The sequence below is a fragment of the Astyanax mexicanus genome, chromosome 13 (assembly GCF_023375975.1).
Source record: "Astyanax mexicanus isolate ESR-SI-001 chromosome 13, AstMex3_surface, whole genome shotgun sequence".
NCBI classification, from domain to species: Eukaryota; Metazoa; Chordata; class Actinopteri; order Characiformes; family Acestrorhamphidae; genus Astyanax; species Astyanax mexicanus.
Genome location: NC_064420.1, coordinates 38,365,037 through 38,610,779, shown reverse-complemented (window position 1 = coordinate 38,610,779; position 245,743 = coordinate 38,365,037). Strand labels below are relative to the sequence as shown.

Sequence of the window (245,743 nt, the reverse complement as noted above, 5' to 3'; positions counted from 1 at the left end):
TTTATGCTTAATGCTTATAAGAAGTTTTCCAGCCTGGACTGCTATATGAATGCAGCACAACACAAGGCAGCCAATCAGAAAAGAGATCAATTACACATTAAAAGCACTCATTGACAATGTAACAAAACTGGATGTCTGTTACATTTTAAGGCACAAGAAGAGGTCAGTGATTAGTCAAATAAAAAAAATACATAGCTTTAAAAAAAATCTATCAATGAGAAAATAGTCAACAGCACTAAAGGACACTGGGCCCTTAAACCATTGTAAAGAATAGATCATAAAAGCTAGAATAATACAGGTTGGCATGCATGTTTTTTTTAAACCTAATACTTATAAATAAATTAATTAATGGCACAGGTTGTACTTTTTAAGTTAAAATAAAAAAACTGCTCAAATTCATTTGTCCATAAAAGAAATAACTGGTATATATTTTCCTATGTCTCCAGAAGTGTATATCTTAAATGCTGTAGACTCCTCACTGGACAAGGATACCATTAGTCTTTTACATATTTTATTTTATCTCGCCAGAAAGTGTATTCTATTCCTTCCAAAAAGATGTGGTTGAAGCAGATTGACAAATGGTTACCTATGGAAAAACTAACTTACGAGTTGCACCAGAATTTTAAAAGCTGCTCAACATGAACCATCATTTTACATTTCATCTCACTAACTCATAAAACATTACACTTTTTTATCTAATGGCATAAACATATACTTTATATGTACACTACCGTTCAAAAGTTTGGGGTCACATTGAAACGTCCTTATTTTTGAAGGAAAAGCACTGTACTTTATAATGAAGATAACTTTAAACTAGTCCTAACTTTAAACAAATACACTCTGTACATTGCTAATGTGGTAAATGACTATTCTATCTGCAAATGTCTGGTTTTGGTGCAATATCTACATAGGTGTATAGAGGCCCATTTCCAGCAACTATCACTCCAGTGTTCTAATGGTACAATGTGTTTGCTCATTGGCTCAGAAGGCTAATTGATGATTAGAAAACCCTTGTGCAATCATGTTCACACACCTGAAAACAGTCTAGCTCATTACAGAAGCTACAAAACTGATGAAAAGATGCTGGAAGAATGCCTGACGCCATCTGTTAAGCATGGTGGAGGTAATGTGATGGTCTGGGGTTGCTTTGGTGCTGGTAAGGTGGGAGATTTGTACAGGGTAAAAGGGATTCTGAATAAGGAAGGCTATCACTCCATTTTGCAACGCCATGCCATACCCAATGGACGGCGCCTGATCGGAGCCAATTTCGTCCTACAACAGGACAATGACCCTAAACACACCTCCAAATTGTGCAAGAACTATTTACAGCAGAAGCAGGCAGCTGGTATTCTATTGGTAATGGAGTGGCCAGCGCAGTCACCAGATCTGAACCCCATTGAGCTGTTGTGGGAGCAGCTTGACCGTATGGTACGCCAGAAGTGCCCATCCAACCAATCCAACTTGTGGGAGCTGCTTCTAGAAGCGTGGGGTGCAATTTCTCCAGCTTACCTCAACAAATTAACAGCTAGAATGCCAAAGGTGTGCAATGCTGTAACTGCTGCAAATGGAGGATTCTTTGATGAAAGCAAAGTTTGATTTAAAAACAATGTTATTTCAAATACAAATCATTATTTTAACCTTGTCAATGTCTTGACTCTATTTTCTATTCATTTCACAACGTATGGTGGTGAATAAGTGTGACTTTTCATGGAAAACACAATTGTTTGAGTGACCCCAAACTTTTCAACGGTAGTGTAGTTTATGCCTATGTCTATAATATAGACTATGCAAGAATGCACAGTAAGAGTGACTCTATAAGAGAGTGTATATACAGGCTTGTCCTTTAAACTATGATTTCTACTGTGGTTTAGGACAGACTAATAATCCTTAAAATACATACAAATATACATAAAATACCTATTGCCAATAAGGAGCACCACTTACATATTATTATTTAATTACTACTTGAAGGAAAGAAAAAAGCACTAGCAATCAGAGAGCAGAAGGAAAATACTAATGGCCAATCAGTGCACAGCAGAGGGAGCACCACTAAACCAATCAAATTGCAGGAGGGTGAATGTCATTAGCCAATCAGGGCACATGAGGAGAAACACAGTTATATAATCAGAGGCTTGTCCCTGAGTGCGCCTCTACAGATATTAAAATTATTTTGTGTGTCCATTATTATTTTCCAGCACTACCATAACTCTCTTGGGCATAGAGTTCACTAGAGCTTTACAGGTTGCCACTGGAATCCTTTTTCACCATATTCCATGACAATATCATAGAGCTGATGGATGTTAGAGACATTGCACTTAACCACCTTCCATGTGAGGATGACCCAGAGGTGCTCAGACAGGTTTAGGTAAAGAGACATACTTAGCCAATCCATCACCTTTACCTTAAGCTTCCTCTGCAGGGCAGTTGTCATTTTGGACGTGTGTATAGGTCGTTATTGTGTTGGAACATAGCGTCACCTTTCTAAAATAATCGCCTCCCTAAAATAAAGTCATTTTACTATACTAAACGAAACAAATGAAATATAATTTTTAAAGTTTTATTATTATTTATTTTTATTATTTTTAATATTTACATATTTAATTAAATATGTTTTACACCTTATAAAACTTATTTTAATATTTAATTTGTTCCATTTAGTATAGTGAAAAAAGGGGTTTACATAAATTTTTCCAATTTTCAAGTTTTTTATTTCTGCCCCTCACAATTAGAATTTCTGTGAAAATAAAAACGTGACTCTTTACTTAATTATTTAATTTTACATTTCTGCATCTCATAACATAAAATGGTTGGATTATATAATCAGATTGGTAAACAAAAAATCAAGTAATAATTATTTGTTATATTTTTTGTTAAATTCTGATTGTGAGGGGTAGAAATGTAGAAGTAGATAAGTGGAAAAAACTATAAAAATCCTTTACCAAACATGAATAAATAAATAAATAAAGTTTTACATTTAGTTGCTAATAATTTAGCCTCACAGTCAGAGAAATGAACTGCTAACGTTACACTCTATTAATAAGTATTATTTTTTTAATTAAATACGTTTAACACCCAGTTTATTGTTTTTAGAATTAAAAAAAATTGATCTGATAAACGTCACACTGAACACGGCATACACAATTTGTTTCTTTGTTTTTTTCTTTTCCAAATAATTTTGAGCATCCCGAAAGTGAGCTATGGTTTATTAAAAGTTGAATGTTATCATATCAATGTTGATTCACTTTTTAAAATCAACACCAATTTCAACGTTAATTCAACATTGAAATACAAGCTGGGTGGCTGAATTACAGGGTTGTTTGTGGGTGAAGAGCGCCATCCTACGGCCGTGCTGAGCATGTGTTTCAGGCGCATGCGCAGAGCCGATCTCCTCGCCACAGCTCGGCCACTATCAATCGATCAGAGAGCGGAAGATGGCGGAGCGGGGAGTCCGCGCACCGAGACCGATCACCGAATAGCTCGATCGCTGGGAGCCGCGGAGAGTCAGAAACTGCGAGAGTAAGTCCGCCGGTTTGGGTAAAAGGCGCGCAGGCAGGGGGAGCAGGCGAGGAAGGCTGTGATCCGCTGATTTAGCGCGATTAAGCGGCTTTAGGGAGAGAGAGAGAAGCGGACGGAGCGGAGTACGGGCAGGGCTCAGGCCGCTGCTGCCGCCTCCATGCTGTTTAGAAGCGTAGAGCGCGGCCAGGCACGCTGAGTTCATCCCGGAGACAGATCGGGGCGGAGGGCAGGATTTATAATCAATCAGCTACATCGTCGAGATGTGTAGTTACAGCTCTAATTTCACATTTAGTCGATACACAGACGTTTAACAGACAGTAAAAACACATAACTCATAATATATCATTTTATAAGGCCAAGAGCTTTTGGCTCCACCCCTCTGCTTTGGCTGTTATGCTATATAAACGAGCCAAAGAGGCTCAAACATAGAGAATATATAATAAATACTGTTAGCTTGGTAGCTAACTAGCTAGCTTAGCTAAAGATTGGTAAACAGATAAACTAGCGTTAGCTTAGTTATTTAAGCTGCCAGGCTGTTATTGTAAATAAGAATATGTTCTTAATGAATTGCCTGGTTAAATGTAAGGTTTTATTGGGAATTTAAGTCCAGAAATGATTTCAGGTTTTCCATAATAAGAATAAAATGGATTGTAAATAATAGTGTGTAAATATATGTAGGTTAGTTTCACTAACGTTAGTAATTTCTTCCCAGTATTATTGTAGCTACATTATTGGCAGTGGTGATTAAGTGGATGAAGTGCTGGAATATTGATCACAAGGGTTCAAAACCCACATTACAATGTTGTACCCTGATAGCAAAAACACTGAATAAACGTAATTTTTTTGTGAAAATAGTTTTATATCTTTTAACCCATAAATGCCCAGACCCATTTCTAAATATTAACAATACAATATTAAAATTGAATCAGATAAATTCAGTGAGCAGCTCATGCTTATGTTTTTTATTGCTGGCACATGACTGTAAATATTTTATGCAACATATAAAACACAACAACAATTACATAACTTGTATTTTAACATTTTGTTCTAAATATTTCTGGAAAGGTAAATGGGCTTTTGGGTATTTTGCTATAGTTCAGTCTGGCCCCTTTAAAAACTTTGGACACCCCTGCTATAGCGTGACTGACCCTGGATTTCTAGCTCTCGTCACCTACTTTTGGCCAATGACTGTATACAACCATTGCTTCTGACCAATTTGGGTTATGAGAATTGGTTTAATCTGCATCACAACAACATTCCCACTTTAAAATGGTAAAAAAAAAAAATAGGGCTGCACAATATTTTGTTTCACTATCGTCCGTGCCACATGGGCATGTGTAATAGTCTTATAGCAGGATGTTATTTTCTTCTTATCTTATTGCAGATCTTTTAGAATAAAATTTATTTCTGCCCAGTATAACTTATCTTACTCCAAACTTATAAACACAGAGTGAATTATCAATGACATGACATATTGGATCGCTGATCCACTATGACTTCTGGTCAGAATTCCTGTATTTTTTAGTATCACAGACTCACTGTCAGTGTTTTCTAATTTGGTGCAGCTGTAATTCTGAAATGATGACCAAAAGTTGTAAGCTGAATTTGTTCTATAGTGCAGAAGTCTATGAACACCATGTCAAAAAGTAAGTAAAAGGCAAAAATGTTGGAAGTATATGTATCATCTGCTTCCTGCTTTTCTCCACATTGTTTTAGGACACGGTCATCCAGAGCAAAGCCAGCAGTCAGTCCGCTGCGCCAGCGATGGACTTCCCATGGCACAGTGGAAAAGTGTTAGAGCAGCTTAACCATCAGCGGCAGCAGGGGCTGCTGTGTGACTGCACGTTTGTGGTTGACGGTGTGGACTTCAAGGCGCACAAGGCTGTGCTGGCAGCATGCAGTGCTTACTTCCATACACTATTTCTGGATCAGAAGGATGTTGTGCATTTGGATATCAGCAATGCTGCAGGTAGACATAATGTTTATATTCAGTTCATACATATCTATTTGCATATTCAATCCATGTGTATATCAAACCACAATATTATGACCACCTACTTGTAAGTACATTTCTTTTTTTATTAGCTCTACAAAGCGGAGCTGCTATAGGAGCACTTTGTAGTTTTGTTCTATTTAGTGTTGCACTGAGAACAGTTCATCAACTAGAATTATGCAAAAGATACATCCTGAATTATACATCTACAAGCTGGATCAGCTAGGTAGGAGTGTCCAGTACAGAGGACAGTGAGTGGACACAGTGTTTAACAACTTCAGCAGCACTGCTGTATCTTATCCACTCTGTAAAGGCCAGTACAACACACTAACACACCACCTCCATGTCAGTGTCACTGCAGTGCTAAGAGTGACCCACCACCCAAATAATACCTGCTCTGTGCTGGTCCTGTAGGGTCCTGACCACTAAACAGCAGGGTGAAAGGAGTATAATAGAGTATGCAGAGAAACATAAGGATTACAGTGTAAAATGATATAACTACAGAGTGCTACTGTGTGATCAGTGCACATGAAAAATGGACAGTAAGTGTATAAACAAGGAGGTGATTGTAATCTTCTGACTGGACTGTATAGCCATGTGAATAACCAATAACCTTATTTCCAAAATGATCCAAAACACATATATTTAATTATATGTATGCATGAAAAGTTTTTTTTTATACGTCTCAATGTCACTGTGATCCTTGCAGGTCTTGGGCAGGTCCTCGAATTTATGTACACGGCCAAGCTGACGCTGAACCCTCAGAATTTAGAAGATGTGTTGGCTGTTGCCACTTTCCTTCAAATGCAAGAAATTGTCAATGCTTGTTCTGCCTACAAGTCCCTTGCTTGCCCCTCAGCACCTAGCACTGGTCAGTACTTTATTTGTCTATATAATCTAATAATTGCTAAAATATTTGTATTATTATTTTGCATATATTTATCTATGCCATTTATGTCTCTCTAATAATTGTAGCAGAACCAGTAGAAGAACATCAAAGACTGGTCAAGAAAAATGATGAAGTTTTGCTGGAGGGACAGGCCAGTGATGCCGCGGCACAGAATGAAGTTTCTGAGGCTCATGAAGCTCCCCTGTCATCAGAAACGGCAGACGATCAGCAAGCTACATGTAGCACAACTGAGAGCCAAAGCACAGGTGTTCAGCCATCAGGGGACAGAGGTGAAAAACCACCCAGACCTGGCCAGTCTGCCAAGCAGAAGACAGCTGAATTGTCTGATGGCAAACCAGATGTGGAGGAGGAGAGCGCAACGAAAGAAGTGATGGAGTATCAAGATGATCCCTCTGATGCAGATTACGCACCCAGTCAGTGTCTGTTCTCTGTTCTCTGTTGTGGTTTGCTTTATTTCTATTGTCTTTTTGGATATGTTCACACAGCATGTAAAAGTGACCCACATTTAATAACTTTTCATGTGGCAGTGTAAACAGCAAAAAACACACTGAATCTGGTATTTTCAACAGCCAGATCAGAATTCAAGCTATTTTTACATCAATGAGGAAAAAAAGGCTGTAAGGGGGGAGAAATGACATGAGATCATATATTTTGCACATGTGCATTTATTCCACAGTGCAAACTGTTCAGACAAATGTTAAAGATGTTTTAAGTTTAAAAAGATGGGTATAAAACATTTAAAATCAGATTTGGGCCACTTTGACCTGCTGTGTTAACTAAGATACCTGTATAACCTAATCCACATGTTTTTCTGCAGAAGTCTCACAGAGGGCTGCAGCTAGAAGATCTTACGTAAGCACACGGAGGAGCAAATCAAAATATGCTGCTAAGCGCCAGTCCACACAAGGTAAACACCTACTTTTCTCCAGTGTTGATACCCCTGGTCAGATTACATGTTTTTTTAAATAAATTAAAATAAGTAGGTTATACATTCTTTATAGGAACCTAAAAAAATGATTTAATTTCAATTAATTCAATTAATTAGGCTTCATTTGCTGAATTCATTGTGTTTGTTAAAATAAGCATAATGTAATATGTAGCACAACCTGTGCATATGACACATATTTGGTTGGATTAAGTCTAATGATTAAGCCTAGTGCCAAACTACATCTTTATTTCAATAGACAGTGTCTATTTACAGGCGCAAAATCCCTGTCTGTGAAAATGACCCATGTTTTTTTTTTATCACCCTAGTTTGACCATGAGTGCCCACAGTTTTGTATATTATTTGACTGTGGGTGCTAAAACGTTTGTTTACAATTGGAAATGCACAGAATATTCAGCAATGAAAATTATACATATTTGGCTTTGTTAGTATATTTGCTGAGACAAAAATAATTAGGTTTCAAGTGGCATCATAAATGAAAACCTGCAAAAATGTGTTTGATGATTTGATTCTGTTTGGTTGTTCAGTTACATCCAAAAATATTAAGTGACTCCCTACTTATAATTATAAGGTTATAAATTGTGATAATACTTTTTTTGGGGAATCTTCCTATAGAGTTTCCTGTAGAGGAGGATTCTGGTGAGGCAGCTGTGTCAAAACCTTCCACTGACGAGAATATGACGGAGGAGGAGGAAGAAGACACTGCTGAAGAGGAGCAGCACCTAGAGGAGGATGAGCAGATGGAAGCAGAGGATGAGGAAGAAGATTCAGCAGATGGAGGAGAGGATAAGGCTATGAGGGCTGGCTCCATGGCTGAACGCAGTGAGTCCAGAGCATACGGCTCTGTCACACACAAGTGTGAGGTGAGTGGTGCTTTAGTTTAGTGTAATAAATTGTGAACCATAATTTGATTTATTTTTAGGCTTCATTCACAAGATTTGGTATTGGATTTTAGTTTGACGCTTTTAGTCCAGGGAAGTCAGCGATTTTGCAGCGATTTGCATCATGCGCAGTGTAAATGCACCTTATGTCTCTAAATATTTTAAATTGGCAGCTTCTGTGTAATTACACATTCTCACCAGAGAAGAGCTGTTCTGCCATAGTCTTGATGCTTATTGGTTTGAAGTCGCTTGGTCTCTAAAACAACAGAGCACCCCCACTGTCACCCTTCCACCACCATGTTTAACTGCTGATCATGTGTTTGTATTGTGTTAACCTGTTTAAGGGTTCCACTGTGCGAAAGTCAGTTGTTCTGTAACTTTTAATGTTTGATTTATCAGTCCCAAGAACATTATTCCAAAATAAATGAGGGTCATCAAGTTGTTTTTTTGGCAATTGTGCATTGAACTGCTGGCATGGCATGTACTTTTTTGTGCTTATCCATCAAATAAAAAGGAACTGATCCTTCCAGACACTCCAAAACAGTAGATAAACATGAGTGAATGACGTACAATATGTACGTTGTCTGAACCACTAGTTAGACTGCTAGTGAACAATACAGTTATTGAACATTGTGTATATCTAATCTATTTAGGCACATTTTTTGTAGAATTTATTGTCATTGTTTTTACAGGACTGTGGGAAGAAGTTTACACACACAGGAAACTTTAAACGGCACATGCGCATTCACACAGGGGAGAAGCCCTTCACCTGCAGAGACTGCAATAAAGCGTTCTCCGACCCGGCCGCCTGCAAAGCACACGAAAAGACCCACAGGTGAGTCAGCAACGAGTGAAATGGACTTTCTCTTAAATTTTTCTGTCTTGCCCAAACGCAGCAGTTCTTCATTAAGAATACACACCTTATGTATATATTGCTTTCTTCAAGTCTTATATATACATAAAGGAGGACTGTTGATTACAGGGTTTGTATGGTCATGAAAAACTTGGAAAAGTCATGGAATTTGAAAATAGCAATTTCCAGGCCTGGATAAGTTTTGGAAAAATAAAAATACCCAGAAAGTTTAGAAAAAGTCATGGAAATTTGCTCTACACATCTTTGTGTTTGTGTTTATTGATGGAGAAAATCTATTTTTTAGCTAACAAAATACATCCGCTTAGAGTTAATTCAGTAATTTAACCCTACACATTGGAGCTGTGAGGATCTGACGCACATTTTATTGTTAAAGATTGTGTGTCAGATTTATTTTAAACCTACTATAATCAATTTTTCGATTATAGTTTTAGTTGGTTTTTATGGTCCATGTATGCACTGTTTCAAAAATCGTGTGGTCATGAAAATTTGTCTTGAAGGCATGAAAAAGTCATAAAAAATGTATTGGTTAAAAAGTGTATGAACCCTGTAATTGGAAAGTTATGCTCTTAAAATCTCAGTGGCCACAGTACTTTTACTGTGAACTTATTGTCTCTCTTTCTGTTTTTCTCTCCCTCCAGTCCACTAAAGCCCTACTGCTGTTCTACATGTGGGAAGAGCTACCGGCAGATCAGCCTGCTGAACCTCCACAGAAAGCGTCACACAGGTGAAGCTCGATACAGCTGTGAGGACTGCGGTAAGCTCTTTACAACATCGGGCAACCTGAAGAGGCACCAGTTGGTGCACACTGGCGAGAAGCCGTACCACTGCGACTACTGCGATCGGGCCTTCTCCGACCCCACGGCCAAGATGCGCCACCTGGAGACACACGACACGGACAAGGGTCACAAATGCCCACACTGTGACAAGAAATTCAATCAGGTGAGATGGAGGGTGGGAAACAGTAGGAATGGAATTAAATAAATATGAGAGGAGGCTGTAGCAGTAGGCTATGTATTATCCCTGTGATGGACAGAAATTGTCAGTCAACTGTAATTGTAATTTTCAGTAGTATGGGATATCATCAGGGTTCACCTCACTGAGCAATTTAACAGGGACCCTATACTGATCCTGGAGAGGGATTTCTATTTTTGCTCTCACTACAGCCACAATTCTTTGTTGGATTGATTCCACAAGATGTTGGAAACATTATTTTGCAAATCCAGTTAATGTTGGCCTTAATGCATAATGCAGTTTCTGCAGATTTTCAGGTGCTTATAAAAGTTCATAGTCTCCCACACTGCCACATCTCTCAAAGCTACTATATTCAGATACATTGAGTGGGAAAACCATTGATGCATACTGAAAACTCATTATCAATGTCAAGGTGCCAAATGAAATAGACTTGCTTTTTGACAGCCAAAAGTCATCTTGTTGGATTTATGTACATTGTCATGCTGGATGTAGCTGTTAGAAAATGGCTAAACTGCTGTCATGAGAGGATGCTCATGATCAACAGCAATTCTTAAATAGGCTGTGGCATCCATGTGTGAGGCTTTTGACCCATGACTGCATGATATTATGCATTACAGTACTGCCACAAGATAGATTTGTGCATACAGTTCACCTCCTTAAATTCAGTGTTTGTTCATTACTTAAATAAAAACTGCATTGTAGTTAACAGCTGTGCTGAACTTATTAAGAGTTAATTACTTGAATTAACCTCTTAATGTGTTTGAGAGCATCAGTTGTAAAGTTGTAAAGAGGTAGAGTTGGTATACAGTGAATAGCCCTATTTGAGTAATGTTCTAATCCATATAATGACAAGAACTACTCAAGTAAAGAAAAAAATACTTTAAGAAATGAAGGTCAGTCAATCTGAAAAATTTAAAGAACTTTAAAAGTATCCTCAAGTGCAGTCACAAAGACCATCAAAAACGTTATGATGAAACTGGTGATGATTTCAATATTCATTTACAATGTTATAATAGATGTCTAAGCCCTAGTACTTATGATTATTTTTTTATATATATTTCTAATGTGACAGTGAAATACAAGCTGCTTATTAAAAATGTTTTTCCCCAGATTGGAAACTTAAAAGCTCATTTGAAGATTCATATCACAGATGGGCCTCTCAAGTGTAAAGAGTGTGGAAAGCAGTTCACCACTTCAGGTGAGGCGCGTGTAGAAAGAAGCATTGTGTGTCTTTGTCCATGGTGTTGCAGAGCTTGACACTGGTCCCTTTGTACAGGAAACCTGAAGAGGCACCTGCGAGTTCACAGTGGAGAGAAGCCCTTTGTCTGTATGCACTGTCAGAGAGCCTTCGCTGACCCTGGGGCACTGCAGAGACATGTGCGCATTCACACAGGTGGACAGCTCTTTTTCTCAGTTCTCAGGTCATTTAGTGTATAATTGTTTTGACAGACATGCAAATAACATGTGGTTTATGTGTTTACTGCAGGAGAGAAGCCCTGTCTGTGTCTGATCTGTGGGAAAGGCTTCACACAGGCCAGTTCACTCATCGCTCATGTTCGTCAGCACACTGGAGAAAAGCCATACGTATGTGACCGCTGTGGAAAAAGGTGACTGGAATACACAGTATAAGCTCCACATATCTAATAAAATGTAATAAAATGTGATAAATTAACTGTATGTAATGATTTACTTAAGCTACGAGTGATGTGTAACTGTAACATTATACCCTGCAGGTTTGTGCAGTCCAGCCAGCTGGCCAATCATATCCGTCATCACGACAATATACGACCGCACAAATGCCACACCTGCAACAAAGCATTTGTGAATGTTGGCGACCTTTCTAAACACATCATCATACACACAGGTACCAACAATTCTGACAAGATCTATTTTTAGAATGGCTTTAGGGTCTATGTAACTTCGACATAGAACCTCAAACACTGTAACTTCGTCAAAACAGAATCCAGCATAATCAAAAGGGGAGCTCAGACTTGAAATGCTACAAAGCAAAAGCTAGGAAAACAAATTCTAAGCCACGCTAGGCTAAAAGCTAATGCTAACCAATCATCTTAAACAAACCAGACTACCTTACTCTGGATTCACACTAGAAAGCGGCAACGTGACGAGTGACAAATAAGTTCATACGGCAGGGCGCGATTTGTGGCTGCGACACGCAAGAGGCAACAAGCGTCAAAGCAGCAGAGCGAAAAGCGACACGGGGTTGAAATATTCTCAACTTTATGCAAATTAATTATGACGTGGTGAAGCGACATTCTAACCTGATTGGCTTCTAGCATTTTTTTGGACCTATCACATAAAAGGCGGTCCGAGGTCCTCAAGCTTCTGCTCTCTGAACTTTTGGTTTCTTTCGCATTTTCTTTCTACCACACAGAAACGGCCAAGACTCTAGTGAGCTCAGGAGTCATACGTGCAGTATAAAGTGGCCAAGCGAGTCCTCATATTTATACCGTATTTTCCCTCCAAAATGTATATTTTTCAACCAGGAATAAGAATGACTGGATGGTGAATGTTTCTTATATACATAAAACATATATAAATAACATTCACCATGTCTTATTATTAATACATTTTTAATTAATATGATTCATTGATTTTCAACCATTTTAGTGATCTTAATTAAGTTAACAAATACATATTTAATACAAACACACATTTAATAAATATTTTTTTAGGGCCGTTAAAGTTATACATTTATTTGTGCCTTTTTTCTTGTCGGAAGCTGGACCAAGTTACACACGCACGCTGAGCTATGACATGCCCACAAGCGACAAACGCGGAGAGACTCACCGCATTCTAGTGTGAATGCAGGGTCAGCTGACAACCAAAACAGAGCTAAAAAGGAAAAACACATCAAAAGGAAATGTATGTGTTTTTTTTTTATTATTGGTTGGACTAGAGGAATCCAAACTCAGGGAAACAAGTGGGGGCAAAGCTAAGAGCTAATTAACATACAATCTCTTCAGCTTGCGTAAAACATACTGCACTAAGAGGACACAATGGGAGAGAAGCAACACGATCTAGAAAATTCAGGAATAGTTCTTATAGTATTTTTGTTACAGTGCTAAAACTGTGTTATAGTATTCGGTTTATGTGTGCCTGTTGTGGTTGGTACCATAAGCAGCTAGTAAAAAAAGAGTATCCCCCACATCCTAGGTTTGTTTTTGTCAGAGGCAAAATAACAGGGTTGTAAATAGGCTTGTATCATCAAGTTTTTTTTCAAAATCCTTATTATTTTTACATCAGAATCAAATAAAAAATACTTTAACTTTAAATGCATTATTTGGCGATGTAATGCCTGAGAGTGGATCATTGTCTTTGTCTCATTATTTTTGCAAAATCTAAATTACTATCAAAAGTCAGTTTTCTATTGTCTTTTCTTGTTTTTTCCAATCACAGGAGAGAAACCGTATCTTTGTGACAAGTGTGGCCGTGGATTTAACCGTGTAGACAACCTCCGCTCCCATGTTAAAACTGTTCACCAGGGTAAAGCAGGCATTAAGAGGCTGATAGTGACTGATGATGATGATGATGATGGAGAAGAGAAGCTGCTGCCTGCCTCTGCGTCAGCCTCCGAACTGGAAGACAATGAGGTCAACATCGTTACGGTCACCACAGACGACATTGTGACTTTAGCTACAGAAGCTTTGGCTGCCAGTGCAGTGGCACAGCTGACTGGTAAGAGAATTAGTGCAAGTTACATTATAACTAGAACCAAGATATGTTTCTTTCATTTATGCAGAGATTTATAGTAAGGAAGTAGAACTGATTCACTACTGTACCTAAGTATTAAAAGGCTGTATCTGTACTCTACTTCTCCTACGTCCACTTTTACTTCACTACATATTTTGCATGAGTTTAATACTTTTACTCTGATACATTTTTATGTGCTGCATGGTTTCTTGTTACAATAATAAGAATTTTACACAGTACTGTACTTTTACTTTCAGTACCTGAGTAACACATTTTAAAATAAACTTAAGTGCAATACTTGGATACCAAAAATATCTGAATACTTTTTTAATAGAACACTTGGTCTCAACTACTTATGAGTATATATGAGTGAATGTAAAAGCATGTGTTGGTGCTAAGGGATACTGATGTGTTTTATTCTCCTGATCCAGTGGTACCTGTAGCAACATCAGTGTCTGCGGATGAAACTGAGGCTCTGAAAGCAGAAATTACAAAGGCAGTGGAGAAAGTGCAGGAGGCTGGTAAGACAAATGATTGGTTATTTGACTAGACATAGCATTTTTACACTAATACAAAACAAATATTAATAATAATTACTACTGCAGCAAATTGTTGATTGAAGTTATTTTTTCATCATAAGAGGATAAAAGGGGAGAAACTTTAATAAATAGTCCTCTATTGTTAAAATGGTCAACAATTTTGTTAAGCAAAATTTGACACACTTATTGGATTTTTTTTTTTTTTTAATCACGTGAAAAGATAGTTATTCATAATTTTGAATAAAAGAAATATCACCATATCGATTAGGTTTTCCAGATTTTACACCTAATAAATGATTTTTTTTCAAAAGTGTGTTTTTTTTCCAGAATACACGAAACACCTATATATTTATTCAGCTATTTACAGGGTTTGTACCGTCATGAAAAACCTGAAAATGTCCAGGCCTGGATATGTTTTGGAAAAAGAAAAATACCCAAAACTTTTTTGGAAAAGTCATGGAAGTTTGAAAAAAAAATCCATTTATTGACTGTTTTGGTTTTAAAAAATAAAATAAAAAAAAACTTGGGTAAATCCTTCACATCTCTTTGCATTAGCTAGCTGTCTATGTGGGTCCTATTCAGACTGGTGTTTCAGCTTCAACTTTAACTGTAAAATTACACAGATAGAGAATAATGCTGATTTAATGCTGTCTGGCTTCATTCGGACACATAAAAGGCAAATGTTATTCAGCTAGTAAAACGTGACATTTCAAAGTGTTTTCAGTTAGGTTTAAATGAGATATGAGCCTCTATAACCAGTTTTGTCATGGAATTTTATTTTTTTGTGCTTTGCCATGTCTGTACTGACATTTTAAAGATTATATGGTCATTTAAATTGGCTATGAAGGCATGGAAAAGTCATAAAAATCAATAAAATGTCTTTGTTGAAAGGTATATGAACCCTGTACTTAAAAAAAGTAAAATAATAAATGTGCATTTGATCATGATTCATCTGTGTCTTTCTGTTTTAAATCTTTTCTGGTTGCTACATCATGTACAGTTTGTGAACTGAATCCTTTCTTTCATTTATCCATTTAGATCCCAACACTCAGATCCTGTATGCATGTGACTCCTGTGGTGAGAAGTTCCTGGATGCCAGCTCTCTTGCCCAGCACGTGCGAATCCACACAGCCCAGGCCTTGGTCATGTTCCAGGCAGACTCTGACTTCTACCAGCAGTACACTGCAGACGGCACCTGGCAGACCACGGAGCAGGTCATCCAGGGAGGAGAGCTCCTGTTCCGCACGCGGGAGGGAGAGGAGGAGACTGAGGATGGGCAGGACGAGGTGGTCCAGTCTGAAGCTCAGACTGAAGAAAGGGTCGAGGAGACTGAGGCTCAGACAGAAGCCGCAACAGAGACTATACAGATCTGTGACAGTCAGACTCAGTGAAGTTCCTGCGAGATATAAGATGTTTATATGATCTTTAGAACTCTAGTTTTGAAAGAAAGAGAAATTAGAGTAGTTGAGGCACAAGGCAAATGTTTGTGCGTTTGTCCAGCCAGTATAGATTAGGATAAATTTTACCTTGTCAGGGGGTATTTTTTCCAAATCAAATGCTATCTCTTTTTTATTCAGGCTTGCGTTGTGGGCTTGCTTTTATAAAGTGGTTTGGATCATTTCAAAAAACTCTCTCAAACCATAGCACAAGTGCATGGTAGGAAGTGTGCAGCAAATCATGCATAGACTGTAAAATATATTTATGAACATATTTGTTTTCAGATATGAATGCTAATTCTTAAAAATTGCATATTGCTTTGATATGCCATTCTTGTCAGACACTGATATAAAACAAAAGACTATTGATTACACTCCTCACATTTTTGACATTGTGTAAAATGTATCAAGATTTGTAATGTTACTGTAAAATAGCTTATACTTTTCATAAAAGGACATATAAAACAGGAACAAGGTAGTGTACTTTAAAAAAATTGCACCAGTATCCATCCTTGGAACCTGTTTCCATTATAAATATATTTTGTGGGCAACTGTATATTAAATTGACAATGTCCTTCATGTTTCCTTTATTCCTTATTTATTCCTTTATTTTCTGATTTTCATGGTGATATCTTTATCATTTACAGTTCAACATTAATAGTTTTTGTCTTTGTACCTTTAAGGCTAATGAATGTAAATGAACACTGATTTACTGTGACTCATGTGTCCAAGCTAAAGCATTACCAATATGAGCTAAATTAATTTAGGTTGATAGGTTGATTTACAGTTCTGGAAAAAAAAAGTGACCACTTCAGTTTCTGAATCAGTTTCTCGGATTTTGCTATCTATAGGTAAAATGAACATTGTAGTTTATAGAATAAAACAACACACATTTCTCCCAAATTCCAAATAAAAATAGTCATTTAGAGCATTTATTTGCAGAAAATGAAAAATGGCTAAAATTAACAAAAAAGATGCAGAGCTTTCAGACCTCAAATAATGCAAAGAAAACAAGTTCATATTCATAAAGTTTTAAGAGTTCAGAAATCAATATTTGGTGCAATAACCCTGGTTTTAAATCACAGTTTTAATGCATCTTGGCATGTTCTCCTCCACCAGTCTTACACACTGCTTTTGGATAACTTTATGCCACTGGTGCAAAAATTCAAGCAGTTCAGCTTGGTTTGATGACTTGCGATCATCCATCTTCCTCTTGATTATATCTTTTTTAGAAAATTTTATTGTTATTTAAAAAATATACATTTTTGGGTCATGTAGATCATATCTATTAGATTGTGAACAATTATTATAGTGTACTTATTTTCTTTTTATGTAGCTTTTAAAGACTACAGTAGCTGTAGGGGTTGGTTCCATGTTATTTAAGAAGTGCTGCTCCAACTGGCACTTTCTAAATCAGCTGTCACATTCCCAGGCAATTGTATCACTGGCCAGCGTATCTTAAAGGAGACGACACACCAGCTCTTCACCCACCTTCAACCTGCCACATCCTACAGCAGTCACCACATCACCTGGCACATTTTTGCTACCTTGCCAAAACGTGCTACGATGGTGTAAATTTATAGGTAAAGCTGCTTCAATAAAACAGCAGGTAGTATATTTTGCTAGGACGAAAGCATTATATCAGAAAATACTGTTAGAATAATTATAGGAAAGATATTTGGAGGACCTAACTCACTGTCTGTATCATGTTAAATATAAGGTATTTGACATGATAAAACATTTTAAAAAACACAATAAAAAGGTGAGCTAAAATGGGGGACAGACTTTTCTCAGATCAAGGGAGTTTAATTGAGGCTGATTGTTTCATTATTATTTTGGGATCTTGTGCGTAAATTCCTCATATTCAAATTTTGAATGTGATTTTACCAGTTCTGATTATTAGTATTTTAGGTCAACTGTATAAGGCCAGTAGTAGAACTGGTCCATAATTACTTACCAGTAAATATAAATTACTTTTTAATACATTTTAATAAAATCTTTAAAAAAAAAAAAAATTAGTGCCAAAAAATAAATGCGATTTTAAATTAATGTTAATATAAATCAATTATAATGTTCACAATTTAATTTATTAGTAGCATGGGTTGGTGGTGAACCAGTAGACATGTTTCTCAACAATTTACAATTACCCAAGAGATAATAGTACATTCATGTTTTCATGTTTTTGCGACCCAGCGTAAAAACGCGCATAAAATGCCCACGAGATGCGTAAAAACTCAGGAGATGAGTAAAAGTGCACTAAACGCGTAAAAGCGCACGAGACGCGTAAAAGCTCACCAGATGCGTAAAATACGCACGAGATGCGTAAAAGCTCACAAGATGCGTAAAAGCTCACCAGAATTTGTAAAAGCGCACGAGATGCGTAAAAACTCAGGAGATGCGTAAAAGTGCATTAAACGCGTAAAAGCGCACGAGATGCGTAAAAGCTCACAAGATGCGTAAAAGCTCACCAGAACTTGTAAAAGCGCACGAGATGCGTAAAAGCTCACCAAAATGCGTAAAAGTGCACGAGTTGCTTAAAAGCTCACCAGATGCGTAAAAGCTCACCAGAATGTGTAAAAGCGCACTAGATGCCTAAAAGCTCACCAGATGCAATAAAAAGCGCAGAAGGCGCGTAAAAGCTCACAAGATGCGAAAATCCACAAAATGCGTAAAAATGCTTCAAGTATAGCGCTCAGACTAAAATTACGGCAGCTGTACAGAAAAAAACAAGCACGTGACAACATCTTGGGTGTTGATTACAATCTATTATTCTGATTAATGGATCTGGACCCTGTAACCCTGGACAATTTAAGAGAACGGTCCTCTGTCTCAGCTGAGAGTAAAACGGATTTTAATCTACATTTAGTGCACTCATAACCTGCAGATCTGACGAGAACATGCGTGAGGGAGATAAGTTATAGCTACCGGTTTCATTGTTGCCTTTTTCCGTAATGTTAATCAGTGTGATAACATTACTGACTAGTTGTACTGACTGTGTGCATGATGGTGTGCCAACTGTGCTAAAAGCTGTGCTAACTGCGTAACGGATGGAGTGTTGAGTGTGTTGAGACTGCTGTTGGATGTGTTAAAAGATGTTTACTACTGTAACATGTGCCGGTTGGTCGGTCGGTTTCTTTAGGATGTGCCAGGTCCACTTGTACTTTGTACAGTATTTTAAGTATTTCAGACATGTTTTTTCCACTTTATTTTTTGACTCAATGGCAATGTATGACACCAAAGCCGGTTTATGAAGAGCCTACATACTTTCCTATTATATCAATAAAGGTGTTCAAACCACTAGATGGAGTCCTCAATGAATGGGGGTGAACGGAGCAAAATCATTACAAGCAATAACTAACTACTTATCCGGGATATTCCTTTAATTTTGGAAAGTATAATAAATTATTTGTTTATATATATATATTTTTTTTTTTTCTGATTAAACATTTATAAACTATGTGTTTGATCAATTGTTCCATGTGGACGCGTTCATTTTAGGCTGACTCGGGAACGCCCTCTGTTGGTTTGACAAACTCTTAAGAGATTTTTAAAGTGGGTATTCTTCTCTCTGGAGACTCTTTGATATTACTTTAAACTGTTAAAACAGCTAAATCAAATAAAGAAAACACAGTTAAACACTCATACTGAGGTTTTCATTAATAAACAGCCTTCTAAGTAAGATTTTGTGGGCAGTAAGGCATTAAGCCCGCAGCTTTTCTCGTGTTTCTCTCCGGCAGGTCCTGAGTGGTGGGTCTCGTTATAGAGGAATATCTTCGTTCCATGAGGCGCGCTCTGATTGGCTGCGGCGGCGGGTCAGAGTGTACAGCCGCTTTAGCGCTGACGTTGTCCAAGGCAGGAAAATGGCGATGTCGGGCTGTGCAGCGCGGGGCGGCAGGAGAGCGGGCTCGGAGCGGGGTCTGCGGGGACCGGCGGGGCCTGGGAGAAGCGCGCTGCTGGCGCTAGCGCTGTGCCTGGTGGTGCGGGCGGTCTCGGGAGACGGGAAGACCCTGGTTCTGCTGGATAACCCGAACATCAGAGACACCCATTCAATCTTCTTCCGCAGCCTAGCAGGTGAGAGCAGCGCGGAGCTGCTGACTATATTATTATATACCTGTAACTGACTATAGCACAGTACTGGCTTTAATACCGAGCTTATACAGAGTTATATACACACAGTAAAACAAATAAAGAGTTTCATTCTAACTCAGTACTGATTTATGACTATATCAGCGGCCCTCCCTGAACTCTCTGCATTGAATCTAGTTGTACTGTACGCCCCCGAACAGACTGCAGGGCTATAAACACCAGTAATTACAATACTATTCTAGTATAGATTACTGTAGCCCCAGTACTGTTCATTTAATCATAATGTACTCTTGGTTATTTGTGTATCTTGCTTCTGTAAGATAGGTTAGCTTCATTGCTAGCTATCTGATTCACTACTGGTAACTTAATTTCCTGCACTCTGTCTCTCTGTTTGCTTATTTTCTCCCTCTCTCTGCTTCTGCCTTTCTCTCTGTCTGTCTTTCTCTCGCTCTCTATCTTATAGACTCCTGAATCTCTCTCTTTCTTACTGCCTCTCTTTCTGACTCTGCATCTGTCTGTCTGCCTCTTTGACTGGCTGCCTCTATGTCTTCTGTCTGCCTCTCTGGCTGACTCTGCTACTGTCTTTCTGTTTGCCTCTCTGTCTGACTCTGCTACTGTCTGTCTAACGTTACCTCTATATCTGTCTGCTGTCTGCCTCTCTGTCTTTGCCTTTGACTGTCTGCCTCTGTTTCCCTCTGTCTGACTTTGCCTTTGTCTCTCTCTCCCCGTCTCTGTCTGTCTGAAAATAAAATCTTTCTCTATTTATTATTTGGGCAAATGTTTTGTTTGGTTGTTAAAAAAAATTGTTCTGTTCATCCCTACATTATGGTGGTATTCTTTCTTTTGTGATCAGTTCCATAATAGTATATCTAGAGTACTACATGAATTAGAACTCTCTTTAAAGACTGTTTAATCACTTGTTTCATCACACAAGAATAATATGGTTTGATTAATTGGGTTTGGCTGCAGTGTAAATGTTGAGTACAAATCATTTGCACTCGTAGTATTTTTCATTTTACAACAAAACATATAGTGCCTCTAGCTCACCTGTCTGCTGTGTTTCTAAAAAAAATGTGCTTTATGCTCCTCTTTTCCTCAGATCGTGGATTCGACCTCACATTTAAGACTGCTGATGATCCTAGCCTCTCCTTGATCAAGTATGGCCAGTTCCTCTACGACCATCTCATCATTTTCTCCCCGACTGTGGAAGGTGAGACACAACCTTGGCACTTTATCACTAAATCATATCTCATTTGTTTATTTTATATTTGTTCTGATTGTATGGTTTGCATATGATTTTCAGATTTTGGAGGAAACATAAATGTTGAGACCATCACAGCTTTCATTGATGGTGGAGGCAACGTTCTAGTGGCAGCCAGCTCAGATATTGGTAAGTTATTTTAAATAGTTGTATTTATGATAGATATCCACTTCATATAGACCTTGTTAGAGCTGTATTTCCTTTTTTCCTGCAGGTGACCCACTGCGAGAGCTGGGAAGTGAATGTGGAATTGAGTTTGATGAAGAGAAAACTGGTGTTATTGACCATCATAATTATGACGTGTCTGATCCTGGTGAGGTGAGTGGAGAAAAGTTTGTGTATGTGCATGAATTTTATTTTTAAACTTTAATTATATTATGTTTTATCTAGTGGGAAATTTAATAATTGACTTATAATTTCTTTTATTTCTTCATTTGTTTTTTACAGCACACTCTGATTGTTGCAGACCCAGAGAACCTCCTTAAAGCTCCGACCATTGTTGGCAAGCCCACTGAGAAACCCATCCTCTTCAAAGGTGTTGGGTAGGTCAACTTGTTTTTGTACTGCTACTGGATTATATATGCTTTTATATGTATATTTATTATAGGATGAGTTAATTTGCAAAAACATTTAAGTTTCGTCTTTTAAGAATACCTTTATCTGAGAAACTCTTCATATGTTGATGTGCTGTCGGTGGTAGATAGCATGTAGGGTGTACAAAACACAATGGCTTTATCTTTAAAGTCCAGTGCTATTCTTAGTTTTGTTCTTAATATTTGTTCTTCTTTCAGCATGGTGGCCGATCCTGACAACCCTCTGGTCCTGGACATTCTGACCGGCTCCTCCACCTCTTATTCCTATTTCCCTGATCGTCCAATTACACAAGTACGTATTCAGATAGCTTAAATTTGTAATGTTTGAACATGGCTCTGATAAAAAAAATGATATATTTCTGCTGTAAACATTAGACCTTTACAATAGGGCTGCATAGTATATATTTTCAGCATCATCACCAAAATGTGTGAAGGTGCAATAGTCACATTGCAAGACATACAATGTCTTAAGGCAAACCATTAAACCATATTAGGGTATAACTTACAAAAATTGCAATTTATTTTAAATATCTGCTCGGTATGATTTATTTTACTCTAATAATTTAAAGACAGAGGGCCTTATTAATTCTGTAACACGTTGCATTTATGACTTCTGGGGAAAAATCTATATAAATAGATATCCTGTTTTTTTTTTTTTTTGTCTTATGTCAGTTTTTTACTATAATGTGCAGCCCTTGTTTGTAGGGCTAAATTATTATTTTTTTTAAAGATTGAGCTTGTTTGAATTTGTGACTGAGCTCTCACATTTTTATGCTTTCACTCTTATTTACGTTACTCTGTTCTGATATTGCAGTACCCTCACGCAGTTGGAAAGAACACCCTCCTGATTGCTGGTCTCCAAGCAAGAAACAATGCTCGTGTGGTCTTCAGTGGTTCATTATATTTCTTCAGTGATGCTTTCTTCAACTCCGCTGTGCAGAAAGCCGTCCCAGGCTCTAAGAGGTTGGGCTCGTTTTGTATTAATAAGAACATAGACATACATTTGTCACTCAGCAGTATCTTCTTACTTTGTAAACAGATTGTATTTGTATTGTTTTAACTGTTTAAAATGTAACCTTAAAGCAGCAGTCCCTATGATTTTAAATCTTTTAAATTAAAAGCAGCAGTATTCCTTGGTTGGGAGGAAAAAAATATTATAATTAATGAGATCAGTTTCGTGGCACAGCCATCTATGTCTAATATATAATTTCTAAATACAGAATGGTCTGGTGGGTTTGTTGAATGTGGTTGCTCTCTACATTTTGACAGTATTTTAAAAATTAACAAAATGAACAAAACAGTATATTCAAACATAATTTCACACACACAGCAGTTTGTCTTAAATTCATACTCTGTGCAGTTACACATTCTTACCAGAGTGGCCTCTAAATCCCCAAGTCCCCCAAACTTGCAGATTCTCGCTTTAAATTAATTGACCAATATATCTCTATAAAGACATTTAATCTTTCCAGGTATGCTCTATTTTTACCCTCAGTGAGCTGCTGAATTAGAAATGTAGGTAGTAGTGTTTTTAAATGCTAACAAAAAAAGACATGCAGCATATTCTCACTTTCCATTGTTTTTTTTTGTTTAGGTTCTCACAGACTGGTAACCAGGATCTAGCTGAAGCTCTGTCGCGCTGGGTGTTTAAAGAGGCAGGTGTCCTCAGAGTTGGGGCTGTAACCCATCACCCAGTGGGGGAGAGCACTCCTCCTGCAGCTTACACCATCACTGACCTTGTGGTGAGTCCTACTGTTACTTGGTTCAGTGCTGTACACAATATCTGAGTGATAAATGAGTTTGCCAGATGACAAGTATAATATAAGCTGTACAAATCTGGGATTCCCACCAGTGTTTCAGTTTGATGATCTGTTACAATACTGAGTAAATTTCTGAGTGATGTACTTTAAAAAAAAACTTTGAATCAGATTGTCTAGTCACAACAAGCGGAATCAGGTTTGTAGACTAGGAATCATGTATTTTGCTCTTTTACATTTGATTAATTATTAATAATATTGGAAAATTAAATAAATACCAAATATTACCAAATGCCTTGAAAATAACACTTAAATATTTGTTTTTAATCTAGAACATCAAATTTGACCACTCTACCGGAGAGTGAACATACTATTTAAACTATTTTAATTAGTTGTTCATTAGACTTTTAAAACAACAGCAGTAATCTAGATGCTTGGGTTTATTGCCTTATTTTTGAAATTTAAATATGATACCATGACATTTAAAATTTAAAAGTAGCAACATTTTCAGAATTCTGAATTCCTAAATGTCTTTTATTTACCTGTAATTTGAAATGCATTTACCACCTTTTCCATGCTTATTTCTGAATACAGGAGTACAGCATTGTGATTGAGATGTTGTCTGAGGGCCGATGGGTGCCGTTTGATGGAGATGACATTCAGCTAGAGTTCGTCAGAATTGACCCCTTCGTCAGGACCTACCTCAAGAAAAATGGTATTAACACAGTGGTCTAAATATCGATAGAATTTGGACACAAAAAAATAAATATGCAAGAAATAACTAAAATTTCTGTTCCTCTTTTTACACAGGAGGCAAATACAGTGTCCAGTTTAAGCTGCCTGATGTGTACGGAGTGTTTCAATTTAAAGTCGATTACAACAGACTGGGATACACACATCTTTACTCCTCCACACAGGTGAGCAGATTTGAATATCTGGGTTCTTCAGATACCAATGCTTGGGCAGTTTTCTCTTTTTTAATACTATGTCAAAATATTACTGCGTACTGTATTATTGGGGGCATGTGTTTATGTGGTTACAACCGCATTAAATAATAATAATGATAATTAAATACAACATTCAGTGTGTTTACAGACTATGTGAACACTGCACACATTGAAACTCCGCTTATAAACATTTAGACAAGAATGATATAATGACTGTACAGACAGCGCACAAGCATAGGTGTTTTTTTTCTGTGGCGTTGAGTTTTGAAGATCCCTTGATAAGCTAGCCTTCAATACTCATGCTCAGTAAAGCTGTCAGACACATTATGTTCATAAAATCTCATCTTTGTTTAAAGATATATTTTTAAACTGTGCTATACGGTATTACCGTCATACCGCTAAACCTAGTCTATATCCTTATTTAAGATATAATAAGCTTCAAATCTCAATACTGCATATGTACAGGACATACAGAGGATTGAGATTAAGTTACAGCAGGTACAGAAAATATGATTACAAATATAAAAGAATGAGAGACACTAAATGTACAATACAATAAGATTACAGATAGACATACTTAAGACAAGGGACACAAGGCAAAAGTGCAAGAGTGATCGGGGGGGATAACAGTGCTAGTATAAAAGAACCTGTATAAACAGCAGTGCAAATATTCTCTGTACTCTATTGCCAAAAGTGGTGCTGCCTAAATGCCAGTGTCTGTGCTGATACTGATGCTCTATCAGTTACTGTGCAACACTTATTTTTATATATTTTTTTATTAAGTATCATATTCTTATTTAATTTAAATTAATTCTCACTGTATTAATTGTGTATGTGGCTTGTAACAGTGTAATATATTACGTCTCTTATGTTACACAGGTCTCTGTGCGTCCACTGCAGCACACCCAGTATGAGCGTTTCATTCCCTCTGCGTTCCCCTACTACGCCAGCGTGTTCTCCATGATGGCTGGACTGTTCGTCTTCAGTTTTGTCTTCCTTCACATGAAAGAGAAGGAGAAGTCTGATTAAGCTGGAGGTTTTTTTTATTTAGAAAATGTAATGTAATGAGATTGGGTTGATCCAGTCTTCTTGCACAAGTCATTGGGGGAAATGTTGGAGTGTGCTGGTGTGGGGTCATGAGTCAAATATGCCACTACAGGTTTTAAGCAGCATTTGTTGATTCTTTTTTTTTATGAGTTCAGTTTTTGTTGTTGAACGATTTTCAGGCTGTTCCATCCATCATTCACTTATTTAAATAAAACGAGAGGTCCGTTTGTGAACTTAAATGCTGTTTTGATTAGAACCCCATGACAGACAATGCACTGATCTGTTTGTAAAGCTTGGACGAAGGATGTTCAAATTCTGTAAAATCACCAAAATAAAATGTCCATTCCACCTCTCTTCTAAAGATTTGAGAACTGTGTTTTGATTATTTAAATATGCTACCTGTATTAAGAGGTATATATGTAAAATACACTGCTTTTACCTTTTTGGAAAATGGTTTAATTTTCAATTGCCAGCCAGCCTATCATTTGAAAGTGCAAATGTGGAGCTATAAAAGGGACCTGAAAAATGAATACAATATGTATTTGTTGAGATATAAGTTGAAGTCATAGTCTGTCTTGGAGGCCTATGTACAGTTGTGGTCAAAAGTTTACATACACTTGTAAAAAAACATAATGTTATGGCTGTCTTGAGTTTTCAATAAGTTCTACAACTCTTATTTTTCTGTGATAGAGTGATCGGAACACATACATGTTTGTCACAAAAAACAGTCATAAAATTTGGTTCTTTCATAAATTTATTATGGGTCTGCTGAAAATGTCACCAAATCTGCTGGGTCAAAAATATACATACAGCAACATTAGTATTTGGTTACATGTCCCTTGGCCATTTTCACGGCAACTAGGCGCTTTTGGTAGCCATCCACAAGCTCCTGGCAAGCTTCAGGTCGAATGTTTGACCACTCTTCTTGACAGAATTGGTGCAGTTCAGCTAAATGTGATGGTTTTCTTGCATGAACCCGTTTCTTTAGCACTGTCCACATGTTCTCAATGGGGTTTAAGTCAGGACTTTGGGAAGGCCATTCTAAAACCTTAATTCTAGCCTGGTTTAGCCATTCCTTTACCACTTTTGATGTGTGTTTTGGGTCATTGTCTTGTTGGAACACCCAACTGCGCCCAAGACCCAACCTTCGGGCTGATGGTTTTAAGTTTTCCTGCAGAATTTGGAGGTAATCCTCCTTCTTCATTATCCCATTTACTTTCTGCAAAGAACCAGTTCCACTGGCAGCAAAACATCCCCAGAGCATAATACTACCACCACCATGCTTGACAGTAGGCATGGTGTTCCTGGGATTAAAGGCCTCACCTTTTCTCCTCCAAACATATTGCTGGGTGTTGTGGCCAAACAGCTCAATTTTTGTTTCGTCTGACCAGAGAACTTTCCTCCAGAAGGTTTTATCTTTGTCCATGTGATCAGCAGCAAACTTCAGCCGAGTCTTAAGGTGCCTTTTCTGGAGCAAGGGCTTCTTTCTTGCACGGCAGCCTCTCAGTCCATGGCGATGTAAAACACGCTTGACTGTGGAGACTGGCACCTGTGTTCCATCAGCTTCCAAATCCTTGCAGACCTGCTTCTTGGTGATTCTTGGTTGACTCTTGACCATCCTGACCAATCTCCTCTCGGCAGCATGTGATAGCTTGCGTTTTCTTCCTGATCGTGGCAGTGACACAACTGTTCCATGCACTTTATACTTGCGTATAATTGTCTGCACAGTTGCTCTTGGGACCTGTAGCTGCTTTGAAATGGCTCCAAGTGACTTCCCTGACTTGTTCAAGTCAATAATTCGCTTTTTCAGATCCACACTCAGTTCCTTTGACTTTCCCATTGTAGCTTTTGTAGCTGAGTCTAATCACTGGGTCAAATGAGCCCTATTTAAATGGGCTCATGAGAAGTCAACAGCTGTAGTCAATCAGAATCACTTACAAGAAGTGAAGAGGCCATGACATGAAGCTAATTTGATTGACACAACTCGCTACATCACCAAAATTGACAAATTTTGTTGCTGTATGTATATTTTTGACCCAGCAGATTTGGTGACATTTTCAGCAGACCCATAATAAATTTATGAAAGAACCAAATTTTATGACTGTTTTTTGTGACAAACATGTATGTGTTCCGATCACTCTATCACAGAAAAATAAGAGTTGTAGAACTTATTGAAAACTCAAGACAGCCATAACATTATGTTTTTTTACAAGTGTATGTAAACTTTTGACCACAACTGTATTTAATGATTTCAAAGCTTGTGGTAGTTGACAAAATAAATTTGCACACATTTATTTATATATTTGGTATCTAAGCTTTGGACCAAAATCCTAATGTCGCTGAAAGTAATTTACAGCTCTTTCCTTTATACAGGATTTTGGTTATTATTATTCTTTAAAACGAAATTTGGCTCTTAGGTCCCATTGTGCTTGAAGCTGAGTGTCAAACTAATTCAAAACAAAATTCAGTACCAATACCGGTATGAATTGGCTTGCTGGCTGCAAGTTAAAGGTGAAATCAAATTTTATTTTTTCAAACTTTTTTTTTAAACTAGATCTATTGCCTGTGGAAGCCCATTTCCACCACTTATGATTTTATACATAAAATTGTCAGGTTGGAGTCAGCAAAAATCAGGGGGTTTAGTGCCCCTTTAAACATGAATGAGCGGAACACTGAATGTATCTGATTATTTTTTTTATTTGACTGCTAATTAATTAATATACAGAAATAGGTCTGGTCTCTTATGTGTAGAAAAAAATATATAAAAATAATTGTTTTTGTTTTGGATTGGGCTTCCATATGATGTTGCGGATAATGTTATAATAATGTTCTGGTCAAAGCTAATTTATATTAACTCATTTAGACCCGAATTATCTCCAGTGAAAAAAATGCTGTAAGAATACTGTTTTCTGTAATGCACAGAAAAGAAGACTCTAATATTCTAAAATAAAATATATATAATAGATAAATCCAATTTACTAATATGTTTAATAGTTTTTTTCCATTGGATTGGAAGCCTGTGTGTAACATTTTATATTTCATATTGACCTTTTTATATAATTAACCATCCTTAAACAGTAAAAAACATGATTATAAAGTGTTCTAAATCACATTAAATTAGCGTTGGATAGTATTATGTGCAACAAAACATTTAAAAATAAAGAAAATACATGATGTCCATTGTAATATATGCAGGCTCTGAAAGGGTTAAACATGAGGTTTACTTTAAGTAGGACTTTTATTTTGAAAGGAGCAAATCGTACTTGACCGATATACCAGTAACCTACATAAACACGCAGAGTATTGTTAAATATTTAATTAAAACTAAGATCTATGGACTAAGAATTGTGTATAGAATGGATATAGCCTCTCGAAATTAATGTTTAATATTTTTATTGTTTAATATATTTAGCGTGTGTGCTAGCTCGCTATATTTAAAACTAGAGTTTAATGCCAGGGGGGCATGTGATGTTTTGTCATCTGCGCTCCTCAAGAAGCTTCAGCCGCCCAGGAGAGCTGCTGCAGTGTAGTGCAGAGAGCTGCTAGCTAATGGTTTTAACAGGCTTGTTTTTTGTTTTTAGCATTTTTTAGTTATTGTAAATCTTGTATATACATTTTAGAGATATAAAAGGTAGGGCTGAGGTGGCTTGTATTAAAAGGCAGTGTAAATATGACCCCAGGTAACCTAGTAACTAACTAACCTAGTTATCTTAGCTAGCTTAGAGCTAAGTTGTAAAACTTGTTTAGTCCCATATTGGTAAAACCTTAGCTTAGCTAGCTAAGCTAACTAGTTAATTAAGTTAGACATGCCAAGGAGAGAAAACAGCTGGTTTGGAAAGCCATATGTTGGCTATTTGGCTAAATAACGAGCTGTTTTAAAGGCTTGAACCTGATGTTATACTTGTCTCTTCTCTCCAGACTCAACTCAAGTACTGAATGTTAGCTTAGCTTAGCATTAGCTTAGCATTAGCTTTAGCTTCAGCCAGCTAACTCCCCCAAGCACGCATCAGCTGACATCCTCCAGGCGAGCAGGCACAGCCTCGGAGCCATGGATCAACTCAAAGTCAAAGACAGGATCCTGGAAAACATTTCCCTCTCTGTTAAAAAGGTAAGAAGCCTCTAAACTAATTATCTAGTGTGTTCAATTATCTATTAAAGCACTCAAACCACCTATTAGCAGCTATTATCGGTTGGGATATTGTAAATATGTGGGCCTGCCTGTCTGTCGTCTTGGAGAAGACCGAGAATCTTGGGAAAAACAATGGCAGTGGCCTCTCGGGTTTGTTGTGTTGTTTATTTAGCTAAACCAGAGTTTATTTTAGATTTGTAGGCTTTGTTTATCTCTGTTTTTGTCCTGTAGCCCATTTGTAGGACACTGGAAGCCGGTGGAAGTACATATAGCTCTGGAAAAAAATAAGAGAAACCACTTAACAATAATAAGTTTCTTTAATTTTACCAAATTTGAAACCTCTGGAATATAACCAACAGAAAGATGGATGATCACAAGACATCAAACTAAGCTGAACTGCTTGATTTTTTGCACCAGGAGTGGTATAAAGTTATCCAAAAGCACTGTGTAAGACTGGTGGAGGAGAACATGCCAAGATGCGTGAAAAGTGTGATTAAAAACCAGGGTTATTCCACCAAATATTGGTTTCTGAACTCTTAAAACATGAATATGAACTTGTTTTCTTTGCGTTGTTTGAGGTCTGAAAGCTCTGCATATTTTTTGTTATTTCATCCATTTCCATTTCTCATTTTCTGCAAATAAATGCACTAAAAGACTATTTTTATTTGAAAATTTGAAGAATTGTTGTCCGTAGTTTATAGAAAAAAACAACAATGAACAATTCAAACATATACCTATAAATAACAAAATCAGAGAAACTGGTTCAGAAACTGAAGTGCTCTCTTAATTGTTTCCAGAGCTGTAGTTTGAGCCTATATTTTTGTATTAAATTGTAGGTTAGCTTGCTTAACTAATTAGTTAATCTCACAATTTTTTTGCAATAAAAAAGCAGTCAAATTAGTCAAAATTAAACAGTTTTATTTTTATCCTGCAGTCTATAAGGAAAAAGAAAGAATGCAATATCTAGCTGCGCTACATAACATTATTACTAAACAGAACATATAAATTCAGTACCTGTCAACAATTCGGTGTAATTCCATATGTGTTGCTTAATTGTTTTCATGTCTTTAATATTTATTTACAATGTAGAACATTTATTAGGCAAAGAAAAAAATGTTAAGTGAGAAGCTTTGTCCATATTTTTAACTGGTACAGTTTATGTTCAGTTTGCATCTTTATTGCTAGCAGGTTATTTGAGATCTAGCTAAAGCTGTTGGTAAACTCTTTTTGTGCATGGGTCCTTTTTAGTAAACACAGGCAGTGCGATAGGTGTACATTACCCATACAGACCTATACAAAGAAACAGAGCCATAGCAAAATATCCTGTTCACCAGCAACAATTTCAGTCTGCAGTCAATGTAGCCAAATAAATGCAGCACAATATATTACATAAAAAGTAAATATGCCCTTACATATATAGCAAATCTAATGCTAGACAGTGTGTGGCCAAGCTGTACCAAGTGTAAAACCAAATACAAAATTCAAGATTTGTGAGGGTTTAGTAAACCTTTATCCCCTAATTACTAACCTAGGAGCTATCCATAAGAGACTAATTCAGTTTATTGTGGTGGTGACGAGGAAGACATCATGGGTAGATGGGTTGGTGAAGAGCCCTGTCCACAGATCATATTATTAGATCATAAGAGATGCTTAGGCACAGCAACACTGGGTTTTGAATCCCAAACTTTTGTTATAATGTTTATCCGTAGTATAAGGAGATATACAGATATATAGTCCTTTGCTTACCCATGTTTAATGATTGTTATATCCTAAAAAAGTGACATCAATTTTTTTTATTTGGACTGCAATGATGATTAATCTTGAATAAAAAAATAGTGGACTAAGGAAATCAAAGCAAGTTAGAGGAGGAGGACATGCCAAGATGCATGAAAACTGTGATTAAAGAACAGGGTTGTTTCACCAAATAAACATTTCTGAACTCTTAAAACTTGGACTAAGGAAATCAAATATATAAAATATAAAATATGCTGCACTAAGCATTTACCAAGCTATTTACCAGAGACAGCATTGATCCAGTACCTGATATCAGTATTGGCATGATATCAGTGGGAAGTACTATATTGATTACTAAAGGGTAAAAGAGTGGGTTCAGTGCAGAATTGTAAGTAGTCTAACCTAAAATATCTGATTGTAGTTTAGGAGTGGCCTAAAGTTATCCAAAAAAGTAAAAGCAAGATAACCTTGCAAAAGAAAAGATGCATCACTGTCCTGAAAAAAAGCTTTGTATCCTTTTGGCATGAAAAGAGTTATCTGAAAGTTGACCCTTTTGTTGTAATAATTTCATAATTAATCATGCAATAGAAATGAGAAATGCTCAGAAATGACATGAAATAAAATCTTAATACACTGATTTATGTTTAAAGCTACCAAGGTCTCGCCTTTGAAGTCACTTAATAATACGTATTGATATGCTGAAGTTGGTACTGGTGGCTGGTTCTTCATTATTTTCTGTTTCATTCTGTGACCAGTTCCTGCTTCAGATTTCCAACATACCAACAATGCAGGTCACACGATTATCAGGTGCTTGGTATTAGCCTGGCAGTATTACAGAAACTCTGTTAATTAAAATCTGCAGAGATTAATCTTTAATTCAGCGTAAAAAAGCGTGTCTAATAACATCTGTAATCTGTTTATTGGCTTAGTCTTACAGCCTCTAAACATCTTATTTTGATTAAGATGCCTTTTGGTCAGATTTAAAGTTAGCGTGGGAAATGGCGTTATGTGTGCATAGGCTGCAGAGATCACTGAAATTATTGTTGTAATGTTTGCGTGCATATTAAATGATATTACAACAATGCACTTAACTGTTGGCCCTCTTTTGACTCTCTAAACTTCTAGTTACAGAGTTACTTTGCTGCTTGTGAAGATGAGACGCCGGCCATCAGGAATCATGACCGGGTTCTCCAGCGGCTATGTGAACACCTAGACCATGCTCTGCTATATGGGTAAGTCTGTTTGCTGTGGGTTCGCCTGTATTTGCTAAGCAGCAAAAACGTACTTAATCATTAACATGGATGTAAATATGTCTAAAGGTGTTGCTTTCCCCTTTTCTTTTATTAAAGACTGCAGGATATCTCTTCAGGTTACTGGGTCCTAGTTTTACACTTTACACGGCGGGAGGCTGTCCGGCAGATAGACGAACTCCAGCACATAGCAACAAACCTGGGCAGAAGTGAGAGAACATGCATTAAATTAGATTGTATTAACAGTGCTAAGTGATTCATGTTGAGTATTTTTTATAGATGCATTTATTTTTATACATGCATCATTTCTCAACCCTTTACTGCATGACGTTGCCATGTGGCAACAGTGATTTTTGCTGTGACTATAGTTCCAAGTGTGAAACTGAAGGCTTAACGTGCAAAATGTAGAACTTCTATCTGATCACATGCCTTCCTGTTGAAGTGGGTTCTTTTCTCACACGTAGATCACATGTTGAGCCCTGGTATATGAGGTTAGTGTGTGTCAATGTGTGCGCAATTTAGTATTTATGCACAACAGCAAGATAAAGATATGTAATGTAACAAAAAGTAAATGTGTGAGATTAATGTTAAATAATGAAACGTTGCCATGCATGCAGTAATACTATATTAAAAATTGTTATTTTTATTTTACATTTTCATTTGATCTATTTAAAGAAAATACATTAACATAAGAGTTTATGTGTTTTGTAATTCATGCATTAAAGGGTTAAATACAGGGGTTGGACAATGAAACTGAAGCACCTGTCATTTTATTGTGGGAGGTTTCAGGGCTAAATTGGAGCAGCCTGGTGGCCAATCTTCATTAATTGCTCATTGCACCAGTAAGAGCAGAGTGTGAAGGTTTAATTAGCAGGGTAAGAGTACAGTTATGCTCAAAATATTGCAATGCACACAACATTATGGGTGACATACCAGAGTTCAAAAGAGGACAAAGTGTTGGTGTACGTCTTGCTGGCGCATCTGTGACCAGGACAGCAAGTCTTAGTGATGTATCAAGAGCCACGATATCCAGGGTATTGTCAGCATACCACCAAGAAGGACCAACCACATCCAACAGGATTAACTGTGGATGCTGTAAGAGGAAGCTGTCTGAAAGGGATGTTCGGGTGCTAACCCGGATTGTATCCAAAAAACATAAAACCACGGCTGCCCAAATCACGGCAGAATTTAAAGTGCACCTCAACTCTCCTGTTTCCACCAGAACTGTCCGTCGGGACAATAAATTATTGTGGTCTAAAACCAGGTGTTTCAGTTTCATTGTACATAGTTTCCAATTATTATATACCTACTGAATTGTTTGTACTACAATCTGCCATGATAATTATTTATTATTAAAATATATATTTAAAAACAATTAAAAACATTTGTTTTTCAATTATGAATTATGTATTTTGTAATATTATGCAGGTAAATTAGGTTCAATTTATGCATCTAAATCTAAACTATAAATATTTTCTTTTGCTTCATAGGTCGAGCATGGCTGTACCTGGCACTTAGTGAAAGTTCTTTAGAAAGCTATCTTCGACTTTTCCAGGAAAATCAAGCACTTCTTCAAAAATATTATTTCAAGTGAGTGCGATGTTATGAGAGAGATGTGACCAGTGTTTTTTCCCCTGTTTTCCTAAAATAACAAACAACATATTCACAAAGGATAAATTAATGTTAATAACAACAAATAATGATAATAACAATTAATTTATTGTTATGTTTTTTAGAAATGCGTTGGTTTGCAGTCATGATCACCTCACGCTCTTCCTTACACTGGTTTCTGGGCTGGAGTTCATCCGTTTTGACCTTGAGCTGGTATGAACTGGCTGCTTTTATGATGTAATCTTATCTGCTATATTAGTTGGAAAGTTTATATTTCTTATAAAATTCTCATTTCTTCATTTTCACTGCTACTAGGATGTTCCATACCTGGATGTGGCACCTTACATGCCAGAGTACTACAAACCCCAGAATCTCTTGGACTTTGAGGAGAGGTTGCCCAGTTCTGATAGCTTGTCTCTCCACTCATTTACCTCCCTCACCTCCACTAACCTTGAATGGGACGACAGTGCCATTGCCCCATCAAGTGAAGGTAAGGTGTTTGTCTTCTTTCCTGGGTCCCTTGGTCTTCTTTCTCACTCTCATTCTTTCTCTTTTACTGTTGTAATTGTTTTCTTTGCTGTTACAACTTCTACACATCCTCTACTTATAGAGAAGCATTATATATTTGGCTTACTTTAAAAACTATGGATAGGATATTACATTTATTTATAAGATGTATAAAAAACAGAAGATATAGGTAACTGTATAATTTCATGTTAGTTGCACTGTTCACAGCTTATCATTTTAAATCTTCTTTTCCACATGTTCTTCATAGTGTGTAGTCAGTAGTCAATGTTCATCACACGTTCCTTTTGCTTTCTCTCTTTTTTCCATTCTTTCCTCCACATCATTCTATCCTGTCTAATGTTGAGTCTTATCCCTCCTTTTTTAGATTATGATTTCGGTGACATCTTCCCTGTGTTGCAGTCAATGCCAAGTGCAGACTGGGAAGGTGGGACATGGTTATTATCCCCCACCCCAACCTAACTCCACTCAGTTGCGTTCCCCCACCCAGCATTACTCACAGCATCATGCATGTCCATTTTGCCATGAGTTCAACTAAAGAGACATGTTGATAAACACTATATGGACAAAAGGATTTGGACACCTATTGATGCGTTTTTAGAGCATTGTTGCTAGGATTTTATTGCATTTAACAACAAGAGCTTTAGGGTGTACTCACACTAGGCACGGTTCGGTCGAATCGTTTTGGAGCACAGTTCTGCCCCCTCCCCACTCCTTCGCAGGCCTGCGTTTAAACACTCCATGCCCACTTGGAGTAAGCACACTTACATCATGTACTGCTCAGTGGGCTTGCCGGTGTTGTGCCAAAATTAGCACCCCCACCATGAAAAGCCCCCTCTCTCGGAACTCTCTTCTTTTTGATCAAAGCGAAGATAATCCATTTAACTTACTTACAAATACATGCCAAAAGTCATGGTTATCTCTGTCACTGTTACATACATAGCTATATAGTGTGCGCTCCCGACAGGGGTGCTTTTCCTGATGGCGGTGCTGAATTAATTTGTTTACAGAAACATTGCATCACTGTCATCATCTTGTTCTGTGCTTGGGCACGGGTCGCTCACACTGCATGCATAATGTGCTTGAGTCCAAGTGAACTGTGCTCTGGCACACCTCTTCAAGTGGGCCAGGGCACTGTTCACCGTGCTGTGGTGGAGTGATCACACTAGTCAATCAAGCTGTGCTTTGGGAAGTAACCTTGCCCAGGCACGGCACGGATTTCCTAGTGTGAGTACACCCTTAGTGAGGTCAGGATGTTCGATAATCACCACCTCACCTCATTCCCAACTCACCAGCTCATACCAAAATATCTAGGACTGAGCATAACATAGTTCCAAAGCTCCATAGCTCATTGCTGGGGGATATTGTACTCCTCTAGCATGGAACAGGTTCTTGTTCATCTGCTCTAGAGAGTCATATTCTATTGTGAGTGCCTCTCTGCAGGGACTAGACAAGCTATATTTATACATTGTGCACTTGTAGAGCTGTGTCAGAAATGAATGTGGTAGAACTGGCTGTATGCCTTAATTCGAAGGGGTGTCCAAAAACTTTTGCACATATAGTGTAGCTTTTTAATGTCCTTGATTTAAGTGAACTATATGTACATTAGGTGTGTTACAAAGAATATGCATTGGGTTGGGAATTGTCAAGTATTATCTTTACACACAAGGCAAAAGAGCTGCACAGTACACTGACATGCCAAAAGTCATGTATGTATATTGATTAAGAAGTGTTACTTAAGGAGACTGCTTTTGAATAGAAGTCGTTACCACCCAGAGTGGACAGTGCAGTGGGTGATAATGATTGTGACCGGCAGCATCTGGTTAGAATTGAAGCTGCTCTTCAACAGAAATCGCATTAGCTTATGCAGGACATGGAGTGCCATGTCAGTGTATATTCAGTACTGTCCAATTATAAACAGGGCCTTTACTTTTGTTTAAAATGTTACTGACGTATAAGCAGTGATTTTAATGTTAAATAGGGTTTGCTGCCAAGAGCAGTGAAGCAATAGTTTGTATAGTTTATAAATTCTTGAGTAATGCTGAGGAATGACATTAATGTGATGCTGCTGAAAAGATAAGTGGCTGAACCAATGTACATATACAGTAGTTTAGTATCAAATTACAAATGATTATTAAGTTTAGTTATTAAACGTGTTTATAAAATGTAATGCACTTAATATTGCTGCAAAACCTTTTTTTGTCTGGTGCCTGCTTTAGCTCCCTCTTATAGCAGCTGTGTTTGTGGCAGTTGTGTGTGTTTGTGGCAGTTGTGCGTGTTTGTGGCCTGGGTTGAACCAACTTCCTGTTTACTTAATTAAAAAAAAATCTAATTAATTGGTCAACATTGCTTTATATTTAAGATATTTCCACGTCTGACCACTTAATGACCATAAAACATAAATTTTGTATAATCAATTTTTGTTTTACAAAATAATTAGAATTATTTGTTTGATTAAAAAGCTAAATAATATAGAAAAAATATATATTTTAAATCAGCTTCTCCTTTACAGTGTGGTAAACGTAAACAGTGTAATGTGAAGCTGTTGTGTGGTTGAAGCCAGGCCTATGCCCTTATTATATGAAAGGGTCTGTCTGCCTGTCTGTCTGCCTGTCTGTCTGCCTGTTTGTCTGTCCCGACTCGGCGAGAGTATCTTCTGATGCACCCGCAAGCCCTGTTACCGCTGGAGAAGGTTGTTTTTTTGGCCTGTATATTCTCTCTATTTAGAGAATCTTGTAAACATGTTTTTCCTCTCCTTCGCTTTACTGACAGAAGGTGACCTGACTGACCCGGTCAGTGGGCCTCGCTCCTCAGCGTCTGACCCCCAGACGGTGGTCAGTGACTCTGTGGTGATCAGGGCCGCACCTCCACCGGTCAGGAGCACATCCCTGTCCCGCAGCCCCACGTTTCGACACAACCCGTTTAACGAAGACTCGGACACGAACACGTCAGCCGACGTTACTCCTGTTCACACAGCCACTCGCCATGATGGGACCACTGGGGAAGACACGGAGAGTGCCAGCACAGAGCTGGAGGTCATCAGGTGGGTGCATGATGCCTTTACATTAGTTTAGTAGTTTGAAGTGCAAAGCTTGGTTCAGATTTTACCTGGACACCCTCAGCCAGCACGGGGAAATGTCCAATTTGATTAATAGCCAATAAATCTGTTTTAGCTCTGATTTACAGAACCATTATTAGCTAATTAGCTTTATACTGAACAAGTAAACACTTCCTGCTCACATTAGGAGCTTTTTCTAGTTCATATTCTATTATTCAAATATTGTCCTTGGATAGGGATATTGATTAAGTCAATAGTCAAAGACTAAGTCAAAGACTAATTCATCCAGTAGAATAAAAAAAAAAGCTTAACTAATGAATAACTTAATAATAAATAATGCTTAAGTAGTTAGACTTAACTATTTAGTTATACATAAACACTGACATTTTAAAAGTCATGTGCTAGTATAGTGTAAGTTGATTAAGCGTTCCCTTGGGGGACGAATTGGGGAACGTCCACACCTGTATAAGCTGTGAGGTGTTATCTTGTGCGTAAGTATGGCCTGATAGTGGGTGTCTATTGAATGTCTTATTACATGGATGAGAGAGTCAATTTCTGAAGTGCAGGCATTTAACATTGCTCTAATGGCAAAAGTCATAGGATAATAATTTCTCGTCTCATTAATTATAAACTATGACAAATTTTTCTTTCCATTAGGATGGCCAGAAGAAGGAAGCCAGGTAAGAAGCGACGAGGAAAGGGATCAACAGACTCAGCAAGTAGTGGGCAGAACGTGGCTTCTCCTGAGCCAACAGAAACTGATGAATCCCTTCAGATAGTGTGTAAAACAGCAAATTCAGAGGATGATCCAAATGGAGGCAGCTGGAGCCCCCTGGATGGACCAGAGCCCAATGGTGCGGTACGTGACCCAGCTCAAACAAGTGCAGTAGGTGGTGAGAACGAGGAAGCTGAGGCCTTGCTGCGACTTCCACAAATGACAGACACTTCCATGGACCGCGTGGGCCAGCCGCTCCGAGATGTAGTGGACAGGTTGAATGGAGATCTGGATGGAAACAGCTGGGAGAATCGAGAACAGGATGAAGAAGAGGGAAAGGATGGTGTGACTGTAGTTAACCCTGCTGCAGATCCTCTTCAGCATCAGTCCTTTCGCGAAGATGCAGGAGGTGAACCTCCAGACCCAGATTGCAAGGTGCAGCCTTTGGCCCCGAGCCCTAAGTTCCTGGAGGCCGCGGCACCTCCTGCGGACTTCTACTGCTTTACCCCCCACAGTCCAGGGCCTGCTGCCCAGAGTGGTAGCCACCATGACTTTACAGGGAATGGCCAGTCGCAGGCTGTATCTGGTGGCCATGAAGATGAGAGAGAAGGAGAAGCAGCAGCAGCAGCAAAGCAGACTGCCTCCTCCCTCCACCTAGAGGGGAAAGGCAGTATAGATGCTGGGGAGGTGATTCAGCAGAATGGATCTGTTCAGAGTAAAGCTGAAGATGAGGCAGATAGATCCAGTCCAACGGAGAATTCCCATCCAGCAGAGTTTAGGTAAATGAGATTAAACTAAGTGATTATCATTTTACAGTCTGTTAGGCCTGTCATAATAATCACATCATCAACATATTGCACAATAGATAGACATAATCTCAGTCATTTTCTGTTCTCGTAACTTACTATTATAATAATGTGAAAAGACATTATTATGCCACTGTATATGATAATATGTATATCATATAATTGACATAAAATTAAGTGACACAAGTTTATTGCCCCAAAAATGTAGTCTAGTCAAGTAGTTTTATTGTCAAAAGTTACAGCAAGTACAGAAAATAAGATTATAAATATAAAAGAATAGGAGACACTATATCCTCCTGAGACCCGAACATTTGCTTGGTGTGCATTTTTTATTTATCATCTATGTGGGATCAGTAGGACTAAACAAATTTAAGAACTAAATGTTGTCTTTGTACATAAAGTCTACAGTAAGTAAATAAACATAGTTTCAAACATAAAATTGGATGAGAATTTTTACCTGGCCCATGTTTCTTTCTGGACTGGCTGTAGAAACCTGTGACTGGGATTCCTGCCATCTTATTTTTAATCAATTACGAGTAAGGTTTTCATGCAACCACCAGGCAGTGTCTCCATATGAGGACAAAGAGAAAATGTTTTTTTAAAAATGTAGAATCAGTATGTAGAAACGTAATGTTCTCATAAGAGGACAAAGGGTCTCAATAGGATATGGGACAAAAGACACACGACAATAGTGCAATAGTGACAGGGGGTTATTTTAAGAGGGTATGACGGTAGAAGTATAAACAGAACTTGTATAACAGTAGTGCAAATATAGGTCATGATGTCATGATCATGTAGTTATCATGACAGGCCTTCAGTCAGTGAGGGCTGGCTCATAATTAACATTGTTGAATGTATTTATTGCAGTGATGGTTGACTTTATTTTGTTGTTTTTATTTGTTTCAGGGTTGATAACAATCACCTGCTACTTCTCATGATCCATGTATTCAGGGAGAATGAAGAGCAGCTCTTTAAGGTGCACTTACAATATTATTATTATTACAGTCTTTTTCGGATTTCAGTGGTTAGTTTGGTGATCACGATTGTACAATTTCTGTTAAAAGGGTATTTTATGATTCTCTTTATCATACAACACATTAGCTTTTTAGCTCCAGCACAAAGCTAGTTTTGGCTGATAAAATACATGTAGTGTAAAAAAGAAATTGGCTGTATTAAACAGCAACAGCATTTCTAAACAAACAGATGTTTCTAAAGCCTGACATCATATTGAGTGCATGTTTGCATATTGACTTTTTTCTGGATTATGCACCAGATGGTGAGGATGAGCACAGGCCACATGGAGGGTGATCTGCAGCCACTCTATCTGCTGCTGACAGACTGTTATATGTATCTGTTGCGGAAAGGTGAGTCTGCTGTTATGCTGTGTACAAATGTAAAAAAAAAAATTAGAAAAAAAAATTATTTTGAGGAAAACATTAGGACATCTAGTGACATAGTAGCTGGTATTTTTTCATTTGACTGTATAACTACAAATAAATGTTTCCTGACAATGACTGTGAGAAAACTCCTTCAGCTCTGTGTGATTTAATATCTTTTATTCTGTGCAAATCACCCCATAGTATTTCAAGAAAATGTTTAAAAAAAGTTTAAAAGGCTTTCATGTTGCCTTGCGAGATCTCTCTATTCCTTGTTGGTTTTCAGGTCATTGTCATGTTGGATGGTCCACCTCTGCTTCACCCTCCATTTATATCCATACATTTCCTCAAGCACCCTATGATACAATAAAGGGTTCTTAGTGGATTCCATCGTTCATTGTGTTTTCACTTACATAAATTGTGACTGTGGTGTGACCACTGTGAACTGGTGTTGTGGAAGCACTGAGAGAATTAAAAATTTATCTTTATTAAGAAAAATCGCCCTCGATTAACACCCAAAATTAACTTAAAGAAACATAGTAACGGCCCAGTGCGGCTCTAGTTGCATAACTTTAGTGTCTCTCAGGTTCGTGTTGCCTTAGCATTTCCTTTCACCATTAACATATCTCTCGAGTGAAGGCTGAGGCAGGGTCTTTATGACAGTCCAATGCGGGCCAGCTGGGACAGACCGGGGCTGCACGTCATAGTATGGGGCAGACCCACTGTTCCCCTGCCTCCGCACTTCACAATGTGTATATGATTATAACCTACTTTGGTTCAAGCTGGGAACTTTTCGGGTTCCAAAATTAAGTGTGTGAACAGGAATAGAAAGTTTATTGTCTTTAAAAGGGTGTAATTTCTGTGTTATGATTTTATGTTATCATTATACTGGTGCCATTTAATGGTCTTAAAACGTCAACAATATCATTTATCTCAGTTTCTGGGGCAACATGTTGCTTGTAAAAAACTGTTATCATGACAGGCCTACTTATTGATTGTTTGCAAAATAATTGTGTAGTTGTATTACTACTCTCTTAATATTTGATTGTTTTAAATAACTCCTCACATTTATATATGTTACTGTTTTATTTTTCAGGGGCAGCGGAAAAGCCATACACTGTAGAGGAAGCTGTGTCATACAGTGAGCTGGATTATGTATCTGTGAGTGAATATCTGTTCTTCTAAAGCTGACTGTGCTCATATTCACTAATTTAGCCATAATAATCACATGTAGGCATATACTGACAGATAAATCACATTGTAACCTGTTTGTACTTCAGGTGGGTTTGGACCAGCAGACAGTGACTCTGGTGTGCACCAACAGAAGAAGACAGTTCCTGCTGGATACTGCAGATTGCTCGCTCACTATGTGAGTGCACATTGTTTTTTATACTTTCACTTTTGCCTGCAATTAAATGCCTTTCTGTTGCAGTTCAGACCAGAAGGAAGAAAGTTATGGTGATGGAAAGGTCTCTGCTGAAAATATGTAATGAACATATCTTTTCTTCTGGTCTGGATCCTGAGAATTTACTGCCTCTGTTGGGTTAAATTGGAAAGTAAAAATGGCAAAAACTGATGATTTATCTTCTCGAATGAGTTTTTTGATTAGTTACCCTTTCCTCCTCTTCCCCTCCTCTCTGTGCTCTAGCTGGTTTCTCAGTGTGCTGAAATCAGCCATGATAAATGGCTACAGGGAGCCGCCTTACCCTGCTGTTCTGACTGATGCCACTATGGAGAAGCTGGCCCTCACTAAGTTTGTGTGTCAGGAGTCCCACTGTGAGGTATGTAGAACATCATCAGCTTGCTGTAATCATTGACATCATTGAGTTTGCATCTTACAGTGAGTAATTATGGGAGAGATGGTGAGAATGAAAGCATACTCCAGTGCTTCAGCTTCATTAGTGTGCACCCTACAGCTCATATATTTTTTTGTTGCTGTATCCCATTTTCAGCCTCTGACTCACCCAAACCATCATTAAGAGGAGTTGGTTTTCATATTCTAATTAAATCAGAAATTAACCAGTTTAAAAAAATGTTCTATACAGTTTAATTAATGTAAATCCGATTGGTCTGATGTGAGAACAAATTGTAGAGAAATTGTAGAAAAGGTATCCTCTGTCCTGTGAGATTTTACATGTATCATTGATAAAACACTAGAAAAATCTAACACAAATGTCTTTGGGGACTACTTTTCATAATCACACATTTTATAAACCTCTCTGAATGATAATGTTTTAGGCCAAAGTCACTAAATAAAATTATTATTAAAATATAAAAGCACTAAATTTCTCACACTTTTGCTTCCACCGCCTTTGTTATGAATTGAGCTGGACAGATTCTTTTTTTAGTACATTTCATCAAATCACTGTAAAAAATTACAAAAATTTAATAAATGAGTGTGCAGATGTACAGGGGTTGGACAATGAAACTGAAACACAATTTTAGTGTGGAAAGTTTCATGGCTAAATCGGACCAACCTGGTGGCCAATCTTCATTAATTGCACATTGCACCAGTAAGAGCAGAGTATGAAGGTTCAATTAGCAGGGAAAGAGCACAGTTTTGCTCAAAATATTACAATGCACACAACATTATGGGTGACATACCAGAGGCAGAATTGAATGTGCACCTCAACTTTCCTGTTTACACCAGAACTGTCCTTCGGGACAATAAATTATTGTGGTCTAAAACCAGGTGTTTCAGTTTCAGCCAATCAGACTTTTCTTCTTTAGATTTTGCCGTAAACCGCTGTTTTAATTTTCTCAATCAATTTGGCTGAATAACAGACACAGCAGAACTGCACCTTCAATCTGTTGGAGGCTTCAGTCTGGTTTGAAATGATAAAAAATATACTTTATCACTTTATAAATGGTTATTGTTGAGTAAATCACAGGTTTCCCAAATGCTATAAGAAATGCGTTTATGAAAATGTTTGTAGTACAAAAAAGAACTTCAGTATTACTTTGACCTTATTGCTTTTATAATGTAAACTTATTTTTTTATAATTTGAATGTATTATCAGGAGCACATTTCTGTTTATAGTGTTTGGTGTTTGTGTTCTGATTTCTGAACTGGGGATGTGCCATCTGGATGTGTGCAGGTATCCGAGGTCAGTATTCGTCTGTATTCCCTGGTTCACTGGGAGGACCCCATGGATGCGTCAGTGGTCTCTCCCACCTCTCCGTCAGGCTCAAGAATTTCAAACAGCACTAAGGAAGGTGCCCTTCTGTATCGAGCAGGAACTTCATACTTGGGGAAGGAGGTGTGGAAGAGCTGTTACCTTGTGCTCAGGTATGGGGACTTGTTCTTAGATGTCTTAGATGACTTATGTTCTTAGATGTCAATATGATGTTCAATATACAATGCCTTATATAGCTTGTAAGAAGTTGTTATAAATGTGCTTTCATGTATCTCTTTACAGTAATGGTGTCCTCTACCAGTACGCTGAGAGAACTGATGTTACTCCATTGATGTCTATTACTATGGGGTAAGTGTGTGTGTTCTTAGGAGGTGCTTTACTCATGGTTTAAAAAGAAAGTGAAACTGTTTTATTTAGTTGCTGTTCTTTTTTGTTGTTGCTTTAAATATTTGATGTTTTGTAACATCAAAAAATAGTCGCCACCAAAAAAAAAAAAAAGGTCACACTCTAAATTCTCTTATAAACTCATAATTTGTTGGACCACCTTTAGCTTTGATTGCAGGACGCATTCGCTGTGGCATTGATTCAGTTCACCAAGATCTTGCAGCAGCATTGGTGATGGTAGAGTCTGACCACTGCACAAAGCCTCTTCTCCATCCAGCACATCCCAAAGATTCTCAATGAGGTTAAGGTCTGGACTCTGTGGTGAACTCTCAATCCATGTGTGAAAATGATAATCTCATGCTCCCTCTTTCACAACTCTTTCACAATTCCAGCCCCATGAATCCTGACATTGTTATGTTGGAATATGACCGTGCCATCGGGAAAGAAAAAATATATAGATGTAATGCACTAACAGGAATGAGTTCCAGTAACACAAATGAGTTCCATTAATGAGTGCCATTCACAGAAGTGATTTTTTTGTTATAAATATCAATTATTTGAACATGCAGTCAACTATTTCTTTAAGGAATTAGTGGACTTGCTTTTAAACATCCTTTTTAAATGTCACATGATTTATTCCATTGATGGAATAACCTGGTCTATATTCAGTATATTCAGGTAGTCAGTTGGCCTCATTATTTCAGCACATACTGTTGCTGAACCTAGACCTGCAACATCAACCCCAGATCATTTACTTAGTCAAACCCAGGTGGTGACTTTATTTTTGTTTAGGTTGTGTATTTAAACTGTTTTTAACCATTTTAATAATCATGGACCATTTGACCAATAACATTCTTTGCATTCAAAGTGTAAAATCATTATAAAAAAAAATAATCATTGTAATCCTGCTGGCCTGTTGGTGGTATTTTGATGATGTTGCATCTATAGCCCCTTTTAAATTAAAGAATATCAATGGAGAAATGATCAATCAGTTGGTCTTTTGTCAAATTGCTTTTATATTTAGTAAATATGGTCGTCACACCAGTCATCTTTTTCATAGTTGTGCTGCGCGTTTCCAGCTCTGCCACATTCCACCTCTCTCTCTTTCTTGTAAGCTACTTGTGTGATTGCTTCTAAGTCAGTATTATCTTGCCACTCTTGTTCTTTCTGGTAAACATTACTGTGCAGTTGAGTCATGCCTTCTGGATTAAAAAAAAATACAAAACATGCTTTAAAAACATTTAATCATGAGTTGAAAGCGTTTTTTGATACATAAGTAGTAAGTATATGACTTTTGTCATGGACAAATATACTCAGATATCAGATTGTTTGTTACTCACCCTGTTATTTTGCCTCAGAATTAGATTAGATTTAGATTTTTAAAATTAAGGGTTAATTGAATAAATGATAAGCCCTGTTTTATTGGTTGATTTTCAGCATAGATAACACTGTATCTTTTGTAAACAGTGTTGCCGTCCCCCTGCTTTTTCCCTTTTGAATGATGTGCTGTTAGCAAGCTGTATGGATTGCCTGCATAGCCCTGTTCCCAGTCCTTTTCCCTGGATATTGTTTATTGGTAAACTTGGTAGGTGCTATTGTACCTTCTAATGTGTGTTTAGCTCCACTTTGGTTTAGCTAATATAGTCTTTAAATGAGTTGACTAGCGAAAGGAGAGATGTTAAAAGCTAATGTTGACTACCATTAGCTCTTGTCTTAGCGCAGAGACTCATTGGTTCTGTACAGCTTTCCCCTTCTAGCGACATTGTCACTGGAAAAGCTGTGGTGATGAGCTGCTATCTAGTATCAACAACACCATATTGTCCTGTTTACAGGTTAACTGTCTTTAACTGGAGCTTTCTCTTGTGGGCTGATCATGTGTAAATGTTGGGGGTGTGAATTTAATGAGTCAAAGGCTGTAATGTAACAGGTAGGCAGGGGGTGTGGGGTTCGAATTGAACCATTTTATATACTGTTTTGGTTAAGCCAGGTTTTACTTTAAAGGATGCCTGCTAGAGGTTTACAGTACTTTGAAAATACTGTAACTTTATATATTGGCTTATAAAATTGCTCTAAGTTCACTGTGCCATGTATCTTAATTTCTTAATTTCTTGTGCCTGTGTCTTTCTTTGTCTGTGTGTCTGTGTGTGTTCTGTAGGGGTGAGCACTGTGGAGGCTGCAGGCGCTCAAATAGCACAGAGAGGCAGCACGCGTTTCAGGTGATTATAACAGCGCGCCCCCCTCTGGAGCTGAGTGCTGAGAATGAGCAGGACATGGCAGATTGGATGCAGCTTATCTGTCAAGCTGTGTCGAAGGGGGTAAGTCTGAACTTGGCACTGAACTTCAGTCTTATTTCCTTTTATATATCCTTGTATAACCTTTTATATTATAAGATTAGAGCAAAATACACCACTTTTTTAAATGTTGCATTTTCCAACACTGGCAGAGTACATTTTTCATGGCTGGCTGGCTGGCCGGCCGACTGTGTATGGTTATTTATTCAAACCAGACATAAGCAGATGTCTTTCCTCCTACACTATTTGCATTTTGAACAAAAGACACTTGTTGTGCACAGCAAAGCCGAATCAGTTATAGACTTGTTTATTTACCACATACAGTATTGGTACTTCTTGTTTATGCTTGTTCTGTTTCTTGTTCCTTTTATTTCTCAGGTGATTCCACAGGGAGTAGCACCCACGCCTTGTATCCCATGCTGCCTTGTTCTCACCGACAAGAAACTCTTGACATGTCATCAGGATTGCCAGACCAGTTTTTTCCGTTCGCTTGGCGGCGCTGATGTCAGTGACGTCACAGCGGTTTGCCTTGAGGAGGATAAGGAATATTGTGTCCTTGTAAGTGCAAACAACCTTTCATGCCTTGTGTTTACCAAGGCTTTTTAAAGAGCTACAGTTGTAAGGATAGGAAAATGTACTTATGCAGTGAATCCTTATATACCAACCGAGTTAGTATCTGACAGGAGTTGTTTTGTTTTTAATGTTTTGCCTTAAAGCTTATTGTAATTTGCCCTGATAATTCTAAATGTTTATTATTAACTAGTGCATGTTGATATTGCAACAAGGCTGGGCTATATGATTAAAAATACATAAATAAAAATACAAAAAAACATATGAGATATATAAGGGCTATATACATAAAAAAAAATCTGTAAATTTTTTGTAAAAACAAAGACATCAGCATAATTTGCGTAACATTTGTACTTTAAATGTTATACATCCATAAAAAAAATTGAGCACATATGGTTTAGTAGGTGCTATATTACGATGTGTTCATTTTTATGTCTTGTATAAAATAATTTTGAATATATCGATAAATGAATATATCGATATATTGCCCAGCCCTGTATAGAAACCTTAGTGTTTAGCAAAATTCATGTAGATAAATTACTCTGTATATATATATATATATATATATATATATATATATATATATATATATATATATATATATTTTTTTTTTTTTTTTCTTCATTTAGCATTTGTAACTATCTGCAAAATAAATCTGTGTTGTTCAAAATGTATCATGCATAAATGTAAAAAATATTGCATTTTAACAAAATGCGTTTTAAAAATTTCAACAAAACTGTTCCCTGTTCCTGTAGGAGTTTGCAGCTGACCGGGCTCATTTCCTCCCCCCTTGGGTCCTGTATTTTAGTGGTTGTGGGGAGAGGGATCGGCTCTTGGAGGAACTTGATACTGTGTGGACAAATGTTTTCCAGGTAAGAATATCTGTGGGTACAGGTAAAGCACTTTTTATTAACTCCTAATGGGATCATGTTTGTTGTTTGTTTTTCCTGAATGGGTCTAGAAACTGGATTTATATTGATACAATGATGAAATGTACTTTACTATTTTTTGGCATCAACCACAATAAAAACCGCTATGAAACTCATTTTCTATGTTCCAGAAGTGCACTGTGGAATATGATTAGTCATTTTTGGCTAACCTAGTGGAAATTCTAAAATTGTATATTTAAGCTGAAAATCAGCAAAACTTTACACTATAAAGAACTACCAGATTCAAATACTGTCAAAAAGTAAAAACGGCAAAATAAAAATCTTTGAGTAGAAAATCATTCAAATTAATGCTTCAAATTAATCTTTCGAATGTCACTATATAGAACTGCCTGATTGAAGTAAAATCAAATGCAAAATGAAAGAATTATAGAAGTTGTCTCCTATAGTCTTTTAAATGTGCTTTAAAAAACAGCTGACTAAGGGCTCTGAGTGGTCCAGCAGGCTAAGCGCTGCCACTATAATCAGGAGATTACCAGTTTGAATCATGTTCATGTAGCTTGCCATCGGCTACCAGAGCCCTAAGAGAGCACAACTGGCCTTGCTCTCTCTGGGTGGGTAGATGGTGTTCTTTCCCCTCATCACTCCAAAGGATGATGTCAGCAGCATAAGGCATCGGTGAGCTGATGTATCAGAACCAAGCCGCTGCGCTTTCCTCCAAACGCACTGTGATGACGCCTTACAATTTGTCAGCCTTAATTTTGGCCCATTCTTTGTCAGCTTACCCTGTGGTAAAATCTTTCATATGGATTCAGAGCTACTTCAGAGCTGTTAAGCTGGCTCACAGCCAGTGCGTTTAATTTAATAATTATCTGTTCTCTTCTTCTTTTCCTCTTTGCTCAGGTGTGTCTACCTCGTAAGCCTGTGTTGGACGTGTCTGTACAGAAGAAGTGCAGGGAGGCTCTAGAGCTGATGACGAGTGCCTGGCAGAGGAGTGACAGCTTACACAGAGGCAGGTCCCAGAGAGAGCCCTGGTGCTGAGAGGCTGCTGAAAGCAACAGTATAGGTCAAGAACAGGTGAAGATAAAGGGCCTTCACCTATTCTCCTACTATCAATGTAGGTACGATCCGCAGGCTGTGTGTTTGGCTGGAGGAAACTTTGCTGAACTTGATGACAAATCCAAGAGGAGGATTGAAATCAAATAGAAACGGTTGGTTGGGAGCATGGGGAAATCTTTTATTACATTGTGCTAATTTTAAGGTGTAATTTTGTTTTTACACCCGCCTTGCCTTGCACAGACATTTAAAGACTTATGACATACTAAAACAAATGAGAAAATAACACTCACAGCGCTGTCAACACTGTGCACAGAATTACTGGCTCGACAAAAAGACCTCCAAAAAAATCCTTCAAAAATGTATATTATATATATAAATGTGTACAGTATAATATAAATACACCATTATTGAATGCCTAGATTGTTAATATTATTACTACTATTATGTTCATGTCTTTTTATTGATGAATACCGCACTAAAATCCCTATTATCTATACAGAGGTACTTGTTGCTGAAGGACTTCGGATGAAAGGTTTACTGTCTTGACTGTTACTCTCAACATTTTGCAAAATCCATTATGGCTTCATGTCAGTTTTGTTTAAAGTTGTTTTCTGGCTGCTATAAGAAGATCGTGGTTATTGTTGCTGAATGTATGAGATGAGCTAGCTTGAGAAATTCAGCCTGTATTGGGAGGTAAAGTGAGCAAAGAGAGACGAAGCAGTTTATAGACGTGAGAGGTTTGCAAGATTGCACAGACTTTTTTATTATTTTTATTTAATTTCATAATGTCCTTTTAAGCTCTTATTTTTAAGTTAAGCTATACTACTTTGATTTCACTAACATGTCTAATGTGATGGCTACCGGAGAACGTCCATTTTTGTAATCCGAACCGTTGTGTTCCTACTGTTGTTTTTATTTTTCTTGGTTTTAGACCAGCTGCTCATGTTATTAATATGGATGCATTCTGAAAACGACGCATATTGGTCCATTTTAAAGTCCTCGTCCTTAAAAAGTGTTGAGTTTAAAGCCCCTTTAACTGATTTTATACTACATTTTACTCATTCACACATCTCTAGTGTTTTGCCATTGGCAATTTTTTATTTTTTTTTTATTCTGGTCCTGGAGGTATTCCTTCCCCTGAATGTTTATTGGCTATGTTCCAAAGCCTAGACTAAAATCAAGGTATAACGGGTATTTCCTCAATTGAACAGCCTGAAGCTGCACTGAATGCGGAACCTTTACCACTGGGCTTTTAAATTCATTGTTTTCAATGGGAAGCTTCTCACAGAAACGAATTATTTGTGGATTTTCTTTGTTTTATATATAGTTCAATTGATTACATGCTGATTATCTGCTGTCACCAAATAGCCAGTGCACAAATGCAGACCAAAGTTCACCCTTTAATAGATACGTGGAGGAGTGTGTTAAAGCAGGGCAGTATGCCTCCAGGACCACATTTATTAAACCCATTATTTGTAATTTTTTTTAACCTCTTTGAGCCATTGTTATATAAACATGTCTCTTCTTTGTTATGAAAAGGAAGTCATCATATTTACATATTTTTTATTTTGTGTGCATTTTTGCCATTGCCTTCCCCCAAAACAAGTAGCCTTCGGACAAATCCATGAGAATTAAACTCAGCATTTTAGCATTAATCCCCAAATCAATGAATCTGCATTTATTTTTAGTTTTACTGTTTAATTTATGTGAGGTGAATGGCCTGTGTTGGGCCACAATGTACCTGCTCGATTTTGCACTTGAAGACATGATGGTAAACTCTGCACGCCTAATAATAAAGATGATTTTAGTGGTTATTTGGTGATGCCATAGAAGAACAACTTATGGTCCTTTAAACATCTGTGTGATCTTTTGAAAGGTTCCTCACACTCACACTTCTCTATAATAATCATGGAGTTGTGTATGGAGCCAAAATTCACTGACATGTATCTTGACTTTTGCTGTACCTCCTGAAAGCTAATGAGCATTGCACTGACCTGCAGGATATGCATGTGGGTCCTTCTGCGTTAAAGTTAGTGGATAGGGAGGTTTTGCATTGGACATTTTAGCCACTGTTTGTGGTAATGCTTTCTTTGACATATTCCTGACATGTTCCATATTCCACTGAGGTTACATCTTATGATTAATTTATATACTCTTGTCCCATGATATTTGTCCGTTTTGCTATGTAGCTCTTCTATGGCATCATGTAAAAAATCATCTGAAGCATATTTATTTTTAAGCATGTACACAAACACCCTTTCTGTCTCAGCATCGTCACATCATATGAATGGTGTATCTATTTGTTTCCATTAGTCTTCAGTCTGTCTACTCATGCAACAGTGTTTTGCAAACAATTTTTAACATCGATTGTGTTGTCAATTATTTTTCTTCTTTAAAAGCGTCATCATTCCGCAATTCTGGCTAACTAATTTGGGAGGGATACTCACTGTAGTCAAATGTGAGTGAGATAAATAAGTGTTTACTAGGGTACTAGGATGTTTGCCTTCTTTGGATGTTATGACTAGATGTGATGGAAACTGTGGAATCTCAGGTTTGTTTAAGTTTATCTCTGAGTGAACCTTGAAGGACCTGTGTATTTGGACATTGCTGGGCAATGATGGGTTGATTTAAAATTGGCACATATGGAAATCGTACAGAAGCATTTTTACATGTATTTTAATGTATGTGTGTACATACTGTTTGTTTTGTATTTTAGTTGCTTTTTAATGTTTTTTCAGTGTCTGTCAGTGTAAATAATTCAAAAATAATTCAGTCTAACACTTCTTTTCTCTGAATTACTGCATGTGCTGACTTTTCTTTTAATGTTTAATAAAAAGGTTTTGTTTGTAAATAGGTAATAAACAAATCTCCAATATACATGAAGTCTCCTGATTGGAATTTACTTTATTTTGTTTTGATATATTTTATTTTTTTCTGCACTTACTGTGTGTGTATTTTTAAGCGTCGCTGAGCACATAGGACAATGCATAGTACTGTAATTAGAGACTTTAGTCCCTTATCTGTTTCTCTACATACCGTACTATATTTTCCTCCTTTCACCCTGTTTTTCAATAGTCAGAACCCCACAGGATCATCACAGAGCAGCCATTATTTGGGTGATGGGTCATTTATTCTCTGCATTGCAGTGACACTGGCATTGTTGTGGTGTATTATTTGTTAGTATATGCTATGCTGGTACACGTGGATCAAACACAGCAATGCTGCTGTGTGTCCACTAACTGTCCATTCTAAAACAAAACACTCCAACCTAGCTGTTTGTAGATGTAAAGCCTGAGACAGATGCTCAGCTGTTGCTGCACAGTTTGTGTTGGTCATCCATATATTCCTTCATCAGTGGGCACAGGATGCTGATCATTTTAGGTAGTAGGTATGTAGGTAATTTTCAGTCCAGCAGTGACACTGAGGTGTTTAAAACACCAGCAGCACTGCCGTATCTGATTCACCGCTCTGATTCACTACGTCAGTGTCACTGCAGTGCTAAGAATAAGAATGGTGTGTGTGGTTCATTCATTTTTTCATTTTCAAAGAGCTTCTTGAAGTACATACACCCACTTTGATTTTTTGTCTTTAAATAGTTTATTTAGGTTTATAAAAAAAGTTTATGTGGTGGTGCACATTCAAAAAAGGGGGTTGCACAATGAAAAGGTTAAGAACCCCTGATCTAAGAAAAAAGGCAAGGCAAGTTTATTTATATAGCACTTTTCATACTCAATGGTCATTTAATGTGCTTTACAAATGAGAAAATACTAAGAAAGATACTTAAACATGGAAGAGAATAGAAAAGACAAATTACAAAATGTTTCACAACAAAGCTAAATGTTGAATTGGCCTCCTTCACATTGCATCATACACCACTTTCTATATTATGCTCTTAAAGTTTTATTAGCAGCTTTCTATTTCTTTGATTTCATAACAGTATCAATGTATCACTGTGTATATTTGACTGACTTCTTTTTTATAATGTAAGCAAACATTAAAATCATACACCTGGTTCAGGTTAAGCTTCAAAAAAGCATTAAAGAAATCCTCCAGTATTAGTGTATAATTAACATATTTACATTAATTAATTCTCCCCCGCCACCAATAAGTTAATTCTCATGAGTTTTCCAACCTGGGGATTCTTATTGAGGAGTGCAGCTGAAGGTCGAGGCCCAGACCGAAAGCTGGATAAAAATACCTTCCCTTTTCTAAGGGAAAACTGTAGAGGAGGGTCATTTTATCTGAAACGGCATAAAATTCCAGTCTTCCTGCTGTGTGATCTAAACAGAGTCCTATTCTGGGTGTGACCACCTTGGCAGGAATGACGATTTGACTGTTGTTGTGCCACACATAGTGAGTGGTATTAGAACACTGTAAACACCAGGAGTTAGGGTTGCGTCCTAAACCGCATTGCAGTCCCGCACCATTCCTAGGAAAGTCTTCCCGGACCACCCCGATGAACGCACCCATGCCTGACCACTCAACCTCCCAGTAAAAGCGCCCTCCTCTGAGGTCTTCTTTGCACAGCACCTGTGCCCATCTGTCAAACCTCTGCGCAGAAACGTTCTTCTTTTTAATTTTGATGGCAGAAACAGTCATTTTTGTGTTGTCGTCAGAGATGCTCAGGTTTGGATGTGCAGTGTTGGGATCCAGCGTCAGCGGACAGGCAACTACAGAAAAAAGAAAATTACACTTAATTATTTTGATTAAGATGCAGTGCGTCATAATCAAAGTATTGTGCCTTTTGTTGTCTTATTTCTGTTGTAAGACTTTAGACTACACAGAAATATATATATTTTTTCCCCCCAATTTTTGTCTGTTAGTATGGGCACGATCATTACCAGCCACTGCACTGTCCCCTGTCCACCTGCCACAAGTACACTGGCCAGTGTTTAAGCTCACTCAAAAGACAACACCTCACAAATTATACAGGTGTGGACATTTCCAGGCTCGCCCATCAGATACATACTAATATTTGTATGGTTTTTGGCATGTCAGTATACTGTAGGCTACTCTGCGAATACTTACTTTTCAGGAAATCTTGTCTCAGCTTGGGGCGCCCTAATGATGGAAAAGAATAGAAAAGTTTACAATAATTTATAATCAAGCTTTTTAAAATCTTTTTTTTTTTACTAATTTTTTACACTAGTTTTAATTTTTTAGACTAGTTTTCATTACTCAGCTAGAAATCCTGTTTTGTGTTGTGGTCTCTGGTGTCACAGAAAGACAAAGCAAACATCCGTCACTGAATTTACCTCACACAGTCTCAGTTATTAACCACGTAGCCTGTCACTCACCTCGTCCACAGTGTCTGCCCCTTTGTAAAAAGCTAAACATCTAGCTAGCTAGCTCGTCATTGAACAATTTGTCTATAATAGGTTTAAAAATAAAGCAACCTTAAAAAAATTAAAATAAAATAAAACAAAAAAAAAATTTATTAAGCCAATCCTCAGACAGACCAAGCTGACCATCATTTTTTACTGCAGCCAATCACCTTAACAGATCTGTCAAAAGAAGGCGGAAACTGCGTTGCTACCGGTTAAACGTAGCACGATTTAAACTTCTGTACAGCGGTGAACCTAATTGTGTATGAGTATTTTCCAAAATACTATATTAACAGTTTAAACACATTTATGTGCTACTGTAGTCCTGTCTATATGCCGCTCTTATACATAAGTAACTGAATGAAAACATTAGAAAAGCCCTGACTTTTTAAATCAAATATTAAAATACTCGTTTTTCTGGAATGGCACTTTCGTGATTTTTTTTCCTTTATTGCAGCAAGTGCATTAAATTGTGTATACATATATATATATATATATATATATATATATATATATATATATATATATATATATATATATATATATACACACACACATACGTATACATACATATATATATATATATATATGTATATATGTATACACGATTTAATGCAGTTGCTGCAAAGGTGATTGGCTTCAGTAAAAAATGATGGACAGCTTGGTCTGTCTGAGGATTGGCTTAGTAAAAAGTGATTGACAACGAAAGGATTGGCTGCAGTCGAAAATTATTGACACATGCTCCGCCCTTTAGCCACGCCCACTGGGGCTCTGGCCTGCAGCATTACATAGATGACTTTCCTTACTGAGGAGTTGGCAACACTAGAAGAGCCATTTGGCTTCTCCATTCCCCCGGAGTCTGGCCTTGAGCAAAGTTCAAGGGTTAAATTTATCTAGCAATTAAGCCCAAAAATGAAGAGCAAAATTGTATTGCTAATAAATAAATGTAACATGAGTTGTAAGAGTAATTGTGTTTAAGTTAGTAATTATTTCTAAATGCAAACATAAAAGAATCATTTAGTCTAGTCTCAGTGCATAAATATAATTTTGGTGGCAATTTTGCTGAAATTACTAGTGTTGCCTAAATTAGCAAACTGAGGGAGGGAACTGGGAAAAGTTCACCCAAAGAGCGTTAAAAAGAAGCAACTGTAATCCAGGTAAGATGTATTTTTAAAGTATATTCATTAAGAATTGTACATTTCTAAAAGAAACAACACAAAGTCATATTCAAGAAATTGTTAGCTTAGGTAACTAGTTAAATGTCTGAGCTAACACTTAGCTAACTAGCTTAGGTTACTGTTAGTGCTAGCTTAGCTAACTAGCTGCTGGCAAGAGAAAAGCACAGAAGAGATACACACACACACACACATACATTTTTAATAGACTCTTTAAACTCCTTGCAATATTGGCCTTCCCTGATAAAGTCATATAGCTAACGTTACTGTATGTTAAAGCCTGTGTCTTCTGACAAGTTAGCTCTAAAATGAAAAATTAAATGGCTTTAAACTCTTGTCTTTTTTTATATTCAGCCCTGTTGCAAAAAGGCAAGCAAAACAATAATTGCCAGTTGTTTGCCAGATTTGTTACAGATGTTGTCACTGGTCTGGGTCAGAAAAGGACCAGAGTAAATTTGCTATCAGGGAAATATTCATGAAGTTAATTAATACCCTGATTTCAGATTTAGATTTTTGAATGGCCTATGCCTTTAATGCAACAGGTAAAGGTGTATAGTGTATGGTAGCAACCAATAAATAGCATTGTGATTTTGCTGTATACTATATTGTTTATGATCCCTAACTATATGTTATTGTGTGGTATTCCATTCACAAGTATACAGTTTCATTTGATTCCCTTCATTATTTTAGATTATTTGTCAATATCAATGAGTGTAATGCACTAATTAAATTAAACAGTTAAATAAAAACAAATTATATTAGTGATTTTCTTTCTGTCACTGACAAGCATGTGATTTTATAAGATGTTGGTGTTGTATTAAGGAATTAAACTCACATTCATTGTGTGGTATGATCTCTGAATAATCGGTGTAAAATCGTTGCCCTGCAAAAAAAAAAAAAAAAAAATTGAAAATTATTTCAATTTAATAAAAAAAATATACAGTAAGCAAGATACTGTAATTATTAAGACTTCAGTTTATAGAAGTGCCTGCACTGTATTTTCATGCAAGGTCATGCAAGAGCATCTTCATAGGATTCAAGTCAGGACTTTGACTAGACTACTCCAAAGTCTTCACTTTGTTTATCTTTAGCCTGCCGTTCTTTGCATGTTGTTGTGGGGTCTTTTGTGATCTCTTGGATAAGTCGTTACTGTGCTCTTGGGGTAATTTTGGTGGGCTGGCCACTCCTGGGAAGGTTTATCACTATTCCAAGTTTTTGCTATTTGTGGATAATGGTTTTTACTGTGGTTCTCTGGCGTCCAGAAACTTTATAAATGTCTTTATAACCTTTTCCAGACTGAAAAATATCAATTACTTTATTTCGCATTTGTTTCTGAATTTCTTGATTTGAATTTGGATATTGGCATGATGTCTAGCTTTTGAGCTGCTTTGCTTTGTCAGGCAGGTCTTATTTAAGTGATTTCTTGATTTAGGACAGGTGTGGCAGTAATTAGCCCTGGGTGTTGTTAGAGAAATTAAACTCAGGTGTGATAAACCACATTTATGTTTTAACTGGGCGGCAAGCACTTTTTCACACAGAGCCATGCAGGTCTGGATTTTTTTCTGCCCTAATAATAAAAACCTTAATTTGAAAACGGCATTGTGGGTTTACTTGTGTTGTCTTTGTCTAATATTTAAATTTGTTTGATGACCTGAAACATTCAACAGTGACAAACATGCAAAAAAATAAGGGGGCAAACAATTATATACATATAATTGTTCCATAAAATTTCATTTGTTTCCTTTTTTTTCTTTTTTGGTACTTTAGATTGTTTGTCAATGACAATGAGTGTAATGCACTAAGTGAATCAAATAATTAAATAAAAATGTATTATATTAGTGATTTTCTTTCTGTTAATTACAAGCGGGTGAATTTATAAGATATTGTGTTGTCGTATATAATATCAATTTAAACTCACTTTCAGTGTGTGGTCTGAGCCCTGAAACATCTGTGTTAGATCGTTGCACTGCAAAAAAACAAACGAAAATTATTTCAGTTTTATTTTAAAAAATTAATGTATTTTTTTATTGTAGCAAATAAAAGAGCAGAGATTTACATCGTGTAGTTGGATGAATTGTCTTCTGCATTTCTTGTGAAGAATTTACAACCTGCACATTTCTCACTGCAAATAAAGTCAAGTCAAAATGCTTTTATTGCCATTAAACAAGTGCACACATACACATTGGAGTGAAATAATAAATACAGCAGACATTAGACAATTAACAGATGGGTGTAAATGTGTGTGTGGTGGGTAATGCTGTGACATGGGTATATACATTGTCAGCTTATATACAGGAACACGGCAGTTACTAAGGTAGAGGATACAATACTTTAGGAAAATAAAGTTTATATAATAGTGTAGCACTTTATTTTATGGTAAGTAAGCCTGGATATGTTTTTTTTTTTTATTAATTAGATGTAATACCTCAGTTTTTGAAAATATTTTTTACAGAAAACTAAAAACTGGTAAGTTAATTTAATAGCTTTACACAATAATTTTACTTTACATTTTATGGTAAGGTGAAAAAATGATTTGTATAGCCTTGTCATTGAAGTAAAATACATATTGAAAATACGAATAGAAAATTATATATAGCACACAGCCAACACAGTTAGCAACTCAGTATAAATAGATTGTGCCAATAGAAGTGATTATTATCAACAGACTGAATGTATATGTGTCCACAAATGGTCACCTTACTCAAAATAGTTGAGGAATGCATGAAATATCCAATTTTACGTAAAACAGACTTAATTTGAGTTCGAGCAGATTGTGGGTTTACAGTGTAGGTTACTGTGTAGATTAGGCATTAACGTCTGAGTATGTACTGTACATACCTCATATTTTTTTTTGTGCAGTGCACTGTATTGTTAAGTACTACAGATTTACCACTCTTTCAAAAGAAGAGTACTGCTGTAAATACCTGGTAGTTTTTCTGGTAGTTTATATTGCTAATATTTACTAAGTATGTACCATAAAATCACTAGTATTCCTCAATATTTACCTATTAAGTACCAGGTATTTATCGTATAGTAAAATAAAGTGCCACCATTATAGAAGAAAATATGTTAGAAAAAATGTTCTGAAGACGGTAAAGCCTACCTAACTGGTCTAACATGCATAAAGGTTTGTGCTTTGCTGGTTTTGCAGCATGCTTCCTGTAACTCAGTGATCCCCCATGCACTGCACATTTAGTGCTTTCCATTCCCTAAAAGTGAGTTAAAGCACTAAAATATGAAGGGTACTAAAAATGTGCCAGGACCAGGATTGAGAAACACAGCTTTAACTTAACACAAAGACTTATTATGTATGTGTGAAGTAGGTTGTTACCTTTATCCTGGATGATATCTACTGCCAATTCACACTCATCTTTAAGTGCTAATTTGAGATGTTCCAGAGCTTTCTTCACAAATTCGAATGAGATATTGTCATTGACGTGGTTGAGGACTGTATCTCTCTCTTCCTGTCGACATATTATTGACTCAGATTTCTATGACATAGAGAATAGAAGAAGAGTGATTAAATTTTACAGGTGTACCATGATATGAGAAATTTAAGATCAAAGATTAAACAAATGTTTTCAATTACATGTATGCCTCTTGTAGAGTTCATAAAGCCAAGAATTATACACTGAACCTTTTTATGCATAAGTGATGCCTTGCCTTGTTAAATAATGATTCACTGTGATAGAACATCTCGTATAAGTAATTCATTTAAAACGAGTCTATTAACAATATATCATGTTCCACAATTTGAAGTGAAAGAAACTCTTCTTTCTCAGTAGAACACCATACAGACAAATGTACTGAGACACCTTGTACACCCATTCATTCATTTGTTTATTCTGAAATCAGCAAAGTCACTGTCGCTGTTTTCTGTTTTGACAATGGTTTCTGTAATGGGCTGGGTGTATGTGAATACTGGGTGTGTATATATAAGTATATTTAGCAAGGTCTATTTAACAGTTAGAGGCATCCCACTGCTGAGCATACTTACAAATAGTTCTTGAATTATATGTTGCGAAAATAAAGATAATTATAGCTATATTAAATTACTGATTTTTCTACATTACCTTGATGTAGTGAATGTCCTCTTTTATTTGGGAAAGTGACTCTAGATCAGTGATGGTTTCTTGCAGTGACTGTATGGCACTTCTCTGCTGTCTCTCCTCAGACTGTGCTTGACTCAGTAATTCCTTCTTTTTCTCTTTAATAGTTTTGTTCAGGTCTTCCATCATCCTCTCCAGGCTTGATATCATCTCAATGAACTGTATTTGATTGGCTTCCAATGCAGACTGGGAAGAGCTCTGTCCAATTGTTTTAGGACAATTCAGTTTTTTTCCTGTTATTTTTTTTATTTCTAGGATTTTAAAGTAAAGAATACCTTACCTTGATATTCTCAAAGTTCTGGGATATCTTTTGCAGGATTAACTCTCGCTCATGTATTTCTCTTCTTGCCTTCCTACGAATTTTCTCAACCTTTTTCTAAAAACACGTGAAATGCAGTCAGTGGACAGGACTAAATGTAAAAATGGTAATAAATGATCTTAATATTGCTTGCCATTTAGCAGTGTGTGCTAAAAGCTCCACATTGCAGCTGTTGGTCCTCATCACTGCCTTATTTGTTCATAATTCAGAGACCTAGATCTGAGACTGCCCTAATTGCTATTGGTTCTAAGTACATCCCCACACCCTCAGATGCCATTTGCAACTGTTGGGGCTTTGAGCATGGCCCTTAACACAGTACTGTCCACTGTGTGAAAGTCAATTTATGTCTGTGTCCAACACAAAAGGCAACTGTGGTTGTCTTTGTTACAGTTTTTAGAGTTTCCCACCCTTTGTTATTCGTTACACACATATCAACTAGCTTCTAATGGTCCTATTCACCACTTAACTAGATCTGAGCCTCCTGATTTTGATTGGTCTTTGTTACTGCGTCATTATTTTGGGAAACCATTTCCCATTGGTCCCATTGGTCCTATTCATTGTTTTATTAATTCTGAGACCCCCTGCCTGCTTTTAGTTTGGGACACTACCTACTTAGTTCTGAGACCCCTCAAACAACTTCTCTTGGTCCCATGTCTATGATTAGTCCGATTCACTGCTTCATTAGTTCTAAGACACCCCCCCATTGATATTGTTTCTAGACATCACTTCATTAGTCCTGAAATTTCCTGAGTGCTATTGGTTCTAAACACCACCAGTTATATGATTGTTAAAAACAATTTAAAGCTAAACGTTATAAACATTAGGGCAGGATTATTGATTAAAAACCACCTTACCTCTCTCTCTTTCCTCTCCTTATCAGCAGGTGTGATGTCGTGGCTCCTGTGTTCAGTACACTCTTCACAGACGCACTTCTTGTCCTCGATGCAGTAAAGCTGGAGTATTTTCTTGTGACGGGGGCACAGAGGTACCTGCGGATCCTCTTTGGCCTTCGTTTGGCCAAGCTTCCCTTTAAGTTCTGCAACAACTGAGGTTTGAGCAGAGTTGTCCGTGCTCCCACATTGCACCTTGCTCCGGACCGACTTCATAGTTTTGTTGATAGTCAACTCTGGGTTTGTTTCAAATGTCATTGAGCATTTTGGGCAGCTAAAATTTTCCTCGTAAATCATCTCCTCCTTCTCTCTGGTAATACAGTCCAGGCAGAAGTTGTGGCCACATGGTAGAGGTGTGGGCTGTTTGAGAAAAACTTCACAAATACAGCATTTCATTCTCCTGCTCTTCTGTGTGCCGGTATCCACTGATTCTGTGACTGAGCTGAGAGCGACTTAGTTGTTTTAGTTTCTCTTCTTTAAGGAAGCAAAATATATATAGATGTGTTCTTCTGTCCTGGATCAGGGCCAGGTATTTCAGCTGTTAACATACAACAGACTGAGTAATGACTCTGGTATTTTGGATATTCACAGTACCTTTAATGAAGTCAGCAGGTAGTGTCTGTTTGGGGACTTCCAATGTAATAGAGAGTTTTTTTTTATTGCATTAATCATGAGTCAGTCATTTAATAAAACCAGCAAACTCCAAAAAACGTATCGTTTTATATATGTTCTATTTTAAGAAATGTGCTCTGAGGCTGCTGTTGGTCAAATCAGTCTCTAGTTTGTTAGTTTTTTTTACCCTTGATGTGATTTGTTTGGGCAGGTGTGAATGCAGTAATTACAGAAGGATGCAGATCAAAACAACCCGAAGAAGATACTTTAATTAAGCTGTTCTTATGTGGTCAATTTTGTGGTGTATTCTGGAGGTTTATTTTAACCTGGTGTACTTTCCAGATACACAGGTAACAAAGAACATGAAAATAATGTTTAGCAACAATTTGAAAAGATTCCAAAAAGACTATGTAAAAAGTTACATTCCCGAAACTAAAAATTAGAACACTAAAGGGAGTGATGTTGCAACAATGTTACCATGTTGTTTGAAAAACCTCAAATTAAACTTGACAGATTGATCGTGATAAAATAATGTTAATTGTCTCTAATTGTCAATCTCTTGGGAGTTTGGGAGAGACCAAAATACTCGAAACCTTCTTGAAAGGTCATATTATTATTTCAACAACACACTGTAAAAAATAAAACCGTAAAAAAACAGTCAAATTACTGGCAGCAGCGGCTGCCAAACAAAAACCCTAAAAGTAAAGTAAAATACTTTCATTCATATGAAGTGCAAAACCAGTAGATTCACATGCATTTTCGTTAAAGGTTTCACATACATACACCAGTATTTTACAGTTTTTCAGAGCATATTTACAATTAATTTTCTTCAATAAAGTGATTTTGATCAACGTTCTGCAGGGAAAAAACTGTTATTTAATTTTTTTTTACAGTGCACGTTTTAAATCAGAACAGTTTGGCTCCATATATTTTAAAAAAAGTAAACTCATAAACAAATGTTAGGGTCTCCCATTTATATTTCACCTAGTGATTTGTCTCCTGATTAATAATGTTTCTGGCTTCGATTTTTTTCCCTATGAGAAAACCACTTAAGGAAAAATTATCCTCCAAATTTACCAACTAGTTATGTGTTAAACCAGAGCAAACCAACTACAGGTGATAAAACCATTTCTCCATTTGTAAAAAAAATTTTTAGGAAGTATGTAAGATGACCCGTCCTATCTGCATCTACATCCTTCTTTCTAAGGGCCTCAGAGAGCTTTCTGGATCTGGCAGTAGTGATCCACTCACTTTAAATCCACTCACTGAGCCTTATTTATTAAGCTTCTCAGAGTAAAACTGCTCCAATCAGGGTTGAATCAACTGTTGAATTAAATTTAAATTTAGTAAACTTTAACTTACCATTCTTACTCAGAGAATTTAATAAATGTGGGCAAAGTTGTGTAAATAAGACAGGCTCCTCCAAAATCACATTTAACCATGCTTAAATCATCTGCCACTGATTTAAATGTTAGGCTTCTGAATTAGTGGGGTTTCCTAAAGTTTTCTTTAAAAGAAAAGTTTGGTTTGCAGAAGTTTTATCTGTCTAGTTAAATTACCACTATACCCTATATTACATTTTTAAGGACTGACTCTACTAATATAAAAAAATGCCAATCTAACATTAATATCTAAATATCCATTATTAAAAGCTTTAGGCTTAAGGATAAGTAAAATGTGAATATTTGTGGTTAATCACAGCACATTGTTGCGAATAATTAGATCTTTTTTTGTTGTTTTAATCGATTGACACCACTAGTTTAAATATGTTTAAAATGAATCTAGATCTCATAATAAACTCTTCTGTTTTAGCAGTGCAGGGGTTCACCTCCTCCCTCTCACACTTTTTTGTACCATTCTAAACAGCCACCCCCTGCTCTGCACTGCTGCAGTAACATCGCAGGAGACTGGAGAGTGTGAAATATTAACACAGTAGAGTAAGATGGAGATGGAGGGAGTGTGGTGGTCGCCTGAATGACGTTAAGTAAAAAGGCAATATTTTAAGAGCAGTCCAGAGGCACTGAGTGTGGAATGAAGATTGAGTGAAATGAAATGAGAACACCAGAGACATTGGAAGGAGATGAATGAAGTCTGAGGTGTGTGCAGAATAAAAAATAGCCCAAAATCTCCACTGCACAGTATCTGCTCTCCCACTCAAAGTTAGGGAGTAGTTTCTTTAAGAACACAGAGATTGTAGTAAAGTCAGTCAGCATCCATAAACCATTAAACTACCTCCACCATGTATCACTGTGTGTATGATGTTCTAATCGTTATTCCAGATAATAATTTACAAAACATCCTGAAGCTTAAAGCTACTAAAGGCTCATTTAGGGAAACTAAAGGTGGTTTATATATATGAATATGCAATCCATGGATACTATTTTAACCAGACTTTTTCTAATGTTATAAATGAAAAAGACCTGCATTTGCTTACACGTTTGTCTAGATTCTTTTGTGATTTCCTGAACGAGGTATCTCTACACTGTTATAGGAATTTTGGTGCGTAAAAACTGAAATTGAAAGTTTAGAATAGTGACGAAGTATTCCCAGAAGAGGCCAGCCCACCAAAATTCCTTTAATTACTTCCTGCGAGACCAAAATCTTGGTCTAAAAAAAATGTGTTAAAGGAATTTTGGCTGGCCTCTTCTGGGAAGACCACTATTCTTAACTTTCAATTTCAGTTTTTACGTTTTTTCTAATTGGCCTTATTGACTCTTATGGTAATCCACTAAAGTGTCACTCTAATTTTATCCAGATTTATTTTGTTCATAGCATAGTAGGCTTAATGTTGAGACTGCTTAGTCTGAACTGCTGAAAATGAATACTCATATTTTAAAATGCTTCCTGTGTGGGTTTTTTTTTTGCTATACCATAGAGCCCATACTTTCAAATCAGGACTTTAAATACAGTTTCCACATAGTTACAACACTATGTAGCCTTTTATCTTAAAATAACAGCCTCATTCACCTCTAAAATTGAGAATAGTGCCACTGATACTCCTGGCTTGGAACACTACTAATTGTAATATTTAACAACATGAAGAGCAGGACAACACTCATTTGAACTGTGGAACACTGCATATACTGAGATATAATTATAAAAAAATCCAGTAACATTACTGAAACAAGCCAGTCTACATGCTTTTTTAATTTTCATTAATGCTTCTGTATCTCTCAGCTTGTCCAGAAAAGCAGGGCTTTTAGTGGGGAAGTGTGAATTCCAGTTCCTGATTGTAGGGGGGGGGGGGGGGGGGGGGAGGCTAAGAGTAAGAAATGCCAATTTTCTGCAATGTTCCTTAAGGGAACCATGAATGTAATTGCCTGGCCACATAGTCTCACACCTACGTTGGAGCTGGAAAATGGATTTCAAGTCCAGATTTGTTTATTTGTTTTATTTAATTTCATTTAGTGACGAAATTTAGTGAATTTGGAGATTCTGAATTCTAATTCCCACCCCACCTGATCAATAATTCTCTAACTCATCCCAAACACATTGAATGGACCTCAATGATTACAGCATTGCTCCACATCTCAATGCTGCAATGATTTATATTCCCTTTATGTATCTGACATTAGGCATGGTGGAGACATGATTTGTAAGCATGAGGGAGATGCTATTAATATGTGGGAAAATCCTGCGAGTTCCTGGAGAAGTGGGGTGTCTGCACGGTGCCAAGAGTTCATGTTCATCTACTTCAGATAGTTCCATCTCTTTTCAGGGACAAAACAAGCTGTGTGTGTGCGCATTTGCACATTTGTGTCAGCAATGGATGCAATTTAAAGTCATTGAAAAATTGCATTCATTAGAAGGGGTGTCCACACACATTTGGACATATACAGTGTCCAATACAGTGAGACCCTACATCCTGTCTAGTCCAGTTACATGCTGTGCTTACTGTGTGTGTAATTTTATAAAGCTCTTCTACTAGAAGAGTTACGGTAGCTCATTGCCCCCTCCCTCTCTCTTTCTCTCACTCTCCCACTCTCTCTCTCTCTCCCTCTCTGTGGTGAGCTAGAGAGATAGAGGGATGCGGTGAATGAGAGCAGCAGCAGCAGCAGCAGAGATGCAGAACTTGCTGCAGACCCTCTCCCCTCCCTCTCGTCCATCCTCCTTTTACTGAAGCACTTAGTCTGTGTGTGTGTGTGTGTGTGTGTGTGTGATGTTCTCTGGTCCATTTAGCTCCTCCACTAAGGGAATGCATTAACAGGGATCCCCCACTCATTTCTGCTCCACAGCCTCCTCCTTTAGCTGCGGTGCTTGCAGGATTGCAGTGTGCCCTAACTTGCAGAGCCCTGATGCTGAGGAAGAAGGGCTCAGAGCTGCTGAAGGACCGAGAGGTTCTGCTGGACCTGGACCCCACTGGAGAGACCCATGCAGCTGAATGCTATGGCAGCCTGCAGAATGGAGGCTTCATCCCAGCTAGATATGTGAGTGCCTTTCTTTCATTAATGTTTTATATGCATGAGGTTCTCTTTAGAAAAGAGTGCCACTTACTCGAAGCATTGGCTTTGACTTGATAGATTGATAGTCATTAGCTACATTTCCTGCTAATATAGGGTTCAGCCTTGGCAGGGAGATGCATGCTGTACTTCTAAAACCATCACCGTTCTCCCCTGTGGATGAAATCAATGTGGAGTCATTCAAACCCTTGCAGAAGTCTCGGACTAATTACTACACCTATTGCAGTGTGTTGGATTTCATTTACATAGGGACACACTGCACCACACTTTTACCCTGCCATCTCCGGTCTCTGATCTTTGCCACATGGTCCGGTCCTTTATAAATATAAGTGCCAATGTGTAAGTGATGATGAGTATAGGGGTCTACTGTTTTCAGGTCTATATAAATATTATGTTCTGAAAAAATAGCATTTTCTTACCTTCAGATGACCAGCTAGCACCTGTCTATATTTAAGGCCATTCTGAAGTTGGCTCTCTATATATGATGTAATCGTATATAAAATTCTGCTCATCCACCTGCTTTTTCTGCAGCTGACTGCTCCAGCAGATGATGATGATGATGACCCAATATATATTCACTGCGAGAAACCAGCTACGCCACCAGCTCCGCCACCCGGCAACTACTTCAGAGATGGCCAAACTAAAATAGGTGACTGATCTTCACACTGTTGCTTTGTACTGTACAGTATGTTTATTTTATTGATGTATGACTATTTATGCGTACTGATTAATGCATTAAATTTTTCACTTGGGAGCTGACATTCATAATAAGAGACGGATTAATTGATATCTCTGTCAGTCCTCACTCCAACTCCCATAATTAACATTACCTTGACATTAACTTGCTGGCAACTGTTCAGCCTAACTCACAAGATAACACCTCCCAACTTATACATGCGACGTTCCTGAACCATTCCCTGAGATAACGCTTTTGTGATTGGGTTACATACTGCTATCCCATGACTTTTTGCATTTTAGTGTATAAATCTCAGTAGAAGGTCTTTTTTTTTTGCTTTTTTTTGGTTTTGTTTAGAATGTTTCCCATTTTTCCCCTATCACTAGTGATGCCCCAACACACCAGGAGGGTGAAGACTAGCACATGCCTCCTCCGATACATGTGAAGTCAGCCACTGCTTCTTTTTGAACGTCTACTGATGCAGCATTACCGAGTAGCATCACAGCGCTTTCAGAGGAAAGCGCAGCGACTTGGTTCTGATACATCAGCTCACAGACGCCTTGTGCTGATCAACATCACCCTTTAGAGTGATGTGGGGAGAGAGAGCGCCATCTACCCACCCAGAGAGAGAGCAAGACCAAATGTGCTCTCTCAGGGCTCCGGTAGCTGATGGCAAGCCACATAAACAGGATTCAAACCGGCGATCTCCTGATCATATTGGCAGTGCTTAGCTCGGCTTAGCTTTTGAAGTGAAGTGTTTATGGGTAATATGGATGTTGTATATTTCTTATTCTGTCTATGGCTGTGTGTCAGACTATGTTCTGGTGTGGGAGATAAAGTCACGCAGGAAGCGGAGAGCTCGAGGTAAAAGCAGAGGGGAGGCTGAAGATGAGGGGGAGCTGCAGGCTGCTCAGGAGGAGAGCAGATCTGAGAAGAGGAAAGCTCAGCTGGCCCGATGGAGGGACAGATTCATCCAGAACATCCAGAGTGCCGGCCTGCTGCTGGAAAAGGTGCAGCCGTCCATGCTTCAGTTCTTTAGTATGCTGCCATGCTCTCTGTTCTCCTGTGGGACGTGACTGGAGAACTGTGTCTTTTGTCTTGTCCCTGTCTGCAGGAGGAAACATCCAGTGCTAAAAAGACTATTCACTATCTGAAGCTCAGTGCTCCCTGGGACGTGCTGGTGTACTACGCTGAAGAGCTGTGCCTCAGAGCGCCGCTACAGGTCCAACATTTCAGCCTGTTTGATTTTATTGTCTTTTATAGAACTGTTATAGACACACTTTTTAAAAAACATGCAAACAACCAGTCAAATGAGAACATTCTGGTAAGATAGTGTTAAACTTTGTTAAATATGATAATTCTGTGAGTAACAATGTCCTTTTCACAGTATTACCTTATGTTGATAAGGTAGGGCACCATTAAAGCCTTTTATGGTAGAAACAGATGAAAAAAATCACAAACATTAGCTAAGAAAATACATGGAGACACATATACACTCAACCCTGCGTCCATTCAAGGATGAAGTCCCGCCCTTTAACAAAAGGAGCCAATCAGCTTGTTGCTTACTCTATGAGTGGAGGAGGGTCAGTATGCTGTTGGGGAATGTCCTCTGTGCATTATGAAGTCAAATCCTACAAATGAATCATAAGATTTAGTTATATTTTATCATGGATTTCAAATATGTTGTTGAAAAGGTCATTTCACCTGTGGTTTAGAATATTTTGGTCTTGACCCATTTATACAGATAGGAGTCTAGTCTTTTATAAGTGGATATAAGAGTCAGATGTGGATATTGAGGGCCAGTTCAGAAAACTCACAGTGTGTTTTTTTTTTTTTTTTTCTGAGGTTGTGATTGCGTACTTTAGCAATTTTTAATCCTGTTTTGATGTTTATTCAAAATCTGATTTGTATGTTTTTAAAAAATATACTAAAATATCAAAATATCATAAAATATTTTACAATGTCATCCTTAAAGTGTTTGGGAATTTTCAAAATTGTATTTTAATACAACAGTAAAAAAACAGTAATTCAGAAATTATTAAAGAAAACAAACAGCTGAATTTTACTTTTTTATTTTTTATTTTCAAATTTAAAAAAATCACAATATTTTACTGTTTTTTAGTCAGTCTGTCGTTCTGAAAATGGTATAGAAACTGGAAAAAAAAGTACAGTAAACAGATTTGGGAACTTTGAGTATTTTACTGTAATTTCACAATGACATTTTTACAGTGCAAGCACCAGTGAGAAATCTCTCTATGCAGTTTTATTATAAACAGGCATCAAGAAAGAGTTTGACGCCCTGAAATTATGTGTTTACCCAAAGGCGCAACCACACCCGGACTTCAACACCTCGGCCCGGGTTCTCCAGAAGCTCTGGATGCCAAACGTCATGGCAGACTTCGTTCCCAACAGGCCTGTGGACTATTACACGTGTGCCTTCCGCAAGTCAAAGATGGAAAAGTAAGCAAGATGCTGTGATTGGTCAGCTGTGTGCTTATTCTTCTTTAACAGTGTAAACATGTTTAATCTAATGCTTGTTCTTTATTTTATTTATCTGATGTTGTCAGGTTTTTGGGCTCTGAAGATCATCAGAATTATTTCAGCATCACACAGAGACATCGCATTGTGAGTACACTGGATATACAGAAAGATGAAAAGTGGATTAGGGCAAGCACTTTTGATTACTGTCTTTTCAGCTACCTTACAGTAAAATCATATATATGACTTTAATTTTGCTTTTTTTTTTTGTTTGGCAGCCATTAACAGTCATTTGACTATTGTTTTACGTTTTCTTTTACAGCATATAAATATAAAGTAATCAGATTTAGCTTAAAATTACAAAGATTGAAATTTGTAATTAAAACTACAGATGTTATTTTATATAAATATGTTTTTAAGTTAAGAAAAGAAATTATACTGTTTAAATAATTTTGTATTTTTTTTCTCCAAAATGAAATACATGTAATTTGTCATAGGTAGCAAAACACTTGAAATAACAGTTGGGTTGTTAAATACAGAAAATGTGTGTGGTTTTACTATTTTCTTTTTACAATAAAAGCTTAATAAAGCTTTAAATAAGAAATAGTAAATAGCAATTTAAAGAGGCTATTTTTTTCTAATAGAGATTATTAGGAAAATTACAGATTTAGTAACAGATCTTTACTAAGTGTGGCAGATGTGGTAAAATTAAGTATTTGTGACAGCTGTGATGTGCTCTGTCCAGGTGTATGAGATCCTAGCAAGGACTGTTTATGGCAAACGGAAGCATGCAGAGGTGGGAGCGGCTCGACTGTTGAATGAAGGGGCTTTTAAAGCAGCATTTCCCCTTCATGAGGTAAGAAACTGCCCTCTGTTGTATAAAGTATAATTCACTATATTGTTGAATAATTTGGAATCATGATTTGGTACAAAAGCAGTTTTTATGAATAAGTAAGGAAATTATTGAAATGTTTAAAAAAAACAATGTTCCTTAAAGAAAGATTGGAAGGGGTTTGCATGATTTTTCTTCTTATGCAGTGCAATATTCATCAGCAGGAGCTGAAATTCTCTTCCACCCGGACTAAAGCAGCTTTATACCGGATCACTGGAGCACTTTTTTTCCAAAAACAAGCTCACATGGCATTCTTTCATACTAGAGACCACAATTAGATGTTTAAAATGTCTAAAATGAATGAAAAAATTATGGAATGAGACCTTTAAGCTTTTTGCAATTGTAGAATCATCTGCAAAACTTTTTTCCAGCTCTGTAATGTGTGAATGTCAGGGTTCATATGTAATAATCATTGATTTCATTTGTGTTCTTTAGGGGCCATTTGAGCTGCCAGACTATGAAATCTCTCCTGACCAGTTAAACAAGAGACAGATTCTGTATCACTACTGGGCCCGCTGGTCAAAATGGTACAAGTACCAGCCCCTGGATCACATCCGGGAATACTTTGGGGAGAAAATTGCTCTTTATTTTGCATGGCTCGGTGAGTAATTACTTCTGAGTGAATCAAGTGGTGCAAGCTGGCTATATTAACATAGAAAATATGAGGGAATTAAATTTGTCTGAATGCATTATGGTTATGTGGTTATTTAAACTAACAGAGTTTCACAGGCTGTTTTCTTTCTGATCTTTACAGGCTTTTATACAGCCTGGCTTCTTCCTGCTGCAATAGTTGGAACGTTTGTGTTTGTATCCGGCATCATGACCATGGGATCTAACACGCCAGCGTCAGTATCTCTCTCTTTAACGCACACACACACACCCACACACACACAGTCTCTGCTGCCCTCCTCTCCAATTAGGCTTAAACTAAACTTGATCACAGTGTATTGCTTCAGCTCTGCCTCGAGCTGTCTTGGTTCTGTGTGTGTGTGTGTGTGTTTGGTAACGTTCGTCTGTTTCCATGGCGAAACCTGTTTTAACAGTGCTGATGGGACGGTGTTGCGGTAAATGTACGGCTCTATAGAGACAAGAAACAAAGCCGAGGCTGAAGATGAAAGGCAGTGAATCTGCTGTCTGCATAGTCTTCGATCCAGTTCTTCACATGCTGAAGTTATTAGCACTGTTACAGCTAAAACTGAGCCACATAAAAGTGATTGGGTGACTAATATGTGGCTTGGTGATTAGCACTTTCATGTGTCAGCAATGGGGTCTTGGGTTCAAGTCCCCATCTGGGGGAAGTTTCCATATCCCCCCCATTAACAGGAAAATTTGGTTAATTAGCTACTCTAAATTGCCTTTGAGTTAGTTACTTTGCAAAATCTGCCCTTGTGTGAGTATGTACTGTATTTATGTATGTGCCAGTAGTATGCAGGATAGGATATGGATATGGATTGCCACTTTATCCTGGGTCTAAGATTATGTTGTGAATGTTTGGCTGATGCTTCTCCTTGGTGTGTGTGTGTGTATTCTGGTTGAGTGCTGAGTGTGAAGAATTATGTAAAGTGTCATTTGTAAACATCTTTGTGTTCTAAATATATAAGTTATATTAGTATAATGAAAAGTATATTATAATAATTAACTAAATCTACTCCTATCAGCTGGGAGACATTGTTTTAATATGTTTTGTGAACGGCATTGTGTTTATATTTGTTAGATATAGATAATAAAAATGAGTGGGATATTTCAGCCTATAAGAGCAGCAGCAACCGCTTAATTAACACACTTCAACCTGTATTAACCACCTTACTTCCCCAGACAACACTAGATGGAACAATTTGTAACTGATCTGGGTTCATTTTTATTTTATATTTGTTTCTCCCTGTTGTAGTGTACTTATACCAAACTGTGAAGTCAATACAGTGGTGTAAACTAAACTATGATTTTGTGTGCCATTGCAACCTAATATAAATAGAGAGTGATAATACATCCCGTTTAATTAAGTAGTGTTGCAATGGAATGAAAATGATTCTGCACCTTCATTCAAATTACGTATTTTACACCCTAAATCATTATTTATAATTTAAACTCAAATTCATTTTTTAAGCAGCAAAGCTCCTCCTAGAGACAAGGAAGAATCCTATTTCCCTCCTTGGCCCTGCCCTTTCTTCTCAAGGGAAATCCTCACCCAAATTGGGACTACCCCTTTAATCATCCAATACCCTGCCAGGTTGATGTGATAGCAGTGAAGTGCTAAAATTCAGCAACCTAGCTGCTGGTTAACTAGTTAACTTTAGGGTTTTATTGTATTTCTTTGGAAAGCTGGGAGATGGTGCAGAAATTAATTATTACTGTCCATTCCTTAATTTATCTGTGATAGGGAGCTGAAATATCTTTGATTAGCTTTTATTTTATTTTATTTTATTTTATTTTTCCATTCCGCCTTAAATGCTGCAGCCCTTGCCATCTGTTGCACCATTTAAAGTAGAACGGGAAAGTTAGCTAGCTAGCTAGCTACTGAGACAAACTACTAGCGATCTTTTTTATGCTATTTATATGCTATGTTATGAAGAATTCTGACATAAAACATTGAAACTACACAATAAACCATGGTAATATAGTGCTATTAATCATTTTTAACAAGAAAAATACTTACATTTGTGGCTTTCTTTGGTTGCTTGTTCCCTTTGTTTGAAGTGTCCCTTGGAGTGCACACGCGAAACAGAGGGGTAGGAGAAAGCTGTAGGGCCAAGGGGTAAATTGGGATCTGTCTCATCCCCACAACACATCCAGAAATACCAAGTCAGATTTGAACCCTGTGACCAGCTCTTGCCACTTAGCTGCCAGCTTCCTTCTCAGTGTCCTGCTAACATTTCTTTTCATGAATGTTTCTGCTGTTTCTGCTGTCTACAGGAAAGAAATCTGTGAAAGTGGAGGACACTATCTGATGTGCCCTCTCTGTGAAACCTGCAAACCTTGGAACATGTCTGACATTTGCCCCATGGCCCAGGTACAGTAAAAGGATAAGTTACACAGTCTAAAGTTTTATTTCAGGTCACTATAGCTGTAGGTGTTTTAGTGTATTGTATCACAGATACAGTTCTGTTTGTCTTTTGTTGTGCTGTAGGTGGGCTACCTGTTTGACCACCCTGGAACAGTGTTCTTCAGCGTGTTCATGTCCTTCTGGGCTGTCACCTTTCTAGAGTATTGGAAACGCAAGAATGCCACACTTGCCCACCACTGGGACTGCATGGACTTTCATGAGGAAGAGGTGTGGAATAATGACTATTGAATCTTAATCAGAGTTACAAGCTTCTGTTTTACAACTTTGTTCTTCAGCTTTAGTTAAAAATGAGAATTCTTTGTTACATTTTACTGTATGTATGTTTATTTGCTTCTGTACAAATCATAAGTGGTGCTTTTTTACAGGCCAAACACTCGTATTGCTGAGATAAATGGATTAGCGTAAATTGTTTAGGTGCCTAAAACTTATGCACAGTACTGTATGTACACTGATTACCATTGACAAGTGAAATGAAATATTGTTACATTTTTGGAGTTCTCCTCCATGTTGCTTTCATGTGTAGACTGGACTTGACTACACACATGATCACATGTTTTTATAGGGACAGTGCATGAAAACAGTATTAATGAAAATAATACTAAATTAAATTAAATAATATTAAAAACATTGATAATTAAGTGAGTAATAATTGAATTATTATTGAATTATATTATTGAACTAGTTAAGGGGTGTGAGTATTTTCTTTTCATTACAATAATAGCAAGGAAAAGAATGAAAAAAAAATGAAAAGGGCATGATTAATAAATCATACAATTTACAATCCACACAAATCAGCTCTTTGTGAAAGCTAACTGATATAGGTATGTTACATTAGACCATTATTAATGGAGCATGTCAGATTTCAATAAAGAGACTATTTTAGAGCTTTAGGGCTCTAGATTTTTTCTTATTCTGAGGAATCCGTTAAAAAAGCTCATTAGCAGATCACATGGCTCTGGATAGTATAGATAGCTGAAATAAATATGATAAGTGATAAAATGTGAGATAGCCCGTTTAGTGCTTTACAAATTCAAAGTGCAAACTTTAATTAACATTAACTTTAAGCCGATTGGAAGCCAATGAAAGGATGCTAATATTTGCATAAAGTCAACATTATTTTTCATACCACTGGATAGTTGAGTTGCTACATTTTAGACCAAGTATAGTTGGGCCAGTGAAGACTGGCTGTCCCCAAAAAGCAAGAGTTAAACTTACTGTAGTCCAGTAGTGGAATCTGCACATTAGTCCGCAAGTGAACAGTGACAAGAATCAAATTGTGATGGCAAAATGCTGGGATGACAGGAAGATTAGAGCATCTAGAAAACAGCTTGCAGGGTTTTAGTGGACCGTACCTACCAAAGAACCAGTACAAAGTGAACCAGTTAACCAGTTAATCAAAAGAGTAAGGGGTGACCAAGGCTCATTTATGCTGCTGGAGACTCTGCTTCTTGGGGCTAGAGCTGTTTTGATGGCACAAAAGGGAACCTAATCAGTGTATTTGACGGGCAGTTTTAATGATATGGTTGATTGGTTTCATAGAAATCAATGCCTTTTATGCCTCTGTTAGGTTTCTGCCAGTTTTCTAAAAACTGATCTAAAAGCCTTAGCTGAGAACTTTCTCCTGAATCTCTGGACTGTTAGGAGCCACCACGTCCGGAGTTTGCTGCCATGGCCCCTGCGATGGAGGAGAACCCTGTGACGGGGGTGAAGGAGCCCTATTTCCCGGAGAAGGCCCGTATCTCCCGCATGCTGACCGGATCCATGGTCATTGTCATAATGGTGAGACTGAGGATTGATAGTATTGATTGAAAGCCGTCTTCCTTTATGACTGGTCAGCGTTTTGATCCTGTCAGTGGTTTGGCTGATTTATGTCTCTTCTCTCCTCTTCCTCTCTCCCAGCTGTGTGTGGTGATGATTTTCCTGGTCACTGTCATCATCTACCGCAGCATAGTGAGCGTGATGATGTATGAGACGGGGAGCTCGGTGCTGCGGACTCAGGTAAAAATCTAATGAAAATCAATTGATTAAGCTGCTGCTTTCTGCACTCCATTAGTACTACCACCTGCAGCAGCTTTTAAACTGTGTGTTTGTGCTTTCGATTGTGTTTGCGCTTGTGTGTGTCTGTATGTGTGTGGGTGTTCCTTAGGCTGGGAACATCGCCAACATCTCCAGCAGCATGGTAAACCTGGCTCTAATCTTGCTGATGGGGCAGGTGTATACAGCACTGGCCGAGCAGCTCACTAAATGGGGTAAGCATTCTGCCGCTGGCACCCAGAACCATAAAACAGCACATTCTGCTCAATACGCAGCGACAGGGCATCCAGCTTCTTTACCTCCCAACCAATCCATTCTGGCACAGAGAGACCAGTGCTGTCAGCCTGGAAATCTATAAACCATTAGGTTTGACTAGGATTCATGATTTTAAACTAACAATGACAAAGAGAAATCAAATTTTAATGGGACTGTATTGAGTTGTATCTGCAGTATAATGTAACATTGTTTGCTCAGTTTAGTAGGTTTAGTGTAGGTTTTGTTGACTTGAAAAGTGAATAATGTTAATGTCACATAAAATATTAGACATTTAATTCAAGAGTAGACAACCATATACACCATACTTGTGCTGGTCACAAGTAAATTTGACCTCCCTGTTTAACCAATCCGTGCAGGAAATAAACACACATACATACACTAGTGAGTACACTCAAAAGAAATGCACAGTGATTTTTGAGAAAACGTGCCTGGTGGTAGGCAGCCATAGCAGTGGCATCCTTGTCATCGATGGCATGGTGTTTTTACTGCTGATCTTTTTTAAATTAAAATTCATAATGTCATAATACCTAGTGTTTTGGAAAATATGTTGTCCCAGAAATAACTGTAATAGTCAACATTATTGTGATTTCAAGATTATTTTATGGCATTGATATAATACTACGACTACTACTACTACTACCACTACTGCTGCTACTACTATTACTACTAATAACGTATTTTCCGCACTATAAGGTGCACTTAAAAAATCTTTTAATTTTCCCAAAAACTGATGCGCCTTATGTATGAATTTTACCAGTCAGGTTTTAAGGAGCAGTAAACGACTCTGCTGAAGTACAGCGTTACACAGGAGTTTCAGTTTAGTTCCGCAGCACCGAGATTTGAGACTGGAGCTGTATTTGTGCTAGACGCTAACCACACTAAGTGCTAGCTCTTTCGCTGTTCAAAGGTGAGCCTTATAGTGCAAAAAATGTGGTAATATAAAACAATAAGTTACACTTCATTTAAACTAATGGATTCACCGTGCTAAGTTAACACTACAGTCAATATCTAGGACAGCAAAAATGATCTTGACAAGGAAACCTTTTATTGGAACTTACAGTGCAAATCATTAAAATGATTTAATTGGTCCACTCATCATGATATTTTGACATATTTTATGTGCACTTTGGTGATCAGATATCAGAAAAAAAGGCAACTATCTGCTTTATTTAACTTTGCAACCAGCCAGTAATATCACAGAATCTTCAAATATATCAAACTTTCCAAAAAACATGGCCACATAGTCATTCTTACAGTTTTCGTTTGCTTTTTACAGAAATGCACAGGACACAGACGCAGTATGAGGATGCGTTTACATTCAAAGTGTTCATCTTCCAGTTTGTCAACTTCTACTCCTCCCCTTTCTATGTGGCCTTCTTCAAGGGAAGGTAAATTATAACAGTGAAACTTACTCACATCACTAACACTAAAAGTGGCATCACTGATGTACGTACAACAAGACACATTATTAAACTTGATTAGATGCGAGATAAATAGTTAATTATATATAATATATATAATTGCATAGTGTTTTAAGAGTTGTTGGTGTCTTTATTTGGAGCTTATTCTTCTCACAGATTCGTGGGGTATCCAGGTCACTATGGCACTTTGTTTGGGATGAGAAATGAGGATGTAAGTTCTGTTTTTTGCTCCAATTGCTTGTTTAACTTTAAACCTTTGTGTTTCTTGACCTTTTTTGCCTTATTTCCTGTTAATTTTGTCTTTATACCTGTTATTTGCAAACATGTCCATAGATACAAGAGTATACTGAAGAGACTTTGCCAAGGACTGGTATAGTGTAGGTAGTAGTGTTCTTACTCAGAATTGAACCATAGTCTACTGTGGACACTCTGTGATGCCCACTATGCTACATGAATCACATACCAAGTAGAACCATATAGGACTACATCAGCAATGTACAGTTTGTGCCTTTTCAGATTCCTTTGTATACTGACCTTGACTATCATAAAAGGCATTTATAAATAAATCATAGCGAAGCAAAATTTCAGAGACACTTTTCCTTTGAAGTTTTAACACAGCTTCTCTAGTGCCTGTAGAGACGTCTTGCCAATAGAATAGAATATAATAGAATAGAGCTCTCTGGAGAACCTATTGACGCCATGCTAAATTCCAGGTATTGTCTAGAAGGGTAAAAAGCTCTGCAGTATTGAGCTGTGGAGCAGTGAAACTGTATTTTCAGTAATGATAGTTGGTGCTTCGTCCAATACTTTTGGGCGGAGTTGGAAAGTGTGGGGATAATGAGATGGGGTGTTCATTAGCCTACTTTCTGTAATCACTTCCAAATCACTACCAAATCTTCACAGCCATACTCCAAAATCAACTAGAAAGCATTCTTCCTTGGAGACAGTTGAGACAGTTACTCCAACAAAAGCAGAATAGGTTCTTTTATTAACCTTCATTTCAGACAAAACAATAACTGTGCATGTGTCTCAATACTTTTGCCCATGTAGTGTTTGCTCATTGTTTTTTTTTTTGTTGTTTTTTTTGGTTTGTTAATGCATGTACAGCAGGGGTCGGCAATAGGCGGCATGAAGCATCTGGCCCATGAGGTTGTTTGAACTATGATAAACAATAATGAAAAAAAAATGCTTCTCTGAAGAGCTTTTGTTTACATCCCTCCCCTGTCTCTCTGTCGTGCTCGGTGGGACTTCTAAGGGTGTTTTTTTTCCAGCCATGCCCTAATTCACTAGCAGGGGCAGCGGTAGTGTATTGGACCGCGACCCTGATGACACAAGTTCGAACCCATGTGAAGAGCTGTGTGTTCATTTATTTATTTATTTATTTTTTCTATCTTCTTGGGTTTACCTGCTTTGGGATCAACTGTTCTGCAATTGGGTTCAACAACCCTCTGGGCTGGAGAGCTACTAGTCTGTAGCACTCCATCCCATTACACTTCATTTTTTTTGTGGTCCGCCAGGTAATGGCTTGGAAAATATCTATACAGTATGTATATACAGTAGGCCTACATATGATTTCCTCTTGTGTTTTTTACAGTGTGGTCCAGGAGGCTGTCTGATTGAGCTTGCTGAGCAGCTTTTCATCATCATGATCGGGAAGCAGCTCATCAACAACGTTCAGGAGTTTGTCATACCGTATGTTTTCAGCGATTCCTCTTTATCTGGAACTCTTATCCACTCCATTAAAACTAAACGCACACACACACTGTTCTGTTGCAGTGTCCTACACTAATGTTTATAGACTTAATTACTGTATAATAAGCCTGGAGTACAGGAAGAATGCCAGGCATCGAGCTGATTGCTGGAATCAGTGAGTCAGCAGTGTAAGGGTAAAGCACAGTGTTGCATTACGGCTCTGTAGTGCTGCAGCATTGGCACTGGCTTCAGGCCAGCTGGAATAGACCTGCTAATGCTGAGGCTTGCAGTGAGAAAGTGTGTATTACGTGTGAAAGTTTGTATTGTGTGTGTTTTTATGTGCTTTTGTTCATTTCTAATTTAAATATTCTGACTTGTTTATTTTTAGAGGTAGTACTTTATTTTACAAGATTTTAAGGGCATAAAATTCTCTATTATGAACATTAGGGCTGCATCCTTTTTTGCAGATTTTTTATTGATTAATCTATTTTTTTTTTCAATTAGTCGATTAATCTAATAATGAATATATATGTTTTATTCTAATGTGTTTTAACCATAATAATATTGTTTTTTATTTAATATTGCAATATTTTCTTTTATCATCTCTTAAAAACACATTGAACCATAACTTACACCTTGCGCACGGAGCATTGCGATGCTCATTGCTATCTTACACCCTGCCAACTGCCTTCCTCTTGCGAATACATCTACGCCTATAGGTGATGGTAAATTTTTAGATTATTGCTATCTTGGTAATGCAAAACACAGGTACGCTATTGACTGAAAACAACCTAAGCAGATGTCAACAGTCAGATGTTTATTGCTATCTTGGCTGTGTACTGTCAACACAGGCACGTCCATGTTTCTGTGCCATTTAAATAGCAATCCGTGAAAGTGAAACGATGATTGGTTTATTAATAAAGAGAATTTGTACACGCCTTTTGCACGTTTTGAGCTGTGCAAGGTGTACTTGTCCCGTTGTTGCGATACCAAAGACACACAGACACCTTAAATCAAGCTATGTGGTGAGCGGTTGATGATTCGCCTAAAATCGCTCAAATTAAACCCATAGTGTGCATTTCAGGGCATTGTTTTGCAAAAAAAAATACCCTAGTCTTAAGAAATAACCAGTTTCATGCCTTTATCTAAAATTAACTATCAATATTTTCATAAAATCATAAAATGACCATTTTTGACCAGTGTTATCTAACAGCATCAGTTCAGAAATGATGTTTAACATGAGCAGATAAAGACAATGTCTATGCTAGTGAGTGGTTTCAAACAGAGCCCTTGGTTTTAGTAATTGTGACCAGAGGGAGATGAGTGAAAGAGAGGAAAGCAGAGTAATGATGTTGGTGATAAGCAAGTTTCTAAAACATGTGGGTGGTCTGTGTCTTACAAAACAGAACATTTTCTAAAAGAACTGATTCCCTGCTCTGATAAAATGATGTGTTGCACACAGGCAGAGCTCACAGCTCTTTCTTTAATAATGCATCACTCGCTTCAGAACTCCAGCTACCCGCTGTCCTCCGCTATTCTGCTAGTGGATTCTATTTTAGCCCTGTATGTAATCATGCAAGCTGAGTCGCCATATTCTATCATGCTATGTTTTCTGTTTTGCGAACATATATGTGTGTGTGTGTGTGTGTGTGTGTGTGTGTGTGTGTGTGTGTGCAGTAAAGTAAAGGCATGGAGACAGAAGAAGGCCCTGGCCTCAGTGAAGAAGGCTCAGGGTGGTCTGGAGCCCCAGCGCTGGGAGCAGGACTATGAGCTGGTGGCGTGTGAGGGGCTGTTTGATGAATATCTGGAAATTGGTGAGATGTTTATCTGTTTAACTATTATTATTTATTTATATTCTGGCTGCATATCTGTCTATCCGTATGTCTATCTGTCGGCCTGTCATGATTTTTTTTTTTTGTTTGAACAATATATTGGTCCAATGAATACTTGAGATAAATGGTATTATTATAATTTTAAGATATTGTATGGCACATGTATAATAATATTATAATTACATATAAATAATGCAGTTAGCACACTTTAAAGAACAAGAACATTCAGACATTGGAATTTGAATATATAGTTGAATAAAATATGTTTAAAAACGAAATTAATAAAAAATATGTGAGTGGTTTACACTGTTTTTAATGACAGCATTCAAACTGTTTACTGCAATCACACTGCATTATATTGGTGCAACATGGGCTTGTTTACAGTTTTTGCCAAAAAAATGGCCAGAACTCTCCTATAGGAAAACAATAAAATGTGTCTGGAAACTTTGTTCCCAAATTTGAAGCATCTCTAGAGGTCACATATTTTTCTAAATAAGAAGACGAAATTTGGCGTTATTATAGAAGTGATCACGTAGTTTTAAACTTTTTCTTTATTAACCAATCCGATATTCGTTTTTTTGCTCAAACAATCACACAAATTTTCCCATAGAAATTAATGGGGACCCAAAATTCCGTCCTCCACACCAGCTGAGTCAATGCTCGGCACTCTCTCTCTCCATTACTCTCTAGGAGCTGCTGGATAAACCAGCTTTTGGGCAAAAGCTTGGAGGAGCTTTTTGACCAAATTTTATTTTTTTTTTTGCAAAGGTTTTGGCACCCCACATGTGCAAAAGTTTGTATACACTGCTCTGTTAAATAAATATATTGGTGTTACACCATTTACCCAAACGTTTTTGGATACAGCTTAACATTGCTGAGCTGTGGTCTCACCCACAATTTATGCACAAATTGCCCTCTATATTTATTATTTTTAAGCAAAGTTGTTCACAATAGCCAACTGTGAGGAAGGCTACTCTTTAAGTGCTCAAAAAAACTGTATGGTAATGTTTTAGATGAGCTGTTATTTGTAATTGCCACTTTTCTTTGCAACTGTTAAGCTGTTTAAACTAAAGTTAGCACACTGACTCATTAATGTTAATGGGCTCTCCTCTGCCATTAGTTTTAAAGCCAAAATGTTCCCACACCAGAGCTGTGAAACGCAGATTTTAAAGCCAGTTCAGCTGCATTTATGTCTCCAAACAGTCTGCCTGGAATTATACAGCCCTTGAGAAACATCTATCAGCCTGAGTATCACACCTTTACTTATTACAGACTGCTCTGTGTGTATAAGGGCATTGTTATTGAATCATTGGTCATTCTGTGCTCTGCATACTTTATTTCTACATGAGAAATAACAGAATGTCTCTGTGCAGCAGTGGAAATGTGTTCTTTGGATTTCACTAATTTTCATGTTGCTAAATCAATCAAATCCTTAAAACCATGCTCTAAATGTATTAAAAAGCCTTCCCTCAGTAAATATGTACCAAATCTGTATCAAACCAAGCTGAACTGCTTGATTTTTTGCACCAGGAGTGGCATAAAGTTATCCAAAAGCAGTGTGTAAGACTGGTGGAGGAGAACATGCCAAGATGCATAAAAAATGTGATAAAAACCAGGGTTATTCCACCAAATATTGATTTCTGAACTCCTACAACTTTCTTTGCATTATTTGAGGTCTGAAAGCTCTGCGTCTTTTTTTGTTATTTCAAATCAAATCCTTAAAACCATGCTCTAAATGTATTAAAAAGCCTTCCCTTGACAGTAAAGAAAGTTACCCCGACAGAAGCAGGATAAATTTGTTTTATACCGTTGATTTCAGAAGTAAGAGGGAATAATAAAGGTGTCCCTATACTTCTGTCCATGTATTGTATCTATCTGTCTATGTTGGCTCTGTGGTTTGTATTTTCTGTCGCTAATTTGTTGAGGATTCATTGACCGATTGTCTCTTTTCATTTGGTAAATGAAATCTAATCGCTGCCTGCTGTCCACAGTGCTGCAGTTTGGCTTCATCACCATCTTTGTGGCGGCGTTCCCTCTGGCACCTCTCTTTGCCCTGCTCAATAACTGGGCTGAAGTGAGGCTGGATGCGCACAAGTTTGTGTGTGAGTATCGGAGACCCGTCGCCGAGCGAGCGCAGAACATCGGCGTGTGGTTCATCATCCTGGAGGCGCTGTCTCACGTTTCTGTCATTGTTAATGTGAGTCGGCAGAGCTTTTTATTCTCTAACCAAAGAAATGATGAATTGCACAAAGTGGTCTTTGTAATTGAGTTAGAATAATAAGAAGTGTAAAAATCTGCTTCAGTGAGTGTAAAAAACTCTTTATTACAATGAGTTTCTTGTTTCTTTATTCTCCAGGCTTTCCTCATTGCGTTCACGTCTGATTTCCTGCCTCGGCTGCTGTACCGGTATAAGTTTAATAGTGATTTACACGGGTACGTCAACTTCACACTGGCCTACGCTCCTCCCAGCTACAACTACTCCAGCCATGGCATGTGCAGGTAACTGTCATTTTCTTAGTACTTCTTACAAAAATAAATGAGTTAATTTAGTGTACATTTGTGATTTTTTTTTATGTAAGAAGATGGTTGCTAGAAAGTTAAAGATGGATAGATGGATGGACGCATAGACAGATAGAAAAAGACAGAAGGTACTGTATTGTTATTTTCTGTCTTTTTCTATCGATGCATCCTCCTATCTATCCATCTATAACAACTTTCTAACAACCATCTTTTTACAAAAAAAATTACAAATGTACATTAAATTAACTAATCATTATTGTAATGAGTTCATTTAATGTAAATTTGTGATTTTGTTGTACAAAGTACAATTTTAACAAATATATATATTTTTTTCACACTTTAACAACCAAGTTAAGCATAAATGCTACCTGGCAACACCCAAGAAATGACCCATTTATCTATTTGTCAATTCTAGTTTAAAAAGAGACTGATTGATGGATTAATGGTTAACAAAAGAAAAGTAATACATTCATTATAATAACATGGAAATAATGTAATATAGTGCAATCATTTAATAGTAATACTAACATGGTAATTACAATAGTACTTACATTGTCACAAAAGTTTAATTGTATTGTAATAACATGGCACTAGCACCATAAATGTAATAACCTTATAATAACACAATTGTAAGAGCTTTGGACTCACATTGTAATAACAGTAGTAATAATGTAATAACCCTACTGTAATAACATTGTAATAACACAATTACAACACCATGGTAAAAACAGTACAACCTGTACAACCAGTACAAGCTAGAATACCATAGCAACAGTGTGATGATATGGTGTTGCTGGGTTGTTGCTGCAGTGGCTGCTAAAGATTGTTTTGTTGTATTTTTGGAATCCCAAATCATGTTTAAACAGTGGAATGCAGGTATGTGTTGCTATGAAAGCTGTGTCCACAAGTTTAAGGCTAATGTGGGGTTTCAAAACTCTTGATTTAAAAGCTTTTTACAGAGACAAAATTACAAAATAATTTCACCTTCCAAATACTAATGGTTTCAAATGTAAACATATATTAAAATATATATTTAAACATATTAATACTGAACTTATTGTCTAACTAATTCGTAGTTATGTTTCAAACTAAACAGGTTATTTAAACACATTTGAGAGTCCATCAGAGAAATAAAGAGAAATGTCCAGAATAGGCATTAGTGAAGGCTGTTTCTATTGCGTGTATTCTACACACTGTGTGTAATTTATTCGTTTCTTAATCTGCAGGTTCTTTATTCCGCTCATCTTAAAGCTTGTTTCCAGGATTAATTTAATTGAATACTGGGAAACTAGTGATAAGTGTGAGAAACATGAGTTGTGGGCCTGCATGCTGAAAGTCTCTCAGACTGTAGCAGATTCAGCAGTTTCAGCAGTAGAGGGCGCAGTTGCTTCTTTTTTGAGAGTGAAGATGTTGAGTGTGAATAGATAAAGCTCTCCTCTGAGAGACTGTGCTGTGCTGTGCTCTGATTGTGCTCTAATTCAGGTATAAAGCTTTTCGGGATGAGAATGGGAGCTACACTCTAGTGTACTGGGAACTTCTCGCAGTCAGACTAGGCTTCATCATTGCATTTGAGGTAAGCATTCACTACACTTCCTCTCAGTCCCTCAGTAAATCTGTACCAAATCTGTATCAAACCTTGCTGAACTGCTTGAATTTTTGCACCAGGAGTGGCATAAAGTTATCCAAAAGCAGCGTGTAAGACTGGTGGAGGAGAACATGCCAAAATGCATGAAAAATGTGATAAAAACTAGGGTTATTCCACCAAATATTGATTTCTGAACTCCTAAAACTTTCGTTGCATTATTTGAGGTCTGAAAGCTCTGCATCTTTTTTTGTTATTTCATCCTTTTTTCATTTTCTGCAAATAAATGCTCTAAATTACAGTATTTTTATTTGTAATTTGGGAGAAATGTTGTCTGTAGTTTATAGAATAAAACAACAATGTTCATTTTACTCAAACATATACCTATAAATAGCAAAATCAGAGAAACTGATTCAGAAACTAAAGTGGTCTCTTTATTTTAATATTTTTCCAGAGCTGTATATCAAATGATCCTAATGTTTTGGCTTATTGATGTGTTTACTTGTATTCTATTCAGCAAATAACTAAAATTAATGTTATAACAACCTTTTTTTGTAGCATGCAGTGATATTCATAATTGATCTTCATGTAATTGAATCAGACTTAGCATGTATTAAGTCTCTATAATATTCATTTGCTGCTAAGACCAAACCAACACTGGTCAAATGGTTCTAATGTTTTGGCTCATTTGCTTGTGTATGCATGTGTATGCTTGTTTCAGCAAATGAACAGAAATTGTGTCTAGTATTTGCTGAAGAAAAACGTTCTGTGGTTTTGCAGCATGTGGTGTTCTCCGTGCTTCGTGTTATTGACTGGATGGTTCCCGACGTGCCGGAGTCTCTGGAGCTGAAGGTCAAGCGGGAGCGATATTTGGCCAAGCAGGCACTGGCTGACAACCAGGAGGCCCTGTTGGTGAGTGGCAGGATGGCGCGCAGCCCAGGTCAGTGCACACAGCGGCGTCCACACCCTCCACAGCCGTCTTTATGAGGCCTGACTGCAGCCTCTCAGAGACATGCTCACCTCCAGCAGCCTGCAGACTGCTGCCCATCTGTCTGACAACAAGCATTCTGCTGTTAGTATCATCCTTATCATAAGAACCCATTACCCATTACTGTATCATATCCATTTCAGACTCATTCAATCCAAAAGCACAGCGCTCATACTGTAGACAGTGATGAGAACGTGCACACGCTGACCTGTTTGGCAGGACAGAGAGACACTCCAGATTCTAGCAGACGTGAACTGAATTTCCTTTTTGGACGTTCTGTTCCTTCTTCTGACTGGGACACTGAAGTGATGTCCTGAATTTATCTCTAGTTGTCAAACTGGGTCTTGCCTGTGAGTTAAAGAGTCTTCAGTTGTGTCTGATATGATTCATCTGTGTGTACGTTCACTAATTCATTTGTCTTCATTTACATCACATATTCCTTAGAAATAAATACATGCAACTGAGACGTATTCATAATATAAGCCAATGGATAGAATATGCTGAAAAAATGTGAATAAATATTAAAATACACAATTATGTAGTGCAAATTCAGCAGTGTAAAAACAATAAAAGTGTCTTGGTAAAAGTAGCATTAAAGAATACTTTATCAATAGTGTTTTAATGAAATTTTAGTAAAAATAAGCTGTTTCACTTCCTTCCCTTATGGTTTTCTGGTGTCAATGGAGGATTGTCATGATTCTAGCATTGATGGCAATAGATCTGAGACTATTCACCCATTTGAAAACCTTTTTTCTGTGTGTTTTTTATTAGGATTTAGAGGTCTGAGTATATGATTCTACAGTATTTGAACAAGATTGGGGCACAATCCCAGCACATTAGAGACCGTAGGAAAAATAGCGAACTACTTGTTTTGTCCTCTTTTTTTTCTATGGTTCCTGAAGTCACTGGAGCACTTGCTCTGTCTGGGTGGGTAGATGGTGCTCTCGCCCAACATCATTCCTAGGGTGATGGCGATCAGCACAAGGCGTCTGTGAGCTGATGTTTAGTAACTGAGTCTCTGTGCTTTCCTCCGAGCATGCAGGCAGCTGGGAAAATGGAAGAAAAAATAGTAAAAATAAAAGTTTAGTAAAAATAAAAGTAAAGATGGTGGTTATAATTTGTGGTTTATCACCACTTAAACTGCATTCTGACGAGCTTTAACTGTTCCAATCACATACACTGTGTAGCATCAGCCTTGCACCCCCCCCAGGGATGGTGTCAGGACTAGGTTAAGAACCCCTGATTTAGACTAATAATGGTAAATTTGTACACATGAAAGTATATTACAAAAATGTACATTTTGTATATACACAAATCAGCCATAACATTAACACGTCCTTTTTGTTCCTGCACAAACTATTTATTATACTGTGGGAGCATTTATGGTAAGTGGAGCTGATAAAATGAACAATGAGTGTAAAAACAAGGAAGTGGTCTTAATCTTATGGCTGATTGTTGTATATTTATTTACAGAATGAAGCAATTTCTTATTAGCTGCTATTACATTTACATTTTTAATTAATAATTTACCTGTAAAGATTTGAGGCAGACAGTGGTTCATATTGTGTTCTATGTAAACCCCGTCCGCTAGATCCCACTGTTCTGATTGTATAAAAAAAGTAAAATGTTCTTTTATTTATAGTTTATGCGTATAATGCAGTTTTATACTATGATAGTTAAACTAAAAACATAGTGTATCACCTTGTTAATACATAGCGCTAATAGAGATTATGTTGTAATGATGGCTCACCTTTATCAGTCTGTTTACATTTACATGTGTCCTCATTAACATCATTCTCTGCTTCTCTGTTCCCAAATCCCTGCTGGATCAACAATAGACACTGCCAGCTCCCCTGATGTTATACAGAAGCCTCCGCTGTCCGAGCTGTAATTAAAGCTCAGTGTGGAAATGGAGCAGCGACTTCTGAGTTTTAGTTACTTATCTAGGCTCTGTTCTGAGCCTCCTCACGTCTGGATACAAATAATTAAATTAACCTAGATTTGCATTAAATATACAAGTCAGGACAGCCCCTCTGGCAGTGGTTGAGGGGAAAATATATATATTTAGCCATGCTTTTAGAGTTTTCTGGGACATTTCCTGTGACACTTTCGCTAAATTAACCTAGTTACCCCCCTTCCATTAGAAAAGTAGCTTCTGCAAAATGTGTCAGACTGCATTATCCTCCTCGTTTCCCGAGCCGGTGTGGCGGAGCAGTGTTTATTGTCGTGGTGTCGGTGACGTGGTGCTGTGGCGTGGTGTGTACGTCCCTGTGTTCTGACCATTTACGTGGTTCTTGTTGAATTGTGCATTTCTTTCTTGTTGTGAGTAGTCATAGCAAATAAGGTGAGTATCAGGATTAGGTGAGTACAGATATATCTTTTTTACCATCCAAAAACAGCTGCTACTTTAATATTTTAATAAGTGGAACATAACATATACAGCTCTGGAAAAAAATAAAAGACCACTTAAAAATGATGAGTTTCTTTGATTTTACCAAATTGAAAACCTCTGGAGTATAATCAAGAGGAAGATGGATGATCACGAGCCATCAAACCAAGCTGAACTGCTTTAATTTTTGCACCAGGAGTAAAGGCATAAAGTTATCCAAAAGCAGTGTGTAAGACTGGTGGAGGAGAACATGCCAAGATGCATGAAAACTGTGATTTAAAACCAGGGTTATTCCACCAAATATTGATTTCTGAACTCCTAAAACATTATGAATATGAACTTGTTTTGTTTGCATTATTTGAGGTCTGAAAGTTCTGCATATTTTTTCTTATTTCAGCCATTTTTCATTGTCTGCAAACAAGTAGTTTATATTTATGTTTATATTAATCAAACTGATACCTATACATAGCAAAATCAGAGAAACTGATTCAGAAACTGAAGTGGTCTTTTAATTCTTTCCAGAGCTTTATAGTCAAAGACAAAAAAATCCTCTAGCCTGAATACAAGATGAGATATGGTTGGGCAGTTAGATGTACAGGTTTTGTATGGGTTCCTGAGAACATTTGCCCACAGATGTTGCAGTTGGGCCTGTAGATCCTGTATATTCATAGGTTGCCTAAGCTGACATCCCGGCTGGTTCTTTAAATGCTTGATTGGTGACAAATCTGGCAACGTGGTTGGCCAAGGAAGTGTTGTAATCTAGTGGAGACATTCCTGGGAAACCCTTGCTGTGTGTGGGTGAGCATTATCCTGCTGAAAAATGCCAATTGGAAGCCCTACCATAAGAGGCAACATGTGACCACAGGATGTCCTGTTTAATTCTCACCAACATATTATTTGTATAAACAGTATCTGCTCATCAATTCCACAGCTTCACTCATTCAGACGGAAGTTAAAAGAGGTGTTTCAGCCTGGACTGATTTTTGGTTTAGATGTAAAACAGGATAGGCCGTCAAAAAAACTGTCAAAATATCAAAATTGTGTCACATTAAGGCAAATATCAGATTTAAGTGACTTTAGTGGTAATGTGAATATAGTCCAAGGCAGCTTGTTTAAGCATTTATTGTAATATTGTAAAAAAACTCATGTACAAATGAATTATATCAGTTTTTTTGATTTATAAAACTGGTAAAAAAATTGTTATTAAGGAAATATTCTCTTTAAAACATTCCTTTTAAAAATTCAGCTGATCACACTTTGAAAAAAAGGAAGAAAAGCGGAAAAGAAACATCTGATCAATATTAACTTCAGCTCTTTTCTTCACCCTAAGAGATGTTCCTTCTCTTTTCCTGTTTTTCTTTTTGTCCATCCTCCATCTGCTCTGGGCGATGAAGCAAGCGACACGTTTGGCAACCTGAGGCGGGCCCGCAGTGCCAGGGCGTCTCCAGGAGGCGGCGCACTCATCAAGGCAGGACTGGATACCTTCAGCTCAGACTCAGAAGGCACACCTTAGCTTTGGAAGACTTCCAAAAAAAAAAAAAAAAAAAAAAAAAAGAAAAAGATTTGCACTTGGACTGTGTGAACTTTTGGTGAGTGTGTGTGTGTGTGTGTGTCTGTGTGTTTGTGTGTGTTTCCACTGGGTGGATAAGTATTTATGTGGTTTAGAGAGAGCATGCATATATTTCTGGGTGTCTGTTTTAGACGTCTGTAACTGGTGCACTTGTGATGCCAAGATCCAAGATTGTAATGCTTCCTAAACGAGGATGTTTGTGTGCAGCACCTCTGGGTTATAAGATTACTGTCGACTACCTTCAACCATCTGCTCCATCAGACTGAGATAAAGTCAAAATAGATAAGAAATGAGAGACGCAGTGGGGTCCAAAGGTCTGAGAGGTGTGGTGAACATGCTTTTATTTTAAAAATGAATTAAAATTGCAATAGTTGTTTTTTTATTAAATGAAAAATGCCACCTTTGAAATTTTAACTGGGCTATTAGATTGTTTTAGTGTTTGGTGGTGTTTATCTCTTTTACTTTAATGACAGTGTGCACTCAAGCTGCATGGATTCAACACATTTGTGCAAATGCCTCTGATAAACAGGTAAAAATCATCTGAGAATCATCTGAACACAAGCCTCATTGAAAGACACAAGGCAAAAAATCCCTGACTTTTTGTTAATGTGACAAAATTTCTTGAAAAATAGTTCAACATTTATATTTACATGATGTATCACTTTCTCCTCAATCAACAAAAAGCATGTTTTGTATCCAAAGTTTCTTTCATTAATTTGCTACAAGAGACTGTAGGCTAATGGTGTTAACAAAAACTGCACTTAAAGTAGCAATCCATAGGATTTTTTTCATTTTTTAATTGAAAGAGTTGGGAGGGTACAAAATGTTCAAACCAAAATTATTGCGATTAGAGTCCTGGTACAACCATCCCTGCAATATATAATACATTTATTCAAAAAACAAAGTGGTCTGGTAGGTTTGTTAGAGAAAGAGTAAATCTTTTTGTGTGCACCGTGTGCCATCAGCTGCCGGAGCCCCGAGAGAGCACAATTGGCCTTGATCTCTCTGGGTGGGTAGATGGCGCTCTCTCCACACATCACTAAAGGGTGATATCCGCAGCACAAGGCGTCTGTGAGCTGATGTATCAGAACCGAGTTGCTGCTCTTTCCTCCGAGCGGGCTGTGATGCTACTCGGAAATGCTGCATCAGCAGCAGTTTGAAAAGAGGCGGAGTCTGACTTCACATGTATCAGAGGAGGCATGTGCTAGTCTTTACCCTCCTGGTGTTGTGGCATCACTAGTGATGGAGGATATACAGCTAAGTAGCAGCTGAATGGGTGGGATAATTGGCCTAGCTAAATTGAGAGAAAAATGGCCATCATAATACATTTTCACACAGCAATTTATTTACATTAACCTGCATTAAAAGTACTCTCCCACATGCTTCATGCAATTATACATTCTCACCAGAGATGTCGCCCAATCCCCAAATCCCCCAAAATATACAGACTGTCACTTTAAAATGTCACTAATATCAATTCAGAAAATTCAGAAGTTAAAAATAATATTTAATAAAGCATGTTTAAAAAGATAAGCTAAAATTCTATGCTGAGTTTCACTAAAAGTGATTTTAGTTACTCAAAATGTCCATTAATTTTACAGACTTATGAAAGTCCATGTGTGTAAGTGTATGTTTTAGAGAACGTAATAATAAAAACTAGTTTGTTTACTGTTTAAGGCCAGCACTTTTTTTAGCAACATTAACATTAGCATGTCCTGCTGGATTTTCTACAGCTCAGAATCCAAGATGTGAAAGCAGTAGTATTATACAGTTTATTAGAACTATCTATTTGCATCTCATTACGGCTGTTATTGTAAGTAAGAAAATGTTTTTAATGACTTGCCTGGTTAAATTAAAGGTTAAATAAAAAATAATAAATGAGTCGTACACACAGTACTGCCCAACTAGTGTCTGTAGCCTTGTTTCCATAGCGCCTGGATGTGGAAAATACTGTATAATGCTTCATCAACTAGATTTGCTAAAAATGAACAATAAAAAGTGGGACATATTTTGGCTGGATTCACCAAAAAACACCACTAAAGGATTGTTAAACCAGTAGTGATATCTCTAAATTCTTTAGTCTTTAGCCTATATAGTTATGTTCTAAAATACCTACCATTGCACCCCTACTTTAAGCTGATTGGCTGACTGCCTCCTTTGTGAATTATAAATCATGTTATTAAGATTTATTTTGACAAATGATTCATTTACATTTAGGATGTTTGCATAGAAATAAAACTGTTCCACTTTAAAATAAGACTACCTTTATAAAGAGTTTATAATCAGTTTACAATGAGTTATTAATGGTTACTAATTAGGTTGTAAATGCCTTAAAAATCATTAATATTCAGTTATAACACATACGTTGAAAGGGCAACAATGACCTGTTGGTTGCCAAATAGTGAACCCACAGCCGTCTATATTGTTGCCCTTTCTATGTGTGTGTTATAACTGATTATTAATGATTTTTAAGGCATTTACAACCTAATTAGTAACCATTAATAAACTAATTGTGAACCAATTATAAACCCTTTATAAAGGTAGTCTTATTTTAAAGTGGTACCAATAAAAAAAAAATCTATTTTACTGTCTTATATTCTGTTAGAAAAACTTTTAGTGTCACCTCAGACTTTTGGACCTCATTTAACTCTCAAATAGTGATGAAGTCGAGCATTTGAGTAGAATATCGAGCTAGCTCTTCAGTGGTATATATTTGTACTGCTAATGCCAAACTGTAATTTCCAAGGTGATATATATGGCTGTCTGTAATATATACTGTACTTATACATTAATATATAAAACCCATGTGCTCCTGTTCATCCACACTGTGTCACCATTTGAATTCTGTTTTGAAATAAAGCTAGTTTGAATGTTAAAGCAGCTGTCCTTAAATGTTTTTTTATTAAATTTCAATCAGTTGTGCATGAAATCATTCACAGTGGTCTGGTAGGTTTTTCTGGCTATGTGACGTCTTTCCAGTAGCTTTCCATAAGCACTGCTGATGGTACAAACACAAGAGCTACTGCATACATGGAAATGTGGAACTAAGTGGCTAAAAATAGTTTCTAAAAACAGGTTTTAGGCAGTGTAGATGCTTGCAATACTACTACTGTGTGCTAGTGTGATAGGCATTGGCCCATATATAGGTCACAAGTGATACACGATGATACAAATCCCCTTTTTTCTGCAGTAAAATAAGTTATTTATATTCTGAAAACTTTGAGAGCTTTAGAGACTCATATAATGAACTTAGAGAAGCTGCCTGTTCACTCTCTTCTCCACTTAATAATTTAAGATCAGTCACAGAAATCAAACCAAATCCTCATGATTAAAAATAGATCTAGACAACCGTAATGAAACGAAAGGTTTGGAGAACATAAAATGTTTATTGTGTATTCAGGAAAATATTGATTTTAAAATTCAATACAGTTCAGGAAAGCTCCAATTGTATTCATTATATTTTAACAGTTTGCAGATTTACTCCAAATTTGTAAAATATTTTCTATTAAACTTACAATAAGGATTTTTAGTTACATTTCTGATGTTTAGTATAGATTATGGCGGGAAATTATTTAGTTCTTTTTAACAATGGTTAATTGTAAAAAATATGTGTTTGAGAGTTTTTGAAAGCTGAGTGAGATGACGCTAACGCTAAGTCTTTTGAGCAGTGTGTTTCAGAGCCGGGATCATATGCCAGTTGGCAGTAGTGGTGGAACCTTAATCTCCTGTTAACACATCCCCAAGAGGAGCGCATTTCTCCTGCCCCACTTTCCAGCCTTGTTCTCCTGCTTGATCTCTCGCTCTCAGGTTCCAGCTAATTAAATCAAACAATGGAGCGCAGCATTGTTAGATAAACAGCACTATCACACCTGCACGCCGAGTTCCCTTTACCCCTATTACCTCCAGAAATCCCTGCTGCTGAATTTAAAAAGGGGGGCAGGGAATGAAAACTGGAATGAAACTTCTCTGATTTATTGGAAGTCAGCAACAGACAGGTGTTCTGTTAATGATTTCTCAGCCCCCCACCTTTCCACCCTTCCTACCACTTCTACCTTCAAAAAAAAGTGTGCACAAGCAAAAAGAATCTGTGTAGCCTGAGGCTCTTTCACTCTCTCTCTCTCTCTCTCTCTCTCTCTCTCTCTCTCTATTCCTGCAGAAGCTTCATTTTTTGATTGTTGTGATTGCTGTGCGTTCCTCAAGCTGCTCAGCCTCCAGGAAGAGTGCGTTAGTACATGTTGGAGCATTAAAGTGGAGAAAAAAATGCAAACGTGGACAGCGGCCATCACACTGTACTAGTAACTGTGGCAATGTGCTTCCTCCGCCCACATACAGACGCTTAGACCAAAACAAGCGCACACAAGACAACCCACATGATAATATTTTGCTTTACTTTGTGCAGAACCTCTCATGGCATCTTCACATGTGATATGATGTGAAAACAGCACAGATTCAAAGAAGGTACACCTTCAGTTCCAATGAAACTTTAAGTCCAATGCACTTTGGACTTTGTAAAATTTCCTTGTTCTTTACTCTGAATGTGCTGGAGCTAAAACATCCACTTGGATCCACCCACATGTTATTCTACTTTTTTTTTAATATATACCTATTTTGGTATTTTTGCACTTCACAACAGACATCTTAGACATTTATCAACCAACCATATAGCAGTGTAACTCCACCCACTGCTTTGGAAAAATAAAAATCTGCACAATGGAGTAAAGCATGGCAGAAACACTTTTACCCCCATTTTAACCCATCATGTAATGAGTTTATTTTACTGCTCAGGGATGATTTGTGAAAAAGTATATATCATAGTGTTAAACAAGTGATTCATAAACCATTCAATGAACATAAAAACGCAACTAATATATTTTATTTCTTCTCTTTCATTTCTGTGTTTTATTACAGTCAATATACAGGCTGTATAATAAAATGTTTTTTTTTTTGTGACATCAAAGATTCTAAGAGTTTTAATGGAATCAAGAAACCCCTCCCCTTTCCTCTCACAGCTTAATGATCTATTTTCTGGTCTAATTTAAATAGCTAAAAGCAGAAAGCTACTCAAACCTCAGTACGGATTTTTTCAAGGGCACCTGCTCACACTGAGCAGTGAAATCCCATCACTTATTTTCACTGTATTCTCTCACATGAACCTGAACCTGTTCTTTTCTTTGAAAAACAATCCAAAAATCACCAGAGCTACCACTGTCTCTCACTCCAGTTTAAATAATGGACAGTGGCTGAAAGTCAGCCTGCAGCATTACTATTTTACAAAATAAAAAAAAGGCTCAGACTTTAAAAGTATAAAAAGGGTGCTGTTGATTGTGTGTGTGTGGCAGAGCGGAGAGAAAAGCGGGTGGATTGTACCACGGCGTGACTGCTGTATTTTCGTTCTTAAAATTTAAAAAAGATTTTGGAAGAGCTGGGACACCTTTTAAGGATGTTTAAGCACCCCTAAATGATATTCCTGGTGATATTCTTAATATAATGTTCTAATGATAATTCTTTGTATGGTGTAGTTAGTATTGCAGGGTTCGTTCGGTCATGAAAAACCTGGAAAAGTCATGAAATTTGGAAAATAGCAATTTCTAGGCCTGGAAAGAGCTTTGGAAAAATAAAAATTCCTAGAAAGTTTTGGAAAATTCGAGGAAATTTGCAGTCTACAAATGTGTGTTTCTGTCTATCGACGGGAAAAGCTATTTTGAGCTAAAAAAAAAACTAAAAAAAACTAAAAAAAACCACATCAGCTCAGATTTAGTTCAGGAATTTAGCTCTACACAATGGGGAACTCAAGATCTGACACAGATTTTATTATTGAAGATTGTGTGTCAAAATGTTTATCAGATATATAATCAATTTTGATTATAGTTTTAGTTGTTATTTGGTTTTATTGTCCATGTATACACTGATGCTTTAAAGATCGTATGGTCACGAAAATTCACTTTGAAGGCAAAAAAAAGTAATTTATTGGTTAAAAAGTGTATGAACCCTGGTATTGGTAATTAATAATAATTACTAACAACTGTGATCCCTTGTTTTGCTGACATTTCTCATAAAACATATGTTTTGACTGGGAAAACATAGAAAAACATAGATAAAAACTCAAAAGGAAGCACTCACACTGTAGACAAAATAGACAAACCTGCTCATATAAGACCAGGGGTGAGTCTAGACTGCAGAGAGCAGCTGTGTCCAGATGTAACCCTTTATATCCTGTTTTTGATATCCTGCTCTTTAATAATTGTACGGCTGCAGTGTGAACAACAGTGTGAGGAACGGAGGGAGTCGATAGCTGGAGATTTGAGTTGGAGCATGCCCCCTCAGATACTCGCTTTCTCTTAAGTGATACTTACCTACTTAATTACACACATACGCACACACACACACACACACACTCATACACACATGGTCTCATGCACCAGGCCAACTTACCCCTCCCTCTTTTCTTTCTCTCTCTTTCTCTCTCTTTCTCCCTCCCACTACCTGCTATCCACTTGCAAAGCACTACTGTTGACACACAGGAATCCTGACTCTCTCTCTCTCTCTCTCTCTCTCTCTCTCTTACACACACACACACATACAGACACCAGACACACACACACACTCATAGACAGGAAAGATTCTCTCTTCCACCACACCAGACAGCAACTTACGCCTCTCTCTCTCTTTCTCTTTTTCTCTCTTTCTTCTCCTTCCCCTCCACTGGCAGGTGTTAGGAATAAAGCCATAAATAGCTGGGACAAAGGAAGCAAGTATGGAGGGCAAATGTCTCTTACCATGAGTTGTTGGGCAGAGAGAGAGAAAGAAAGAGAAAGAGAGAGAGAAAGAAATACAGACACAGAGGGAGAGAGAGAGAGAGCAGGACCATGAGCTAAAAGGGAAGGGAGCTGGCAGAGGGATCTGCATTTTAAGTAGCTACAGCAGACAGTGATTGGTTTCCCTCTTTTCATGTTCTTTACGGCTGTGTTTTCTTCTGGGGCGAGACAGCAGAGCCGAGGATCACACAGCAGCAGGACTTTGGACCCATCATCTTGACCAGCTTCCAGCGGCGGTGTGGCGTGTGCATGGAGGACTGTGGCAGTGTGTGGCAGAGCAGGGGAAACGGGAACAAGCCGAGAGGAACACAAGGCAATCATGGATAGTGCTGTGTCTCAGCCAGACGCTCGCATGGCCTGGATTTGCATGATGATGCTGGCCCCTGTCCAGTGTAGGAGCTGCTTACACTTATGAGGTACTGCTGGTTGCCTGTACTTGTGTCGGTCTGGGACTGTCCTGTCCCATATGTAAGCTGTGTATTGTATATGTGTACACATGCCAGCATTATATATAGCCTATATATGTGTGTATATGTACAGTATATACAGCTCTGGAAAAAAATTAAGAGACCACTTCCATTCAGTTTCTGAATCAGTTTCTCTGATTTTGCTATTTATAGGAACTGTTTATAGGTATATGTTTGAGTAAAATGAACATTGTTGTTTTATTCTATAAACTACAGACAACATTTCTCCCAAATTCCAAATAAAAATATTGTCATTTATGCAGAACATTAGAAATGGCTGAACTAGCTAAAAAGATGCAGAGCTTAAATAATGCAGTTCAATAACTTGTTTTAAGTTTTAAGTTTAGAAATCAATATTTGGTGGAATAAACCTGTTTTTTTATTCACAGTTTTCATGCATATTGGCATGTTGTCCTCCACCAGTCTTACACACTGCTTTTGGATAACTTTTTGGAGTTTTTCGATTTGGTAAAATCAAAGAAACTCATAATTTTTTAGTGGTCTCTTTTTTTCCAGTCTCTGGAAAAATCTCTAGCTATTATTTACAACATGTCCAAATGGCATTATGAATGGACCACTTATAATGGGCCAAAATTATTAAATTTATTGTGAAGGAAGTGTTTTTCTTCCCCTGTAAAGTTGCACTCTTTTAATGTGTTGACTTCATTTGAATCTAGCTATAGTGTTTTTAAATTGTGTTTTCAAATTCCCTGATGAACGGAGCAATAGAAATGCTTCAAGATGATTTGCAAACATTTTTTTACATTGATGTCCAAGTTAAGTAAGTTTTTTTCTTCTTCTATAAAGTTGCACTTTTTGTTTTTACTTTTTGGCATAGTTCAGGTCTGCCAGTTGTTTTTAATATCCAGGTGAAATTCATAATAAAAACCAGAAGAAATGTAGAAATGCTGCAAAATGACTTTTTGTATTGACTTCCATTGAAAGTTGAGGCTATTCTTCATTCTTTTTACTTTTTTACATAATTTGAATCTGGCACTTGTTCTTTACATTGTTTCAAAACTTCATGAATAGACTAATAGAGATGTTTTGAAATAAACAACACATTTTTTTTAATGAATGGACCAATAGAAATGCTCAAATTAAAGCATTGGACATTCTATTTATAGTTGAGGAGTTTTTTTCTTTTTTCTTTTTTACACTTTGATATACTTTAAATCTGGCTGTCTTTACACCTTGTTCAAACCTCATGATGATCGAACCAACAGAATTGCTCTGAAATGACCCGGACTGAAATCTTTTTCCATTGACTTCCATTCTTCCTTTAATAGTTAAGTTAAGTCTTTTTTCCTTCTTCTATAAAAAAGCCATTATGTAGTACTCTTTAAGACTATAATCACTGTTGACAGTGAGAACTTATGACCATCTAATCAAACCCAGTGCACCCTCAGGTGCCAATTACGCCCCAGGTTACTCTATTCTTAGTGTATTTTAGCTTATTCTATTCATAGGCCATTTTATGTGCATCATACAGGCCAGGCTTGAACTGGGTCCAGTATTAGGCTATGAGCAAGCTCTCAGATACTCAGATAGCAAGTACAGGCAGTGCCCTTCAGCCCTGCCAGCGAACACAATCAGACGCTGAGCACCAACAGCTTGCAAGCTTGTTGTTTCTGCATAGCTAATAATGTTGTGGAGAGCTGTGCCGAGCTGGAGCTCTGAGTGTGCAGCTGGAGCTCTCAAAGGCAGGTGAGTGCATGTCTGGAACTCGCCGAGAGAAAGAGAGAGAGAGAGAGAAAAGAGGAAAGCTGTAAAAGAACTGTACACAGCTGCACGGTTACTGTCCAAATCACTGGGCTTAAAAATGCTCGTTAAGTGTTTAGATAGTAAAATAAGGAGAGGCGGATACTTCTGAGTCTTAAGCTCAATACATAAGGGTTAAACTCACCTTTAAGTGAGTTATCTACCTAGCTTAAGTACACTTCATTTGATGTTTTAACCGCTTCTGGGTCTGTCAGAATAATTGCTTTGTCGACAATGTATCGTACAATATACAAATCTGTAAAAAAATTAAGAGATCACTTCAGATTCTGAATCAGTTTCTATGATTTTGCTATTTATAGGTATATGTTTGAGTAAAATGAACATTGTTGTTTTATTCTATAAACTACAGACAACATTTCCCCCAAATTTAAAATAAAAATATTGTCATTTAGAGCATTTATTTGCAGAAAATGAGAAATAGCTGAAATAACAAAAAAAGATGCAGAGCTTTCAGACCTCAAATAATGCAAAAAAAAAAAAAAAAAAAAAAAGTTCATATTCATAAAGTTTTAAGAGAAATTAATATTTGGTGGAATAACCCTGGTTTTAATCACAGTTTTATGCATCTTGGCATGCTCTCCTCCACCAGTCTTACACAATTATATTGTCATTATATTACTTAAATACAATGCTCTTAAAATGACAACAGTTTTGTTTATCGCAATAATTTTCTGGAACAATATATTGTCTAAAAACAAATCGATTATTGTGAATGGCCTAACTGTTAAAGATTAGTCAGTGTCTGTTGACATTAAACAGTTAAGCAGGGAAACTTAAAGAAATCCTGTGTTTTTCTTCCAACCTAATCCCTATCTGCTCCATTTAGTAGCGTCGTTGCCCAATGAAAAACAAGTATCTCCAAAATAGCAACTTTACAGGAGAAATTAAAAAAAGCCTTTTAAACTTTCAATGGAAGTCAGTGTAAAAATAGTTTATTTTAGTATTTCTATTGGTCTATTCATTAAGAAATAGCGTGTAGTAATTTATTAGCGCAGTGTAAGTGACAGTTTATCTGTTCAAACTATGCAGTAATCTTAAAATAACAAAAATTGAGATACTTCTTTTTATTGGACAGTGACGATATGCTTGATTTATCCATTGATAAAATAATTGATGCATTCCTTGCTGTTTAATATAAGGGCAAAAATTCATTAATGCACAACATACATACAGTGTTTTCACTGTCAGACAAGAAGCTCAGATCTTTAAACTGGCAGCTTTACAGGAGAAATTCACAACAACTTTCAATGGAAGTCAAGGTAAACATATTTTTGGAGCCACTTTGGAGTGTTTCTATTGGTCCATTTATCATGAAATGTTGACACTCAGCAATGTAAAGAACAACTGCTTGTTCAAATTACATCAAGGTTTTTTGAGATACACAGATGATATGATAAGACAAGCCAAAAAGCACATACTGAGACATGTTTCTACTGACGAAGGGTATGTCATTTTGGCATAACCATTGCAATAGGTGCATGGGCAGTAGTCACATTGTAAGATGTGCAATATTATTATTTCTATATTACTATACTATAGTATTTATTATTTCTATATCAGTGTTTTTGTCATATTACCCAGCCCTGCTTCATGGACAATTCTTTATCTCTCAGCTTGTCCAGAAATGCATGTGTACACTCACATGTCCCTCACAGGGATTTGCTGCTTTATTGTTAATTAAATTGAACTCCACTTCCTGACTGTAAGGGAAGCCCAGGAACAAAAAAATACAAATTCTTGTATAAAGTTGCTTAAAATTTTACATGTCTTGCTTCAACTATTTTGCTTTTTGGAAGGAAATTTTACAGTAATTTTACTTTATATTAAATGCATATATATCTTGGCCTTCTGGTGACTTCTGGTTAAAACTGGTTAAAAATTCTGTGCTGTTGCAATATCAGTGTTTTTTCAATATTGTGCATTGTGTACAGGGAAATGATTGCTTGTGATAACAGAGATTACATTGGAGAACTCTTGAGTATTACTTTTCACTTCCTTTAAACTGCACTTAACCTTTTAAACACTGCATAATCACTGGGTGTCTGTTTCTGGAACAACATCTTTACAAAATTTAGTAGGGTTTAAAAACGGCATGGAGCATAAGGGGTTAAATACTTGCCCTGAGGTGGTTTTGTGAAACACAGCTAAGGAAAATAGGTATGCAAATTAAAAAATACCACAAATTGAGTAAAAAAAAAAAACAGAAATGTGGATGCAGCTGCTGGTTAAGTCCAGTTGTTTTTGTAAAATACTACATGGTGTATTATCTACACTATGAAGCTTGGGGCTTCAAATTATATTTCTCATTAGTGTCCAACTGAAATGGCAGTTTAAAGCGAGGCTCGTAGTAAGTATTAAGCGCTGTCTGTCTCTCTGATGAGTGATGATTAAGTGTGCTGTCACCACAGAGATCAGTAGTAGTAGATTTCTCAAAGTTTGTGTGTATTTGTTTTACAGCAGAAAGATAGTGTAGAGAACCGAAAAATGCATTTGAATGGTGATGTGTGTGGCAGGCGTGTCTTCTGTGGTTATATAGGACTCTGTCTGTTTTCTCAGTGTGTTTTAAAAGAGTGTGTGTGTGTGTGTGTGTGTGTGTGTGTGTGTGTGTGTGTGTGTGTGTGTGTGTGTGTGTGTGCGTTAAGTAAGGGAGTGTGATGTCCTCTCGGTGACCTAGCACCTGGTTGATAAAAAGCTTTAGGCCTAAGAGCTTCTTGCTGCTTTGGAAAATTGAACAGAATTTAAAATACCATGAGTCAAATGTGATTGCATGGGAAAAAAACACATCACTCAAACTCCTCTAATCATAGTGCAAATAGCTTAAAGGAAGGGTTCACCCAAAAAAAAAAAAATCATATTTGCAACATTTACCCATTAATTTACCATATTTTTCACACTATAAGGTGAACTATTAATGAACGTCTATTTTCTGGTCTATTTTCTGGTCTATTTTCATACAGAAGGCGCACTGGATTATAAGGTGCATTATGTGACACTAATAAGGAACATGGGTATCGCCATGTTTTCCTTCTAATTCAGCAGGTCTCGCCGCTGGGTGGTGGTGGGGTAACTAAAGTAAAGCTACGCTAACTAAATAAAACTGTAATTCTAAAAAAAACATAAAACATTCAAACAGTCAAATAAGCACTAGAAGGTAATCTACACATATTTATCTCCTAAAACCTGTTTATTTGGGTGAGTAAAGCACTTGTTTCCATTTATTTACAGTAAGCATAGATTTCCAGACTTCCACTAAGGCTGGGTGCAGCAGCAGTAGCATTAGCAGCAGGCTACAGGCCGATAATACTCACCTGTGGATGGAGAGAAAGAGCTAGCGCTTAGCGCTAATAGTGGCTAATGCTAAGTCTGCTCCAGTCTCGGTGCTGGAGAAACTTCATTGAAACCTATTTATATAATGCTGAAATTCAGTGGAGTTGCTCTACTGCTCTTTACAACCTGACTGGTAAAATTCATATATAAGGCACACTGGATTATAAGGCACACTTACGATTTTTGGGAAAATTAAAGGATTTTAAGTGCACCTCATAGTAGGGGTGTGACGAGACACTAATCTCACGAGACGAGACGAGACACGATATTGGGTTCACGAGAACGAGACGAGACGAGATTTTAAAATAAAATTTTAAAGAAAATGTCAAAAATGAAAAATAAATAAAACTAGAGTTTAATTTGACAAAATCTTATAACGCACAATTAACAGACTGGTTTCTCTCACACATTGATTTTATAGGACATAGAAATAAAAATAAGATAAAAAAATAAAAATAAAACTTTTTTAGGTCTTATATAGAGCAAACAGTAAGTGCAAACCACAACCAGTTATATTAAGCCAAGGGTTTGTGTTTTTTTCTCCTAAATCTCTTGTAATTTAACTATTCATAACAATAACCAGTTATTAAGACTTTGCTTGAAGTGCAAACAGAGACAGATTTTTTTTAAATACAGTACAGAGCTAAGGGATTAGTACAACTGCCTATGAAACAGTCGTGTGTAGGATTTACTTACAGTATTTATATATGGTTTGTGTCTTGTTGGTCACTCTGTTACCGTTTATTGTTTCCACTGGAGCCAAAATGCAGCCAGACATACAACTTAAAAGTAGCAGAAGCAGCTTCTATGCCAGGAGTAAGTTATTTAATTAGAATTCAGTATGGTCCAGTTCTCGTTTTTCCGCCCATTTTCGGGCTCCCTATTTCTTATAAAAGCATTTTTTCACGACCGCGACCCTGATAACACGGGTTGGATCCCGCGAGAGGAGCGGTGTGTTTATTTATTTATTTTTTTCCTTACCGCGTCTGCACAGATCTAATTGACTGAAGAGAGCGTTTGGTGATCTTACCCCACACGTGATTGGTCTGTGATTTACTGTGCCGCAAGCTTGTATACAATTAAATCCTTCTCAGTAGGTTTGGGTCCGCATTGGACAACGTTTGGATCTGGACCCGGACCGCGGTCCGCCCATTAGTGACCTCTGTTCTATGCAAATATGTGAATTTTCCTATTCTGCTGAGAGCTGCTCTCTGCTCACTATTATTTATATTATTTATATTTATTTTATAGTGAAAAGTAGCTCACTCCTCAGCTACCCGCTGTATCGCTACTGGGTTGCCAGATCCCTCTTAAAAAGTCTACACTAAACTATTTTTTTTCTTCCCGCGAGACAGGTTTAAGCTTGACGAGAAATATCGTCACGTTTAATGTCGCAAGATCTCGTCACACCCCTACCTCATAGTGTCTAAAAAGATGCAGTCGTTTGTAGTCGAAAACATGTTTGGTGTCTGATCTTTGCTTCTTCATGGTAAGCTAATCTAGCTAAAATGTAATGGAAGTCATTGTCACAGAAACAAAAAACAAACAAAATATGTCTGAATTTGGAATACTAAATATTTTTTTAAGCTTTCATTAATTTTGACATTTTTTTCACCATTGAATAATTTAAATAGCCAAATTATATTTCTGTCTCAATTTTTCAAAGATAAAAAAGTATAAAACTAAAAATTTAGACTAAAATGGGCAATTCTCAGTCCTAATTATTGAGCTACACATACAGAAGTAGTGTGGAGTTGTAGAGGTTCCTAACCTTGCCTGCAATAATCCATTACATGCAGCTTGAATATTCACACTCACAGTTCCTGCAGATTCCTTGCAGTAGGTGTATTCCTTGCAGTATTGATGGTGTGTCTAATAGCACGCTGCATATTTTCAATCAGGGATACATCTAGCAATGCATCTTCAAGATAAGCTCCTGAGATAGCATTGTCCTGTTGATGTTGCAAATATTTGTTTGATGAGTGAACTTTTTTCAACGCTGAACACTTTTTAACATTCCAGCAGACATGCCAACAAAGCACAGTATGACTCAATATGAGGCATTAGTCATTGAATTAGTCATGATTTGGGATAAAATATTAAATTTGTTTCATTTATTCTTCCAAAAGAACTACCTAAAGTATTTTTGTTCACCATTTTTTAGACAAAAAAAAATCAGTTTAGTGTTCAGAGCTTCATAGCTCCATTATAAGACTGACAAAGTGAATTCAAGACCCCAAACACTTCATTTGCTTTTTGATTAACCAAATCAATGTAGACTGGAAAACAAGCTGGTTTTGGTTTTTGGTGCCTTTGGTTCCTTGTTGAAAAGAGGGTGTTTCGTAAACATCAGGGTTTCAGATTGCTAACACATCTTAAATCACTTATTCAACAGTGTTCTTCTGCTTAGAGCAACTCGTCATTGTCTGTGTAACTGCTGTGTCATATCTCTGGCACCACGAGAGCTCTTTGAATGGAGAGAGTGGCTGTATTGACAGCGAAAGCTCACGTCCCTGTTGAATGGAGGCGAGATCAGGTTTCTTTCAGTCTCCCGGGCGAGATTCGCCATGTAAAACAGATGAATTGGGTGATGAACAAGTCTTTCATAGCACCCTGTCATTAGACGACTGGAAACAGATATAAAAAACCCTGTATAAAGAGGTCATAGGAGATAGGCATTAATCTCATTGTGTCTTTACTGGTGGTATAGGAAGGGGAAAGTAAACTTTCGATGCTTGAAGGTACGTTTGGATATAATGGACGAATCCTCCAGGGTGTGGGTGGGTACTCTGCTGTAGTTCAAACTGCAGAAATATGAAAGTTATAGAGAGACGGTGGGGGCGGCTAGACTGAAGGAATGTCTATCATAAAGTGTCGGCTGTTGCGTGTCATGCCCAGCAGTGCCAGCTTTGTGTAAAAATGAGTGTGTGTGTATATGTGTGTGTGTGTGTGTGTGTGTGTGTGTGTGTGTGTGTGTGTGTGTGTGTGCATGACTCAGTGCAGTCTCAGACTCTTACAAAGCAGATTCATCCTCTGATATGTCTGTCTGGCACACTGCTAAGGTCTGCCTTTTAAAAAACTCATTACATAATGGACAGGTGTCTTCCCTCCAAAAAAACAGCACACTGGATGCTAAGTGTTCAGTAGTGGCATAGGGTTGGGAACACGTGAGGCGCAGCTTGTGCACACGTGTGAAAACCTCCCTCACTTTAACATCGTCTGAGCCTTTACACCTTCCGACTCAGACACCTTGGTTAGGTGTGTTTAATTTATAGCTGTATGGTTTAAAGGGATTAGCATTGCTCCACAGTCTTGCTTATGTGGTTTCCTGATATGTGAAGTCATCCACTGGCTCTTTTCGAACTGCTGCTGATGCAGCATTGCCGAGTAGCATCACAGCACGCTCGGAGGAAAGCGCAGCGACTTGGTTCTGATACATCAGCTCACAGACGCCTTGTGCTGATGGACATCACCCTTCTAAGCAATGTGGAGAGAGAGTGCCATCTACCCACCCAGAAAGAGCAAGGCCAATTGTGCTCCCTCTGGGGTAGCACAATTGCCGCATAAAAAGGATTCGAACTGGCGATCGCCTGAGCATAGTGTCAGACCACTGGGAGCCCTTAGATTCTATAAATATATTTAATAGTGCTTAGCTAAAAATTGTGTAATTTTTTTTTTCAATTTTTATTAGATAACTGTAAAGTTAAGCCACAAAATTAGCCTGTTTTAGTTTAATGTAACGCCTTTACATAATGTGAGGTGGTTAATAGGACAGTGTGAGGTGGTCTAGGCTCACATTTAGCATGAGACAAATTGAGACCAATCTTATTTTACCTATTTAGTCATTTTCTTTTCACATTATCACATGTAAAAAAGTAATGTAATCTAATCAAATTCTTTAGTTTATTGATTTATGAGTTGAGTATAATATTGACTACAGGTCAATACAAGCCTGTACAAGATTTTTTTGGCTAGCCAGCTAACAGGCTAAATTAACATGTTTTTTTCTTCATTAATATTTAGCAGAAGTTACTAAGCAAACTGACACAACTAAATACAACTGTAGCTAATCTTCCCTAGCCTCGTAAAGCTATTTAAGCTTTTTTATGTTTTTTTGTTTAATAACAGTGTGACTGTATTTATTTCAGTATTTCAAAAACTTTAGAAGCAAGGCTATTTAAGTTTGACACAATTTTGCGGTGCTTAGGTAAGATTGCTAATCTGTAAAATTGTGACAGGCCCAACCACTTTAACCTTGTAGCTCCAGTGCAATATTAAATGGCTACAACTGCTACTGTTTTTTTCTTTTATTTGGTTCTATCTGGACGAACTGGTTTATTTAATTCTAGGTATTTGCTTGGTGCTCTAGGTAGGACTGCTAATGTATGATGCTAAGTGGCAGATAACTTTTTTAAACAAAAAAACAAAGGCAAAGACAAAGGAAACATGATGTAGAATAGCTAGCTAACTAGATTCAATACTCAACCAGGGACAGAGAAAACAGAGGGGTATATATACAGGACAGAGCAGATGCAAACAATCAGAAGCTGGGGGAGCGGGAATGCCGTAGTGACACCATATTAGACAGCCTATTTCGCTGTAAGGAAACTTTATGATGATTTAGGCACTTAGCAATGCTTATGTATGATGCAAAATAGCTGGATATAAACTAACTTCCACTGCTTGTTAGCTACATTAGCCTGGTGGCTTCGCTGCATAACTTAAGAAGCTAAAGTCAGACACTGAACATGTCTTGACTGATCAGCTCTGTTTGGGATAAATGGAAAATTGTGCAAATTAGATTTTTCGGTGAACTGTCCTTTAATGCATCATGTCTGTACGGAGAGTCCTCTCTGATTTACAGTTTAATTTATCCCAATGCACTCACTCCCCACCCACTCCCCCTCCTCCTCCCCTCCCTCCCTCTCTCGCTCGGCTTAGAGCACCTGCCCCATCACCTGTCAGTCGGAGGAAGCGGCCCAGGATCTGCACCTACATGTACTTGGTGCTGCAGATTCAGCTATAGCCGACGCTATAGCCGCCACACCTTAGCAACCTCCGCCCCCCACGCTACATGCACCCCTCCTATCACTGGCGTGCCACTATTCTGGGGTCATAGGGGCTACAGAGGGGTCCCCCTGGGGCGGGGGGCCCCAAGCCTGCTGCTAATACCATTTCACTCAACTGGGTTTGCCTGGCTTATTGTTAAAAGCTTCCAGTGTGGTGCTCACCTGCAGAATGAGTAGATGCTGAAGGAAGAGATGTAGAGGCCCGGAGTGAGAGGGCGGTGGGTGAGGGAGGGGGTTTGACCTACCAAAGCCTCACCTGGGGGGAGTCGCTGTGGCTCCAGTGGCAAGGATGCAGCCACACAAACGGGGCCTGTTCTTGTTGCGTGAGCTCAGGCACACAAGCCTCTGTGTTTGTCTCTCGCTGCAGCTTTTACTGAGCAATTTGAGTGGAATGACAAGAGCTGAGTTATTTGGGGAATGCAGAGATTGTCTGCATGTGTCAGGGGGTTTTGTGTTGGCAGTCTGGGCTTTCAGGGGGCTTCTCGTGGAAGTGAACTTACTTTCTCTTTGCATATAAAGGACTTTAAAGTAAAGCTATACAACTATAATTAAAAGGGTTACATAGAAAAAGGTCAAGATTGTTAGAGCTGACAAAAAAGCTACTGTAACTGAAACAGTTCTGAGAAGAAAGCATCTCCGAATGCATAATATGAGCTACAACAGCAAAACACCCCCTCAGATTTCACTTCTGTCAGCCAATAACAGAAAGCTGAGGCTGCAGTGGACACAGTTTCACCAAAACATAGCCTGCACTGATAAATCTTTTTTTTTTTAAGTTACAGAGATGATAGAGTCAGAATTTTGCACCATGAGCATAGATCCATGGATCCACATGGCCTTATATTATCAGTCCAGGCTGGTGGAACTGGTTTGGTGGTGTGGGGGATGTTTTGTCTGCACACTTTGAGCCTGTTGATTCCAGTCAATCACTGCATTGAATGCCACAGCCTTTTTACTGAATGCGGCTTCTTTCATGGACTTAACCCATTTTTTAAAGGCTTCTTCCAGTATGATAATGCAGTCATGACAATAAAAAGCCCAGTGTTCTTCAGTGGTCTTCCCAGTCAACGGATGTAAAAAGCCCAATAGAACAGACTGTAGTGATGAGCAAGAATGGGGAAGGGGTAGCATGAAAGACATGTCACAATAATTATGTTAGTGATCTCAGTAATTGTTGTTGACCACAATATTATCAATTTTGTTTATGGAGTTTCTTTAAAGCAGCAGTCTCTAAGGATTTTAAATTGAAAGCAGTAGTATTGTAATCAATGATACTAATTCTAGCATGGCTATCCCTGCAATGTTTTGATATATTTATTCTAAAAACAGAGTGGTCTGGTAGGTTTGTTTGGTGCAACCGCTCTCTGCATTTAAAAATATAAACAATATATACAAAGACATTACATTTATTTACACTAACCTGCATTAAAAATACTCTCCCACATGCTCCGTTCAATTGCAAATCAGTAGCTCATTTACTCATAGTAAAAACAACGAAACAAAAGAGTGAAGTTTCTGACTGAACATAACCTAGAATCAGATTCATCCGCTCTGAAAGGAGACCGCATCACACCGCCTTGTTTAAAATTATTCTTCCACATGCTCGGTGCAATTAGCCATTCTCACCAGAGAGGACCCTAAATCTCAAAACTTACGGACATCAGCTTTAAACATAATATTTAAATTCAAATGTCTGAATATTCCTAATCATTAAAAGTTCAGTGGCAGTAATATAATTTAACACAAGCATTTTGGGACAGTATATGATCGAAAAATAGTTATAAAACAGTTATTGTGACAGAGCTAACCAGACAAACTAAGGCTGTTTTAGAGCACAGGTACAACAGAGCACCTTTTCCAGTATTAATATACTGTATGTCTATAGCATTCCTAATAAAGTGCATAGTGAGTGTACCAAATGTCAAGACACCCTGAGCAGTATTAGTTTATTTACGTATTAACCACAATTCGTAATTGTCTGATCCTTGATTACGCATGTCTATCCGCACTTTCAGCTTCAATAAAATCAAGTCAATTATTCAATAATAAGCGTGAGTAATAAGTCTGGAGCTGCCGGTTAACCACATGCAGCCAATCTCTTGCTCCAGTGCTGCAAGTGATTTAGCTATCAATGCAGACACACAAACACAAGTACACACACACACACACACACACACACACACAAATTAGGTAAAAAGCAGATCACTTTTTCTGCTTTACCTTACTATCCCAATTCTTACCAGTGTTTGACTGACTTTATGTTGTTTTCTTCATTTGTCTTCGTATATGTGTGTGTGTGTGTTTAAGAAAGAGAGTGTGTGTGTGTGTGTGTGTGTGTTTGTGTGTGAAAAGAGATCCTGATAAAGCCAAGCCCAGGAGGTATGTGTAAAAGGCCCACACCTGTCTAGTTGCGCAGCCTGCAGGCTGTTTCTGCTGCTCATTTGGCCAAGTCCCATCACATCTAATACGATACCGTGCAAACCTCTCCCAGCCACTTTCCTCAGGACTGACTCTGCACACAGGACACAGCGCTGCCTCAGCATAGTCTGCACTGTACGGCCACACACCAGTCTGTGTCAAATTTTGGAAAAGACAACAAAAAAATAGACACAATAGAATAAAATAATACCAGAACACATGCATCAATGTTAAAGATCCACGGATTTATTTGTTATTTAATGTATTCATTTCATATTAATACCACACTCATCTCTGTTTGAACAAGCATAGTCTTAGACTATTTCCATTCATAAGATTTCCATTCAAAGGAGTATTTATAACGTACTATATCAAATTAGTTGAAAATAATCTGAGCTTGAAATATAGTCTGTCTTTGCTAATAGATAATCCTTAACAGGTTTATCACTTGTACTTATTTGACTATAAAGGGATTTGGTGTCACCACATGCAATATATGTGGTTTCCCAGTCTCAAGACCTCTTTTTTAAATGATTTGGTTTATTTAGTTGAATTTTTAAGTAAACAAATCCTCTATGTAAAATAAACATAAATATGGCATTTTCTGGATATTTTGCTTTTTGATACATTTGAGAATTTAACATTCCTCTATACACACACATCACTCCTGATAAGTTGAACCTGTTCAACAGGAAAGGAGCTGCGGAGCTTTACTATTGGGTAGTTCTTTACTTTGGGTGGAAAATAAAGTAAAACAATAGAAAAGAAAACGTGGGGAATAAATAGAACTAAAATTTTAAAAAAGAACTGTAGCTTTGTTTAAACCTTTAATGAAATTTAAGAGCATACATGTTGAGAGGATTGTTTAATGTTAATCACATACTTATCTGTGGAGAGACATGTTAGGCAAAACACTAAACACAAGCCTGTTCCTCATCTTTCTCATCACTACAGACATGCAAATTGTTATGGCGGAATTTACAAAGATAACCATATTACTTTTAGTGTGTTTCAGAGGAATTTAATATAATTATGTAAGTTTATAAATATACTGTACATGTTTTAAGAGTTCAGAAATCAATATTTGGTGGAATAACCCTGTTTTTTAATCACAGTTTTTATGCATCTTGGCATGTTCTCCTCCACCAGTCTTACACACTGCTTTTGCCCCTCCTGGTGCAAAATGTAAGCAGTTCAGTCCATCCTCCTCTTGATTATTTTTTCCAGAGCATATAAAGAAAAAGTCTGATTGTGTTTGTTATTACTCCACACCAAACAAACAAAATACAGAATCGTTTTTTAAGGTTAGGGAGTATGTTAAAGGGTTTAGAAAGAGTTTGGGATTTGTTTTCAACTACAACAAATGTCATAAAGCAAAAAATAAAATGTTTGTTAATTGTTGTGCGTTTAATGTACGGTACACACTGGTATTCTAAGGTCATTATCTTTTACTGATTCCCAGATAAGCTTCTGTTTTTCCCCTGACGAGGCCAAACACTAAGAACAGCCTGTGGGATGGTCAATCTCAAGGTGTTATCAGCAAGCTGATCACATTTCAAAACAAATAGCCCCGTGTGGCTTGTCCTTACCTGTCCGGATAATAAACGCTGACGGTGGTGGTGGGGTGGGGTGGGGGGATTCTGGATCAGTTCACCAGCAGAGCAGTTCGAACTCGATTGAAAACAGGAAGCTGAGTGTGAATGAAAACAGCAGACACATCAGCAGATCGTCAAAAGTAGGTCATCGTCTCACTGTGGCACAACTCTTCACGTTGGAATCAAAGATGTGATTGTGCTGCGTGAATTGACTGAGCGACAGTGAGAGGCTGTGAGGTCTCGTACGCGTAGTAAGAGAATGCCAATAGTGCCATTAGTGGATATGTGGTCTGCTTTGAACGAGAAATGTTAAAAACAGAAAGCTTAGCTTTATTTAATGTCTGTGAAGTTGAGGTGAGTGGATTTTCAGTGGATCCACTTCTGAGAACTGAATCTCTTGAATTCTAAATCTCCAGAACACTTTGGCAAAGTCGGAAGCGCCGTTCGTCTGTGTAGCCTCGTTTGGATGAAGAGATGATCTGAGAGAAGGCAGTATGCCCGCTGTCTGTGTGAGCAGAGGCTGAGTGTTCTGTTCTGCAGGTGTCCAGCTCACACTTCACACCACCTCTGAGATCCTTCTCTAACGCTAATATCATAGAGGTCAAGTGGATCAAACAGCATGTTCACAGCTGCACAATAATAAATCACTCGTCCAAATGAATTAATGAAGTATATTCCTTACCAGCCTTTATTGTATTTTGTTTCCTGTAATTGTACTTAAACTGGTATAATTATGTGAAAATTCCGGTAGCATTTCTCCATAATTTAATGTTTGAAACTTTCATAGAGATTTGGTGTGGAAATTTAGATTGTAGAAAAACTAGTGGCTCTTTTTAGCAATAGTGGTGACAAGAACCAAGAGTTGTTCATCTAATGCACAAAAATATATCTTTTTTCATTATACTATTTTATGAGCTTCATTATATTGACTTTCAGTGAAGTTAAGAATATATTTTTCCTTCTTCTGTAAAGTTGAAGGAAATGTTGAAGAGTCCATTAAACTCAATGTTAATGTAAAATAGTGAATGTGATCCAATGAGTTGTTAGTATATTAGTGTAGTTAGATATGCTGGTATTTGAGGTTCCATTGTTAAAATGACACATACTGGAAAACCTGGATATCCAGTGGTTTTATTTCTATAGAATAGAAATTCCTCTTTTAAAGGCATTCTCTTGTGAAAAAGAAGTATACTTAAGTTATGTTATTTTGGAACCAATAATTTGTACTTAATTACTACTTATTTGTAGTTAAAATAATGTAAATTTGCACTTAATTCATATTAGGTATACTAGTCGTATGTTATTTTCGCCACTATTTAATATCATTTTAATAAATTAAATACTTAAATAATATTAAATAGTGGTGAAAATAACATACGACTAGTATACTTAATATGAATTAAGTGCAAATTTATATCATTTTAATTACAAATAAGTAGTAACTAAAACTTTGTTTTTTAAGCTATGACATTATTTGATCTGCTTAAGTTTTTAGTAACCATGGTACACTAAAGCAGACAGTTAGCTGGCTGTCTAATCAGCTTTAGCTAATGTGTCCTTTTATTGTTTTTTTTGTTGTTGTTGTTATTATACATTAACAATTCACAAACTCTCTTTGATAAATAATAAGCTAATGTTTAAGGCTAAGCTAATATATACTAACATTCAAGGCTAAACCAAGAGAATTAGCTAATGTAGGCTAATATTGGGGGCTGTGCTTATGTAGGCTAATATTCAATGCTAAGCTAACACATTTAGCTAATACAGGCTAATATTGAAGGTTAAGCTTACAGATCTAGCTAATATAGGTTCATATTCAAGGCTAAGCTAACATATTTAGCTAATATAGGCTAATATTTAAGGCTAAGCTAATGTAGGCTACAATCAAGGCTTAGCTAATAGATTTAGCTAATGTAGGCTAATATTTAAGGCTAAGTTAATGTAAGCTTACAATCAAGGTTAAGCTAACAGATTGAACTCATATTTGAGGCTGAGCTAATGTAGGCTACAATCAATGCTAAGATAACAGATTTAGCTAAAAACATGAAATGCTAATATTTGAGATTAAGCTAATGTAGGCTAACATTCAAGACTTGGCTAAGAGATTAAGCAAATGTAAGCTAATATTCGAGGCTATGCTTATGTAGGGTAACATTCAAGGCTAAGCTAACAGAATTAGCTAATGTAAGCTAATATTTGAAGCAAAGCTAATGTAAGGTAACATTAAATACTTAGCTAATAGATTTAGCTAATGTAGGCTAATATTCAATGCTTAGCTAGCTCATAAATGCTTAGCCAATTTGAATAAAGCAAGCTAATTTTCATGACATTAGCTTTGCTAGTTTTGTTTGTTATCAGACCTTCCCTCTGTACAGCAAATATTAGGTTTAGATAGTAAAAGTAATGTATTGTTATCTCAGTAATTCTGTTTATAGATGCTTTGCTAAAACTCATATTAAAGGGAACTGTCAGTAATGACAATGTTCCAGTAGCGGCAGAAGCAGCCTACTATTTCCGAAGTAGTGATTTTCAGAACTCCTTCCTGTTTGAAATCAGTTTCACTCTCACCCAGCTGTTTATGTGCCACTTATCAAGAGTGTTTTGTTTCCAAACTGCGCTAGACTGTGTACACAGCTCCAGTCTGTTTAACTGGGAGTGCCTGGGACAGGAAAGGTTCACGCCATTTTAAAAGGAAGTAAGCTGGAGCAGATGTGTTAGTGTTTACATGTTAAACTGACCCAGTGGAAGAACCAGAACTGAGGTCAGTTCAGAAAAGAATGGTCTGTAATTTTTCGTGAAATATCTTTTTTACTTGCCTAACCTTCATCCTAATGTTGAGGGGTTATGAGAGGGGAAGGCTTTAAGCTGGGAATTCTCTGACTGTCATGCTTGAGTAAAAGGAGGAAGGCCTGGGGCGCTGTAGGAGATTATGACCCCCTCAAAACGTAAACACGGAGAGCTTTACTCCCAGCTGCTCCTGCTAACCCTGCCTCAGGTTAAATCCTTACCTGCCACGATTAAAATCAATTCCTCTGCCTCTATTATAGATAAGGGCGGTTGCACGGTTGGAATTCCGCCACCTTCACTAGATCCATTACCTATAATTAACGATACATTAGACACGTTAGGACAACCAACGACAGAGATGCCCTGAGTTAAGTTTAAGCTGCTCATAAGTTTGAAGGCTTCCAACATCAAACGTTTGGCATTAACTTGTGCCGAGAAAGGATTTTAAGGCTTTTTTTTTTTGGGTTGTCGAGCTTCATGAAGCCCCATGAAACATTCCAAGCCTGGAATATATTGATACTCATTTATTGAAGATAATACAGTATCACCACCAGTTCTCTGAAAAAAAAAAAAAAAAGAAGAGCCGATAGCCATCAGTCTGATGGTCACTCCAGCCCTGGTTTTTCGTCACAGGTCAATTAGAGCGGGCATGTCAGTCTGACACTGTGCAATATAACAGACACACAGAAGCCTGTGTCACCACACTGCTAGACTGTCTTACTCAAACACGCCCTCCCGATGAGGGAAAATCCCAGAAATGGAGCAGAACAGAAAGCAGGAAGTTTGGAGTTTTTCCCAAGGATTAAAGTCCTGGATGTAAAGGTCTACGAGTCTTTTGTAGTTTCTGAACAATAATATTGTTCATTCAGTTGCTCATCACAATGTGCATTTATTGTCCCTGACAGTAAAATAGCAGTCTTAGCCCTATTTGTGTGGGATTAGTTTAACATGGGAAGGTGGGCAGGATAAATGTAAAATAAATGACATAGAAGTGGGCAATAACAGGGAGTGGGCAATATTTAAATTTGCTTTTGCACATCTTTGGGTGCATTTAACTGTCTAAACCTCCTGATTCATACATTGAACTTGAATTTTACAAAAGTCTATTTTAGTTTAGTTAAATAAACTACAAAAAATGGCTATTTTCGATAGACTATGTAATTTCATTTAAGTCCCAGTGTTCTGGTCAACTCTGTAACTCTGTTAAACTTCATAAAATCTATCTGTAAACATTTCTAATTAAACATGTGATCATGTGACCCACACTCTGAAACACATGGAAAGCAGTGAGGTGTGTTAAACTTCTAATTGAATTAGTTTGTTTGAAATTTTGAGGATAATTATTGGTATTATTGGAATTAATGGTAGGATCTTTTTTTTGTTATAGAATAGGAATCTCCTATTTAGTATTTAATAAATGATAAAGCGTTAAAAATCCATAAAATAACTGTCTTATAGACTTGCCATGTTTAATATGATGTTAAAGGCATATAATAACAATAACAGAGTATACATACTGTAAATCACATTCCTGCATATACATTCTCTCATATACTGTTTCAGGTAATCTCTAACACAGCAGTAAATGCTCATTGTTTTCCTGAAAATTGCATAGAAACATCTCATCATTACTTGTCTTAACTGTCAAAATTGTGCTCTCGCATCGTGTCAGAGAGAAGAATCCTCTTCTTTAATCATGGCTGCCATAAAAGCCCTGCCAGCTCTCTATTCATTTACCATGCAGACACACTGACTTAAAGGAGCCTAGTGAAATTACAGGGAAAATAGAAGCGCCAAAGTACGAAACAACGCAAATAACACCTTCAGAGAGAGGCAAATTATATGTTGGTTTACACTGAAAACTGTAAACGACATGAGAAATGAAACTGATTGTATGGAACGGGGGCAAGCTAATGGGCTGTAATGCTGTATGTAATGGAATTCATGTTTTGGGGGGATGGTCACGGACATTAAAAGGTAATATGAGAATGGGTGGAGATTTTGGTGCGGATCTCTTACAGCGTACCTGGTTTGACAGAATGCTGAAATCAAAGAGGTGCATCACGTTCAGTAACAGGAGAATGGGAAAATAGGCTTTAGAAAAACATCATATTACAGTGAAGTGTTTGCTCAGGGATAATAAACATGATCTACAGTATCATAGCTTTAAACCATATCTGTACCTATTGCACTGCGCTGGTCTCTGTAGTTGAGTGTAGGCTTCGGACTTTAATAATGGTTTAGACTACAGATCAGAATCTCGGCTCATTTTGAATTGCACTTTAATTTCATTGTGTGTGTGTGTGTGTGTGTGTGTGAAGAATCCCAATCCGTTCCCACACCCTCTCAAATCTCCTGTGCACCTAGCAGCCTTCTCCATCTGTGAGGATAAAGGGATCCTTTGTTTGGAGGAGGGAACATGTAACCATTTGTGTAGTGTATGTGTGTGCTCTGTGTGTGTATGTGTGTTTTGTGTGAGTATATTGTGTGTATGTGTATGTGTGTGTGTGTGTGTGTGTGTGTGTGTGTGTGTTATAGTGCTTGGGTTGGCTGTTTAATTGTTGGAGATACTCATGTGGTCTGTGTTTTGTACTGTTAGTTCTACCAGAAGACTCCAAAGACAATCATACAAATATTACTTTTCATTTCAGACAAAAGATTAACAATTTAATAGGAAATAAATGTATTTACAGAATCACATGGGTCATTCGAGTGCTGCATGAGCCATCACCCCGGTTGCTGAGTATAGTATAGGATTCTGCCTGTACTGCTTTTCCAGACTCCTTAGATGCTGAAAATAAACTACATTCATCCCAATTCTGTCATACATTAGACACATTGCCGATTCTTCATGCTGTCTGTGTTTTATTTTAGGTAAATATCTGAGGTAAATGTAAAGGTCTTGTAGCACCTGGACCTGGACCACAGATCCTGCTGTATGTAGAAGACAGGGGTGGTCCTAGCCCCTGGCTACCAGATTAGACCAACCAGGTGGCAGGGGGAGGAATGGAGACAAATGTCAGAATGTCAGCATCTGAAAGCAGCAAAGCAATAGCAAAGGTGTTTTAAAGACAGTTGTGGTCAAATGTGACGTAGCATTTGAGTCTCCTGGTAGAATTTAATTTAAATCTTTGTACAACAGAACCAACAAAGAATAGAGTTTATATAAATAAAGTTCATATGAATAGGGATTTAGTAATTGGCTAAGCTGAATGAAAATGGGGTAAAATTTGAGATTTAGCACTTTAAATTCAGCTCTATATTTATTTCACCAGTAGCCAGTGCAATAACACCATTATAGATGTAATGCTTTCCCGTTTCTTGGTACCAGTCCAGAGCCTAGTGGCCTAATTTTGGACCAGCTGCAAGTGAGACAGCTGCAATACGAGATGCTTCCAGGCTTTGCTATACTCTTATGTTGTAAGAAGCGTAATAATACTTCTTATAACAGTGTTGAATTGCTTTTTGAAATTAAGCTTGAAGTAAAAACTGCTCTAATCTGCTCTATTTCTTCATGTAGGAATGAGAAGTTTTCTTTAGGGTGCCTAAAACCTGGCAAATCAGCCTCGAGTCAAGGCCAAACAAGATATTTCTGAATCAGTTTGATCAACCCGGAGACACATTTTCCATCTCCAGGTTTGAAGAACATCACAGCGTGTTTTGTGGGTCAGTAGTAAATCAGATTTGGGTCAGTGGCACTAACAGTGTCCTGAAGCATAGCTACTTAAAAAGCCAGGAGATGTCGTGACCAAGGTTATCTGTGGCCTACCTCTCCCTGAGGCAAGGACGTAGGACACTAATCGACCCTGATGCTCCATTGACCCAGTTTGTTTGTCCAAATAGAAGGGTGTGTTTCAGGGGTAGGACATAGGTGAGGGCAAGGGGCAAATGGGGTGAGTAAGTGAAAACGAGATGATTTTGGCATGGCCTTCATTTTGATGTGTGAGGTTTGACGGGTTGAGTTGAGTTATGGAGCTGTGAGGTTGTGAGGTTGTGAGACTGTGTAATGGTGGGATGTTTTCTGGCTGCGAGCGAGCTGGTGCTGCAGTGGTCATGCAGCATTAGTGGTGTCTGGGGCGAATGTGGCAGCTGCAGAGGGGTGGGATAAGTACAGAGGCAGGAGCTGACGAGCCGCACTCTTTAATTAAAGCAGGAAGACGGCACAGAAGCTCCGACATAACCCAGCCAGGCATGGGGGTGGGGGGATGAAGAGCAGCTGACGGATTTAACCAAGAAACACTAGGAAGTGTGGGGAGCTGACGCATTGATGAGACTGGCTTTGCTAGGCTTCAGTGTACAGGGATTGTTTAAGTGTGTAGTATATATGCAGTATATATCTATAGTGTACACTTTATTATCCATTTGTTCAGCTTCACAGATCATATAAGAGCACTTTATAGTACTATAATTACAGACTCTAGTCCTGTATCTGTTTCTCTGCATACTTTACTATCCCCGTTCTTCCGTGGTCAGGACAGTGCAGCTATTATTTGTTAGAGCTAAGATTGGGCCCAAAAAATCCAGCCCGACTCGCCCTGCCCCGATACACTGTCCTTTAGAGCCCGAGCATGAATTAAACATGACATTTTTAAAGTAAGTAGAGCGTTAAAACTGAGCTTTTTTAAAATTATTATCGGGCTGTTTATTAACGAGCGAAATCCGTTCAGAATGATGTCCATTAACATTGCAACATTGTCGAAGCATAGACCTGTTATTTAAGAACAATGTTTATTAAGAACCAATCTCCCAATCTACACTAACATAATTAACAATGTTTAAGAAAATAAAATACTCCAAAGACATTCATACAAAATATTACTTTTAATTTTTGACAAAAAAATTAACAATTTGATAGTAAACAGTTTCTGTAATTATTCAATTTACAGAATCATATGAGCCATTTCCAAACTGAATTCCACATGACCAACCTACGTTGCATTGGTTTGACACTAGTTTAAATCTAAAAGTGATTCTGGTCCAATTTGTCAGCTCACATTTAGGCCGAGCGCTGCATGTGCCATTAGCCCGGTTGCTGAGTATAGTATAGCATAGAAATCGGCCCATACTGCTTTTTCTGACTCTCCAGATGTTAAATATAAACTACATTTGTCCCATTTCTGCATTGTCTGTGACGAGTCTTAGCCAAATGCTTCCATACATCAGACACATTGCAGATTCTTCATGCAATCCTGGTTTGACTTGAGGTAAATGTCTGCTGGAGTGTTTAAACACTGTGTTCACTCACTGTTCACTCTATTAAACACTCTTATCTATCTATTGCTGCACAGTTTGTGTTGGTCATCTGTGAGTTCTTCATCAGTGGTAGACTATTTTCAGTCCAGCAGTAGTGAGATGTTTAAAACTCCAGCAGCACTGCTGCACCTTCATGTCAGTATCACTGGAGTGCTTAGAATGACCCACCATCCAGATAACAGCTGCTCTGTGGTGGTCCTGTGGGGCCTTGGCCACTGAAAAACAGGATAAAAGAAGGATGATGAATTATGCATAGAAACAAAAGGACTACAGTCTGTAATAAGAGAACTACAAAGTGCCCCTCCTATATGATCAGTGTTAAAAATGATAATATAAACAAGAAGCTAGTCATTATATTATATGCTTGATTGGGGTAGTATTACTTAGTGTATAGAAATCAACTTGCAGAAATGTTTTGATGCTTGAATGATTCTTATTTGATTGATATATTGAAGATGGATGGTTGTACTCTATCATTTGTGGAAGCTTTTAAATGGAAAAAAAGGTTCTATTGTTTATACTGTACACTATACACAGAAGTATTGGGACACCTGCTAATTTTTTATTCCTTCTTAAATCAAGGATATTTTTTGAACAGAGTTTATAACCTATTGCTTTTGTTAGAGAGTAACTGTCCCTACTGTCCAGAAAAGGCTCTATTCTAGATTTCAATGTATTGATTTAAGGATTTGATTGCATTTACTGACAAGAGCTATAATGAGGTTTGGATCTTCATTTATTATCCCCAACTCCATAACTCATCATAGTTCCACTGCTCCACAGCTCTATACTGGGATTTATAGTTCAGCCTGTAGGTTTATGTTTGTAATCTACTCTAATCTAAAATACTTATATGCAGGAACTATACAAGCTGTGAACGCTTGTGCATTTGTACATATGTACCAGCAATGGATGTAACTTAAAGTAGTTGAATGAATTTATACCAAAAAAGGGTTCACTATTGTTTCCAGTCAAAGAGCACCTTGGTGTGTGGTCCATGAAACCCTAGCCCTGTGTTTAGCACCTGGGGTCTGGAGGTACTTTGCTCCACTGTGTCCTTATGCATGGTTGGGAAGGTGCATAGAGTTCACTCTTACTCTTAATTGGCTGAGTTATGTATGGGAGAGCATGCTGATGGTCAATATTGTACATTTACATCATATTTTGTTAGAAAAAAACATTTCCTATAAATCATTTATTCAAAATTCATTATAATATATTATTTATTATTTTCTTAACCATGTATAACGTTTGTACATGTGTGCTAACAGTAACATACCACATGTAACTTATTTTTTTATTTATTTCTAATGTTCTTTCATTTTTCTACCAATTTGGCTAGTCCCTCCTATTCATCTGCTACTTAGCTGAATATCCCCCATCACTAGTGGTGCCACAACATTGCTAAATAGTATCACAGCATGCTCGGAGGAAAGCGCAGTAACTCAGTTGCGATACATCAGCTCACAGATGCCTTTTGCTGATCAATATCACCCTAGGAGTGATGTGGAGAAAGAGGGCCATCTATCCACCCAGAGAGTAAGCAAGGCCAACTGTGCTCTCTGAGGGCTCCGGCAGCTGATGGCAAGCTGCATGACCAGGATTCGAACAAGCGATCTCTGGATTATAGTGGCAGCACTTTAGACCGCTGGACCACTCAGAGCCCAAATATGTGACTTATGATATTTGTTAATAGGAACATTGTACCTACTGTATTAATAAAATGCATTCAGATACCTGTCTTTATAAAGACGCACACTTGTACTTTGTAATGGTTATGCACTGTATGGTGCTTTAAGTACTTAAGTTATTATACAAGTTTATGACAGTCATTAGTCATTATAAGGTATTATGTATGCTATATAATGCATCATAAATGCACTGATAATACATTATAAATACAGGAAAATAGACTATATGTATTGGTTCTTTAGTAAAAACATACTTATAATTTGTTCTTATGGCCTACAACACTGTGGCCAGGCAGTCAACCATTATGTAACAATTAACTTAATACCCAATTAGTCTGGGTGGGCAAGACTACAAACTGATGGTAAGGTGTGGGAGGCCAAACCCTTTATGTTTAATATTTAATAAATGATGCCAGTAGCAAATAGAAAGATGTACGTTTTGTATAATGCACTAAGAAATGTAAGAAAAGTAAAATTTACCTAATATTTACTCAAAATATGAGGTGAACTAAGTATGTTTTACTGCTGAGAATTAGGTAACAGTGATTTTAATTAAAAAAAGACCTTGTTAATGTTACAGAATTAATTTGTATTATATTTATTGATCTCATGAAAGGTTTTTACAGTGTATTCATGATCTTGCAACCAAACATAAGGCAGAGATCTTCAAGTCTGGACCTTGAATCCAGTTTCCAATCCCAGATCTTTTGGAGCAGTTGATGGTATTAATTGGCCATGTAGTCTCACCTACAGTATCAAGGATTACAAAAAGAAAGGACAAGAAACAAGATTCAAAGTCCAGATTTGAAGACCTTGAAGACATAGAGGTCTTCATTGCAGCCTTGGAATTTGCATAAGAGACACTAAGCTTTGACTTTCTCTATCCTCTCTCTATTTTCTATTTTCCTCAGCTCATATGTGCTGCCTAAGCCATGCTCCCTGGCTATGGATTGTCCCCTCTCCCTGACTTCCAGCCTCACCTCCACGCTTTCCGTTGCCGAGGGGAGAGCTCTGCCATGTGGATCCCTGGCTCGCCTGAGGCCCAGGTTGCTCTGAGCAACTCCCGGGAGAGCGGGCCTCTTCTGCGCCAGCACATTGCCGTGTGCCAGCAGGAGACACTAGCCTTCATTGACCTCCAGGAGCCCAGTACTAATGGCTTTCGCTCCTCGTCTTCGCTGGGGAGGCGCAGTTCCTCGCCCTGTCTCCCAGGTCCTCCTCAAAACGAGTCCTCGATAGACTGTTGCCAGAATGGAGGCACGGTTGCAGACACAGACCTGAACCACAAAAATCTGAACCGAGAAAGCCACCAAGAGATAGAGGATGCTCAGAATAATGACGGAGAACCTTGCGTGGACCTGCTTAAGACAGACTCTGAGAAACTCTTGTCCCAGACTTGGGGTGTCAACCCCAGAGACTTGTTCCTTCCTTTGTCCCCCATGTTTATGGACCCTCAGCAGCCTGACTCGCCCTCAGATCTTCAGATCCCGGATCAGTTTCGTTTACAGAGACGGACATCACAGGGAGCTTCGAAGGAGAAGTCTATACGTAAGTGCCACCTTCACTTAGCTGCTTTGTGCTACATTCTTTTTGGGGTTATAGGACCTTAAGTATAAACAGCAGTTAAAAGAGCAAAATACATATGTGACATTGAATGCTTATAGTGCTTAGGTTTGTAACCCTGGACATCTTACCCAAGTAGTTAAGCATTTAAAGGTATTCCACTATGGTAAAGGGTTTAATGGGTATGATGTAGATGTTTCCCTTAGCCTACTCACCAAGTAAAGCCCCTTTATCACAAGCAGGCGTGGGAACACTTGGGAACATTTGGGTACATTAATTGGAGGAACGCAAATGTCTGAATCGCTTAAACCAGACTTTACCCAGACTTTATCATGCCAGTACTTTACTGCAATGTCTGAGTTAGCCCATGTGTGAATCGAGCAGGTAATTGCCCAGATAAATCACAGTGAGTGTGTGGTTGGCGTTTCTTGTACGTCTGACAGGTAATCAATCAATGTTCTATGCTAATTCTGCAGAGCATTTATTATAAGAGTCCTGCCATGGCTCATGCCTGTGTTACACTGCCCTCTTGCCATGCAATCCCATGCAAGACCATTCCTGTAGTGAGAAATCTTCTTGAATGGGGAATATCCAGCTTCTGTACGCTAAATCTGATAAATGTATACTATGGATAATGTCCAAAACATTTTTTGCAGGCTTAATTATGGCTTAATTTCTAGGTCCTAAGAGGCTGAATCAAGTGATTTGACTGTATATAGTGGTGTATACGTGCATATTATATTGCTAAAATCAAGGACCTGATAAAGAATGATATTTGTGTTAATGTGTTTGTCTCTACAGGTCGTAAAATGAGGGTATACTCACCCGACAGTCCGAGTGACGAGTCTCTAAGCAGCCCAGGACTGGAGTGTGACTGCCTGTTCCCTGGATCATTTGAGTCGTTTGTAGAGGGAGAACTGGGCATGGTGGGCTCTACCGTCCCCACATCGCAAAGCTCTAGCCCCTTGTTAGATCTGGATGAGGATCTTGTGCTTACCTCCATCCCTACACCTCCACCACCTTCCTCTTACTCCCCTCAGGGACACACAGGTCTGGAGGAGACAAATGACGGGGAGCGGGCGGAGGTGAACCCAGGGGGCAGCGAGGCTCCGGAAGGCTCTGTCTTTCTATCTGGGACCTCCCTGCCACTTGCGAACCCCCTCCCCCTGCCCCGGGCCCGCTCGGCAGAGCATGAGCGCCGGCGCTTCTCTGCCTCGGAGCTCATCTCCCGTCTGCAGCTCTCACAGAGGAAGAACTCCTTCACCCTGAGGCTGGGCAAGTCGCTGTCCGCCCGCGTGGCCTCCCGAGACCGCCAGCCCTCTGGAAACCTCACTGTTGACTGTGAGTTCTTCACCTGCACCTCCAACTACTGTTGTTAAACTCCTACTACTGTTGTTTAAAATGATTTGCCTTATTTGCAAGGGTGGTCAACTCTGAAGATCTGGAGTCCAGGAGTTCTACCACCTTAGGTACCAAGGATGAACTCAAGTTCTACCAGAGTTGGACACCCCTGACAATTATAATAGAAGGCTTGAAACTGAAAATGATTTGACTTGAAATTTTCCAACCCGGTACTTGAGATACTACACTGAAAAAAATTATGCGTAAAATTTATTTAAAAAAAGTTTCGCAACTTTCTGCAATTGCTTTTTTTTTAAGTAAATTTAATTTCAGATAAATTTAAGTAACTTTAACTCGGTTACAAGACTTAAATGTTAAATAGAGTAAATAAATTAACTGAACTTCAGTCAATCCTTTCTTTTAGTAAACTTTACTTGACTTCTTCATACAATATTACCTAATTACAATTACTTAATTTATACAATATTACTCAAATCATTTGTGATACATAATATAATTCCTGAAATTTAAATATTTAATTTTATAGTCTCTACACTGTCTCAGTCAAGAAAGGATTGACTGAAGTTCAGTTCACTTATTTACTCTATGTAACATTTAAGTCTTAATACTCTCTATTTCAGCTTCCAGCACACTGATATACCAGGTGTTTGGTTCTTGACTACTTCAAGTTTAAGTCTTGGGACCCAAAAATTTAGACTGTCAGGAGGTTCCTCCAGGGGACTGGCTTGAGAAACTCACCTATCACTTATCATCTGTCTCCTGGTTAAAAATTGTTTCAATGCTTTTCATTCTGACACCCAGATGCTACATTTTTAGGGCTTACCCTTCTTGCCCCTCTTATCTGTTTGTAGACAAACCCAGCACCAGACAGCGCCTTTCAGGAGGATCAAGCGACAGTGCGCCGCACAGCCCGGTGGGAGTCGCACCACTGCTGCCCTCTGCTGACAGCACTCTGCCACCGCACAGAAGGAGCTCCAAGCTCAGGTGATGGCACATACCCTTTGTTGACAGCAAATACCACCTCAAACAGCAGCTAAGACCCATAATACCACTAAACATTTCATTCTTATAAATGCTGTTTTTCCTTTTCCACAGTATGAGGAAAGATTCCATTGATGAAGATGGAGATGTTCCTCCCAGAACTTCCAAACGCTTGTCCCGCTTTCTGCCCAGCTGTAAGTGTGACTTACAAAACTTAAAGTTCTTCATTTCTTCAGCATAGATGTTTTACTGTATATTTTATTCTTTATTTTCTCTTCCCTGTTATCTCTGTTCATCGCCAGTGGTCCTGTATCAAGAGTACAGTGACGTGGCCATTAACAGAGAGATCCAGAGGCAACAGGGGGCAGAACCTGGAACTGATGAGGACAGGGGTGGAGACTACCCCTCCCCCAGCAACCTCTCCCCCTCCAGCTCCTTCCGCTCCTCACGGGGCTCGGCCTTCTCCCTCTGGCAGGATATTCCTGATGTGCGGAGCAGTGGAGAGCTGGACAACTTCAGCAACGAGGAACGCAAACTGCAGGAGGTGGTTTGGTTTTATGTACACCGTCCATCAAAAGAGTTTATACACATTAGCATATGTGTATTTCCCCATCGGGGATCAATAAAGTATCTATCTATCTATCTATCTATCTATCTATCTATCTATCTATCTATCTATCTATCTATCTATATAAATGAAAGCATATACATTTAAATAAACAAATTGCTATAAAATAATGTCGCTTTAACATATTTGAACACTAACCATTTTTAAAAAGAAAAATATATCACAAATTCCAACTATATGTGACAAATATTTACCAGTCCATACTTTGGGAATAGTCTTTTTTTTTTCATTATTAGCACTCCTTCATTATTAGCACTCCTTTAAAATGACTCTTAACATGTGTTATGCACATGTTTAGCATTAGCATCTATATATTAACCAAAAAACTGTCTGCCTTTCTCTGTATAAATTTCAATCACATGTGATTTACTGTGTCTTTCTGTCTCTTTGATATGACTTTAATGTAGTGGGATTAAAACTCTGCATGGTGTGGTGAGAATTTGTACTTACTTTAATCTTGAAGCACCTGTATGTGTTTCCATTATGAACAATAGTTTTGAACGTTAGCAAGTTTAATCTCATCTCTCTCCCTGCCTTTATTCATCTCCCTTTTGTGGGTGCATAGAGATAGAAAGACTGGGTTTGGTATCATAATATGTCTCAACTCAAACATAACATAACTTTTCAATTAACTCAAAACATTAAAAGTCCTCTGCAGTGTTTTATAATTTTGATTTAATTGTATCTTCCAAAATTCTGAAGCTGTGGTGTCAAGATATATGTATTATTTTTATTTAGGAACAAATAAAATGATCAGGATGTATTGTCAGGTGAATAGCTAACACAATAGCAACCGGTCAACTGGAAAACACAAGCAGCATTAGGTTCTACACAGCCTTTTTTTTTAAAAAAGGCGTTTTAATTAATTTTAACATTAAAGTGTAAGCATTTATACTCAGTTGTCCACATGCAGCTGGGTTATCAAGGCATTGGGTATTTAAAACAGGAACTGGACTGATTGATCTATTAAATCTGTTCTTTAATAAATAAATTAAGTAGTGTAATTCCTTTACTTGTTTTGTGTTAACAGATATTTTATCTGAATTAACTGTAAAATATTAGTAAAAAAAACCTCAGTGTATGTATCATACTCAGACCTCATTTACTTTTTACCGTTCCCTCCAGGCTAAGTTTGAGTTGGTGACATCTGAAGCCTCGTACATCCGCAGCTTGTCCATTGCGGTGGACCACTTCATGATGTCTGTGGAGCTGACTGAGTGCCTGGGGGCTCAAGAGAGACAGTGGCTTTTCTCCAAACTGCCTGATGTAAAGGACGTCAGTGAGAAGTATGAAAAAATGGAAAAGAATAACGTCTTTTTGCATTTTTGTAAAACGTTTTGAATGGTTTTAAATTACATTTCCTTTTTCTTTATTTTCTCAAGGTTTCTGCAGGACCTGGAGCACCGGTTAGAGGCAGATATCCTGCGCTTTGACGTGTGTGATATTGTCCTGGAACACTGTCCTGCACTTCGGAAGGTCTACCTTCCATACGTTACCAACCAGGCTTACCAGGAGCAGACCTACCAGCGGCTCCTGTGAGCACTCTTTCTCTGTGTGTAGTTTATTTGTTTTATACTTTATGCACAGTGTCATTTGGCAGAAGAGCAGTCCAACACTAGGCCAACAGCACTGGTGTCTGCCCACGGTTCGGCATTGTGTTCCATCATTTTTATTTATTGCTTTTCAGGCAGGAGAATCCCCGCTTCCCTGGAATCCTGGCCCGTCTGGAGGAGGACCCCATTTGCCAGCGGCTCCCTCTAACGTCATTTCTCATCCTGCCTTTTCAGAGGATCACACGTCTTAAAATGCTGGTAGAGGTGCGCACCATATCCTCTAATACCTACGATCGTGCCTCAGCACTAAATCTGGGACATTATAGAGGAATGCTTAAAATCCATAGATTTAGTAAATGCAGAAATAAAGAAAACAGAAATGAGTGAATGTGCTTGTCATGGTTAATATAAACTGCTACATTTTCATACAAAATATTTTATTATCTAATGATATACATCATGTACATTGAACCCAAAATAGTCTTCAGTTTCATTCGATAACCCTTATGAAAAGGAAGTAAACTTAAGAGCATTAAAAGTATGTTCAATTAGGTACAGAATACTAAAAGTGCATTTTCTATTTAATATACTCTATATATAAGGAAAAAAAACATAAAATATATTTTATATTTTTCCTGTAGCATTAAGGTGTACACAATACGTAAAGTAGTACATTTACAATAATTTACTTCAAGTGTATTATATGAAAATTATGTTTAAAAAACATACTTTAATCTACTTAAGTTTGCAGAAGTTAAACGAATAAAGCACTCAAAAGCACAAACTAATGATTTTAAATATAGCTTAGTTATAATTGAAAAATTCTTAAGTTGCCATGAGTTGTTCCAAAATGTAGTAGAGCACATGTAGTATGTATTTAAGTACATATCAGTTTTAATGCTAAAAGTATATACTTTGTAGATATACAATACATTTCAAAAAGCATTTACCACACTCTAATGTTGCCAATACTTCTTATAAAACTTTTGTACCTGAGTGGGCAGTTCAGTACACATACCCCCTGCTTCCACAGCCACGCCTTTGTAATGTGTGCAGCATGTGGTTTTGGAATGGAATGGAATGGAATGGAAGTCCCTGGAACAGATGTTTTCTTGCGGGCTGTTCAGCTTATATTATCTGTAATTCAATAAAAATAAATGTTAAAGATTTTTAATGTTAATATTCCATACTTCCATACAAGTTTTTTTTTTATTTAAAAAAATCAGTTTGCCCAATTATAAGCATGGTGGACATCATATACATTTTTAGTATTTTCTTAAATATATTTTAGTCTTTCTAAATGTGTTGTTATTTATGCTTTTTCAAAAAATATATTTTCGGGAAAATAATGTGAGTGGTAATCATAGCGATGCATGAGAGGGAGTGCTATAACATGTAATATTGGCACAGGCAAAGTGTCATAAATCAGCACAGCGGTGACAATATTACACGTTATACTGTAGCACGAACCTCAGGTGTATAATTGTGATTATACCACAGTTCCATTATCACTGTTTTATTGAAAGATTTTGAGTTAAAGAAAACAAGAAAATACGATCTGTTTGGTTAAAAACACTCCGCAAGTTAAAATAGTTCCACTGCTGCTCTGTTTGTAGCTGCACTGTTTGTCTGGTAAGAGCTGCATCGTTGCTAGGTTACCTGTATGTGACAAAGTAATTACAGTGCAATTCGATTACAGTGCATTACCGGCTGATAACGGCACTTATAGAACACCTCTCAGCCAATCACATTGCAGGGTCGCAACTAACTGTTTTATAATATCCTAAAAAGTTCCTAATAACTAGTATGACTTGTTACAGAACATCCTAAAGAGAACAACGCCTGGTTCACGAGACGAGGACACTGCCACCAAAGCTTTTAATGAGCTGAAAAAGGTAAAAGTGCTGTTTCTGATTCCACACTACTGCTTCTGATTAGGCCGGTCCATATTAATAATGGAATTATAATGAAAATATGAATGGATCTGTTGAGATTAAGGGACATTTTCAGTGAATAAACCTCTCTGTATGTTCTGGAACAGATTATAAAGGAATGTAACTCCAGTGTACAGTCCATGAAGAGGATGGAAGAGCTAATTCATCTCAATAAGAAAATACACTTTGAGGGAAAGGTAATATAGAATACAGTACATCCTCAATTTGCAGTAGTGTCTCCTTGTTTTGACTCCTATCATCACATTTTCAGCAACATTGCAGATATACAGCTCTGGAAACAAATAAGAGACCACTTAAAAATGATGAGTTGCTTTGATTTTGCCAAATTAAAAACCTCTGGAATATAATCAAGAGGAAGATGGATGATCACAAGCCATCAAACCAAACTGAACTGCTTGATTTTTTGCACCAGGAGTGGCATAAAGTTATCCAAAAGCAGTGTGTAAGACTGGTGGAGGAGAACATGCCAAGATGCAAGAAAACTGTGATTAAAAACCAGGGTTATGCTACCAAATATTGATTTCTGAACTCTCAAAATGAATGAATATGAACTTGTTTTTTTGTGTGTTATGTGAGGTCTGAAAGCTCTGTATCTTTTTTCTTTATTTTAACCATTTCTCATTTTCTACAAATAAATGCTCTAAATTACAATATTTTTAATTGGAATTTGGGAGAAATGTTGTCCGTAGTCTATAGAATAAAACTACAATGTTAATTTTATTTTACTTAAATATATACCTATAAATAGCAAAGTCAGAGAAACTGATTTAGAAAAAGATTTTTTTTTCCAGAGCTGTATATTCTCAGTAGAGCTGAAAAAAGAGATAATGGGTGTAGAAACAAGGATGGGGTCATAATGTTACACTCTGTCTGTGTATCTGACATGTTTAAACACTCAATTTATTTATTTTTTAATATTTTTTAGATCTTTCCTCTCATCTCTCAGTCTCGCTGGCTGGTAAAGCACGGCGAGCTGTTGGAGGTGGACACGCAAACCATGAGCATATCCGGCTCCAAACTGAAACTGCCTACCCGACCAGTGTATCTGCACCTGTTTAACGACTGCCTGCTGCTCTCCCGGAGAAAAGAGTGAGTCTTTAATGAGAAACGAGGGAGCAGGAGCTGGGGCAGGGCATGGGAAAGTAACTGAAGGAGGAGAGAGTAATTTATGTGGGCTTTTTTATGTGAGGTTTCTGTCTGAACCTGTGGTGGTGTTTTTTCTCCGCACTGCTGGAGGGTTAGTAAAAAGCTGAGGCGCTAAATGCTAATTGTAAACCTGCTTACAAGGTCTGAGGCCTGACAGCAGCTGTGATAACAGAGCACAGCTTATAAATCAAGCTGGTAACAAAGTGTTGTTGTTTCTGTCCCACTGCAGCACGTGGAAGTTCATGGTGTTTGTGCACGCGAAGATCGGCGAGCTGAAGGTGAAGGACTTGAGTCAGAAGCTTCAGGGCATCTCAGGCTTCATCTTCCATCTGCAGCTATGTGAAGGCCAGCAGCTCAAACATCAGATCCTGCTCAAGTCTCAGACAGAGTGAGGCTTACGTTCCATCAAACTCATAACCCTGCTATGTTTCTTTGAATATTACCTGAGTACTTATATAGATTAGGGTGTCAATCGATGAAATGTACAGCTGCCAGTGTACAGGGGTTAGACAATGAAACTGAAACACCTGTCATTTTAATGTGGGAGGTTTCATGGCTAAATTGGAGCAGCCTGGTGGCCAATCTTCATTAATTGCACATTGCACCAGTAAGAGCAGAGTATGAAGGTTCAATTAGCAGGGAAAGAGCACGGTTTTGCTCAAAATATTGCAATGCACTCAACATTATGGGTGACATACCAGAGTTCAAAAGAGGACAAATTGTTGCTGCACGTCTTGCTGGCGCATCTGTGACCAAGACAGCAAGTCTTTGTGATGTATCAAGAGCCACGGTATCCAGAGGACAAATTGTAATGTCAGCATACCACCAAGAAGGACCAACCACATCCAACAGGATTAACTGTGGACGCTGTAAGAGGAAGCTGTCAGAAAGGGATGTTCGGGTGCTAACCCGGATTGTATCCAAAAAACATAAAACCACGGCTGCCCAAATTACGGCAGAATTCAATGTACACCTAAACTCTCCTGTGTCCACCAGAACTGTCCGTCACCACAATAAATTATTGTGGTCCAAAACCAGGTGTTTCAGTTTCAATGTCCAACCCCCGTATATCTATATATATATATATATATATATATATATCAATGTATATCAATGCATTTGCAATGCAAAATGGTTTTGATGTTCATTGTGTCTTTCTTCAGTATTACATCCCTCAATTTTTAGAAGCTGTGTTTCCATCCAAAATGGTACACATTTAACACTTTGCAGTTTACAATACTACAAGTAAAATGGAAACAAAGTTTGCCTGGTCACAAATAAGACACATTCCTGTGAAATGGATGGAATCAGGCCGAAGTAGATCCAGATACAAAGCAGTTGTACACATGGTGATGCATGGTGTGAATAAGCTCTGATTTGCAGGTCTAGAAGTTAATCAGTTAATCAGTGAATCCTTTATGAAACTACATACAAATAGAACTTAAATTAATTCGGAAAAAAATAAGAATCTCATGTGACTTTTTACCATCCAGACTGAATCGATATGCTGAAAATTAGATTTAAACTGCCTGTCTAAACAAAGCCAAATGTAAACCTTGGGAAATCATATAAACATATTATTTCCTAGACATGCATATAGACATGACTTACTTGCTACTCTAAAATCTTGCTTTTCTGAACAGGAGTGGTAAACAGAGATGGATAACAGCCATGTTTCCTCCTGACCCAAAGACAACCAGTGAACAGACCAATGAGAATGAAGGTGAGGCCATTTTCATATTGTGGATTATCTTTATCATTAAATGAAGACAGTGGCTACATTTCCAATCCTAGGCTACAGCTGAGGTGGGCAGAATGTCTTAGCTGCTATGTGACAAAATGCTGGACCAAAGTGAAGGATTCTTTAAAGTATACAGCCTAAAAATGCAGCCGACATGCAAAGCATGTGTGAAAGGGCCTGCAAACCACAGTCCAGACCAAAAGACCATTTTTTTCTGATCAAACATCTGAAAAAAAAAACTATTTGCTGAACTGACAGCAATCTAGGCTAAAGCAATGCCACTATAATCAGGAGATCGCCGGTTCGAATCCTGTTTATGTAGCTTGCCATTGGCTACCGGAGCCCTGAGAGAGCACAATTGGCCTTTCTCTCTCTCCCCCTCCAGCATCACTTTAAAGAGTGATGTCTTTATAAAACCTTTATAAACTTTATAAAAAGACCTGCCTGACCTTGACTGCAGCCTACAGGTTCTGGAATGCAGCTTGTGAGTTAGAGGAGGAGATTTTCCAGAGGTTAACATGTTAAGCTGTGTTGTGTTCATGCAGATCTGTCTCAGGTTCAGTGCATTAAGAGCTATCAGGCGCAGGAGCATGATGAACTCACACTGGAGAAGGCGGATATCCTTCAAGCTAAAACCATTACGAGTGATGGTAAGCTACCTGCAGTGGATTCACTCAGCGGGGTCTTTGGGGTTATCTATGTGCTTACAGTGCCTGCGTAGCCACTTTGTTGATGTGGGATTTGAGTTGCTGGAATATGGGCAGTTTCTTGGTGGACGTGGGCTCTGAGTGGATTTGTACAGCATGTGTTGTTCCCAAATGGGCCACATCATTAGAGCCCATTTAAATCTTACATAGGTCTCATTTATGCCCCATGTACAGTGCACAACCCAGTTGGGCCTATTATTTTTGCTGGTTGCCAGTTGTGCTACTTATACCAACCCCACATAGACATGTTGTTGGTGTTGGTGACCATATAACCAGTAGTGTTTTTAAGCATAATGTATAATAATCTTATTTATGATCTGATAATAATATTTGACTACACTATATAGCCCTATCCGGACAGGATTCGTTTTTCAGGGGGTCCTGGGGTAATTTTTCTCTTTTATGGTGGATCCTCTGTGAATTTATTCCTGTACAGAATGACAATATTTGTGTTTTTCTTAGACGTCCTCTAAGAAAATTACAGACAGAATTAAATACTGTTTTTTTTGCTGAACTCTGTGATGCTACGGTAATTCTAGTCCCGTCCAGACGCACATCATTGAGTTTCGTTACCTTGCGTTTAATAAAATAGCTATTTGTCCACTGCCACGCACCGTAATTAGACTTTGGTCACTCGTTTCCACGGAGATCCACGTAAACACAACAGAGAGTGAAAATGGAGGAGCTACTGAACATGAGGTCATGTGATTGAGAAAGCCAAAAATGTCACTGTTTTTTTTTTAATTGCAGCCTTGATGAAGGAGTTTTATTACCGAGTAGAAGTAAAGTATTAAAAATAAAGTTACTAAACAGCCTTTTTTGAAGAATTTTATAAATAATCATCTCTTTCAAGGAGCATTTTAAGAACTGTACAAAGGTTCTTTGAGGCATTGCTCAAAGAACTTTTTACAATAAATTGAGGGGTAACACTTTACAATAGGGGGTACCATGATTAAAAGTGCTTGTGACAAAATGTCTCAATTCATTATTCATTTAGACTAATTAAGAGTTTTTTAATCATTAATCATTTTAAATAAGTAATTTCTCACGTCATTATTATTTGCATACTTATGCATTATAATTCAGTTATGTTTGATACTGTCTTTACTACTGTCAATTTATAATACTTAGTTGGGACAATACTTAACCATTTAACAATTATTGTAAAAATTATTGCAACCCTTTTGTAACCCTATTGTAACCTATGTTACCAATTAAGAAAACCTCACATGTAAATAACTCTGTTATTTCTTGATCCTCAGGATGGGTGGAGGGGATCCGGTTGTCTGACGGAGAGAGGGGCTGGTTCCCCAAAACATACGTGGAGGAAATTACAAGCCGCAGTGCTCGCTTACGAAACCTCCGCGAGAACATTCGCATCAAGTGTGTTACTCAGAAACTAGAGGGCGAGTCTCAGTGAGGGCCTGTCCTGCTGTACAGTACAACCTTTTATTTAATTCTTGCTTTATATAAAAAGAGAAAGAGTTTATTTGATGTTAAAGTTAGAGTCTCATCACCTGCAAACAAAAAAAAAAGGTTTGGTTGTCTGAACATCTGGATGTGGAGTGGATTTCCAGTGGTGGGCAGGCATGTTCAATACTGTAGGTGCACTTCAATGGAAACTGATGGAAAATGGGGATCATTACATCGTCAGTACTCTTACATTTGCTTTCTCTTTCTTTTGCTGTTAGAATATGTAGATATGTAGCATTTTAATGGAGCACTACTTACTGTCTTACAATCATAAAAAGGGACGTTACAAAAGAGAACAGCTAAAATATCTGGGTTAAACAGGTAATAATGAGGGGAATGGCATATGAACAGAGCTTGTACTTGTGCTGCCTTCAGGTCCACTTTGGAAGTTCATACTTACATACTTATTTTGGATCTTACAATATTGAGATGATTTACGTTCAAATAGTTTTGGCAAAGGTTTTTTGTATACTTCTGTTTTTTGTTGCCAACAGAGAGCAATCATATATAGAACTACAAACAGAAATCACAGAAAATGTTATAAGAAAGTTTATCAGCTTTTTGAAAAGGTTCCAGGAGGCCTGTTGTTACGAATGAGGAGGGATGGACGTAAGTGCAGATATAAATGTATACATTTATTAAACAATATAAATAAAAACAAAACAGAACACAAAACACGGGTAGCGCAAAAAACTCACAAAAACAAGACTAGAATATATATATATATATTATATAAAGACTAAGAGAAACTAAGGAAACATGAAATTAAAAACATAACTCTTAACATAGAATAACTAGGAACACTTACTAAGATAATAAAACAGACCTGGAGTGAAGAAACAGAGATTAAAGGAATGCAAACTACAAAACCCATAAACATACATACAGAGGACATGGAGACAAAAGACTCGACAAGCAAACACTCATACAGATACTATTTATACACGAGGGTGAGGACCAGTAATGAGGGGGTGGGGTTACAAACAGGACACAAGGTGACAACACTCATGGCTAGGGCGGAGACAGGAACAAAAACACAACAGTAGCACATGGCTGGAAACAGCTTTCATACAAGAGACCACAACTAGACATTTTAAAATGAATGAGAAAACGATGGAATGAGACCTTTAAAATAATTACAATAATATTGCTTCTTGCAATTACTTTTAGAACAAAATATCATCATGACCATATTATCCAAAAAATGTAGCTATCCAAACAGGCCTATTTGTAGCATGTTAAGTCATGTGTAGGCGAAAGTAAACTGTTAATAAAAAATAATGCGGTGTTTATATATAGCTAACTTACACATAACAAATTTAAAATATTTATTTCAACATTTATATTGACACATTTGATTAAAAAAGTTAGAGTTACTCGAAAAAATAAAATTTCTCCACTTGTAAATATGAATTTGTTATGGTGTTGATATGTTTCATCTCATAAAACCCAATAATTCCAACATGGCTTGAAGGCAGCACTAGTTTGTGTGTTTGAATATGGCTCCATTGCACTTCATTATAAAGGAGGATTAAGTAACTAAGTCATTTCAGTGGTTGTAACAGTTGTAAATATTCAAAATTTATTTCTTCAATGATTCAATGTAATGTTGAACTGAATTTAACTGATTTAAGACATTGCTGTTGCAAATGATTGGTCTGTTGTCCACTCCTACTTTTACAAACACTATAGATGCATCTCGATGACCATTATTTATGACAGTAGGATGTGGATATTTTTTGTAATTTCTGTTTGGAGAAAATACACTTATATATAATTATGCTGAGCATGGTCTATAAAAGCACAATAGAGATATATTTCTTTGTGTTGCATTCTTGTAAATGTTTTATCTTTAAAATAAATGCAGATATCTGAAACCATTGTGCCTATTTATATGTATTTTTTTCATTTTTACCCATTTTATCTTCAAAGTTGTAACTCCCCCTACCATTCACAATGCTCCTGACACTAGGAGCGAGAGGACAGTCACATGCCTCCTGTGTCACCTGTGAAGTCAGACTCCACCTCTTTTCCAACTGCGGCAAATTCCGTTTCAGCCAATGTGCTCAGAGGAAGGCTCGGAAGAACCAGAAACCCTGAAGCACCGTGCTTTGTTTATTTCAAGAAATTTTGGAGCCTTTCAATTGGGCTGATAAAAAAATGTACAGAACAGCTGTTAGATCAAATTTCATTCATATCATTATTTACATCACGATTAATCATGATTTGATGTTAAAGCTGATGTCTGTAAGTTGATTTGTGATTTGGGGGATGTAGCCCTCTCTGGTGAGAATGTGTAGAAGAAGAATCATTTTAAACTGGGCGGGTGTGATGCGGTCTTCTTTCAAAGCGGATGAATCCGATTCCAGGTTATGTTTAGTCAGAAAGAAAGAGCGCGCTCAGAAAACTCAGAAACTTTACTTCAACTGGACACTTTGGTTTTATTATGAGTGAATGAGCTACTGAGCTCTGAGTGTCTCCATTGCTTCACCAGCCGCTCGCTTCAGTAAAACTAAAAACTGAGCCGGATCCTCTTTAGCCTTTTAGAGGCTGTACGTGTGACGTAAGTATGTAAAGACATATGACGTGACCCGAAGAACAGAAGAACCTGTGAAAAGTGACCGGACACACCAGTTTTTAGAATTAATATATATTAGGCTTAGCAGGGATGGTCGTTTCAATACACTGGTCCCATTAAACACAATATTTTGCCCCTTTTTAACTCGGAAATGCTTCTGCTTTTAGTTTAGAAACAAAACTATCTTTAATTACAACTCAGTATTGTTGTGATGAATCTGATTCTTTGTTTTAATCCAGTGAAAACACTAATTTTGAGATTTTGTAGAATTTCTTTTGAGGGAAATAGTTCTTTATAGTTGCTCCATCCACAGACAGGGTTCATTTCCTTTGCTTGTATCCTGGTGCTCCAGCCGTGCCTGCGCTCAGCAACAATGCCCGCCTCATAAAGCTGGCTTTCACTCAAGGCTACTCCAGTCTAGCTCACCTCATATCTCTGGCCTGGAGGTGGGAGCAGACTTCTGGGTATGAGGTAAATTGAAAAACTTTATTGTGACAGGCAAACCAAGGGCTTTGAGTGCTTTCGCTGACTTTCCGACTGTTCTAAATCAGAGCGGTGACGGCTGCAGAATAGGAGCTGCGGTTAATAAGATAAGAGAGAGCTGCAGCGGAGGCTCAGGAATGCACTTCTAATTAAAGTAATTTATTACATCTCAGAGAAGCATTATGTACTTGCATGAGAAAACACCGCTTCGTAGAAAACATGTACATGCATTTTCTTCAGTAAACATCACTTCACTAATTGCACATCCTACTCAAATCTATACATCACATTTAGAAGTTTAACTGCAGCTTAAAACAAAAGGTTTTTTTATGTACAAATGAAGATATGTATATTCATTGGCAAGAAACTGTAAACAGACATCATGGCAATCAGAATACACTCACTGTAAAAAGACTGTAAAAGAGCTTTTTCAGTAACATCATGTTCACTGAGTGCATTTATAAGCACTTATAATCTACATAATCCAATTACTGCAGAACACTGATGAGTTTGTCTACAATCTAACCAACAAGTTTACTTGAACTTGGATAATCAGATAATGGGAAAACTTTTTGCTTTACAACCAGGAATAATCTTACAGAATAAAGGCTCTTTCACACCAAGCACAATTCTTTTTGGAAATACACTTATAACAGGGTGGAACCTTTTAACTGACACGATTTTCACCTTTTGTGCTCTGTAAACAGGGCTAGATATTCCACATCTTTAATAAATCACCATTCTTTCTGTTTCTCTGATCAGTGTTTGCTTTCTGCTCTCTTTTTTCTCTGCTCTATTTGATGTCCCTGCTCCACGACTGCATATTAGCAAGGGAAGATATAGTTCAGAAAGCTTTGTGGAACATGAACAGACTATGATGCATGATGCTCCTTGACAAACAACACACCTCCGCTCTCCCGCAGCTTTCTGAGATCCAGTAATTTTGTGCTTTTTGCCCAGGATTCTGTACAACGGCCACATCGGGCATATTTTGGTAGAAAAGGAGAGCCCAGTGGTTTTTAATAAGCTTCTTGTGCATGTTTTATGTTATTAATGCCTCGTTTTAAATGTCAGGGCTCTCCGGATTCTATCAAAAAGGTGTGGAGCTACTTTAAGTCTGGAGAGCGGTATAAAAAAACGATTTATTGGGGCAAAATATGCCCCGATACGGCCGTTGTACAGAGTGCTGGGTAAAAAGCACAAAATTACTGTATCTCAGAAAGCTGTAGGAGAGAGGAGGTGAGCTACTACATGTTTTACTACACCAAAAGTCCATTTTACACCAGAGTTCTCCTTTAATATCCAGGTTTGGCCCCTTTTTTTAAGTGTTGACTGTATTATATGGAACCGTTGCCTTTATTAACCCTCAAAGAACAATATCTTTTTAAGCATGTCCAACATAGAATGAAAAGGGAACGTAATCTATAGTTCAATCTTGAAAAGTAGGACATTGAAACAACGTTGCAACAACAACATTGACCAAAACATAATCTAATATGATTCAACCTTGATATGGCTTTGATTCAAGTGCTTGATGTTTTATTTTTTTTTTGGCCAAATAAATCACACCCAAATCAGGTGTAAAAAGGCCTTAAAATGTGACACAACTATCATGTAAACTCACTCTTTTTAAAAACACACTGAGCTGCAAATTGCAATATGAAAATACTGGAATCAGTTAGAAGATGAGGTTCATTTAAATCCTTCAGTTTCAGCACTGCCATCTTGTGGATGCTGTGTTCAACACTACTCACTTATTTACAGCACCACAGTCTGATTTCACACATGCGCAGACTGAGGAATCCCAGAATTCTCCTGTTTAAAGTTTACACGCACAGAGAAATTCCATTAAGGAGCTAAAATCCATCCAGCTCTCTTCCAGATCCAGATTTCTCAATCAGATTTTTAGAAATCGATCTAAGAAATCGGAGTACTAATTACATGAATACTTGAATAATCAGATAACTGCAGTAATCTGATAAATGGATGTTTGATTGCATGTAAACGCACACACTGTAAAATACAGTAAAACTGCTCAGCAGTATCATGTTGTTCTTTCATCTGTAGATTCCTTTTTTCTTTCCAAGTCTTCAGCTGCTCGTCTTCAGCTCCTGCGTTTCTTCGGTATGAGAGGTGGAGGCGTGTGGTTGGAAATGGTGTGAGGCAACTTTTCAGGCTTAAAGAACACAAAGAGTGAAAAACAATGAGTAAAAAAGGGATTATTTACTGGAACGATGTTAGATTATGGAGTGTTTGGCAGTAAGTCCTCTTTGTTCATTGTATTTCAAAGATCTTTTCAGTTTTGTGATGGAAATGAGGAATGCGTGAAATCATACCTGCTGTAACTGGAAGATCCAGTTCTGATAATCCTCTGGGTAAGTGCAGGAGATCTTCAAAGGTTCCATTAAATCCCCTAAAAATAAATAAAACATATAACAGTTAAGCAATGACCTTTCATTGGAGAGGAGGCCATTAAGTAGGGTGACCAAACGTCCTCTTTTTCCCGGACATGTCCTACTTTTGAGACCTAAAAAAATGTCCGGGGGGAATTTCAAAATCGTCCGGGATTTTGTTTGACTGTATAGTGCATTGTGATTAGAATTGCCACACTGTTCCATTCCACTCCATTACAGGTTTCTCTGTATCGCAAATTAGTAACGCCCTTCTCCTCAAATCTATCTACTTTGCGTTGTGTGTGTGTGAAGAAGAAAGAAAGAGTGTTTACAAGCGAAAGCACGTGTGTGTCCGCCGGTTCTACACCTTTTCTCTGCGTGGTACGTTCAGACCGTGAGAGCAGGCTTTTGACAGAGGAAACGAGGGACAGACTGAGCAGAAATGTGTAGCACATAAACAGGTAGTAACGTTAGTAATGTTAGGATTACACAGGGACTTTGAGGTGATGGAGGTAACCCCCCCCCCCCCCCCCCCCCCAAAAAAAAAGGTGTCTTCCTTTTAAGAAACCCAAATCTGGTCACCCTACCATTAAACCATTAGTCTACCTTGACCACGTGTCAGGTTTCATCTCCATCCCAATCTAACACACCACAATCAGCCAATTAAGGACTATTAACCACTTTACAGGTGATACCAAACCCTTTTTTCTGCAGTAAAATAGGTTTTTCACATTCTGAAAATTTAAGAGCTTTGAAATCTCCTACAGGACACTTGGAGAAGCTGCCTGTTTTCTCTCTACTCCACTTAATAATTCCAGATCAGTAACAGGAATCAACCCAAATCCTGCATGTTCGAAAATAGACATAAAAACTAGAGAAACATAACAGAACTAAAGGTTTGGAGGACATGAACTGTTTACATTGTATTTAAGAATAAACTGATTTAAAATGAAGTTTAGAAAAGTTGCTTACATTTTAAAAAAATATTTCTATAACAATTACAATTAGAATTTGTAGTAACGTTTATTATTAAACATTATCAAACAAAAATTAGCCTTTTAAGGGATTACACACTTAGCATTATTATATTCACCAATATCAATATCAAAAGACGTTTTAGAAAAAAAAAAAGAAAGAAAATAAAACAAAAGGTCTACTAAAGATTCTAGGTATTCATACAGACTTGTGTTTGTATCAGTGCATTTGATTTTATCCTCTAGTAGCTAGCTAGCTAAGGATATTTTCATAGCAAAGAATTTTGTTAGTTGCTCTGGGTAAGGGTGCCTAATAAACGCTCTAAATGTCAGTGTCACAATACACTGCATTAAAGTCTGTATCAAAACGGAAAAAGGCGAGTGACTGTTCCAGAACAGGTTTCGTTGTGTCACATAGTTTTGAAACGTTTAAAATCCTTTCAAAAAAAGTTAAAAGGTTTCTGATTGAGTTTTGAAAAATCTGATCTCAGAACTGTGTTTGTTGTCAACATGACACATTACATTACATTACATTACATTACATTTGGCAGACGCTTTTGTCCAAAGCGACTTACAATAGTCAAGTACAATGTAAAATAAGTTTAAAGGTAAAACATCTTTGGATAGGGATAAAAGGAGGACAAAGGGAAATAAAAGGATAGAGAAGTGAAGGAGAGGAAGAAGGAAATGAGGTTAGAAGTAGTTAGTTTGTTAGAGGTGTTAAGAGAGTAAGTGCTCTTTGATGAGCTCTGTCTTCAGGAGTTTCTTAAAACTCCAATGTTGTCATGTGCCAATGTTGTCACATGACAACATTGGCACACTTTAAAATAGATGCAAAGCATTGTAACCGTTTGGTGGAGAAAAATCACACACACTTTGCATTGCTTTATTATCTATTTCTCAAAATTTGTTCAATTATTAGTATTTTTAAAATGGAAGGACCTCAAAAAAGATCTAGGTCTGCAGTTTGGGAACATTTTGAACAGGTTAGGTGCCTGATTGCCCACCAGATGTCACTGTGGTGGGTGATGGTTGGAATGTCTCAGAAGATCCAATCTTTCTCTGAATCAACTGGTTAATTTGGCTCGACCTCCCAAAAGCCACACCTTTGCTTTACTTGCTCCCCACACACTTGATCCATCTAATCAACCCGTTAACAACCCCGTACCGACATGAAGAGGGTGTGTTAAACCCGAAAAAGCATTTCTACTGATTAAACTGCTGAGACTTCCACAGGAAGCAGGCTAAGTGGAAGGCTTACCCCGGAATAATTGGCCACTCCTCCAAAGACAGCTGATCTTAGAGCAACATGTGCTACGAATGAATGAATTAAGGGTGTCAGACATGATATAGTGAAGAGTTAGTTCTCTTATTCCAGATCTTTTCTGCTGTTAGCTTCGCTTCAGTTCATGGTATTATTTCTCAGAAACCGCCAGTATGCCTAGGCCTCAAATTGTCACTTGGCTTGAAAGAATGCAAACGGTAGAGAAGGGTGATCCTCGCATGAAGTCCCAGGAAAAGCTCCATGATCTGGTCTACTGGAAGAGTCGCTCTTACCTGGGACTGGTGGTGTGCCTCATTCTAGACTCTACCAGAAAGATGCTCTCATATTCTCAAGTAATTCTCCTTTGCTTACATATGTTTGAGCATATTTGTCCTCTCGCACACATCTCAACATCTCATTCGTGTTCATTAAATCATTTCTTGTCTCTTTAGATAATAAGTAAAGTGATGGCCTTTATGGGAGCTGACCGGAGGAGAATTGAGAAGCCTGTGAATGCTTGCTTATCATCTTATAGTTGTTTCATAAAGGTAAGCCTTCATAAACCAGCAGACATGCATTTACCTCAGCGGTGCTACTATTTTAACTATGAATTTACTTCAGTAGGGTTATTATAATCATAAATGTCCCTTGGCTGTGCTACTCAAGTCACATGTGGGTAAAATTTACACAGGGAAGGCCAGTCTTCTGGTAAACCAAAAAACAAATGCTAATGCTGTTAGCTTAGCTAATGTTCCTATCCTAGCCCTGTACAGCTTGTATATTGTAGCTGGAAAAAACAGCCAGTTGGGAAGAGGTTAGTAAAGTGATACAGGAAATCTGCAGGAATATGCCTTTTTTTTATTACCCCTCTGAGCCAAAATTAAGATCACTTTTGCAATAACCATGTCAAAAAAAGCAACACCAATATGATATTTACAGTCTTTACAGTAAGCTTGTTTCCTGTAATTCTCAATCATGTGATATTTCAAACAAAACAATTTGTGTGCATGCACAAATTTTGTTTGTACACTACAAAAAATATAAAAGTCAATGTAAAATTGAAGTTATTTTACTCCCATGCCTAAAGTACCATCTACGCAAGCTAAAAACAAATGGCAAACATACCTGAAAATTGTCCCTTGGAGCCAAAGATAATTATCTTAGTTAGCTGTTAAATCATCAAACTAAACTTTATATCAAATTTGGTAACTGCATAATGCAAAGTGTGAAATTAAAATGTATTGTATTTATTGTCTGGCATTAAGCCTTTTTTTTTTTTTTTTTTTTTTTTGATAAACTAATAAATTTAATGGCTATGCAAAAACGGCCATACCAATTGTGTGAGTAGGGAGTTAAAAGTAACTTAAATCTGCATTTAATTTATTTATTTTTGCTCTCCCTGCCGGCTCTCTTTCTTACTGCCTGCCTGCACTGTGTACAGCAGTGCTCTTTTGGCCTCTGTCTCTATTCTGTCTTCACGTTTCAAAATTTTGGCCAAATGTTTTTGCTTGCTAAATATTCAGTGCTTCCTTATTTCAACAAAAGTCACCTTATTGTGATCTGATTTATCCAGTATTTATTTATTTATTTATTTTTATTTTTTTTTTTTACCTCTAGATTCCCAAAATCCCACTCTGTCCAAGCAGTACTGATCTCTGGACAGTGGATAAGAGAAGAATGGACGCAGTTGTGAGGGACCATGTCAAAGCAGCGCTAGAACTCTTTCCAGGTTTCTCCTCTAATGTAAGTGTTAGATCCTACAAAAGAAAACGCCATGCTCAGACATGCTTTACAACCCCTGTGGCTACGAGACAATCTCCCCCAGAACTTAAGCTCTTCCTCAAAAGAAGCTCAATCACCGAATGGCAAACTGTACCACCACAGCCGGCCAGTACTAACAATGCTCTCCGTGCCTGGCCTAAACCAGCACCGAGGCCTTCAGTTCAGCACAGTAACAATTCCAATTCTGCTGAATCCTTCATGAGGTGGACCTCAGCTGGACCTCAACTCCTTCTTCCAGCGATGTATCCTTTCTTTTGGGGAGCACAGACTCGACAGTTATCAGTGCAAGGATGCGGGAGGGCTTGCTGAGACTGAGACTGCTCTTTTAGCTGTTGTAGCACATTTTATAGTGATCTGTAATCATGTCTATTAGAGGGTTATGGGGTAAAAAAAAAAGAAAAAAGGATGTCGCCTTTTTAAGGATTATCATGTACTAAAACAAAATGTTGGACAAACTAACAGGATTTAAATGTTAAATTTCAGTGTTTTTGGTGTGCTGTATATTCAGTGTGTGTATATACTGTGTTTTTGGTGTGCTGTATATTCAGTGTGTGTATATACTGTGTTTTTGGTGTGCTGTATATTCAGTGTGTGTATATATTGTGTGATATTTGCTGTGGTTTGTACTAATGATTAACTGTAAATTGAGGATATTGGTTGCATTTGTGTCTTTAACTGTTTGTTTGTCTAATTTTAATAAATTATTACTTTACTAAACATGTGTGGACTAACCAACCTGTGAGTTCAAACTGTAGTCTCCCAGGCAGGGCGGATTTCTCCAAAGCTCGGATACCCTTCCTTGGCAGACGCCCCTGTGAAAAAAAAAAAAAAAAAAAAAGTTTATCAATATAATCTGTTAAATAAATTCAGTAATTATATTAATTGCATATATTAAAAAATGAGTTATTTCTTAGTTCAGGAGGACTAAGTTCACAGTATATTACAAATACAACATATGTCCAAATGTTTGATATGCAAACTCTGAACACAGACTGTTTAGTTCCTGTTGAAGTATTTTGAATGGAAAGATTAAACCTATTGGCACCATTTCTAATTCCAGGTGAGGCCTAGGTTGGTATAAAGCTTCCAGCATTGAGCTGTTAAGCAGGGGAACTGTGTTGTCTGGAATAATTGTGCTCCATCCGGTACTTTGAAGCTAGGGTGACGTGGTGATCATCCAACAAAATCATATCCTAAAAGCAATGCTCCAAAGACTAGTAGGAAGTAGAGACAGTTACTCCAACAAAAGCTGGAATAGTTCCCCATTTAATACCCTTGACTTTAGAAGAATCAGTAAATCAGCTGGTGTACCAATACTTTTACTTTTAAAAAATGATTAGCATGGAGCAGCAGCAGAGATGGCATTTGTTAATAGCTGTATTGATAATCTGGGTAATAAATCAGGTTAAACTGCACCTGAACAACAGCTGTTTAGCTCAAACATGAGGAGTACCAGATACCATACCACCTCCTCTCTCAGGTCTCGATTTGGTTGTTTTTCTGCACTGAGTGTGATTTTATTTATTTATTTATTTATTAATACCTGCCAAAAACAAATTACAACAAGGCTAAAAACGAACAAAAAGTGCTGGTGTGGAAACCTAAGACTAGGCTAAAATCTGGTCTGAGAAACCAGTCCATAATGTCTGGAAGATCATGTCAGTTTTATTTTTTTCAGAAAAACTATTTAAAATGCCAAAATAATTGAATCTGTAGCTAATGTAATCTGTTTTAGAAATTATCTTTATAGGGTAGTTTCCCAAACAGGGATAAAGCCTAGTCTTGGCCTACACAAGTGTGATTTAAAAATATATTCTAAGACTGAGCTTAATCTCTGTCTAGGAAACTGCCCCTAAATGCTAATATGATGCACTGGCCATTCAATATATTGCCAAAAGTATGCTCTCGCCCATCCAAATCACTGAATTCAGACATTTTATTCACTTTCATGGTCACATGTGTATAACACCAAGCACTAGACATGCAGACTGCTTCTACAGACATTAGTAAAATAATGGCTCGCTCTCAGGAGCTCAGTGATGGGATGCAGTCCAGTCGTAAACTTTGTTCACTACTAAATATTCCACAGCCAACTGTCAGTGCTATTCTAACACAGTGGATAAGACTGGGAATGACAGCAACTTGCTCTGTCAGTGTAAAATAACAGAGTGTGGTCAGCGGATGCTGAGGTGCATACTGTGCAGAGGTCGCCAAGAACAGTAGAGCATAGAGAGCTTCATGGAATGGGTTTCCAAACTAGCTCCAAGTTCCTGCATCCAAGCCTTACGCCAACAAATGCAAGGCATTAAAGCAGTGTATGACGTTTGTGTTTGTCATTAGCCCTATCCGGATAGGATTAGTTTCTCAGGGGGACATCTGTGAAAAAATATTTCACACTTTTATTTAGTGATAGACTCTTGCATCCAGACTGCAATTAAAAAAACAGGAGGACCAGTGAGTTTTTAGGTTTTTAGGCGTTCAGTAGCTCCTCCAGTTCCACTCACTGTTGTGTTTACATGCATCTCCGTGGAAACAGTATTTAATTCAGCCTGTAATTTTCTCAGAGAACATCTAAAAAAAAAAAGCACATGGTCGTTTCAAATGGGAATATAATCACAGAGGATCCCCCATAAAAGAGAAAATTACCCCAGGACCCCCTGAAAAACTAATCCCGTCCAGATAGGGCTATTTATCTTACCTCATACTTTACATGAACCCGCTGAGTGTCCACAGACAGGATGAGGAGGTCCAAAGGAAAGAGTACAAGGAGGCGCTCCTGGGATGCCTGCGGAAAAAAACAAACAAACAAAAAAAAAAACAATCCAATCAATTTGATTGGCTAAAATATGAACACTTTTTTGATCCTGTGATGAGATGCATAGTAATTGATCTGATTTCTCAAACGTACATGTGTCTGCATGTTGCTGATGTGCACCAGTGACAGGTAAACAGGCTGGCCCATGTGGTGAATAGGCGTTCCCTCCCACTGCCAGATAGGGGACCTCAACAAGTACCTCTTCAGTTCTTCCTTCTTCCAGTTCTCATCACATGGCAGCTGGAGTGGAAATACATTTTTCTGTTAAGACTTCACCTGAAACTTGGCTCAGGGTTCTTCGGTTCTTTGGCTCTGAAAGGCCTGAATAGTGTTTTCATTTCCCAGCTCAAACATATTTCATTTAATTAACAAGCTTTCATTAGTTTATTTAACAAGAGAAACCTCAAATCTGTGCTGGAATCTGCCTCCCCAGGACCGTAATTGAAGAATTCTGTTTTTTTTTAGATGAAGCTTTTTGGACTAAGCATTACTTGGACTAGGTGGACTCCAGGTTTGTTCATGTGCTGTTAATGAATGGGATGTTAATCTCATCACCAACCCTGATGGGCATCGATAAGCGGGGTCATGATAAAACACATGGACAAAACTTTGTGGTTGCCAGTTAAAAGTCTACACATACAGGCCCCATATGGGCACATTATCTAGTGTTATCTTATGTTATCTAATATTAGGTTAATTTTAGTACACATTTAGCTGAATTTAGCACATATTAAGTCAAATGTTCCTGCCTTCCGTTCTCTATTATTTATTGTGATTAGAAATAACCCAAAACAATGATCATCACAGCTGTCAAGGAGCTCATGCAGTCGGTGCATTAAAAAGTATACTCTATCTTGAATTTCACCATTTGTCCTCATGGTGGTGCATTTTAGCTAATTATATTTTGTCCACCAGATAATGCCTCTATTATACATTGTCAGGCATATATATGCACATATACAGTATTTTCACTAGTATGGGTTTAATTTGTGGGTTGAGTGTAATGTTTAGCAGTTTAATTTTCTGACCGTATCAAGCAAAAAAAAAAAAAAAAAATGTTATAAAACGTAATCATTCTTTTTTTTTCATTTAGTACAGTGAAGAAGTTTTTCATCATTTTTTAATTGTCTTGTTTTTCATTTGAGCCTTTTACAAACAGAATTTTAACAAAAAAATGAAAAGTTGGGTGTTCTCTTGATTTTCAGATTTGTCCATTTGTATGTCTTGTAACACAAATCTGATTTTATAATTCAACTTTTAAAATGCAAAAATGGAAAAATCAGAAAATAAAGAAAAGATTATTTTCTTTTAATTTTTCATGAAATTCTGATTGTAAGGGGCAGAGATGAAAGAACTAACATTGGAAAAATAGATAAAAACATATTTCTTGTACGCTACACTACATAATAATAATAATAATAATAATAATAATAATAATAATAATAATAACTAACTAGCATCTAATTTTCTATTGTTGCATTTAGCCTGAAATGATCAGAACATTTATTTAATAAAAATTACACTGACTTTTGTGCTCTGTTTAAATCTATTTTTCAGAAAGCTAGTAAAAAAACACAATGAAGAAGGAGTGTGTGTGTGTGTGTGTGTGTGTGTATTGTACCAGGTAGGACAGGGCGCTGTGAGAGGGACTGAGCTGCTGTCTGAGGGATTTGTATCTTCTGTCCTCTATACTCTCAATCCAGCACTTTCTGTCAGCAGCATTGGCACAGATGAAAATCTTGGAGTCCACCATGGGCCCTGCACAGGAAAAAGAACAGCACTAATTACCAATCCCTTACATTGATGATCCATAACTTGTAATATCATGCAAAATATAAGTTGCCCAAATATTTTCTATACACATAGAACCAGTTAATCCCAAACAGGGATTAAACCTAATATTTGACTGCATAACATTCTAAATAGAAGTTCTTATTTGAAAGGAAAAAAATCACACCAGTATAGTTTGTTTCTCTGGTCTGAATCAGTTAATGGGTATGTTTACTTCAGTTTAGTTTGTTTTGACATAAGGAAAACAAGAAGTGGAACAAAATGCATCATAACAACCATGACCGTGTTGTCTCCACTTATTGGTCAGAGCTGTCTAGGGCGGGGCTAAAAAATAAACACAGGAAGGTCCTCTGTTCCAGACAGATTTAATAAAGCTGCTTTCACACCAAACGCTGTAAACATGCCCCTGTCCTGTATAAACGATTTATTTTTTAATGGGATGGCAGCACACACCAATTTTTTTTTGGAGTTGGGTAGCCGAGAGGGGCAAGCTAAGCATGAAAAACTTAGCATGGAACAGCAGCAGAGACTGCACTTGTTAAAAGCTGTATTGATATCCTGGGTAATAAATCAGGTTAAACTGCACCTGAACAACAGCTGTTCAGCTCAAACATGAGAATATCCAGACAGAGACCACCTCCTCTCTCAAGTCTCTATGTGGTTGTTTTGACCACACCCAAGAGTGATTGATGTTTTCACCCCAGCTAAAACAAACCGCAACAAGATTGCGAAGCGGACAAAAAGTGCTGGTGTGAAAACACCCAAGACTAGGCTTAAACCTGGTCTGAGAATCCAGTCCATAATGTCTGGAAGATCATGTCAGTTTTTTAGAAAAACGACTTGAAATGCTAATATACTTTTAAAATTGAGCTGATTTAATCTGTTTTAGGAATTAACTTTATTCTAGCCTAGTCTTGGCCTACACATCAGTGTGCATTAAAAATATATTTCACGACTGATTTTGGATTGAGCCCCTAAATGTTTAATATGATGTTTTTCCCTTCATAAATGGGTAGGGTTGCATTAATTCAGTGTTTCTTACTCTTAACTGCACATTATAGTGATGTCCCTGCTTTAACACACCCCCTGCAATTGTAAAAAGGCTTGTTAATGCTTTGTTTAGTTAAATCAGGTGTGTTGGGAGCAGGTTGAGCACTACAGTGTGCAGGGCAGGGTGCCTTCTTCAGGAGAACTTTTTTGGATTGAACTCTGTCCTGATAGCAATATGAACCTGGTATGAACCTGGGCCATATCTGGCAATTACTAGTGGCGCACTTACCACTTGGAAATTGGCCTAGTAGTGGCTCAGATTTGTTTTTTATTCCTCTCTCTCTCTCTCTATATATATATATATATACTGAATGAATTTTCTATACATACAAAAACAAATTAAAATTCCTTTTAGATACTGATAACAATACTGATAACCCAAAGATCCCAGTGTTCCATTTTTATACATACTAGTTTGGTAAAGGCAGTGTGTTCTGTATACCAAATAGGATATAATAAGCTTAAAAAACAGCACATTTAAAACGTTTCAGATACTACTTCATGCAGGAAGTAGTATATGGTAGTGGTGCGCATGCATGTCAGGAAATGCTTGATTGTCTACTGTCAATAACAATACAAATACCGATACAGATACAATTATGACTATAATACAATAAAACAATACTAATTATTATAATTACTGTAGAGTACATAATACTACAGCTCTATGTTACAGATATGAGAGGGTAGCATCTCCTCCACCTTTAATCCAACCACTAGTTTAAAAACTACATCTACTTTAACAATTACAGTAACCACGTCTCACCCACCTCTGGTGATATGTGGGCTTCTAGTAAATGCCAGATGAGTTACAAGTTCAGGCCACATTAATTTCAAGGCTCTCAGGGTATGATATGACCTGTCTTTAATACTTTACTTCAGATTTTCATTATGTTTTCCACAGGAAGCATGATTGACTTTATTATAAGACGCACTCACCACTAATCTCAAACATGTGTGACGCACTAGAGTCCTGTTGTGAAATTACTCGCACCTCAATTGCTGACAGAGGAAGAATGCCCTGCAAAGACACATCACACACTCATCTATGGGTACCTGGGCAAAGAGTGAAACAGGAACTCACAAATCTATTTAGGAAGTTTAACTACACAAACGTCGCACAGACAGAAATTACCTCGTAGATGAAGTCCTGGTTTGAGTTGTCCAGAGCGAGGATTAATAAATGAAAAGAAAACAGGACTAGATATCTTTCGCTCATCACCTGTGTGGGAAAATACGTACATGAGAAAATGTGAGTCATGTGCTTATTCAGGTCAAGAGTTCTTGTGCACCTCTGAGGTCAGAAGCTAGAACTGCCTGATCTGCATCTTGTAAAAATACAGTATCAGTGAAACCCATCAAGCTACACTAAAGAAATTTAAATTGAAATTCTCAGCATGGCTATATTGGTGTGTTTTTGCTGATAAGCTTTTGGATTTAAAGGAAGTCATTTTGTCCCAAATGTTTTTTGTATAGTATATTTAAAATAAGTGTTTATTAATCCATAAATCTATGTTCCCTTTCTTTTTTCTTACCTTTGTGTAGCCATTGTGTAAAGACACAAGTGAAGAGTGTATGATGTCTCCGTAAGTGTGCAGTGGTCGGCCCTCCCAGTCTCTAACCGGATGAGTGTAGAGTCTCTGGTGAAGCTCATCTTTTGTCCACCCCCAGAGTAAAACCTTGCAAACAACAAACACAGGCAAAAACAAGACAAAATTTAAAAAAATGGAAACGTATATCTTTACGCAAGCAAAAATCTGACAATGGGGAATTTTTTTTAGTAAGATATCTTAACCTAAGCCATCTCAGAATCCTTGAAGTGGGACTTGAATCAAGTTAAATCCCTGATTTTCTTTCTCAAATTTGTAGTCTTTTATCTTGAGTTCAAATGACTCAAGATAAATAAGCAAAATAAGCTTACATTTACAAATACAAAAAATCTTATCAGAGAAAAAAATGTCTTTATTTTCTTTGAAATTAGAAAATATAAAAAAGGGTTTGTTTTTTCCCACACACGATACAATATAAACATTTTATTTAGCCCATAAGCATCCATTTGCACAAATATTCGGAATAACTGGGGTTAAACCTATTTCACAGATTAGACACTGTGATATTAGTTGTGTTGATGTAAAGTCATACTTGTGAGTTTCTTTTCTGCATGAACTCATTTGAAGAGATGGGATCTGGGACCTTAAATGAGAAGTACAAAGAAATGATGAAGTCAGACTGATATATTAATTTAATTATATAACCCTAAAATGCTAAATGTAGTAATAGCTAAATGTAGTAATACTATATAAAAACATAATTTCAATAGAGCAGAGTGTCTCTCTCTCTCTCTCCCTCTCTCTTTGATTATATATATATATATATATATATATATATATATATATATATATATATATATATATATATATATATATAGTCATTTATCTGCATGAATAAAATGTCTATTGTTTCTGTGTTTTGATTTAATAAATGGTTTCCAAATTTAACAATCCATCGATTTAATCCTACAGTTTGACAACCTGTACTCTTGGTTGTATATTTTGCTCTCTTAATCAAACTGTTTTCTTGATTCATTAATTCTATTCTCTCATCTTGAGTGGACAATTTTAAGAATTTGTATTAAATTAAGGATTTTTTTTATTTAAATCAAGTGAGAATTGGAGAAACTTTCATTAAATTAAATTAATATTTTAAGTCTTCAAAATTGATTTTACTACCGTGATATTTTAGGAGCTGTGTTGAACCCTGGATAATTTTATTGCCATTATAGAATTATAAATATAAAGCAAAAATAAAACAGTGCAGTTTATGTAGGTAATTATTAAATTAATTAGTTTTGACTACATAATTCAGGGTAGTGGTGCAGAGCATTTTGAGACCATTAATCAAAGTTAAGGGTTTAAATCTGTGTTTCTCACATAATGAATAATGATCTTTTATGGGAAGGTGGGTAACCCAGGTCCAGAAAGTAAAAATCCAACCCAGGGTTTCGTACCAACTGCCTGGGCTGCAGTTGGTACGAAACCCTGGGTTGGATTTTTACTTTCTGGTTAAACACTTGCCTCCTCTTTGAACTGGAGCACAGATGGACAGCGGTGAGGAGGTTCACTGGTCTCAGGCCTGGAAACCTGTAGCCTCTCCCCCAGAGTCCAAACCCTGGAAACATCAGGTAACACTGAAAATGTTGGTACACAGCTTTTAGAGAAAGGATAAAATCAGATAATGGTGAAACTGTGAAGATAACAGCAAGGGGAAACAGTCAATATTAAGCTAGCTAACTAGGGTTAGACAGGTTAGTTATCTAGCTACTTAGCAAGTTAAGTTAGTTAACTAGTTAGCTAAGCTAGCGTTAGCATGTTTGTTTATAACTGTCTGTCAATTAAACAGGACTACAGAAGGTTTACTTGTTAACTACATCTCGGAGATAAGAGTTTAATGTTCCTCACATGTAAATAAAATGAAATTAAGAGCATTTTTGTTATTTTTAGTCATGATAGCTAGCATGTAGGTTGTAGCTAGCTTAGCTAACTAAATTCAGTGGTGGACAAAATACACAAATCATGTAACGTTAACCCCTAACCTAGCTAGTTAACTAAGATAACTAGATAAAAAGAGTATATCCAAGGAAAATTATAACTCCTGTAAAAGAAGTAGTTAGAAGTCCACTTGAGTAACAGTAAAAAAGTATTCACCTAAATAATTTAATGTATTCAGTTAAGGCTAGCTCCTGAAAGTAAAAATATCAATAACAATATTATTTTATTATGGACAAAAATTAAAGGTCTTCCACTAAGTCATAGCTATGAGATAGTAAGTCATAATTAGATAATTATGTTTTTTTTCTTCATAATTATGGGTTTTATTTCACAATTTTGACTTAATATCATAATTATGACTTACTATCCCATAATTGTGGCTTACTGTCTCTTTATGACTTAATATCTCAAAATGATGGCTTACTATCACCTTATGACTTAGTATCTCATAATTTTGACACTCATTGTGATTTAATATCTCATAATTATGACTAACTATCTCATTGTGACTTAGTATGTCATAATTATGGCCAGTGATGGTATAGTTACTTTGAAAAAGTAATCCGATTACTGATTACTGATTACTCCTTTAAAAAGTAACTTAGTTACTTTATGGATTACTTGATTTTAAAAGTTACTTTACAAGTTACTTTATTAGTTACTTTCAGCAGCTGCAGACACCACCTCCCGCCGCCTTAACATAAACATTATAACCAGTTTTGCCAATACTCCCTTTATTGGAAAATGCATTTTTAACATCAACAATTTATCTCTATTAAGTTGAACTATTTCCTAAAAAAAAAAAGGTTTTTTTTTTATAAAAATAAAAAAATTAACATAAATATTTTTTTTATAAAAAAATAAAATATGGTCTTTTTTGATTTTACTAAACATAAATACTTGTTTTTATAAAAAATATATAAAATAAAGAAAGTCTTTCTTGACCTGACATATTTAGCACTGTAAATCTTAACATTGAACTTGTTGTTCTCTGCAGGGCAGCAAAGAGTGGTTTTATAAAACAGAACCGTGTATATGGTCTAGACCAGGGATCACATATTTGCAGACTGCGGTCCGGGTCCGGACCCAGACGTTGTCCAATACGGACCCAGACCGGACCCAACTACTGAGAAGGATTGAATTCTGACAGTGTTCATTTAAAGCACCGGAACTTTTCTTGTCTTTACGGTATTGTGCGCTCTGCGCCACAGCGAACGTGTGGTGTAAAATCTTTAAATGCTCTCCTCTGCCAATCAAATTTGTGGCAGACCGCTGCCCTGGCTAGTGAATTGGGACGCGGCCGCAAAAAAAAAAAAAACGCTTTAATAAAGAGATAGGGCGCCGAGAACTGGCGAAAAACGAAAACGGGCGGAAACTAAAGACACGCCGAGCGCGAGAGAGAGAGAGACAGACAGGGGAGAAAGCGAGACGCGTGTGATTGGGGAAGAGCGGAGGGGGAATGGGTAAGGGAGCGGTGTGTGTGTGTGTGTGTGTGGAGGAGATGAGGTGGAGAGAGAGAGAGAGAGAGAGAGAGTAACGCACAGTGACTTAAATAAGTAACTTTAATCTGATCTTGGAAATAGTAACGCGTTAGATTACTCGTTACTGAAAAAAAGGGTCAGATTAGAGTAACGCGTTACTAAGTAACGCGTTACTGACATCACTGATTATGGCTTACTGTTTCGTTATGACTTACTATCTCATTATTATGGAGGACCCCTATTTTTTTTAAGTGGTGGAAATGGGTTTCATATTAGTGTCACAGTTGGTTCACCAATTTATAAGTATTTTTATACCCTAGTATCTATATTTCTATCTGAGTAACAAATGTAAATACCAGTACTTTTGACACCTTTGGAATCTAGTGTCACTCTTGCTGCATTAATCTTTTATGAAATTGTCAAACATTAATACATTATTTAGTCTGACTCTTAAGCACAAACCCCTTAAGGCAAACAGTTTCCATTCAGTAGAACCAAGAGGGTATAAAAAGTTTAAATGTATATTTATTAAAAACTTGCTTCAAACACAAGTTTACAGATTAGCTTTTCTTTATCATAATGCATCTTTATTTTCTGTATATTTACTAAGTCATGTAAGAAACATCATTGACAGTCATGTGTGTTTACTACACATAACATCATGTAAAGCTCTATGTTTAAAGTAGTTAATGTAAGCAGTACAATGAAAGTAGTAGAAACTGACTTGCTTTTTAATTTGTGTAGTATTTAAAGCAATAAAACTGGAGAAAAGAAGAAGAAGGAGTAAAATGAGGAAATTGGGCACCCAGACAAAGCTGAATAGAGATTCCAGAGACTCTTCTTTGGATTAATTATCAACTGTTTACAACACTCATAAATATGACCTCACTAGAATGATCTGAACTGCTTTCTTTGCTGCATTCAGCCTCGTAATGTTGCCTGGATATTACAGATAGTATCTTATTCACAGCATGAGTGTTAACACGTGAACACTTTGAAAACTGGGCTGTTAAACCCCTTTACTATGGTAAAACTGTGTCTTGGCCATCAGGAAGTATATTCATAACTATTCGGTGTAATAATGTTCTGTAATGGAGTTTTTAGAGGTTCAGATGTCTAGGAATTTTAATTAAGCACAGTAGGCTTTACTTTTATTACATTTCCTCCCCTTTTAACCCAGAGTTTACTAATATATGACACATTCTAGCTGTAAAGTTCCCTAAAGCTCTAAAGATAAATTCTAGAATGACAAAACAAATAAACAACCAGTATGATGATCATGAAGTGAATAATATATTCCTGTTTCTAATGCCCTGCATAGCTGTATAGCTAGTCTGGCTAATCCAAAAGATCACTAACATTTAATGTTATGACTTAAGAAAACTAAAAATTAGTGCACCAGAAGTGTACAGATACAAGAAAAAACTAGAGTACAGTAAAAGTACAAAAACTAATGACGTACTTTGTTATTGTTAACCCCTGGCTAAATGCGACCTGTTCAACACCAGTTTGCGCGTCATTGCAGTAGAAATTTCTCACTTAGTGATGGGTGAAACTGCATTCACCACACTTACACTCTATGCTGTGTGGTAAAATGTGTTAATGACTATTTTAAGACATTTTGGGTGAGCATACAGAAACATTTTTCTATTACATCTTTGCGTCAGTTTTTTTATTTTTATTAAACTGCCCGTGTAGGCTAGTAGCTAGCTAGATAAGATATACACTTATTAAGGTGAAATTATACAAAAAATGCAAATGTTTGAACTGAAAAATCTTTATACTCATAAAAGGGCATTGTGTGTCAACAATAACAGCAGTTTTTAGTCAAGCCTAGATAGGCCTATGTATTATATATTATATATAATATAACAACAGAGTTTTTTTTATAAGCAATTAAATAGCAATTCAACTAATCAAAGGCCCTTTTTCCTTTCTTACAGTGGATTTTCATAAAGTGCCTTTTGCTAATTTGCTGTCTCATCCTCGGTTTCCCCTTCCCCCTGCTCCCTCGACTGAAGCCTTTTTTGCTCCGCCAGCCGAGCGTCCAGACATAAGCAGATTACTGTGGGAGGTGAGTAGGGGGCAGACACTGTCCATCTGACCCTCTGAAATCTTCATATTCTTTTCTCATTACTCTAAAAGACATATTTCCTTACTATGTGTAAATGATTGATGTGTGCATCACTACTTCTAAGCTATTAACTGAACTCTCCATTCTTATTTATTTACTTTTTATACTTTTAAACTACCTTTCTAAATCACTTTTAAACTTTTACATTTGACTATGAATTTTTAAACAGAAATGGTCCTTAAGCACTCTATCAATTCTGTAACCTTTACCTAAGAAAGTAGGACATTTATTTGTCTTCTGCTTTGAAGATACCAAACAATACCCCTTTGTATATCCGATTCTAAGGGGCGTGGGCTTTTTGGAGGGATGCTGTGGCAGTTTGGACACAGCAGTTTGGCAGTTTGGCAGTGTATGAGCCTCTGATTACCTCCCTCTCTAATCCCTGCAGTTTCCTAATGAGAGGATTGAGCCCAGCCCTGTGCAAGACACCAGACTGCTCAAACATGCTTTACTCTTTCAATTAGACTTACTGTATTAGTGCTGCTTCATTTATTGCGCAAGAGGCTGTAATTAGATCTTTAACAGCACAACTCCTACCCGTCCGAGAGACAACGCACGGCATTACTCGCATTTGCGTAAGAAACAGTCAGAAACAGTCTAAATGAAATGCGCAGTCATGTGTTGGCAGTTGGCAGTAGTAGCAATAGTGTTTTTTGGATTTTAAATGGCCTTATTTTATATCTTGCATTTATTCTTCTAAATATCAGTTTACTACAAACTGTGACTGAAATACAACTGGAAATGTGCTTAATCAAACCTTAAACAGTCATTCTTACTTGAGATTTTTTTTTTCCTTATACTCTTTTCTTATACATTTTTCAAAAATGAACTAAAGCCACCTGTACTGCACAAAACTACTTTTCTCTCCACAACACTTCATACACTACATTTCAATTCAGCTTAAATTATTTTAACCAACATTTTTGCACGTTTTTATCTGCATTTACTAGTAGCTCTATTCTTACCTATGAACAACATGCACGTCACTAAATCTGAGTAAATCTGGACTCAGATGACTTTTTTTATAAAAACCTCACTGGTCTTGCAGGTGACCAAACATTTTCCTTTTTCCAAACAGCTCAAAAAAAAAGGAAGTTCTTGTGTTTCAGTCAAGCCTAGGCAAACAAAGACCGTGTTTAACGTAAAATAGAGAAAATTGACACAAAAGCGGTGTTCTTACCCTGTCGCTTCAACATCCAGGAGTTCAATCTCGTCCGGGCCCACCTCGTCAATTCCTCCAGCCTTTGGAGTCACGCTACAGCATCCCATGTCTGCCGGCCGGGGCCACAGCCTCTTTTGCTCTCCTTTGCCCTTTTCCACACACGCGAATGGTGGCCCAGTGGTCCCTCCCTGTGGCTACACACTGAGGGCCATCTGCCCCTGTACCCCACTCACCCCAGCAACCTGCCCTGCACCCTGACCTAAACACAGCCACACACTCAGACTTTGGGTTTGAGTTGGGGGTGGGGGCTGCAGGGGGAGACAACAACACCACGGCACGAGATGTAGCTTGAAGTTTGCAGCCGAATCGTCTTGCTTCAAAGCCTTTCTGTGGTCCAGTAAAAAAAAAAGTGAATGAGAATAAAAACAAAGTGAGACGCTGCAACCAAGCTGCGAGCAGCCGTACTGTACGTAGAAACACTCATGTGCTGTACTCTTTCTTCCTGTCAGTTTGAGCCGTGACGCAGCTGTGGCCTAACCAACTTCCTCACTCAGTCCTCAGCAGTTTCGGCCCGAGCCACGTAACTGCTGCCTCTCGGCTCTGGCAGCATAAATAAAACTATTAATTATAGCCAGCCTGACACATGGAGGTGATCTAGAAAACACAGTGCCAGAATAATACCCAGATAAGATGATTACACGTCGAGGAGCCCGTATACAAACAATAGTAGTCACAACACCAAACCACAAGCTGAATGTGGAGTGTAAGGTGTGTGTTTATAGTGAGAACACACAATGTTCAGCTGAATTTGGGGTTAGCACTTGGCTTGATTGGAGGGGTTAAGTGTTGGCCACTGCTGTTGCTGTTGACCTAATTTATTAACCTTTCTAGGCTTTTAAGGCATTGGTAACTTTTTATTACTGTCACAATTCAGGTTTTGCCTGACCATGAACATGTTTGTTTACACACACCATTGCAGTCTGTAGCAACCTATATATCAGCATTCTGGGTGTAATAACGTAACCATATACAGAAGTATCACAATATTTTATTTTGCAATACTGTATCGATTATTTTTTTTTTATTATGACCATGATTAGTATGACCAAAAATGTATATCACGGTATGTTTCAAAATTCAGACAGTTTCACCGTACATCACGGTATTTGTATTTTTAATATTTATTTATATTTTTTGCATGTCTGGGCTTTTGTATAGGTTTGTGACTTACACTACGTTTAGGAATACATATGATATAAAACATTAAGGCTTTAAATGAAGGATTTGATTACTATTGGGTTTACTTTGTCCCACAAAATTACACAAGATATGAAGGATTCAGACTGCATTAGCAGAAAAACAGCTGAAGAATTTAAATGGACTTTTAACTTTAACATGGCTTCCTTTACAAAACTAAATATTTTAAATAGTTCAAACCATTAGAGGCATTTTAATTAGAGGAGTTTTAAAATCAGCCACAGTTCCCTTCTTTCTTCAATTAACAAATACGTTCAGGTCAGGGTGCATCAATATATTGAAATAGGGCTGAAGTTACTGCTTACCTCATATTCTTTAGTTTTAGGCAGTTTTATCACTTGCTGAATAAATGATTCTGTACTCAGGGCTGTTTCTAGGCTCGTCTGTGGGATAAAGTGCTGTTCTCAGGCAGGATGGAGCAAGGGACGAGTGTTTAGGCCCCACATAGCTGAGCTTCCAGTATGTTAGCTTTTTATGCTAACTGGCTAGCGTTAGCTAGCGAGCTGTGTGTTCTTCTGTGTGCTTCACTGTTCTACACGGCCTCCGCAGTGTCTATAGCGGTATGTAAAAAATGCATAGGGTTCTAATTTCCCCAGCACTAGTTCACATGTAAAGATTGGTGTCAGAAGTGGTTTATATTGTGTTGTGTAGGATCCCACTGTTAAGTATTGTTACATAAAAAGAAAATGTTTCTTTTACTTCGAATTTATACATTTATGTGAAGATGTTATTTATACTTCTACCGTTGAAGTCTTAAACAAATGCAAAATTTATCACCTTACTCACAGTATACCATTATATAGATTGGTAACACCTGTATGTGTATCTAATAGCTATATTCTTGCCAAGACACAGCCCTATTGCAGTATTAGCATGATTAATATTAGTGTCATAAAATGGTCTTTAAAATATATAAAAATAAATGCTTAGACAATATACTGTCCAAACTAAAATAGGTATAATAACAGGCAAATATATATTTATGTTTAGTATGTTTGTGACACAGGGCCTGTAGATTCACTTTCGTTTTTGTAGTTTTCCATCCATAGTTTCCACACACAACAGAAGCCTACAAAATACAAGTGTGAGGCATGTGTCTGTTCATAGTGGAAACAGCATGACAAAAACAAATTGGATCTTTTAGTTTAAGGTGCTGAGTGCTAAATAATAATTAATCTACAACTAATATAAAAACATTCAGCTGGCATTGGACACGTGGTCAGATACGGACTACTGAAATCTTATTTGGTGATGAACATGATTAATGTGCATATCTTAAATATATAGTAAAAATGTACAGCAGTGAGTTTTCAGCTGAATGTGGCCTTGGTGTTGGCAAGTACAGTGAGTCCAAGAAGTATTTGATCCCTTGCTGATTTTCTTTGTTTGCCCACTAATAAAGACACTATCCTTCTGCACTTTTAATGGTAGATATATTCTAACATGGAGAGACAGAATATCAAGACAAAAATCCAGAATATAATTTTAAAGAATATATTTTAATTAATTTGTATTTCAATGAGGAAAATAAGTATTTGATCCCTCTTGCCAAACACACTCAATACTTAGTGGCAAAGCCTTTGTTTGCAAGCACAGCGGTGAGACGTTTGTTGTAGTTAACCACAAGTTTAGCACACACACCAGGGGGAATTTTGGCCCACTCTTCTTTGCAGATCCTCTCTAAATCATGAAGGTTGGTGGGCTGTCGCTTGGCAACTCTGACCTTCAGCTCCCTCCATAGATTTTCGATCGGATTGAGGTCTGGCGACTGGCTGGGCCACTCCATGACCTTAATGTGATTTTTCTTGAGCCAATCCTTTGTTGCCTTTGCTGTATGTTTAGGGTCGTTATCATGTTGGAAGACCCAACCACGGCCCATTTTCAGATCCCTGGCAGAGGGGAGGAGGTTGTCCCTCAGGATTGTGCGGTACATGGCTCCATCCATCTTCCCAGTGATGCGGTGAAGTAGCTCTGTACCCTTGGCAGAGAAACACCCCGAAAACATTATGCTTCCACCTCCATGCTTGACGGTGGGCACAGTGTTCTTGGGGTCATAGGCAGCATTTTTCTTCCTCCACACATGGCGGGTGGAGTTGAGGCCAAAAAGTTCAATTTTGGTCTCGTCTGACCACAAAACCTTCTCCCAATAACTTGGTTCATCTTTCAAATGATCATTGGCATACTTGAGGCGCGCCTCCACATGTGCTCTCTTCAGCAGGGGTACCTTTCGGGCACTGCAGGATGCGAATCCATTGTTGCGCAAAGTGTTGCCAATTGTTTCCTTGCAAACTGTGGTCCCAGCTGCCTTCAGGTCATTTGCTAACTCCTGCCGAGTGGTTGCAGGACGATTTCTGACCGTTCTCAGCATCATTGCCACCCCACGAGGCGAAATCTTCTTTGGAGCACCGGGCCGAGGTCTGTTGATTGTCATGTTATACTCTTTAAACTTTCTGATAATTGCACCAATAGTTGTTACTTTCACATCCAACACCTTACTAATCTTTTTGTGGCCCATTCCAGCTTTGTGAAGGTCAACAATTCTGACTCTGAGGTCCTGTGACAGCTCTTTGGTTTTACCCATGTTGGAGACTTGAAATCTGTGTGATCTGTCTGATTCTGTGGACAGGTGTTTTTCACACAAGTGATTAGTGAGAACAGGTGGCTTCAGGTCAGGTAACAAGTTGATTGGGAGTGTCTAACTGGTCTGTAAAAGCCAGAACTGCTAATGAATACTAAGGGATCAAATACTTATTTCACTCCATGAAATACAAATCAATTAATATATATTCCTTAGATTTATTTTCTGGATTTTCTTTTTAATATTCTGTCTCCATGTAAGAATACATCTACCATTAAAAGTATAGAATGATCATGTCTTTATTAGTGGGCCAACGAAGAAAATCAGCAAGGGATCAAATACTTCTTGGACTCACTGTATGTCACTTGGTGGAACAGGAAAAAGTGGTGGGTGGCCACATGTTAGATCTGCACGCACTTCACTATACTCTGGTGACCTCATTTAGCATTTCTGAGCCTTTACCCTTTAAGCACTATAGCAGCTGATATTGCTTTATGCATTTCTTTTATTATTTCCCTTAAATCCTTAAAAGGTTTGCATTGTTTATTTTTCCTTTTTGCTTATGCTTGTTTCAGTACCTCATTCACATTTGTTAATGCATATTTCTCTTCCCCTGCAGCAGTTTATACTGTTATACTAGTATTCTATACATTCATCCTTCCTCATTTTGGTGATAGAGGTGTTCTTGCTTTTTCCGCTACTCTGTTTACTAATCCTTTGTAGGCCCGGAAGACAAGACAACACTTTTAGAAGTCTTTCATTCATTTAGCATTCATTTAGAATTTAAATGCAGCTAAAAAAATCTAATCTGATTTCTGGAGTTATCACATTACTCATGTGACCTAGAAATCCTATTAGGATATCCTACTAGAAATTTTAGCGTAGTAATATATATATATATACATATATCTCAGTGGCGTGCAGTAAATATAGTGGGTACTCCTTCTGCAACCACCCCCCTATACTCCCCCACCCCGCCGCTGGCCGACCGACACATACATAAATATTACAATAACTACATATTCTCTATATCTCTATTCTACATTAACTTAATACTCATCAACAGCCCACAAATACAGCTACAAACTACAAAAGTATACAATAGACTCAACAATAAATGCTTAATTTGCGTACAAGTACAACAGTTCAAAACGTATCACCATTTGTATGCCTACAGCACGCCAGGGCAGCCAAAACATTAAGTTCACACAAAAACTCACCAGTCAGACCGCCTATTATTGTGAATTAGTTTCACATTGAAGGACAACCTTTAAAAGGCTTTTTAATATGATATGACACAGTATCTGTCTCATTTGCAGCCTCAGTTTTATGATAGTTAGCTAACTATTGAACTAATCCAGCATGAGCGCCGTTTATAACTAATTCAGTGTTGTCATTCCTCCAAATGTATCATTGTCAATAAAAAAACATGAAATATTGTGATATTAGTTTAGAGCCATATCACCCACCTCTACTGTATGTAAATGCCCTCACTTATTTAGCATTTTATTGTGCCCAAAAAGGGTTGTACCACAAAGCTGTTCTATGTTCAAGCACTCTGAGCATTGACTTTTTGGTGTAGCCATTTTAAAACAATATAAAATATACATTATAACTTCACTCATCTCTCCAGCAAGTTTGTATTGGAATCGCACACCCCTTTTGACCCCTATGTGATGGTGCACTCTTGCTGTATATGTTTAACGTGCAATATTTCTCTCACCTTTTTATCTACTATTTATTTGATATTTATTTACTGCTACTCTTTGTGCAATAATACTGGTCACACCCTACCATAATTATATCTCTATGCACTAGATGTATATATATATATATATATATATATATATATATATATATATATTTCCTTTACTATATATAATTTTTTTTAAGTAGCTTTTATATATTTCCTGTAATTGTTTTTGTATATATAGATTTATCATTATTTGTTTTTATATATCTTTTTTTCCTGGCATGTTTCTCTGTCCTTTCCTCTGTACTGCTGTAACATTGTAAATTTCCCCATTGCGGGATTAATAAAGGATTATCGTATCGTATCGTATCGTATCGTAGCACAGTGTGTGAGTCTGCTCGCCTGCCACAGCGCTGCTTACTACTGCAGCTACAGCAGCTGCATTCAGATGTTCAGAGTTTTAAACAGCAACATCAGCACCTCCTCACAAGATCACCAGTTCCTCACTCAAGTCACACTTTGTGGTATTTTAGATTAAACTACTCACCATCACACACTGCTGAGAGGCCTCAGTGATAATAATCTGAATAAATGCAGAACTAATTAATGTTGACATTAAGTTGAATTAAATTCAATTTTATTTCTATAGCGCTTTTTACAACAAAAGTTACCACAAAGCAGCTTTACAGAGAAAAAACAGGTCCACACCTCTTAGTGAATCTTATTGATGCCAATAATTGTGAAGATACAGTGGCAAGGAAAAACTCTCTTACATTAAGGGGAGGAAGAAACCTTAGGAGGAACCAAGACTCAGGGGAACCCATCCCCCTCAGGTGGTTTAGTAACTGTGACAGAGCTATTTTCTGACAGTATAGCTAAATATGGACATTGTGTATCTAAAAGATCTCTTTTAAATCATAGACACATGTTGGTTAAAATAAATCTTTATTAATTGATTGATTACACCATGCGGTGGCTTTAAAGATAACCATTAACATGTGGAGAGTACCCTGCAGGAACTTGTTTAGTTTAGGTGATTTTTATTGACAGGTTTCCCTTCAAAATGGCAGGATGTGCATTCACAACACTTCCTGTTTGGTGCTATTTAAAGCTGTTCAAGCCATGTGGCTAGACGTTCTTGCATCTGACCCAAAGCCTTTGCCCGTGTTTTTTTTCTGCCTGGATTATTGCAGCACCAGTATTTTAAACTTTTTTGGTTTAACTATATGCAAATGATCAAATGAAAGGTTTTAACTCTTGAGAGTTTATTTTATTTTGATAATGCGTTTATTTAGCTAGCTGGTCCATACATAGATTGGTATACACACACCAACCCACAGCTACACACACACACCTTGTCTCTGTCATGGAGTCATGGACTCATGAACAAATGGACATTTGCAGATTATAATAATTCTTTCTATGGACAAATTCTCTATGAACATTTCTGTCTTTACACACTATAAACAGACCCACTGTTTAACATTCTTAAGCACTTTTTACTATTTATAATTATACTTTAAAGTTAATTCTACACTTTTATCTTTTGCTTAGATTACCTTTGTTTGTTTTATTTATTGCTGGTTTTTACGTTGTACATCTTAGTATGTTGTTCTTTTTACTTTTGCATTTTGCACATTTGAATTTTTGAATTTTGAAATTGTGTGGTTCAAAAGTAAAAAAATTCAATTTAGCAATATTAAGGGGGTAAACTGTTATTCCAAGCATTTCACTGAAAGTCATCAGTGTATTACTATGCATGTGACAAATAAAATTTGAATTAAATTGAATTGAACAGCTTAACTTTTTTTAATATACAGGTTAAATAAAACAATAGATCTATAGAAACTAATAGAAAAGGGAGCTTAAAGAGCTTAAATCAATGGATTTTAATGTATTATTGCCAGTCACTGTTTATATTTTTGCGTTGGTGTGTCTATAATGCTCAATGCTCTGTAAATGACACCAGAAAAGGGAGATGGGATTATAATGCTCAGCGTACCACTCACAGTTAGAAAGATGTATGTCAGGCTTTTTGCATGGTGTAGTTATAGTGTAGGCCACGCTACTACATATAGGCTATGGTGTAGATTTGATGCAGGGGCATAAATTGCCATTGGCATTGCTATCTTGCCTTCTGGGCATCAAGATGAGTCATTTGTGTGACTGTCTGTGTTCGTGTGTTCACAGGCACAATGTCCGTGCTGCGTGTGAGAATGTTTCTTTTTTTAAATTCTAATTTCATGCTTAGATTCACACCTTTTGTAGTACAGTATGCGATTGGTAAGGCTGTACCATGTAAGCTCACTGTTCCTTCACTATGAGTAAATTTTCCACCTTCATTGGCCTGTCAAGTTGTCTAGAATATGTTAGAAATTGGGAGTTTTTTTTATTGTCACCACTCAAATCTACTCCTTCTTGTACAGGGGGGGGGGACCTGTCACATTATGTACAATGTGATTATGCTGGCCCATCTTCACTGTTGACTGGAGAACACGTCCAGTGGTAGGAATGCTGCCAAACCACAAACTGAACCTACGGCTTGACTTTGGTCTTAGTGTTGGCACATTTATTGCATAATAAATGAGTAAAATGGTCCTTTCATTTAAATGCGGTGTTTTTAACATTTTATTTGCCTTTTTATTATTGCAGACAGTATGCACCCATGATATTGCATGTTTTGTGTGGCCAAATCTATTTCATGTGATAATATAGGTCTTCATACATTAATTTATTACATGTATGCATCAGATTCTAAGAAAAAATTGTGGTATGTGCAGCATGTATTTTGCATTGCCTTGTTGAAACATGCATTATCGGCAAAGATGGCAAAGATGTTGTATCAAAAGCAGAATTGTAACAAATATGCCACATATTTCTGCATTTATTCTGCCATAACAGAAGTGTATATTTCCTTTTTTTTTTTTTAAAGGGCATCAACAAAATATAATACCATAACATTTCCAGGCCTCTGCCTTTCACCCTCCCCCTTAACACATTGAAACTTGTTTAATTTTTTTTAATTGTTTAATAAAATTATGAACTGTAGTAGAAGATGCCTGCAGATAATTCTGATCAATCCTCTGATTGTTCAAGAACTGTACATTTTCTTGGATACTGCTTTCATACCAAATCATGATTACAAATATATTTTTACATCAACTGTTTGAATTCACATCATTGTTTAGCATTTCTTACCTAATGTTTAGCCTTAAACTGCCACTGTCCCAATTAGTTTGGATGTGTTGAAGGCCTTGGAATGATGGAGTGAATGTATATTGTGACGTGCGAAGGTGGGGGAGCTGTGGGTCCGCCCCACATCAAGACTCGCAGCCCCTGCCAGTCCCAGCTAGTCTGCATCAGGACTGATTGAGCAGTCAGCTGGGACCGGCATAAAGACACATCCTCAGCGTTCACTCGAGAGAGACGCTACAGGTGAGAGGAAAGCTGAGGCAGAACGGACCCTTAAACTTTAAGGTAAGTGACTAGACCCCCCTGGGGCTGGGGCAAAATGTTGATTGGAGTTTGGTTTTTGCTGTGGTGAAGGGCATTTTGTCAAAATAAAGGTATAGTTTGAATTCACACAATCCCTGTGTCTGTCTCTCTGTGTGCTTCCTGACTGCCAGGTCACAGTGACTACGGCCTTATCCCCAGAGGCGCCGTCACAATATTAACAACTCTTCTTTCGATACGATATCTTTGCTGGGGACACCTGTGCATGTTTCAAAAAAACAATGCAAAGTCACATGCTGCACACATGCATACAACTTTTTCTAGAAATATATTGCAGGCCTGGAATGCTGGAATGGATGCAGACCTTTATATGCGAAATAGGGCTGCAACAATTAGTCAATATAATTGATAACGCTGATTATTTAAATTTGCAGACTACAAATTTCATTGTTAACTAATCGTCAATTTGTAACAGTACCGCATTACACAAAATGCTGCAGAAGTGCAATGGGAGATGAGTAAATGGCTCACTCACAAAGGTTACCCTCAACTTAGTTTGTTTCTCCAAAAGTGCCCAAACACAACAGATACACAACATATTAAATATCAGTACTTTACACATTTAAACAACATTCAGATATTTAAATGCTTTTTAAATCTCATGTTCAACTGTTTCTACCCTTTCTAGAGATGGAGGACGTGGCATAAATAATCGTTGACTAATCAACTAATCGAAAAAAAAAAAAAAACATCAGATTAGTCGACTACCAAAATAAACATTAGTTGCAACCCTAGTGCGAAAATAGTTTGCTCAGATAAAAAAAGGAAACATTGTGGGTTTATACTGTCTGCAATCAAATAACATAAAAAAACATGGTAGCAATAAGCACTGATACAGTGCTTGTTCGAATCCAAGAATGATTTCACATTTGTATCTTCTATTAGAGAAAAGAGAGCACCTTATAACTTCAATACAGCAGCGTATTGTCATTTATGTTCACTCTTAGTCTTTACAGCTGGACTCTTCTCTGTGCTCATAGACATTTCCTGCTTCTCCAAGCGTAGCGGCTGGCAAGACAGTGACTGGGTCAAGTCAATTTCATCCGTCCTGAGGTAAACGCTCTGTCCGTGCTGACCGGATCGAGTCTTAAGCCCCTGGCTTAAGTTTGAGCCTTCACTTAGTGCAGGGCTGGATAGAGACACAATGGTGCTCTTAGACCTTGCTGGTCCTGGCGGCATCCTGTGGTCAGGGGTCATTCCGGACTGCTGCCAAGTGCACTTGTTGAGCCTCAGTTCCACCCGACTGGCTCTGCTAGGGCGCGGGCGGCTTTGGCTCGTTTCTACAGGTTTAGCACTGAGAATTTTCTGGATTGTGACTGTTTTTCCTGAGATCTGCTTAGTTTGTGGCTCAGCGAGGTGTTGTGAACATAAAATGGCACTGGTATCAGACTGGGTGATGCCTGAGGAGGTGGAGTGGGAAGTGATATTGGTTGGTGTTTTTGAGGTAGCTATGCCAGATTCTTCATTGCTTGAAGGTGGTTTTGGCTCAAATGACTCCTCAATAGATAAGGAATTGGCTAATTGAGAAGGTCCAAAATAATTGGCCATGGTTTCAGAGCAAAATGTGGTCCCAGTGCTCTGATTGGCTACATGATCTCTGTTTGCTGCCGTACTAGCCTTATTAGTTTTCTTTGAGGTGCATCTGCTCTTGTGGTGGGCCGGCCTAGGGCCTCCTGCTGTCCTGCTCCTTTGCGTTGTGGAAGGTATGCCTGCACTCTCACCACAGTACAGCAGTACAAAGTCTCTCTGGCTGCTCAGAGGCAACAGCTTCAGCCCACAGCGGGATTTATTAAAGATCTCAAAGGCAAGGTCTAAAAAAGGGAGAGAAAAAAAGCTACGCTGTGAAGCCCAAAGCAGCACGACCTGGGTGTGGTCAAGTTTGAAAGAATGATACAAACCACAAGTGCAATCTCATATATAAATGGCATACATGCATCACATCTGCTCAAACAAACAAGCACATACTCACACTAATGCTGTTTTATATTAGCTTTAAAATCCTCACTTTAAAGTAAAGGCTTTTAAATTGTTTACCCTTGAAAACAAAGATTTCCAAATAGTTCTTGAATTGTGCTTTTACTCTTAAAGAGCTTACACTCCTGAAACTAAAGACTTTTAAATTGTTCTTTGATTACATATGCCTTCTTGAACACGAAGATTCCTAAGTGGTTCTTGGCTTGGAGGTGCATTTATTAAAAATTGATACCTAAATGCTTTTCTGCTTGGACTTGCACTCTTGAAAACAAAGATTCCATATTACTGCCAACCAGTATGGCTATTTTGGCATTAGCATGTCGGCTACTGGGCTCATCCAAAATGGCTATCATGGTGTTAGCATGCAGGCTATCGGTCTACGTCTCTGCTAATTAACATGTCCCATCTAGCCAATAATCAGATCCCTCATTCTTTAAGCCCTCCCACCCAAATAGGGTTTTTTTGCTGAAAAAAAAACCCAGATCCAAACCGATTTGTAAACGTTCCCTGCTGAACCGTGTCCTGCAGTGGAAAAATGGGCATAGATTTGAACAAATTAGATTTTTGATGGCTCTTTAATTGGACACTTATTATTAAAAATATAGATTAATAAATGGCTTAAATAATGCTCCTAAATGGTTCCTTGCCTGGATGAACAATATTAAAGCAAAGATTGCTAAATAGTTATTGGCTTGGATGTGCACTCTTAAAATAAAATTATCTAAATGGCTCTTGGCTTGGATTTATGTTCTGGAAAATAACGCTTCTTTATGATTCTTGGCTTAGAAATACCCTCTTGAAAACAATGTTGCTACATGACTCTTGGTTTAGACGTACATTCTAGAACATAGCATTTCCTAATAGTTTTTGGCTGTTGGCTGGCATGTACTCTCTTTTAAAAATTACATTCATAAATAGTTTTTATCTTGGAAGTACACTCTTTAAATTAACACATGTAACACTAAAAAAAACCCTAAACATTGTTATCCAGTGTCCGCATTCCCTGCCTAAACACACCTGGTTAAACCTCTCTGTTTCTTACCAGGATTTACAGGTGTGTTTGAGCAGGGAAATCCTCACACTGTGCTGCAGCTCTATAGGAATGCAGTTAATGAGCCTTGCTTTGCATTGTGTGTGGACGTTCTCTAAACTTTAGAAGTCAAACGTCAAAGGTTTATATGTTATTTTCTCAGTGTGCAAAATCATTCATGTGGCTTTAAAACGTTTTTTCATATCTCATCTCAAACAACCCTTTTTGAAGCTTTATTTTTTGAGTGTAGCTGTGGCCTTACCCAAGGTTTCAGTGACTGTCTGTGGGACAACGTCCTTCAGCACCTCACAGTTAGTATGAAGGGCAGGGTTGCAGTTCATTTCAAGCAACCAGACCTGAACACAGCAAAGTTTAAAACAAACAAATGTTATACAAGCATGCTTTCACACTGTAGGAGAGGAGGCATACTGTTTGTGTTGTTGTTCTGCTTTGTTTAGTACATATACGGTGTATCATTACATTGGTTATTAATCAGATTCTTGCCATTAGATGGCATCCTTACCTCACGATATTAAGGAAATCTATGTATTAAATAATTTATAATAAGATGTTTCTGCCTGCTCTCTTATTCTCATTTCATAAACAAATTGAAAAATGATGAAGTGATATTTAAAGTACCCAAAACCTAATGCAATTTATGTTTTAGTAAATGAATGATCATACTGTTTAACTTCTTAATCTGTTGTATTAGTCGTGCATTTATATCATACAGTGATAACTCATGAGTTAAAATTAGCACTGTGTATGGTGTTTTCTAAAAACAAGGACCTTGAATTCCAATGAATGTTTAAAATGTCTGCGTAACTAAATGGTTAAGATTGGTTGGTAACATTTACAAAAAGGATCACAAATAACAGAATTTACGAAAGTAATGAACATATAGCAAATAATGCATCATCTAACTCATTTATATTAGTTGAGACATGTTTAAACATTTCTACATTTAAATGCTTAAGAATGTTGTAAATAATAATGTATTGAGACATTAGTTTCAATTATGTTTTAATTATATTTTCTGTAGTAACTCATGGCATGATCAGGTTGTATCATCAGATATTAAGGAAACATTCTAAGTTTAAGCACTGGCAGCTTGTGTTAGCAGAGCTTCAGTCATTATGTTCTTATTTTATCTCTGTGGTACGTCATGGAAATCTGTGTGCGATCTCAACCTCCCATACATAGTAACTGGGTGACTTGGCTATTTTTCTGCTGAACAGGTGATCACTGAGTTTCAGTAAGGTTGCTTCCCAAATCTGTGAAATGTAACACCACCTGTAGCGTAGTAGAGACGAACATTTTAGACATTTAAATGTATATTGTTGTCGCTTGCTACTGTCTGTCAATCTGGCAACCTGCATAAGTTTGGCTTCTGAGAAGAAGCGAGTGAGGCAGAAAACTCAATCCAGTTTTTCAAAATTCTATTTAATTAAATTCAAATTGAGCTCCTGTAGCCATTTTACACACACATTTGCATTTATTAATGATTCTTTCTTAAATTTTTGTTTGTTTGTTTTGCTTCAAAAAGTCTTTTTAAGTAATTTGTCTTAATGTGTCCAGGTCCATCTCCTAAAGGTCTTAAAAATGCTGAACACAGTAAGTAACTTTTTTTTTTTTTGATTTAATGATCCAAGAGACGCTATTTTCAAGTATGCTCATTAGTTGCTTTTAACTAGAGCAGGCGCATTAGCAATATTTGCTTTTAACTAGAGGAGGCGCATTAGCATTGGATGCATTGGTCTGGTGGCCGGCATGCTAACACTGTGTTAGAAATGTTTGATTATCCCAAATGTTGACATGTTAACACCTCGATTCTGGTAGTAATGTGGGACAAGAACGGTAGTCCTGATGAAGCAGTAAAGCCAGGCTAACGGGTTCTCAAGTGCACAAAATCATATGGCACATTTATTAACCGTTTAGCCCAGTAATGGAAAATACCCACTGTAATTTGACCAGGAGTGCCCAGATTTTTACATGCCACAAAATATACAATAGACCTCCCATAGACCAAATGTCTTTGATCAGCCCTGACATGCTTGTAGTTGTTGGAAGATTGCTTCTTTATATTCTTTAATCACACTTGAGCTACGACTAATCTGATTATAAAATATATCTGATTATAGCTGTTTATAAACTCCACTTATCAAATGTCCACACTGCTCACTTAAATCATCACACACTCAGCCAGTTAAGTAATCACTAATAGGCTTCTCTAATAGGTGGTTGCTGACTCTGGTTGATGTGCTGTCGTCTGCAAAATGAGCTTCTTCACTATCCTGCTCCTTTGAAATGGCCAGAATACCGATTTATCACGCCACCTGCTGTGACTGAATGGCTGCGGCGCTCTGCTCAGACAGTAAATTGTTGATTGGAACACATGAATACATAATGAGCCAGTAAGCTGTTATCTTCAGCCTGGGGAGCGCGTGTTTACTGCTGCAAGTACCCCGGTTGCCTGGCAACTGCCTGACAGGGTAAACTTTAGGATGCTCCATGGGGAGGCATTGTGGTTTAGAACATGATGTCTTTATGAGAATTATTCAGATATCTGCTGAATGTAATTGACTTAAAGGAAAGAGAGATTACGATAAAAAAACTACAATCATTACAGAGAGATGTTTGTAACACTTCGTATTGCAGTTTCCTGATGATTTTGAATAATCCCCTCTGTCTCTGTAAGACACACAGTGAGGTTAACACAGAAAACACACACACACACACACACAGGCATGTAGGCTGCATTACATATTCACACTTTCACTCTCTCCCGCTCTCTCACACTCATACACACACACACACACACACACGTATATATAATATACTACAAAAATTGACAGTGTGCAGCGTTGCTTAAATATAGTATCCCACCTTGAAGTTCTCATCAATCAAGAAGTCACAGCCAATCAGATCAAAGTAACCCAGTTTGCACTCCAGTTTAGCTTTGGCAGCCAGAAAGCACTGCATCATAATCTGCTGCATTCGCTTCTGTAAAAGCAAAAAACACACATAAAAACACACACGTTTAACTTAAGCGTTAAGCGATTTCCCATGGTGTTTCAATCAATGGCTGAGGCTACTGCCCGTTCCAACATACACCAATAATTTAGTTAACCTTCTATGGCATGAATTATATTTTTTTTCAGGAGGTTCTCCACCAGGACCAGAGATAAGAACCACTGCTTCATCATGACTAATGTAACAAAAGTGGTCTAACTAATAAAAAACAGCAAGAATGTAAGAATATAGTACAAATATAAACCAAAGCCAAATATACATGCCTGGCAAAACAAAAAAGTCACCACCTGAAATTAACTAAACAAATGATCTGGGGTTGCTCAGGCAGGATATTAGAAGAGCGTAGAGTTATTCATGTATTTCTGTAACCTAACATCAAACAACTATTTGCTGAATTTGATTTTCATGATTTACCTTGTGCAAAGATTTTGTATTTCCTTGTGTAACTGGTTGGTACTTCGCACATTTGAGGCCACAGTTATCAAATATGCCCGTAAATGTTATCTTAAGCTGCATTTTAGCTTAAACTTAACATAACAATTACTCTTCACTACTCTGAGATGTATGTTATCCTGATTACCTGCAAAATTGTGTAATTAAAGCCTCCCCATTTTTAAGTACAGATACAAATAGGGATCCCAACCCAGTGCCCAAAAATATTCTTTGTCTAATATTTTGAGTAGTAGGTCTATTAGTAAGTCTTGCAGTAAATGTTAGCTCTACAGTGTGGTGCAAATGAATATGTAACATCAATGGTAAATATTTAGCACTCAAAATTAACATACAGTCCTCTTACCCAAAGAAAGTCAGTCATGTCCAAATGCTGCTTCTTTAATTAATCACCCAAATGTTTCCTGTAAATGCATGCTCACATGTGCCTCTCAACCCACATCCAGCTCTTTATTTAAGATAGTACAGGTCTGTAACCTTGTAAATAGGGTTTAGAACACATGATGACTTACAGTGGACATTAAAACAGAACAGTCTTAGATGATCAAAACGGAAAGCCATTTGAGTGTTGTTTATTTTTATAGTTGACCATAAACCGCAACGCTATGTATAAAGCTGGATGTGGTTTGAGCAGATTTAGAGTTGTGTGTGGGTGTGTGTATGTTGAAAGAAAGAAAGAATGTGGTTAACTGTTCATTTTTAGCATAACTAAAGAAGCGACATCACTAAAACTAACTAATGCCCTCTCCAAAAAGAAGAAAAAACCTTTAAGTTGGTGTTTTAAGATTGGACCCTTGCACAATGAAACCTAATACAGTCTATTTTAAAAGTAGTTGAGTCCAGCTGAACATGTTCTACTGGTGCTTTTGCTTAGTGCTGCACATACAGCAAAACTGAACGTAAGGAAATAGCGTGCACACTTTGAGTGTGACCTAGTTTGCAACAGAGTTCTCCAGAATGTTAAAAAACAAAACTGAAACTAAATAAAAGCTGAACTAAGCCTGTTCCTTTTCAGAACAGACAAACAAGAACAAAACTGAATACATTCTTGCAGACATCTGAAACAAACCTGAAACTGAAAACCAAAATGAAAAATTGCATAGGAAAAAAATCCAATGTGTTTTAAATACAGATGCTATTGAGTTTATGCAACCCCCAAAGCTAATTAGTTTTATTAGCAAAACATACACACTTTCAACTGTTTTCAATAGACCAATCGAACAACAATGATTTAAATATCACAACACAAACTTAATATAACAAGTTTATAACAAATAACACATTCTTTGCACTATAAAACGCAAAATAATGTTTCCAAAAATCGACAGTGCGGCTTATAATCCAGTACGCCTTATGTATGAATTCTACCAGTCAGGTTGTAAGGAGCAGTAAAGCCACTCCGCTAAAGAACAGCATTATAAAAGTGTTTCAGTGAAATTTCTCCAGCATTGAGGCTGGAGCAGTATTAGCATTAGCATTAGCCGCTAACCACATCGCTAGCCCTTTTGCCGTTCAGAGGTGAGTATATCAGACTGTAGCCAGCATGTTTACCATGTTTAAACAAGCTACGTGAGACGAACTGCTACCTGATAGCATCCTGGCTTACCAGAAAACTCAGGGTTCCTCAGTTTAGTGCTGTAAGGCAATTAAATATTTAAAATGCGTTTTGATAAGTGGAGACAGCTTAGAGCCATAAAGCGCTACAAAATTGAGACAGAACTGGCTAATTTTCACTGAGCTTCAGCTAGCTTACCTTACACGGTAATTTGTCACAACAGCTAGTAGTGATGGGCATTGTTAGTGAGTATTTGGAATTTAGACTAGTGCTATCAGTCACATCAGATCCTTGTTACAGAAATAAACGAAATAAAATGAACTGAAATTGTATATCTATATTGACTGAGAACATAGATCTTGAACTAGTCTTATTTAATTAGGTTCAGTGTCCTCCAACTGACCAGGATTGGGTGGGTGTAAAATTAATTCAATACATTTACATGTCCTTGTTTAACCATAATGTAAAACAATAGTTTTCGTATATTTTTAAAAACTGATTTTCATACATTATTAATAAGTGTATAAAATAAAACTCACAGCGAAAACACGCAGAACCCAGTCTATCGGCAGACCTTTGGGCTCCATGAACTTTTCATTAATGTAGTTATTGAAGCGCTCCATGGACCAGACTGTTTCTTCCTTCAATATGCTGTAGAGAGGATTCTTCTTCTGCATGTACTGCATTACAAAATAATAACAATAATTACAAAAACAGAGAAAATGTCTCAGTAGCATGATAGGAATAATGTTAGTTAGGAGTAATGTTAAAAGGTAACTCACTTGGTTGGTCAGGTGTGCTGAGAGGTTGTTGGAATTGGGGTCGTAAAGGTCACAGGTCAGTCGAACATAACCATGGCGAAAGAACACCATGTATGGTGTGGTGCAGGCGATTAGGAAGTATGATCTTACATCAAACTTTTTTCCTCTGAGAAGCAACGGGTTCTGAATGTACCTAAAAACATCCAACACATCAGATTTATTAGCTAGAGAGGCTAAAAACAATACAGCACATTATCATTCTTTAGAACAAGAAGGGCAGACTCATTTGAGGTAATGGGAATTCTATGTCCAGTTTTTAATCATGCTCACAGCATGAAATTCTTAGCTTGATAATTAATAATGAAATATCATTAGCATATTTTAACGAAAATATACAAGTGGAACCATGTCTGATTGACCTGAAAAATAACTTTCTATGAGTGGATAAAAGAAGCTGGGCCCCTGAATGACTATTTTTCACACTCACACTTATTAGACCAGTATAATCAGATTCTTAGTTTTCTCTAGGAATGCACCGATATGGGAATTCTGTGCTGAAGAAAATATGCAGTATCACACATGCATACTTTATATATCCACCAATGACAATGCTGCTATACACGTTTATAACTTACAGAGAGATTAGACACCCAGTGTTCTACTTTATTACTTTAAAAATACTAATAAAAATATATTATAAAACAGCTTAAATAAATGAATTTTATAATAGTGCAGACAGCATTGCTTGGTCCTTTTCTAGCATACAATAAATACACCAGCAAGTATCAGTGTGGAATTTTGGCTACATTGGCAAATGCACATGAGTCTAAAAAAAAAAAAAAAAAAAAAATATCATCCGATATAGATATAATTTCGGTATCATTGTGCATCCCTCGTTTTTACCCTTAGTAGGAACCATTTGAGCAGGTATATATACAGTAATTGCATTTGAATGTGGTCAAAGCAACCACATTGAGACCTGATGTTGGATTTAGTCCTGAGCGTTTATTTTGTGGTTAGATTGTGGCTCAACCTCGATCAAATTTGATCATGAGGTATATTTTACAAGTTTGTGCAAATGGTAGGTTTTTTTTTTGTTATCGGGGACAGGATAATATATTATATTACCCAGATAAACAGATATACATTTCCTGAAGAAAAATATTTTTTTAACATATATGATATCAACATAGTTCTTTGCTATCAATCATTATAATTAGTAAATTATCTATGATCAAATGCAACCTCTTCCGTTGCTCCATGTCAAACTGCACAGTAATCTGCATTAGTCCAGAACACATGATCCTGTATTTACTTTCTTGCTCCACCCCAGACAGATCTGACCAATCAGCAGAGGAAATATTCTCTCATGGTTTGTTGTGGCATGTTTTGATGGAAGTTTTTCCCAGGGTAAAGGAAAAAAAAACAAGGGGAAATGCTCCAAGTTTACAAACAAATAAACTGACCAGACTGACAGAACTATACGTGTGAAATCTGCCTTAGGGCGGTTGGAATTTTTTCATAGCAGTAGCATTTATCTGGGTAATATAACAGGTTAAACTGACTTTAGGAGCCGTTTAATTCAAATTTGTGGAGCACATCTGATAGTTGGGTCAGATCATGTTCTCACCACAAAGTAGCTCCACAGCAGAGTTCATTTGGGACTGGGCTGGGTCTTAACCACCTCATCTCAAGGGTCTTTTTGACCCTTATTTTGGATCCTGTTGTTTTAATCCACATTAGAGTTCAATTACAGCAATTTACTCCTGTCCAGACTCATCACACCAAAGATTGTTGGAAGCTTAGCTTTAATGATATCTATATGTATATGTAAAGCAAATAAAACAATAGAACAACTGCACAGAATTCATCTCCTCAATTGTACACACCGTTGAACGATGTGGGCTTGTGGTGTACGGAAAGGAATCTTCTTGTTCAGTAGGTTGCCTGCTTTCTCCATTCTGTCTCTCAGAGCTGTGATGTCCTCCAGATCTTGTAGAAGGAAAATACCTCGCCCCTGGTTCAGGCCTGTTGGTTTGCAGATCCACATATTCCCTTTCCCAGCATTCAGTCCTGCATTAGAGGCAGGAAACATCACATTGTTTGGAATTAACTAAATGAACTTAACAAAATCATTGTCTAATATTTTAGAGAGACCAAGACTTTCTTTAACCATATCTGTGCTGCCATGCAATGGTACTCCTCCTAAGTGGTTATTTAATAAAAAGAAAAATATGTAAACTGTGGTTAATATTTGTTGGTCTACTAGTTTTGAATATAAAGACACAATATCAACATTGTTAACTATAAACTGATATGCCAAAGGTCATGGGATAGCATATATATATATAAGATCTTGTTGGAAAAAACAAACAATGAGCCTGATTATGGCGCTTTATTAAGCTTTACTGTAACTGCTTAAACTACAAAAAAAATTCTAAGCATATTACTGGATGCATTTCAGTGTTTGATTTCTTTTAAGGTATCAGATATCAGAATTACATTGTTGAAATTAAATAATATTACTTATGTCAATCACTTAAAACATTTATTTTAATTTTCTTTTTTTATAATTATTCATCTTTATTTTCTTTCTCTTCAAACCACATTTACAAAAGTGTCACAGCTTTTTACTTTCATAAGACAGAACTAAATGATAAAACATAAATATTAAGACATTTTATGAGCCCAAATGCTACATTCTACGGATCGCAAGTCGTGACGCATTTCAGGAAGAGAAGGCTGTGTGTTCACACTCACTTGCAGGCTATTGGCTAATTCAAATTGCAGCTCTTTTGTTTGAAAAATGGTGTCTATTCAAATCGTGATTTGCAATTAAAAAACGATGAATTGTTCAGCGATTCTGGTGGCAAAAATCACAGAAATCACATCCACTTTTAATGCTAGAAGCCCCACAGGCATATACTATGCTAACTCCAGTCCTATGACCTTTAAAATGTCAGTGTAAAATTGAGTGATGGCAATATGCTGGTAACTCACTTTCTTTAATGAGATTTAATCCAAATAAAATTACTGCATGTCAAAATGAACTCTTACTCAGAGTGTCTTCACTATATCATCATTTCCATTTACCCTCTTGCTGAGCAAAGAAAGCTTCCCTCTCATCTTTCACATCCATGCGGAACGTGTCTGGGAAAAACTCATCCATCTTCATCCTCCTAAAAACACATTCCAGTTCATTACAGAGCTCCTCCAAGTTGGAAACCCCCAAAATGTAACTTGTAAGTACAGCTGTTATTAGTTTTATACAATGTTGAAGCTGAAGTGCAGTGTTTAGACCTGAATCCTGGTCTGTGGATAATCTTGCTGCTGACCCTCTCATACTCTCGTAGACAGTTGAGGAGGCCTATTTTAGTGGTTAGGATTTTGTTGTTGGGTATCTGGAACACCAACTGCTCTCCTTGAAGGACAATAGAAGTTTGTAAAACAATTGCAAGAAAGCACAAATGGAATATGTGTACTATTATAGTGCATAGTTTCTGTCACCTGCTCTGAAGCTGTAGTAAGTGCGTGAAGATTTAAGTTCACACCACTTTAGTTTGTAGTCTTCTCGAGTCTTGTCATGAATACGCTGCCAGCCCAGGCTCTCACAGTAGGGAATGACTCTACAGGACAAATTTATATCAATTTCTGACATTCTCATTGTTTTAAGTATTGTATTTAGAAGCGCTCTGTAGCTCTGTAATTACAAACTGTAATCAGTTTCTGCAGACTTTACTGTGCTCCTGTTACCCTTTTCTTCGGTGATCAGAACCCAACAGGACCACCACAGAGCAGCTATTATTTGGTTGGTGGAACAGTCTCAGCACTGCAGTTACACTGGCATGGTGGTGGTTTGTTAGTGTGTTGGTACGAGTAGATTTAAATTTATGGCATTTATCTGACACTCTTATCCAACGACTCATAAGGTTATTCCTATTACAGAAGTGGGCCAATGTAGAATTAGAAGTCTTGCCCAAGGACCTCTTATTGGTAGGACCTCTTGGTAGGACCTCCCAAGGACCTCTTTTTGGTAGCATAGTCACCCAGACCTGGAATTGAACCCCGGTCTCCCACATGCTAGCTCACTGGTAAGCTGTGATGTTATCCACTACACCACACCAACCACTAGCAGAGTAGATTAGATACAGCAGTGCTGCTGGAGTTTTTAAACACCCCAGTGTCACTGCTGGACTGAGAATAATCAACAACAAAAAATATCAAACCAACAACATCTTATGGACAGTATCCTCTGGGCAGCGTCCTGTAAGCACAGATGAAGGACTAGGGGATGACCGAGACAAACTGTGCAGCAAAAGATGAGCCTCTTTCTCAGACTTTACTTTACATCTACAAGGTGAAGCAGATAGATAGAGGGTGTCTAACAGAATGGACAGTGAGTGGACGCAGTGTTTTAAAAACTCCAGCAGCAGATAACTGAATACTAACCCATCTAATAATGTGGACGTAATTGAATAAACCTAGGATGATCTAATACAATGCAGATCTTAGATAATTTTTCGAAGTAATCACCCCTATGAGCCAGGGCAGTTCAGTCTCACTCACTCACATGGAGGCCCCGTTTCCACCTCCGGAAAAGAAGAAGGGCCCTGGTCCTCGTGGCTCTTCTGGAAGCTTGTCTCCATCCCTGTTCCTCTGTGGAGAGTGCATCTGCACTGCGCCTTTCTGATGCCTTGTACTCGACCTCTTGTTCCTTTTCTGATAGTTCTGAACCAAACAGATGGCTGACCAGTCAGTCACACATGCAAAAAAAAAAAGGGCAGTTGTGTTTTAATTAGTTAACATAACACGCAGCTTAAATATTGCACTATTGTCTTCCGTCTTACATATGTTTATTGTGTCTTGTGGTATTGTACATATAGTGTCTCCCAATCTTTTATATTATATATCTATTTCTTTTTTTTACTTATATTTATATATCTATTTCTCCCCCACACTACTGCACCTTGTTTTTGTCTCATGTATGTCTATTTGTGTCCCTGCTGTATTGTACCCATAGTGTCTCCCATTCTCTTATATTATATCTATTATCTGTACTTGCTGTAATATTTGGGAAGGAGAGTAACGTAATTTCAATTCTCTGTATGTCCTGTAAATATGCAGTATTGACAATAAAACTACTTGACTTGACTTGACTTAAATAAAAAAAAAAACTAAAACAGAATTGTGTGGGTGAGATCTTCTTCAACATTAGACAGATAGCTGTATCTGCATCTGCAAAACATAAGTTTGATTGAGGTTGGGGTGTAAAGTCCAGACATCCCACTTTTTTTTTACGACTATTGTGAAAGTCCTTGATATTTTATATTGATAGTGGCTTCCTGATGCCCACAAATCAGATGCAATCTATTAAAAAGTGTTTGCACGCTTTTTGGGAACAATCAGGCAAGACCAGATTGAACGTTCTTTGTGTACACCTATCAGTGTTGTGTTGACAGAAATTACATTCTGATTGGTCTGTCTTTGTTTTTTTTACTAGACTGATCATTGGTCTATCTCAGCATGATTTACACCCCGATTAGGATGTATAGAGGTTTTTTTTTTCCTGATAAGTTAGTTGTTAGTGTAAAATAGACAGTTTAATTTATTCAGGCAGTTAATTTTAGTTTAGCTGTATGTGAACTTTGCAGTATTTCCATTACACTGTCTTAGCCTGTGCTTTTGTCACGTTTTGTTTGGGCTTGGACAGAGTCTAATTCCATTTAAAGCATTAGTAGCTGCTCTAGTAGCAAAATAACCAGGCATCTTATATTTATTTTTTAATCTGTCTGTGCTAATTTTATATTAGAACTAGGGATGCATCATAATGAAAATATTTCCAAAACCGAACAAAATTAAACATTTGGCTAATACCAAACACTAAATGTGGTTTTCAGTAGTTTTGCCACTATTTATTTCATGAATTTATTAGCCCTAATGAGTTTTTGTCTTCCTTTTCCAAAAAATATATTTAAAAACTACCTTTTAAAATCATTTATTTAACATCTTTAACTTTTTTAATATCCCAGCAGACAAACCAACAAAGCACAATACATTTATCAGTGCTATTCCAATCATAAGTGTACCTCAGAACTGCTATTTCAGTCATTTTAATAAATTATCTTAACATGTGACAAGTCTGTGTTTGTGCAACAAGTATGTGACTGACACTTCATTGTAGATAGTAAACTGATATTAAGTTTGATATAGTGATGCTGATTTAAATAGTAAATTTACTTTACTAAAAATAGTAAAGTTCTATAGTTAATAGACGCAAGTAGAGCAGAAAAGATAACTTAAAACCTGTTGTCTTCTTGCTTTTTCTCACATTGTATGCAACATCGCTCTGACATGCAGTGACAATGGGGGCTATTGGAGGAGGGGTTGAAGTGCAAGCCTGCGAACACTACTTAAAAAAAAATAATAATAATGTTAGGGGAAATACAATCTTTTCACACTGTAAGTGTTTTTTTTTTTATTTTGGTAGCCAAATTTTCGATGCATCCTTAATTAAAGATTGTAAACTCAAAAAATAGGAACAGCATGTTTTTAGAGTATCATCAAGCTTCTCAATGTTCAGCTCGCATAACTCGCTTTAGACCTGTAGAAATTGTTGCATATGATCCTATGAGAGAGGATTAGATCATGGCAGAGGGGATTAACAGTGTCAAAGAGGACCACCCTGATCCAACATCCAACAAGGTGTTTATAATTAATCTCGGCAGTCTTCTGTAGCCAGTCACTCTTGTGCATAAAGGGGGGGAATCTGTCCAAATTGAACTCTGTAACTCTATTAAATCAGGTTTTATATTATTAAATATATAGTGTGCACTGCAACACCTGGGTGTTATTCACAATGGAGGATTTCTTTCTTTAATACATAATTCATAATAATGCCATATCCCATATCTCTGCTACTGGAGACACCGGGGACATTGGTGTGTCCCTGTAATTGTGTGAAATCTCTGTAAAATGCCATCTTATAGAGAACTGGTTCTCAGGGAGGCCAGTTTAAATCTCAGGAGATTAATTAACATATGGTCTGGGCAGCAGATCTCTGTAATGAAGGGTGTGTGTAGTGTGAAGCTACCATAGTTAATGATGGTCTTTCCCCCTCTATCCACCCACACACACACACACACACACACATAGATGTATACGTATACAAACACCTGGTGCAGCTCCATCTGCCTGGGTCACATGATCTTCATTCATCCCTTGAGTATTCCGCCCTCTCCTCCGAGTCTCTGTTCTCCTGTTCTGCTGTTTATCTTCACCTACCTGCTGCAGCTCCGCCTCCTGCCTACCTTGCTCCCCATCCCCGGCCTTCTCACGCTCCTCTGCACCATCTTCAGCATTCCCACTGTCCTGTTCTTCACCCCGCAGCTGTTCCACAGCAAACTCCTCGCTCCTCCGAGCGGGCTCTCCCCAGCTGGATGATGACATCACTGCCGCTGACCTAGATTGCTGGAGCGCAGCAAGGATTTTCCATCCACCGTGTCATCAGGGACTGCCCACCTGTGACTGACCTGTGCGGAGGCCGAGCTGCGTGAGCTGAGTATGCAGAGAGTGCGGAAGTGTACACATTATATCTCCGTTACTCTTCAGCTGCTAGCTACCTGCTGTGATCACTGATGTGTTAAACTGGAGGTGTGGTTTCACCAAAAGAGTCCAAAGTATCATGTTAAATTTCTAACTTTAAACAGACTTCATCATGGGAAACTGAAATTACCTCACTTTTCTAGTAGAGAATAAAGAGGAGTGCAACCCAATTTTACAATTTCTTAAGCTTCAGTTTGGAGCCACTCATTTGTGCTGAAGTTATAAAGAGTGTTGTTACTTTTAGAATGAAGTACAGTGCAACAGTACATTGTAGTCATTTGAATAGAGTTTTTTTACACACCAGTCCTAAATGCACAATAAAAAAAGCCTTTGCACACACACACCTATGCCATGTGTTCCTTCATAAATGTTTTCTGTATAAAATGTAAAATAATGTAAAAAAAAAAGATGCACTGTATAATGTATTTGATGTTTTATACATTGTAAATTAATATGTACAGCTCTGGAAAAAAAAATAAGAGACGACTTCGGTTTCTGAATCAGTTTCTCTGATTTTGCTATTTATAGCTATATGTTTGAGTAAATTGAACATTTTTGTTTTATTCTTAAAACTTTGGACATTTCTCTCAAATTCCAAATACAAATATTGTCATTTAGAGCATTTATTTGCAGAAAATGAGAAAAAATATGCAGAGCTTTCAGACCTCAAATAATGCAAAGAAAACAAGTTCATATTCATATTTAAGTTCAGAAATAAATATTTGGTGAAATAACCTTGTTTTTTAATCACAGTTTTCATGCATCTTGGCATGTTCTCCTCCACCAGTCTTACACACTGCTTTTGGATAACTGTATGCCACTCCTGGTGCAAAAAAATCAAGCAGTTCAGCTTGGTTTGATGGCTTGTGATCATCTATCTTCCTCTTGATTATATTCCAGAGGTTTTCGATTTGGTAAAATCAAAGAAAACCAAGGATTTTTAAGTCATCTCTTATTTTTTTCCAGAGCTGTCTAAACATTTTCTAATTGGATTTATTTGTGTTTCTGAAAGCTAACTTTATATAAAAATAAACTAAAGGCCATGCCCATAAAGCTGCTGACAGCTATGTTGTAAGGTTGTCCTCTCTAGCAAGTCTCTTATAATGCGTTTCAGTATCAGCTGAACTGTGACTAAGATCAGTTCAGTGCAGTCTCAGCTAATGCCAAATCTCAGCAACAAAGAAAAGATGTTTTTACCTCCATAAAAGAATCAGGGTATGTAAACTGGCTGTAGTGGAAGGGTTTGGTGCCAGCTTGCTGTTGTGCAGTCAGCCCATACGCCGAGGGCACTGAGGCAGAGTTACACACAGTATGAACAAACTAACTGGAACAGAGTAAACAGCTCCCCGTTGCCTGGAAACGCCGTGTCCTGGTAACAGCTTCTCTCTGTGAACCGAAGCTCAGGAACAATAGGAGTTAAGGAAGTGATTCCACGCCTTCTCCAAACCAACCTCTGGGTTTTAAAGTCATTCAATATTAATTGTCGCCAAGCTCATTGTTTTGGCACTGAAGTAATATGAGAACGGAGTGTCAATCATAATGGGTTTGTGTGGTGGGGGGTTTCATCCCATTGTGTGTGATTAGGTGTAAAATAACATTAGCCACAGGGCAACGGGATCCAGCATCAAATATAACAAAACACATCCCAGCTCTGTTCTCCATCAGCATTGTGCTGCTAAATAAAAATCTCAGCCACTACAGGCTGCTCTAACACTGTTTTCTTTTTCATAGGTTTTATAAAAGCCAGCTTAATTTTGGAATATGTGATGCAGTGATTTTGTGTTGAGTATTTACCAAATATTTTGAATAACAAAAAAAGGGGGGGCATAACTTTATATTTGCTAGGCAATGCATGTAACCTTTTGGCCTAGGTTTTTTTTTTAAAATCCAATTATTACTGTAGTGCAAAAAGGTAAATATCTGATTATCAGGGTTTTAAATGAGATTTTTATTATGCCAGTATTTAGTCATTTAGTCGTTTAGTAATTTTTATTTAGGTGTTTTTTTGATTATAAAATGTTACAGCCTACGAAATAAATAAATAAACACCTAAAAAGAATTGTGAAAAAATAAGAAATGTGTAAATTTGATAAATTCTTAAAATAAAATGTGATTTATCAGTGATTCATTCATGTCTTTCTCCTATCTGTCTTTATAGGAGGGAATAAACTGGCCTGGGTAGAAATTAAAGGTGCTGTATCCGATTCTGGAGAAAGACTTCTAATATTTTAACTGAACAGTAAAACTAACACGTTCCTCCGAGTTTTGTCATTACCCATCACAAAGTTTGACAGGATGACAAATGACAGGACAAGACAATGCAGCTTAGATAATTGGTGTTGGATCTTCATGTTTGGGATAAATGTTACTGATCGGCTCATAAACAGCCACAACGGCTTTGCTGTTAGGTGCAGGAGGTTGCTATTGTCATGTAGTTAAAGGTAAGGGGATGGGCCCTATTTATAGCAGCACGTTATGTATTATGTTATTATGCCTCGGCCTATCTGCTCTCCAATACCAATCACATCCAAATTTACATGAACTTTAACTGCTTCCATTACTGGTGGTGCTATACACCTGAATATATGAGACTTGTGTTGATGTATAAAGACTTTTTAACATTCATTTAAAAGTTGTCTGTCTCCCTTTTATGTGAGTCTTGGTCCTCCCAAAGTTTCTTCCTCCTCTTTCAGCTCTGAGGGAGTTTTTCCTCGTCTCCGTGCTCACTGTTGGTTCTGTTTCTGTATTTTCTGTGTTTAATGTTTTGCCTGATTCTCTGTCCTGTGATTACATTTCTGTAAAGCTGCTTTGTGACATCAGTTGTAAAATGCACTATACAAATACATTTGATTTGATTTGATTTGATATGGAGGAGGACTGGAGCATCATCCTGATTCTTTAAAGGTCTTTTTTGTTTCCCATTTGCAGAAGTATGAACACTAGCATTTTTCTAGCATGCAAACACAGGAGATCTAAACAGCCACTGATTTTCATGATAAATTAGCTGAATTTAGATTGTATGCGACACCTTTAAGTAAAACTGGAATAACAAAAAGGCAACTTAAATAAAAGGTAAGAAGCAGTTCAGTTTAGCAGTTAACAGTGTAACAAACTTGAAATTATACAAAATAAATGGTCTAAAATATATATGATTTAAATGTATCGACTACAAATTTCAATATCTTATCATTAATTGGTAACAGTGCCGAATTACATAAAGTGCTGGTTACAGAAGCGCAATGGGAGATGGGTAAAAGGCTCACTCACACAGGTTACACTCAACTTAGTCTGTGTCTCCAAATGTGCACAAACACAATAAATTACATATTTAATCACTAAATATCAGTAATTTCCATGTTTAACATCTAGACATTTAAATGCATGTTAAACCATATGTTCAGCTGTTTCTATATTTTTTTAGAGATGGAGGACATCTCAGAAATGATTGTTGACTAATCGACTATTTGAAAAAATTATCATCAGATTAGTCAACTACCCAAAAAAACCATTAGTTGCAGCCCTAATTACAACTTACCAATGGAACATACCTTTACAGTATTAATTCCAAGAGTCTGGGTCACCAGAATTTCCTGCTGATTCACAGGTGTTGTGGGCTTACCTGATGACCCCTCTTGCTAGTGTATGAATAGTGTATTCATAAAGAGAAGGTTGGGTGGTTTGTGTTTGTTTCAGATGTTGCTGATCAGATCATAAATGACCACAACAGCCAAACTGTTAGGTGTCAGGTCTTGTTATTGTCATGTAGTTACAGGTGAGTGAATGGAAGAGTAGAGTATAGGACAATGGAAATGGGCCCTCTGTATAACCCCAGTTATTAGATGCAGGATTTATCATTTCCCTGTGTTATGCTACATGCATTTTCATGTTACAAGACCACCTGGGCTCAGGTTGATTCCATGTTCCAGTACGTTCTCTCTGAATCATTCGGAAGTTGGTAATGGGTTTTTCATAAGGCTCAACTTTTTAATACCTTTGGCAATTTTTTGAATCTGTGAAATGCGCACTGTGCAATACAGTCAAATCCTTTAATCCGTAGTGAACTCGTTATATTATTAATAATTTGATTAAAATGGTTTGAATGCTTTTTCAGGCATGTAGGTATCTGCACCCCCAGATCCACAATTTACAGCTGTCTGCCTGTCAGTGTGAAATCCAGTAATTACTGCTGATTGTGGCAGTTTACTCAGAAGGCCACACCCAGACGCAACTGACAGTTACTGTAATCCCATTCCTCTGCCTCTCTTTTAGCACCCACACAGCCTCGCCAGTTTCTGTCTGCGTATTTACAACAGAAAACTTTAGAGAATATACGAGCATGCACACCCACACGTGTACAGTATAGAAAATGAATACTTCTCTTACTGTGTGAGTTATTGTCAAAATACTGTTTCTTTTGTACATTATAATGTAAAAAATGACTTTCAAAGGGTGACTTACAATGACAGGTTTGACAATTGGAATTAATATTATTATTTGCTAAACACGCAGCAAGTGTCTTCAGGCCCTTAAAAATGTAAAACAATAACCCAGGTTATTAGTTGGTGCAGTCATCATGATAACATGCTGACACACATTATGCAAATCAGTGCTTTTTCTTAATCAGTGAGTCACCGAAGACATTCCAGCCCTAATAATAGTGAACCTTCATTAGTTTCACTGAATGAACATTAAAGGGGAACATTAGATTTTTGTTTCAGAACATTTTGATCTCTGTAATGATAATTCACTTTAACAAATGAATGAGTTTAATCCCTAAAAACAGTACAACAGTGTGATCAAAAACAAATGTCAAATGAATGAAAGCAATAGTTTGCATTGGTACAAAATATTAAGAATGAAATCTGACTTAAAAATGTTTATGATCCACGTTGTAGACAGTGGCGTTTGGGCTGTGTTGAGGAGAGAAACAAGTGTACAACAAGTTGTTCAACATGTGATTCAAGACTTTAACATCAGATTGCCCTGTCTAGAGAAAACCTTAAAAACAGTGGATTTCAGGTCATTTTGGAACATTTCTTCTCACCCAATGTTTTACTATTGTGTTTATTTGTCATTTAGAAAATAAATCAGGACCTTCATGTATTTAAATGCGTCTAGGCTCAGGTGATCACTCTACAGCAGGTACCACTACATATACTAAGATACTTAATATACATAAGCAAATGTACTAAATGAAACATAGACTATACTAAATATATTAAAAATATATGTAGAGAGAGATGTACAGAAAGCTCCTAGGTAATTGAAAGGCAACAGTATGTGCCATACCTGTGTTGGACACACAGATAGAACATGGCGTCTGTCTGTAGCTCGTTTGTGCAGTGGACACATACAGTACATAGACACTAGTGGGTGCACAGACACAGTGGGCAGTGAAGGCAAAGGCCCGGAGTGGTGGGCAGCCATTATTTCAGATGCTGGTGGGAGCAGTCCCAATAGTGTATTGAACTCAAAATACTGTCATCTCCAATGAACATAATAATATATTAGGTAAGAGAATATGAAGTGAAGAAAATAAGATATGCATATTGGAATAGTGCAGAATATGGGATGTGTGCATGTGTTAAGTTAAGTTTCGTTGTGGTGGTTCCTCTAGTTTAGCGTTATTCACCCTGTTGGTGCACCACGATTTTAAGGAAGAACTACCACACATTATTAGTTCTTCACACTTTCTCCTGTTCTGATAAATAATGTTTGCTTAATAAAACTATGGCCTGGCTTCGTTAGGCTGTCCCCGGTGATGCTACAATTAGTAAATATAAAAATACAAAAAGCAGATTCATTAACTTCAGTCTCAGAACAAATACTAAACACTTCTTTTAGACACTGCTCTCTGAGTTATGAGGTGTCTAGTTGGTCTTTGCCACACCTTGCTAGTGAGCTGGAATCTGATAGACATTGTGTGCTGAGTGGAGGTGCACAAAGAGAACAGGCTTGTTTTACAGCCATCCAGCTATCCGGGCTCGCCATCTGTTTGTGTGTGTGTGTGTGTGTGTGTACGTGTGAATGAACCAGATGAAGGTGAATTTCTGGAAATTCTCCCATTTCTCAATTTCAACGCCAATGCATACCAGAAAGTAATCAACTGTCTATAGGTGTACTGACTACAAGGCCTATTGCATTTTCCTGATAAAAATGCAGACCTTTATAAGATGTCTTTTGAAAACGGCAGCTGTATGTGGACGATCATTATCCTGTTGCAATAGCAATCCCAACCATCTCTCGATCTCAGCCATCCCTCAATTTCAATGCCAATATATACCAGAAAGTAGGCAGCTGTTTATGAACATAGTGACTAAAAGCCTATTGTAGTTTCCTTGATGTGCCTGTAGAATGCACATCTTAAAGGCAAGCTCTTGAGATGGCAGCAGTATGTGGATGAGCATTATCCTGTTGGAATAGAGTTTTAGCACATACCAGGAAGTAAACAGCTGTCCATGAGCTTAGAGGCTTAAATGTCTGTTGCATTTTTCTTGAAAGAAACAAGCGTACAAAAAGGTTATGTTAGAAGCTGTTATGATGGCAGCAGTGTGTGGATGAGCATTGTCCTGTTGGAATAGTGCACTAGAATGTTCATTCAGAAAAGGTAGGTCCACTGGTTGCAAAACCTGATGAACATACTGTACTTTACAAACTGTAAGGCGCGCCGTATAATAAGGCGCATTTTAAGCAACATTAGTAAGGAACAAGGGTGTCGCCATAATTCCTTTCTAATGGGGAAGCTGTAATTCCTTAAAAATAATTCTTAAAAAAAAACTTTTTCTTTTAAAATCAATCGAGCGCTGGATGTTAATCTGCACAGATTTCTCTCCTGAAAACCATTTATTTGGGTGACTAAAGCACTTCCATTTATTTACAGTAAGATTTCCAATATTTTTAACAGTGCAGTTAGCAGCAGTACTAACTAAGGGTAAGTAGTGCTTATATGTAGTAAATGCTGCTGAACAGCGCTACACTGAGGAACCCTGAGTGTTTCGGTAAACCAGGGCGCTATCTGCCAGTGGTTCTTTCCACATACCTTGTTTTAACACTGTAAAAATGCAGACTACAGTCCAATAACACTCACCTCTGAATGCCGAAGGAGCTAGTGATGTGATTAGCGGCTAATGCTATTACTGCTCCAGCCTCGGTGCTGGAGAAACTTCACTGAAACTCCTTTATAACGCTGTACTTCAGCAGAGGGGCTTTACTGATCCTTACAATCTGACTATAAGAATTCAGACATAAGGTACACTGGATTATAAGGTGCACTGTCGATTTTTGGGAAAATTCAAAGATTTTAAGTGCGCTTTATAGTGCAAAAAATACAGTAAAATTGGGTTTTCAATATGCCTGTAATGAAGACAAAAGATGCTCTGGCATTGAACAAAATTGCACCCAATACCATAACACCAGGTCGTCTGCACATGTGATGAGTGAAAGCAAACCGTGGATCTTGTTTCTGACCACGATGTCTCCACACATGGATTCGTTGATTGTTGATTATTGACAGTCTGGCACATATACCCACAAAGTTTCATTCCTGTCAGTTAATTCCTTTTGGGTGCAACCATTTTTTTACTAAAACAAGAGCTGTTGGCGAAAGCTGGCCAAGAACTGTTAAATTATTGTAAGATTTAAAATAATTAAAGTGAAAGTTTTAATGATTTGAGCGAGAATCCTTCTTTTGGCGAGCATTTTGTACCTTTTTAGCACTAAGTAAAAAAATAAAACACGTCTTAAACAATTAAGGGAGTTCCCTTCCACGTATTCGTACAAATAGGAATGTCACAACCGTTTAAACACAGCCCACATGTTGATCTGTATGGCCTGTTAAGCTTCATAGCCGAACCTGGTTTAACCTCACCCTGCTCTGGCTGGAATCTAGTCGGACTGCACCTGAGCGTGCACAGACCGGTGCTGGAATCCATCACAGCTTTCCAACACTCTGGAATTCTTTGGTGATGTCACGCAATGGCAGGTTATTTTTGTTGCCCGCACTGGAAACCCCTATCATTTTCAGTTAGCTACAATAATTTTTGCCCTTCTGTGACATTTATTTAGGAATGGATGCATGTAATAAATTACATGTACAACTCTGGAAAAAAAAAAATAAGAGACCACTTTAGTTTCTTAATTAGTTTCTCTAATTCTGCTATTTATAGGTATATGTTTAAGTAAAATGAACATTGGCTGAAATGGCTAAAATAACAAGATAGACGCAGAGCTTTCAGACCTCATATAATGCAAATAAAACAAGTTCATATTCATAAAGTTTTAAGAGTTCAGAAATCAATATTTGGTGGAATAGCTCTGGTTTTTAATCACAGTTTTCATGCATCTTGGCATGTTCTCCTCCACCAGTCTTACACACTGCTTTTGGATAACTTTCTGCCACTCCTGGTGCAAAAATTATATTTGTTTAGCTTGGTTTTGATAGCTTGTGATCTTCCATCTTACTCTTGATTATATTCCAGAGGTTTTCAATTTGTTAAAATCAAAGAAAAAATTATTTTTAAGTGGTCTCATTTTTTTCAGAGCTGAATATTGCTCTTTATTTAGACAGAATGACAGAGTAAACCTGCAATGTTGCCTTTTATTTGGACAGAGGCTCAGGGTAGGCCTATAATTCTGTGTACCTACATCTATATAAATGTACAGTTGTAACTTATTATTTGCTAAAACACAATAGTAAATAGTTTGAAGTGTAAAAAAATATTTGTTTGCTGTTCTGGTTTGGGCCACTGTTTTTCAAACGTCTGAGCTATTTCTAATTATGTTTGTAGAATTTGTAGGATTATTTAAGCGTTGCTTAAGTCAAATTTGTAAAATAAAATTCAAACTTTCCACATAGAATGTTTTGCTTGTGAAATTAATAACTACAGATTTTAGTATATGATGATAATTTTATCTTAGTTCCTATTTTACATTTGTTGATGTGTATATATTAGTGTAATGGTTGATGTATATAGTCAGTGTATCTTTTATAGTTTTTCTTTTTTCTTTTTTTTACAGATACTTTAATCTGTCAGTTATTCTTTACACTGTTTTTAGTGCATGATGTATAAATCTTTAGAAATAAATCTAAAATGTTCTATAACTTTATCCCATGACTTTTGGCACTGGCTTGATGGATGATTGATGAAACATTCTCTTCAAAAAAATGCGTCACCATCAATTATTCTTTGATCCTCAGTGCCATGTGTGTAGCAGAACTGAAAGCTCTATAGAGATCACTGATAGAGATCATTATTGGTACTGCAAATCATTTTATCATTAGTAAGAAAAGTCTTTCAGTTTAATAAAGCTAAAATCTGTTCTTGAGATCAAGTTCAGTTTTTAGTCAGTGTTAAATGAATCAGGTCATCATGCGTCATCGCTCAGAATAGCGCTGTGGTTTAGCATGTGGTCATTAGGGTCAGGAAAACAAAAAACCCCCTCTGTAGTGTGTCGTTAGAATACGTGGTCTATTGGTAATCTTTTACTACTCACAAATCCATCTATGTTTGAACGTCTGAGTTAAGAGAGTGAGTGTACATCCACACACATATGCAGTGAAAGTGTTTTACATGCACTTTTTAACATGCAAACGGTGCACTGATATCCTTCCATCTGAGTCAGGGAGATAGGGGCATTGCGGGCAGGATGGTTGGGGGAGCTGCACAATGAGATTTTGGCCGAGTGGGAGAGCTCATGGGTAAATTGAGGTACTTAAAAAGGAGCTCTGTTCACATGTAACCAGATACGCTCTCCACTGGGGCCAGACATTCCACTCTACACACTGAGGAGTCTTACGAACACAACGAGCAGGAGATCAGCGGGGCCAGGCCCAGATTAATCAACACCTCTTAAACATACACCTTAACTGACCACACAGAGCATTTATGTCAGCTGTAACTCTGTAACTCTGCAGTATTCGCAAATTTTTTAAAATTATTTTTGGGATATGTTAAGAGCAAGTCCGTTTTTTTTGGTTAGTAGTGCTGGATGGTATACTGGTTCATACTGTGTACCGGAGGGATAATTAGAACCGGTATGCAGTTTTCACATACCGCCATACCACTAGAGGCGATGCGGAGCGCTGTGTAGAACAGGGCCACTGAAGAAGCGCACTAACACAGCTCGCTAGCAAATTCTAGCCAGTTAGCATAACAAGCTTACATGCTGTAGTAACGGCAATTAAGCTCTGGTGGAGTCTCACGCTGTTCTGCTGCTGCTGCTCCGCTGCTGCTGCTGCTCCTTGCAATATGAGTAACTATAGCCCTTTTAAATATATATATATATAAATACTGTAGCTTGATGTTTCGTTTTAATGCACTCTAAATTAAATGTTTTTGTTAACTGGAGAACCAGGAGAACTGTAAACAACTGCTTAAATACTGTAATGCCTCTAATGGCTTCAATAATAATAATATAGTGTACATTGATATTAAACTTGTGTCTAACTTGTACAGTAGAGCATTAAAGAAATATCTCTTTAAAATATCTATCTATCTATCTATCTATCTATCTATCTATCTATCTATCTATCTATCTATCTATCTATCTATCTATCTATCTATCTATCTATCTATCTATCTATCTATCTATCTATCTATCTATCTATCTATCTATCTATCTATCTATTATAGTGTTTATAGAACTTTCACCACATGTAGAGGTTGTTTGAGATGTGATTAAAATATACATATTTGGATAGTTGGGTCTCAGTCTGGAGGCCCTGGACACTTAAACCTGATTACAGTGTTTCTTTTGCTTTATCAGATCCAGAGTGATGGAATGGCAGGGGTCCAAGAAGAACGCTGAAGGTTAGTTACATTTACATTTACATTTATATTTATATTTACAGGATTTATCAGACACCCTTATCCAGAGCGACTTACAACAGTGCTTCAGTGTTTACTTTAAATATCTATAGCTCTGTAGCACTGGGTCTTCTTGTCAAAGAAAGTCTCCATTCCTTTGAGGACCTCAGCTGTAATCCTACTAACTAGCTCGTCCGTGCTGCTGCCACACGCCAAGTCGCAATCCATTTATAAGTGTCGCCTGATGAACATTATACTGACTCAGCAGGACAGTACTAAAAATCAGTGTAGACAGGGTGAATGTAATTTTAAACTGGTGCTTTATTATACAGGTTAACACTGCAGTACATGAAGCAGCAGCAGCTGACAGTTGAATAACTTAATACACCTAAATACTGTGTTTTGTGAATATACTGGAAGCTGTGGAGGACACGGGGCTGTCTGTTGGAGAGCAGCCAGTCTAAATAGCGTTCGGCAGCGAATACAGTGGATTTGGCTTCCATGTGGAATTTAGTTACCATGACAACACAAGAGAGAGAACATACTGCTGGGTAATCTTCAGACGACAAAAATGCTTCTGTCATATCTACCGTTCATCACATATTGAGCTGTTGAATTATTATATATTTACATATAAATTGTGCTTCCAAAGCTTTGCTTTGAGTGTTCTTGAGTTTCTTGAATTTTGAAGGAAATTCTTCTATATTAAAAATCTTCTAAAGCTTTGAGTAACCTTCACATGATAAAACAAGTTTTCTAGTTAAACTGTACCCTATCCACTATACATTCTTGAGTTTTATAAATATATATAGCAGAAAAACAAGTATTGCAATGTCCGTTTCATTTCCAGTATTCAACAAATTATATAGTATAAATATGGTGAGACAAAGGTCAAAGGACAGCCTTTTATTTCAGAAACCAAGGGGAAATTAAACAAAAGGGAAAATGATGATATGAAATCTGAATACCCCAGCAATACCCCTATCTTTCAGCTGCCATATTCCGTTTTTTTTAATAAAAGAGTGTCCTGCAATTTTTGACTCACTATTTATACTATATACTTTGTAATATTGGAAAAAACTGACACTGCAATATTTTTTCTGCTATACAGCTTTGAAAATATAGAAAATAAGAGACCACTTCAGTTTCTAAATCAGTTTTTCTGATTGTGCTGTTGTTTTATTCTATAAACATTTCTCCCAAATTCCAAAAAAAAATATTATCATTTAGAGCATTTATTTGCAGAAAATGAGAAATGGCTGAAATAACAAAAAAGATGCAGAGCTTTTAGACCTTAAATAATGCAAAGAAAACAAGTTCATATTCACAAAGTTTTAAGAGTTCAGAAATCAATATTTGGCAATTTCCATGCATCTTGGCATGTTCTCCTCCACCAGTCTTAAACACTGCTTTTGGATAACTTTATGCCTTTACTCCTGGTGCAACATTTCAAGCAGTTCAGCTTGATTTGATGGCTTGTGATCATCCATCTTCCTCTTGATTACATTCCAGAGGTTTTCAATTTAGTAAAATCAAAGAAACTCATCATTTTTAAAATCATTTTTAAGTGGTCTCTTATTTTTTACCAGAGCTGTATATTCATACAATTCCAACATATTATGATATTAGTACTAGATTTAGTGTCTCCATACATTTAATGCTTTTGCATCAAAATTACAGGACACTGTTGCACTTTTTAACGTATGTGTTTTAACTGCATATTAGTGTTTTTTAAATTATTAAGAAGCTAATAAATAACCATTGATAAACTCCTACATAAACTATTTATAAATACTTTATAAATAATGAGCCTTAGTGTAAAGTGATAACTAAGAATGTTCTTAGTTATAGTGTAATGTCAGTTAATTAATAATTACTTGAGACATTTAAATACTTAACATTTGAACAATTTTATTACTGTCATAAGTATTGTTATTTGTGACCCCTGTTGTAAAGTGTGTTACCCATATTTCAGATTACAGTCTTAATGCATGAGGCCATATTCTTATTCCATGTTATAATCTGTGGACCCTGAGAGAATGAATAATATGAGAAAAGAAAAAAAACAAACAAACATTAAGATAAGATGATAAGATAATCCTTTATTAATCCCACAGCTGGAAAATTTGCAATGTTACAGCAGCACACAGAGGACAAAACAGAAGCGATAGGAAGTTTACAATAGGTTTGTAAATTATAATCTGAGCCTTTTAATTGCTCATTGAACCCGAGATGTGTTTAGGATTTAAAAAGCTTTATTTTCAATGCAGGATTTACACACATACTGTACAAAAACCACACACAAACATTCACACAGCTCAGTTCCTCTTTACAGAAATATGAATGGGGGATGAGGGATGACAAACCTCACAAACTCACGTATTTCTCGGTGTGGAGGATAGGAACTCTGACTCATGACACATGGAAGAGCGTTGTAAATGCACCAGTCTTCCAGTGTGGGGTTCATAGTTCCTCATACAGGCCTGAGCCAGAAGCTTACTGTATGATCTGTTCTATGTAGATCTGTGCTGGATGAATAATCCTGCAGTTCTCAGTAAAGCTCTGTAGGGCATGGCGTTATAGATAGTTTGCATGTCAGATGTTTAGACATGAAAATGAGTTCCATGGTAAAGATAGAGCAGGTCTTTCTTCAGTCTCAGTCGTGAAGTTGGCTGTAACCGTCAAGGTTATCTGGTTATCTGTTGGGGATTGGTCGAAGTTGTGCTAGTGCCATGCAATGGACGGCATTACCAGACAGTATTAGACACAAATATTTAGATCTAACCGTGTCTGGTAAGACGCCAATCAGCAGGCTTTATCCTCTTCATGATCAACACCCAACTTAAGTAAACATCTCTCTGCAACTATCTGAATTCATACTGGTTTCACATGTTAGAAAGAAAAAAAAGTTAAATGCAGGACCTGAATTATTATTTTTATGTGGAAGAGTACATTAACTAAAGCATTTTAATGTAAATAAATTGCTGTGTGAAATTTAGTTGGTTTGTCAAATTGTACAGATAACATAAAAGACCACCTAAAAATTAGGTTTCTCTTTGATTTTACCAAATTGAAAACCTCTGAAATATAATGAAGAAGAAAGGTTGACCATAAGCCATCCAACCAAGTTGAACTGCTTGAGTTTTTGTACCAGGAGTGGCATAAAGTTATGCAAAAGCAGTGTGTAAGATGCATGAAAACTGTGATTAAAAATCAGGGTTAATCGACCAAATATTGATTTCTGAATTTTTTTTATGAATATTAACTTGTTTTCTTTGCATTATTTGCTCTAAATGACAATATTTTTATTTGGAATTTGGGTAAAATATAGTCCATAGTTTATAGAATAAAACAACAAAGTTCATTGTTGAAGTACGAAACTTATTCATACATCAACATGCAACAAACCTACCAGACCAATCTGTTTTTAGAATTAATATATTAGATATTGCTAAGATGGTAATGCCTAGACACCAAATCAGCATTACTTCTGCTTTCAACTTGAGAGAAAAAATCTTAAGGACTGCTGCTTTAAAATTAGTTTAGTTTTTTCAAGTTTCATATCTCAGTTTGATGAATTTGAACATGTTTTTCCATATTAAGTTAGTTTGAAACAGACTTAATGAAATATAACTAGTACATTTAGGGTCCTGGGTAAAGATTACACCTAATCATAGACTATATGAAAAATCTCAATTAAAATGTTGTGTATTCCAGGTTTAGGCTTAATTCCTGTCTGGAAAACAACACTGTAAACTATTGACACACATTCAAACTGTGTAATTCAAGTGCAGATGGTTCAACATCAAACTTTCATATTCAAATTCACATTGAGGAAAAATAGGCACATAAATCATTTCATACATTTCTTTTAAAACTGAATACACAGTTTACGCTGAGGCCCTAAAGACAGAGGAAAAAAGAGCAGAACAAAAGCCTAGATGAAAAGCTGTACACTCTGCTTGCTTTCTGGTGGTAAATGAGGCGACTTTGTAAAGCTGGCTAATAAAAATACGAAAGGGACCTGAATAAGCAGCATGAGTCAATTTCATACATCTGTGACACAGATAAAGGAAAAGTACCCCAGACGGGCAAACATGGGCGCGGCTCAATATTTATGAGTCAGTTCTTCCACCTTAAACAAACAGCGGGTTGTAAAGAGCATGTTTGACTTTTGCTTAGATCAGTACATTCTGTTATTTTTTTCTTCTTTCACAGGAAAAATGAGGTTGTTCAGCTGTGAAAAGCTGTAAAATATGAGCTAAAGGAGTCGAGAGTTTGAATCTTTTCACTTATGTAACCTTTGGGAACGTTTCCAGAGCCGGGATTAATGGGTTTGTTGGAGGGTTGGACTTCTGAGTGGAAAAACAAAAAAATCTAAATGAGACTAAATATATTTCGATTTTATTTTGAGCTAAAACAAAAATTTATATATTTATAAATTTATGCTGATTTATAGTCAAAATGTGTTGCTTAACTAAAGTAATTTAAATAGGGGGTTATTGTGTAAGAAAAAATAGGGTTAGAGGGCACAAATCATGCAAATTTTACTACTAAATTAACTAAATACATTCTTTACAACCAATTTTTTTGTTTTGTTAAGAATTCAGTTTTTTTTATATTTTTTAGAATGTAGACTTTGCCTGAATATATGCTGTTTTGAGGCATAATTCTATAAAATGTTATATGAATGTCCATTAAATCATAAAAATCCTCTCCAAACTCTCCTCCTCCAGGTCCACACTGTTCAGGAAGATATACGAGCCTGGATGGGTGCCTGATGGTGGAAAAGGGAAGAGGAGGAGTCGGGAGTTTCGTTAAAAGTCTATTTTTACCGTGAGTGTTCAGGTGAGCTCATGTGTCAGTTGCAGGATGTGCCACGCAAGTAAGAGGAGATGAGCCAATCACAGCTCGCCTACAGCCACAAAAGCCACACGGAGCGCCGGGAGGGGGAGGGGATGAGGAAACGTCTTTCAGCGGGCTGGTTCAACAGAAAACCCACTGGTATTCTTTAACTGAAGCTGGGTGGGGTCAGCCAGGTAAAAAAAAAAGAAAAGAGAGAGAGAGAGAGGGAAGTGAATACAACAAAGTGGAGAACATTTAGACACTCCCTCACTTCTTTCCCCTCTCTTTCCCCCCCTCAAGTCATTTCTCATGACCTGTCCCTTTATTTCCTGCTAACGCCTCTGAGCAGTCTCACAAAAGCAGTCTGCCAGTCATTCTGACACACACACACACACACACACACACACACACACACACACACACACACACACACACACAGAAAAAAAAAACTTACAGCACACTCTTTTCTCAGTTTCACCTGCCTGGCTAATGGTACAAGCTTCAGTAAAAGGATGTGTGTGTGTGTTTGGATAGGAGATGGGTGGTGGGGGGAGATCTTTAAGAGTAAGATGTAAAGTTGTAAGCACTCAAAGAATTAATTTTAAATGCATGTTTGTATACATGGTTCTCTACCATGTTCTTCTCTAAAGTAAGAAATATTTACTAAAAGGGGTTCCAGTACTGTTAATACTGTAGTAATATACATATTAATCTCTCTACTTGTTTCAAAGTTGCATAAAATAAAATAGCCTAAATGTCTTTTGTCCAGCTTTTAAAAGAAAAGGGACTTACAAACCTACAATTTAAACATCCCTTCTATATCATTTATTTAGCTAAAAACTGAATTATTATTTTTGTTTTTGCCTAATATTTAGTTTTTGCTTAATATTTAGTGCATCACTGCTTTGTACTAAAAATAAATGTTCAAAATGTTTTGTTTTTGGCTTGCATATACAGTTCTTAAATGTGCAGTCCTTTAATAAAAATCATACTTATATAGTGTTGGACAATATATTATCATTTTGATATCTATAGAAACTATTTAAAGAACACCCGCAATGGGTTCTCTTAATTTTAATTTTTTTTATCATGTTTATCATGTTTATCATGTTTATTATAATTTAATATTATATATTGAGACTAAGTTATTATTCAGTGCTACTTTTATAAAATTTAGACATTAAAACGTTTCCTCATTAAAAAAAAATTTCTTAAAACAATCTCCTTTTAAAATGCATTTTGTTTAAAAACAAACCCCACAAACTCAATTCTTTTGAAAATGAATCAAATTATGTAGAATTTAAGTCTTTTACCCATAATAGTCCATATGTGGACTCACTGTATAATTAACCTATTAGTTAAGTATATACTGTTTACTGAATAAATAGATTTAGAATTAATAACTGAAAAATGATCCTCCAGTTTAAGGAGTTTACAGATTAAAACAGAATAAAATTGCTTAGTATAGGTATTTAAATGAACAAATTACATTGTATAAATTAATGACGCCCAGAAGATTCATTCGAAGAATCAACCCCCTCCCAGATTCCAGGGAAACCCGTGTGTATAGTGCAAATAAAAACCTACCCTGTCCTGATATTTTCATACCAACACTAAAAATAAAGACTAAACAAGTGCCGTTGAGCACAATGAGGGCGAATAGGACAGTTAGGACAGTTACTGGGACAACAGAACACATCCACGGTGGAGGTTCTGTCTCTTTCTTATTCGGTTACATTGATAACAACGCTAACTATGATAACAAACTACTAAGAAACCCTGCTTTTAGCACAGCATTAATCCTGGAGACCGGTACAGTTAAATGCTAGTAAAGCTTACACATCAAAGGAAAGAGAAAAAGAGAGAGAAAGAGAGAGAGAGGATTCAAAATGTCAGAGATTACCTGTTGCCTAGCATGACCATGCTAATCACATGACCAATGACATGATAAACTGCTGGGAATCCTTTCTGAAGCATTTGGGCCACCCAACAAACATCGTTACCAGACAGTGTTAGAAAACAGATACACAGTCCAGCACTGTCCGGTAAGATGGGTGCTAAGTGCCAGCGGTCAGAGTAAAGAACTGTGATGCAGAGGATTCACCAGGGATTCACAGGGGCCCAACTTTTGTGCAGAAGGGCTGAGAACAAGGCCACAGCGTGCTACGACTTTACCACGGCATCTTCTGAAGTCAGTAGACAGCCATCATCATCATTACCAGGCAGTATTAGAGAGAGAGAAGATATCCAATGCTGCCTCGTAAGATGGAGAAGACTATCCAAACAGTTCATGGAATGAGAAAAAGAAGCATGGTTATATCTAGACAGTTTTATTTCTAAAAAAAGAAAGAAAATTTTGTCTAATCATCACTCTCACTGATTTAAAAAAATGTAAGCTCTCTTAAATATAATTAAAAAATAAAGAGAATGAATGAAGAAGCCAGGGTTGGTTTGCATTGGTTTCTTGAATGCATTGGTCCTTTTATAAATATATATATATATATATATATATTTTTTGTCTGCTTTTAGTTTTCTCCATCATTTAACCCAGCAGTTGCTTTTGTACACTGTGTAAATAATTCTGACTAATAAGAGCAAAAGAAATGCTATTAATATTTTTGCAATATATATATTTATTTTTCTAACGTTGATTTTTATTTAACATTAAAGAATATTTCTCCCTATTTAAATACAATTTTTTAACTAGACAGCAACAGTATAGGATATAAAAAAATAGCAATGAATTTCTTAATTTAAATTGATACAATATAATTCATATAAGCTGCCTACAAACTGTATAAAAATAGATTTTTTTTGTTGACTAAAGAATTTCAGATTTATTAGAGATACAAAAATTAACCACTCAGCACCAGACCTTAATCAGGGTTAACAGACAAAATTTTGTAATATAGTTAATTTATTGCCAGACACCTTGTTGTGCAGTAAAGTTGCACCAGATCCATCTAATTTATTCTAAAAATATTTTTTTTTTTTCAATTTAATGTGATAGATGCTGTAATAGAGTAAGTAATATGTATATTAAAATATCTTAAATGCCTTGTTTAATCCTAATTTTATATAGAATATAAAACTCCTATTTAATCACTATTATAATCTATGTTAACTTAGTCTAAGTTATTATTTTTATTGAAGAAGATTTACATAATAGAAAGTAAAATAGCGTAATAAAATGCGTTTTGCTTCTTTAGTAAATTATTTAGCAGTTTGACTAGATTTTGTTGTGACTGTGGACGTCTGAAAGTCTGAATATGTTTTCATAACCGTCTCCAAGTCAGTTAAGATCCTGTTTAATTTGTTCCCCCAGTGTTGCATCAGACCTGATACTAACCACCATAAAACAGCAGTAAAAGCGTAGCTGTGATGAGCTGGGGCTGATAACAGAGCTGGAGCACAGTGAACCACCTGCCCTGAGGAAGTGGAGAGGCATAAAGGAGGAGGATATACAGCAACACACAAAAAAAGAAAAAGAGAAAAGAGAGAGAAAAAAAAACGACTGACTCCAAGAACTGGTATAGCTGGAATTGTACACACGTAGTTGACGATGGCTTTGTTCTTCTGTTAGCGCTGCGGCTTAGCTAAGCAACCGAAGGCTGACGGGGAGAGAGAGAGAGAGAGAGAGAGAGAGAGAGAGAGAGTGGGCCAGTGAGGCAGTTAATAATTGTCCAAACCTGTTCTGACTGGTCTGATGTCTGATTCAACATCAGGGGCTGTAGAGCTGTAGAGCTCCTCTATCGTACAATAGAAGAACCCATGCTTTAGACTAATGCTAACGCTAGTACCGCTAGTACCCCAGCCCCCACTCCAACTGCGAAAGCAACAAAGGCCTGGACTGGGTGGTGCTGCGGATTTTTTTCATCTTCTAAAGGACATAATAAAAGACAGAGACAGGCTCAGCATTGTTACTGTACAATGAGTATAACAGTGCAGCGCTGATGCTAGCAGATGTTGCTAAGGCTTGTCTAGGGTAGGCTAGACTTTCTGTTTGACTGTGTGCAGTGATAACAGCCCGGAGGAATGCTGGACTGGACTGACCTGCAACTGAGAGCTCTGTGTGCGGAAGGTCATACTCCACACCTTTCGTTTACTGAATAACGCCTGCCCGCCTCCTACAGTGGGTGGTTGTGCCTTTAGCAGAATGCTAAGCGCGTAGATATTACTCTTAGCTGTTTTTTTTGCAGTTTAATACTAGGAAAAACGCTGCTTACGCTAATGCTACTAAAGCCATCAAAGCAGCAGTACCTTTAGCAGAATGCTAAGTGAACACATATTACTTTTTCCATTACATTTGGAAAGGAACAAATTGATTTTTGTTTCAAAGTAAATAATGCTAAAACTGTTAAATCTACTAAAGTATCAGTACTTTTAGTGGAATGCTAGCTGCATATATATATCTTTTTTATTTTGGGGATACATCGAATCAAATAAGAAACAAATGCTAAAGCTACTAAAGCAACATATTAATTTTTGCTACTTTTTACCATTTTTATGGTAAAATGGACCAATGAACTCAAGTTAGAATATAATGCTTAAGCTAGCAAAGCAACTAAAGCAGCTATTCCTTTAGCAGAATGCTAAGTGCCTACATAGCTTTTTTGCTAATTTTTGTTTTGTTAGGGAAAAATATGTTTAAATAAGAAAATAATTATAAAACTAGACTATAGCAGTACTCTGCAGTAAGTGTCCACAAATACATCTAACTACAACAAAACTACATCTTACAACTAACGTTTTTGTTGTGCTATTTTTAGAGGAAATAGACTCATATGAGAATATAATCTGGAAAGTAAACTTAAGTGGCTGTACCCTTAGCAAAATGCTAAGTGCATCTATAGCTATTTGCTATCTTTTTAGCCATTTTGTTTCAGGGTAAATTGTAGTTTTTTAACTTTTTAAAATGATTTGTACTGAAGTACATGTAAGTAAATGTTTTTAAGCCATGTTAAAACCATGTTAAATGGTTGCTACTATCAAAACAGTCAAAATATTGCAAATAAGAATGCAAAATAAAAAAAATAAGAATGATTGTGAGCGAAAGTGAGAATAAAGAAGTACAGGTGAATAAAACAGAGTAAGCATATAAATGAGATGACAGAGAGAGCCTTAGAGATAGAGAGAGAGAGAGAGAGAGAGAGTGAGTACCTGTAACCTTACCGTGGTGAAAGGGGCTCAGGTAAAGAATGTGACAAAAAAAAGTGAGTAAGGGGGGAAAGAAAAGAAAGGGGGAAAAAAAATCTCAGATTTCCACCAGGTTGCCTGAGAAGACTGCGGCTTCCTCTTGCTCAGTCAGGACCCATGAAATGAAAACCCCAAGCAGACCCGCTCTCCCAGACTGCAGCCTCTATTTAGTTAATCATCAGCATTATAAACCAGTGCTGCAGGCCTTCTGAGAAAGAAAAAAGAGGGAGAGAGAGGGGAGAAAGAGGGGAAAAACATGAAACAGGAAAGAGAATAAGTGTTAAAGACAGCTGAGTGAAGTAGAAAACATGAAACAAGTGCATATAGCCATTTACCATCAGTCTGAATCGGTGCCTTAGTCTACCTTAGTCCCTACCTTAGCATTCTCCTGCGTTCTTTTCCTCCTTTTTTAACCACCTTAGTTCATTGCAGGTGGCCTGGTTCCTGGTTCACCAGCAGTCAGGTGTGCTTTAACCTCGTTCCCCCTCTCTGCCTAGAGTGAAGTGTGCTCGGGTGACTGACTGGGCCCTCCTCGCTGGAATGTGACTCCGTAGTGAAATGACCAACCTGAAGGCTAAACTAGGGTGAACCTTAATCAATAGTTTGCGTCCATGTGAAGAACAAAGCCAGGGGGGAAACCGTAAACCTTAGTTAAAGGCGGGCCTTGCTCTGCCAGCTCTAATTGCGTTTCAGGTTTAAACGGGTGTGTTGCTTTTGCCTTGTTTCACTGCGGGCATCGCCGTCCCACAATGCTAAACTGCAATGCTGAACATTTAGCAAACCTTTAACTTCTTTAAACCGTGGCAGCCTGTCTTTCGTCTCCTAGGTTAATGGTTGAAAGCTAATCAGCCTTTTGGGTGTGAGTCATTTTGAATATCTCTTAAAGATTTGAATTGGTATGACTTGTCTTCCTCAATCTTTCACTTTCTGTTCTGCCTGGGGGGTAGAAATGGATGACATTTATTTGCATTAAGTAAACTCGTTCGTCAAGACACGTTGCAAAGGGTTACTGTAGGTGAGGTGGAGTGTTTAAGATAATGTGTTAAAAATTATCAGTGGAATGCTGTCCATGTTATGAACATTTATTGCTGCAATATTAAAAATCTAAATAAAAAAAAGGTGCCAATTATATATGGATAATTTGGCGTAATGCTATAGAATATGCTGCCCTACTGGGATTCCTAAAAAACATTTAAAGGATGGTTCTTTAGGGAAATGTGTATATTTAACTTTAAAAGACCTCCATAAAATGGTAGAATAAAGTTAAACTAAAGAACCTTTAAATTGAGATAAAGCCTTTGTTTAAAGTTTCTTTAAACAACTACCATTTAAAACATTCCTTAGGGAACCATGAGTGGTGGACTTGTAGCATTAGCTCAAGGATCCTTTTATGCCACCTTTAATTTAGCATTTAGAATATATGTAAAAAGTTCAAACTTCTTATTTCTTTACTTTATATTAGAATAATATATTGTAATAATAAGTAAGCATTGTAATATTATTTTAAACAGAAATCTCTAACAGCAAATGGCTGAAGAAGGATGATGATATCCAGCAAGAGAAGTGAAGAATTTGGAAAAGAGCTTGAATTTAGCTTAAACATCAGCAAACTGCTCAGTCACACTGATCAAAATGGCTGTTCTTTAGCAAACAACCCAGTGTGCTGAACTTCTCTGACCCCTCACCTGTGCACGATAATTAACACTCCATTTTCCTCCTTCAGGCCTCCTCTTGAAGGAACAAACACACACACTAAAACACACACACACACACACACACTGCCAAGCTGCTGCCTAGCTCCCGCACTTGCTTTGCTTTGCACTCCAAATCTAGAATAATCTCAATCTAAACCACCATTGGGTTTTATCACCTTCCAGAGAGGGCTTGTGTTACCCAGCCGTATTCTCCTGCAAGAGAGCACGATTCAGATAATGCCCTGGCCTGGTTATACAACTGTGACAAATGACTCATTCAGATGAGGGGAAGAAGAAACAGACTCATTTTTCCTCCTCCCACCAATCAAAATCCTCCACCTCACTGTGCATCCATTGTACTGCCCGGCCGACATTTTCTCCCTGCTGAAGACCACCTCAACATAATACTGCGTTCTACATAATGCTGAAAAAAGAGACAAGAAAGAGAGAGAAAATAACCCGGCAATGTTCTCTCTGTCCTATATAACTTCTTAAAAAAAAAAGCTATATCCAAAAATAAGAATATTACCAAATAACAGTAGTATCTACTGTTGAGCGAGTGCTGTAATAATAAATGATCAAGTGATCAATAAAATGAGCAGACATTTTAAAGCCCAGCCTCTAGTAATGTCCCCTGCTTGTGGGGTTAGCCCTTTAAAAAAGACAAAGCCAGCAGGCAAATATTTCCAAGAATTGTTACTTTTTTTTTTTCTTTTTTTTTTTTGTGTGTGTAAAGAGGCACGTAAGGGCAAGTCTAACTTGCAGCTGTTAGCTGGTCGCCACAGAACGCAGAATGGATCAGCAGTGCAAATTCGAAGCTCTGGGGCTCGAGATCAACAGGTTATGTAGACAAACCAGCTGATTCAAATAATATTAACAATAAATATTAAATAATTATGTTAAAAATGGTTTAAAATCGCATTTTAAACCAAATTAGTTTTTCAGAAATGCTAAATATTGTTCAAATGTTAAAGATTAATTCAAATAGTTCACTAATCCTTTTCAAAACTAGCACCAAACTTTTTATGTAGCAGTACCAAACACGACAAGCAAAAGCAAAATTTTTTTACCATGTATTACCATCAGTCTCTCTGCGGTTCCCTCCGAAGTGGCGCTATCGAAAGCTGAGGGGAAGCCAGCTAAACTCACACAGCCCCTCTCTTTATCCCCTTTGACAAGACTGGCGGTTTGCCTCTACCTGCCCAAACTGGTCTGTCCGGTCAAGGAATGAGTGTTTGCCTCTATTGTGTTCTCTTTTTCTTTCCATTTAAATAGATTGGAATCTGATACAGATTATGATATGACCCTATTCAGACCAGAACATTCTCCTTTAACAAGCTCATAGCAGACAAGCTAGCAGTTCCTAAACTTTTATAGTTTTTAAGTACTATAAAAAAAAAGGAAGCAGACTCAACCGAAGCCAAAGCAACTGAGGCAGGGCGACGGACTAAACTAAAAACGAGCAACGAACAAGAAAACAAGTGAAGAAGAGCTAAAAGTTATTAAAGTTTAAAAAGTTTTACCCCATTTCTTCTTCAGAGTGGTCCACTCTCTCAGAAACCAGATATGAGAGACGCCCTTATGAGAGACACCATTGTAAGTTGGTTAGTAGAGAGCCTGGTCTTCTTCTTCTTCCCTCTTGTCGTCGTTCGACGCCCTGTTCACAGCAGAATGCCTCGTTTTTCAGCCGGAAGGAGACCATCTTGAGTCAGGGACTGGATTCCCAACCAGGAGGTGGACTTGGCGCATACCTCGCTCAAGAGGTGGAGGTGGATCTCAACTGGTAAGCCTTTGTCCCAACGAAGACACTGCTGCTTGCTTGAGGCGATGCGACCTGTTTAAACTCTTTGAGAAGAGAGACAGAATTTGTAAAGGGCTTGCTTTACATGTAGCAGGCCCCCCCTCCACCCCCACAGGTGTAATTTTCATGCCGCAGCCAATCTCCTCGGCCTCCAGCGCTTGCAGGTGTGTCTCTCGCTCCGTGATAGGTCAGTCCCGCCCCGGAGGACACCCTTTACCTGCCCCCCGCCCAAGGTGCTTTGCGAATGTTTATGATGTCAGCTTTAGCTTTGTGTGTGCGGCTCAGGTGGGATTTAGAAACTGGCTTTTGTAGTCCGGTGAGACCACTGAGCACAAGCCGAAACCCACACCCCGTTTCCAACGGGCTGAATGCTGCTGGACTCTGGCCTGTCTGCCCTTTGACCTGTTTCTTCTAAACTTTCTTAACTTGTGCGTTCTCATGTGCACCAAGCCAGACATACCTTACGTAACATAATCATAAAAAAAAAAACTAGCAGGTGCACACACAAGTGTCCATATATAGAGCATGGTAAGCATAATTTTATTTCAGCACAAGATACTCATTTTCAGGAGGTATTTGTGAGAAGAAGATCAAATAAGCACCAAGTTTTTTGTACAAAGAACGAAGGGAAAGTCAAAGGAACACAAGTGAAAAGAACGTAAGCAGAACGTAAGACCTGGTAGGCGGCCGAAACTGCCTGATCAGATAAACAGTATTTAAAGCCTTAATCTTTAAGAGAGGAGGAAATCAAACTCCTCTATTATGTTCTAAAAAAAAAAAAATCCACAGGTGTTTCTGTCCATCCTTCTCTCCATCCACTGTGAGAAGACTTGACACAACTCTGAGCACATAAAGAACCTGAAATTCTTTCAAAAAGAATAAAACTTGGATTAGAATGAACAAACAAACAAAAAAACTTCTCTGTGATTGTAGGTTTTCTTTTGAATTAAAAAAAGGAGTAGTTCGTGCTTAATATCTGCGGTAATTACAAAATGGATCTTACAGCTGACTTTAGGTTAAGGTATAAAGACTATTCTAAACCCCCTGTTGAACATATTTAGTTTAAAACTACCGGTATGTAAATTATTGGTCACCACAAAGACTTAAGCAGTATCTAAACTAGTACTCTGTAGAATGATGATTAATTAAAACACTTGCATAGACTACCATTTTAACCCTCTGCAACCAATCAAGGTCATTCGTCAACATAAACAGGAAGTATTACACTTCTGATAGCATTTCCCCCCTTATACTAACTACATTATTTTTTTAAATCACATGTCTTTTGTATCGCAATTTTCAATAAGATTGTATTGCTTTTATTTAATCCCTTGTGTTTCTTCCGTTCAGCTGCTTTCATTTTTGTGTGTGTATTCAAAGTGATTCTCTTGTGCACAATTTGACAGTCATTTATTAACAAAAAAATATCAAGGCTAGATAGAACAATGGCTGCTAACTTCATTGCTATTAGAATTGTGTGTGCAATGGAAAGTTAAATCACTATAATAAAGTAACAATATTTAAGTTTTAAAAGTTATTATTTGTCATATGTATAATTTGATCTGCATCCACATCCTAGTTCTTCTTTTTCAATGTATTTAAATATGTAGCAATATAAATGATGCATTTCTGAGAATTTAAGCCAACGTCATCAATAAAAACATGTTTATTTGCTTTTATAATGACAGTGAAACAGTCTAATTGTATGTACACAGTAGACTTGTGTCTTCAAACCAAGTCTCTCTCTGGGTTTTGGGATGACACTTTGGCAAAATACTGTATTTCCTAGACAAAGAAACTAGTGGAAATGGACTTTTAGAGATTGTAAGAGGTCTGTTGTGCTGTAAATCTGCGGCCACTCATTGGTTGAACATTAGACTGGAAAACACAACAAATATATCATAAATCAGAGTTGTCTAGAAAGTAGCAAAGCTTTTAAAGCATGATACATAAGTCGGTGCTAGTTTTTAGTGCAACCAATTAAATCTTATTAGCACGTAAACTTGAACATAATCGGCAGTTTATGTACAAACTAGGCTGTGGTAAGAGTTATGTTCAGCTGGCAAAACGTGTATTTGTATTCTATTTATAGTATAATTACCATTGATTCCCTTAAGAACCTTTCTGTAGACATATTTTTTGTTACACGTTTATTAACCCTCCTATTATGTTCCTTTTTCAGGAACAGGATGTTTAATTATACAAAAGATGTCTGAAAAAAATCCTAACAAGCAGTGTGAATATTTTATTACCAACTCCATTACTAATTATTATCAATATAGTCAATATTTAGTGCAGTGGTGTTCCATATCTCTACCAGACACAGGTAATGGTTCAATTAGGATAATTCACTCGTTTTTCATGAAAAAATTCATATTCAAACTTTTTTTTATGTTTCATACTTTATTACTTTTGAAAGACCCACATATAAAACAATAGTTTTACATAACATTGAAACATAACATTGCGATTTTGTTTTAGATTTTGTTTTTTTTGCAGGGGGTGGTTGCCAATATGTGAGATGGACCATTTCATATTACACTAATTAAGGCAAGCAGAAGAGTTTCATACTGAACAAAATACTTTTTAAATATTTTTCCTAGGTCGTCAAACTTTAAGATGGGTAAATTTGACCCGTAATATAACAGGAGGGTTAAATTATTTATAAGTGCTGTAAATAAGTATTATAAGTACTTATAAAGAAGTAATATAATATAAAGTAATGTAATATAAATAAGTATTATAAATAAGTGTATTTTTTAAGTCTAAAGAACTTTTGGAAAACTTTCCAAAAATAAATGTAAAGCCATATGTTAAATCCAGTATTCTCATGAGCCTATATAGTTCAGTATGTGCATTGGGTGTTTGTCATCTGGTGGGTGTAGCAGGGCCTGGAGGCATCTCCTCTAATCCCTGTCTGCTGCAGGCTGCTGGGCCTGGCTGTACTCTGAGGGCTTGCTGTAATTGTCTGAAGTAGTTTAAACAATGCAGATAAGCCTTCCAAAAACTCTCCTGTGCTTTAAAGGTGTCGTCAGCGCGAGGAGAGCGAGGTGACGTGGTGAATATCCTACACCCAAAACACCCAGAAAAGAAAACTACAGCACTGTAGCTGTCATTAGATCATATGCTAAGACAGATCAGAGTAATCCTGCTCTTCATGTTGTTTCGAGTTTAGTGGGTGTGGTCGTCCTGTGCTGCTGGTGTTGTTTAAGGTCTTTTGTCGCTGGAGTGACCGGTAGTGTCTTTCAAGTCACAGTCAGTCACAGCTGATTATGCTTATAATGATGTTCCTCAAAACAGTAATGGCCTGCTGACATCTTAGCTATCTCTTACTGTGTGTGAGCATCATGTCAGAACAAAAGGATGAGGTTTTTCCCATGACTACCTGATACTCAGAGGTGTAGGACACAATGAGCCGCCTCACCTCTGCAATGAATCTCCACACTGATCTGAGCTAAAAATGATATAGAGACGCTGTTGGTTTGTCTCTGAGAGAAACTCAACTGGCCTGAGCAAGGTGTTTGATTTAAAATAGGATGAACACTTGTCTGTGTCTATAATATACAGATATAATGCTTATATAATAATATAATACATATACAATCATAATTATAGAAGCTGTAAAGAACTAGCAGCAATTGCCGTAAAAAAAACCCTGCAAAATTAAAGTCAAATACATACAAAAAAACTGTAAAAAAAAGAAAGAAAAAAGAAACTATACTTTTCTGGCAGGAAGGGTTCTAAAAAGTTACCTTTTTTTTTTTTACATATTGTTTATTGAAAATCAAGTAATATTTACCATTTTACAGTCAGGCCTTTATTATGTATCACCCATAGATGTTCTGTCCAATATAGATTTTTTTTTACAACCCAGGTCAAAACAAAATGAAATCACAGAACAAAACAAACAAGGCAAGTCTAAATAAATACATGCACAAGAGATATTACATTAACTACCGTGACATTAATTTGCAAGGTTGATTTGTAATTATGGAGGATTACAATGTGGAGCCTACATGGCAAAGGTAGGGGTTGCAGACTAGGGCTGTAACGATTAGTCAATATAATTGACAATTGCGATTATTTAAATTTGTTGACTACAAATTTCATTGTCGACTAATCGTTAATTTGTAATTTGTAACAGTACCGCATTACACAAAGTGCTGGTGTCTCCTGCACTGTCTCCAAAAGTGCCCAAACACAACAGATTACATATACATATCACTACGTTCCATGTTTAAACAACATCTAGACATTGACATGCTTTTTAAATCTCGTTATCAGCTGTTTTTATCGTTTTTAGGGATGAATAATTGTTGACTAATCGACTAATCAAAAAAAAATTATCGTTAGTAGATTAAAGAGTCTCTCATGCTCAATATTTACAATATGACGATCAGGGAAGCCAAGGATAAGACACATAGTGTTCTGTTCTGTAGGCACACCAAAAATTGCACACAATTCTTTTACAATACCAGACCAGTACTTTTGCAACTTATTACATGACCAGAAGCAATGGATGCAAGTGCAAGGCTCAGTAGCACATTTACAGCAAAGTGTAGACACTGTAGCATCCCACTTATTTTTCAGAACAGGAGTTATGTATGCACGATATTGTAGTTTACACTGCATGGATTTGGTTCTTTTATAGACTAATATGTCCCTAGCATAGGACCAAACATTCAGCCAGTCTGGGTTGTCTAATGAGATGCCCAAATCTTCTTCCCAGACCAGCTTAATAGCGTAAGAGGTAAAAGGAGAGTGGGACAGTCGTTTTGAGCCAGTTCACAGCTATACCCTTAATTCAATTCAATTCAATTCAATTTTATTTATATAGCGCTTTTTACAACAAAGGTTGTCACAAAGCCGCTTTACAGGAAAAACAGGTCCACGCCTCTTATGAGCAGCACCACAGAGATGCCAATTTTATGGTGACACAGTGGCAAGGAAAAACTCCCTTTAAGAGGAAGAAACCTTGGAAGGAACCAAGACTCAGTCCGAGGAACCCATCCTACTCGGGTTGCTGCTGCAAATAAAACTTGAATGAGGTAAATCTGGCTCCAACTGTCAAAACCCTAAGGGACAGCTCGAAAACTGACTGAGGACTCAGTTATTATGTTTAACATGTATTTTGGTAGGACTTTAAAATAAGCATCACAAATAACAGTATTTCTGACCTTTTCATCTAATGTCTTGTTTGAAGGTTCCATTACGTTACGTTAAGAATCAGTTTCGTACTGAATCATTGTGAAAGGACTTATAGATTAGTGCAACAGGTAGAACAGTTGTGTTGCTGCTGTATTTCTGCACTATGAAGTGTTTTAGGGCATATTTATTGTAAACAATGCTCTACTTTGTAGTCTTTTACACATATGAATGAAGTTCAGCTTATATAGAGCCTTTCTAGAAACCCAAGGACGCGTTACTATTTTCACGTTTTACACACAAGCACATTACACATCAACACTCATCCACACACCGGTGAGAAGCGGCAGCTAATAGTGCACAGCATACTCTCAACCGGAAACAACCGTCCACCTGGAGGACTGCATCGGGCACTACAGCATTTACCCAGGACAATCCATATCTGGGCACAGTCATACATACATTTACACACACACAAATTTACATACATACCACACACTTTTACACATACACACCAGATAGATCAATTTAGAGTATCCAATTTACCAGATAAATTTAGAGTATGTATAATTTACCAGGTCAATTTAGAGTATTCCATTTTTCTGGGCGATTCTCCATGTTTTTGGACTGTGGCATGAAAACCGGAGTCCCCAGAGGAAACCCACGCAGACACGGGGAGAACATGGAAACTCCACCCAGATAGGGACTTTAACCCAAGACCCCAGTGCTGGGAGGCGAACGTGCTAACCACTAAGCCACTGTGCCGCCTGAATATACTCAATAATAACCTTCAAATTCTGTTCTTTTTTACGTTTCTTATCGTCACTTTCTTTTTAATCTCTCTGGTCTGTTCATCTCAAGACCCTCATTCATCTCATTGTATTGGCCGACCGAAACCTGCTCTGATTCTGATGTGTAGCTTGCTTAACTCGAGTGGGGTCTACGTAATCTGGCTCCTAGTTAGTCATTCGCTCTGGGGACCGGTGAGGCCTAGCAGGCCGGTCATCCTGATCACCGGAGCAGGAGAATGTTCATCTGAGGCAACGCTGTGGACAAAGAGCCATTTCAATTAGCTGGCTGACTGGATGAAGCTCTTCTCTCCGGCTGTCCAGGAGTGGAGGCCCCCACTGCGGCTGCCCCTGAGAGAGGCCAGGAAATTGGCCCGTCTGAAAGGTGCGCTTTGTTTAGCATTAGCTCATTTGCATTGCAAATGAGGGTTAGAGTGAAGCGGTGGAGCACAACCAAAGCTCATTTGGGTAGAGATAGGTATCAGCCATGGCTGTCACGCAAGGCCGGTGCAGAGGGACATTCATCAGCAGCCGGCTGCTTTTCCAACAGGCGAGGGCCTTAGAGCTGACCAAGAAACCAAGAACAGCGCCGTCGCCTTCATATAGTCCACATGGTCTACATGCTACGTGTTGAACGTATGGGTCGAATTGGCTAAACACACACACACACACACACACACATGTCTGTGGTGGCGGTTACACTGATTCCCTTTGACCTTGTTACAGAAGGCAAACGCCTGACCAGAGAGTAAAATAATGTAAATGCTCTGTGACATGCTGTTTTTCATAATGGTTTGCATTTATTACCTAAATGCTGTCTACTCACACTGCACCACAATGGCCTGACTCTTCTTCAATGGCAAACAAATGATTCCACGACTTTATGAGCTTGGGGAGAAATATACACCGGGCCATTTCTCAGGAAAATGAAAATGAATTAAAATGGATTTCTAGATTATTTTGAATGATGAAAAGATCTCACTCAAAACAAACAGCAAAAAAAGAGTGTATTCCTGCTTTACATCCTTTAATTTGGACTCAACATGACCAGGATTAATATATAAATCCTTATAAATCATTTAGAAATGTCCAATCTATATCATATATAATCTATACCAAATTTGTGTTTGTGTAATCAAAACTACAGCCATGTAAAAATAAAAAAACGAAAAAAGCATTGTATTTAGATAAAGATTGCAGATCCAGGGGTTCATGGACATAAGGAATTGTGGTACTTGAATGTAATCACTCAGGTTTGTGGGCAGTGTAGTAGATGGATCTCAGTCTTTTAGTGAGCCCTCGTGTCTATGTTACCTTCTGGCTCTTTTCTTTTAGTTGCTGTTATAATCAGAACTGCCACATTTATTGCCACACTATTCACACTCTGTTCAAATAATTCCTTCAGATTCTCTGTACTTCTTAAATCTTAAAACAGAATTAATTCAATCTCTTTACCTTTCCTGAGTTCCTTTACCTCTCCTGATGACCGCCCACCTGTTCAGACTGACATTGGTGGAAGTTTGATTGTTGGGCTCTTTTGTTAACTGCCACAGACCAGCTGCCCACCTACCTTTCAGACTTGTTCGCAGACTTTAACTAGTAGTTTTCTTATTGCTGCTATCATTATTATTGTTCTTACAGCCACTAGTAGGACTTTATCAGTAAATCTAATTGCAGCAACATATTTGACATGTGATGGATAAGAGACGTTTTTAGTATTTAGGATATTACATTATTCTATTCTATTATGTTTATGTCAGTGGCAAAAAATGACAACTATTAATGGGACAATAAGAAAATTATTGTGTTATTGTGACAAGTCCTCTCTGTACCTTTTTGACATTTATTTTACCATATTAACAACTTCCAACATGGCCAGTTCAGTCCATGAGCAGACCCCAAGATGCATAATGACATCTTCAATGGTCCTAAAATGTTATTGTAGAACCTGCAGTATATACAGCTCTGGAAACAATATAATAAATAAATAAGAGACCACTTAAAAATGATGAGTTTCTTTGATTTGACAAAAAAAATGAAAACCTCTGGAATATAATCAGTAGGAAGATGGATGAACACAAGCCATCAAACCAAGCTGAACTGCTTGATTTTTTGCACCAGGAGTGGCATAAAGGTATCCGGAAGCAGTGTGTAAGACAGGTGGAGAAGAACAGACCAAGATGCATGAAAACTGTGATTAAAAACTCTTTAAGAACATTAACTTGTTTTCTTTGCAAGTTATGAAAGTTCTTCTTTTTTGTTATTTCAGCCATTTCTCATTTTCTGCAAATACATGCTTTAAATGACAATATTTTTATTTGGGAGAAATTTTGTACGTAGTTTATAGAATAAAACAACAATGATAATTTTAGTCAAACATAAACCTATAAATAGCAAAAAAACTGATTCAGAAATTCTGAACTGGTCTTTTTATTTTTCCAGAGCTGTATGTAGCTCTTGCCCAAAGAACATGCATCTTCCATTCACATGGTAGTGCAACCCAACACACAGCATCTGCACACTCCACACACGTCTCACACATTAATCTCAACCTCAGACTCAGACTCGTCCCTCAGCTGTTTGATTAGCTAAACCACGATAACCTCTTTGACCTGCTAACGGTTCCTTTTAATGAAAAATACACCCTTCCAGATCTTCACATATGTCTACCCACATCTGTCTTCTTTTACCACAGGTGCCTTTCATTCCACCTGCTCTGCTTTTGTGTCTTGATTGAGGTGTCTCCTGGCTAATTACAGAGAAATGCATTGTCCTCACAGGAAATGAGGGCTTAGCACAGGTGGGGTGATGATGATAACGCCCTCTGTGAGATTAAAATGCATTGTAGCTTCTTTTATCATTATGTCTCTGCAATAAGTGGGCTTTAGTATGGTAATATAGTAGGGTATCGCCACTGATGTCCTAGTTCGATTCACAAGGTCCCGATTCGATTTAAAATCGATTAATTTAGGGAAATTTCAGGTACAATAAAAATTGAAGTTTGAGTATGAAATGTTGTAATTATACAAGGAGCACTCAAACTTCCATTACTAAAATATTAGTGTTTATACTATATAAACTTTAAACAACAATTATGTTCTTTTTTTATATCATTTAATGTAGGTTTATACAGGTTTGGAATGGCCACTTTACTTTTTAGTTTTTGTGTGGAAAAAATATAACATAGTTCCAGAACATTTAATAAGCCAATGCTTTATTGACAATGCTTTATTGACATATATACTGAAGTTTTAGTTACATAAAACAAAAACACAACATGCATCATACATTTCTTATTTATTTGCATGTTAAATTTACCCATACCAACTGCACTGATAAAAAAATGATGAGTAAAATTTACTTAAAATTAGCTTTTTTTTAAATAAATTTAATTTCAGTTAAATTTAAGTAACTTTAACTCGGTTTTAAGGCGTAAATGTTACAAAGAGTAAATAAGTGAAATGAACTTCAGTGAATCCTTTCTTTTAGTGATCTTTACTTAATTTCTGCATACAATATTACCTAATTATAAAAATAATTTATGATACATAATATATTATAATTCCTAAAATTTTAACTAGTTAACTAGTTTAACTAAAAAGATTTACATTTCAGGAATTATAATTAATGATATTATGTATCATAAATTATTTGAGTAATATTGTATAAATTGAGTAATTGTAATTAGGTAATATTGTATGCAGAAATTAAGTAAAGGTTAGTAAAAGAAAGGATTGATTCAGCAACAATAATTTCAGTAAAGTTTGCTAAAAAAAAAAAAAGATTGACTGAAGTTAAAATTTACTTTAAAAATGTACAATTTACTTGAAATTAAATTTACTTTAAAAAAAAGCAAATGCAGAAAGTTGCGAAACTTTTTTAAAGTAAATTTTACTCGTCATTTTTTCCAGTGTAGTTCAGATGTGACACTATAATAAGCATAGTGACCATAAAAAAGACGACAAGCTAAAGGAATAATGTTAATCCATGCCTATTCCTCATGTTATGGAGATTTTATTATATTTTAGTGTGATTAACTTGCAACTTGCATTATTTTTTTTTTTAAATTGTGGACGGAGGACCAGATGGATGCTACTGTTTTAGTTTAGGGTGAACTCATGTCTATGCTACCTCCTGGCTCTCTCTTTTTTTTTTAGTCAGGCTGTTGTAGTCTGATTTGCTGGAGTTGTTAGCGACAGTCTGTTTAAATGATCTGTTTTTATGCGGTGTACTCCATTAATCCAAGCAGAATCAAGACATTTAATTTATTTATCATTACTGAAAAGCTTTTACATCCCGTCTATTTAATGATATACACGCTAAGCCTAATTTCTATGTAAGTTTAATTGCCAAACTCTGTCTTTGTCATAAAAGGATGTTGTCCGCCAGCATGATAATCAGTGGAGACTGGAGAGTTTGTGGTGCTGCACAAGCGTACCTGCAACCACAGCCCTGCTCCAACTTGCCATCATCAGGTAATTGGCCCCTAGAGACTGTCAGGATAGCGTGCATCCCTGTGTATGTGTGTGTGTGTGTGTGTGTGTGTGTGTGTGTGTGTGAGGCTACATGAAGGTCCACATGGAACATGGTTGCCATAGAACAGAGGGAAGGAGTCAGACATAGCAATTACCGGAGCTCATTTTCTCCACAACATGTCAGCTTACAAATGGCAGCTGTATTTACCATGATAAAACGCTTGTTTTAAAAGCCATCTTTAACAGGTTATTTGTGTGTGCATGTGTTTATATGTATGTATACACACACATTTTTTTTAAATACATAGTTGCAAAAATAGTAAAACAGAAGGTGCAGAAAGTGTTGAACTGCAATGTCATTTAGAACGAAGATAAAAGCGAATAATTGCAAATGTAGACTGATATGGGCAAGTCTTTGCCATATTCATTGAGCTACACATGCTGTACATAAGTAGTGTGTAATGCATGTGGTATGCAACATGGCAAATATCTCAGCATGGGGTTGTAGAGGTTCCTAATGGTGCCTTGCGATAATCCATCTTAAATATCCAACTTAAATATTCTCACGCAGTTCCTGCAGATTTTGCAGTAGGGTTAGAGCATCGTCTTGTTGGAATATCAGACCAGAGTGTGCTTTCAGAAAAGGTAGAGTGACTGGTTGCTGCAGGACCTCATTAATGAAATTCTGGTATGTCAGACTCTGTAATGACAACCAAACGTGACCTGGCATTGTATGAAATTGCTCCTCACACCATGACATGCACTATATATACAGCGCTAGGAAAAACAATAAGAGACCACTTCGATTATTTATAGGTATACGTTTGAGTAAAATGAACATTGTTGTTTTATTCTATAAACTACTTTTAAATAAAATAAATGTAAAAAAAAGTATTGATGTGCATACTATACAGCTCTGGAAAGAATAAGAGACAACTTCAGTTTCTGAATCAGTTTCTCTGATTTAGCTATTTATAGGTATATGTTTGAGTAAAATGAAACAACATTTCTCCCAAATTCCAAATACAAATATTGTCATTTGGGGCATTTATTTGCAGGAAATGAGAAATGGCTAAAATAACAAAAAAGATGCACAACTTTCAGACCTCAAATAATGCAAAGAAAGCAACTTCATATTCATAAGGTTTTAAGAATCAATATTAGGTGGAATAACCCTGGTTTTTAATCAGTTTTCATGCATTCTGGCATGTTCTTCTCCACCAGTCTTACACACTGCTTTTGGATAACTTTATGCCTTTACTCCTGGGGCAAAATTTCAAGCAGTTCAACTTGGTTTGATGGCTTGTGATCATCCATCTTCCTCTTGATTATATTCCAGAGGTTTCAGTTTGGTAAAATCAAAGAAACTCATCATTTTTAAGTGGTCTCTTAGTTTTTTTTTCCAGAGCTGTATGTATGACTATATCTGTGTGTGTGTGTGTGTGTGTGTGTGTTTGTGTAATTACATATTGTTGAAATGCCATGAACAATTCTATGCAAGTTGTGGTGGTCTGGCAAAACTAGGCTGCTAAGGTGCTTTGTTATAAAATATGTACCATTTCATGTGATTCTGCCTGGTTAATTAATAGAGCTTGCTAACTCGTACATAGAAAAATTGGGCAGTTTTAAATATAAAATTCAGTTTTATATGAATTGATAGCAGATCATTGGATTAAAGATTAGTTTGAACCGAAAAATATTTTTTAATTGAAGTTTTAGATCTGAGCACACTTATTAAAAACCTATAGATTTTGAAAACAACCTGTAATAAGCAACCTTAGCCCCAGTATTGGAGAGCGAGAGGTCATTTCTTTTGAAATCAGAGATAATGCATTATTATTTATTATTTACTCACTATATAAGCCCCCCCACCCGGATCCCCATCCCACGCCGCCAGAGTAAAGCCACCCTTTGCAAACCATTAAAACACACCTGTGCTGGCCCTGCTTTCTGTCACGCACAGATCCTGAAAGGGAAATCAGGAGCTATAGAGTTTATTTAGATAACAGGGCAGAGTGTTGACCCAGTGGACTCTTCTCCTATTGTAGTCTGGGTAATGGCGTGTCTGTGTGGCTGGGTTACACAGCGTATGTGGTATTGTTAAGCTATGTGTGCTTTTCTCCAGACACCATAATCTAGTATTGCATGAACACACCTGCTTCATCTCTGTGAGGCTGGCTGGTAATGTTATGGTGAAAGAAACTACTGTAGTACTGTGCAGAAGTATTTTTGGTAGTATGGTATTTTGTATTTAATATATAAATTCAATATTTCTTATTCCCTAGTCATTTCTAATGTAATATTAATTTAAAGTGTCTTAATCCTGCTATAATATCTGGCATTATGGGAAATACTACATATATAATTTTTTGTGGTCACTCCTTCTAAATAATCAATTCAACTATTTCAAGTTGTGTTTTTTTTTAATTAATTGCTGTCACAGATGTGCAAATGCACACACAGCTTGTTTAGTCTCTGTAAAGAGGAATTTAAATAAAATGAAAAGCTTAACTATACCAGTGATTTAAAGCCTAATCCAGAATATTTTGGCAACCTCAAACATAGTCCTGAATGCTACTGCAAGGCCTTAAACTGTTCTAAATAAAAGACCACCGTACACTATACAAAATGATAGCACACACAAAAAAATAAGAGACCACTTAAAAATGATGAGTTTCTTTGATTTTACCAAATTAAAATCCTCTGGAATATAATTAAGAGAAATATGGATAATCACAAGCCATCAAACCAAGCTGAACTGCATAAAGTTATCCAAAAGCAGTGTGTAAGACTGGTGGAGGAGAACATGCCAAGATACATGAAAACTGTCATTAAAACCAGGGTTGTTCTACCAAGTATGGATTTATGAACTCTTAAAACTTTATGAATATAAACTTGTTTTCTTTGCATTATTTGAGGTCTGAAAGCTCTGCATCTTTTTGTTATTTTAGACATTTCTCATTTGTGGCATGAAGGTATCCAAAAGCAGTGTGGTGACTGGTGGAGAAGAACAGGCCAAGGTGCATGAAAACAGTGATTAAAAACACTTTAAGAATATTAACTTGTTTTCTTTGCATTATTTAAGTTCTGAAAGTTCTGCCTCTTTTTTATTATTTTAGCCATTTCTCATTTTCTGCAAATAAATGCTCTAAATGACAATATTTTTATTTGGAATTTGGGAGAAATGTTCGTAGTTTATAAAATAAAACAACAATGTTACTTTTACTCAAACATAAACCTGTATATATATATATATATATATATATATATATATATATATATATATATCTTCCCAATAATAGGGTATTATTGTTCATCTAAGCGGTCCATGAGAACATGAGGGCACAGATGGACAAGCAGCAGAGAGCCGGGGTAATGATGCAAGATGTGTGTGATGCAATTGGTCCAGTGGGAGTGGTGATCATGGGGAGACAGGCTCATCCACCGGCCCCTCTGGGCCTGTTACCATGGATGGTAGTGAGAATGTAGGGCTTGTTCAGGGCTCTGAATGTGTCCTAGTTTGAGCAGGCTTCTGTTAAAAACACCAAACTGTATTCCTGAACAATCTTGTTCTTATCACTGCACCGAAAAAAAAAAATAGTCTATACATTGACAACTAGTGGAATCAGAACAATATTCTGGAATCAATCATGATTGATTAAAATTTTCTTCTCTTTAAGTCTAAGCTTTTAATAACGGGCATTTAAATGTTTATAAAAGAACAGTGTTTGTTTGGAAAAAAATAAGTTATACATATATTAATATATATTCTGATTTAATCATGATTAAAGTTATGATTACATAGATAAAAAAAAACAAGAGGGACATAGCATAATAGTATAGTGTGGTGAACGCCTGGCAGACTAAAGCCCTTTTTAGTGTACTATAATATCTCAGGTTAGTTTTGAGGCTTTTCATCAAACAATCATCCATTATTTTGACTCGGATGAACATTAAGGGGGCAGCCCTCATTTTCAATGACATGAAAATAATAGCTAAATTTAATTATTTTAAAGTAACAGTAAATAAAATATATAAATAGATAAAAAATACAACTAGAATTAGAATAAAATAATAATTATAATAAAGCTTGGTTTAATTCATAAAAAAATAAGATCAAAAGGAAATAAGATTATTACAACAAAAAAATTGTTAAAATTAGCTAAAACTAACTTTTACATAATACGATAGAAATACAAAAAAATGAACTAAAAAAAATTAAAATAGTAAAAAATAATACAAATGATAGTAATAAAAAAAGAAAATAAAAGAAAATCAAAATAAGTTAAAAAAAACAATAATACAAAACTATTAAAAATAATAATATTAAAAAAAGGAAATAAAAAACTAAAAGAAGAACTAAAATAAAAAAATAAAAGTTAGGAATAAATAAGATTAAGTAAAACAGGTACAGGCTGTCTGAAGGTGGTTAGATATTAAATGTTTAAAATGATTTAGTGACACCAGTGAGCTGAGTTTTAGAGTTTCCTGTAGTGAATTCCAGCTCACTGGTGCACTGTAGCTAAAAGCAGATTTTCCCAGTTCACTAAAAACTTCTGGAACCTGGCAGCTGATCCAATCACAAGAGCAAGTCTGATAATTACTGTTCTTTACATTTATTAATGAAGTGATGTTAAATTACAATGTTTTAATTTGCTGAGTCACTTAGATTAATTAAGAGCTAAAGGTATGGGTGTCAGTGTCACTATCTGTCCACTTTCAGAATTTTTTTTTTCTCAGGGTTGCCTACAATTTCACAGGCTCAGTCGGATGTTACAGGTTTTTCATCATTAATAGCGAGACGCTGTGTCCTTTGCTATGAAGGTCTTCAAAACCTCCCTCAATTTGAGTGTGGCTTCGTGATCTGACTCAATTCCTTAAATTGGAGAAAGTTAGACTCACTCTGAGAGGTGATACTTCAATATTTTGCAATAAGTGGAATTCTTTTTTGTCCTATTTTTGATTCACTAAAATTTTTGCCATCAGAATAAATTTCTTCCCTTTTTTTCTTTCTCTCTCTTCTATGTTTTTTGTCCTGCTGTGTGTGCATGCGTGTGTGTGGGTTTGTGTAAGTAAGTAAATTGAGCTTATGTTTAAAACAAGAGGGAGGGAGAGGGTGAGGGAAAGAGGAAAAAAAGAATGGAGGGAAAAAAAAACTTGGTTGTTTCTGTTTAGTGATGATTTCTCATTCGCATTGTGTCTTATGACATAAAACAGGTATGTAATTTTTTGTAAGAGACTCTTCAATGAAACAAAATATATATATATATATATATATATATATATAAACATTAATGGAAAGCTTTAATGCTGACATTAATGTAGCTACATTAACAACTACTTGAAACCAGTAAACATGTCAGTAAAAAGGGAGAAAGAGCCTAAAGTTCAGCATTAATAAATGTTAACCAACCTTTTGAACATCGCTATGAATAAATTATTTTTAAAAAATCATACATTGTGATTTTCGGATTTTGTTTTTATTATGTTTCTCACAGTGGACATGCACCTTAGATGAAAATTTCAGACTCCTCCATGATTTCTAAGCTGGAGAACTTGATTAGTCGCAGGGTGTTCAAATACTTATTTTCCTCACTGTATGTGATTCATTTTGTAAAAAAAAAATAATAATAACATGTTAAAGTTTCCAGATAAATCACATGCTTAGATGATGACAGATAATCAATATTCTCTATAGTAATTGAATTTGTTGACCAGTTTTCGAACTAAAACCATGGTACACTGGTTATTCCTAGGGCTGTGGAGGCACTAGTACAAAGATTTTTGTAATTGTGTCTTTTTGTAAGCAGTTTTTTATTTTATTCTTGATCATTATCCTGTTCTAGAATCTGGTCTCTTCTCAGCTTCTGCTTTTTAACCGATGATTTGTTGTATTTGCATCTAGGATTTGCTGGTATTTTGGAATTATACTTCTCTCTATTCTGCAACATTGTCAATTCCACTGGTGGCAACACAACCTCAGACCATTATTGATCCATCCCCATGTTTCACAGCTGGCATTTTTAGTCATATTATCTCTTAACATACAACCTCAAATCAATAATAGAAATGCAAATATAAAAAACATAGTGTTCTTATGTTTACTTTAACTTTTATTTCATAGCAGACAGTATGAAACCAAGATTTTTCATGTTGGGTTGGCTGAAATTTTGGGCTAAATAAAAGGCTAAATAATGTTGTGATATCAACTGGTGTGAACTAAGTGATGTAAACTGGTGATTAAAATCATGATTTTTCATTTTTTTTTCTTCACGTTTTTTTTTATGAAAAATTTCTCCCAAATTACAAATAAAAATATTGTCGAGCATTTATTTGAAGAAAATGAGAAATGGCTAAAATACCAAAAAAGATGCAGAGCTTTCAGATCTCAAATAATGCAGAAAAAACAAGTTCATATTCATAAAGGTTTAAGAGTTCAGAAATCAATATTTGGTGGAATAAACCTGGTTTTTAATCACAGTTTTCATGCACCTTGGCATGTTCTCCTCCACCAGTCTTACACACTGCTTTTGGATGACTTTATGCCACTCCTGAAGCAAGAATTCAAGCAGTTCAGCTTGATTTGATGGCTTGTGATCATCCATCTTCCTCTTGGGTATATTCTAGAGGTTTTCAATTTGGTAAAATCAAAGAAACTCATCATTTTGAAGTGGTCTCTTATTTTTTTCAGAGCTGTAGATGTATGAAAGTAAAAATGTGAAGATGTCTTATAAGCAGTTCTCTTTCTCTTTCTTTATTTGGCCTTACAATTCTGTTTTTTTTTTTCATTTTTTTAGTAGATCACAAATAATCAGTTTAATGTAAATCTATTTATATCCATTTTTTGTCTACAGAATAATGCAAGCGTATCCTAAACCCTCATCAGAAGTAGCATTACCCTTTATTTGACTGGCACCTGACTAATTAAGGCAAGCTGTGAGATCACACATGGCCTCAATCAACACTTTGATTTCTCAAACAGCAGATGAAGAGTCTCAGGAGGCGGAGCTGCTTTTCTCTGGGCAAGATATTTTGCATGTTAGACTGAACATCTGTTGTATGGATTGGGAATACAAACAGGTGGTTCATGTCAGCTACAGCACAGGCCACTACAGCCTGCTGTGTAATGTTGTAAAGTGTAACGAGTGCCTTACGTACGAACTGGATTTTCCCTTTAGTACAGATTTATCTACTGTGTCTGTGAACATTGTGACTTCTGAAATATATCTAGCTGTAAACACTTGTTAGGAGATTAATGGTTTATTTGTTAAAGAAACAAAGAAATCAGCCAGTATAAAAATGTTGAATGCTATAAACTACAGACAACATTTCTCCCAAATTCCAAATGAAAATATTGTCATTTAGATTATTTTTGCAGAAAATGAGAAATGACTAAAATAACAAAAAAGACCTCAAATTGCAAAAAAATTAAGTTCATATTCATAAAGTTTCAAGAGTTTAGTTTTTTAATCACAGTTTTCATGCATCTTGGCATGTTCTCCTCCACCAGTCTTACACACTGCTTTTGGAAAACTTTTTGAGATTCCTGGTGCAAAAATTCAAGCAGTTCAGTTTGGTTTGATGGTTTGTGATCATCCCACTTCCTCTTGATTATATTCCAGAGTTTTTCAATTTGGTAAAATCAAAGAAATCCTTTTTAATTGGTCTCTTATTTTTTCCAGAGCTGTATATTTTATTGTAAATAAATAAATCTGTGGATTTCATTCATTTTCAGCAATTCAGGAACAACCAAAGTCCAAAAACAGCCATTACCTTCTAAAGAGAACATCTGCCATCGCCCTCTACACACATTTCCCTGAGAGACAGCCATACATTACCGTGCCTGATGATGTTAATAAAACAGTGCTGTTCATAGTGCTGCCTGGGTTTTATGTCTCTACAAACACGGCGCAGAGAGCGACTCTTCAATAAAGAGGCCCTTAGGTCAGGAACAATATGGCATGAAATTAACTCTGCATGCAAAAACCCAGTGTAGGTACAGAGTAGGTACACATGTATACTCTGAGCCTGTGGGCAAACTATAAATGTTGACTAGCCTGTAGCATCTCTTTGAACTGTGCTGATATTACCATTCTCAATTTCTCATTTTTTGTTCTTGCATCTGTGTGTTTTACTTGTGTTGGATTTGCACAGTAGCTGCTCGATCTAGTTGGCACGCAGAATATTCCCTGTGGAGTTTACCTCCAGTTTACCTGATTGAAGTAGTAAAAAAAGGTCTACATGGCGTCACATCAATGTCAAAAGTCGGGGGCGCAGAAATAACAGGTGAAAAAATTAACCAGCGTGTTTTAACATTTTGTGTGTGTAAATTAACCTCTCGTGAGCACAAATATGAAACTAGTGAGCAAAAAAAAAAAAGGAATTGTGTGCGCGCTGAAGAAAATGTTGCTCTCGTGCTTCATTTTTCTTCTATCGGGTGCTTTTTTTCTTTGCGAGGAAAAATAGCACCAGAGGGGAGAAAAATGAAGCTCGAGAGCAACATTTTCTTCAGCGCGCACACAATTCCCTTTTTTTTTGCTCGCTAGTTTCACATTTGTGCTCACGAGAAGTTCATTTACACACTCAGAATGTTAAAACACGCTGGTTAATTTTTTTCATCTGTTATTTTTGCGCCCTCGAACTTTGACATTGATGTGACGCCATAGTCTACATGGGCATCTGAAAAAATTTATTGATTGAAAAACTGATTACTCTCGGGCATTACTCATCGGGTAGTCCTGGTCCTGGCACCCCACTGCTCTGCAAATTTATGGCTTTCCCTTCTCCCAACACACCTGATTCAACTAATCAGCTCATTAACAAGCCCTTTCAGAGTAGCAATTTGGTGTGTTAAATCAATGAAACCTCTAACAAGTGAAAGGAGGAAAGACATTTTTAAATCACAGCAGAGCATGGGTCTTTAAATCTTATGCTGGTGTCCCCCGCTCTGCTGTGATTTAAAAATGTCTTTCCTCCTTTCACTTGTTGGTTAAGAATGGTCGAAGGCCATAATTGGTCCTTATGGGGTTTTTCTGTTTTGTCTTTTAAGAGCTTTGGAGGTTGTGTCGCGCATAGTAATACACTTGCTGCACAACATACATATGTTCAAATGACATGCTTTGCTGCTTTACTTGTTTAAGAAAGTGAGTTCAGCTTCTCTACAAAGACCAAATGTTTTTAAAGCATATTTTATTTTAACTTTGACTGGAGCATATGATCATGATCATGTTAAGCATGGTGGTGGTGGCTTCATGCTCTGGGACTGTTTTGCTACCAGGAAAATAACCCAAAGTCAAAGTCAAAGTGGTTTTTATTGTCATTTCAGCTATATACAGAGTACACAGTGAAACGAAACAACGTTCCTCCAGGGACCATGGTGCACATAAACACAGTGTAGACAGAACAATAGTGCAACAGTACAAAAGTGCAGACAGACAATACAACACAATACAGACAAAGAATAATAAATAACAAGACAGTGTGCAAATTATGCAGTGTGCAAAAAGTGTGCAAAAAAGACCAGTGAGGTAGTAATTACCTCTATTACACAGTGTGCAATAGAGTCCAGTGAGGTAGTAGGGTTTTTAGTGCTTTCCATTTTCTGGGGTAAGTGGGGTAAGAGTGTGTGTGCATGTACAGAAAAACCATCAGTTCAGTCTCTGCAGTTAAGGAGTCTGATGGCTTGGGGGTAGAAGCTGTTGCAGAATCTGGTCGTGCTGGACCGGATGCTGCGGTACCTCCTTCCCGAAGGCAGGAGGGAGAACAGTTTGTGTGAGGGATGGGTGGGGTCATTCACAGTGCTGGTTGCTTTGCGGATGCTGCGGGTGTTGTAGATGTCCGTGATGGAGGGGAGAGAGACGCCAATGATCCTCTCAGCTGTCCTCACAATACGCTGGAGGGTCTTGCGGTCAGAGACGGTGCAGGTCCCAAACCAGGCAGTGATGCAGCTGCTCAGGATGCTCTCAATGGTCCCTCTATAGAAGAGTGTGAGGATGGGTGGAGGGAGACGGGCCTTTCTCAGCTTCCGGAGGAAGTAGAGACGCTGCTGGGCTTTCTTGGCTGTAGAGCTGGTGTTCAGGGTCCAGGTGAGGTTATCTGCTAAGTGGACACCAAGGAACTTGGTGCTCTTAACAATCTCCACAGAGGACCCGTCGATGTTGAGTGGAGAGTGGGTGTGTTGTGCTCTCCTGAAGTCAACAACCATTTCCTTTGTCTTGTCCACATTCAGGTGAAGGTTGTTGACTGTACACCAGTCTGTCAGCCGCTGCACCTCCTCTCTGTATGCTGACTCGTCGCCTTTGGTGATGAGACCCAGCACGGTTGTATCATCAGCAAACTTGATAAAGCTGTTAGAACTGTGTTTTGCAGCACAGTCATGAGTCAGCAGGGTGAACAGCAGAGGACTCAGGACACTGCCCTGGGGGGCCCCCGTGTTCAGTGTGATGGTGCTGGAGGTGCTGCCCCCGAACCGGACTGACTGGGGTCTCCCCGTCAGAAAGTCCAGGATCCAGTTGCAGAGGGGGGTGTTGAGGCCGAGCGAGCTTAGCTTCCTGATGAGGTTCTGTGGGATGATGGTGTTGAATGCTGAACTGAAGTCTATAAACAGCATTCTGACGTAAGTGTCCTTCTTCTCCAGGTGGGTGAGGGAGAGATGAAGGGTGGTGGTGATGGCATCGTCCGTGGAGCGATTGGGACGATACGCAAACTGCAGGGGGTCCAGTGAAGAGGGCAGTCGTGTCTTGATGTTCCTCATGACTAGCCTCTCGAAGCACTTCATGATGATGGGTGTAAGTGCAACGGGACGGTAGTCATTGAGGCAGGACACTGTGGCACGGGAACGATGGTGGTGGACTTGAGGCACGTTGGGACAGTGGCGCTGCACAGGGAGATGTTGAAGATGTCCGTGAGAACATCTGTCAGCTGGTCTGCGCACTCCCTGAGCACTCTGCCGGGGATGTTGTCTGGTCCTGCAGCTTTTCGTGGGTTGACTCTGCGCAGAGTGTTCCTCACATCCACTGCAGTCAGGCACAACACCTGCTCGTCCGGCTTGGGCATGGTCTTTCTCGCCATCGTGTTGTTTTGTGCCTCAAACCGTGCATAAAAGTTGTTCAGGGCATCAGGGAGGGAGGCATCATGTTCACAGGACGGTGGCATTGTCCTGTAGTTGGTGATTGCCTGGATGCCCTGCCACATACGCCGCGCGTCACCCGTGTCCTTGAAGTGGCTGTGGATTCTCTGGGCGTGTGCGCGCTTTGCCTCTCTGATGGCTCTTGACAGGTCGGCTCTCGCTTTCCTCAGGGCCACCTTGTCACCCACTCTGAAGGCGGAGTCGCGGGTCCTCAGCAGCGCACGTACCTCAGCAGTCATCCAAGGCTTCTGGTTTGGGCGTGTGGTGATGGTCTTGGAGACAGTGACATCATCAATACACTTGCTGATGTAGCCAGTGACTGATGCTGCATACTCCTCCAAATCAACAGAATCGCCTTCTGTAGCAGCCTCCCTGAACATGTCCCATGCAGTGCACTCAAAACAGTCCTGAAGGGCAGAGATGGAGCCTGCCGGCCAGGTTTTCACCTGCTTCTGAACTGGTCTGGAGCGTCTGATGAGTGGTGTGTATGTTGGAGTCAGCCAAACACACATGTGGTCCGAGAAAGCGAGGTGGGGGCGGGGCTCCGCCCGGTACGCCCTGGGGATGTTTGTGTAAACAAGATCCAGCGCGCTCGCTCCTCTCGTGGCAAAGTCCACATGTTGATGGAATTTAGGGAGCACTGACTTGAGATTTGCGTGGTTGAAATCTCCGGCGATAATAAACAGTCCGTCTGGGTGTTTGTTCTGCAGATCGCTGATAGACCGATAGAGTTCACACAGAGCCTCTTTAGCATTAGCACCAATGCTAGCGCTGGGTGGGATGTAGACAGCAGCTATTAACACGGCGGAGAACTCCCGTACTAAATAAAAAGGTCTGCACTTGACTATCAGGAACTCCACCAGCGGAGAGCAGTGTTTGGCGACAGTCACAGCGTTGTTACACCATTCCGTGTTGATGTAAACACACACGCCTCCACCGCGGGTCTTCCCGGATAGAGCCGCGCTCCTATCCGCTCTGAACGCGGTTAGCCCGTCTAGCTGAATGGCGCTGTCCGGAATGTTGTCGTTCAGCCACGATTCCACAAAAACCAAAGCACAGCAGTCTATGAACTCACGCTGGGTTGTTCGCTGGAGTCGGATGTAGTCCAGTTTATTGTCAAGGGAACAGACGTTTGCCAGAAAGAGCGATGGTATAGCCGGCCGGCTAGGACTAGCCTTTAGCCTCGCGCGGATCCCGGCTCTCTTTCCGCGCTTCCGCATACGCTCGCACCGCTTGCGATGGCACTTCCGCTGGGCTCCGGCGTCAGGAAACACCGCGGGCTGGCGGCCTGGGTCTCTTAGCAGGCTAAGCTCAAGTAGCGTCTGCAGAAACCTCGTCCGGTAGCGTGTTTTCTTGCTGATTTCTCCACTGTAGCAGGGTCTGGCGGTGGTAGAACATGTGCACGGGTGTTCCGATGCACATATTTGCAGGAAATAAACGGATAAAACCACAAATAGTAACACAAAAGCACCATTTAACGGACCCGGAGCGGCCGCTGCGTGTTAACGCGCCGCCATCTTGGGTGGGCACAACGTGTATAATCCATTGCCTAAAGCAGTGTTAATTTTGACATGTGATTTTGATCTAGTTTTAGTCTTAGTCTTTTGACTAAAATGCACAATAGTTTTAGTCACATTTAAGTCTTTTGGTTATTATTCGTTTTAGTCTGGTTTTAGTGACAAAAACAAATAACATTTTAGTGTAGTTTTAGTCTAAATAATTTGAGTCAAATAAAAAGTATGTATTACATATTTTTATGGTGCTACTATTTTACATTTGTGTTATTTTGAGATAGTTTACTGCTAATGTATACTAAAATAATAGCTTTAAATGTTTTAAAGCAAGTGACCTGTAAAGATAGTGGGACAAGCAAAGTTTCTGAAATGATACACTTCTACTGCAGTACAGATTTACACTAACATTACTGGGTTTCAGTAAACTAGACTTACATTACACACTAAGAAAAGTAAGTACAGATTTGTACTTAAAAGAGTACAAAGCTTGTCGCTGGGGCTGTACCTTATACTGAGGTACAAAAAAGTACCTTTCCTTTTTTGTACCCATGGTTTTTGCGCCAGTAAAGATTCTAAAGATCAACTAAATATGGCTCAAAAACTTGATGATCCAAAATTGTCTGGCTTTCAAATAAAAAATGTGCAATTCAAATATATATTATTTATTAGTACAGTGATGCAGAATACTGAATGTACCTTTTGGCTGGTTAAATGGTACACATCTGTACTTCCTGCTGTTAGGAATGACTTTGTACTTCAGAGGGAACAAATCTGACCCTGTAAAGACCAATAGAGTGTACCTTTGAGTACAAAAAAGTACTCGTACCTCTGTTTTTTAGAGTGTACTTAAAAAGTGTATTCGAAACGCCTAATCTAGTAACAGCAGAGTTTAGCTCTGTTCATATGCAGCAACAGAGATTATACAATCTTCTGTACTTAGTAAAATATCCAGCACAGCACACCCTCTGTTAAGAGACAGAGGAGAATTCTGCCTTCTGTGTTTTCTGGCAGAAACTCTGTGGCAGAGTGAGGGGCTTAGGGGAACCGGTCATAAGGACGCTGTGTGCAGCGGCTGTGTTCCAATCACTGATCAGTAATATAATTTATTACAATGAATTTACCCATTCGCCAGTCTTTGACATTTTCTTTTATTTTTTATTAGTTGAATAAAAGTGTAATAAATTTAGTCATGGTTTTCCTTTTCAAGTATTAATTTTTATTTAGTTCTTGTCTCGTTTTCGTCAACCGAAAAAAAACATGAAACTCTACAGAATCCAGACCTTCAGAAGTTGGCCGCTGATGAGCCAGACTTGGCATGAAAGGTGTCCTAAACCACGGTCCTGACCAAAGGACCATAATTTGGTCAGACTAAAAGACTGTCTTGGCCTAGATCAACTGAACCATGGTCCAGTTTGTTTGCAGTGTGAGAGCACTTTCCAGGATGGTTTGGACTGGGGACTCCTATATCTACTGTAACTGTAGATTAATCCTTATTTATAAACAGATATAAAAAAGAGTCAGATCTGTTTTGCTCATTCTGTTGGATAATACACATGCATTTGGTATAACACCTGGAAACTGACAGCATTTTACAGACCAATCAGTGTCAAGTATAGCGAGTTCTTTAGTGTACTCACAAAAATAACCAAATCAAATGTGTACAGTGTTACTAAATAAAACGTTTGTCTTTCTCTTCAGGTGTGAAAACACCCTTAAACACAATTTAATGTTCCAACAGGACTGTGACCACAATTCACACACGCACTCACACGCACATCAAAGTGGTTATGGAATGGATAAAACAGGCTTTTGGAAGGTCTTGCCAAACTCCTAACCTGAAAAATATGTGGACTGAATTCTGCCAGAAGCTTATGAAAAGCATCTGGTCATGGTACAAGTTGGAAAAAGTAATTTAACCAAATATAAAGTATGTTTATGCCTGTATGGGACCCTGTGTGTTTAAAAAAGTCCAACAAAAACATAATTGTAAACATACTCTAAATTCTTGGGGGTTTTTTTCTCTTTCTATTAAACATGTCTGTATGTTTTCACTCATTCAACTCCAGAAAAAGATCTGGAAAGTAAATTAAAGAAAGCCCAAAAATGCCAAGAAATTAATGTCCACGAGGACGATAACTAAATGTCTGAGCATAACTTTATTGCCTTAACCTTTACTGAAGAACTGTTCAAAAATGTATTTTAAGTGTATTTTTTGAAGACAAACCTTCAATGTTAGTTGCCAAAATACTAGTGCATCTTAAAAAATTTGAACATCCTTGAAAAGTTACATTATTTTATTAATTCAGTTCAAAATCTGAAGCTCGTGTTCATTATTGATGATTATGGCTTTCAGCCAAAGAAAATATTATGTAGATCAATTGTCAGTGTGCCAAGTCCTGCTGGAAAATGAAATCTGCATCTCCATAAAAGTTCCTCAGCAGAGGGTAGCATGAAGTGCTGTAAGATTTTCTGGGAAAACACTGCACTGACTTTGGACTTTGGATTCAACACAGTGGATCAACACCAGCAGATGACATGTCTCTCCAAACCATCACTGATCATCAGTAAATTTTACATTTCATTTATAAAACAAGGGATCAGAGTCTGGAGAAAGAGTGGAGAGACACACAGTCCAAACTGCTTGAGATCTAGTGTGAAGTTTCTACAATCAGTGATGGTTTGAAGAGACATGTCATCTGCTGGTGTTGATCCACTGTGTTTTATCAGGTCTAAAATCAGTGCAGAACATTTTCCCAGAAAATCTTACAGCACTTCATTGCCCTCTTCCCTTAGAACTTTTATGGAGATGCAGATTTCATTTTCCAGCAGGACTTGGCACACTGCCCACACTACCAAAAGTACAGATCAGGTTATATAATATTCAAATTTTCTGAGATACTGATTTTTTGGCTGTAAGCCATAATTATCAACAATAAAAGGAATAAACACTTAAAATAGATCACTCTCTGTGTGTGATACATCTACATTTTGAACTGAATTACTGAAATAAAGCAGTAACTTTTCAGTTATATTCTATTTTGTTTAGATGCATTAGTATAATTCAAATATAGGCTTTGGTCAGATATATCAAAATTCTAAATTTTGACATTTTTGGAAAACATAGATGCCATGATTATGTAGCTTTTTTTAAGCACACAGATTAAAACCATTTCTGAATCTCTGATGGAATGGGGATGCATTTGTGTGCATTAGTACATTTGGAAAGGCACCGTCAATAGTTATCAGTAAATAGAGGTTTTAGAACAACATATCTCTTTGCTGCATATTCCAATAAGACAATGCTAAACCACATACTGCATCCACCACAACAGCATGAAGAAGAGCAGAAGAAGAGTCACTGGCATGTAGAGAACTGTACTGGTTGCAGTCGTTTTAAGAAATGTTATACCATATCAGACAGATGCTGTTTAAGATGCTAAATATCACGACATGTTCTATTTATTCATGTTCTATTATAAATAAAATATGGGTCTATAGGATTTCATTTTACACAATGTCCTAATTTTGTTCTTTTTTTGTAATTGGACTCTTACAATCGCAATGCAAAACAAAACCAGTGCCTTAAGTTGGCAAGGAGCAGAAGTATATTATCAGTATATTATGTCAAAAGAAACTAATAGACAAAAAGAAGATGTACCGCTAACCCCAGGTGACCTACCTTAGGATCAGCCCTCAAAGCTCCTCAAAAGGCCCTGCTCTTCGCTGGACTTTTTTTTTTATCAGCCGCATTGAAAAGAAGAGCATAAAAATCCATCCTCATGTTCAGCTCTTAATATCAAACATGGCCTCTCATCCAAGCAGTCTTTCTTCAGCCACAAAAAACAAAACATCATGTTTAGTAGATAACAGTCCTCCATGTGTTCTGTCTAACCTTTCCGTCCATGTAAGACAACGTACTCTGTATCTCTGTATGTGTGTGTGTGTAAAAAGTTAAGATGATGGTGGGGGGGTGGGGGGGTTGACGTTGGCCTGCCTGTGATGGCTGGTTTGAAGAATGCACAAGCGTTATCAACAAGGGTTATGCAAGAATAGCTTGGTGGAAACCTTTGCCTGGTACAGTACTGGGCCCCTGCCTGTGCGCCCGGCCAAGGAATCCTGCCCTTAAGAATTCCTAATTGCCCTGACTGAATGGGAGTCCGTCAGGCCCCTGCAGGGAGTCCCGGCTGGGTTATCACACACGCTCTACACTCGCACTATTTTATAGATGGGAGCTATTTTTAGCTTTGAAATCCTTTCCCTCTGCTTCTGAGGTCATCGTTTAAACTACAAAGGGAGAAAAAAGAAGATATACAGGTTTTATAGCTCTACATCTCTGTAGTAAAAAAACTAAGGTTCCCCAATGGATCCCTAATGGATTGTCCCCTAATTTATTATACCCTGTATCATATAGCATCTCTATAGCTTTTGCAAACTGTTCAGTGTGGTGTTCCTATGTGGTTACTGTTGTATCTTGGGCGGTTGCTGTGGTGTTGCCAAGTGATTGGTAGATTGTAGTGTGGTAGTGTGTCAAGTTCATTGCTATGGTGTTTCAGGCAGTTGTACTGCTATGTACAGGGGTCGGACAATGAAACTGAAACACCTGTCATTTTAGTGTGGGAGGTTTCATGGCTAAATTGGACCAGCCTTGTGGCCAATCTTCATTAATTGCACATTGCACCAGTAAGAGCAGAGTGTGAAGGTTCAATTAGCAGGGTAAGAGGACAAATTGTTGGTGCACGTCTTGCTGGCGCATCTGTGACCAAGACAGCAAGTCTTTGTGATGTATCAAGAGCCACGGTATCCAGGGTAATGTCAGCATACCACCAAGAAGGACTAACCACATCCAACAGGATTAACTGTGGACGCAAGAGGAAGCTGTCTGAAAGGGATGTTCGGGTGCTAACCCGGATTGTATCCAAAAAACATAAAACCATGACTGATCAAATCACGGCAGAATTTAATGTGCACCTCAACTCTCCTGTTTCCACCGGAACTGTCCGTCGAACAATACATTTTTGTGGTCTAAAACCAGGTGTTTCAGTTTCATTGTCCAACCCCTGTAGTTGCTATGGTGTTGCTATGGTATTACAGGTGGTTGCTATGGTGTCTCAGGTTTTGCAAATGTGGGGGTTGCTGTGAGGGTGTAATGGTACTGTGGTAAGGGTATTTCTATTATATTTATATTTCAAGGGTGCCAAAACGGAAAGTGCACCATCTTCAGTATATTTATGTGGGAAAATATCTTGTTTTGTCTTTTCAGGAGAAACTTTTGTTAAGAGTTTTTTTTTTAGGCTAGCAGTCGCGTTTTCTTGTGATTAAAATCCTGTATAAATTAATTTTAGGAATACAATCTCATTGTTTCAAACATAGATAAATATATACTGTTATACTGTGTCAGTCAAACGTTTGGACACACCTTAACACATTAAAAAAGGTTTTTTTTTTATTATTGAAAAATACTTAATTCATCCAAATTGTTAGGATATGTTTTATATTTTAGATTCTTCAAAATAGCACCTCTTGCTTAGATGACAGGTTTGCAAATCTTGGCATTTTCTCAGTCAGCTTTATGAGGTAGAGTCACATGGTATTTCTTGCCCAGTGATTACTATTAGTGCTATTCTGACAAACCAATATATTTTTGATGTTTTTAAGGTGCTTTATTCTTCTAAAAAGCTATTCATATTTCAGTGAACAATCATCCCTCTCTCTTTAATCTCTTTAAATCTCTTTAGAAGGTTATTTAAAGATATGATTCGTAAGATTTCCCAGGATATCACAAAATAAATGGGTCTATTTGGCACGTTTATTTTTAAGAATATAAAGGTAGTCTTATATCGTTATACATTTGACTGGCAAACTCTTTATCCATATAAAGAGTTTGCCATCCATATAAAGAGTATAAAATCTCTTTATCCGTGTTTTAATGAACTATTTGTTAAGATTTTGTTTTAAGGTTCTTCATGGAAGCTGTAGCTTGACTGGTAGAAAAAAAACTTTCTTTTTTAGTCTCTTGGTGTATTGTCTTCTCAGAAATTACACACTCATGCCTCTATCAAAAGGTGTCAAGACATTTTGCATCAGCTTAGTAATGAAAAGGAAATCCTGTGAAAGAGTTGTGGTCTTGTGTTCACAGCACATCCACACACCACCTGGGTACCAGTTCTTCTGTTTAAATATCTGGAGTTCACATTCTTATTCTAGATATTCTTGAAAATCAGGTCAGTAGGGGTTAGAGACATGCTCCGACTGAACACCTCTGTGCAGCAGGTCTGCTCACAATGGGAGCGACGTGAGGAAGACAGGTATCAAATGCACAGATGAAAGAGGGCCTGTAGATTTAGGGTCCTTTATGTCTTTGTGTGTTCAAAGGAAGCAGCTGCTGACTGCACAGGGCTTAGGGCCTATTCATCTGGTGAGGGGGGGGGCAGACAGAATGCTGATCCCAAGGCACAGAAAGAGTGCGGCAACGTGCACACACCGATACGCCGGCGCACACACGCACAGCCACTCACTTCAAAGGCTGGAGTCGAGGTGCTGTGGTCGACTCCGCTCTGTAACTCTGTCATTAGTTTCATAAACAGGATTTGTCTGCTCAGACGCGGCCAAGTCTCCGAGACTGTTGTGAAATTAATATCAAACGGCCGCTCGTCCAGATTCTGCCTCGTATTTTGGCCTGGGGAGAGCTGTAATAACTAACATACCGTAATTTACGCACTATAACGCACTATAATCAATGAATGGTCTGGTCTATTTTCATACACAAAGTGCACTGGATTTTAAGGCACTTTTAAGAGACACTAAGAGGAACTTCTACTTCAGCAGGTCTCTCCGCTGGGTGGTGGTGGGGGGATAGGGGTAGCTAACTAAGTTAAGTAAAGCTAAGCTAAGTAAAAAAAAATTAAAAACTGTAATAAAAAAGAGTTTGTTCTTTTAAAGGTAAATGAGTGCTGGATGTTAATCTACACAGATTTGTCTTCTGAAAACTGTTTATTTGGGTGAGTAAAGCACTTCAGTTTTTTATTTTACAGTAAGCTTAGATTCCTGAATTTCTTCAGCCCTGAAGCTTGAGCATTAGCATTAACGGCTAACCGCTAGCAGGTAGCAACTAATGCCGCCCGACAGCACTACACTGAGGAACTCTGAGTGCTCCAGTAAGCCAAGGAAATATTAGCTAGCGGTTTGTTTCACATAGCTTATTTTAACACGGTAAACAGGCAGGCTACGGTCCGATATACTCTCCTCTGAACGGCGAAAGAGCTAGCGTGGTTAGCCAGTAATGCTAATGCTTTTTCAGTATGGCTCGCCGGGGTTAGCAGCAGGCTACAGGTCGATTATACTCCCCTCTGAATGGTGAAAGAGCTGATAATGCTAATGCAGTGCTAGCAGTGCTAGCCGGGGTTAGCAGCAGGCTACAGGTCGATTATACTCCCCTCTGAATGGTGAAAGAGCTGATAATGCTAATGCAGTGCTAGCAGTGCTAGCCGGGGTTAGCAGCAGGCTACAGGTCGATTATACTCCCCTCTGAATGGTGAAAGAGCTGATAATGCTAATGCAGTGCTAGCAGTGCTAGCCGGGGTTAGGAGCAGGCTACAGTCTGAAATACTCCCCTCATCGCAGCAAAAGAGTGGGTAATGCTAATGCTGCTCCAGCAGTGCTAGTCAGGGTTAGGAGCAGGCTACAGGCTGATAATAACAGATGTTGAAATTGAAATTGGTCTGTTCTGTGGTCAAATGAATTAAGAGGACAGAGACCAACCTCAGCACACAGTTCTTTTATATATTTACTAGAGCCAGATTATATCTGTTTAGTATCATTTATTTTACCTCAGTCCTGGATATATAGATATGGAGATATTTAGAGTGCATTATTAGTATCATGACATTCTGGATCATTGGCTTCTGTTACAAATGTGATAAAATTCTAGTATTGATTCTATATATTTTAGAATTCTAGTTTTTATATTTTTTTTTATTTATTTTTTTAGAAGATCTATTCATTTCATTATAAACAAAATAAATTCTATATTCAGAATAAAAGAAAAAAAAAATACAAATCACAAATAAAATAAAAGGCAGCAGAAAAGAGAAAAAAAAATCCCCAAGAATAATTTCAAACAATAGTAATTTACCAAAAACAAAACTTAACAAAAACATCAAATCCTTCTCAAACAAAAAATGTCATTTTCATTTTGTTGCAGTGGTGTATTCGTGATTTTTTGTTTTTAAATATTAATTATTTGGAATATCGGCAAAAGTATCGTTATTGTGAAAATACCATGAAATATTGTGATATTATTTTAGGGCCATATCACCCATCCCTATTAGCGCCTATGTGGTGTGGGCAGTTTACGCATCTGGAAAGGCATCATCAATGCTGAACAGCTTCTATCCAGACAACACATACCATGCATTCACGTTTCAACAAGACAATTCTAAACCACACACTGCATGAAGAAGAGTATAAGTGCTGAACTTTCTGTCCCACCTGCAGTCTAGACTTTTCCCAAAAAAAAAAAAAAAAAAATCTGGCAAAGAAGACCCAGGGCTTATAAGTAGTATTGGGTATTTGGGCATTGGGTATTGGTTAGTTTGTTTTATTTGCATTTATTAACATATAACACAGCATCCCATTTTTTGGGGAATTATAGTTGTATTTCCCAAACATTGCTGATATATTAATGACTATTGCAGTAGTTATATCAACAGCATTTGACAGACAAAGATCTAACTAAACAGCCATTAGCCTTGCAAAGACTGGTGTATTTGCTGTCTGCCTTTACAAACCAATGCAGACAAAGCAAACTGAAAGGTCAGATGTCAGCAGGTGACATCCTATTCCAGTAATCATTCATGTCCCCAGCAGCAGGTAAATCAGGTGTGTGTTCCTCTCACCTGTTGAAATTCAAATGTGTGTGTGTGTGTGCTTGTGTTTGTGTGTGTGTGTGTCATGCTTCCTGCTGCGTTGGTCTCGTCATTGCTTCAGTTAATATTTGCATCACAAGCAAATCACTATTGTATGACTCTTTAGATGAAAGAGAAAGGACCATATTACTCTTCTTTTCTGTATGATTATCTGTATAGCTCAGCCTGCTAATGCTCCTCTGTGCAATGTATGTCAAGGGTTAAATATTAAAAAGAGAAAGACTGCTAAAACAAAAATGTTAATGCGTTTTTTGGGCTTCATTTACTATTTAAAATTACCTGCATGTATCGTTTTGGGGGTTCATGTTTTTTTATGTTACTGAATATTAAATATAGTGCCTACCACTGCATAGCTGAATAGTTAGACTTCGATACATGTAAGTGACAAATCATTAACCTCAAACACAATTGGCACTTTGTACACTAAAACAAGACTTTATCGCCAAGAGTATCGTTATTGTGAAAATACCATGAAATATTGTGATATTATTTTAGGGCCATATCACCCATCCCTATTAGCGCCCATGTGGTGTGGGCAGTTTACGCATCTGTAAAAACATCATCAATGCTGATGTAAGGGTGCTAGTTGATCACTTTTTTTGGTCAAGCCAAATTCTCTTCGACAGCTTTCACACCTACCTTTTTTAATCCAGACTTTTGCACTTTTCTATAGAATAGACGGTATTTCAACTAAAATAGACGGTGTAAAAGATGCCACAGACCAAAGGACCAAAGGACAAAATGCTTATGTGTCCTGTATCTACTGTTACTGTAGATTAACACTTATTAACCCTTAATCTGTATACAGGATGGTAAAAGGAATCAGAGGGTAAACTTTTATGTTTGTTTTTCTGTGGGATGCATGTACACTTAAATGGAGTCAGATTCTTGTATGAAGACAGAATTTGGCACAACACTCAGAAAAGCAACTAACCAAAATTACAACATGCCAAACCACTCTGAATTACTCTATTTACATGCATTAACTGAGTGTTAAAAATAGAGTTCAGCTCTTTAAATAGAGTGATTCCTGGTCTGGCTGGTTTTCAGCTTTACTTCAAGGTGTCCACTATCTCTCTGAAACTGTAGGTTTATTTTAATTAATATATATATTTTTTTGGCCTCTGGACTAATAATAACAACGTACTATCTTGCAATTATGACTTATTATCTCTAAATTATGACCTACTATCTCTTTATTATGACTAAGTATCTCAATTATAAGTAAGCATTTCCTGATTGAATTAGTATCCCATAATTATGACTTAGTATCTAATGATAATGACTTAATATCTCATTATGGCTTACCATCTCATAATTGTGACTTACTATCTCATTCTTATGACTTACTATCTTTTAATTATGATTTACTATCTTTTAATTATGACTTACTATCTCTTAATAATGACTTAGAATTGCATAATTATGTCTTGGTATCACATAATTAAGACCTAGTATCTCACAACGACTTCGTATATTAAGTCATATACTAAGTATATTGTGATTATGACTTAGTATCTCTCAATTATGACTTGCTATCTCTTAATAATAACCTCACTATGACTTAGTATCTCAATTATTACTTAGTATTTTGTGATTGTCACTTACTGTCCCGGAATTCTGACTTATTATCCCTTAACAATGACTTACTATTTCTTAATTATGACTTAGTATCTCACAATGACTTAGTATCTCTATTATGACTTAGTATGACATAATTATGACTTAGTATCTCACAAATGACTTAGTATCTCTATCATGGCTAAGTATATTGTGATTGTGTTTTACCATCTTGTAATAATGGCCTAGTATCTCATGAATATGAATTAGTATCTCATTTTTATGACTTACTGGATGACCCATATTTTTTTTAAGTGACAGAAATGGGCTTCAGTTAAACGTCTCTATCTATATAGAAGCCTAAAGAATCAATGTAAAAATGTATAGAATTCCTTAGTGGTTATATATATACAGTTGTGGTCAAAAGTTTACATACACTTGTAAAAAAACATAATGTTATGGCTGTCTTGAGTTTTCAATAAGTTCTACAACTCTTATTTTTCTGTGATAGAGTGATCAGAACACATACATGTTTGTCACAAAAAACAGTCATAAAATTTGGTTCTTTCATAAATTTATTATGGGTCTGCTGAAAATGTCACCAAATCTGCTGGGTCAAAAATATACATACAGCAACAAAATTTGTCAATTTTGGTGATGTAGCGAGTTGTGTCAATCAAATTAGCTTCATGTCATGGCCTCTTCACTTCTTGTAAGTGATTCTGATTGACTACAGCTGTTGACTTCTCATGAGCCCATTTAAATAGGGCTCATTTGACCCAGTGATTAGACTCAGCTACAAAAGCTACAATGGGAAAGTCAAAGGAACTCAGTGTGGATCTGAAAAAGCGAATTATTGACTTGAACAAGTCAGGGAAGTCACTTGGAGCCATTTCAAAGCAGCTACAGGTCCCAAGAGCAACTGTGCAGACAATTATACGCAAGTATAAAGTGCATGGAACAGTTGTGTCACTGCCACGATCAGGAAGAAAACGCAAGCTATCACATGCTGCCGAGAGGAGATTGGTCAGGATGGTCAAGAGTCAACCAAGAATCACCAAGAAGCAGGTCTGCAAGGATTTGGAAGCTGATGGAACACAGGTGCCAGTCTCCACAGTCAAGCGTGTTTTACATCGCCATGGACTGAGAGGCTGCCGTGCAAGAAAGAAGCCCTTGCTCCAGAAAAGGCACCTTAAGACTCGGCTGAAGTTTGCTGCTGATCACATGGACAAAGATAAAACCTTCTGGAGGAAAGTTCTCTGGTCAGACGAAACAAAAATTGAGCTGTTTGGCCACAACACCCAGCAATATGTTTGGAGGAGAAAAGGTGAGGCCTTTAATCCCAGGAACACCATGCCTACTGTCAAGCATGGTGGTGGTAGTATTATGCTCTGGGGATGTTTTGCTGCCAGTGGAACTGGTTCTTTGCAGAAAGTAAATGGGATAATGAAGAAGGAGGATTACCTCCAAATTCTGCAGGAAAACTTAAAACCATCAGCCCGAAGGTTGGGTCTTGGGCGCAGTTGGGTGTTCCAACAAGACAATGACCCAAAACACACATCAAAAGTGGTAAAGGAATGGCTAAACCAGGCTAGAATTAAGGTTTTAGAATGGCCTTCCCAAAGTCCTGACTTAAACCCCATTGAGAACATGTGGACAGTGCTAAAGAAACGGGTTCATGCAAGAAAACCATCACATTTAGCTGAACTGCACCAATTCTGTCAAGAAGAGTGGTCAAACATTCGACCTGAAGCTTGCCAGGAGCTTGTGGATGGCTACCAAAAGCGCCTAGTTGCCGTGAAAATGGCCAAGGGACATGTAACCAAATACTAATGTTGCTGTATGTATATTTTTGACCCAGCAGATTTGGTGACATTTTCAGCAGACCCATAATAAATTTATGAAAGAACCAAATTTTATGACTGTTTTTTGTGACAAACATGTATGTGTTCCGATCACTCTATCACAGAAAAATAAGAGTTGTAGAACTTATTGAAAACTCAAGACAGCCATAACATTATGTTTTTTTACAAGTGTATGTAAACTTTTGACCACAACTGTACACTATAATCACATTGGGTGCTTTATTTTAGATCCACTGTGTTAGTGTAAAGAGGTGTAATTCTTTTCCCCAGTGCTAATACGTATGGACCTGACTGTATATTGAGTAGAGATGATTCTCTACACCGTCGGATGAGTGAAATGTTGGTGCTGGAGGCTTGAGCAGGGTGAAAGTTCTCGTTTTCATTTTTCTATTCAAATAGATTTGCATTGGCTGCCTCGGTGCTCGGCTGTGTGGAGTCTGAGACAAGGGCTCTCTGTGCCTGTCTGCTGCTTCTCTCTGTCTCCGGGTGCAACCAAACCAACATGCAAAGCGACACTTGGCGCACAGAACACAGAATCATCCCCCAGTGAGAGGGAAGGGCATGTGCACCACAGTCTCAGCTGCATCGCTGTGGATCCTGGTTTCTCTCTGGCTTTGCCTAATTAACCCCTTAAACTCTTCCAATCCTAACTATCAGAAACATTAACTATTAAACGTATTTATTTTTAAAATACTTATTAATTCTGCGTCCAGTACTAGCATACCACTACATACTAGTGACTCGTGTAGTCCCTGGGCATGGGGTTGTAGCGCTGGGTCTTTTTTAATTAGCTCTGGGTCTTTTCTAATAGCAAATTTACATTATTAGGTGAGATTTGAGGTGAAAAAAAAAAAACAACAAAAAAACCTTCATATTAATTTAAATACAGTAGAATTGTACCAGATGTAATATATGTACACTACAAAGTTTTTGTACTACCTATTTTTATTTGTCAAGTAATAGTGCTGTATGGCCCAGACCAGCTTATTTTCTCATTGTAGCAAAGACTTTATTACTGCATTTCATCTGTCAGACCTCTAATTCTTCCCTTCACTGCTGCTGAAACCCAGACTTAGTCCAGTGTTATGCTGGTTACAGAGTTCTGTGTTTCTGTGTCTTTTTTCTAGTTATTTTGATAAAACTGTGAATGTGCTGTGTGTAAGTGTGTAAATGCTACAGTAGAAAGTGCAGTAAAATAATATGTTCCAATACTGCTTTATTACAGACAGAAGCTTTGGAAAATTTTGGACACCATTTTATCCATTTTAATAAATTCCCAGAGCTCCAAATTGTTACTTACCAGTGAATTGTTTGCTAAGTTTTTTTTAGTACTTTTTTTGTTTTTAGTTCATTTTCCTTGAAGGCTCTGGCAGTTCACTGCAAAATTTTGTCGGGTTATTAAACAGTAATGTGTATATGTGTGTGTGTGTGTGTGTGTGTGTTGTCTGCTGTATTTTGCTATTTAATGCTTTTAATAGGGGGTTGCATGTACTAACACTTTCTGCATGATCTGACAACACATGAACATATATCTCATGCTAATCTAGTTTCTGAATAAAAGGGAACTCCACTATGACTCGACTCATGTAAAAATGGTCTAGATGCTAATATATAGATATTTAAATGTTATAAAAGCATATTTAATTATCATCCAAACATCTGGACATGCTGTGCTGCACCTGATTCTAATTTTAAGAATGGAAAGTAATATATGAAACTTTTTTTTTCTACAAGAAATTGATGTCTCTGTCAAATACATTTTGTCAGTTTATTTAAAAAGACATTTATTCAATTCTGAATGTTTAAATAACTTCCCTTAATCTGCTTATTTTTTTATTACCAATATTGTTAAACTTAACACTGTCAGACCAAAAATACGAATGAACGAAATGGCAACAATATCAAAAACAGAGATACAAGGTTTTTGCCTGAGAGTGACATTATGTTTAAATGTGTTAAAAGGCCAAAAATATTCATGCGCTCTATTTTTTCCCCACATGAATAAATACATCTTTTTTGTTATTTAAAAATCCTAGTGGCATCTTGAAAGAAGATCATACTTTTTAACATTTATATTGGTTTATTTATCATAGAATTTGAGCACAATATAAAAAAATAACGAAAAGATTCAAATTATGTCAAAAATACAAAAGATTATTGGGTGAGAGCTGCTATAACTATATGCATGCACAAATATTAGATCACTTTAGAACTGATACAAAAAAAAAACATGAATCCATTACAAATAACTTCCTATTTCTCATTTTAAAATAATTGATAACTAGTGAGGTCATCACCAACTCATCTGATTGATCATAATTACACAGAAATTTGCAGGACCAGGTGTTGGATGGTAACTGTAAATAATGGTAAACTCTCAAGAGGAGAGTTTTGCTAAATACTGTTATTATTTTATTAGTTGTTTTTTCTAATATTTTTATGCATTCACTCACTATTCCTAATTTATTTTCACAGGTGTTTAAAACGTGTGCGCAGCACTGTATATATACCGGGCGCTCGTGTGTTTTGCATACGACGTTGCATGTATGTGGGTGTATATGTGATTAGTTAAACCAGTAAAACCTGTAAGCTGTTGTAAAAAGAGCCAGAAGCCTCAGGCTAGCACAGATTGCCCTGAGCCTGTCTGTTTCCCCCAAAGGCTCCTCGCGCTCAGCCTCATTTAGAGGGTGATGATTAGTGGACTGAGTTAACGAGGCCCATCTGCATCTGCACAACAGGACAGATGGCCCTTACTAGGACAGCTCAATTATAGCGTACAGACAGGTATAGAATACACCTTGCTGGCTTCACCTTAATGCAGTGGATTCCCAGCGTAAGCCTTTGGGACCCGCAAATAAAGACATATTTCTCTCTTTGTTCCACTCAAACACACCTGAATTGACCAATCATCTGATCAGAAAGACCTTTAGGGGTTAAGTCTGGTAGGTACAAAAAAAAAAAAAAAAAAAAATATATATATATATATATATATATATATATATATATATATATATATATATATATATATATATATATATGTACAGGGATTAGGAACTACTATCTTATATATACAGTAGTGTACAAAAATTTTAGGCACCTAAGCAAATTACGCTAATCCATGTATCTCAGCAATATGAGTGTTTTTACCTGAAAAAGCATCACATATTATTTGAACAGATGCAAATAAACATACATACAGAAAAACATAACAAGGAATTCTCATTTTTAAGTAAGTATGTTATATCCTGTGAGCCAAGCTGAAGAACAGTGTAGTGTAGTTCCAGATTTCTCCTGGATGCTCCTCAGCCAGCATGTGTATATTATGTTCAGTTCCGTCAGCAGCTCACCTGATTTACCAAATTCACCAATTTACCAAACCAGGTGTTAATTAATATGATGAGAACTAGAAATAACTCTGTTAAACCCAGATGAGGAGAGATTAGGATATGTTTTAAGGAAACAGTGCTGTAAAAGCTCTGCTTTTTGTACAA

The 245,743-nt window shown here is 37.4% G+C and overlaps 9 protein-coding genes and 1 long non-coding RNA gene across 17 annotated transcripts; 7 read left to right on the top strand and 3 right to left on the bottom strand.

The window, feature by feature from the left end:
• Positions 1-3,409: 3,409 nt before the first annotated feature.
• zbtb17 (zinc finger and BTB domain containing 17) lies at positions 3,410-16,357 on the top strand. Of its 3 annotated transcripts, none has more exons than XM_007246252.4 (15): positions 3,410-3,516; positions 5,233-5,485; positions 6,219-6,380; positions 6,488-6,832; positions 7,237-7,326; positions 7,981-8,228; positions 8,939-9,081; positions 9,759-10,059; positions 11,203-11,290; positions 11,369-11,485; positions 11,579-11,699; positions 11,826-11,956; positions 13,510-13,788; positions 14,235-14,324; positions 15,381-16,357. In XM_007246252.4, the coding sequence occupies exons 2-15, from the start codon at positions 5,281-5,283 to the stop codon at positions 15,731-15,733; spliced, it is 2,673 nt and encodes an 890-aa protein (XP_007246314.3). In that variant the 5' UTR covers positions 3,410-3,516; positions 5,233-5,280; the 3' UTR covers positions 15,734-16,357. The 3 variants fall into 3 exon arrangements, with proteins under 3 accessions (XP_007246314.3, XP_022532959.2, XP_007246313.3); XM_022677238.2 differs by having other exon boundaries at positions 6,485-6,832; positions 7,240-7,326; XM_007246251.4 differs by having other exon boundaries at positions 6,485-6,832.
• Positions 16,358-19,624: 3,267 nt separating this feature from the next.
• On the top strand, positions 19,625-25,830 carry ddost (dolichyl-diphosphooligosaccharide--protein glycosyltransferase subunit (non-catalytic)). The gene is made up of 11 exons (XM_007246253.4): positions 19,625-19,849; positions 20,964-21,074; positions 21,168-21,254; positions 21,340-21,443; positions 21,573-21,667; positions 21,917-22,010; positions 22,533-22,681; positions 23,313-23,460; positions 24,070-24,190; positions 24,286-24,392; positions 25,302-25,830. Exons 1-11 carry the CDS (start codon positions 19,639-19,641, stop codon positions 25,449-25,451), a joined length of 1,377 nt encoding a protein of 458 aa, XP_007246315.3. The 5' UTR covers positions 19,625-19,638; the 3' UTR covers positions 25,452-25,830.
• Positions 25,831-28,747: 2,917 nt separating this feature from the next.
• plekhm2 (pleckstrin homology domain containing, family M (with RUN domain) member 2) lies at positions 28,748-51,878 on the top strand. 3 transcript variants are annotated; one of them, XM_007246255.4, is made up of 20 exons: positions 28,748-29,577; positions 32,458-32,564; positions 32,682-32,791; positions 34,073-34,172; positions 34,319-34,406; positions 34,509-34,683; positions 35,086-35,145; positions 37,494-37,761; positions 38,434-39,270; positions 40,204-40,273; positions 40,571-40,661; positions 41,770-41,834; positions 41,954-42,042; positions 42,322-42,454; positions 43,772-43,962; positions 44,093-44,158; positions 46,350-46,509; positions 46,864-47,043; positions 47,811-47,927; positions 48,846-51,878. In XM_007246255.4, the coding sequence occupies exons 1-20, from the start codon at positions 29,518-29,520 to the stop codon at positions 48,981-48,983; spliced, it is 3,105 nt and encodes a 1,034-aa protein (XP_007246317.3). In that variant the 5' UTR covers positions 28,748-29,517; the 3' UTR covers positions 48,984-51,878. The 3 variants fall into 3 exon arrangements, with proteins under 3 accessions (XP_007246317.3, XP_007246316.3, XP_007246318.3); XM_007246254.4 differs by having other exon boundaries at positions 37,491-37,761; XM_007246256.4 differs by lacking the exon at positions 35,086-35,145 and having other exon boundaries at positions 37,491-37,761.
• Positions 51,879-52,640: 762 nt separating this feature from the next.
• On the bottom strand, positions 52,641-61,265 carry LOC111194037 (E3 ubiquitin-protein ligase TRIM39-like). The gene is made up of 5 exons (XM_049486356.1): positions 60,783-61,265; positions 59,890-59,985; positions 59,574-59,807; positions 58,832-58,991; positions 52,641-53,671 (listed from the first exon to the last, which is right to left on the bottom strand). Exons 1-5 carry the CDS (start codon positions 61,212-61,214, stop codon positions 53,118-53,120), a joined length of 1,476 nt encoding a protein of 491 aa, XP_049342313.1. The 5' UTR covers positions 61,215-61,265; the 3' UTR covers positions 52,641-53,117.
• Positions 61,266-65,463: 4,198 nt separating this feature from the next.
• On the top strand, positions 65,464-91,589 carry ano11 (anoctamin 11). The gene is made up of 23 exons (XM_007246260.4): positions 65,464-65,857; positions 66,422-66,539; positions 67,380-67,576; positions 67,681-67,788; positions 68,890-69,026; positions 69,134-69,191; positions 69,790-69,900; positions 70,372-70,537; positions 70,691-70,781; positions 72,847-72,943; positions 73,061-73,204; positions 74,639-74,776; positions 74,897-74,995; positions 75,144-75,246; positions 76,584-76,695; positions 76,885-76,939; positions 78,323-78,420; positions 80,098-80,234; positions 82,244-82,449; positions 82,609-82,751; positions 84,255-84,345; positions 85,135-85,266; positions 89,126-91,589. Exons 1-23 carry the CDS (start codon positions 65,726-65,728, stop codon positions 89,147-89,149), a joined length of 2,697 nt encoding a protein of 898 aa, XP_007246322.3. The 5' UTR covers positions 65,464-65,725; the 3' UTR covers positions 89,150-91,589.
• A 4,230-nt stretch (positions 91,590-95,819) lies between these two features.
• Positions 95,820-135,491, top strand: arhgef19 (Rho guanine nucleotide exchange factor (GEF) 19). The gene is made up of 16 exons (XM_007246258.4): positions 95,820-96,532; positions 121,417-122,050; positions 122,867-123,406; positions 124,279-124,411; positions 124,523-124,602; positions 124,711-124,952; positions 126,162-126,322; positions 126,419-126,571; positions 126,724-126,853; positions 128,410-128,484; positions 128,631-128,720; positions 129,470-129,633; positions 129,920-130,078; positions 131,334-131,413; positions 131,977-132,081; positions 133,401-135,491. Exons 2-16 carry the CDS (start codon positions 121,438-121,440, stop codon positions 133,556-133,558), a joined length of 2,883 nt encoding a protein of 960 aa, XP_007246320.3. The 5' UTR covers positions 95,820-96,532; positions 121,417-121,437; the 3' UTR covers positions 133,559-135,491.
• Positions 135,492-136,810: 1,319 nt separating this feature from the next.
• LOC103031185 (rho guanine nucleotide exchange factor 6) lies at positions 136,811-157,535 on the bottom strand. The gene is made up of 12 exons (XM_007246265.4): positions 157,085-157,535; positions 151,816-151,909; positions 150,884-150,934; positions 150,277-150,420; positions 149,877-149,963; positions 149,681-149,762; positions 147,522-147,658; positions 145,994-146,140; positions 145,784-145,870; positions 143,822-143,897; positions 139,009-139,085; positions 136,811-138,848 (listed from the first exon to the last, which is right to left on the bottom strand). The coding sequence occupies exons 1-12, from the start codon at positions 157,171-157,173 to the stop codon at positions 138,777-138,779; spliced, it is 1,143 nt and encodes a 380-aa protein (XP_007246327.2). The 5' UTR covers positions 157,174-157,535; the 3' UTR covers positions 136,811-138,776.
• Positions 141,394-143,802, top strand: LOC103030870 (uncharacterized). The gene is made up of 3 exons (XM_007246264.4): positions 141,394-141,656; positions 141,756-141,851; positions 142,921-143,802. The coding sequence occupies exons 1-3, from the start codon at positions 141,477-141,479 to the stop codon at positions 143,392-143,394; spliced, it is 750 nt and encodes a 249-aa protein (XP_007246326.3). The 5' UTR covers positions 141,394-141,476; the 3' UTR covers positions 143,395-143,802.
• On the top strand, positions 151,824-193,316 carry LOC103029913 (uncharacterized). Its single transcript, XR_002650899.2, has 3 exons — positions 151,824-151,922; positions 155,714-155,844; positions 193,277-193,316. It is a non-coding gene; the product is annotated as an uncharacterized LOC103029913 (long non-coding RNA).
• ttll10 (tubulin tyrosine ligase-like family, member 10) lies at positions 163,204-183,891 on the bottom strand. Of its 4 annotated transcripts, none has more exons than XM_022677241.2 (12): positions 183,710-183,891; positions 182,083-182,464; positions 179,481-179,655; positions 178,418-178,536; positions 178,211-178,331; positions 178,004-178,089; positions 176,800-176,983; positions 174,932-175,103; positions 174,689-174,829; positions 171,998-172,114; positions 169,374-169,467; positions 163,204-167,918 (listed from the first exon to the last, which is right to left on the bottom strand). In XM_022677241.2, the coding sequence occupies exons 2-12, from the start codon at positions 182,354-182,356 to the stop codon at positions 167,035-167,037; spliced, it is 2,367 nt and encodes a 788-aa protein (XP_022532962.2). In that variant the 5' UTR covers positions 182,357-182,464; positions 183,710-183,891; the 3' UTR covers positions 163,204-167,034. The 4 variants fall into 4 exon arrangements, with proteins under 4 accessions (XP_022532962.2, XP_022532963.2, XP_022532965.2 ...); XM_022677242.2 differs by having other exon boundaries at positions 182,083-182,439; XM_022677244.2 differs by lacking the exon at positions 183,710-183,891 and having other exon boundaries at positions 179,477-179,655; positions 182,083-182,195.
• Positions 193,317-245,743: the final 52,427 nt, after the last annotated feature.

Excerpts from the sequence above, each read along its gene's own strand:
- ddost (XM_007246253.4), top strand. The coding sequence starts at position 19,639 with ATGGCGATGTCGGGCTGTGCAGCGCGGGGCGGCAGGAGAGCGGGCTCG. Across the intron at positions 21,255-21,339 it reads GGCAGCCAGCTCAGATATTG|GTGACCCACTGCGAGAGCTG; the intron begins GTAAGTTATTTT and ends TTTTTCCTGCAG. Across the intron at positions 23,461-24,069 it reads ACACCATCACTGACCTTGTG|GAGTACAGCATTGTGATTGA; the intron begins GTGAGTCCTACT and ends TTCTGAATACAG.
- ano11 (XM_007246260.4), top strand. The coding sequence starts at position 65,726 with ATGCTGAGGAAGAAGGGCTCAGAGCTGCTGAAGGACCGAGAGGTTCTG. Across the intron at positions 66,540-67,379 it reads AGATGGCCAAACTAAAATAG|ACTATGTTCTGGTGTGGGAG; the intron begins GTGACTGATCTT and ends GCTGTGTGTCAG. Across the intron at positions 73,205-74,638 it reads TGGACTTTCATGAGGAAGAG|GAGCCACCACGTCCGGAGTT; the intron begins GTGTGGAATAAT and ends CTGGACTGTTAG.
- LOC103030870 (XM_007246264.4), top strand. The coding sequence starts at position 141,477 with ATGCCTAGGCCTCAAATTGTCACTTGGCTTGAAAGAATGCAAACGGTA. Across the intron at positions 141,657-141,755 it reads AGATGCTCTCATATTCTCAA|ATAATAAGTAAAGTGATGGC; the intron begins GTAATTCTCCTT and ends TTGTCTCTTTAG. Across the intron at positions 141,852-142,920 it reads CTTATAGTTGTTTCATAAAG|ATTCCCAAAATCCCACTCTG; the intron begins GTAAGCCTTCAT and ends TTTTACCTCTAG.
- arhgef19 (XM_007246258.4), top strand. The coding sequence starts at position 121,438 with ATGCTCCCTGGCTATGGATTGTCCCCTCTCCCTGACTTCCAGCCTCAC. Across the intron at positions 124,603-124,710 it reads GTCCCGCTTTCTGCCCAGCT|TGGTCCTGTATCAAGAGTAC; the intron begins GTAAGTGTGACT and ends GTTCATCGCCAG. Across the intron at positions 131,414-131,976 it reads ACAGACCAATGAGAATGAAG|ATCTGTCTCAGGTTCAGTGC; the intron begins GTGAGGCCATTT and ends GTGTTCATGCAG.
- LOC103031185 (XM_007246265.4), bottom strand. The coding sequence starts at position 157,173 with ATGGGATGCTGTAGCGTGACTCCAAAGGCTGGAGGAATTGACGAGGTG. Across the intron at positions 151,910-157,084 it reads CTGGATGTTGAAGCGACAGG|GGTTTGGACTCTGGGGGAGA; the intron begins GTAAGAACACCG and ends TGATGTTTCCAG. Across the intron at positions 139,086-143,821 it reads ACTACAGTTTGAACTCACAG|GGGATTTAATGGAACCTTTG; the intron begins GTTGGTTAGTCC and ends ATTTATTTTTAG.
- ttll10 (XM_022677241.2), bottom strand. The coding sequence starts at position 182,356 with ATGTCATCATCCAGCTGGGGAGAGCCCGCTCGGAGGAGCGAGGAGTTT. Across the intron at positions 178,537-179,480 it reads GGTGGAAACGGGGCCTCCAT|AGTCATTCCCTACTGTGAGA; the intron begins GTGAGTGAGTGA and ends TTTGTCCTGTAG. Across the intron at positions 176,984-178,003 it reads TTTCTTTGCTCAGCAAGAGG|GACTGAATGCTGGGAAAGGG; the intron begins GTAAATGGAAAT and ends CCTCTAATGCAG.
- zbtb17 (XM_007246251.4), top strand. The coding sequence starts at position 5,281 with ATGGACTTCCCATGGCACAGTGGAAAAGTGTTAGAGCAGCTTAACCAT. Across the intron at positions 6,833-7,236 it reads TGATGCAGATTACGCACCCA|AAGTCTCACAGAGGGCTGCA; the intron begins GTCAGTGTCTGT and ends GTTTTTCTGCAG. Across the intron at positions 13,789-14,234 it reads TGCAGTGGCACAGCTGACTG|TGGTACCTGTAGCAACATCA; the intron begins GTAAGAGAATTA and ends CTCCTGATCCAG.
- plekhm2 (XM_007246254.4), top strand. The coding sequence starts at position 29,518 with ATGGATCAACTCAAAGTCAAAGACAGGATCCTGGAAAACATTTCCCTC. Across the intron at positions 40,274-40,570 it reads ATGAAGAGCAGCTCTTTAAG|ATGGTGAGGATGAGCACAGG; the intron begins GTGCACTTACAA and ends ATTATGCACCAG. Across the intron at positions 40,662-41,769 it reads TATGTATCTGTTGCGGAAAG|GGGCAGCGGAAAAGCCATAC; the intron begins GTGAGTCTGCTG and ends TTTATTTTTCAG.
- LOC111194037 (XM_049486356.1), bottom strand. The coding sequence starts at position 61,214 with ATGAAATGCTGTATTTGTGAAGTTTTTCTCAAACAGCCCACACCTCTA. Across the intron at positions 59,986-60,782 it reads AGGAGAGGAAAGAGAGAGAG|AAAAAGGTTGAGAAAATTCG; the intron begins GTAAGGTGGTTT and ends ACGTGTTTTTAG. Across the intron at positions 53,672-58,831 it reads AGATATCATCCAGGATAAAG|TTGCCTGTCCGCTGACGCTG; the intron begins GTAACAACCTAC and ends TTTTTTCTGTAG.